A 274,991-nucleotide genomic window follows, 5' to 3' on the forward strand; every position below is an offset into this window, starting at 1 on the left:
AACCGAGGTTAAGTGACTTGCCCAGGGTCACACAGCTAGTAAGTGTCTGAAGTGGGATTTGATCTCAGGTCTTCCTGAATCCAGGCCTGGTGCTTTCTCCACTGCACTATAAATTGCCTCATATTAGATAGAGTGCTACTTTAATGTTTGTTTGTTAGGCATGTCTTACCTCCTCTAATAAGCTCCTTGAGATCAGGGTCCACTCCATATTTGTGTCTCAGTGTCTCAGCACTTAGCCTAGTACTTTCCACTTAAAAAGTCAGTCACTTTAGGAATGAGATGGACTTTAGAGATGATTTCATTCAATCCCTTCATTTTTACAACAGAAAAAATGAAGCCAGAGGGGTTAAAAGACTTGCCTATGGCTAGCCAACGAGTAGAAAATATATCAGCCAGGTCCATATCCCAGACATCAAAGAAAAAAGAAAAGGACCCATGTGAATAAAAATATTTATATCAGCTCTTTCTGTGGTAGCAAAAAACTGGAAACTAAGGGGGTGCCCACGTTGGGGAATGACTGCACAAATTACAGTATATGGATGTGATAGAATGATATTGTGCTATAAGAAATGATAAAAAGGACATTTCCACCTGTGACCTGGGAAGAATTTTAGGGACAGATAAATCTAGTGAGGAAGAAAGCAGCACAGTGAGGCCTGAAGGTAGAAGAAAGTAGAGGGAAGTCACTACTGGACAGGACACTGTCCTGAGAGGCCTTCCCCATTCTGGGATTCAGCTGTTTGTCTGGCCTCCACACGTCTGCCAGTTGCTTTAAACTAACCCACTTAAAGTAGACTCAAGGAAGAGTGCTTGTGATAGTTTGGGGAAATTGGCCATGAAATTCTTCAAGCCACAGTGAGGGCCTTAAAGAGAGAGGCAGGTGCCCAGAGAAATCATGTTCTAAGCAGCACAGACCTGGATGCTGACACCCCTTGTGTGTGTATGGTATTTTGGGTATTCTCCTGGTTGGGGACCCAGGTCAAGGGAGTTGTGTTTTTGTCCCTGAAGCACTGTTCGTATTTCTGGTGGTGCTGAGGACTGCCTGCCAGCCAATACATCTGCACCCAGGGTAAGGTCTCGCATGACAAGATGTTCCCAGAAACAACCTGCTGTGCCTTGAGGACCATTCTAAGCATGCATCAATGCTAGTGGTTAAGGGACTCAATGACTCCTGACAGGCTAGAACCTAAGTCCCCTAACACCTGGTCTAATGTTCTTTCCACTCCATCAGGTTTGTTGAATAAGTGGATTCAATTTCCTTTCTCCTGTCCCTGGACTCTTCTTTAGAAATCAAAACATGAAGGCAGACTCAGCTGCCTGTGATTTAGATATCCACTCTTGGACAAAATCTCATTTTTTGGCCTTTTCTCATCTCTCTACACTATGCTGCCAATGAGGTGGGAGGGGAGGGGAAAGCTATAGTAATGACCATAACACCTACCTTAATGCACACACAGGCAGGTGCTTTCCAAAATCCCCTCTCAGGAGTGGGTTCTGGGCCTCAATTTCACCTGCCTTCACTTTCACCTGTTAGAGCACTCCTAAGTGATGATCAGGGCCTCCTCAAACTCCCAGGGTCCACATGAACTCCCAGGCCGTGTCCCAGATCCAAAGGCAAAACTAGGAATTTTTTTTTCATCTCTAGCAAAAAGTAGTTCGGTGGGATGGGTATGGAAGTGCTGGAGTTGGTGGGGGGAAGGAGGTGCAGAATACATTATGGGGATGACAGCGATGCAAAGGACAGTCCCCACTACAAGTACAGTGTTCTTTTAGGCTCCCTTCTATCCCACCCCTTAGGGACACACACTGGCTTAGGACTGTGGGGTAAGAGGTAAAACACACCCCATCTCAGTAATCAGCCTTCCTCCTTGTCAGCACACGGGGCAAAATTCTGCCCAGATCACATAATCTCAAAATAGGAAGAGACCTCAGAAACCACCAGTCCGACACCCACGTGAACAAGTATCCCATCGTTGTTCATTGTAGCATGAGGGTGTGGCATGGCATGTGGGCCATGGTACCTGACCCCCCACCCTTCTCTTTCTCTACTCTCTAGTCCGACTTGTTCACCCAATACCACTCATGCCAACAGATAGAGGGTTCCCAGAGGGCATGGCCATGCTGCTACAACTCACTCTCAGGACCCTAGGATAACTCCTGGTGTGGGGGAATACATTCCTACTCCTCAGAGCTGTAGCTCCTAGACCCCCACTAACATACTCCCCATTTAGCCAGACAAGATGAAACCACTCTTAACTAGAAGGCCCCATAATCCTGAGACACATTCTCCCACCAATGCTCACAGAGTCCATGGGTGAAAATGGTCATAAACTTACATAGTTGTAGTCTAAAGACACATGAGTATGGCACCCTTGTGTGGGGGACAACTCATTACTCTTGACTTCAGGCTTTGATGGTCTGGTCTCCTTCAGGGACAGGCTAGATGGTACTTCTCTAATGAACAAGGCCTCTCTAATCCCCTACTGGGCCACTAATCACAACTCTAGGTCACTATGCACCACTCCCCTTCTGAGTTGCCAAGGCAATAATAAGCTTTTTCAGAAAAGCAGAACCCTAAGCCTGGGTACTGCAGAGCTTTTGTAGTTCTGCCCACTCAGGTGGCCTATGAGGACTTTCCACCTCTCTGGAAATTGATAGCATTGAAAGTCAAGGTAAGGGGCGGCTAGGTGGCGCAGTGGATAGAGCACTGGCCCTGGATTCAGAAGTACCTGAGTTCAAATCCGGCCTCAGACACTTAACACTTACTAGCTGTGTGACCCTGGGCAAGTCACTTAACCCAAATTGCCTCACTTTAAAAAAAAAGTCAAGGTAATCCTTTCTTCTGTAATCAGTTCTACCCAGCAGCAAATTTTTTCCCCAATTAGTTCTTACCAGTAGCAGATGGCAGTGCAGCCTCTGAGGTCGAGCAGTCACCCAGTTCTGAGGACTGTTCTCAGACCCATTAGAAGTATAGTCTTGCCCCTTGGAGGTCTGCTATTGACCAGCTTTGATCTAAATTAAGGTCTTATAGTGTGAAGTAACTCACTTCTGCCTTATGATTAGAAACCAAAATCCGTATCTCTCATCCATAATACAAACAGGAAATATATAGTTGTCCCATAGTCACCAAATAGTTCTAGTTATCAAAGTTTCCTAGTTTCTGATCTTAAAGTCCTCATTTCCATCATGTGTAAATTGTTATTGTTGGTCCTTCTTTTTTGAAAAAGATCAGTGACAGCATGGGGTGACATCTTGACTTGTGCATGAATTGGATTTAAGTGAGGTATTGTTGCACAAAGTTATCAGCCTCGATCTCTCTTCCCGAGTCATCTAAGTTTAGTAGCAAGACGAAAGTCAGGATGACTGGTGATGACCCAGGATGCAATGGATGACCCTGGTGTCTTCCATGTCTGACCAAGCTCTAAGCACTCCACAGAGCCTGCTTCAGGGCTTCATGGCTCATGGAACAAATGATTCTCATCTGCCCATTCTGCAAAATCTTCACATGATTGGAGTAGACATCCCCCTAACTCACCAATGAGTCTGAGGTCTGTCAGTTACCCTCAACCTGGTTTAGCCCATCTGCTGAGATGGTTTACTCAGGTGTGGCCACTGCACATGCTACAGCTTCTCAGAGCCACAGGTTGCTTGACAAGTGAACATCAAAGGTGATCATCAAAGCCCCGAAAAGGGCTTGACAAGCCTTCACACCAGAGATGCTAGTCCTCCTTGGGAAACAGGATCCCGGCCATATTTACTCTGAGTGAGTAGCATTTCTTAGTGGGACTGCCTTTTCAAATGTTCCTCTCACAACTGTCCTTGTTTTGGTGTCTTTCTATTAATAAAATTATGTCCGTACCTGGGGTAAAGTTCTGCCCAGATCACAGAAACAATATTGGAAAAGATCTCAGAAGTAATTTAGTCCAAACCATACCTGAACAAGAATCGCCTCTACCATACATGATACCTGATGATTGGTTATCTAGCCTTTTATTGACCACCTCCAATAAGGAGCAATCTATTCATTCTCAGGTGGCCCACTCAACTTTTGGATAACTCTTATTTTGGGGCAGTATCTCTCCTGGATACTAATCTCTCAATCTGTATCTTTCCAATTTCCATCCACTACTTTTAAGTCTGCTTTCTTGAGCCAGGGTACCACTTAGGACTCAAGCTCCACACCCAACTATCCTTATTTTCTACTATCAGGCCACATCCAAAACACACACACACTGTTTCCCTGTGCCTTTTTCTCATAGCACCCACATTAGTTTCCAGCCTCTCAAAACAGCATACACCAGTATCCAAGCTATTTTCTGATACCCCTTTCAGAGAATCAAAAACACTCATTCCCTATTGCCTAAACAATAGTGGAATATGGAAGGAAAAATCTTCCCATGCAAGGCCCAATACTTCCTTCTGTCTTGCTCTCTCAACTCAGCTGCATTCCAGGTTTATGACCTTGTGGCTCCTCCCCTAGTTCTTAATGCATGATATATGTTTCATCTCTGACACATGGTACCTTTCATTGACCAGCAGACACATTCCAGGGGAGCCTAGCCAGGTTTGGAGTGACTCCTCAACAGAAGGTCAGCTAAGAGGTGACATATTTTTTTCAGCTCTTGCAATTGTCTGCCAAGGCATAAAAAGATTGTCATCTACACCAGTGGAGGGTGTACCCACACTGATGAAATCACAGCTCCTCAAAGTATTGGAGTATTAGCAAAATACAACTTTATAATTTATATAACTAGTTCTTAATAGATAATAGAACTTATTTTTTTCTAGGAAAAAAAAGCAAACTTCCCCTAAAACAAAATATTATAAAAGAGCACAGTTAACTTCCTTACATTCTCCAAGGTAGAACTTTCATTTCTCTCAAAGATATGGATGTTCATATTAAGTGACTTTTCTTGGTCAGATTTCCTACAAGTGTCTCTCTGGTAAAGTGCCTGTTTCTGCTTCCAAATGCCCAGCAGATCATCAGAGCCAAGTATGAGGCCTGCTGAGTTAGGGTGTCTCCTGCTTTTCATTTTGCTAATTAAGTACTTAGGTTTTCTAAAATGAGCTATTTTCACTTATTACAGGTGTCAAAGCTTCAGGCTTATCTCTGCCTCTGCTTTTTTCAGCTTCCTAGTCTAAACTAAATTAATTCTCACACGCTCCAGAATATGGTTACTTCTTCCTACCCACCCCTCATTACTTTCCTCTGACTTCTCTGTTCTTCTATTAGGGAGAAAGTTTGGCATGAACCAAAAAATTGAGCTATCTCATGCTTCTACTCCTGTTGTTTAGTCATTTCAATCATGTTTGACTCCTAGTGACCCCATTTGGGGTTTTCTTGGCAAAGATACTGGAGTGGTTTGCCATTTCTTTCTGCAGCTCATTTAGATTCTTAAAAAAATATTTGTGTTTGTTTTAAATAGCCAAGATCTGGCATCTTACCCTTTTCCCTAAACCCTGACTTCCCCAACTGAGAATATAAGAAAAATAAAACTCATTACAAACATGTAGAGTGAATCAAAACACATTCACATTAGCCATGCCCCAAAACAAGTTGTCTCATTCTGCATTCTGAATCCTTTATCAGAAGGTGGGAAGCATGTTTCTTTATTAGTCCTCTAGAATCCTGATAGGTCATTATGGTGATAAGAGTTTAGCACAATAGTATTCCATAACGTTTCTATAGCATAACTTGTTCATCCATTCTCCAATTTATGCATCCCTTTCAGATTCCCATTCTTTGCCACCTCAAAAAGAGAGACATATTTTTGTACATCCATAGTTTTTCTTAAGACTCATTCCTTGTGGGTAGCTAGTTGGCACAGTGGATAAAGCACCAGCCCTGGATTCAGGAGGACCTGAGTTCAAATCTGGTCTCAGATACTTGACGCTAACTAGCTGTATGACCCTCGGCAAGTCACTTAACCCTCATTGCCCTGCAAAAAAAAAGTCTCATTCCTCCCTCAATCTATTTTGCCTGCAATTTCCCTTCCCTTCCTATTTCCTTCCCCTTTCTCTCCTATTTCCCTGTTGAGTGAAATGTATTTCTGTATCCCATTCTGTATATATGTGTTTTTCCAACTTTTGATCAATTCAGATCAGAGTGACGTTTAAGTGTCAACCATTCCGCCTATCCCCTCTTCTTTTTGTTTGTGTAGATGTGTATCTGGGCACCCTGATTTTGTGAGATAATTTTCCCTAATCTTCCCTCCTCCTTCCCTATCAGTGTATTCCTCTTCCTCTCTCTTTCCATTATTATTTTTTCAGATCATTCAGCCATAATAGAACCACTCCCAGACCTTGTCCAATTAGACTCTCCACTATGAACTTTGATAATAGGGATCAGAGGGGACACATGCATCATCTCCCCATATCTGGATGTAAGCAATTTATTGTTGCTTAGTGCTTTAGTCACTGTTCATTCATGATTACCTTTTTGTACATTTCTTCATTCTTGTGTTAAAGTTTCTCCACAACTCTAGTCTTTTCATCCGGAATGTTTGGAAGACCTCTATCTCTTTAAAGGTCCATTCCCCCCCTTCCCCCCAGCCTCAGTTTTGCTGGGTAAGTTATTCTTGGCCATAAGGCCATATGCTTTGCCTTCTGGAATATTGTGTTCCAAGTTCTTTCTCCTTTATAGTGGTAGCTAATAATGGCATATGATCCTGACCATGCCTCCTCAAGAGTTTAATTCTTTCTTTCTGGTTGCCTGCAGCATTTTTTGGATTTGGAAGTTCTGGATCTAGGCTATGATGTTCCTGGATGTTTTTATTTGGGGATTTCTTTCTTTCTTTTTTTGTGGGGGCAATAAGGGTTAAGTGACTTGCCTAGGGTCACACAGCTAGTAAGTGTCAAATGTCCCAAGTCAAATTTGAACTCGGGTCCTCCTGAATCCAGGGCTGGTGCTTTATCCATTGTGCCACCTAGCTGCCCCCTGGGGATTTCTTTGTGGGTGGGTTCTTTCTATTTCTATTTTGGCCTGTAGTTCTAAGAAATCTAAACATTTAAGATTTCTTGAAATACGGTATCTAAGGTTTGGCTTTTTTTTTTTTTTTGGTCATGGCATTGAAATAGTCCAATTCTTAAAAAAAAATTTTTTCTCCTCCATCTGTTTTCCAGGTCAGTCATTTTTTGCTATGAAATACCTTACATTTTCTTCTACTCTTTTCATTCTTTTGGCTTTGCTTTAATATTTCTCAACACCTCATGGAGTCACTGGCTTCTATTTGGTCCATTCTAATTGTCAGAGTTTTATGCCTGGGCAAGGTTTTGTACCTCTTTTACCAAACTGCTACTTTCCTTTCTAATTCATTGTTCTATATCTCATTTCTTTTTAAAAATTTTTTCCTCAAGTGCTCTCATTCCATTTAAAAAACATTTTAAACTCTTTTTATAACTCTTACTTCATCTCTTCAGGAAGTCTAGTTGAGTTTGTGCCTAAGCTGGGCTTTTCTCTTAGGCAATGTTTGTAGATGTTTAGAGTCATTCTCTTATTTTTTACGTCTTGAGCATCCCTACCAGCATAAAATAGCTCATTAAGGTAGGGTTCTTCCTTATTTGCCAATTCTTCTAGCCTATTTCCTGACTAAAAATTTTGACATTAGGGCTAATCTCTGAGGCACTTCTGGATGGAAAGTCTGGGTTGGTCCTGTTGTTGCTTTTTTAGGATTTGGGGTATTGTGTTATTCCAGGATCTCAGGGATTGGCTGAGGACCTATAAGCTTTCAGGGGTCCCAAAGTTGTCTAACCCAGGGCAAAGTCTCATTGCTGCCCCCCTGGTCTGAGCTCTTCAAGTTTTTTACCTGGGTTTGAGTCTGAAGTGCTGGACTCTGCCCCCATGAGCCAACTGGAAAGCTCTATTGGTTCAGAATGATAAAATCACAGGTTTCCTTTTGGTCTGGGATTCCTGTCCTGGTTATTCCTATGCATTCTCGGCTGAATGCTAGACGCGAGATCAAGCTCTGTGCCTGGGGTCTGAACCATACAGCTGCTACTACTGGATTTCTCAATGCACCAGCACTCCCCTGCTTGGGTCCCCTTCTTACTCAGCCCTAGATCTATGACTCAGAGCTGAGGAGTGGGCTACAAAGCTACCAGTTGCCATCTGTCCACCTCACAGTGCCTTTGGGTGGTTGTGGGAGTGTTCCAGTTCAGGTCTAGGACCACATTTTGCCCTGATGCACAGCCTTTCCTGGGTACTCAAGTACCTGAGTGCTCAAGAAAAGCATACTTCTGGCCCAATCCAGTCCCCAGTGTCCACAGATCTCCCTCTCTGTCTTCCTATGCAGAGCTGAACTAAACAAAGAATTCACCATGATTTGTTTTCTGGAGTTCTCCATCAAGATTCAGTCTGGTGTGTTTTCTAGATCTGTGTGGAGGAGGTTTTTGTGAGGTAGCTCACCATACTTCTCCCTATCACTATGCCATCCTAGCTTGGCTTCTACCATTAGTGGTCTGGTACCTTTTCTAGATCTTTTTGTAGGAGTTTGGCTCTACCCCCTTTTACACTTTAAAAAATTACTAAGGACCTCCCCCAAAAGAACTTTTGTTTGTGTGTGTGTGTGTGTGTATGTATATAAATATACATATGTACATGTTCATATTTGCCATGTTAGAAATTTTTAAATCTATGCATTATTATGAAAACAGCTTTGACCTATTGTATTCCCCTGAAATGGTATCAGGGACCCCCATTGGTACCTGGACCATGCTTTGAGAATCACTGGTCATAAAGCCAGTGTAATGATTGGAATGAGCCACCTGCTGGAGAGCTACTGTAGGAAAGCTCCGCCAGGAGGACAAGGCACCTGAGGGCAATCCATATGGCTTTTCTTCAGAGTCAGGAAGTAAAGTTTGCTTGTGGGAGGAAGAAGGGATTAGGCTGCCTCTCTTGCTCTCTTTTGTGAGGACTCGGTGGAGAGTGGAGCTAGAAATGCGCTCTCCCTTTAATAGACAGATGAATCTAGGCCTTTCTCTTTCTCTTCACCAAATTCTTATTCTCCTTAATAAATGCTTAAAAGTCTAAGTCTTGCTAAAGCTTATAATTTTTTGGTGACCACTCATTAGAGATTTTAGACAGACTAGCTAGAATTTTAACCCCTTACACTTGCTTAAGTCCTGTCTCTGACCCATAGGAGATGTGTGACCTTGAGCAAATCACTGAATCCCTCAGGACCCTATGCAACTCCATAACACTATAAATTACAGATAAGTTGCTGTTTTGCATTAGTGGAAGGAAATTTCCAGACTGGGAGAATCCTACACCAGTGAAACCAAAGAGCTGGACAAAACAAATACTGACTCCTGACAAAGCCTAGAGAACTGCTATCATTTCAATCAGGCATCCTAGATTTTATTAAGAAGGCTCACTTAGATATCATCATAAACATACATTGAGTACATTAACATATTCTAATCTCATCAAACCTATGGAGGAACAATAGCAATCGTAAGGTCTCTACGAGTTTAAAATTCCAACTGGAAAAATAACAACAGTGATAAAAAGAAATAATATTTTCACCCTTTGCAAAGAGACAATGGAGGCAAAGTGTCCCCTTCTGTCCCATTTTTTTTAAATGGTAGGGGAAACAAGAAAAATGAACAGAGAGTTGGTTATGGGAACTCTGGAATATGTTAATAAAGAGCATAGGAACCTGGGAAAATATAAACATGGCTTAAGAAGATAAGGGGAGGGGGCAGCTAGGTGGTGCAGTGGATAAAGCACTGGCCCTAGATTCAGGAGGACCTGAGTTCAAATCCGGCCTCAGACACTTGACACTAACTAGCTGTGTGACCCTGTGCAAGTCACTTAACCCTTATTGCCCTGCAAAAAAAAAATCTATCTATCCATCTATCCATCTCTCTCCTTTCCTATGTGACTGTTAGGAAGATGATGAAATGAGATCAAAAGGTAGCCTACTGGGGCAGCTAGATGGCACAGTGGATAGAGCACCAGCCCTGGATTCAGGAATACCTGAGTTCAAATCTGGCCTCAGACACTTAACACTTACTGGCTGTGTGACCCTGGGCAAGTCACTTAACCCCAATTGCCTTACTAAAAAAAAAAAAAAAAGGTAGCCTACTTCCTCAATATTTTACTCAAAAGGAATAATTTGCCAAATCTGCAACAAGAAAAGAGGCAAAATGATGAGTAAAACTCATAAAAAAATTTGAAAATGACCAAATAGAATAAAGAAAACAAAGAAGGCCACCAGCATAATAAAAATAAAATATGATTAAAATAAAGAGGCAAATAGGCCAAGAGAAAAATGTACTGAAGCAACAAAAACAGCAGCATCAAAGGAGAATCTAGAAATTCCTCAAGATTTCGTGGACAATAAACATACTAAGGGAATTACAGAAAAAAAGAGGAATTATTTTTTTAATTAATGGAAATAAAGGAATGGAATGCTTCTAAGGAATATAGCATCTGATGATGAAAGAGTTTATAAACACATTAGTGGAATCCAAGAAAAAAAATTATTTAATTGGATTGAATTGCAGGGGAGGGGAGGGGAAACAGAAACAAAAAAAGCACACCCAGAAAATAACTCAAGTAGGAAAATATTTGGAAGGAGTACTGAAAAAAAAATTACCAATTTGGAATGCAGCTCAAGGAAGGGAAATTTAAGAATTATTAGGTCTCCTAAAACTGAAGAAAAAAATAATCTGAGTCTATTTCAGGAAATTATATAGGAAAATTTCCCATAAGAATTGAAAATGAAGTACAGATTGTAAATACATAGATTTCACAAGAGCCCAATGGGGGAAAAAACCCTTCAAAATGCAACTGACTCATACCAGAGCCATCGCTGGGAATTTCTGACACCTGGAGTACGTGCTGTTGAAGGCAGCCTTCCTTACATCACAGGAACAGGACCTTGTTTTCCATTAGGAAGGAGAGACACTGGGAGAGGGAACACAGAGGAGCCCGGCTAAGGCAAGCTTGTGTGGAGTACAAAAAGGCCTACATATCCCTTCTCCAAAGGCACACCAAAAAGCATGGCTGATGTTGGATGACCCCACTGAAAGGGATAATATGGATCTGCAGGCACAGTGGGAAGAATCAAGGCACAGAGGAGTCTTGCATGGTTGAGCCAGGAAAGGGGGTGCCCTGTCCTCCCTGTGACAAAGCCTAATAATACTTTAATCCTAAGAGGAGATAGAAAGGAGGCAGTCAGCAGGGAGAGCCATGATCAAAGAAGATGGCACCCAGGGGAAAGGCAATGTAGTGATGGGAAGCTATGGATATTGTTCCAGGGTCAGATAAGGAAGTGGAAGTGGTCATGCCATATAGACATGGGTGGGAAGACATAGAGTAGTGGGCTAGCAAATTACTCTAGAGAGGAAGTACATATCCAAGGTGTCAGAAACTTGGGGGAAAGTCTCTGTCACCTGACCCTGCTTACAGTGCTGACTCAGAAACACATCACTGTTGGTCTTCAAGACAGCACCAACAATGGGGGCAGCTAGGTGATGCAGTGGATTAAAGCACTGGCCCTGAATTCAGGAGGACCTGAATTCAAATCCAGCCTCAAACACTTGACACTTACTGGCTGCGTGACCCTGGACAAGTCATTCAACCCTCATTGCCCCACCCCTCCCAAAAGATAGCACCAAGAAGGAAGCCATTACACATCAAGAAATATCCATTCGATTTCACAATAATTATTTTTAAATGAAAGAAGCTGGAATGTCATATGTGGAAAGGTAATACACTTACACAAAGAGAAGTAGCATTTCCAAAGTTGAAAGAAAAAAATAAATTACCAACATTCAAAATTTAAAAAGATAAAAATCAATGAATAGAGAAATAAAGGAAATTATTAGAAACTATTTCCCCAGTTATGTGAGAACAAAATTTATAACAAGTGAAATGGATGAATATGTTTTTAAAATTTATACAATTTACCCCCCAAATTTACAAAATATAATGGATGATTATTTCCCCAAAACAACAATAACAATGACAAACCCACAAACAAATTAATGGATCAAATGTTAGAGGCAGCCTCTTAGTTCAGGTTTCATACTAGGACAAAATGAGATATTTGTAGTTCATTGAACAATTAACAAAAGGTATTTATTTAGTTACAGCATAGAAAGATAACAGCAAGGATATAGTAGCATTTAGCTTTAGCCTTGGTAGACATGGCCTCCTTTACTTCCTTGTGAAAAGGAGCTTGGTGCCTTTTATAGCTTCAGGCATCAATCAAGTTTGAGATATCTGGACTTCATACAGGTGGGACAGGTAACAAGGAGGTCATGTGTCAAGGGAAGTGGGAGTCAATAAGGTCCCAGGAATGATTATGATACCTTTTAGGGTCCTCAACATAGGGAGGAAGGAATAGGGGAAAGGAGAAGAATGGATCTAAGCTATGATGGTGGGGGGAGAAGAAAGCCGTGGGCTTAACTCATATTGTGGGGGAAACCCTGGCAGATATTACATGATACTGAATGTATAGAATGCATGACTGTTATTCTGAACCCTTTATCAGGTTCCTAGGGCTACAGATATTTGGCAATAGGAGAGTGAAGGAAAAATCATAAGAAATGACAAGAAGGATAGATTCAGAGAAACATTCTATCAACTGATGTAGAATGAAATGAACAGAACTAGAACAGTTCAGATAACTACCTAACAGTAAGGAAAAAAGAACTTTGAAAGACTTGAGAACTCAAATCAATGGAATAACCAGCCATACCTCCAGATAACCAATGATAAAGCACTCCATGCTTCCCACCTCCCAAAAGAGAGACGCTGGAGTAAAGACATAGAATAAGATATACATTTTCAGACATAAGTCAGTATGAGAACTTGTTTTCTGTGACCATGTATTCTTTTTAAAGGGGAGGGCTTTTTATTGGGGGGGTGAGAAATGAGGGGGAGAGATGGGCAATGGTAGCAAAAAAAGAAAGAAAAGAATTTCAGTGATGGTTTTTTTTTTAATTCAGAGAAGGGAACAGAGGCGGTTCAAAGGAAAGAGACAAGCAGGATGGCTTTTAGAACTAACATATGGAATTTAGTATGCACTTTAAAAATAGGCTCCACATGGTGAAATTTGTGGTTTCATATCTAATATTTTTCCTGTACTTTGTATGTAAAATGTTCATTGTGTTAATATTTATGAAAGAAAAGAAATAGATTAGCAAAAATATTCACAGTAAATATATCAGATTAATGTTTTCCATCCAAAATTTTTAAGGAATTGGTAATCTCATAAAAGTAGGGATTATATATGACATTAATAATCTCCAGGAGAGAAGGAGGAAATGTAAACTGTCAATAACCACAGGCATAGATACTGAACTTCCCTAATAGTCAGAAGGACACAAATCAAGATGATCTTAAGATATCATCTTACACTCACTATAGTGGGGGCAGGGAGGAAATTATAAAATTCAAAATTGATGGAGCTGCAGGGACTGAAATTTGGTACAAACTTTCTGGAAAGCAATATGGCAATATGCAATGGTTTAAAAAGCTCCTCATAGCTTTCAAACTGGCCATCCCATTGCTAGGATTTTGCCCTGAAAATATAAAACAAAGAATACATAGCCATACAAAAATATCCACAGTGCCTCTATTTATAAGAGCAAAACAAACCTAACAATAGAAGAATGGCTGAATAAATTATGGTATGTAAAGATAATGGAACAGTATGGAGCTGCAAACAAAAAATATAAATAAAAGCATACAGAAAAATATGAAAAATAATTGTATGAAATGATACAGAACTAGAATGGTATACACATTGACTGTGATGATCTATAAAATAAGAAAGAAGACAAAGTCAGAGGTAGAAGAACTTAAGCCAGATATGGAAAGGCATATAGAATATGTATGTATATATATGTATATATGTATGTGTGTGTATATATATATGGAAAGGCATTTCCCCCTATTTATTTACTAATTCATTGGGTTCCATTTTGTTAAATCCTAAGGACTTTATACAAGTTCTTATCCCTACCTTTGTGAGTTTATATATTTATTTTTGCTAATGGCTAGTAAGTTTATAATAATTCTAAAGGATCACAGGGCTTAATTTCAAAATAAATTTCCCAAGAATGTTGAACATGCTTTATAAAAAACCACCTTTACCAATATGTTTGGTTTTTACATCACCTTCATTTTAAAAAATATATCCCTCTTTCTGCCCTATCCAGAGAGCCATTTCTTGTAATAAAGAATAAAAAAAGAAAGAAAGGGTGGGGAAAGCAGTTTAACAAAACTAGCATCTTATCAAGCATGCCTGACAATATATGTAAGAAACTTCACCCATTATTTCACAGAGGCCCCCCATTTCTGTGAGAAATGGAGAGAGCTAGTTTTCTCAGCCATTCTTCAGGGTCAAGCTCAGGAATTACAATTATATAACATTCACTTTCAGGTTGTTCTTTCCATATTTATCTGAATCCTATATTTCTTGTCTTTTATGGCACCAGTAATATCTTATTATATTCACATGGGAATAGGGACTAGGTAGAGACTGAATTCACATAGCATATTTTTTTAGATAATGGCTATCAGATGAAGATTGAGGCCAAGGGAATGGGTTCCTTACAGCTTTAAATCTGTAACCTACTTTATTTCTAATCTGTAACCACAAAAAGTATTACTAGGTAGTTAGGTAGCACAGTGAATAGAGCATTGGATCTGAAGTCAGTCCAGCCTAAGACACTTACTAAGTGTGTGACTCTGCATAAGTCACTTAACCTTTGTCTTCTTCAGTTTCTTCATCTGTAAAATGAGAATAATTTTTTAATAATAATAACCTCTATCTCCAAGGGTTGTTGTGAGGGTAAAATGTGCTAAACATTGTAAAGCTCTTAGACCATGCTTGATAAACACTTGTTCCTTTCCCTGATATGAATCTTTGAGTCTATGTGGAATATTTTTTCTGTCTTTGTCCTCCTTGAAGTATATAACTATCAGTGGGATCGCTTTCAAAGGGTATGGACATTTTAGTCACTTTTTAAACTGAATTCCAGTATTTATGGGGTGGGGGGGGAAAGAGAAGAAAAGATAATTTAAAACAAAGTTTAATATAATAGATTAGGTTGGGTTTTTTATATAAATTCAGTATTACAAAACATTGAGGAGAATCATTTTTAATAAGAACTGTTGGAAAAATTGGATAGTAGTATGGCTTCATACAAAAATACTGGGAATATCACACCCCACATCAATATACTACCAGGGGAACAATGATTTAAATACAGGAGTCCTCCATTATTAAAGGAGAATAAGTACCAGACCAAAATATTTCAAAGTCAATAGTGAAAAAAGGATTGATTGGGACTGTATCTTGAAAAATGAAAGTAAATAATGCGATGAAAATAAGTTCATTTAATCTCATATTTAGCAAAATTTACTTTATAATTGGAATCATGTGTTATTCTTGGAACAAAGAAACAAGTGTGGATTTTTCCAACAAAATTGTATGTTTTTCAAAGAAATTGCATGATACTACATCCTTCACTTATTTTTTGACTTTCATAACATGATCATAAAGAAGGTCATTGTTCCAAAATTTTTCAAGGGATTCATCAGTTTTCTAAAGGACCTAAGTCCTAGGGTATTCAAACATTCCTTTCTGAAACAACTGGTGAGAAACTGGTAGATGGAGACATTAACTGGAGTTAAATGGAGGGGGAGGGTGTTTGAGTAGGGACTGATTATAATAGTGATCAGTTCATTAGTGAATATTTTTACTTTTTGGTTTTATATATATATTCATATATACATGACATATATTGTCTATACACACAGATAAGATACATACAAAGTAGGTAAAGGTAATTTATTAGGGAAGTGTCACAGGTAAGAGGTAATGGGCCTCAGGTATTCCTCAGTAAAGAATTACACTCTCAAACACAGTCCAATTAGAATTAAAGTGATCTTTTATTTGATGCTAGAGAAAGTGACCAAGTGGAAAGTCAAAGACTTCACCCCTCAGAGAAGAGGGCTTAGAAACATTCTTCTCCTTGAACAGAGGGAAGGCAAAAGCTTTTTATAGAGGATAGATGGGGTGTCCACTTGAAAACTATAAAGTTCCCTTTTGGGGTGGGGTGGGGAAAGCTTGGATGCGTATCATATTCCTGAGAGTCAAGGGGGATTTTTTTGAAGTGATGGTCTTGACCTTGGGGGTTGTCTCTGTCTCCTAGCTCTGGTCAGGTAGTAGCCTTGCCTAATTGACTTTCCTGCTATAGAATTTTCTCTCCCCTTACTTTTTAGTTATGTCTGTCCTAATATCTAGTTTGTCAATCTAAACTTTAATAGTCCCTCGATTCCTCAATATATCTGTCCTGTTATCTGGTTATCTTTGGTTTTGCTTCTCACGGGAGAAACTTCTGATTTATCCTAAGTCCCATGTAAGGAAGGCATGAGCAATAGGATGAACAGGGAGGAATTGCAAAAGACCTGGGTTCAGGTCCTATCCCTGAAACTTGTAGGCTGGATGACTTTGGGCAAAGCAATTCACCTCCAAGTTCCTAAGGCAACTCTCCAAATTTCAGAACCATTGCTGAAATTATATTGGTAAAGGGAGTTTCTTCACTGGAAATTCCCTACACCATTGATATCACAGTTCTGGACTAAGCAAAATGAAACCTAGTAACTCTTGGAATTCAGATAAGGAATACTCAGATATCAAGGACCCCCTGCATATAAAAATCACATTATAAAAAATGAGATGAAAAGAGAATGATATATTTATAAAGAATATTTTGGGGTGAAGAAAATTCTTATCTATTGAAAAACAGAAGAAATTATGAGACAAAATAGATGGAGTTGATTTTATAGAGAAAATTGATTATATAATTTTATTTATTTATTTAGTTTTTTGCGGGGCAATGGGAGTTAAGTGACTTGCCCAGGGTCACACAGCTAGTAAGTGTCAAGTATCTGATGCCGGATTTGAACTCAGGTACTCCTGAATCCAGGGCTGGTGCTTTATCCATTGTGCCACCTAGCTGCCCCCTAATTTTATTATTATATGTAATGTGTAATATGGATGATTGATTTAGTTATTGATTAATAGTCAAGAGTTTAGTAAATCACAGGAATTAATTTTCATGGGTCCGATGTGGATTTACTTGCATAGGGCTCAGCAATAGAATTTGTAAGAGTTTGGTTTCCCTATTTTAAGGACTACAAACTGGTCCTTCCCCTTGAGGGAGATAAGGAAGATAGATGGAAGATGACTCAATCTGGTCAGGAGATGTTTTGCCCAGCACTGGGCTTCTCTGGTATTGAGTGGTATCTGTCATTGGATTTTCTGAAGGTTGTTGTTCAACTCTGCTTTCCCCATTGCTATAGATTCTGGAGACCCCCTCTTGCAAGTCATCATGATTAAGCAAAATGTATAGCCTGCCCTTCGCCTTTCTTATAAACCAGTCATAGTCTTGTTTAGTTTGTAGCAGTAGATCTTATGTAACCAACTGTATAAAAAGCTGCTCTAATTGTCAAATGTATCCCTAACCACTGAGGGGTTTGGGATATCATTTTATTGGCAACTGCTAGCCTTACTAATAAATTAATTTTCCCATCCCCCAAAAGAGAAAAAGAATTATTTGTACAAAAATATTTATAGCAGCTCTTTTTTGTGGTGTCTAAGAATCAGAAATCAAAGGAATGCCCATCAATTGGGGGAATGGCTAAAGAAGCTGTGGCATATAATGGTGATGGAATATTATTTTGCTATAAGAAATGACAAGCAGGATGATTTCAGAAAGGCCTGGAAAGACTTGTATGAACTGATGTATAGTGAAGTGAGCAGAACCAGGAGAACATTGTGCACAGAGACAGCAATATTGTTTGATGAACTGTGAATGACAATGATTCTCTACAATACAATGATCCAAGACAATCCCAAAAGACTATTGATGAAACGTACTATTCACCTCCAAAAAAGAACTGATATGGATGGAACACAGATTGAAGCATGCTATTTTTCACTTTTTTCATTTTTTCCTTTTATTCAAGTGTTCTTGTACAAAATGACTAATATGGTAATGTTTTACATAAGCGCACATGTATAGCCCATATTTGATTGGGAGGGAGGGAAGGAAGGATAAAAATTTGAACTCAAAACTATAAATAAAAATGTGTATGACTTAAAAAATAAATAAAATTGAGATAAACTAAAAGAGAGAATTGTACATGATACTGTAAATCTGTTATATAAAGACTTCTTTTCTTTTAAAATTAAGTGTATTGGGGCAGCTAGATGGCGCAGTGGATAGAGCACCGGCCCTGGAGTCAGGAGTACCTGAGTTCAAATCCGGCCTCAGACACTTAACACTTACTAGCTGTGTGACCCTGGGCAAGTCACTTAACCCCCATTGCCTCACTAAAAAAGAAAAATAAAGTATTAAAATTAAGTGTATTTATATTATAGTTATAATGGTAGGTTGGGGTAAAAGGGCCTTAAAAACTAAACAGTGGAGCCTATATCTGGTCCTAGAAACAACAGAGATCCTTTGGAATTTATTGAATGAAGGGAATGATACTGTCATCCCTGAACTTTAGAAAAAGCATTGTGGTACTTGTGTGGAAGAAGGATTAGAGAGGGAAGAGACTTGAGACAGGGAGACTAAATTGGGAGGCTTTTCAAATAGTCCAAGTGAGTGGTGATGGTGGTCCTGTAAGTAGAGAGAAGGGGACAAATGCAAGAAACATTGTGGACCCCAAAACAAGATTTGGCAACTGATAGCATACATGGGATGAAGGAGAGAGAGAAGTTAAGGATAATTTAAAGACTGCCCGCCTTAGAAGGATGTGATAGTACTTTTCAAAGAAAAAGAGATGTTTGCAATAGAAACAGGTTAGTAGGAAACATGAGTTCAGTTTAGCTATGTTGAAGTTGGGATTACTAGGGGACATCTAGTTTGAGATATTCAATCAGAAATCAGTGATGCAGCATCAGAGCTCAGGAAAAGAGACTGGGGGCTGGACAGTAATAAATCTGTAAGTAACATAGAGATGCCAATTAAACCCATGCAATTGGATAAGGTCTCCAAGTGAGAGAGTGTAGATAGAAAAGAGAAGAGGATCCATAATCCAGTGACGTGATTAAAAGGAAAATAAGGCTCAAGTATTCAAAAATATTTAAAGAAACCTCATTGGTAATAAGTAAAAACTGGAAACCACTCATCTGTGAAGTATTGGGGAATGACTGAATAAACTGCAGAATATCAACACAGGTTCCCAGGTTTAGAGCTAGAAGAGGCCTCAGGCCACCTGGTCCAAACCTCTCTTTTTGCAAATGAAGAAACTGAGACTCAGAGAAGTAAAGCAGCTTGCCCAAAGTCATACAGGTGGTATCAGAGATGGGATTTGAACCCAGGTCTTCCTGACTCTGAGTCCAACACTCTATCCACTATACTACACTGCTACTAATGGAATATGATTGTGTATTAATATTAAGAGAAGGGGGTAGCTAGGTGGCACAGTGGATAAAGCACTGGCCCTGGATTTGGGAAGACCTGAGTTTGAATCTGGCCTCAGACACTTGACACTTACTAGCTGTGTGACCCTGGGCAAGTCACTTAACCCTCTTTGCCCTGCAAAAAAAGGAAAAGGAAAGGAAAAGGAAAGGAAAGGAAAGGAAAGGAAAGGAAAGGAAAGGAAAGGAAAGGAAAGGAAAGGAAAGGAAAGGAAGGAAGGAAGGAAGGAAGGAAGGAAGGAAGGAAGGAAGGAAGGAAGGAAGGAAGGAAGGAAGGAAGGAAGGAAGGAAGGAAGAAAGGAAGAAGAAAGAAAGAAAGAAAGAAAGAAAGAAAGAAAGAAAGAAAGAAAGAAAGAAAGAAAGAAAGAAAGAAAGAAAGAAAGAAAGAAAGAAAGAAAAAGAAAGAAAAGGCAAAATGAAGACTCCAAATACTCTAAAGAAATATGGAAAGGTGTCTATGAAGTGATACAAGATGGGAAAAAAGCAAAATCAGAACAATTTGCTACCTATGACTATGCAAAAAAATAGAACTAGTATGAATCATATCTTGCATTTATAGAGAGCTTTAGGGCTGACAGGTGTCCCAGAACTCCAACAGAGCTATAAAGGAACTTAGAAGACACCTAGGCCAACTTGTACCTAAACAAGAATTCCATCTATAACAATCGTCTGACCTTTACTAGAAGACTCTCGGTGATGGGGTACCCACTATGTCCTTTAAGAACAGCATCAGATTGAACCATACTGTTTCTACTTTTTTCATTGTTGTTTTTTTGAGGTTTTTACCTTTTGTTCTGATTCTTCTTTCACAGCATGACTAGTGCATAAATATGTTTAATGTGATTGTACATATATAACCTATATCAGATTGCTTGCTGTCTTGGAGGGGGAGGAGGGAAAGGAGAGAAAAAAATGTGGAACTAGAAAGCTTATAAAAACAAATGTTGAAAACTATCTCTACATGTAACTAGAAAATAATAAAATACTTTTATGATTAAAAAAACAGCATCAGACATGCTACAGCTCAGAGTGAGCAGAATGGGCAATGAGGTAGGGACTGCACATATTATTATTGCCCCCTTACAGATAAAGAAGCTGAGGCTTAGTGTAGTTAAGCAATTTCCCAAGAATCACCAATAAGTATTGGAGATGGAATTCAAAGCCAGGTATCTCTTTCCAAAGCCTGGCTCTTTACTCCCTTAGCCATCTCCTTGTTAATTTCCTTTTCAGCAGGACCAGAGACTTAACCTATCCACTCACTTCCTGCTTAACTAGGTGGTGTATTGGATAGAATACTTGGCATAGAATCAAGAAGACCTGAATTCAAATTCAGCTTCAGATATTTGCTAACTATGTGACCTGGGCAAGTCATTTAACCTTGGCTTGCCTCATTTTCCTTATTGTAAAACAGGAATGATAATAGCATGTACCTTACAAGGTTCTTGGTGAGGATCAAATGATATAATAATTGTAAATTGCTTAGCACAGTGCCTAGCACATAGTAAGCATTATATAAATGTTTGCAGTTATTATTACCCACCATCCTGAATGATCATTTCCCCACGACACCCCCTTCATCCATGTTTCCCTTCACTCCCCAGCTATCTTCTCACAAGCTGCCTCAAGTATTGTATGCTGCCATCCTTCACTCAAGGCTTTCCAGTTACAAAACCAGTACTGCTATTATTATTTTTTTTTTTTGGTGAGGCAATTGGGGTTAAGTGACTTGCCCAGGGTCACACAGCTAGTAAGTATCAAGTGTCTGAGGATGGATTTGAACTCAGGTCCTCCTGAATCCAGGGCAGGTGTTCTATCCACTGCGCCACCTAGCTGCCCCAGTACTGCTATTTCTACACAAAAGAGTGCATCATTCTACTCGCCCATGGTTCTACCCACTATCCCTATACTTTCCCAAACCAAAACACCTCTTTGGGTGTCATCTCCTTAGTTAATATATAAGCACCTTGAGGGTAAGGATTGGTCTTTGCTTTTGTATTTCTATCACTAGCACTTAGCCCCACTTGGTAGATAGAAAGTGATTTATCCTTCAGTCAAATTTATTCACTCTTCATTTATTTATTCAATCAGTCAATAAACATTTATTAAGCTCCTACCATATTCCTAGCACTGGGCTAAGTGTTGGCCATACAAAGAAAAGCAAAAACCAACCAAACAAACAGTCTCTGCTCTCAAAGAGCTCACAATCTATTGGGGGAGACAACATGCAAACAAAGTATGTGTATATAAAACATATGCAGGATAAATCAGAAATAATCGGCAGAAGGAAAGCACTAGAATTAAGAGGATCAGAATTCATTCTCCTGACTCAAAGTCATTATAAAACAAGAAAGAAAAAAATAGAGGAAAAAGAAAAAGATCAGAATGGGACAATGAAACAAGTAGGATATTTTTGTTATTAAAGCTGCATACATTTCAAACAAAATTTTTATTAAAAGTTTAATATTGAAAATCAAATACAACCAACTAAACTTATTAGCAACTATTTACATATAAATTAATTTCAATACATAAAAGCATTATAATTTTTCAGTCCTTCTAAGACCTCATCAAAATTCTTTGTCCAGTCATTTCTATTCACCATTCCTCTTACATGATCACAATTAGTATGGGCTCAATTGTTCTAATTTTGCTTTTGTCTTCACTTTGCTTTATTACATGAAGATCTTTTCAGGTTTCTTTGTCAACCTCCTATGTGTCATTCTTAATGGCATTGACATGATCTATTACATTAGCGTATCACAATTTATTTAACCAATCTTTTCTTGTTGGACATTTAAGTTGTGTCCAGGCTTAGTTGCTTGGTTGGTTTTGTTTCAATTACATATAAACATACAATTACATATACATATAAAGCTAATATGGAAATCTTTGAACAGTCAGCTCTTCATAGTTGCTTTTATAACACCTTCACAATATATTCTCAATAGAGCTAATTAGATCAAAAGACATGGTTATTTGTGAGTTAAAAACACTTTATGAAACAAATTTTAAATCATTTGGAGCTGATGGTTTTTTATTTGATCACATTTTAAAATAATTTTTGGAAGTTTTCTTTTTGTGGAAAAAATAATTAAGAAATCCAAAAAAGATGGTGGCGGTTATAGATCTGAGGGGAAGCAGCTGAGAGGATGATGGAGGTGACTGTCCCTAGCCACCCCCCCCCCCAAAGACGGTATCCCAGCCTTCCCTCAAAAAAACGAGACTCAGTTCCTCTGGTAACCCAAATGGTCATAGTTCAGCCTGGGGCTGGAGGGTGGAAGGAATGCAGATTAACCAGAAGAATTTTAACCTCCAGGGTCAGGGCCTTGATAAATGTAGGGACTGGAGACTAAAGGAGAGCAAAGACAAGGAGCACCTGGAAGGGATTATTTAATGCTTTAAACCGGAGCCAAGCAAACACAGTCATGTGTATTTACACTTGGGAGATTCCCCAAATGTGTGGATTTTTTCTCACCCTCTCCGATTGTCTCACACGCTGCTAGTAAAGTGTTGTATGCCAGAATCAACTGGGTATATTGGACTACAATGGAGAGAGCTTTATGCAATTAGCTGTGCTCGTGGAGTAAAGAAGAGTTGGGAACCGTTGAGAGGCAAGGGCTTGGTCTCTAATGGGTCCAACTTATAGCAAAGGAATGTGGCCCCTGGCTGGTACCTTCTTCTCCCACCTAGAAGCCGGAGAGCAGAAGGAATGTCACTATCAATAGACTGGTGATAGTTTGGAGCCCTCCTTGCTCAGGATCAGGGAAGTGCTGCAGCTAGTTCGAACTAGAACCAGTGGAAACCAGTTGATGGTTAAATTTTCAGTGTGAACATTTATACCTTTGCTGTTGGGTCGTTTTCAACTGTGTCTGACTCTACAGGACCATATTTGGGATTTTCTTGGCAAAGATACAAAAGTTTTCCTGGTTCTGCTCACTTCACTATACATCAGCTCATACAAGTCTTTCCAGGCCTTTCTGAAGTCATCCTGCTTTATCATTTCTTATAGCACAATAATATTCCATCACCATCATATACCACAGCTTCTTTAGCCATTCCCCCAATTGATGGGCATTCCTTTCCAATTCTTAGCCACCACAAAAAGAGCTGCTAGAAATATTTTTGTACAAATAGGTCTTTTTCTCTTTTTTGTCTCCCAGCTTCCTGAAGGTTCTACAATAGGTGTCTCCTGTTTCTCTTCTCACTCTCTTCTTACAATTGGACTTATGGCCTTATCATTCCATCAAAACTGCTCTATCCAAAGTTACTAACGATCTCTTAGTTGCCAGATCCAGTGACCTGTTCTCAATCTTCATTCTCCTTGACCTCTCTGCAGCCTCTATGTTAAGCATTCTCCCCTCCCTGATACTCTCTTCTCTCTAGGTTTTCAGGACACCCCTCTCCTGGTTTTCCTCCTACCTAAATGAGCATTCCTTCTCACTCTTCTCTGCTGGATCCTCCTCCAGATCAATCCCTCAGGGTGTCCTGAGTTGTCTCTTATGTTTCCGTTTTGGACGCTCTTCTCTGCTCTCTCTCTACTGCTTCATTTGGTGATCTCCTCAGCTCCCATGGATTTAATGACCATTTCTATGCTGATGTTTCTCAAGTCTCCCTATCCTGCCCCAAACTCCCTGCTGACCACCAGTCTCCAATCTCCAGCTGTCTTTCAGACATTTCAGACTGGATTCCAGTAGACAACTCAAAATCAATGTGTCCAAAACAGAACCTGTTCTCTTTTTCCCAAACCCTCCCACCACTTTACATTCCCTCTTACCATAGAGAACAACCCCTTCCTCCTAATCCTTCATGCTCCAAACCTGGGAATCATCCTGGTTTCTCACTATCTCTCCTCCCCCCACCCCCACCATAGGAACAGTTGCCAAAGCCTATTGATTTCACCTTTGCAATATCTTTTGTAGAGGCCCCCTTTTCTCCTCAGACATTGCTAGCACTCCAGAGCAAACACTCAGCACCTCCCACCTGGATTATTGAAATTGCCTACTGGGGGCTCTGCCTGCCTCAGCTCTCTCCCCACTCCACTGGATCCTCCATTCAGCCACTCATTGATTTTCCTAAGACACAGACCATGCCACCTCCCCCCACCCCCTGCTCAAAAAACTCCACTGGCCTCCAAGATTAAGTAAAAAATCCTATATTTGACGTCCATAGTGCTTCATAACCTACTCCTCCCTACTCTCCCAGCTTCTTCCACCTTATTCACCAACTCATGTTCCTCCATTGTGACACTGGACTCCTGGCTGCACCACCAAGAAGATGCTCCATCTCCCAGCCTTGGACATTCTCTCTGGCTGTCCCCCATGCTTGGAAGGCTCTCCCTCTTCCACTCTGAATACTGACCTCTCTGGCTTCCTTTTTTTTTTGTCGGGACAATGGGGGCTAGATGCAAATGACATTAAGGAGGTAGAATCAACAACCTAGTTTGCTGAGGAGAGATTTGGCAGTTAACTGGAAAGTTTCTCCTACAAAGTTGTGAGATCTCAACTTCTCTGCAAAGGCAGCTGCTACTAGTGAAGAAGACCCTTGGTGAGGGTCTTTCATACTTGATAGTCACAGGAATCTTCTAGAAGTACCTGTAACCATGGCAACCACCACCCAGAGCTCTGATTGGAGAATGTTCAGAGAGAAGTGGGAACCACAGGGCAGCTCTTGTGTGTTTTTTCTTACCTCCCCTAAAAGATTTACTTAGTAGTAATTTTTGTCCTCTTTTTTAAAAAAATATTAATTGGCACATTTCTTACTATTCTGAAGTGATGACTGGGAGCTGGGTTTAGGTGCAACCTCTCACTGATCCCAAAGTCTCTAACTAGAATTTTTCTGGGGAGGGAAGTGATATAATCACAGTGTTACTTCAGGAAGGTAAATCAGGATAAGGTATGTAGGATGGAGTGAGGAGTAGTCTGGGGACAAGGCAATCAGTTAAAAGGTTGTTGCAATTGTCTAGACATGGTCCTGATTTTAGTTGGTGGTAGTGGGAATGGAAAAGGACAAAATGTGTGAGAGATTTTAAAAGACCTGTCAGTACTTGGCAATCGATGGGTGAAGGATAGGGCAAGGAGGGGAGGTTCAAAAGAAAAGTAAGAATCTAGAATCACTTTGCATTTTCTGACTTGGCTGACTGAGAGAATGCTTGTTCAACGAACAGAATTGGGAAGGCAAGACTGATTGCTACTCTGGGAGTAGGAAATGAGTTTGGTTTTAGATAGCTGTTTGGGGTGTCAACAGAATATCCAGTTAGACACAAATGTTCAGCAGGCAGTTGGAAATGCAGGGCTGGAACTCAGGACAAGGCTGGAGATAATAGATTTTGGATTCATGTGTAGAGGAAATGATTGGCCACCGGTGATATCTCAGCAGGGAGATAATATATGAAGGTAAAAGAAGAGGACCAAGAGCAGAACTTTGGAGAAGGAAAAGGAAAACAACAGTGAAAACCAAAAATGAGCCGTCAGAAAGTGAAAACATCTTAATGAGGGAATCATGGATGAGACAATGCTGAAAAAAGATCATCTGAAATGAAGGCTATTATTGTATTTATGGGAGGAAGCGGTTGGACAGGGAGAGTCATTTACAGCAGTGGTAATGCAAGAGACAAGGTGTTGTTCAGTTATGTAAGACTCCCTGTGACCACCATTTGAGGTTTTCTTGGCAAGAATACTGGAGTGTTCTTCTCCAGCTCATTTTACACATGAGGAAACTGAGTGAAATGACTTTCCGAGGATCACACAGTTACAAAGTATGTGAAGCCCGATTTGAACTCAGGAAGATGAGTCTTCTGACTCCAGGCCCAGCACTCTATCCACTTAGCCACCTAGCCACTTAGAGACAAGGTGGGGTAGAGGAAAGAGTGCTCCAGCTTGGAGTTGTTAGGATGTAGGTTCAGATCCTACCACTAACAATTGTATAACCCTGAACAAGTCACTGACACTCCATGTTTGCACTTAGCCCAAGGGTTGTTACAGAGATCAAATGAGATAATATCTGCAAACCACTTTGCAAAACTTAAAGCATTCTACTGTCTTTATTAAAGAATTAGAATGTGGTGAGAAGGGAAGGCAATAAAATGAACGTTATTTATAGAATATCCTACAGCTAAAAGGGAACTTAACAGTTACCTACTTCTTGGAGAAATTTAGCAGTGAAAAGAAGAGATGTGATGGTGTTGGCCTGGGGGAGTAGAAGGGTCAAAGAAGTGTTTCATTAGGTCAAAGGAAATCTATGTATTTCCTCTCTTGGTGATCTCACAAGCAATCATGTGTTCAACTATCATCTCTATGGAGAAGATTTCCCAATCCAACCCTCATTTGTGTGTGTGCTCGGATGCGCGCACACGCGTGCACAGCTAGGTGGTACAGTGGACAAAGCACCAGCCCTGGATTTAGGAGGACCTGAGTTCAAATGAGACCTCAGACATTTGACACTAGCTGTATGACCCTGGGCAAGTCACTTAACCCTCATTGCCCTGCAAAAAAAAAAAAAGTTTTATAATCACAACAAGCTAATACATTTAGGATGCCCTGTACAACAACACCACAATAAAGTTTTAAAGCTCAAGGTGTTCCCTTGGCAATGCCAAGGATAGTTCAGTCTCTGGTATTTGGAAGGCTACAGTCCTTATAATTTAGATGGCTTTCTGGGCAGGAGGTATAGGCCATGCTCTAACTAAATTTGAACAGGAAAATGTGGACCTGGGCCAGGCAGAAGTAGATGAATGCCTGTGGGACATTCCTACCTGGATATCCTTTGGCACTCAAACTCAATATGTCCAAAAGAGAACTCATTATTTCTCTCAGCCCCTCTCAGCCACCACCTCAGCTAGGACTCACCAGTCATAATCCTGAGTGAACCCTATACCTCAGAGCTGGCTTCCATAACCCAAATGGTCTAACCATCCAACCATGGGATCATTGCCCATAACCCAGAGCCCCTATTAGTCACCGCCCCATCCAAGAATAGTCTGCTACAACTCAAAGACCTTTTCTAGGGCTTTGAGATAATGCAGACACTGTCTCACATTTGAGAACCCTTCCCATGCCCACTAGGATATTAGCCAAAAACCTAGAGTTTGAGCTCCTTCTATGGATTCCCTGGTCACAACCTCTCAGGTCCCCCTCCAGAAATACCCAAGGGTCTCAGCTTCCCTAGGACTCTCATAGTCACAACCCACGAGTGCTCCTGTCCCTAAGCATTAGGATAAGCATTGTTTGAAATCTGAGCTCCATCACAGGAAGGACTAAATCTTCTCATTTCTTTCCTATTGGTTTTCATCCCCAAATACCGGCCATTGAGAGTAAAGGAGAGGCCGGAATAAAAACGGAAACCCCAAGTCTCTTGGGTCTTCTCCCTGTACTATTTGGGGCTAAGGGTCCCAGAGCAGGGCAAGTGGAGGGATTTGAGAATTCATGGTTGAGTTTACAGTGCCTCAGTCAGGTGCCCCTAAAACAGAGGCTAACACATTTCCTATCCATTTGTTCTGTCCTTAGTCTCCTCCATTCTTTCCAGGTTCCACTTGGGCCTGCATCTCAGGTCTAGACTTGTATACCCCTGCACAAGCTGGTGCCAGTGTCTGTTATGTTCTCCCAGTGCTGCCTGAATCCCTTTAAAGTCCCCTGTCCAAAGGCCTTAACTGCTTCTCCTAATTGTCACTCCACCTCTCCTTACCCACGATCATTTTGTATTTACTTAATAATTGTGTTCTACAGTAGAAAATATAAGTTCCTTGAAGACAGGGATTGTTTCCCTGGGCCTGGCATATGATGAGTATTGACATAGAAAGATTAAAGTTGGTGGAAAAAAGTTCAGTCATGTCCAACTCTCTGTGACCCCATTTGGGATTTTCTTGGCAAAGATACTGGAGCGATTTGCTATTTCTTTCTCCAGCTCATTTTACTCATGAGAAAACTGAGGCAAACAGGGTTAAGGGACTTGCCCAGGGTCACACAGCTAGTGAGTGTCTGAGGCTGGATTTGAACTCAGGTATTCCTGACTCGGGGGCCTGGTGCTCCATCCAAGTATGCCACTTAACTGCCCCAATGAAAAGAAGGGCTAACTGATATAGTAAGATCTCTGGAAGAGTAGTAGGTGAGAGGCTCTATAGAACCGGGGAAAGTAGGTTCAAGTATGGCAGTCACTTTTTTTTTTCATTTGACAAGTATTTAAGGGCCTACTATGTGTCAGGCACTGTTCTACCAACTAGGGTTAGTTACAAAGACAAAAAAAAGGGGGAGAGTTTGCATTCTTTTGGGAAAAATACATGTATACAGATAACTAAATACAAAATAAGTGGTTGGAAAGAGCACCGGCAATTGGGGGTAGGGATCAGCAAAAGGGTGGTATGTGAGTCAAGCCTTGGGATTCTTTGAATCTGAAGTGAAGAAGTGTATTTTTCTGACAGAAGAGAAGACATTTCGAAGATCCCGTGGTGCGAAAGGGCTCTGGTCCCAGGTGGCAAAACTACTTGCTGTATAAAGAAAACATTTCTGGGGCCTGTTGCTGAGGCCTGACTAACAGACCATAGCCAGGCCCTGGATAGCACCCCAGGGGGCTGCAAATTCCTGCAGACGCCTACACACTGCTTTGTAAACCCTAGCACACTACAGAAGTGCGAGCTATTCCTATCCACTAAACAGAGTGAAAGACTGACAAGTGCCCTTTCTCTTCATAGCAGAGACCCCAAAAGACACACATACGGGAAGATTCAAACTCTTAGAAAAGAGAATCATTCTAAGGCTCAAAAAAAGGCGTTTCTCTACACACGGGCACAGAAAGAAATTCTAAAAACAGACTTCCCACTAGTTGCAAGAGACAGCTTTCCTGGCTTGCCATCCCTGGCTGCTTCCAACCCCAACTCCCACCCCCACCTCCTAAGGGTGGAATGAGAAAGGGGGAGGATGAAATGGCAGAAGCTCCCCCCTCCCCGTCGCAGGCCCACTTCTAAGTAGGGGCCGGCGGGGCTGGCAGAAGCAGCAGCAACAACGTGACGGAGCGCGCGTGCTCGCAGCTCCCCTCCATTTCATCCCTCCCCCTCTCCCAGCCCAACCCTGGCCCTGCCAGGAGCAGCCCAGAGCGGGTAGGGCGGAGGCAGGAGGGGGGCTGTGGGGTGTCCTGGCCGGGCTCCTATGTTTTTCACGTGGTCCCCAGCACGTCTGGCCCGAAACTCCCTCCTCTGCGCCGCTGGGATCCTCTTAGCTCAACGCAGCCGGGTGCGAACGGAGCGCTGGGCGCAGTCTCGCTGTCTTTGGACTAGACCCCCTCCAATCTCCTGGCCAGGCACAAGTCCGGTGGCTCTCCCCCTTCATCTTAAGAGTTGTGAACATAATGTCCCCCTGTCCCAGCCCCGCTGCTCCAATCCTTCGGGGAGTGCAAGATGATCGCGATGAAACTATGCCCAGGACCCCAGTCTAACATGGAGAAAACCATTTCGCAGCAAACCCTCCCACTTGAGGGAAAACGGGCAGCTAGCGTCTCCACCCCCTAGCTGGTGTGGCCTTACGGGGAGGAAGCGAGGGCAGGGCGTGTGGGCTGCGAGAGACTGGGCCGCTGGGGATTTCATGCCAGTCGATAAGTGCATGCTAAGCGCCTACTCTGTGTACAGGGCACGGATGAAATAAGGCAGTCCCTGCCCTCGGGAGGCAGGAAGATGCCGAGTGTTCCCGAAAACCAGCCCAGTGCAGAAAAGGGGTACTTTGTGTACAATTTAGGGAATAGAACTGCTTTAAAACAAACCCTGGCCAACCCCTTACCCTGAGGAGGTAGGAGGGGCCCGAAACTGGATCAGAGTGGCAGCCCTCCTCCGCCTCCTCCCGTCGCTCTCCCTTCTCCCCCTTTTTCTCCCTCCACCCTCTTTTCCTCCCTCTCCCATCCTGTTTTCTACTGGGAGAAGCCTTTGCTCCAGCCATCTCGACCCCGACTCTTAGTCCAGCTCCCTCGGTTTTCCTTCATACCCCCAGACAAATTGAACTGAAAGGAAGGGTAGGGTTTGGAGAGCAGTTGCAGTCTGAACCAACTGTAGTGGATTAGGCTGGAAAGAATACTGGATTAAGAGAGGAGTTGGATTTGAATCCTGACACTTCTCCTTGCTATCTGTGTGATCTCCAGCTAGCCACAAGCTCCATCTGATCCAACATTTATTAAGCACCTACTTTGTGCAAAGCATGCATGGGTTCATGCTTTATTTGGTCTTGAGGCCCCTTTTTCAGCTGCCACAGCTGGAGCAGGCAAGTCCAAGTGACTGAAGCACCAAGGCACCATGTGCTAGGTAAAGCAAACCACCTGCACCACCACCTCCCCTCACACCTGGGTGAACACAGTCCAGCATCCAGCATCCAGAATAGCCCACATAATAACAGCTACCCCGAGGCAGCCCTGCTTGCAGCTGGGCCTGCAGCCACCATCCAGGGGGACAATCCTTGTAGCAATACAGCAAGCGGGTCAATCTGCCACTACAGTTGACTTGGGTTCATAAATGGAATGTTTTGGGGTTTGTTTTTTTAATCAATAGAAATGGTTTATCAATGGAAATGGTATTAACATACCTGGTGAGTATCCATGTGTCTTCCTCCTCCCTCCTCAGGAGGGAGACTTTTTTTTTTTTTTTGGTGAGACAATTGGGGTTAAGTGACTTGCCCAGGGTCACACAGCTAGTAAGTGTCAAGTGTCTGAGGTCAGATTTGAACTCGGGTCCTCCTGAATCCAGGGCCAGTGCTCTATCCACTGTGCCATCTAGCTGCCCCCAGACTTTTTATACATTTTTTTTTGGGCAGGGCAATGAGGGTTAAGTGATTTGCCCAGGTCACACAGCTAGTAAGTGTCAAGTGTCTGAGGTCAAATTTGAACTCAGGTCCTCCTGAATCTGGGGCTGGTGCTTTATCCAATGGGCCACCTAGCTGCCCCCCAGACTTTCTCAATGTTTAATCCCTGCCTTTAGAATGTGAATTCCTTGAGAGTAGGAACTCTCACTTTTCTTTTTTTCTCCTTCCTCCCTTCCTTCCTCCCTCCCTCCTTTCCTTTCTTCCTCCCTCTTTCCCTCCCTCCTTTCCTTCCTTCCTTCCTTCCTTCCTTCCTTCCTTCCTTCCTTCCTTCCTTCCTTCCTTCCTTCCTTCCTTCCTTCCTTCCTTCCTTCCTTCCTTCTTTCCTTCCTTCCTTCCTTCTTTCCTTTCTTCTTCCCCTTTTCTCTATCTTTCTACCAAGCTGGAAATACAGAGGCCATTCAGAGCTGGATCTCCCTACTGGAAATTTTGACCTGCTCCAATTGAAACCTGGGCCACCTCTCTTTGGACAGCCTAGTGGACTCCCAGATGCCTGGGTTCATTATATTGGTGCCAAATTTAGTGAGGACACTAACTAGGTTTAGCCCACTGCAGCTCAGAACTCCCAAATCCGAGCCATCCCCAGGAGTAGGAATTACAGGTGTTCACCCCCACTCTCAGCTACCACCTTACTTTTCTAGGTATAGCCTCAGCTTTTTAGCACAGTGCTTTGCCCATAGTAAGAGTTTGGTGTGTTTTTTTATTCATTCATTCATTCATTCATTCCAACTCTGAGATTCTATTATAGGTTTGAATAATGTTTACTTATTCCTTTGCTGATTGAACACTGTCTCATATTTTCCTTAAGATGAGGTAGAGAGACCAGATGTGGATATCTCCTCTTTGTAGAAGAGGAAATTTGCCATAGTAAAGCAGTGATTGTCTAAAAAATACTTTGAGATTAAATTTAATTCAATAAACATTTATTTATTGGGGCAGCTAGGTGGCGCAGTGGATAAAGCAACCGCCCTGGAGTCAGGAGTACCTGAGTTCAAATCTGGCCTCAGTCACTTAACACTTACTAGCTGTGTGACCCTGGGCAAGTCACTTAACCCCAATTGCCTCACTTAAAAAAAAACCAAAACATTTATTTATTGATTAAGAGCCCAGTAAATACCAGGTACTGTGCTGTGCTGAGGCTATAAGCAAGAAAAAGAGACAGTTCCTGGAGCAAGACAGCACACAAAAAGAAGCTAGAAAGGGGGGCACCTGAAAAGGAGGGAAACTAGTGGGTACCCAGTGTTGGGCATATTGTTCCCTGAGTGGAAACCAACCAGAACAGAAAATGGAGTTACCAGGAAGGTTGAGAGCCCTCTATAAAGCTTGGGGGAAAGCTTAGTGCTCCACCCTCCAGCACTCCAATCAGAGGGAAAAGGCAACTGAGGAAGAGTTGAGAAAGCATGGAATATCAAAACCTGAGTCTTCATGGAGATGAGATTTCAGGTGATTAGCTTATCCTAGGTGGCTGGGGAATAGAACATGTTGTTCCCTGGAATGGAAGTCAAGCAGAACTCCTGATAGAAAATGAAGTTGATGCAAATGATGGAAATGGAGATCCTTGTTGGAAAGGAGCTGGGGAGATGTTTAGCTAGGTGGCCAGTCTGAGAGTAACTTACCCCTTGGGTTCTATTGGCAGAAAGGTTGCCTACTAAATGTAGGACTCCCCTCCCCTATATTAGTACCTCTCTTTTTATAGACACTCTTTTTATAGATGTTTCTGGCTTACAAAATGTTGTCTTGGGGAAGCTAGGTGGCGCAGTGGATAGAGCACCAGCTCTGGAGTCAGGAGTACCTGAGTTTGAATCTGACCTCAGACACTTAACACTTACTAGCTGTGTGACCCTGGGCAAGTCACTTAACCCCAATTGCCTCACTAAAAAAAAAAAAAAAAGAAAAAAAATGTCTTCATAAGGCTGAGAAGAAAGTTGCGCCAACATTATTAGCCCCATTTGGTAGATGTGGAGACTATGGTTTATGAAGTTTAACTGACTTGCCTAGCATCCACATGGCTATTAAGCAGTAAAACTCCAGGTCTTCTAACTTCAAGATCAGAACCCCTTCCAAGGCACCATAGCATCTCACTTAATAGTGGCAAACTAGCAGTGTAGGCAGGATTATTAAGGGGGATTGGGGCACCTTCTAAACTGGAACATGTCACAGAATTCCTCATCTGTTCTGTCCCACTATCAAATTCGCCCAGCCTAACTGACATTCAGGCCAGGTGAGGAACATCAAGTCAGGAATAAAAAGTAACTCACCACTGAAATGCACGGTAGTGTGATGGGCCATCTTCTTGTTTCCCTTATTCTTTTTTTGTTTTGTTTTGTTTTGTTTTGTTTTTTCCCCTTGTTCTTGCCTAGCTCTCATTTTCTGCCGGTGGAGCACTCTGAGTCTCATGGGGTTGGTACCAGGGTTGTAACTTGGAGCACCTCTAGATGACAACACTAGAGGCTATGAGAATAGGGAGTGTCAACAAAGAAATTGTGTCTGTAGGGAGGTACTATATGTTTTTAGATTCCTTCCCAGGGTATATGAAAGGAAATGAAGCACACTCCTTTGGGATGTGTATGTGGAAGACATAAATTTGAACCAACTGGAAGGCATTTGCTTAAAACCCTATCCTGTTTAGGTATCTGCCCTAATATATGCCTTCTGTGGCTCCCATCCCTTAAATTTGAGTTGGAAGAAACCTATAGAGAGGAAGAAAAATCCCTTTTGTAGTCTCCAAGAAATGGCCATCCAGTGTCTGCTTGGGCAGACATTTTGGCACAGCTCGGTAAGGAACTTTTCCCCTTATATCAAGACTAAATCTGTTTCTCTACAGTTTTCACCTATTGCTCTTTGGGCTCAAACTTTTCCACATGACAGTCCTTTAAATACTTCAAAATTGTCACTGTGCTCCTCCTTATTTTTCTTTTTTTCTCTGCCATAAACATCTTCATTTTCCTTAACTGATCTCCCATCATAGCCATAGCACAGTCTCTAGTTCTCTCATCATCTTGATCACCTTATTCTGGAGTTCTCCAGCTTATCTATCTATATTCCTCAATATGTACTACACTTTAGAGAGTAGTATTTTGTTGTTGTTCATCCTTTGTTTTTGAAGAGGATCAATAACATCATGGTGTGATTAATATAAAATAACTTTTTTTGGCTGCCATATTATGCTATTCACTCATAATGAGCTTATGGCCCACTATAATGCACATATTTTTTCATAGGAACTATTGTCCAGCTTAGAGTCCCTCATCCTCCATATATGAAGTTGATTTTTTTAACCCAAACAGAAAATTTTGAACTTATCCTAAAATGATGTAAACTCTTTGAAGGTGGGGACTATGGCATTATAGTCTTCGTATGTGCTTTGCATAGTAGACACTTAACATATGTCAAAGGATCATGGACTTGAAAGTAAAAATGACCAGACAGGTCATTAAATCCAACCATCTCATTTTACTGATGAGAAAACTGAAATTTAGAGAGATTAAGGGACTTGTCCAAGAGCATACAAATGATTATCTGAGTTAGGATCCAGATATACTTCATCTAACTCCAAAAGTCATCATTTTTTCCAAAGTTTTTTTGAAATATTTTGTTTTTATATTACATAAATTTACAGAGTGTTCCCCGTTCATGAGAAGCCTCTTTTTCGGGGCAATGAGGGTTAAGAGACTTGCCCGGGGTCACACAGCTAGTAAGTGTCAAGTGTCTGAGGTCAAATTTGAATTCAGGTCCTCCTGAATCCAGGGCGGGTGCTTTATCCACCTAGCTGGCCAGAGAAGTCTCTTTGAACAAAGCAAAACAGTTAAATAAAACAAATAATAATGTGACTTTATCTTTAAGTACATGCAACATTTCACATCTGTGGCATCCCTTGTCTATTAAAAAAAAAAATCTGTTTTCACTCCTTCCCATTCCCTGCTGTTTTTGTTGTTGTGTTGTTTCAGTTGCATCTGACTCTGTGACCCCATTTTGAAGTTTTCTTTGCAAAGATACTGGAGTGGTTTACAATTTCCTCTCCAACTCATTTTACAGATGAGAAACTGAAGCAAAAAGGATGAAGTGACTTTCCCAGGGTTACACAGCTAGTAAATGTCTGAAGCCAGATTTGAATTTATGAAGATGAGTCTGCCTGGTTCCAAGCCCCATCTTCTATCCATTGCACTACCTAGCTGCCCTCCCATTCCCTATCCTGTTGGAAAAGAAAAAAAAAGAAAAACCAATTCCTTATAACAAATAGACCTAGTCAAGCAAAAAAAAATTCCCTCAATGGCCATGTACAAAAATATATGTTTCATTTTGTACCCTAAATGCATCACCTCTCTGTAATGGATAACATTCCTTCTGAACTATATTGTTGTTCCTTTTTGAACTGAACCAGATCTTTATACATCACATATCATCCAATTAAGCCCATAATTCTAGCCAATCATTTTTTTTGGATCTTGGATTTCTGACACATATTGTCATCCAATGTGTTATCAGTCCCTCTCAGAATAGTGTCAATCACAAATTTGACAATTATGCTTTTTAAGGCTTCATTCAAGACATTGATAACAATATTGAATAGTACAGGGACAAGGACAGATCAGATGCCTAGGATACAGGACTTGAGTTCACGTGTATCCTTTAATAAGTAGTTATTTGGTTGGGTTATTCAGTTAGTTCTGAATGCACTTGGCTATAATGGTCATTTAGCTAGCCCATACGTCTTTTTCTTATCCACAAGAATAACATGAAAGTGACAAATACTTTGCTGAAATTAAAGTATATTGTGTCCATGGCATGTATTGCCCTGACCTACAATTAGTCTAGTTACCCCATTCAAAAAAAAATGAGTTTAGTCCAGAATGGCTTTTAGTGATCCCTGCTCTTTCACCTCCTTCTTTGTTTGTTTGTTTGTTTGTTTGTATTGGTGGGGCAGTGAGGGTTAAGTGACTTGCCCAGGGTCACATAGCTAATAAGTGTTAAGTGTCTGAGGCCGAATTTTTTTTTTTTTAGGCAATGGGGGTTAAGTGACTTGCCCAGGGTCACACAACTAGTAAATGTCAAGTGTCTGAGGCCGGATTTGAACTCAGGTACTCCTGAATCCAGGGCCAGTGCTTTATCCACTGCACCATCTAACTGCCCCCTGTTCATTTCCTTCTTAAAAAGTAATTCATTTTGTTAACAATCAGCAACAACTACATAAGAACAGGAAAGAGAATTCTACTTGCATATTTCTCTTTTAATATCTTTCATATCACTTCTTTTGCAAAATTCGAGGGCCTTCTCATGGCCAACATACATCTTGCCATTATTTTCTGGGTGATCTACAAAGCTAACTTTTCAGAAATGGTGAGGTGGTAGTCTATGCTTTGTAGCCATGCAACATCACTGGGATAATATTGATAGTAATAAGATGAGCCTTTGTTTTAAGAGATTTAACTTGTTCCTACTAACACACTTCACCAGTCTCCAGATACAATCCAGTTCACTTTTCCCTCTCCTATTCAATTTCGGAAACTTTGTAGCATCTATTTGCAACAATGACCAAGATATGGGTACTGTTTTATTAGTTGTCCATCTAACCTCATATCATAGTCTGAATATAGTCATTCTTCATGGGTAGTTATACTGAACTAGCTTATTACTATCCAAAAAAGTGATCAGGAAAATATCATAGACTTGTAGCATAATAGATCTAGAACTGGAAGGAATCTTATTTACTGACCTATATGCACTTTCCTATTTCTCCAAAATCCTTTTGAGGATAATTTATAGATGCATTAAGGACATTCCTTGATGGAGATATAAGATAGGAATAGGCAGGCTTATACAAATGATTTTTCTGGCAGAACACATTTTACAGTCATACAACTGATGAAAATGTATAGAGGATACAAGACCCCACTTTGCTTATTGTTTGTTGACTATAAGGAAGGATCTGATTCAGTAGAAGAAAACATTAACTTAAAGGCTTTTTTACCATCAAGATGTCTCTCATACATATTATAAAAATCATATAAAGATTTCTTGGACAGAGACAACTTTGATGACTTTTTGATTATTAATATGAAGAAAGGCATAAAACAGAGATGTATGTTCATCAAAGATGTTTGTCATCCTCTTGTAGAATATCCACCACGATATCCAAATCTAAGAGAGATTTCCAATAGAGAATAAGATTCCCCCAATCTCCTATTTCTGGATAACATTATTCTGACTGATACCTGGAACATTGTAGGGCCTCCTAATCATAAACTATCAACACAAGAAAAAACAAGTGGATGAAAAGAGTACTTATTGTATAGACTATAAACTGGAGCTGGATAGGACGAACGTATAGAGTTCGTTCATAAATACATATAGCATCTTTGACAGACACTTCAAATAGACAATGAGCTGGGCCCTAAATTGAATAGGAATAGGAACCTAACCTAGAATGCTTTGGGGGAAATGATACTGTTCTTTTAATGACTCAAAATTTCTCCCTGGAACCAAGGCCCATCTTGTTATATTAATGTTATCCTGGTGATGTTGTATGGCTGAATCAAGGAATAAAAAAATGCAGTCTACAAAAAACTGAGTCATAGGGTCACCCAAAGGACATAGGAAAATGAGGCACCAGGGTAAGACATTACAAATGAAGAACCACATTGGGGATATACTAGTCATATAATGAGAGTAAGAGATAACTGATGGACACCCTACAAAGTCAAGAGCTCCAGAGGAAGTAGTCCAGTTTATTAGTTGGACCTCCTATGGCAGATTTACAGGTGATCAATAAGAGATGGATGTGATGGACAAGCATGGAAAGGATGCAATTTCTTATCACTGGAGGGAATAGCCACATTGTTGAAATCATAGATCTATCAAGGACTGATATAAAATTGAATGAATGAATGAACGACTAGAGGTTTTTTCTTTTCTTTTCTTTTATTGGTGCTCTTTTCTTTTGGAACCACTGCTACTTCCCAAAGGCTCCTTTTCTTCTGCATCCTCTTCCCCCACCACAGAACCCTTCCTTCTAACAAAGAAGTACAATTGAGCAAAACAAATCAACGCAGTAGCCAAGTCTGAAAATGGATTTCTCATTCTGCTGAAAGGTAATCAATCAAGAAACATTTATTAAGCACCTACTATGTGCAATACTGTGGGAAGAGTTGGGGATACAAACAGGCAAAAGACAGTCCTTGTCCTCAAAGGGCTTAGACTCTAATGGAGGAAGACAACATGCAAATATATATATATATATATATGTATATATATATATACACACACACACACACACACCCTATATATATATATATATATAAATATATATACATAAAGCACACTGTATAGAGGATAAATAGGAAATAATTACTGTGGTCACAGATAAGAGTTCAGAAGTTTTCAGTATTGTTTTCCTTTGCATCATAATGGTCATCATGTAAATGATATTTTCTCCTGGTTCTGCTTATTTTGCTCTGCATCATTTCATACAATTCTTACCAAGTTAATCATCCATGACTCAAAGGAAAGTGGTAATTAAATGTCCCAGGTTGTTTAAGACTTTCCAGCCTCTTTCTCCGATATAGCTACTGCTTCTACCCATTTCTTCAGACCCAGCCCAGGAGCAGCATTACATGCTCTTCAAAATTGACACCAGTTCTTCTCTCACTCTATGATCTGATAACACCGGATTTCTTTTGTTCCATCTCCTGACTCTGAATCTTTTCACTGCTTGTCCTCCCATGCTTGGAATATTCTCCCTTCTCACTTCTGCCTCTTGGCTTCCTGGCTTCCAGACTCACCTCAAATCCTACTTTTTATAAGAGGCCTTCCTAGGTCCGACACTAATGATCATGCTTCCCTTCTGAGATTACTTTTCACTTTCGCTGGGTCTATCTCGTATATACTGCTTTTTTTTTTTTTTTTTGGTGAGGCAATTGGGGTTAAGTGACTTGCCCAGGGTCACACAGCTAGTATGTGTTAAGTGTCTGAGGCTGGATTTGAACTCAGGTACTCCTGACTCCAGGGCCAGTGCTCTATCCACTGTGCCACCTAGCTGCCCCCAATCGTATATACTGCTTTTTAACGAATTGTCTCCTCCATTTTCGTGAGCTCCTTGAGGGCAGAGACCTTGTTTTTGCTGTTAGCACAGTACCTGGTTACAGTAAATGCCTGGTAAATGCTTAAATTACTTATTCCAAGTACCAACTCATTCCATAGATCTCTTCACCCTCTGATCCAGCCAAGACTATAGTGCCCTGTAGAGAGCATCTCCAGACTATGGATTCCAGAGCCAACTATCTGCCCCAGTCTGGTTCAAGGCCAGCCAACAAAGATGTTGGAATTATTGACAGTAAGCAGAGCACTGTAGTAAGGTGCTGGGGGAGATTCAAAGTTTAAATAAGAATGGATCCCTACCCTCAAGGAATTTTTACAGTTTAGAAAAGGGATAAGACACATAGATTACCATTATAACTCACTGGGTTTACAAAGAACTTTCATCACCACATCCTTATGAGGTAAGTAGTGCAATGCCTACTAAACACAGGTTAAGTCACTTTCCTGTGGTCACACAGCTGGGAAGTTTAGTATCCAGATATGATCCCAACCCATCTTTTCTAACTTCAATTCTAGATTCTGTATACTACACCTGGCATGATGGGTACAATGAAAGATTAGTGCAAAACAAAGTATTAATCAATATTTGAAAGCCCTTACCACCCCCTGACTGCTCCCCCCTGACAGTCCTACCCTCCTGATCCCAGTGACCAAAGCCTAGACCCCTCTGACTTAGTAACTGGCTGCCAGGTGCAGTCACCCCTGCTGTTGCCTCAACTGAGGGAGGCACTTGGAGATTCCTCATTACTTATTTACCCTTTTTATATCTCATTTATTATATATCCGTTATTTGCAGAAATAATGAGAAAAAGTAGAGATAATAAGAAGATTGATTTTTCCCCAAAGGAACAGTTTGGACGGTGTTCATTGGGAAGGGGGGCGGGGTTGTTATTTCAATCAGTCAATAAGCATTTATTAAGCGCTTACTATGCTTGTTATGCACTGGGAATACAAACAAATGCAAAGAGTCCTGGTCCTCTTGGAGCTCGCACTCCAACGAGGGAGACAACTTGCAAACTACGCCGTGTAATAAACAAGCTGTATACGGGGTAAATTGGAGTTAACACCAGAGGGAAAACACTAACATTGAAGGGTAAGGAGGGATTCTTGCCGACGGAAGGATTTTAGCTGAGACTTGAAAGAAGCCAGGAAAGGTGAGCCACACCCACCTCTCCAAGTCCTACTGCTCTAACTTGACTTCGGGAAAATTTGAGCAACCGGCTTCAGGGTGCTTGAGATGCTGACCTGAGAAAGTGGGTGGGTTCAGGAAAGCTGTGTATGCAGTAGCAGGCTCTGTTCAGGGGGAGCCTTTATGCGTATCAAAGCAGGAAGGCAACGCGTTAATGTTGCAGGAAGGGCTGCAAGTTGCTTTAGCTTGGGGGGAGGAGACTCTATTAACGTGTAGAAGTTTCGTGCACAGTCTGATGTTTGCATATGTAGCGGGAGCTCCCTGGCCATGAAAGAAGCTTCTTTGCATGGTCGCAGGGCGTGGCCAAGGCCAGTCATGCTATAAGGAGGGGGATAATGCGGCCTGTGTGACCATCAAGATCACTGTTGTGCACAAGGTCTGTGTGTATGCGTGTGTGTGTGTGTGTGTGTGTGTGTTTGTGGGCGCGCGCGCAAGGAAGCAGCGACAGCAGCGGCCCAAACGTAGGGCCAGAGAGACGGCAGCCAGCGCGGGGGCCCAGGCAGGCAGGCAGGCTGCAAAGGAGGGAAGAACGCTAGGCCCCAGGCGGGCTCAGGGGAATGTAAAGGGGGGGAAGGCCAAGGACATGCTCCCGCCCCTTCCTGCAGCTGGCGCTCCCGACCCCCCACCTCCCGCCATGAATGGGAGGAAGGGTGACAAGCACGGAGTCTCCACCACAGCCCCTGAAGCCTGGGGCAAGGCACCTGGACACCCCGGAGAAGAGGGCGGTTCTTTGCCTGGGCCTGGCTGGGAGAGAGAGAGAGAGAGAGAAAGAGAGAGAAAGAGAGAGAGAGAGATGGACAGCCGCGAACGGACGCGGGAACGCCGGAGAGAAGGAGGTGGCGCGCACTGGAACAGGAGGGTGCCCCGCCCCTCCGGCCAAGAGGGGCTGGAGGGCGGGGTCTGTTGCTAGGGGCGGGGCCTGTTGCTAGTTTTGGCGCAGGAAACGGGAAGAAAGGGGCAGGTCCAACCAGGCTGCTTGGTTAGACCGCTTGTTTACTCCCGGCGGGGGAGCTTTAACCCTGGGGGCGGGGGAGGGTGGAGAAAAGCAAAACACGGATTCCGGAGTAGACGGGATTGGCAGAAAGGCGGGGAAAGAAGCAAACTGTAGAAGGGAAGGATGGTTGGATGGATGGATGGATGGAGGGATGGAGGGATGGAGGGATGGAATGGAGGGATGGATGATGGATGGATGGATGATGGATGGGTGGATGGAAACCTACCCAGTCTTTTTTTTCTTTCTCTAGCTACAACTCTTCTTGCCTCTCTGTAGATGATGAATAACACATTGGGGCAATTCTTCCCATCATGAGATTCCTCCACCTTGAGCTGGGTTTTGGTGGGGAAATAACAGAGACACCCCAAGATGCTGGTTGCACCCCCAGCTTTATGTGAATATGGCCCAGAGCACGTTCTGCAGCTCTCCAAATAAAGGAAATTATTCAACTGCAGTTTCATCATCAAAGATGGCATTTTAAGTAGCTCAGTGTGGCCACAGTTTGCACAAATTAAATTCCTCCTTTTTCATACCTGGAAGTTTCTTGACCTCAGTTTTTGGACTTAGGCAACTCATATAGCAGTCGGCAAAGCACAGACATTTAAAACATGGGGCAGACTGCAGCCTACATAGTCTGTAACACTCCAGTAATTGTATTTCGAGGGTAATTTGAATTCCAAATCACTAAAAGTCTTCACTCCATCAGGTTCATCACAGACTTGTAAATTACATTCCATTAGCCCCTTGAGCACTGTGTACTCATGGAACAGGTACTTTCAGCTTTTAGAGGGTGGTGGCATTTTTCATCAAGAAAGTCTCTGCATATAAAAATACAAACACCCAACTTGTAAATGACCAGTATGTAGCAACTTTGCTCCCTGTCCTGGGAGGGAAATGGGAACTTTTAGATAATCTTCAGGTTCATAAAAATGTATGAAGGGGAGGAACAACTAACAAAAAGGAGCTATCCTGGTGTTAAGCTCTCAGTCAAAGTTGGCCTATGGGGGCAGCTAGGTGGTGAAGTGGATAAAGCACCATCCTTGGATTCAGGGAGACCTGAGTTCAAATTTGGCCCCAGACACTTGACACTTACTGGCTGTGTGACCCTGGGCAAGTCACTTAACCCTCATTGCCTCACCAAAAAAAACCCCACAACAAACCAAAACAAAGTTGGGCTATCAATCCCCCTGCCCCCAAAATATATTCTGTTTTGTTGCCAGAATTGTTTCCCTTGAAATTCTACCTAGGGTTTGTGAACTTGTGTTTTAGTTTTTAATTTTGATAACTGTGTTTTAATAAAATTGGTTTTCTTATTGTATTCTTAAGTATTTTATTTTATACATTTAAAAACATTTTGAGAAGGGGTTTATAGTTTCACCAGAGGTAATTTTTAGAGGTTCATTTGTTTTGATGCTGTCATTCATACTGAGTGACAGTATTAATTTATGTAGATTGATTGTCTTCTTACACCTAGAAGAGATTACCCTCCTTGGAAGGAATGGGAGAAAAAAGTACAGTTATCCCTTTCACATCTTGACTTTCTCCATCTCCATTTCTATATTTTGCAGGTTGGCATAAGAAATTAAATGGGGGCAACTAGATGGCGCAGTGGTTAAAGCACCAGCCCTGGATTCAGGAGTACCTGAGTTCAAATCCAGCCTCAGACACTTGACACTTACTAGCTGTGTGACCCTGGGCAAGTCACTTAACCCCCATTGCCTGCAAAAAAAAAAAAAAGAAAAAAGAAAAGAAATTAAATGGAATTTTTTTTTTGGAGTTTTCCAGAAGCCAAAGATGACATGTGAAGGCCAGCAATTGACAGGAAAAGTTTAGAAATTCAGAAATTCATAAAATATATGTAATTTGTAATAAATGTAATATGTAACAAATAATCCCATAGTAAGAAAGACTTCTCTGGGATGAAGGGAGGGCCAAAAAATTTTATTAGAATTTTCCAAATTGAGGGGACACCGAGCCCCTAACCCCCAAGAAGTGGAAGGGATAACTGTAGTTGATTTTGGAGAGAAGGAAAGGAGGTGATTTTGGAGCTGAGACTAGAATCTAAGTCTCCTGACTCCTAATGATGGGTGAAGTGAACCAGAGTGAGGGTGAACTGAAGAGCAGACCCTTCTTCCTAGACCTTCAAGAGCAGGAATAGAACTTTAAGAACATATAGTGGGCAAGAAGCCAATAGTATACATAATAGGTGGAAATTAATGATCAGATCTGCTAATTGGCTCCCAAAATATTAAAAGAGAAGCAGGTGGCCAATTGGGATTTCATCCCTCTTGCTCCTCTAACATTGAATTAACTGTCTCAGGTCTCAGGACCTCTCAGTCTGTCTTGGTCTCTGTAACTATTTCTGCCTGCATTCCACTTCTACTCTTTCTTCCAGCTTGTTTGGTCAATATTATTTATTTATTATATTATTTAATTAAATATTTATTATATTATTATTATTTATTTATTACATTATTTGATAGGAGTTGGGTAGGGGCTAGGGCTAAAGCCTGGTCAATGTCCCATTGTACCTAAGGCAGTCAGGTAATAGTGAAAAGAATACTGGTCTTCAAGTCAGGGTTTGAATTCTGCCTTTGCCACTTATTGGGTATCTTTGGATGAAGTTGTTTAACCCTTCTGGGCCTCAGTTTCCCCTCTAAAATGGAGATAACAAAAGTCCCACTTCCTATATCCTAGGGATATTCTGAGGTTCCAATGAAATAACGTCGTGTTTTGTAAACTTTAAAGTTCTATATAACTTCATCTATTAGTAAGATACCTAAGAAATTGTATTGTACTATATGTACCCCCACATTTTTAAAAAGTACTCTGATGACTGGGTAGAGAACAGGAAACCAGATTCTATCATGGTCTCACACCATATACCAGGCAATTTCCATTTACTTGTAATGGGAGACAAATGACTTGAGTCAGTGAAACCTGCTGATGTTAAAACTCATTTAAATTGATAGTTTCAAGTTTTAACTGAAGTGTTAACTTGTAACAAAACTAAAAATTTTGTGCCTCCTCTCCTTTTTTTTTTTTAACTTTGCCCATTATCCGAAGGAGGTGTTAATGAATAAAACAGAAAAGAGGAAGCATTCAAATGAATGGAGGAAGCCCAAATTCAAAAACCCTGGACAATCCCAGAACTACAAAAAAATCTAAGAATTAGAAGGGACCTATGCGGCTCGTATAAAGTCCAACTCCCACACAAAAGGCATCCCCATTATAATACACCAGACAAGGGGTCATCTGGCTTGTACATGAAGGGCCTCCAGGGAGGGGGCGCCCACCACCTCTCAAAGCAGCTACTAATTGGACAGCTCCAATTGTTCAGAGCCTTTTCCTGATGTCTAGCCTAAATTGACCCCGCTGTACCTTCCATTCTTTGCTTCTAGTTCGGTCCTCTGAGGTCAAACAAAGCAAGCCTAGTCAGTACTTTATATATGCACTATGGAGCTATGAGCTATTGAGATAAGACACTTTAAATCTTCTGAGTAATCAAGCCTTGGTTGATTGGGATGGAACTCAAAAGCAGGGCTTTTTTTTAAAAGTTCCCAGTATGGTACAGGTGGCACGGGCTGGAGATAGGGCTGAGAAGTACTGATGTGATGGGGGAGGCAAAAGAATGAATGGTTGTAGGGGACTAGATATGAAAAGAATGGAGAAACTAAAGGATTTCCATTCTAAGATTGTGTATCACATTTTGTTTTACTTCTCTCTAATGTACCTATCATGTAACAGTATATATTATAGTTACCTGTGGGCAGCTGGTGGTATAGTGGATAGAGTGCCAGGCCTGGCAAATCTGGCCTCAGACACTTACTACCTGTGTCACACTGGTCAAGTCACAACCCTATTTGCCTCAGTTTCCTCATCTGTAAAATGAGCTGGAAATGGCAAACCACTCTGTTATCTTTGCCAAGAACCCTCCCCCAAAAAAGGGGTCACAAAGAGTTGGACTTGGCTGAAAAACGACTACACAACAAAAAACAACTATAGATACCTGTGAAAGTTTCTCACCCCCCTGCTAGATTATAAACTCCATGTGACTAGAGACCCTATTTTATCTAAAATTTGTATCTCTCCTGTTCTTTTGTACAATGTTTTGTTGAATTGAATTCAATATTGAATAACATGCAGCACACAGAAATATTGTCAAGGGCCTTGGGCTCACACATACCCAAATTCATGCTGGGGAGTGGGGGGATGACTGTCCACATTGGAGAGTCCAGGGTTCCTTTCTCTGGCTCTTCCCTCACCTGAATTCCCCAGGAAAGCAAACTTAGGGATGGCTCAAATCTAGGCTCTCCCCAGTACAAATGATGGTGTCCCCTCCCCCAAAGGCATTCTATGTATAATAAGGTTATTTGGTCTGGAATAGCTTTTATTTATGTCAACTAGTCCATAAGCATTAAGGCTTACTCTGTGCCAGGCACTGGGCTAAACTTTGAAAATACAAATACAAGCAAAAAGAAAGATAGGCCCTGCCCTGAAGGAGCTTATGTTCTAATGGGGGAAAACAACACATAAAAGGGAGCTAAAAGGGTTTGGAGAAGGTACCACTGGAAGTATGGAGAGTTAAAAGTGGAGTTTAGAGAGGACGGCTGCTGTGGCCTGTGTACATTTCAGAATGAAGGTTCTGAGAGGAACTCACCAATGGGAGGAGGCTTGTTTTAGGGACCAAGGCATCTTCCAAGGTGAGAAGCCCACAAGGAAGAAAAAAATCTTCTAGGGTGAGAAGAATCAACCTAGAGACCCATAGAAAAAACACAAGACACTAAGGAGTCAGAGCAGCCCATAAGCAAATGCAGAAGTATAGAGTACTCAAACAGCCGGTGAACTTATCGTTACCATTTACTGTGCTAAGGGCTTTACAGCTATTATCTCATCTGATCCTCATGACAACCCTGGAAGCTAAGTGCTAATATTATGCCCATTTTACAGATGAGGGAACTGAGGCAAACTGAGGTTAAGAAACTTGCCCAGGGTCACATAGCTAGTAATCAATCAAAAACATTTATTAAGCACCTACTATGTGCTAGGCATCATGCTAAGTGAAGGAGATATATATTTTTTAAAATTAAATTAATTTATTTTGGGGGGGGGTGAGGCAATTGGGGTTAAGTGACTTGCCCAAGGTCACACAGCTAGTTAAGTATCAAGTGTCTGAGGCTGTATTTGAACTCAGGTCTTTCTGAATCCAGGGCCGGTGCTCTATCCACTGCGCCACCTAGCTGGCCCTGCAGGAGACATAAAAAGGGGCAAAAGACAGTCCTTGCTCTCAAGGATCTTACAATCTTAGTAAGTATCTGAGGCTCAATTTGATCTCAGGTCTTCCCAAATCAAGGTCTGGCACTTTATCTACTGTGCTACCTAGCTATCCATGTAGTACTCAAATCTATCCTGTGGTTTAGACTTTTAAACATGCTTTGGAGCTTGCTGAAAATGCAAACCCTTTCTTATCAGACTTGTGCTGTCCAAGTGATTCACTGACTTTGCTTTCCAATGATTATGCTGTGCAGGAACAATGTCTTTGCTTTTTTTTCCCCCAAAGAGCAGCATGCATGAGAGAACCTCTCTTCAGAAGATCTAGTGTTAGAAATCGAAAATTCAGAAACTTTTAAACCCTTGAACTTTGTAGTTACCCAAGAGTCAACTCTCAAAGCTGTTGCTGCCAAGGAAATTTTCCTTCCCTGCTTTGTTTTTGTTATAGTTCAGTTGTGTCTGACTCTTCGTGACACCATTTTGGAGGGTTTCTTGGCAAAGATACTGGAGTGGAATGCTATTTCCTTCTCCAGCTCACTTTACAAATGAGGAAACTGAGTCAAACAGGATTAAGTGACTTAGCCAGGGTCACAGAGTTAGCAAGTGTCTGAAGCTAGGATTGAATTCAGGAAGATGAGTCTTTCTGACTCCAAGCAGGGCACTCATCTACTGCACCACCTAACTGCCCATCCCTTCCTTGCTAGAAGACTGGATTGTAGAATCCCTCTAACTAGCAATTTCAAGTCCATGTCTCTGATTCTCTACACAGGAGGTTGGGATTCAGAAACATTGTTTTTGACCTCCTCTATTAGCATATCTTCCTACTGCTATATGCTCTGATTCTAAGTCACCCCAGCTGGTTCTCATGCTGGTGGTGAAGTGACATTCCCCTCATATTCACACCACACCTCCCTCACCCTTGTTGCACTTTGGGAAAAGGTACAAAGGCAGCTAGGTGGTGCAGTGGATGAGTGGAAGTTAGGAAGATTCATCTTCCTGAGTTCAAATCTGCCTCAGACATTTACTAGCTGTGTGACCTTGGGCAAGTCACTTAACCTTGTCTGCCTCAGTTCTTCATCTGGAAAATGAGCTGGAGAAAGAAATGGCAAAACATTCCTGTAACTTTGCCAAGAAAAGGCCAAATGGGGTCATGAAGAGTTGGATATAACTAAAAACAGTTCAACAACAATGACAAAATCACAAACAAAACTATATGCTTTAAAAACTATATAACTTACATTCCAAGGGATTTCACACTTTACCGGAGGGCAAACTACCCAGAGGCCTTTGATATGACCTTGAAGGGGACCTTGACCTTGAAAGGGGGCTTAAGGGTAGGTGAGGCAGAAGCTATCCTAAACAAGTAAAGCAAAAAAGTAGAAGACTCTGATCTTGGCAGATGGTAGAGAAAGGTGGAAATGAGCCAGAACTGTGTCTCAGCTGGAGTCTGTATGCTGAACTTGGCCACCTTCGATTGAGCTGAGTGCTTTTCTCATCTAAGTCCCCTCCTCTCTACTCACATAGAAGCCACCTTGCTACAGATCCTCATAGCCTCACACCTGGATTGTTGCCTTCTGGTTGGTCTCCTTGCCTCAAGTCTCTCCCCACTCCAGTCCATCCTCAACTCAGCAGCCAAAGTGATCTTCCGAAAGCACAACTCTGACCATGTCTCCACTCCCCTGACTCAATAAATTCTAGTGGTTCCTTAATAACCTCTAGGATCATAAAATCCTATTTAGTGTTTAAAGCCCTTTATAACCTGTCCCCTTCATAACTTTCCAATCTTCTTCCATTTTATTCCCCTCTACATGCTACACTGGCCTGATTGTTATCCCACACGACACTCCCATCTCCTGATTCTATGACTTTTCACTGACTGTCCTCCCATGCCTAGAATATTCTCCCTACTCACTTCTGCCTTTTTATGTCCCAGGCTCCAAGACTCTGCCCCAAAAAACAAAACCACAAAAACAAAGATTCTGCTCAAATCCCACTTTCTGCAAAAAAAAACCCCTAGCCTTTCCCCCCTCCCCCAAGCCTATGCCTTTCCTCTGAGATTGCATTTCCACTTTCACAGTCATATCTTGGATATACATTTTTTTTTGGTATATCCAATTTTTGTTTCACCATTAGAATGTGAGCTTTTCGAGGGCAGAGGCTATTTTTTTGCCTTTCTCTGTACCCCCAGTGCGTAATGAACACTTGTTGACTGACCAACTTCTATCAGGCATTGGAGCTACTCAAGAATAATGGCCAAACCTGGAGACCCCAAGTTAGTGTGATATGGTGGAAAGACTACTAGATTTGGAGTCAGAGGACCTGGCTGTCCTTTACCAACTTTGTGACTTCAGCCAAGACGCTCCATTTCTTTGGTGTCTGTTTCTTTAACTCTAAAATGAAGGAGTTGGGCTGGATGGCTCTTAGTTCCCATCTAGATTTAAATATATGAGCTTATGGGGTATAGGAACAAAGCTGTTGGTAAGACTGCCCTAGAGACTCTTCCCCTGTGTTTTCCTGGGAGATCAAAACCTCTTCCACTTTGACCTTTCCCATTTATTTCCTCACTTTACCCAAGTCCTTTTGGCAGCACTCTAGAAAGTAGGTTACACTCACATATTGCACTCACCTATCAATTCTCTCATTCACTGAGTATTTGGTAGTGATGATCACTTGAGTATTTGAAACCAACAATCTTCTTTGTGAAGAGCATAAGGAATGTACAGACCCCTTTATGAATGTGGACAGATGAAAAGACCAGAAACAGGGCAGAAACAGGGCTGAGATAGTTCTGCACTTGTGCCAGTGATTAATCCTGACCAGGAGTTTCCCACTGCTAAACAGAGGTGGGGCTTTCTGTAGGAGATTTGCCCTAAGGAAGAGACTCTAGGTTGGCTTCAGTTCTCCATTAGGAAAAGATCCAGTATGTTATTATTAAATAATTATTAAGTAATATCTTTTGTGTACTTAATTATATAGGCTCCCGAGCCATATAACTTCCTGGATTATATCTTCTTTAACTTTGTGATTAGAAATGTTTCCAGTGGTGTTTCAGGGAGCTAGGTTGGCAATGGAGGATCTATTACATTGACTTAAATCTTTTGTTTAGTGTTTCATGTGTTTATGTCTACAGTTATAATCCAATGGGACTGTGGGCAGGGACTGTTTATGTTTCCTTATATACCCCAAAGTACATAACTCCATACTTTGTCCATAGTTGATACTTAATAAATATTTGTTTAATTGAATTGGTATCCAAAGGAACAAGGTAGGATTCTTGGAACTCTAAAAAACCTAGGTTAAAGGGAGCAGGAAACACCACAGAGTTTTGGGGTGGGCAGGTGAACAATCTAACTATGAATTTGCTGTGGGGAGGGCCCTTTTCCATCTGACCATAATCAGGGCCTGAATTTCCTTTTCACCTCCACCTAGGCTTGGTTTCCTTTATGCTTTGTTCAATATATATATATATATATATATATATCTGACATCTTTTATGCAGCCCATCTCAAGTTTGGCAGATTCTTGTATCATTGAAATGCAGAATGCAAAAATATTTCTGGCAGAGTTGGTCTGGGCTTTGAGGAGCAGGTCTTCTCACCTGTCCTCATTTTAAGGGTCCCATATAGGTAGATTATCTTGAAGTTGACTGTGTTCTAAATTCCACTCTGATAAAAAGTACAAATTACTGTACTGAATCTGGAATGGTGAGCACAATTAGCATTTTCCTTTGCTCAATTTGATTTGGGGCCAAGGTTGTGTTTAGTTAATCTTGCAAAATCAAACATAATCTCAGAGACTGAAGGGGCATTAGGGGCCACCCAGTTTAACTCTTACCTGACCAAGAATTTTCCTCCACAGTGCTCCCAGTAAACGATCTAGTCTTTTCTTGAAGACCTTTATCGAAGGGGAACGCACTAGTTCCTGAAGATCTCTGTTCTACTTTTAGATAGCATTGATTGTAAGAATGTTTTTTCTTTCATCAACTCTGGTTTTTTTTCTCTGCAAACCTTTTACCCACTACCATTAGATCTGCCTTCTGGAGGTTAAGTAGAACAGATTGTTTTCTTCTTCCACATGACAGCCCTTCAAATATTTAAAGACAGTTATCATGCCCCATCACCTTCCACCTCCCCCAAACCTTCTCCAATCATCCTTAGTTCTTTTAACTGAACTTCATATATGGCATGACCTCAAGACACTTTACCATCATAGTTGTCATCCATTAGACACTCTCCAGGTAATCAATATTCTTCCTAAAATTTGGCACCCAGAACTTAATATAATACTCCAGAGATATTGTAAGAGCACAGAATAATGAACAAAATGAAATGGGACTATCACTTTCACCATTCTGGAGATTAGGTGTTTTGTTTTTTTTTTGATTAGGTCTTTTTTTAATGCAGCCCAAGATTGCATTAGTTTTTGTTGTTGTTGTTGTTGTTGTTGTTGTTTGCCATCTTTTTTTTTTAAGATTAATTGCTCTCTGGTCATAGTTCTTGTATTATGTGAAGCTGATTTTTAAAAAACACAATACACCTCACATGTAAGACTTTGCACTTATTTCTGTACTGGAGGGAACATTTCTAATGGGGCTGAGCATGCATACTTTGGTTTCATGAGAAGGGATTCATGCGCCTTGGCCCCTTGCTAAAAGGGCATGCCTGATCAGAAGTTTCTGGTTAGGTCACTTGGTTTTTGTGATGGAGTTTTCATGTCAAAGCTGTCCACTCGGCAGTCTTTAAAAGGAAAGGATAATGTTTCTGCCTGTCTCTTTCTTTCTCTGTTTTGAGGGTCTTACTTTAAACTCATTTAGCTCTCTTCTCAAAGTCTACTAAGGGAAGGGAAGGAATTTCCCTTTCATCTCCCCCGCAGTCCCTATGGTAGATATATGCACATGGTAGTGCAAACATGAAACGAAACCTCAAGTCCCTAGCTGCCTTTTCTACTGTGTTTTTCCCCTCTGGGCATAAGGGACAGAACAGGAATTTGAGAGAGAGATGTTTCTAGCCCTAAAGGCTAACTTGAGAGTTTGAGAGGTCAGAAGTTCTTGGGTGCCCCAGACATTGAGAGCTTCAACTATAGCACTTGTCAGGGGGAGGGTGGGAAGCATCACTATCAGGAGGATTCTGTAGCCCAAGAGATAAAGCCTAAACCATCTCCTGGTTTTTCAAGAGATCTGAACTTCTGAGTTGTGTAGGCAGTGTTAGTCACAGGTAAAAGTGAAATCCCTGCTTAGCAGTCCTGCAAAGAAATTAATATTTTAAGTATTTGCGTTTAAGTGTATGCATTTATGAATATATTGTGTTTTAGTTTCTTTTTCTTATGGGAGAAATAAATAACTGTCCTATACTTGATATTGACTGCTTTGCATAGTTTTGTACCTTTCTGAAAGTGAGCCTGATAGCATCTTTTGAGTAGATCTTAGATCTGAGATATCTCTAAGCTTTGTTTAAGAGATTTTCCCTGGTATTCTGGGTATGGGCATAATGAACCAGAATCCAAGAAAAACTTTGAATCCCATCCCTTTGTAGTCAGGCTCTCCCAGGACTGGACCCAGTTTTTTGCTTAAGCCTAGATCCTTTTGTGGGATAAGGGTATCCTCAGGACCAATTTGTAACATCTCTATTAAATTTGATCTTATTATATTCAATGTAACATTCTAGCTTTTGGAGATATTTTTGGATCTGGACTTTGTCATTCAGTGTGTTAATAGTCCCTCCTAACTTTATGTCATTTTAAATCTGATAACCATACACAGATTTCAAATAGGATTCTAGAACTGACTTTATGGATTATCTATTCTAACCCCCTCATTTTATAGAAGGAATTCATTGAGATTAGGTACCTTCCCCAAAGGCACACAGTCAGTAAGTGGCCGAGAAGGAATTCAAACTCAGATCCATTGACTCCAAAGTGCTCTTTTCATGACAGTAACTGCTTAATAAATGCCTGTTTCTTCCTTCATCCCTTTGTTCCTTCATTCTTTTCTGTCTTCCTGCTTGCCTCCACCTTCTTCCATACCATCTTTCCCTTTTCCAAGTCATTGATAAAAGTATTAAAAAGCACAGGTGTAATAACTGAGTTTTGTACTACTCTCCTAGAGATTGACCTGCAACTGGGCACTGATCTGGTTATTTAATCAGTTCTGAATTCACCTACCTCTACTATCATCTATCCGAGAAGTGTTGAACACTCAGCCTCTACCCTTTGTGGTCACAACATTCAGGAGTGCTGCTGAACCAGATTAAAATGTAATTGAGAAATCCTGAACAAAATAAATAAAAATACAATAGAACATAGATAATGTTAATATGTGGTTTTCTAAGTCAATATGTGGCCCAAAGATATCCTTAGTTACTGTTTAATGGCCCCTATTTCTATTGGAACGGCTCCTATTTCTACTTTGGGCAGCTAGGCAGCAGAGTGGATAGAGTGTCAGGCCTGGAATCGGGAAGGCTTATCTTCCTGAGTTCAAATCTGGCCTCAGACAGTTACTGGCTGTGTCACCTTAGACAAGTCACTTGACCCTGTTTGCCTCAGTTTCCTCATCTGGAAATTGAGCTGGAGAAAGAAATGCCAAACTATTCCTGTATCTTTACCAAGAAACCCCCAACTGGGGTCAGGAAGAGTCAGAATTGACTGAAAAATGACTGAACAACAATAACTTCTATTTGAATTTGACATTACTGGTCTAGCTCAACTATCTCTATTTTGTTCAGAAAGTTAATAAGAGGGACTTAGCTATTCCTTTCTTTTTACCCAACTAGCTATAGTCCTCTCCAATCAAATTCAGAGCTCCTTCCCTCCAAGAAATCTTAAGCCTGAGACAGAATTCTATCAAATCAGAGATTCATAAATGTTTGTATTAGAAGGGCACCTCAGAGATCATTTAATTCAACCCCATCATTTACAATTTAGGAAACAGCTGGAGAAAAAGTTACTTTCTTAAAGACCATAGTTAGTATTATAATTTTAAGTAGAAAAATTAGTATTAGGATTGCAAGTAGAAATCAAGTGTCCTGACTTGTCATCCACTGTACCACTTTCTTCATTATTCATCCCAAGACCACACCAAGTTCTAGCTACCCCTTAATAGCATTCTGGGGATATGGCCTATGACAAAATTCATACTCCCTAAATGGACCTCATCTAAATGGTCCCGGACCTCATCTTCCTACTCTGAGTAGAGAGAGCAATCCTCATATCATTTCCCAAGATTTGTAAAAATGAAAACTTAATTTTTCAATGGGTTTTAATTTTATTCCTTATCTGAGTCTGGCCAAGGCAAGCAGCATGAAGTCTACCCTTTGTGGGCCTATATATTGTCTCATGAACTCAATCAATCAATAAGCATTTATTAGGCATTTGTGTTTAAGGCATTGTGCTAGATACAGGAGAGACAGACAAAATAGCTCCCTTTCCTCAAGAGCTCACATTCTATTTGGAGAGATGTGTGTATGAGACTGTGTGTATGTATATTTATATACACACATAGATATATACACATATATGCACATATGCAATCAGGCATATGTATATATACAGAGACATACACATATAGATATGTAGATATATAAAAGTTGTAGTGCAAGGAGGGCAGTTTGGCAGAACTATATAGAGTGCATGAAGGCAAGTAAAGTCTAAATCCAAAACAGAGATACCAGGTCATTGGCATAAAGCTGCTGGGAAGGCCATTAGGCAGAGGATGGATGAGGGAGATAGGGATGAAGAAAAACTCTCACTCCAACCTCCTGACTGCTAGCTTCCTATTTTAACAATTTTTTCTTGCTATTTGATGTTAAGTTCTATTTTTTCTGTTCTTCCAAGGACCACAGCTTGGGACTGGGGCACACTCTTGCCTTACATTCATGAAGTCCCTGGGGACAGTGGACCCAAGCTTAGCGAGGACATGTGGCCAAGGGGTAAACTCACAACTCCCAGATATTGGAAGTCTTTTTTTTAAAGCTTGGTGGAATCTTTGTCAAGTTTCTCTTAGACATGCTCTCTTCTGGGCTCCTTGGGTTGGTCTCTTTGTAGTCCTTAAAAAACACCTTTCCTTGATGTGCCTTTTTTGTCCTTGTTGTGCATTCAGCTCCAACTGCAGAAGTGGTTGTCACCCCTACTTGCTCCAGGGACATCATTACTGACTACTCAAGGACACTGCAACTGATGTAAAGGGGAACTCTGATATCTTCTACCTTGTCAAAGTTCAAAGGCTACTACCCTGTTCATTGTGGGCAGAGACAAAAATCCTTCCTTCCTTCCTTCCTTCCTTCCTTCCTTCCTTCCTTCCTTCCTTCCTTCCTTCCTTCCTTCCTTCCTTCCTTCCTTCCTTCCTTCCTTCCTTCCTTCCTTCCTTCCTTCCTTCCTTCCTTCCTTCCTTCCTTCCTTCCTTCCTTCCTTCCTTCCTTCCTTCCTTCCTTCCTTCCTTCCTTCCTTCCTTCCTTCCTTCCTTCCTCCTTTCTTCCCTTCCTTCCCTCCTCCCTCCTCCCTCCCTCCCTTCCTTCTTTGGAGTGAATCCGTCCTTGGAATCTTTCTGCTTCACGTTTTGACAGCCACACAACTGGATCGCTCTGATCTAACTCTATGTTCTACATTGCCCCAAGGTGCATCACTGATTCTCTTCAACCAATCACAAGGTATTTCCTAGGTGATGTCATCTGTTTTTATCCAATGACCCTAAACCCCTATGGTCCTTTCAAATGGATTAAGGACCTATTCATGTCCAGTTTGCTTTTGATTGATTAATTGATTGATTCAATTGAGATGTCTGGATCTTCTATGATTAATTAGGGGCGAATGCTCACTCTTACACTCTCTTCCCAGTTAAACATTTCCTGTCCCCAGCGAATCAGCTGGAGTGTTTTTAGCAGAGTTGATAGTCCCAAATTCTGAATACTTCCTTAGTGACTTGGGGAGGTTCAAGCCTTGTCTTTTCCCAGTGTTTGTTGACTGAATGTCAATGTGCCTTAAATTTAGTACCTTTGGCCCCAGAAAAAGTCCCAGTTGTTACACTGTAATTACAGCTCTGTAGGAATATTATATATCAATATGCACGTATATGTATCTGTATTTGGGGGTACATGGGGGTACCTTTACATATGTGGGGATAGCTGTCTTTTTTTTTTTTGTGGTGCAATGAGGATTAAGTGACTTGCCCAGGATCACACAGCTAGTAAGTGTCAAATGTCTGAGGCGGAATTTGAACTCAGGTCCTCCTGAATCCAGGACTGGTGCTTTATCTACTGTGCCACCTAGTTGCCCCCAATATCTGTCTTTAAAGGATCAGTGTACGCGTCTCCAACTAAGCTTTTCTGTGCTTGAACAACCAACCTCCTAGCTTCAATCTCCTCCTTTCGATCTTATTCAAAGCCCATTTCTTCCAGGGAGACTATGCTAATTAAGTAGCTCCCAAACATAATTGATAACCATTTTCCCCCCGAATTCCCAAACCTATGTTTTCAGAATTCTGGGGCAAAGCACTCAAAGAATAAAAACCATCCACTCTTTTTTAATATTCTGTGTAATATGTGGAGTTTTATCACTGAAATGAGATAAAAGGTGTAAAAATGCTTTTAAAAGTTCAAAGTTTAAAAGTATGAAGTGTTATAAAAGAGGCAGTAGATTGCAATGAAATGGCAGTGAGGTGGTGAGGTAGAAAGAACACTGGACCTGGAGTCAGGAAGACTCATCTTCCTGAGTTCAAATCTGGCCTTAGACACTTATTAGCTGTGTGACCCTGGGCAAGTCACTTAACACTGTTTGTTTCAGTTTCTTCATCTATAAAATGTACCAAAGAACAAAATGGCAAACCATTCCAGTATCTTTGTCAAGAAAACCTCAAATGAAATGATGAAGAGTTGGACACAACTGAAAAACAACTCAACAACATCTTAATGAAAAAAAAAATGACAACAGGGAACTGGGAGCCACAAGATCTGGGTTTAAACCCCAGTTCTGCTACTTATGCCTGTGTGTCTTTGGGAAAAAAAAAAAAAAGGAAAAAAAAATGAGGTCCCTCATGGCCTCAATTTCTTCCTCTATAAAATGGGGGGGGGGGGATTGTTGAATTCCAGCTCTAGGTCTATGATCATTATTTTCAATTTGCACACCGGGTATGTATGTATTTTCCAGTGTTTTTCTGAAGGCTAGTATATGTTAGGTTACTTGGGGGAGAAGTAGGTCTTTGAATGCTGCTTTTTCAGAAACAGGCCTGATTCTATGTGTGTTTGTTTGGTTGTGTCCTATTCTTTGTGATTCAATTTGGGGTTTTCTTGGCAAAGATACTGGAGTGGTTTGCACTTTCCTTCTCCAGCTTATTTTATAGATGAGGAAACCAAGGCAAACAGGGTTAAAGTGACTTGCCCAGGGTCACACAGCTAGCGTCTGTGTGTAAGATTAAGAGAGAGACTACCACATCCCTGGTCTAATTGAGTAAAATTCAGGGAGCTGAAGGATAAAGCAAATGGTGCTTCACTATCCTACCTCAGGAAAAGGAGACCTTCTAGAGATGCCTGTTCATATTAGCACAGATATCAATCACAAGATCATAGAGATGTTCCAAGTTGAGAAAATGCGTTGCCATATTCCTGTTCTGATAATAACAATAGCATTAACATCTCACATTTCTAGAAAGCTTTACGTATGCCTTACGGAAAGAAGAGAGATAGCATCTTTGTTTTCTTGAGCAGGATTTCCCCAAATAGTGCCAAGATAACAGAATCTCAGGGTTGGAAGTGACCTTGAAGGCCATCTCATTCCACCCAGACTTAAACAAAAATCACCTTTACAGTGTCCTTCTAAGCTGTCAGCCAGCCCTTCCTGAAAGATCTACAATGAGGAGGAATGCACTCCCTCCTAAGGCAGCCCCATCCCGTTTTGGGACAACTCATTATTGGGAAGTTTTTCCTTACATTAAAAACTTCAAATTTTCCCCTTTGCAACTTCTACTCATTATTCCTAAATCTTCCTCTGGGGTTCAGCAGAACAAGTATAATCCCTCGTCCAAGTGTCAGTCCTCCAAATACTCGAAGACAGTTATTATGTGCCATCCCTCCCCCACCCCAACACCCCCAATCTTATCTTCTGCAGACTAGACAGTCCCAGTTCCTTTGACTGATTCTCATATGACCAGATCTTGACATCCTTTGCCCTGGGTGCTCTCCAGCTATCAGTGACCTTCCTGAAATGTCCAGTTGGGGTTGGAGGAGGGGTCTGCACAGAGTTCTCAGTGAGTGACTTTTTGCCATTCCAGCCTAGTTCCTGGTTATACCTACAGGACCCTTCCTATTCAGAAGAACAAGTTAGTTCTAAGATGGTCCCAGGGGTTGCAGGCAGACTTTGGATCAGGTTTAAGTATTTGGTTCAGTCTATAAACTCCAGAGCCAACCTGGACCAGTTTTAAAGTTGAGTAGAGCCTCTAAGGTCACCTTGGATCCAACTTTCCAGCTGGGAACAGGTAGGATTTCCTAGAGCCAAGGTTGTGCTGGAGACAGCTTGAGTGACTCCTGAAAGCTGATTGTTAAAATTTAGTGTGAACATTTATACCTCAGAAAATGAGAAAATTATTTCTTTTTTTATGGATTGCTGGTCTTTTATGGACTTCAGAAGGGCAGTACTGAGCTTGGGATCAGGAACACTCATCTTCTTGAGTTAAAAACAAGCTGTGTGACCCAGGGCAAGTCACTTAACCCTGTTTGCCTCAGTTTCCTCATCTGTAAAATAAAAAGGAAAAGGAAATGCAAACTCCTCCAGTATCTTTGCCGACAAAACCCCAAATGGGGTCACAAAGAATCAGACATTTACTAGTATTCCCCTGTCTAGAGATTTAACTACTATGTCTACCTTGATCTGAACCCAAACCATCCTGGTCAACTCCACTATTTTGAAGATCACTGCTGTGATCCACCAGCCAGTCTCAGTTTTATCATCTGGAAAATGGGCATAATAACATTGTACTATCTACTCCACAGGGCTGTTTTGAGGAGAACACTTTGTAAACCTTAAAGTACTCAATAAGAAGCAGCTGGTGTAGTAGGTAGAGAGTATGCCTTGGAATCAAGATCCTTTTTTTCCCCCCTCACTGATAGGTGCCAATGATTAGTGCCTCAGTTTCATTTAACAGCTTAATATCAATTAGCTTTTACAAAGGATTTTTTTACTTCAGAGATATGGCAAGGGGGCAGCTAGGTGGTAAAGTGGATAAAGCACTGGCTTTGGATTCAGGAGAACCTGAGTTCAAATCCAGCCTCAGACACTTGACACTTAACTATGTGACCCAGGGCAAGTCACTTAACCCTCATTGCCCTGCAAAAAAAAAAAAAAAAGATATGGCAAGAAGAGAAGTACTAATATTTCCCCTCAACATCTCAGGGGCACCCTCTTTCCTATACCATCTCAGTCTCTGGGAGAATGAGTTCACTCTTAGCACTGTTTCTATGTACCATTGTTCCCCACCAAATTCAATTTTGCCTGCAGTATGACTGCTGTGTATGTTATTATCACAACAACTACTGGGCTGGGTTCCCAAGTTCACATCTGAAGGTCTTTCTTTATTTCTCTGGACACTGATGTTGTTGTGGTTGTTGTTGTTGTTTGTCCTTCATTCTCTAAGAGGACCCTGACATTGGGGTGATGCCACGACTTGCAGTGAATTGGATTTAAGTGAGGGAGGGCTGTGCAAGGTCACCAACCTCACTTTCTCCTCCAGTGGCAAGTTATACATCAGGGGGGCAGCTAGGTGGCACACTGGATAGAGCACTGGCCCTGGATTCAGGAGTACCTGAGTTCAAATCCAGCCTCAGACACTTGACACTTACTAGCTGTGTGACCCTGGGCAAGTCACTTAACCCCAACTGCCTCACAAGAACCAAAAAAACAAAAACAAAAAAGGGGCATCTAGGTGGCACAGTGGATAGAGCACCAGCCCTGGAGTCAGGAGTACCTGAGTTCAAATCCGGTCTCAGACACTTAACACTTACTAGCTGTGTGACCCTGGGCAAGTCACTTAACCCCAATTGCCTCATCCAAAAAAAATATATATATATACACATATATATACACACACACATACATCAGGATGACTAGAGATGGCCCCGGATGGTTAAGGCATTTGGGGTTAAGTGACTTGCTTAGGGTCACACAGCTAGTAAGTGTCTGAGGTGACATTTGAACTTAGGTCCTCTTGACTCCAGGGCCAGCGCTCTATTTATTGTGCCACCTAGCTTCCCTTTGGGCACTGATACTGAACTGGCTGAAAAACCCATACTCTGGGATATCACTTTCCCTCTGCTTAAAATGCCAAGGTAGGCAAAGAACCCAGGCCTACATTTAGAGGACCCCATGGTCCCAGAGAGGAGAAGGCCTGAAGTCTCTTTCCTTATAGCATTGTCCTTCCTCAGAGGACTCAAACCACCAGAACACCTCCATGGAAAATGAAGCGGAGGGACCAGCCAAGACTGACCCAGGCTTTTTTGAAGATGCCTCCAGTTAGGGCTATGCAGCTAGAAAGCATTTTTTCTAACCACATGGTTAACAGACTAAAACAAATTATAGAATGTCTATACATGTTCCACAATCTCTCCAAGTTACTTCCTTGCCATCACAACTCTCCTGGGAGCTGCCTCTCCGTGTAAGGGGGGTGGGGGTGGGGAGGGGCGGAACATGGTCAGAGGCACTCAGTGCATATACCAAACTCTCATTGCAGTAATCTGTTGGAAGAGCTCTTTGAGGGTAGAGGGGCTGTATTATTTGTGTCTTTGTATCTCCAGCACCGAGTATATAGTAGTGCTTAATAAATGCTTATTGGTCGATTGAGGTTGGAGTAGGGTAAAGGCAAGGCAGGGTACTCAGTAGGTATTCAGTTCTGAATAGGGAACTCAATTGGAGGCTTTGGGTACCATGAAAGATAGTGGAGAAAGGGAACAAAGATCAAAAAAATGCCCCAGCTTTAAAGGAAATTAAGTGTAATTTGCTTATAGTTTTATGTACACCCATGTATGAATCCCACCTCTGCTATACATATATGTAGATCTGCATATACACATATATTTACATATATCTATATACTGCCTATACTATACATATAATAATAGCTATCATTTACACAGTACTTACTAGATGCCGGGCATTATGCTAAACCCTTTACAGTTATTCTCTCATTTGGTCCTCACAACAATCCTGGAAGGTAGGTGTTATTATTACCCCTATTTTATAGATGAGGAAACTGAGTCAAAGAGGTGATATGACTTACCCAGGGTCACAGAACTAGAAAGTATCTGATGCTGGATTTGGATTTGAGTCTTCTTAACTCCAGACCCAGTACTCTATCCATTATAACACTGATATATCTATATATGTATAGCATATACATATTTCCCCTACCTATACTACACACAAATATGTATATATAATATAGCATATGCATATTTCCCCTGTCTCTTCTATGCATATATGTACAGGGGGAGCCAAAAGTCACAAAGGGATTTCAATATTTAATAACTCCTTTATTTTTTGTTTTTAATTTCCAATACCATAGCATCACATGCAGCATATATAGGAAATGAATTTACATTATGTGTGAAAAATCAAATTTTGTAAATGGCAACAAATAAAGAAAAATAATTTTCTTTTTTTTCCTCCCTCCCTCCCCGCTTAAGAACTCAAGCAATTCAATATGATATACATGTGCAGTCATGTCAAACGTAAGAAAAATAATTTTCAAAAAGTTATTAAAACATCACAACTGTTGGTCAAGTGTGTGTGTGTAGTGTAGTATATACATATTTCCCCTACCTATATTATACATATAAATATATGTATGTATGTATAAGTCCAGTGTAGATAGGAATTCTGCATGTGATAGGCAGCATGTATATTGAGCAAAAGTGACTGCATTTGCTGGGAGGGCAGAAATGCTCTCAATACATAATGGAAGCATGGATTTGTGTTGGCTTATACAGGTATTTCTACAGGGAAACTCTACTTTGTCCATCTCTCTTTTGACATATGCATGTGTATACATAGCTGTGAGATAGGTACTATGCTTTTGGGTCAGTGAGAGCTCCCCACCTTCTGACTCTGACAAGTCCTAAGGGGAGGGAACGGTTCAGAGTGAACTGTTAGGGGTCTGAGCTGTGTTGACCTTGGGGCAAAGATTCATAGAATTAGCGTCAAAGTTAGAAGGGACCTCAAATATCATCTTCCCTTTACCTCATCTACGGCTGGTTTCAAGATCAAAGGCCTCCAGTGAAGGAGAATCCATTATTTTTCAAGGCAGGCCATTCCATCTTTGGGCAGGAAATGTTTTGGTATTTTTTTTATATTGAGGGCCAATCCGCCTCTTCTGTCTGTTGCTGTAGGGTCCTCTGGGCCTGAGGAAGGCCAATCAAATCCTCCTCCCATAAAACAGCCTTTCAAATATTTGGACCCACCTGTCATATCCATCTCAAGTCTCTTCTGCAAACTAAAAAGCTCCAGTTCCATGAACATATCTTGGTATTGCAAGATTTCCTGTCCCCTCCTCATGCCAGTTGACCTCCTCTGGAAGCTCTCCAGCTTATCAGCATCCTTGATCAATGCCATACTGAACACAGACAGAACTGAACACAATATGTCAGATATGATCTGACCAGAAAAACTATAGAGCAAATATCACCTCAGTCATTCTGGACACTGCTTCTATTAATGCAGGTTAATGTCATGTTAACTTTGTTGCGTGATATGACTCACTGAGTTGGTAGGCCACTAAAAATCTCCAGGTGTTCTTTCTCCCAAACCTAATCTCTCCCTCCCTAATCCCTTGCTATAGCTCCCTTAAACTACAGTTGCTCATTTATTTAAAAACAATAACAACTACAACAAAACCAAGTGTAGCAGTGTTGTAGGGTGGAAAGAGTATTGGATTTGGGGCCAAGTCTCTGAGTCTCAGTTACTCATCTGTAAAATGGGGATAATAAGACTTTTGGGGCAGCTGGGGAATATTGCCAGTCATCCTGACTTACGCTGGACTCCGATGACTCTGTAGGAAAGAATGAGGCTGATGACTTTGCACAGCTCTGCCTCACTTAAATCCAATTCACTTGCAAGTCAAGACATCACCCTCCTGATGTCACTGGTTCCCTTTGAGAATGAAGGACACAAGGGGGGCAGCTAGGTGGCCCAGTGGATAGAGCACAGGCCCTGGATTCAGGAGTACCTGAGTTCAAATCTGGCCTCAGACACTTGACACTTACTAGCTGTGTGACGCTGGGCAAGTCACTTAACCCCCATTACCCCGCAAAAAACCCCCCAAAACAAACAAACAAACAAATAAACAAAAGAGAATAAAGGACACAAGGTAGACCAGAATATACCCTCAGAAGAAGACAATAACAAAGTTAAAGCTCCTACATAAAAAGCTTCCAAAAAAAAGATGAATTGGTCTGAGGACATGGAAGCACTTAAAAAGGATTTTGAAGAGAAAGTAAGAGAGATAGAGGGAAGATTTAGAGAGGTAGAGGAAAAAATGGAAAGAGAAATGAGAGCGATGCAGGAAAGTCATGAGAAAAAAGTCAACAGCTTGAAAAGCCAAATGGAAAAGGAAATACAAAAGTTCTCTGAAGAAAATAATTGCCTAAGAATTAGGATTGAGAATGAAGGACAGATAACAACAATATGGGGCAGCTAGGTGGCACAGTGGATAGAGTACCAGGCCTGGAATCAGGAAGACTCAACTTCCTGAATTAAAATGTGGCCTCAGAAACTCACTAGCTGTGTGACCCTCGGCAAGTCACTTAACCCTGTTTGCCTCAGTTTCCTCACCAGTAAAATGAGCTAGAGAAAAAAAAAACGGCAAACCACTTTAGTTGGACACCACTGAAGATGACTAAACAACAACAAAATAAGACTTACAGGGTGGTTAGGAGGTTCAAATGAGAAAATAGGTTAAAATGCTTTGTAAATTTGAAAAAGTGCTATAGAAATATCTGTTATTACTTTTGACTTATGGGACCTTGGGCAACTAGTTTAATTTCTCTGGGCCTCAGTTTCCTAGAATATGTATAAAATGAGGACATTGGACTAGATGATCTTTTCCATCTCTGTGTATGTCAGTCAACAAGCATTTATTAAGTGCCTACTATGTGCCAGGAACTGTGCTAAGCATTTGGGAAGACAAAGAAAGGCAAAGAGCTTACAGTCTGTGACATTATATATATCCCTCTTAAATTGATCTTATTAGATTCAGTTCATTGTTCTAGGCTGTTATTTTATGAGGGGTGAGGGAGATTTTGATGTTGTCATCAGTTGAATTAGCTTGATGTCATCCACAAATGTGATGATTCTGTCTATGCCTTTATCCAAGGAAATAGAGCTGGACTTAGGACAGATCCCTGTGGTGGTCTATTATAGCAAGGGTTCTTTACCCATTTTTGTGTTATGGACCCCTTTGGCCATCTGGTAAAACCTATGGGTCCCTTCTCAGAATAAAGGTTGTTGCCTACATTCATAGTTGAAAGAAATACTAAACTTCAGTTGGAGGCTAGTAAAAATGAAGATGTTATTTCGTCCTCCCCCCACACCTCCATCTGTGTTCACCAACCTCCTGAAATCTATCCATAGACTGAGAGATCCCCTGTCCTAAAGATTTCCCTTCAAAGTTTACATTGCACCATTAATCAGCACTGTCTAGATCTGGTCATTCAACCAGATCTGATTTCTCCTAGCTAGACTGGCCTTCAGCCCAAATCTCTCCACTTTGGGCAAGAGGATGTTATTAGAGCCTTCTAGGATTTAGGATCATTAGATTTAGAGCTGAGAGAAGCTTAGAGGTCATTCAGTTCACTCCCTCATGAATGAAGAGCTGGAGGCCCAGGAAATGAAATGAAGCTCGAGGTAGTATAAACAGCAGAGCTAGGTTTGAACCCAGGTCCTTTGATCACAAATCTTGTATTTTTTCCACTGTTGGAGGGGCCTTTAGTGGTCACCTGGTTTAATTCAGCCTCTTCGATTTATAGATGAGGAAATTGAGCCCCAGAAAGTTTAATTAACATGCCCAAGGTCACATAGGTGGTGAGTAACAGAGTCTGGAGTAGAACCCAGTTCCTCTGACTTTTAATTCCTTCCTCTTCATGACTCTTTCCCCTGTACTGCACTTACCTCTTTGTCAAATGCCTTGCTGAAATCTAGACTTACTTTAGCTATAGTGTTCCCACCTACAAGTTTAATAACACTGTCAGAAAGGGAAATAAAGTTCATCTGTCACTACATGTTCCTGATGACTGCCTGAGCTCACAGCGATCACCTCATACTAATTCAAACCCTCATAAATATTCTCTTTAATGATGCATCCTGGAATCTTGTCAGGAATCAGTTAAATTCCACAGCCTAGAGTTGGAAGAATCCCTTCTTTAAAAAGAATCAGCTCATTTGCCTGTTGAATGTCATTCATGTCCATCCTGTCTTCTGTGTATGAGTACCCCTCCAGCCCAATCCTAGGCTCTGTTCTGGGATCTTTTTCCTTCTCTGTAAACACCCTCTCTTGTAGGGATCTTGGCAGCTTCCACATGCTCAACTTAATTATCTCTATGCAGTTGATTCCCAAATCTACATAGTCAGCCCTCATCTCTCTCTTGAGTTCCAGTCCAACATCATCCACTAACTGCCTGTCCCGGACACCCTGTAGATATCTCCAACTCCACACATCTAAAATCAAAGTTATCATTTCTCCTTCCCCAAATATACCCCTCTTCCAAACTCCGTCATTTCTACCAAGGGCCCTACCATCCTTCAAGTCAGTCATTCAGGTATAGGACCTTCATGTCATCTCTCAAACCCGCCCCTTTGTCCCCTCGCAAACCACCACTCTACTTTACCCTTGTTACTTCTCACCTGGATTATTGCAATAAACAGTTAGCTAATTGGTCTCCCCATATCCAGCCTTTCTCCTTTCTAATCCATCTTCCACTCAGCTGTCAAGTCAATATTCTTAAAGCACATCTGACCAAATCATGACTATCACATGCTTCCCTATCGCCTCGAGGATAAAATGCAAACTCATCTGTTTGGTATTTTGAACTCTTTGCACCATAGCTCCAAACTGTCTTTCCAGGGTTAGTATGCTTTCCTCTTTCTCACTCAGTCTGTGGTTCCAGCAAATGACATTACATCTCCTGTTGCTCAGGCTCTCCTCCCAAGCTTACAATGCTTTCCCTTCCCATTCCCCCTTTGGTTCTCAAAGTTGATCTCAAGTGCCATTTTTTGTATGAAGCTTTTCCTGATTTTCCCCAGGAGTTAGTTTCCAATATTCTACCCCACCCTTCATTATGTTTTTTTTTGGGGGGGGATGAGACAAGGACATTTATTTGGGGGGAAAGGGGAAAACAGATGGAAGATTTACAGATTCTTCAACTACTAGAGGAAAGGACCCTGAGGATCCTGAGGTTGGCTGGGGATGTCAGGCATGTTGCCATCATCTAAAGGAACAGGGTAGTTGTGGGGTGTAGCTTGGTTGATCATGCCTGTGTACTTGGTTTGGGGCTTAAGGGAGGTAAGAGCAGAGCCATGGTGCCGATGTCGAAGGACACTGTCAGCACTGGCTTCTTGGCCCAGGCCTCCTTCAGGAACAGGCCTAGTCTGGCCTCTTTCCCCGTCATGCCATTGTGTTTTACTTAGTTGTCATAGTGGATAGAGCACTAGGGCTGGGATCAGGAAGATCTGAGTTTAAATACATTCTCTGATATTTACTAGCTGAGTGACCCTAGGAAAGTCACTTAACCTTTGCCTGTTTCAGTTTCCTCCACTGTAAAATGGGGCTCATAATAGCACCTGCCATATAGGGTGGTTTGTAAGGATCAAATGAGGTAATTATTGTAAAATGTTTAGTATAGTGCCTGGCACATGGTAGGTGGTTAATAAATGCTTATTTCCCATCCCCCTATTTATTTATTTATTTATTTATTCATTCATTCATTCATTCATTCATTTATTTATTTATTTTAGTGAGGCAATTGGGGTTAAGTGACTTGCCCAGGGTCACACAGCTAGTAAGTGTTAAGTGTCTGAGGCTGGATTTGAACTCAGGTACTCCTGAATCCAAGGCCAGTGCTCTATCCACTGTGCCACCTAGCTGCCCCCCCCATTTATTTTTGAATCAACTCACTGTGGTTTTAATTACCATATTTTTGCAAATGACTGTAAAATTTACAAATCAAACCCTATTCCCTTTCCTGATCTCCATTCTCACATTACCAACTGTCTATTGGAAATTTCAAAATAGATGTCCCAAAGGCATCTCAAATTCAACATGTCTACAACAGAAGTAATTATCGTCACCCTCCACATACCCCTCTCCCCCACTCCTCCTTTCCCTTTTCATCTTCCAAACATTACCATCTCTGTTGAGGGTCCTTTTGCCCGAGTTCTTGGTTTCATTCATGATTCCTCACCCTCATTCCACATATCTAGCTGTCATCACTGCCCCTCTACCTTCTCTTACACTCAGACAGTCACTCCAGGATTACTTCAATAGCCTCCTAATTGGTCTCCCCACCTCAAGTATCTTCACCCTCCAGTCAATCACTCTCTGCACAGCTTCGAAAAGTGATTTTCCTAAGGTTCTCCCTGAGTCGATAAACTCCAGTAGCTTCGTATTGCCTTTAGGATCCAATATAAACTCCCTTATTTGCCATTTATATCCCTTTACAACTTGGTCCTGACCTACCTTTCCAGTTTGATTACTCATTATTTCCCTTCACATACTCTATGGCCCAGTCAAACTGACCCTATTATTTCTCACACATGACACCATCCCATGCGTTTGCTCTGGTTGTGCCCCATGCCTGGAATGTACATCCTCTTCCCCTCTAGATTGTGGAATCCCTAATTACATTCAAGATTCAGTCCCACATGAAGCTTTTCCAGATTCCCACAACTACCTCATTAACTTGTATTTATTTTATATGTATTTTGCTTTTCTAAAAACAGATTTTGTTGTCACCCCTTATTTTTACATTGCCTGCATTCCTCTCTGTATAGAACTCCCCCTTATAATAAATATCCTTTTTTGGGGGGGGGCAGGGCAATGAGGGTTAAGTGACTTGCCCAGAGTCAGACAGCTAGTAAGTGTCAAGTGTCTGAGGTCAGATTTGAACTCAGGTCCTCCTGAATCCATGTCCGGTTCTTTTTCCACTGTGCCTCCTAGCTGCCCATAAATATCCTTTTAAAGGAAGAATAAGAGGGAAAAAAGTTCCTCAAAACTACATTGAAAAACATCTGACTTTATACATAATGCTCCATACCCATGGATCCCCACATCTTCAGTGAAGGGGTAGGGCTGATGTCTTCTCATATCTTTTCTTTAGGACCAAATTTGTTCTTTTCAGTTTTGAAAATTCAGTTTTAATTGTTTTGTGGTTGTTGTTCTATACATTTACGCTGTTGTAGCATATGGTTGTAGTGTCATTGTGTATATTGGTTTCCTGGCTAACTTTCCTTAACATTAGTTTACAGTTTTTCCTCTATATTTGGTACATACCTGGTATTATACATGTTTAGATAGAATGGAGATGGCTTCACATCCATTTCTATATCCTTGAAGCCTAGTACAGTGATTTGCATATTGTTTCTGTTTAGTCATTTTAGTTGCGTCCGAGTCTTTGCAACTCCCATTTGGGGTTTTCTTGGCAAAGAAGATACTGAAGTGGTTTGCTATTTCCTTCTCCAGCTCATTTTACAGATGAAGAAACTGAGGCAAACAGGGTGGAAGTGACTTGCCCAGGGTCACACAGCTAGTAAGTGTCTGAGGCCAGATTTGAACTCAGGTCTTCCTGACTTGAGGCCTGGTGCTCTATCCACTGTACTACATAGCTGCCCTGATAATATAGTAGATGCCTGATAAATGTTGTTGAGTGATTGCCTAGCCTGTAGTTGGTGTTTAATAAGTGCTTTACTTCACTTGAAGGGAATCGAGAAATTCTAGAACATGTCAGGATAGTTGAAGTTGTTCATCATCCTGCCTAACTGCGCATTTTGGGTTCTGCTTCTGACGTTTGTGATTCATTTTCTTCTAGTTGGAAGACTTGTAACGTTTTCCCCTCTTAAAATAATTTCTGGGCTTTCTCACCCCATTGACTCACACTTAAATGTTCTCCACTACGCTTTTATTCTTTTTTTTTTTAAGTGAGGCAATTGGGGTTAAGTGACTTGCCCAGGGTCACACAGCCAGTAAGTGTTAAGTGTCTGAGGCTGGACCTGAACTCAGGTACTCCTGACTCCAGGGCCGGTGCTCTATCCACTGCGCCACCTAGCTGCCCCTTCCACTATGCTTTTAGATCCCTGTTTCATGGATTTTCCTAAAGGAATGTATCTTGGAGTTATTCCAGTACTTCATCGATGACTCTTTATCTAATCTCTTCCTTAGGAATGTCCTACCCTTCCATGGCCATATTCCAGGAGTGAGTCACATCACATCTCACCAAGTCTTAGTAATGGCACTTTTGAGGTTAAATTCACTTTCTTGTGTTAAAATCTCAAGTGCCCCTTGACACTGGGTTTACTCTTCAGAGTTGTTAACCACAGCTGTCACCCCCTTGTCTCCACAACTCAGCAGTACTCTGCCATTTTTATTTAATGGTACCTACAATGAAAGAGTACATATTCTGTGTGCTGGAAGAATCTGTGCCTACTCTCAAGATAGGGACTCAGACCCAATAAAATAGAGGCTCCTTTGGTATTGGACTCAGAGACTTTCAAGTTATTTTGGTATTACCATTTTGTTATGTTTTAGTATTCTTTAGAAAGTGTATAGGTCATGCCCCTTCATCCTTCATTATCAACAAGGACCAATGACCAATGACCAATGACAACAAGACAAATGTCTTGACTTGCTCATGAATTGGATTTAAGTGAGGCAGAGGTGTGCAAAGTTTCAGCCTCTTTTTCTTCCTGAGTCATAGAAGTACTATGACAGGCCAAAAGTCAAGATGTGGTGCTGTGGTAATGATGTGGTAATGGTAGTGGGTGACCTTGGCTTCTTCCATGTCTGACAAAGCTCTAAGGGCTCCACAGAGAGCTTCAGATGCCTTCATGGCCATTGGAACAAATTATTCTCATCTACCCATTCTGCTGGGGGAAGTCTTCACATGTTATGTGCTAGTCCTCCCTGTACTCCCCATACATCTTTGGCACATAGTAGGTGCTACATAAAAATGTTTGTTCCCTTTCCTTCCTCCCTTTCCCCCATGTCAGTAGGATGGATGCTTTGGCTGTTCTTGTTAAGATGAAAAGGTTTTGAGTGTGGGCTCAATGATAAACTGTAATGTACATCTCTGTCTCCAGGATCAACTTAGATACATTTGAGAGGCTCATCACCAGGTTGGATATAAGGTAAGGAATTTTCATCCATAATCAGAACCATGGCCTTTTTTCTGGGCGATGATATCCACATTTCTCCAACCTCCCAACTCCCTTCTTCATGGACCTTTGCTAGCTCTGTTCTACACCCCCTGCCCCCAGGCATCCCTAGAGGTCACTACTCATGCTTCCTCAGGTGGCTTGGGGCTACTACCATTGGTAGTCCTATTACCATTTGCACTCCTCTCCTGGGACCATGACCCTCTACCAACTTCCCCCAACTGAATTTTGTTCTGGCACAAAAAGAAGTAGTTACAGTTGGCTAGCTAGCCATATGGACAAGATTAAAGAACTGGAAGTTTTGAAATATATACATTTTGTGACTAGTTCAAACTGGCTCACTAGATTCTTTTCCTCCTTAAATGTTATGTAAGGAAAAAAAATCAGTGACAGGCACAAAAGTCCATTTACAAGATTAAATGTCTTCTTCTTAAAGAAAGTTTTATTATTTCCTTTTGTTTTCATATTACAATCATTTTTTTGAGGTACTCTTCCTCCCTTCTCACTTCCAATGTGCCTTCCTTTTAACAAAGAAAAAGTTAAATGAAACCAGCTGACAGTGAATGTTTGACAACATATGGAATATTCCATACCCATAGTTCCCACCTCTCAAAAAAAAAAAATGAGTGTGCCTTTAGGGGCAGTTAGGAGACAGTAGATAATAGTGCTAAGCCTGGAGTCAGGAAGACCTGAGTTCAAATCAGGTCTCACTTACTAGCTGTGTGACCCTGGGCAAGTCACTTAACCCTGTTTGCCCCAGTTTCATCCGTAAAATGAGCTGGAGAAGGAAATGTCAAGCCACTCCAGTGTCTTTGCCAAGAAAACCCCAAATAGGGTCACAAAGAGTCAGATATGATGGAAAATGACTAAACAACAACTCCTTGCCTTCAGTATCTCCCTTCTCCAATTCATCTTCCCAAGTGATATTTTAAAAACACAGGTCTGGCCACATTATCCCTCTGCTCAGTAAGGTACAATGGCTCCCTATTGCTTCCAGGATCAAATAGAGTTTCATCTGTTTGACATTTGAAACACTTTACAACCTGATTTCAGACTCCCCTTCCGGACTTAATCCATACTTGTTCGTCCCCTTCACTCATTCTGTATTTGGGCCAGACTGGCTTATTGTTGCTCTAAGGACATGACATTCCACTTTTTATCTCCATACATTTGCACAAACTGTTTCCCCAGGATTGGAAGGCACTCCTCACCTCCATCTCATAGCATCCCTAACTTTCCACAAAGCTCAGATCAGGTTCTATGGTGGAAAATGATGGAAAGGGGGCCTTTCCTGATGCCCTCCCTCCCCAAGCTGTTAGTAGCCCCTTCCCCAATTACTTTGTAGTTTGTATCTACTTTTGATGAATAAGTATTGTTTCCTTGGATAGAATGTGAGCTTCTTGTTGACAGAAACTATATAAATTTGTCTTTGTCAGCCCAGGCCTGACCTAGCATAGGGCCTGACCCTGTGATTCAATCTTCACAATAAACTTTGTTGGACTGTTTATTACCATATCAGGTATTTGTTTTCCATATTTCCAAACTATTTTCCATAATGGTTGTACCAATTGACACTGCACCACAACATCCCATTCACTGGTGTGCCTGTCATCCTGGAGCCCTTCCAATAACATTTTCATCTTTTGTCATCTTTCTTGATTTTCATGTTGGCCAAAACCTCAGTGTTGTTTTAATGGGCTTTTCTCTCATTATTAATGATTTGGAGTCATATTTCATGGTTGCTGATAGTTTGCAATTATGAAAAACATTTGTACGCATCTTGGACCACTTATCTAGTGGGACAATTAAATACCTTCTTTATGGCCTAGCTGTGGTCCTACCTCCTCTGGCCAATCCAGTAGTGACTGAGCTTCCTTTCCTCTGAATTGCTTTAGCATCTAGAGTCTTTAACCACACAATTTAGCACTTAACTGTGCAGTCTTTGGGGTTGGACTTTAATTGTTACACATGTGTTAGTCTCTCTCTTCAGCTAGACAGGGAAGATCCATGAATATTGAGAATGTGTCTTGATCCTTCTGGATTCCCCCCCCCCCCCCCAGCACAGTGCAGATCCTTCAATACCAGCTGGAAAAATACTTGGTGACTGACTTAAGGAAAATCTGATAACAAGGAACAAGGAACCTTAAAGGCAAATGATTCAATAAGAAAAAAAGAAACATATTTGAATGCTAACTAATAAAAATAAACTTTGGTTCTATTGGGAGAGGAAGGCAGGAGGGAGGTGTATGGTGCTTTAGAACTGTTTTTGGTATAGAGAATTCCTTGATTCAGAGTAGCAATTTCTCTAATTTTGTTTTAAGAGAGTTGTATGGGGATACAGTGGGTAGAGCAGTGGGTTTGGAATCAGGAAGATTCATTTTCCAGAGTTCGAATCCAGCCTCAGACACTTACTAGCTGTGTGACCCTGGCCAAGTCCCGTAATCTCTATTTACCTTAATCCATTGGAGAAGGAAATGGCAAGCCATTCCAGTATTTTTGCCAGGAAAACCCCATGGACAGTATTGGTGTGATATGGTTCAGGAAAAGGACTGAACAAATTCCTGACTCCTAGGCTTTGCCCACTAAAGTTGCTTCTCACTTGTTATATTTTGGTTCAGGTAATGGAAATATTTCTAAATGAACATAAATGAATTATCTTAACACTTATATTATCAGGGAATGCCTTAAGCATTTGTTTATTCAGGATGGTACCTGTTTACATATCTTAAGTTTGCACTAATTCCTTAATTGACAGGGGAAGAAACCCCACACAAGGACTGCTAACTAGTAATTTGCTGAATGATAAGAAATCCTCCGTAGGAGTTTAGCGTCTATCCATGTTTTTCCTTGTTCTTTTTGGTCTGGACCTGTGACTACCATTTGGGAAGTCCTGATGTGGAATTCACTCCTCTAATACAGATAGGCTGCTCATCTTTGGTTTGGTCTTCCATAGTTGCCTCGGGCACTGAGAAAGGTTAAGTGATCTGCCCATAGAGCCAATGTGTTACTTAAAAAAAAAAAAGCCAGAAAAATAACATGCAAAACACTGAACTAAATGGTTTACATATAAAGAATGTTCCAGAATTTTTGCCAAACGTTCTTAAGGGGTGGTGGCAGCAATGATTATGTTAATTTGTTGTGAATGACTTATTTTTAATTTACATATTGACCTGGGCACCCAGGGAACCCCAACTCTGTCTGGTCTTGTCTGGCCTCTGCAAAACGGAGAATCGAACAGTTACTTCTGCTAGTGTCATCAATTCTGCCTAAGTCACAAACGTCCCCACCATCACGCGTTTCCCCCGATGCTGGCAAATGAAGCCAATATAGGGTATGAAAGGGCTCCCTCTTCCCCTCCCTTATCGGCTCCAGGAACAGTAAGGAACCTCCCTGGAAAGTGCAAACGAGTCAATCCGGCCTGATTCTGTTAGAGAAAGAGGAGAGAGAAAAAAAAGAGGCTGGTTAGCCTTCCACCCACCCCCGCCTCCCCAGAGCACCCCTCCCCCCACCGCTGGCCACCAGCCCAGGTCCAGCCCGGTGGCCTGGGCCCCTCTCCCATCCGAGACACAGAGTTTCTGGCTTTAGTCCTGGCCCTGAGCCTCGGCCCCCATACTCGGGGAAGGAAACGCCTAAGCACGACCATTATTATTCTTTTCTTTTCTTTTTTTTAAACACAAAACTAGACAACCAACTTTGGTCGGGTTTGTGATTCAGCCAAAAAAAGAGAAAACACACACACACACACACACACAACCACCACCCGACACTTTGCTTCAGTTAGGGGGAACAGCAAATCAACACGCCTCCTTCCGAGTTTTGGCTCCCAGTGCGGGCAGGTTTGGGCTTATGTTTCAGCAGAAGGGGAGGGGGGTGGGGGCTAAACCGTGCGTGCGGCGCATGTGCAGGAGGAGCCGGCAGAGCCAGCACTTATTGAGCGCCCGCTGTGTACCCGGGAGCCGGAGCCCGGAGCTTGTCGGGGGGAGGTGTGTACGGGACGCGAGCGGCGTGCGTGCGTGTCCGGAGGGAGGAGGCGTGGGTCTCGCTCGCGCGGGGCGGGGAGGAGGAGGAGGAGGGGTGGGGAGCGGGAAGGGGGAGAGGGGAGAGGGTGGGTTGGGGGTGTGTCTCTCCTCCGCTCCCTTCCCGGGGCGGGAAATCCGGGCCGGGTTGTGGCCGCGGCCGCGTACGTGAGCGCTGTGTCCCGGCGAAAGGCTGGCCAGGTGGGCGCGCACGGAGCCAAGGCGGGCGAGCTGCGCGGGGCCGGGCCGGCGGCGCTGGACGAGCCAGGCGAGCAGCGCGGTAACTTCCCACGCTCGGAGGACCCTGGGGGGCGCGGGACTGGCACAGGCCCGGCACGGCGGGGACCGGGCCACTGTGAGGGGTGGTCAGGGCTGGGGGGTGGTGGTGGTGGTGGAGGGGGGGGCGATGCGGCAGTGCCCCCGACGGGTGGAGTAGTGGGGGGGGTGCGTGCCCATTCGCCCGCCGCTGCTTATCTCTCCTTGGTCCCGGACCCCCGCCTCCTCCCCAACTTTGCGCCCCTTCCCCTCCCCCCCGACAGCTAGCGTTCAAGGGCGCCTTTTGCCTCCGCTGCCCCCGGCCCCCGGCGCAGCGCTCGCTCCTCCCGCCCGCTGCTTTCAATCTCCACCCACCCACCCTCCGGAGCCTGGCTTCTGGATGCCTCCCGCCGCCGGTCCCACCCTCTTCTCCCGCCCTCCCTCTCGGAACCCCCTTCCCTCCCCGCTCGGGGGTTCCCCCCCACTTTGCCCCATCGCGCTCCCCCGGCCCCTCGCCGCCCCCTCCCCCCCCCCAGTTGTGCACGGTTTCCTCCTTCCTCCCTGGCCCCGCGACTCTCGGCAGCATATTGGCCGGCCCGGTGGGGGCCTGGGAGAAGGGAGTTTGTGCGGTGAAAACATGATTGGAACCACAGAATTCGCCTCCTCTCCTTTCTGGGGCGAGACACTCCGAGTTTGAGGTTTTTAACTCCTTCGCCTTGGGATTGGCTCTGAACGTGGCGAAGTGTGGGTGGGGGGAGTGGGGAGGGTGTGTGGTGTGTGTGTGTGTGTGTGTGTGTGTGTGCGCGCGCGCGCGGGCGCGCGCGTGTGTGTCCTACTGTTTTCCCTGCAGGAGCAGGCAGTTTGTAACAGCTAAGCCCCGCTCCCAATGGGCTGGGGGCCTTTTGACCAAGCAGGCTGGTACATTCCCGTGATACTAGGCCACTGAAGCACCAGCTTGCAGTGCTGCTCACCACTTTCTGGAAGAGAGCAAAAAGTCCATTCCTTTAGTCAGTCAGTCAGTAATCTATAGGTCCTGGATAGATAAAGCGTTTATAAAACACTCTGCAAGCAAACCCTGCTCAGAGCACACACTCTGGGCAGAGTCCTGGGGAGGGGAAATAGAATGCCTGGTTCCTATTGTCAAGGAATTTACAACTAAGCCGGGCAACTCAGCTCCAGTACTTATAGAGTGCCTACTATGTGCTAGACCCTGTGGAGATACCAAAAAAGAATTCAAAACCTCAACCTCTAGGAGTGTACACATTCTGGTTGAGGGAGATGAAGGGTCTAGGAAATTGGCATTTAATGCGGGCCTACTATGTGCCAGGCACTGAGCCTAAGGGCTTTACAAATAACCGCATTTGACAAGACCTCTGTAAGTGCTGAATGCATATAAATAACTGTTAAGGAAATTTTTTTTTTAAAAAGGAAAGGTCAGCGGGGTGGGTTTTATCAAGAAATATTTCCAGGAGGAGATGAGTTTTGAAAGGTATAAAAACTGGAACATCAAAATAACATAAGGAGGAGATGGTAAACAAATTTGCCTGTTCATCATCAAGCAATCATTAAGCACCTACTCAGTGCAATTGCATTCTATTGTGGGAAGAACAGCATAGAAGAATATAAGCATATAAGAACATAGAAAATACAGAGTATTAAATAGAAAGTAATTATGGTGGGGAAGCACTAGCAACTGGAGGAGGGAATTAGGAAAGGCCTCATGGTAATAGTAGAAGGTCCATTCATTTATTTAACAAATGAGGGGTACAAATGAAGTATTAAGGCATAGTTCCAATACGTGATCTTATAATCTTATTGGGGAGACAATAAATGAATCAGTTAATTAGTACTAGAAGGCTCTATAATTAAATGCTAAAACAGTGCCACCAAAATAAGTGTTAACAGCAGTTAAAGGAAGCAATTGATCCTTATAGGTAAAAAAAAAAAAGTCAAGTAATGCCTCAGTTTTTCAGCAGTTCAGATATTTGAATTCAGCAAAAATAAGTACCCTACTATAAACAGAATACTATATGCTTGGCACTGGTGGGACTTAGTTCCCAGCCTTCATGTAACTTATAGATGAGTAAGTGAATATTGCACCTGCATATACGATCTAGCCCTCTCCGCATCTAAATCTATAAAACTATAAACTAAGTAGTGGAAAATAGAATGTGTAAAAAGGACAAGAGACTTGAAGGCAGGTGAGATTTAAGCTGAGCCCTTAAGGGTAAGTGAGATTTCTGCAAGTGGAGGGAGGATGTTGTTCTTGGTGTGGTGGGTCTTGTGGAGGTGGAAATAAACAAGGCTTCCTTGGGGGACAGTGAAGAGACCATCTTGGCTGGATCAGAGGGTACCTGTTGAAGAGGTACTTTGGGACTAGATTGAAAAGGCCCTTAAATGCCAGACTGAGATGTTGAGCTCTGTAGGTAACACTGAACCATTGAAAGTTGTGTAGTATGTGGCATCAACCCTGTGCCAGGTCCTCTGCCTAGTGCTTTACAAATAGTAGATAGGCTGTATTATTATTCCCATTTTACGGAAGAAGAAACCGAGGCAGACAGGTTAAGTGACTTGCCTAGGGTCATACAGCTAGTAAGTTAAGTGTCTGAGGCCCGATTTGAACTCAGGTACTCCTGACTCCAGAGCCCATGCTCTATCCACTGCACCACCTACCTGCCCCTTGAAATTTTTTTTTTTAAATGAGTTTTTGTAGGACATTCCACTGACTGCCTCTGATGCCTCATTGTGGCTGGGAAGTAACCCTGGGTTCTTGAAGGCTTTGCCAGGGGAGGAATTTAAGTTCTGGATGGTACTACTAAGCTGAAAAGTACTGCCCATTGACAGACTGTGTGCCTGTCACCCAAAGACCAGCCTTGTTTGATGAGGCTCAGTAGCACTTGACATAAGAGGATGTAATTTTTGAAATCTGTAACATGAAGTTTCTATGAAGGGAAAAAGGGGTTATTATCTGCCTTGAGTAAGGATCTCCCTGTGCTGGAAAAATCATCGATCCTTGTATTGCTTTTAGGACCAGTTAAAGCCACAAGATCTTGGAAGCAACCAAGAAGGAAGGAGGTTATTGTAATATTCTGGATGTTAGATAATAAAGCCTTAGACTAGGGTGAAGATTCTAGGAATGGAAAATAAAGGGGGAATTTAAGACATTAATGGCAAGAGAAAATGGTGACAATGCAGGGGGCAGGGCAAAGGACAGAGATGAGTAGAAATTGGTTTGAAACTTGGGAGATCAAGAAGGTGGAGTTACTTTTGGTGGTAATGGGGAAATTAGGAAGATGTCTGTTTGGGGGAGGTATGATTGACTTTAATTTTAGAAGGTTCAGCTGTTTGGCAAAGCATCTATATGGAGAAAAATGTTTATTAGGCACCAGGAGATGTCAGACTGGTGAGAGGACAGAGCTGCAGATGTCGATTTTTTTTTGAGTAGCATTTAAAACTTGTCAGTAGATGAGTCCTTGAAGGGAATGAGCTACATGAGGTAGTGCAACACAACCCAAACTCTTCCAGGCCAAATTTCAGCTTGCATGATTCTGCAACCCTTAGCTCCAGTCCCAGGCTTAGTGTCAGCTCCCAAAGGATACACCTGGCTGAGACTCGGTGGTTGAGGTAAGAGTAAGAAGGTTAAGTTGAAAAGGAGAGGAACCTAGGGTCTGGAAGCTCAGCAACTGCAATAGGATTTGGGATTTCCTGAGAGTATAGACTCTATAGTGTTTGGAAGCAGATTTGCTTTAGGTGATCTTGGCTGAGTCCCCAGCATCCCCAAATTATTTTTCCCCCCTGGGGCAATGAAGGTTATGTGACTTGCCCAGGGTCACACAGCTAGTAAGTGTCAAGTGTCTGTGGCTGGATTTGAACTCAGGTCTTCCTGAATCCAGGGCTGGTGCTTTATCCACCATGCCACCTAGCTGCCCCCGCCCCCAAATTCTTAATAGAGGCTTGCAGACCAGCAAGAATGGTTCCATTTGACCCTATCTTGAAGATAAAAAAGGGGAAGTGGAGTTTGGAGATTTGGAGACAGGAAGGGACTTGGTCAAAGGCAAAAGCTGGTGGAGAGAAAAAGAAATTATCTGCCATACAATCCTTGTTCCTTTTGGTCTTTAATCTTGAAGTGTTCATTCTGTCAGTGAGGGAATGATGTGAGTAGGCTAAGTTGCATCGGTATATGTGTGTGTATATATGTGATATATACGCATGTTTATATGTGTATACATATACACATATATGCGACCTATGAGATTAGTAGATCAGGGACCTAATTCACTACATTCACGGAAGACCTGTAGTTAATGAATCTTGAGTTTCTTTGCTTTATCAAACCCTTTTTAAGATTTGAGAATCTCTATATTGGACTTGGCACCCCAGCCAAACTGAAGGCATGAGAAAGAATCCTGGGCCTAGGAAACACGGTACCCTACAGGGCTGGTGTCCTTCCTGTTCCACACTGTTTGCTTATGACCTGGGATTGGGGCGATCAGTGGCTTAAACACAGGGGGGTGGGGGGGCTGTACTTCCTGTGGCCCAAGCTCTGCCAGCCTTTCACTAGGTTGATTTAGTATTGCTTAGTTGCTTCCTTTAGTCTCAGCTTGCAACATCTGAGAGTTTAGGGTTGGGGGGGTGTTGTATGAAAAGATTGCAGAGTTACAGGGTGAGCAACAGGCTCTTCTGTTAAGGGGTTGGGTATGAAGCAGTGGCTACTAATCCTCTTGTCTTTCTGAGGGCAAGGGCAACGAATTATCAAGTGAGAAATGCTTCACACAGTCATATGTTACTCACTAATATGAAGAAAGTATTGTGTGGATGGCAAGAAATAGAAGTCCTACTAGATTATTCATTGTAAGGGATTTTCATTCCTATTTGAGCGTCTGCTATTTTAAAATCTATTCTTCCCGGGTGTTGTGAGAGATGCAAAAGAAGTACAAGACAAGGGCCCTACCCTCCATGAGCTTGCAGTCTAGTTTGGGTCTGTACTACAAAGCAGGTAAGCAGCAATGTAAGGCACTGTATGAATGAACAATTCATTACCAAAATGGGTAGTAAGTAGTTGGTAATCATGTTATACCCTGGCACTCAGTGTCTGAATCTGTAAAATGAATGGGGTTGCGTGTATTGTTTCTAAGCTAAGCACTCTGTGATCCTACTGTAGAAGTTAAGGGAGAGGGGTGGGGAGGACACTTTCAGGTTGGGGGACGCCTTATAGAGGAGGTAAGGTTTGAATTGGTCCCCTGAAGAGTGGGTTTAAAGTTGGGGTTGAGTGTGGCTTTGTGCTTGAATTAAGGAAGAAATAGGGCTGAAACACTTGTTAACGATAATAGCTGGCATTAAGGTTTGCAAAGCACTTTAACGGATGGGATCCTCACAACAACCCTTGGAGGTAGGTGCTATTATTATCATCCCCGTTTTTCCAGAAGAGGAAGCTGAGGCTAACAGGTTAAGTGACCTGCCCAGAGTCACACAGTTAAGTGCCCGAAGACAGTCTTCCTGACTCCAGGTCCAGTGCCCCAAGCACTCTGCCACCTAGCTGCCTTGGTGGAGAGTGGTGGGAAACAAAGTTGGAAAGGTAGGCTGAAGCTGCATCAGAGGGTCTTGAATGCTAGGCTAGGCTAGGCTTTATTGGACTTTATCTGGTAGGCAGTGGGAGGACATTAGAAGTTCTTTAGCAGCAAAGTGACATTTTGAAAACTGGCCAGAGAGAAAGGAAAGAGAGGGAAAGAAGTGTGTATGTGTGTGTGTGGGGGGGGGGGGGCAGGGAGGACAGAGGAAGGGAAGGAGAGAGGGAGAGAGAAAGAAAGAAAGAAAGTGAGCTCGAGCCCATGATTGTGTAGGATAGATTTATTGTAATCAGGTCAATGGAACAACAATTCTGAGCCATTGACTGGGATTTTGGTAATGTTTTTGGTTTGGAATTTTCAATTGAAGTGTTCATTCTAGGGGATTTAACCTGCACTTTTTATTTTAAGGGATAGCTCTTGTGTGCTGAAGTTACCCCCAGTCTTCCTTTCACATGTTTGTATAAATGAGTCTTGTCATGTACCAACTTTGTGCTGTTATTCATTGCTTGGTGTGTCCAGATTGCTTGGCATTAGATTCCCAGGAATTGGTCACAAGGTGTGAACCCCTTGCCCCCTCTAGCATGAAAGAGTAAAATGAGGAAGGATCAGTATATGGCCATCTCTTTACTTTGAGAAACTGTTTTAGTTACAGGGTAACTGAGGGTTGAAGTCCTGCAAGGCAGACATATACAATTACATAAAGATTCAAAGTTTCTTTGGGGTTTCTGATTCAGCCTCAGGTTATTTCTGGTCTGAAAGAATTTCAGGAAACCAAGTTAATTCTGATGTGTAATCAGGCTGGTTTAGTGTGGAATTGTCGTGGCTGTCTAGTGAATCAACACCTTTGCCATAACTCTGGAACTGATGTCATCTCCCAGCTATAGGTCAGGAAGATCTGATAGAGGCACGTTGTTCATGCAGCCATTTGTAAGGCACCAGAATTTTAAAGATTGGGTTTGAAAAAATTTTCATCAGAATATCTTTTGTTAATTATTTTAGCTAAAAATACACTAATACTTATGAAGGTAGACTATAAAGATAGATTACAAGGAACCAATGTGTGTTCACTGAGAACAAATCAATAACACAGTAACCTGATTTCTTCTTTTAAAATTTTCAAAGGGCCTCATTTTATTGATAGATTAGGGGAAGGACACAGATGTAAGTGTGTTATGATTTTAACAAGGTATTTGACAAAGTCATGTCTTTAGTCAAAGATGACTAAATACATGTGGGACAGCTGATAGTATCCTTAGGTCAGGCTAAGCATCTGTGCATTAACCATGTATTGCTTTTTAAAAAAAGTATAGCTTTTTAAGTCATCCATGACTCTTTTAGTTAAAACAAACATCAGTTAGTAGCCGTATGCTGACTTATCACATTAACAGGGAATGAATTACTTTGAACAATTGATTGCCAGTGTAGTAGGCAAGTAAAGTTTTAGGCCTGGAACTTTTATCCATCTTACCATTATTAGATTGTTGTACTGGGGCCTCTTTTTAGTTGTTGGCCCTATTTACATGTGTTCCCTCTCTCTCTAGGCTTCTTTCTTCTTACCTTCATTCCCTCTTGTTCATATCTCATGAACTGAGGCCCAGGTTCTCCCTGCTTTCCAGGGTGACAATTAGCTAATCTGATAACTTCATGGAGAAGGATCTATTACCTCCCTAGAGTTTTTGATTTAATTCCTAGGCAGCACATGCCCACTATAACTAGGGCCTTTTGAAGTCAGTCAGTAATTGATTTGGCTTTATTATCATATTAACTTCTATAAATTAAACAGAAAAACAAAAAAGTATAAGCCAGTATAGATAAGATTGGTAAAAAAATTTTCTCTGGTATTAATTGGGAAAAATATAAAATGTAATATGACTCTTCAAAAAGACTTATTTTTGAAGAATATTGTAACTTCAATAAGTTGCTGATATCTTTGTTAGGGGAATGCAGAGCTTGTTCAGTTCAGTAAATTATACTCGAAAAATGTTGATTAACAACTCTATGTCAGGAGAGAGTAGTATGTCTCTAGCGGAGTGTGACAGGACTCTTTCTCTGGGCCTTTCTTGTTTGACAGTTTTATCAGAGACTCCCTAAAAAAAAAAAATAGAAGTTCTGCTTACAAGATTGGTAGGAGACAGAAGGTTGAAAGGACTGGCTAATGACATATTAGAGATAGTTGATATGAAAGATGACTGGATCAAGATGGAAAATGATCCCTGTAGAATGGAATGCTGGGTCAAAACCAAGAAGTTGGAATTGAGCAGACGTAGCTACCTAAATAGAATATATCCAATTCATGTGGCACAAATCTGGGAGGTATGCTCATGTCAAGATCACAGGAAATAATAGTCATACTGCACTCTTATTTTGGTCCATACCACACCTGGTTTATTGTGTTGAATTCTGGAATACACTTTTAAGAGGGAAATGAACAGAGTCCGGAGGAGAAGAGTCTGAAGAAAAGGAGTTGGTAATTAACTTCAGGTTTTTGGCAGATTGTCCCGTAGAAGAAGACTCAGAATTGTAGGCTGTCAGAGCTGGAAGAGCTTGGGAGGATGAGATTAGAACCAAAAAATGGGTGGCTGTTGACACAAAGTAAATTTCCTTTCAATAAGAGGAAAAAAGCCAACTGCTTAAAGTATATCATCAGGGAGATGAATAACTGGAAAAGTAGGTGAGATGGTCATGTAGTGAGAGACAAGGCTGAAAGATGGAAGGCTTGCATGTCCTGCTGCTGTCCATGTAATGTCAAGATTTTTAGAAGAAGGCCCCAAGCATATTGGATGCTCTGTGGAGGGGCATTGACCAGCATTACAGAGGATGAGGGAAAATCACTGATCTATCACTATATAGGAGTAGAGAGTATTCCGTATTACTAGAACTGCTAAAAAAAAAAAAAAGGCAGAAAGAGCTACTTTGTGAGAATTCTCCATTACTGGAGGCTGGGTTAGTACCTGTCAGAAATGTTGAAGGGATTCCTCCTTCATTGAATAGCAGTTACACTGGACCTAAAGGAAGATCTCTTTGAACTCTTAAGGTTCTCAAAATGTGAGATATGGCCATGTTGATTGGTATCATTAATGAGGTATTATAGATTCAAATTACATGGTGTTTATGATAGTGCACTTATATGACCTTTTGAAGGTTTCACAACTCGATAAGCCAAGAACTGACTATTCCATGAAAACATAGCCAAGAACTGACTTCAATGAAACCATTTATTAAATGCTATGTGCAGGGCACTGTGCTAGGTGCTAGGGATACCAACGCAGAAATGAAACTGCCTCTGCTTTCAAAGAGCTTACCATCATAATAAGAAAAAACTGGGGATGCTGTTGATAGAATGCTAGCTTTGGGGTTAGGAGACTAAGGTGTGATTTTGGGCAACTAGCTTAACCTCTCAAAGCCTTGGTTTCCTCATTTTTAGAATGGTAATGGATGACTCAATGGATAGAGCAATGGTCCAGGAGTCAGGAAGACCTGAATTCAAATTTGGCCTCAGATGCTTAGTAGCTGTGTGACTCTGGGCAAGTCATTTAACTAGTTTGCCCTGCTCTAATCCACTGGAGAAGAAGATGGCAAACCACCCCAGTATCTTTGCCAAGAAAACCCCATGGACAGCATTGGTGTGCTGTGGTCCATGGGGTAATGAAGAGTGGGTAATACTATTTCCTGTACCCATTTCATTGGGCTGTTTTGAAGAAGATACTTGGCGCCAGATAATTGTGAGGGGATAACAATTAATTGGGCAGCTAGGTGGCATAGTGGATAGAACACCAGGCCTGGAGTCAATCAGACACTATCTGTGTTTGCCTCAGTTTCCTCATCTGTCAAATGATCTGGAGAAGGAAAGTATCCAGTATCTTTGCCAGGAAAACCCCAAATGGGGTCAGACCTGACTGAAATGACTGAACAGTGATCAATGAATTAATTATCCATCCTTCTGTGGAAGAACTTCAGTAATGGGAAGCCCACAACCTCTTTGGGCAACCTGTTTCACTCCGGACAACTCGAATTTTTAGGAAATTTCTCACATTTTAGGAAGGGCCTTGATGAGTTAGGGAGTATCCAAAGGAAGGCTACAAAGATGGTGGAGGACCTTGAGTTCATGCCAGATGAAGATCAACTGAAAGAACTAAGAATGTCTTCCAGCTTGGAGAAGTGAAGACCTGGTAGAGTTCGATTGATAGTTATAGTCAAATGTTTTGGGGAAGAAATGGATTAGACCTACCCTGCCTGGCTCCCAGGTCTGAATGTAGGATCATAGATTTAGAGCGGGACGGAGTCTTTGAAGCCATCTGATTCAAGCCCCTCATTTTACACGTGAGGAAAATGAGCCTTAGCAAGCTTCTGTGGACTTGTCTAGGATCATATAAAGATGGTGATGGTGTCAGAGACGGCATCCGGCTCCAAGTCCATCATCATTCCTTCTGCTCTGCACCCTGCCTCTAGATGGGAGCCAGACCCAGGCCAGGTACAGCAGGATCACCGCCCCTCACCACATATGTCTCTGTTAATGGAGCCTCAATTTGAGTGTCCATGTTTGGCTGCGATGTCACACCACAAACACAAGGATGCTTGTGAAGTGCTCATTAAACCTTGAAGCACTATGTAAATGTCAGTTCCTTGTTGAGAAGCATCAAAATATATTTGAATGACTACTGTTGGTCATGGAGTCAGAGAAGATTGGATTCAAATCCTGCCTCCTTCCCAAAGTGTACTGCTGAGAATTGACTAAGCTGGAATACAGTAGGGTAATTTCCTCTGTAGTCCTGGCTGGCCTCTTCGCCTCTCTGATTATAGCCTAAGGTCACATTAACTTTGCTGGCTGTTGTATATGCCACTGTTCATTCACATTGAACTTGTCATCTGCTAAAAAACTTTCAGATCTTATCCAGCAAACTGTTTTCCAGCCAGGCCTCTCCTTTTTGTGCTTGGGAAGTTGACTTTTTGAAATCAAGGGTGAGGCTTCACATTTATCCATGGTAGATTCCATTCTGGTAAATCCATTTCAACATTTTAGGTTGTCAGGATGTTTTTGGATCTTTATGCTTTCCAGTATGTTAGATATTTCTCCTAGCTTTGTTAAAGGGAAATGTGATTGATATGTATGTCTCAGGTCTTTATTCAAATTTTTTATTAACGCAGTTACAGAAACAATTATGGATTCCTGGGGCACTCCACTATTTCGGCCACCTCCCGATTCTTCACCCCCCCCCCGCCCCCCACCTCTTCAAGTTGTCCTTTAATTATTAGGGTCTGGTCTGGCCATTCATCTGGTTCCAAATCTACAAAATTCAGCAATTAGCTAGCCTACCATCTACATGGTGTAGTGCAGTGCACTAGGCTGGAAATCAAGAAGACTCTCTTCCTGAGTTCAAATCTGGCCTCAGACATTTAACTAGCTGTTTGGCCCATGGCAAGTCACTTAACCCTGTTTGCCTGAGTCCTCATCTTTAAAATGAGCTGGAGGGGGCAGCTAGGTGGTGCAGTGGATAGAGCACTGGCCCTGGATTCAGGAGTACCTGAGTTCAAATCCAGCCTCAGACACTTGACACTTACTAGCTGTGTGACCCTGGGCAAGTCACTTAACCCCCTTTGCCCTGCAAAATAAATAAATAAATAAATAAAATAAAATGAGCTGGAGAAGGAAATGGTAAACCACTCCAGTATCTTTCCCAAGAAAATCCCAAATTGAATCATGAAGAGTTGGACATGACTGAAAAATGACTGAACAGCTAGCTCCAATTTTTCTATGTTGTCCACAAGGATATCATGAGAGCTTTGTCATGCTTTGCTGTAATCTAGGTAAACTATCGTAGAGAGGCAGCTAGGGGGCTCAGTGGACAGTGCTGGGCCTGTAGTCAGGAAGATGGGAGTTCTCATTTGGCATTAGACACTTAAGATAGTTCTGTGACTCTGGCTAAGCCATTTAACCTTTGTTTGCCTCAGTTTCTTCAATTATAAAATGGTGACAATAATAGCACCTACCTCACAGGGTTGTTCTGAGAATCACATGAGATAATATTTGTAAAAGTGCTGGGCACATTGTCTAGCACTTAGTAAGCACTGTAGAAATGCTTATTCCACCTCCTGTCCCTCCATAGTGAAGTTGTCTGACTTGGAGTCAGAAAGACCTGGGTTCTCAGCTTACCTCTGATGCTTACTGTCTGTGTGACCTGGGGTAAGATGGTTAAATTCTTTGAACCTCAGTTTCCTCATCTGTAAAAAGGGGATAATAGTAGTGGTACCTTCAGTGGTTGTTGGGAAGGTCAGATGAGATCGGTTGTCTACATCAAAAGGGAAACAAGGTTAGGCTGACATGACCTGCTCTTGATGAAGCCATTTTATTTCTTTGTGATTGCAGCTCCCTTTTCTAGATGTTTACTAACCATCCCTTTAATAAGTATATTCTAGTGTTTTGCTAGTCATTAAATTCAGACTCATTGGCCTATAATTTGTAGGCTCCGCTTTCCAACTTTTTAAAAAACCCAACCTGACATTTGCCCTGCAGCACCTTTTGTTTTCTGCATTATTCCAAAGGTCACTGACAATGTCTTAGCTATTGCTTCTGCCAGGTTTTGTTTTGTTTTTTAAAGTATCTTGGGTTGTAGTTTGTCCAAACTCTTGATTGAACTCATTGAGAGTTGGTGGTTAAGTGCTTTCTTTCATGTCACTTCACTTATCTTGGATTTCAACTCCCTGTTAACCATTTTTCCCCACCATTTCTTCCCAGTCTCTTGGAAGCCAGGACTCATCAGTTATAGAATGGGAGTGGATAGCCTACAGCCTGTTTGCCACTTTATAACTTATTTTATTTTATAACTTTATTAATTTAAAGGTGCACCAAGACTTTTGGGATACCCTGTAGATGTTTGATTTCTTAGGTGACATCTTATTTCTTTCCTCCATACCTTTTTTATAAGTGGTCCATGTCATATATGCACGTCTTCATATCTATCTAATTAGATCCCTAGATTCTTTTGAAGCACACAGCTCAGATGCCACCTAATTCTATCCACAGGCATTTATTAATTGCTTACTGCATGTGAGGCATTGCTCTAGGGATAGAAATACAAAAGTAAGAGTTCCTGCCCTCAAGGAGCTTACATTCTGTCTGGGTAGTGGTGGAGAGTTTGCAACATTTTTTCAAATAAACAAATAGAGATTTTAAAGACAAAATGATTTGGGAGAGGGAAAGCCAACAGCCGTGTGAATCAGGAAAGGCTTGTTAAGGGACGTGGTTCCAATAGGGTATATCCTGTGAACAAAGACATAGTGGGTTAGACTGTTTAGGTTGGAATGTTGAGGATTGTGAACAGGAGGAATGCAGCTGGGAAAGATATGCTGGACTTTGATAGTGAAGGGCTTTGAATGCCACACCAGGGAGTTTGAATTTTGTACCAGAGGTAATAAGGAGGCACTGGAATTTTTTGAGCAAGAGAATGATATGGGTTAGACCTTTGCTTCATGTTGGCACCTCTGTGGAGAATTGATTGAAGAAAGGAAAGCCTGAATGCAGAGAGACCAGGTAGGAGCCTGTTGTAGTCTTCTGATTGGGATATAATATGGAACTGAGAAACTGTTTATGGGGTGAGTGGAGGGAAATGACCAGACTTAGCAGTGTTAATTGAGGAGGTGGCCTTGACAAGATTTGGCAACTGATGAGATGAAGCAGGCTTTCCCCTATGTTTATTAGCATTCTTTCTTGAAATTACTTTGTATTGCTTCCCGCAACTTTGTTTTCACTTGTGCTTATGATGTATCCTCACCTCTTTTCCCCAGAATTTAAACCCTTTGAGGGCAGGGACAGTTTACGTTTTTTGTTTTTTTTTAATCCCTTTCCATATAACAGTGTCTCATATGTAGATGTTCTTAGAAAATTATTTATTTAATTCAGTTTGTCAGGTTTTTTCCTAAAATAAATGAATTGGGAATTAGCATTTTTTTGGGGTGGGGGAAGAGGTTATTATCGATTGCCTTGGTGAATTCTGGATATTACCTTTGGTTTAGACTAACAGTTCTCAAAGTTTTTGGTCTCAGGACCCTTTTTACTTTTAAAATTCTTAGACCTACACCCCCCCATCTTTTGCTTATATGGGTTATATATCTATTGATATTTACAGTAATATAAAGTAAAACTTTTTTGTTATAAAAATAGTTTTGACCATACAGACCCTCTGAAAATGGTCTTGGGGTGCTGAGAACTGCTGATCTAGAGGCCTTTTGAGTATAAAAGGTAAGCTTAGTTTCATTGCTGGAGACATTATTTCTATTAATTGCTGAATATGTGTGCATGTATTTGTGTGTGTCTGTGACTGAATAAGATACAATATTTTTGATCAAGAATGTTTTCTTTGCAAATTTGGGGTACACAAAGTTGAACCCTCACTTTCTGAAAGTACAAGAATTTAGTAAAATAAGTGAATAGAGAATTATTGGTCCAGTATATCTAGGCAGTGAAAAAGAGTATGGAGATAAACTGCAAAGAAGGAGGGGCACTAGAAATTGGAGAAACTTTGAGTGAAAATATTCCAGAAGAATGTGGTCCAGTGTTTCTTCATCTGTGAAATGCAGGGAGTTGGACTTTGATGATTTCAGAAGTTTCTTCCAGCTCGAATATTCTGTGCTTCATATTTAGGCTATAACAGAAAATAAGATTCTCAATTGATTTGAACTGTTAGTCTTTTTTATGTTTTCTTTCTTGACTGGTAGGATGATTTGATTAAATATAGCCTTCTTGCTTCATTTGAAATTTGGTTTACACATATGATTTATATCAAATCCTTCCTGACCTTTTTCTTGGTTGAACTTTAAATATGACCCTTAAAAAAAAGGCAGTTGGGCTAGAAGAAACAGAAGATAGGGAATATATTATACAAGGAGAGAGTCCTAGAAAGGAATGGGAGTGAGGGTTTCTCAAATCTAAGCTCCAACTTGGGAGATGTTCAGGTTGACTTCACAGCAAATTGTTTTCTCCCTCTCCCTCCCTCACCCTCCCTCTCCCCTTCATTCTCCCTCCCTCTCCCTCTGCCTCTCTCCCCCTAACCCCTCAGAGACATCAAAGTACTGTGTTTAGCAACCTCAGAAGGCAGAGCTTCATACTGTGTAAAATAATAATGGGGAGAGAGCTTTGGGAAAGGAGCAAATTAAGAACTGGCAGCTTTTAGAGAGAGATGGATTTATTTCAAGTTGAAGTGTGTAAGAAGTCAACAGGTGTACCTCATGTGTCCTAGGGTGAGTGTTAAGAAGCCTTGCTGTATTTTAGTTTGCCAGTGCTTTGCTGGAATGGGCCTAGTGAAGAAATTGCATTGCCTATTCTGCTTGCTGAAAAAGAAAGCAAAAAGGGGGCAAGAAATAATAGAAACATATGACCACTGTTATCCATTGAGGGTCAGGAGGCTATGACCTCTTTTTGGCAGGAGTAACTATGTATAGGGAGAATTTTTCACAGTGTAGACATACATCTCTTCCCCTCCTTTTTTTTTCTTTTTCTTTTTAACTGAAAATGAATTGCTCTTGGTGTGCTGTTTTTAAATTTGTTATGTCCTCCATCCAATTTAATCTTATTACCTATTTTTATGGTGACTGTCTCCATGGTACTCAGGCTCTTTGCATAGCACAACAGAGATTTCAGATCTCTGATAGGACAGCTCAAAGTTCTCCTAATGCCTGAAGCATAGTTTGAAAATATGTTATTAGAATTATTCTGCATTTCTGTAGGACTTCATAATTATGTATTGTTTTATAGATTTTTAAAAAAATGCTTCGTTCTACACATTATTTCTATGAGGCGGGAAGTCAGTGTTACTGTTCTTAACCACGTCCAGGAGAGCTGAGGTCCTCTCGAACCACTATTTATGTTTTTAATTCCCATTTCTCTGATGATGAACACTATGGCATGGGCTAAATTATGTGACACAAGCATTAGAAACTTGGTGGTAGGAAAATAATACCTTACACCAGTATAGTGCGTACAGCTTTCAAGGCACTCACGCACACATTTTGGTTCAAGATTACAACTCTGTGACATAGGCTGGTTGGGTATTATTATTCTCATTTCACCAGTTGGGGAAACAGGACCTAGGGAAGTGGTTAAGTGGCTGTTTCAAAGGTTAAAAAGGTAATGGCAGCTCAGGACTAGAATCCAAGTCCTGTGACTCTGGATCCATTATTTTTTATTATTATACCACACTGCCTTTATCAGGCCCTTTGAGCTTTCCAGGATCAAAGAATTAAATGTACAATTCAGTGTGGATTGGATATATGGGGCCAAGAGCTGTTTTAGTATGTACATGTGGTGGTGTTCCTTTTTTTCTAGAGTGATGGAGTGCTGAGTTGGAAGAACTCAAAAAGCTCCTAGGATATTCCTGTAGGATTCCTCTGAAGCCCCTTTAACATTCATATTCTCTCTCTCTCTCTCTCTCTCTCTCTCTCTCTCTCTCCTTCTCTCCTTCTCTCCTTCCTTCTTTCTCCCTCCCTCCCTCCCTCCCTCTCTCCCTCCCTCCCTCGTTTCCCCCTCCCTCCCTCCCTCGTTTCCCCCTCCCCCTCTTCCTCCCTCTCCCTCTCTTCCCCCCTCCCTTTTCTCTCTCTTTCTCTCTGCCTTCTCCTTGAACTAGTACATCAACCTCACAGTTTGCGGGGCTACAGGGCTGGGCATGTGATGTTGAAACAAGATCCTGTGTTTCAGAGCACAGGGTCGACTAGAACCAGATGTGTTCTCCATTGTTGAACTCCTTGCCTCTTTGAAACATGGTGTCAGGTCATTGTCCCTCCCCCACCTCCAAAACCCCCTTAAAACAGAAAAACCTGAGAAATCTTTCCAAAACAACACACTACACACTACACTGGCATCTCATCCTTCCTTCAGGCAGGTTCTACACTTTGACAACCCAGGCAAAGAAATTATGCTCTTTTCAGGAATTCTCTAAGTTGGGATGACTATGGAAATGAAATGAAAGAAACATTTATGAAGCATCTATTACATGCAGGATATTGTGATAGGCTGGAGATAAAAAATCCAAACAGTTCCCATCCAAAAGAAATTTCAGTTCTTTTGGGGGTGTTGAACTTCTAGGAGGAGGGGATTTCGCATGGCCAAGGAGATAGGCATGGGTATGTTTAGTGTGTGTTCAATGCACACGAGACCTTCTTGCCTTTTGTGTTTCAGCCTTTTGGGGAGGTGGGTGGAAGTTGAGAGCTGTTACTGAAAGAGGTTTCTTCTGTGTGCCTCACAATTGACTCCATTGTCAGCGCACACCACCTTTCTATAGGACTTTGGCCCTTGTCTTAGAGGGTGTGTAAAGCAGAAAAGCTGGATGGTTAAGCAGCCACCTATAACTCTTTATCTAGAAACTATGATACCCCTTCAGTGTAAGGCTCATTAGGAAGGCAATGATTTGCACTTTCTTTTGGGGGGGGTGGGGTCAGCATTGGTTATGTTATGTCCATGCCTCCCTATATTACCATCATTAAAATGAAAGAAATCTTAAGAGTCTTAAGGGACCTTAGAGATCATCTCTGTGGTTTAGCCACCTCATTTTATAGCTGAGAAAACTGATACCATAAATATCCATGGAACTTCTAGAAAACTGTGTCTATGACTATAGAACCTAGGAATTGTCAGACTAGGTGAGGTCCATGGTCTCTCCAGCCTAATAGCCAGTGGCCTACCAAATTCTTTAGGAATATGACACTTATTGGGACAGAGTTATAGGGTAACATTGTATTTCCTTCTTCCTTTTTTTTTTTTTTTTGGCCTCTTGCCCCTGTTTTGGTGGTTGTCCCTTGTCTAATCTGCCTTACATGGCAGCCCCCCCACCCTCACGACTTCCCCATTCCTGCTACCATTTCACTTGATCTTCTTAGCTCCATTATGTCTTTTTGGGGGTGGGGCGGGGCAATGAGGGTTAAGTGACTTGCCCAGGGTCACACAGCTAGTATCCAGTATCTGAGGCCAGATTTGAACTCAGGTCCTCCTGAATCCAGGTCCAGTGCTTTATCCACTGCACCACCTAGCTGCCCCTAGTTCTATTCTAAACACTGACCTCATTCAGTTAAAACTACTTTCTTCAAGAGCAGCTAGATGATGCAGTGGATAGAGAATTGGCTCTGCAGTCTGGAAGACCTGAGTTCAGATTTGGCCACAGACACTTACTAGCTCTGTGACCCTGAGCAAGTCACTTAACCCCATTTGCCTCAGTTACCTATCTGTAAATGTGCTGGAGAAGGAAATGGCAAATCACTCCAGTATCCTTGCCAAGAAAACCTCAAATGGACTCACAGAGAGTCAGACATAAGTGAAATGACTCAACAACAACAAACTCCAGAGTTATCAGTGATCACTTAATTTCCAAGTCTAATAATGCCTTTTTCCAGTCCTCATCCTTCTTGACTTCTCGGGAGTTTTGACACTGTTGATCCTCTGCTTCTCCTGCATCTTCTTTCTAGGTTTTCATGACACTGCCCTCCCTGGTTTTCTTCCTACCTCTCTGATTGCTCCTCAGTCTCCTTTGCCAGATCTTCATCCAAGATGATGATTTCAACCCATGAAATGTAGGTTGGGGGCTGCTAGGTGGTGCAGTGGATAGAGCACCAGCCCTGGAGTCAGGATTACCTGAGTTCAAATCCAGCCTCAGACACGTGACACTAGCTGTGTGACCCTGGGCAAGTCACTTAACCCCAATGGCCTCCAACATCTGTTGCCATCTCCAGTTGTTCTGATGTATGCCACTGGACCCAGGTGGCTCTGGAGGAGAGAATGATACTGGTGACTTTTTACAGCCCTCTCTCACTTAAATCCAGTTCACTGCAAGTCATGACATCACCTCCTGATGCTATGATCCTTTTAGAAAATGAAGGACAGACAACGAACGAGCAAACAACTAAACGCTGGTATCCCTCTAAGCTGTCTTGAGTCTTCTCTTTTCTCTCAATACCATTTCACTTGATGATCTCATCAGCTACCATGGGTTTACTTTTCATCTGTATGTAGATGATTCGCAGATCTGCTTATCATTATGTCCAAAATGGAACCATTCTTTTCCCTTTAAATCTCCTCTTCTGAATTCCCCTATTACTATAGAAGATACCATCATTCTTCCAGTTACCCAAGCTTATAACCTTGGTGTCATCTTAACCTCTTCACTTGCACTCATACCACATTTCCAGTCTGTTGCTATCTTGTTGTTTCTATCTTGATAGCATCTTCTCTCCCCTGATATCACTGCCATCCTGATGCTGGTTCTCATTACCAGTCTCCCCTCTTCATTCCATTCTCTATTCAGGTGCCTACATGATTTTTATCTCTTTTTTTAAAATAATATTTTATTTTTTCCCACCACTTCCATGTAAATACAACTTTTAACATTCATTTTAAAAAGTTTTGAGTTCTAAATTCTCTTCTTCCCTAAGATGGTAAGCAATTTGACATAGGTTATGCATGTTTAACCATGCAAAACATATTTCCATGTTAGTTATGTTATGAAAGAAAATGCAGGAAAACCCTCCACAAAAATAAAGAAAATGAAAAATAGTATGTTTTGATCTGCATTCAGGCTCCATCAGTTCTTTCTCTGGAGTTCTTCCTCTAATTCTACTAGGAGAACTTTGCATCAGTTCATGTAAGTCTTTCTAGGTTTTTCTGAAATCCACTTGCTCATCTTTTTTTTTTTTTTTTTTTTGGTTGGGCAATGAGGGTTAAGTGACTTGCTCAAGGTCACACAGCTAGTAAATGTCAAGTGTCTGAGGCTGGATTTGAACTCAGGTACACCTGAATCCAGGGCCAGTGCTCTATCCACTGTGTCACCTAGCTGCCCCCACCCCCCTCATCATTTCTTATAGTTTATTTGACCATTCCTCAGTTGATGGGCATCTCCTCAATTTCCAATTCTTCACTAGCACAAAAAACTGCTATAAATCTTTTTGTACATGTAGATCCTTTTCCCTTTTTTAATGATCTCTTTGGGATACACACCTAGTGGTGGTTTTGCTGGATCAAAGGGATAAATCATAGTTTTTATTGACCTTTGGGCATAATTCCAAATTGCTCTCCAGAATGATTAAATCAGTTCACAACTCCACTAACAGTGCATTCGAGTCCCAATTTTCCCACATCTCCTCCAGTATTTATTATTTTCCTTTTATGTCATATTAGAATAGGTGTAAAACGGTATCTCAGAGTTGGTTTAACTTGCATTTCCCTAAAAATAATGATTTTAGAGCATTTTTCATATGACTGTCGATATCTTTGATTTCTTCATCTGAAAGCTGTTCTTAACCTTTGACCATTTATCAATTGGAGAATGACTTGTATTTTTATAAACTTGACGCTATTCTCTGTATATTTGAGAAAGGAGGCATTCATCAGAGACACTTGCTATAAAAATATTCCCCCCCCCCCAGCTTTCTTCTTTTCTTCTAATCTTGGTTGCATTGGTTTTGCTTTTTTTCCCCCAACTTTAAATTGAATATTATCAAAATTATCCATTTTATGTCTTGTAATGCTCTCTATGTCTTGTTTGGTCATAAATTCTTCCTTTGTCCATAGATCTAACATGTAAACAATTCCCATGCTCCTATAATTTGCTTATGATATCACCTTTTATAGGGGCAGCTGGGTGTTTCAGTGGATAGAGTGCTGAGCCTAGAATTAGGAAGACTCATCTCCCTGAGTTTAAATCTGGCCTCAGACACTTACTACCTATGTGACCTTGGGGAAGTCAGTTAACCCTGTTTGCCTCAGTTTCCTTATCTTCTAAATGAGCTGGAGAAGGCAATGGCAAACCACTCCAGTATCCTTGCCAAGAAAACCCCAAATGGGGTTATGAAAGATTGGATGCAACAGAAAATGACTGAACAACAAATAACAAAAACCACCCTCTATATCTAAATCATGTACCCCCCCCCCCTTTTTTTTTGGTGGGGTAATGGGAGTTAAGTGACTTGCCCAGGGTCACACAGCTAGTAAGTGTCAAGTGTCTGAGGTCAGATTTGAACTCAGGTCTTCCTGAATCCAGGGCCCGTGCTTTATCCACTGCGCCACCTAGCTGCTCCCTCATGTACCCATTTTGACCTTATCATGGTATCTGGTATAAGATGTTGTACCTATTTTCTGCCATACTGTTTTCCCTTTTTCCCAGCAATTCTTGTCAAATAGTGAGTTCTTGTCCCAGTATTTGACCTGCCATATCTGTCAGTCTCTCTCTTCTGTTAACTCTCGTGGCTCCTTATTAGTTCCAGGAATGAAAATAAAATTGCCTGTTTGGCGTTAAAAATCAAACACATCCTGGCTCCTTACTACCTTTACAAGTCTTCTTATATTTTTGCTCCCACATCTCTACTCTATACTTTTTCACTGGCTGTTCCACAGTCACATCCTGGCTTTTCTGGTTTCCTTCAAGTTCCAGCTAAATTCCTTTCTCTGTGAGAAGCCTTTCCCTATTCCCCTTAATGTCATTGCCTTCCCTCTGTTGATCATTTCTCATTTTCCCTATAGATATCTTGTTACACATGGTTTCCCTTATTATATTGTGAGTTTTTTGAGAGCAAAGATTGTCTCTTGCCATTTCTTGTATCCTCAGTGCTTATTAAAGCAGTGCATAATGAGCACTTAGTAAATGCTTGTTGACAGACTATTAGATAATCACCAGGTCAGCTCCTGGAATTTTCCAGCCATAACATTTCTTAAAAGACTTATTTCCAAAGTCTTAGAGGAGTTTTAGCAGACTTTTGAAGTGAGTACTTTTCTTGGTGATGCTTGGCATTTTGCTGGTCATTTTATGAGCCCAGTTTCACAAAAGGCAGATGTTCTCAGGAAACAGTTGACCATGATTCTTGAATCCCAGCCTCCTGTAGCTTAGTGGGATCTTTCATTTTTATCGATAAATAATTTGGGTTTTTAAGTTTTTGTATATACCTCTGTTAATACTTACCTACTTGGTTCATTGTGGAATAAAAAAACGCTGGGCTCTGATTCTGCCACTGATAAGCACTAACTTTGTTACCATGGGCAAGTCAGCCTTGCTGAGAGCCTCAGTCTCTTTGTTAAATAGGGACTAGCATACAGTACCTCACTCACAATTTTTGAGACTCAGATAAAAGTAAGATGCTGTTAAATGTCAGATTTGTTGTTCTTGTCATCGAGACTATCCCCATTGATTTGGTGCTACCTGGAGAAGTCTACTGTCTCCCCACAAAATGAGAAATATCACTGTGTATCTTTTCCTTTAGATCATTTATAGAGATGTTAAGACTGGCCCTAGCACCAATCTGTAGTTCAGACAAGTGCCCACCTATTTCCTGGTATTTGTTTCTTATCTCTTAAGTCAGTCTCCTATCAGAAACCAGCCTTTCCTAGCCTGTCTCAGGGTGACTCAATTTTCTTTCTTTCTTTTTTTAATAAATAAAAATTAAAGTTTTGAGTTTTGTGACTCAATTTTCTAATAGACTTTGGTGAAGAAACTTGTCAATAGTTCCGAATTTAATTGGGCATGATTTTCTTATAGAAACCATGTTGCCTTTCTCCAGCAGTTCTAATCCTTGTGTTTAATTATTCTATCCTTCAGTTTAGACTCTGGCATCTTTCTTGGTATGGAGGTAAGACTCAATGGTTTGTAATTACCTGAGTTCTCATTCCTCTTCTGGCCCACTCCCCTGCCCCCCTCCCCCTTCCTTCCCTCTTATGAATAAATATCACATTTGCAATCTTGGGTCCTTTGGAATAGTAACAGATTGTGACAAGTGATTATACAATTTCTCAGTAATATCCTTGAGAACTCTCAAGTGGAGCTGTTCTGGTCCCTAGTGGCATATCTATATTCATTTGATTAATTTAAGGTTTGAACATCCTGAATATAGAGCATATATATCATAAGGATGTAGCTTTAGAGCTTGAAGGGACCTCAAAGTCCTATTTGACAGAAGAAACAGGCCTCCAAAGGTAAAGTGATTTGCCTGTGGTCACACAGGTAGTAAAAGGCAGAACTGGGATTTGAATCCAGGTCTTCTGACTTTAAATCTAGTAATCTTTCCACTGTACCATGACAAGAAGATTCTAAGAGGATACAGCCCTGGGGCTTAGAGAAGGGACTATTAGCTTGGTATCTGTGAAGAATTGAAGAGAAACTGTGCTCCCTCAGATACTGATATTTGAGGCATAGTCCCAGTTACCTCATACTAGTTGTAGTTCTGACTCCTCACAGATGAGTAGCAAAGATTAATCCTTTTAGTTTTGTTCTTTACCACCCTGCCCTCTGATTGAGTAGCAAATACTTAATGGAGAGTTAAAAGGGGTGGGGGAGAATGAGCTCATAGAAATGGCACAATCGATAAATCTGTTATAATTCCAGGAGATTTGCAGGAATTTGTTGGCTTAATTTTCTCTTGTAGGGGCAAGTGACTTATTCTTTTCTTCTCAAGCCTAGTAAAGATGGAAGTTTTTCCTTGCAGAAAAAAATTGCCTCTATAATTTCCCTAGCACAGAATGCTAATCTATGATCTAATTGAATATGACTCTGTTATAACACTTCTAGTCTTCCTACTTAAGAAGATACTTTGGAAAAAGGAATCTTATTAATATTCTTAGTAAAGACCAAGGTAGAGAATTCATTCAGCCTCTCTGACTCCTTTTTCAACTGTAAGGCATGTATCCTTTCTCTACTATTATCATGGAGTCCCACAAGTCCCTTGCAGAATTATCTCCAGAGTCTCTTTTGGCACTGTAATTTCTAGTTTACACATGAATTTCCCTTTTTTCTCTACTTGAACATGTTTCCTTCCATACTTTGTGAGGTTTTCAGTTCTCTTGACTTGTACCTCTTTGACTCTCCTAGTTGTCCATTCAGAGCATTTCTTGGAGTTCCTAATTTTTTAACCCTTAAGCAGCTCTTTTCCTTGCATGTTAAGTAGTGTCTGGGTGTTTTATGGGTTATGGTTCTCTACAGACTCCTACTTTGATACCTCATTGTGCTATAGGATGACCCTGTGTTCTTGAAGACCGTGCCACTAAAGCACAAGCTCTGGCAGGTTCTGCCATGTTGGAAAGGCTTCAAGTATAATGCTGCCAACAGATTGTGTCTGTTATCCAAGTACCAGCCTAGTTAAGTAGGATTGAGGCTCATCACTAATAGGCTGGCTACTTGGTGACAAATTCTTTGGCCATGGCAACCAAACAAAGAGAAATACAAAATGGCCCCCAGTCCTGTATGACCCACTTTTGCTTCTGTCGTGATTATGGCCAGATGGTGGGAAAAGGGGGTAGAAGATGGTAAGAATGAGGTTTTTAGACTATTTACAAACAGTAATGTAGTTGGTAATGTAAATGTGACTAATGAGTGGACATGCTACTACTGAAAGATATCATATTATATCATATCCTTGAATTATATCAATCTTGACATTCTTGCTATAAGTGGAACCAGAAGACAAGTGATACTTGATCATTTATTGCAATACTCAAATGTTTGCAAAAAGACCATGAAACTACAAAAATAACCACAACTTATGTACCAGCATCTGTTGTAGAGCATGAGGAGGAACAGAAATTCTCTGAAGAGCTTGCTAAGACCCTCTAAATTAAATAGCCCATGTTGACTTGAATGCAAAAGTGGTCACAAAGGAGGGTGGCAAAAGGTATAATTGAAAATAGACTTTTGGAATACAAAATAAGATAGGAGAAAGCTTATAGACTATAGAAATCTTTTGACTATGTAGGTCAATAATATTTCCTTTAAGAAGAGAGTTTGTAGGGGGCAGCTAGGTGGCGCAGTGGATAGAGCACCGGCCCTGGAGTCAGGAGTACCTGAGTTCAAGTCTGGCCTCAGACACTTCACACTTACTAGCTGTGTGACCCTGGGCAAATCACTTGACCCCAATTGCCTCACTAAAAACAAACAAACAAACAAGAAGAGAGTTAGGAGGTGAGCCTCTGAATATGGCAAGCACCAAAAAATATCTCCCAAAATGAAATTGATTATCTTTTTGAAAGATGAGAAAGGACTTGTTATCAATGTGGTAGTCATTTCCAAATTAGCTGTCTGTGTTAAATCAGACTGTTGACTTATTAGAACAAAAATCAAAATTAATGCCAGATTAGAATTAAGAATAAAAATGAGGAGCCATTGTTCTCAAATGAGGGGACTTTAAATTGATTTAAACAATACGTTGACAACAGAAAGGTCAGAAAAAATGGATGTGTCAGATATTGACACAGATTTATAAGCATTTTCTAAAAAAACTAACATAATTGCTGTAATGAGGAGGCTAACAGGATTAAAAAATAACCTAGCAAGTACTTCTTGTGAAGTGGATGGCAGACCAGGCAATAACAAAAAATGGCAAGACTCCTTACACAGGACAGAGTCTATACAGAAGAGGTCAGTGCTAAAGGTGACAAAGTTTTGATGGCATTGAGGAATTAATTTCCAAGATATCTTAACCCAGAAAAGAGAGCTGAGAAAGAATAAATAACTGCCTGCCAATATGCCTATTTTTCCATGTCTCAGAAATCTTTGAAAATTATTTGCCTGTATGTCAGAGATATTCTTGGTGAAAGTTTAAGAAGGAAATAAGCAGGATTTTCTGAATTGTGTTCTGTAAATATGGTCAACTATAGAATGCATCTCTAGATGATCTTTTTTTTTTGAGGATTACATCAAGTCCCAAAGCATTTATATAACTTAGGAAGTGAAGTCGATAATTGCTCAAGAGAGTTTGACCTAATAACCCACATAGGAAGAGCCGCATGGCCATTAAATGCTTATTTGTTCGCACTCTGGTATTATTCAGACGGATGCACAACCTATACAAGTTAGTTCCAACTTTTTGTATATTTTGGTTAGACATTGCAGTTCAACATTGAACTAGGCCTAGAATTAAAAAGGAGGATGGAGAGCAAACTGGATACCCTTTTGGGGAAAATGTATGGTGCTTTTAATGACTCCATGCTTTTCTCTGAAACAGTGGATCATATTTTTTATATCAGTAGTCTTACAGTGATGCATTGATGACATTCCACAGCTCGTGAAAAATTGTGTGAAAGACAGCAGAGAAGATGTGTGATATTACCAACAAAAGCAGCTATGTGCCCGGTCTGGAGTCAGGAAGACTATATTCTGAATTCAAGTCACTCAGACACTTTATGGTTGTGTGACCCTGGGCAAGTCACTTAACCCTGTTTGCTTCATTTCCTTATCTGTAAAATGAGCGGGAGGAGAAAATGGCAAACCACTCTCTAGTGTCTTTGCCAAGAAAACTCCAAATGGACTTACAAAGAATTGGATGTGACTGAAAAATGACTGAACAAGAACAAAATTACCAAAAAATATTGCCAGAAAAAGCATGTCTACAGACATTTTGCTTAGAAAAGGGGGTCAACCGATGATAGCATGAGCTTATGTGCACCTTTATTATCCACACAGCAGGAGTTCTAGAGGAGAAGGGACCTAGAACATTGAGTGCACCCTATATGAAGATTTATGGGAGACAGACACAAGATTACATAAGATGAAGAAGTTGTGATCTGCCCCATTGGAAGGAACAGTCTGGTCATGACTTTTATTTAATTTATTTTCATTCTTTTATCCCACCCCACCAAGACCCAGTATAATTTGTCGTAATTCCTTTTTCAAACAGTAACTGTGTGATGGATTTATTAGGTTCTCCTCCTGCCAATGAAAGATAAATTTAATGTGCATTGGAATCACTATTATTTGGTAGCTCACAAACGACCACCTTCTGGATGGGCCTCGTTTTCACTAATTAGGACCATATCAGCCTCTTGAACTGCCAGTTCTAGAAAGTAGTCACCTCCACTTCTTCCTAATGCAGCATCTGTCAGTGCTGTGTTTAAAGTCTGCCACGTTCACCATCCTACCTAATTTTGAAGTTTTTCTAATGTCATTTAGTATTTTTATATAGTTGCCCAGTTATAGTTATGTAGTCTTTAATATATCCCCATTGTTAAGTTTTTATCATGTGAATTTAGAATGTTGCCCCAGAGAGAGATTCCATATTTCTTTCATTTTTTTTTTGGATACTATTTTTACCTCGTTATGGTTTATGGTGGCCCTCAGAGTTGCACCTCCTCCCATCCACCTGTCCCTATCAATCTGTGAGCTCTGTATCCTACAGTCCCCGAGTCCCATTGACTACCTTCCTGCCACTGCATCTCTAAGATGCCAACTATGTCAAGACCCTTGTTTGTTGCCAAGCATGCCAGTTCAGCCATCTCCTTTTGGCTTCTAGCATGCTCACAGAAGCATTTATATAGCCTAGCTTGGCTATTTTGCCCTTTTCCATTGCCCATTTAATGTCCACTTTGATGGATTGGCTTCTCTATTTCATTTATTTTAATACTGTCCCTGGCTTTTCTCTCAGCTACTCTAGCTAAGTTTACATGAATCTGAGTTGTGTTTTTCTGGGTCCTTGTTTCTCCAGTTTTTAGTCTGAACATCATTCTGCAGGCCAGTTTTTAGTGTTATCACTGTGATGTCATTTTGGTTCAGGAGATCAGCCTCCTGAGATCACTGTTCCTGAAAAAGGCTTTGCCTTCCTCATCTAGGACCCCTGTTTCCTAAGGAAACTCAAACATCCTTCCCTTCATGATCATGTCATCTATTCCTTACGGCTTTATCTGTCTCTGTCTGAGTCGACCCCTTCTCGGAATCAGGTTTTTAAAAGAATAAAGTACAACACACAATTACAGAAGGAATCAATTGTATTGACATAGTTATCAAAATATTAAAAACAATAAGTTTGTGGACCCCAAGTTGAGAACCCCTGCCCTAGAGGCTTTAGACTCTTAATTATCCTCCTATAGCTTAAATTCCCTTCTATATTTTGCTGATATATTGCTATATATCACTCTTTATTGCAATATCCATATCTTTCTATCTTGTCTCTCTGTCTCTCTCTTCCTGATGTCCTTGAGCATCATGGCCACTGATTCCTTATGTTGTGATGTAGCACAGTATAGTATAACACACTGGATGTGGCGTCAGAAAGATCTGGATTCAAATCTCATGTCTCTGGGCAAGTTATTTAACCTTTCTCTGTCTCAGTTTCCTAATCTGTAAAATAAGGGATTTAGATTCAATGGCCTGTAAGGTCCCTTTCAGCTCCCATGTTTAAAAACCATTAGGTCTTTCATTCAGGGCCTCACTCAGATAGGGTCACCATAAGTCAGGGTTTTTATCCTCAACTTGTCAGGCTCAAAAATTTCTTTCTGTTAACCCCACTTAGGGAGTGATCAGGCCCTGGGAGATTGGTTAGAATGTAACTATCTCATAGGAAATGGATTTAGACAGTAGAAAGTCAGCTTATTAATTTAAGTGGAAATATGATTGCCAAGGGGACTGGAATGTTCTTATCAAGTAGTTAACCTAGTCCCTTCACTTTAGGAGAGTCCCATTGGGAAACCCAATTAGTGTTCAGAGTTGCTTGTTAAGTATAGTCAGAATACTAGGCATTAGCTGATCTTAGGGGATGGTATCATTTAAGCCATCACAGCCTGGGGAACCTCTCTGCACTGCAGGGAATACATTTGCCAAGTGGACAAAACAACTTGTGTAGGCCAGTAAGTGCCCTTTGGGCAGGACTGGAGAAACAGAAATTGATTCTGTCAACCTCTCCTTCAGTCTTTCACAGATCATCAGAATTATTTGTCCTCTTTACCACCTTGCTTTATTTACATCTTTAAACAATTTCCCCTAGTACTCTTATCTTTTTTATGTTGTAGCATAATCAGGATTTCTACAAGTACATCTTATTTTGCATTTATTTACATATTAGATTGGTAGTTCAGATTAGATTAAAAAAGCTGGTCACTGTACAAGCCATCTATCTATTAGGGTCATTAAATGGGGGAAGGTTTCTGTAGATGCCTAACTTCCATCCATCATGTGTGTTCATTTTCGTTAACTTCTCTATCATAGGGTGATATTTGCTCATCTTGATCTCAGATGATGGGGAAAGTACTCAGTTTGAGGGCCCTTTCTACCATGCCCCTAACTCTACATACTACTTATCAAATCTGATAACCTTTTCTTTTGGCAGTCAAGTTTTTCTCTTACATGTACTAAAATGCAGAAAGTAGTACCATCGGGGAGTGAGGGATTCAAGATAAATACATTCTCCAGATAACACTGCATTGGCAAAGAGAGTGCGTTCTTCCTTGGGAGCTCTTCACACCAATCAAATCCCAGGTCTCATCAAGAACTGAAGTTTAACCCCATTTTGGCTCCAAAACTGGATTTCCCCCTCCCGCTCCCCACATTTTAACTCTCATCCTTTTTAAACATTTAGGAAGATATTACTTTTCTTTTTCTTCTTAAACAGTATACTGAACATAATATAAACTTCAGATCATTATTCATTATTTTATTTTTTTTAAGTGAGGCAGTTGGGGTTAAGTGACTTGCCCAGGGTCACACAGCTAGTAAGTGTTAAGTGTCTGAGGTCGGATTTGAACTCAGGTACTCCTGACTTGAGGGCTGGTGCTCTATCCACTGCGCCACCTAGCTACTCCCATTATTCATTATTGAGTCAGCAGGGCATAATGGGCTTTGAGTCAAGAAGACTTGGGTTCAAATCTTGTCAAATCTTTTACTCTAAAATAAATAGCTCTGTGACTCCGGGAAAGACCTTTAATTTCCTTGTACCTTAGTCAGCTTCCTAGGACTTAAAAAATCATAGAAAGTTGAGATCTGCTTTGAAGGGTATTTGTTGGAGAAAATTTCCATACAGGACCTTGTAGGTATGAATGTTCATTACAGTGATATCCTCAGGAACCTTGAGATGAAAAATTCCCCCCCCCCATATTAAATGGCCTTATACTGGCATTTTTTTGAGGTCTTTCAAATCAACAAGCATTTATTCAGTTCCTACTGTATGCTAGGGTTTCAAAGAAAAGAAAAAACATTCCAGCTCTGAAGTTGTTCACAGCCTAATGCAGACAAAGTGGAGACAACTGTACAAATAATAAATTGCAGATAACCGTAGAAGGAAAGTTCTATAATGTAAGCTTCTTGTAGAAAGTGGGGCTTTAGCTGAGAATTAAAAGAAGCCGAGGAAACCAGGAGCCAGAGATGAGGAGGAAGAATGTTCTAGACTTGGGGGATGGTGAGTGAAAATTCAAAGAACTGAGAGCTGGACAAATCATGTTAGAGGAACGGCAAGGAAGCTGGTGTCCCCGGAGCAGAGGAAGGTCTAAGAGGAATGGGCCAGGTTATGAAAGACTTTAAAAGCTAAAGCTAAACAGAAGACTTTCCATTTGATCCTGAAGGCAATAGTGAACCACTGTGATTTATTGATAAGTAGGGTTATACCTTTGCTTTAGGAAGATCAATTTGATGGCTGAATGGAGGGTAGACATGGGCATGAGACTTGAGCTGAGGAGATCACCCAGCAGGCTGCTGTAGGAGTCCAGGTGTACAGTGGTGATCACAGTGGTGGCAGGGTCAGAGGAAGGAAGGGAATATATATGAGAATTATTAATGAAGGTGGAATTGACAGGACTTGGTAAATTATTTGACATGGCTAGTGAGAATTTGAGGATGACACCAAAGTTATGAGTCAGGGTGATTTGACAAAAAAGATGATGGTGTCCTTGATAGTAATAGGAAAGTTAGGAAGATGGAAGGAGTTTGGGGGGAAAGAACTTTTTTATAGCTTTCTTGTTTTTTCTTTTGCTGCTACATCTTATTGCCATTAGCTTACCTGTCTATATTAGCACCTCTCCTCTGGCCAATATTGCTTTTTTGAATGGAAACTAGACAGTTTATTAGAATTGTTTGTAAAGTAAGAATAAATAGGATTTGAGTGAGGGGCTGTCTTGTGATTAAAGCTAGTACATGGACTCTGAAATCTAGTCTGACTTCTCAGAGGGTGGTGGTTTTTTCTTTTTTCTTTTTTTTTTGCTTTCTTCATTCTAGTACATTGAATTTTATTTAAAATGAATGCATTATTTTCGAATTGTCTTAATGAACTCAAGGTGAAATGGAACCAATACCCAGATTCTCGGTAGTGATTCAGCAAGTGAAAGAATCTGCATTCTGGGGAGTTGGGACTCCTAAATATTTTGTGCATTATGAAGTTATTTTTAATAGAATTTCTCTATCTCTTCCTGCTTTGTTTTATTGGTTCTATGTAGAAATGCTTGATGATATTATTGTATATCCTGCAAGTTTCCTGAAGTTATTGTTTCAATTAATTTTAAGTTAACTTTTTAGGATTTCTTAAGTACACCATCACCTCTGCAAAAAGTGATTTTTTTTTTCTTCTAGAGGCAGGTAGACAGTTCAGTGTATAAAGCACAGGGATAAAGTTCTGAGCTGTCTTTAGACACTTACTAGCCAGGTGATGCTGGGCAAGTTCTTTAACTTCTATATGCCTCAGTTTCCCAGACTGCAAAATGGGATAATAAGAGCATCTACCTCACAAAATCATTGTAAAGATCAAATGAGAAAACGTTTGTAAAGTACTTAGCACAGTGCCTGGCTCATTAAGTGCTTAATAAATTATTCTTCCCCCCCACACTTTACCTATGCTTATTCCCTTAATTCTTTTTCTTGCTTTTTTGTTATAGTCAGAACTTTTAGTACTAGGTGAAATAGAAGGGATGATAAAGCCATTAAGAGGCTTAATCCCTCATTTTATTGGAGAGTATTTTCATTTATCTCCATTACATATAATGATAGCTCTCAGTATATATTTTTTTAATTTAAGGAAACAACCATCTATTCCTACATTTTTTAGTGTTTTTAAACAGAAATTTTTTTGTGTATCACCTTCATTTCTTAATATATTTTTCCTCCCATGCCCAGTGAACCATCCGTTTCTGAAAAAAGAAAAAAACAGTTTAGCAAAACCAACCAATACAACCTACACAAGTCTTGACAGGCAGGCACCCAGCTCTGCAAAGAAGGTGGTGTATAGCTACATTCTGCCTGCATGGCTGCCCCACCTTGTTTGGTTGGTGATTTGTTGGAGTCTGTTCACGCTCATCATGTGTTTCTTCTTCACTCTTTGGAAGACCCTCAACAACAACAAAAAAACGCATTGTAAACTTTATCCCTAGTGCCTGATTTCTTTCATTGTACAGAATTTTGTTCAAACAGATAAATTTTGTTGCTTGAAATTCCCCTTGAGTGTTGAAGCCTCTTTAGAGCAGAGACTGGTCTTTTTTTTTTTTCCTTTTTTTTTTTTTGTATCTCTAAGGCTTCGCACACAGTTCCTGGCCTACGATAGGTGCTTAATGAATGCTTCTTGATTTGACTAGGTTAGAGGTGAAACACTTGATGCCCAGGGTTTTTGTAGTGAAGTAGCAAGTGAGAAAGGAGAGATGTGTCATATAACACCTTCAAGCCCCAGGCCCTCTTCAAAGAACTTAGATGTTTATCTCATAGAATTTGGAAGAGAAGAGGGGGAGAGGAACAAACATTTATTAAGGACCTGCTGTGTGCCAGGCACTGTGCTAAGAGCTTTCTAGGTACCTTATTTGATCTTCACAACACCCCTTGAATCCCTTACCTCAGTTTTATAATTGAGACCATGAAGATCATTCAGTACAGCCTCTTCATTTTACAGATGAGCAAACTGATGCTGGAGAACTTGTGGTTTCCCAAAGATCACCCAGCTAGTAAGTTACAGAACCACGGGTCTAACCTAGGACCAAATCTAGTATTCCATCTTACCATATGTTTAAAGATAAATTTCTCATGTAGGAATGTGTGTGATTGAAACAATGGATGGGGGCGGTGTGGGGGGAAGCTAAGGAAATTCACAGGTAATTGGGGAAATAATAAGCACAATAATGGATATTCTTTTTTTTTTGCTTTTTTTTGAGTGGGAGGTTTCTTTTTAATTATAAGGAAGTTAGCACAGATGAACTGCAGTGCCATTTTTTTTTTGCAAAGTACTTTTGGGGGGGGGGTGAGGCAATTGGGGTTAAGTGACTTACCCAGGGTCACACAGCTAGTAAGTGTCAAGTGTCTGAGGTCAGATTTGAACTTGGGTCCTCCTGACTCCAGGGCCAGTGCTCTATCCACTGTACCACTTAGCCATCTCCAGTAATAGATATTTTGAGTCATTTAGAAAAAGCTAAATTACATTCAACTTCTTCTGTTTAAGAAGTTGGTAAAATATATAATCCATTTTAAAAACAAATTTCCATAAAAAGATTAAACTATAAATGTTTTTAGCACTTCAGGGCTTAAATGCAGGTATTCAGGAGTATAATTTCTCCTTGGTGGAGGTAAGAAAGTTCTTTATTTCCCCACCTATAGTAGGAACAGAGCTATCTTACTAAATCTTCCTTCTTACTTTCTTACTATGAACAGGGCCACAACAATGGTTCTTAAAGGATATGCTGGCATATACCTATTTGGGGAGAGGGAATAAGATTTATTAAGCTCTTATATGTGTCAGGCACTGTACTAAGGCCTTGGTTGCTATGAATTGTATAGAACTTATGCTTACACTCAGTAAATGAGCCTCACTAGAATAGTAATACTGTGCTGTGAGCACTGAGGTAGAGAAAGTTTTCCTTGAACCAGTATTATTTGTTGTAGAGAATTCATTGTAATCAGATTGACAAAAGATTCTGTTACTATGGCCCATCTGCTATAATTTGGTATAACACTGTTATTCTGGATAACTCCTGTTGTTACATTATGCTGTTCACTATAGAGGAAAGATATGCAATCTATCAACAAGTATTTATTAATGTAGCAGAGAGAACACAATGAATTTGAATCTAAATTGGCTTAATTTGATTCAATGTTGTCATTTTAAGGATTTCTCATTGGCTCACAAAAGCCACATTGTGGAAGCAACAGGGCCAAATAGTATTTCAGAATCAGTAAAAATATGTGTATTGTTCAGTCATTTCAGTCATGTCTGACTCTTTGTAACCCCCATTTGGGGTTTGCTTGGCAGAGATACTAGAGTGGTTTGCTATTTCCTTCTTCAGCTTATTTTACAGGTGAGAAAACTCAGGCAAACAGGGTTAAGTAACTTGCCCAGGGTCACAGAGATAGCCAGTGTCTGATGCCAGATTTAGACTCAGGGAGATATCTTCCTAACCGTAGACCTGGCACTCTAGTTGTTGTTGTTGCTGCTACTGGTGTGTGTGTGTGTGTGTGTGTGTGTGTGTGTGTGTGTGTGTGTGTTCCAAACTTAATAAATTCATGTTAATTGACAGTACTCTTTGGATCAAGGAATATCCCACAGAGCACAAATCTTGCAGTGTGAACTGTTTCCTGATTCTGAGAAAGCATCCCACCAAATTTCAAGTTTGAGAACAGTTTTGCCAGGAAAATAGTAGTAGTGGTGATGGGGAAGTTGGAGGTAGAGTAGCTAGAATCTCAGAATGTCAGAGTTAGATGAGACCTTAAAGATGATTTGATTGAACCCTCCCTCCTTTTGTAGAAGCAGAAACAGAACCAGAGGAAAGTGAAAATGTGTGGCTTTTCCCCATGGGCAGAAGGCAAGTTAGTGGAAAAACTGGCTTTTGGTGATGGGGATACAGACTGTCACCATTAGACCCAAATAGGAAGGGCCCAGATGTATTTTCATATAATGAATGTATCCCTTCATGAAAAGATCTGTGATTTTGCCTAGGGAAGATCTGACACATGTGGAGGGTCTGTACCCAGGCTTGTTGGCCTGTCAGAAGTGGGGTTTAAGGGGGACAGTGCGATAAGTGGAGGAGAGTGCAAGACTTAGAGTTGGATTTGAATCCTGCTGTTCAAGTGGGTTGTATTAAGTGAGGCTTCTCTTTTGAGGGTTGACATATGTTATATCAGAGAGAAAGTTTACTGCATAATGTTTTGGCCTTTGGAGATACTGAGATCAAACTTTAAAATTTCAATAAACCTTTAAAATTGACACATTTAAAGGAAGAAGGCTGATTATTATTATTTTTTTGCAGAACACTAGCAGGTATATTCAAAGTGTTAATACTGTACTATAGTCAGAATGTCACAAAATAAAAATCCCCAAAGTCAGAATTTAATACACCGCAAAAACTTGGGCAGTGTTCATCCTATTAGAGACTTGGCAAATTATTAAAGCTTAGTCATTAGGCTAATTTCTCATTCACTTCTCAGTTCTTAACTTATCTTGGCCAAGGATAATCTCTTACTTTATTTGCATGTGGCAAGAACTCCCAACTCAGGACCCATCTCCTCTGACTTCATTGGCTTCCTTGCTTCTGAAATTCTACACCAGAGGTATAGAACCTGGGGAGGGCTGCTTTTATTCCGGAATGTGTCCCACAACACTCCAAAATATGGCCCAAATCAGATTAAAATGTAGTTCCTGTTTGATTCGAATGTGGACATATTAATTTAAAAGAACAAATCTGCGAGTGTGTGGTTGTCTAAGTCAATATGTGGCCCTTGGGGATCTTTATTGTATTGGTTTAATGGCCCCATATCTATTTGAGTTGGACACCACTGGCTTACACTTCTACCCAGTCTTTCACAACTTAATTATGTGTGGCTCTGTAGCATTTGTTACTATTTCATGATGTTCAGCTCTCATCTTTGGAACTAGAGTCTTAAGTTCACTGAGGGCTTGTAGTACTTCCTGTGTATTCCTCCTCATCATGGCTCCATCCATGCAGGCCTGTTGGTCAATAATGATTGATGCCTGGCTTCTCTCTGGACATGTTGCTCACTAACCACTATAGCAGTTGGTTATAGTATCCGTGGATGAATGAGAAGACATGGTAGATGGGGACATTCAGTCTTTCCCCCCTTCTTAATGGAGGCGTTGTCCAGTGTCAGCTGGAACATGGACATGTCTGGCACCTGTTGAATGTCAAATAGCAACTGGACAGATTATTGTAGTAGACAGAGCTTGTTCCTACTCTTCCTTTATTCAACTGATGGTGGGTAACCTCTTGCTTTTAGTACAACAAACTGATATTTGTTGATCCTGGGAAAATATTGCTCATTTTGGGACATTGGCCAGAACATACGTGTGTGTGTGTGTGTGTGTGTGTGTGTGTGTGTGTGTATACATATATATGGGAAGAGGAGTGAGATGGTACCTCCTTGTTACACTTTGAGTTTGGGGAAATAGTGTGTGGTGCATGTAGTGTGTAGAGGAGAGTCAAGATGCCCTGGGTTTGAATCCTACTGAAGATTCTAAGAAGGTGATTGTGGTCTAGTGAAGAGAGCGCTGGGTCTGAAATTTGAGGACCTGGGTTTGAATACCGGCTCCTGTAAGTTTAGAATTGTGCTAAGTGAAGAATGTCCGACTTTCCCCCCTTCCCTCTCCCCACCAGGCTAAAATGTGATCATTGCTACTTGGAAGGGTTATTCCTCTCATCATGCAGCAATTATACAACAGAGCCTTCAGATAGATGGTTAGTAATGTGGGCCACTTGTTAACTTTGAAGAAAAAAGAGGCAGGGGATGGAAGAGAAGAGGAAAATGGGTATGAAAGAAGCCGAATCATAATTTAAGTACAGTAGAAGCACAAGGTGGCAGGAGAACAACAGGCCAGGACGCTGATTTTAAAGCATGAAACAGAAGATTGCTTCTGTGAAATGGTGTGTGGGTCTGGAGTAACTTGGAACCACTTGGACTAAATTTAGGACCTGTGATTTTTTTTTTTTCTTTGGCGGGGTTTGGGAAGGATGGGGACTGTTTTTTACTTCTGCATTCCTAAGGAACATTTGTCTGACTGTGTTGTCAAAAGGGCCAAAGGGATTTCTTCCTTAGTAGATATAAAAAACTATTTGTTTCTACTGTCATTGCTCGTTAACATGAAAGAAATAACTCAATACCAGAGGAATCTGCCCTGGTTTTCATCGAATAGGCCCTCAGTGTTTGTTGAATTGAATTGCATTTATTCCTGGAGATTTTTTCATTGTCTTGCTCTTATTTACCATAAAGTTGGCTAAAGCTTTTAATGAAATTTTAGGACAGTCACATTTTCTCTTAGTGCCCTTTAAGAGAATGAGGGATGTTTAAAGGTCTCTCTAGAGCTACTAAATGATTAACAGTGATTTAGTCTGTTTACCAATGTTGGCATAAGGCATTGACCTTTAACTTGAAGGTAGACAGTTGGTAGAGTATAAAAAGAGACTTTTGAAGAAGGAAAATGCATGAGTCAAACTATAAATTTATGGAAGTTATTCTTTGGAGGAAGTAGCAACTTAATTAGGTGTTTTGATTTTTAATTGAGAAGACTGAAATATAAAAGGATCCACTTCTTATTTTCAAAGGCTCTGTTAAATAGGTATATGTTATAATTCTTTATTTTGATCAGTAACAATGAGGGTGGGAGAGGAGAGGGAGACATAAAAGAGGGAAAGCAGAAACTAACTGGTAGAGCCACTAACTGTTGGGGAGATTCCATAAGATAATAGGTGTCTGTATTTGAAAATAAAATTGGGGTGTTTGCTGAGGGTCCTGAGGGACAAAGAAGTAACTAACTCTTGCTGTGTTGCTACAAGTAGACTTTCTCTATGGTTCTGTGAAAACAAATTAGGTGAAACAGTATTCCAGGGAATAATGCCATAGAAACAAACTGTGCCGGAGGCAGTCAACTGAGCAACCACTTTAGAGGGATTGTGAATACTTACTGCTTTGAAAAAAATTGCAGTCTTTTATTTTGTTTTACATATCGAATATCTCCTGAATGAATTACTTGTTTTTGTTTTTGATTTTTTGTCCTGCCTAAAATTTAGAAGTACAAGTATTTTCAAGATTCTGGCTTTCTATCTTATTCTGTTCAGAGGAATCCTAACTTTTGTCCTAGAAAATGAGAAAATGTTAACATTTTATTTTGTAGAGAAAAAAAATTGTCTGCTTTTGTGGAGCAACATTGCCCTCTTGTGGTCATTTAGGGTACACCATCCTGGGACATTTGGATGAAGATAAGAGTGGGGCTTATCTAACCCTCTCCTTGGGTACCAGGAGGAAGATGGGAGATAACATTTTTTGGGGAAAAATAGTCTGCCCCTCATCTAAAAATGGCAGTTCCCAGTTTTACTTGTTAAATTCTTGATTCCTTTTCAATTTTATTTTTTTAAGTTGGGGGGAGGATACTCATCTCATTTGGTTGAACATAGTAATTTATATTCTATGTAGTTCTTTTTTTTTTTTTTTTTTTTTTGCGGGGCAATGAGGGTTAAATGACTTGCTCAGGCTCACACAGCTAGTAAGTGTTAAGTGTCTGAGGCCAGGTTTGAACTCAGGTCCTCCCGAATCCAGGGCTGGTGCTTTATCCACTGGGCCATCTAGCTGCCCCCCATGTAGTACTTTAAAAAGTAGATAGTATTTTACTTGTGAAATAGTATAATTGCCCTTACTTTACAAATGAGGTAACTGGATCTCTGGGGTGGGGGGAAGGGGAAGGTTGGTGTTAAATGATTTTGAACAGGTTTATACTAAGTGACAACAGCTGAGATTCATACCCAGGTCCTCAAATCCAGTATTCATTCTACTAGACTATGGTGGTTTCTGTGGATGTATAATGTCGGACAGTCACCTAAATTGGAACCCTTTAGTGACATTGGCTTTTGTTTTCTTACTGTTTCCCCCCTAAAATAGTAACTTTCTTGTTTTTCCCAGGGTTCCTATTAAGCCCCTTTCTAGTACCGTGTTCTGTCCTTAATTATCTATATAACTGTGAGCCAGTAACTCCATCTATTTGGACCTCAGTTTCCCTATTTGTAAAATGAAGGGGATGAGATAGCCTCTTCTGGCTCTAAAATCTTGTGAGATCTATTCCTTGAGATCCTGAATGAAATCCAGGAAAGGAAACCAGTGTCTGCTCTTCTTCCTCCCCTCCATATTTCTTAGTGTTTATAGCCAAATTATTATTGTTTTTTTAAATCCAGAAATCTACTTTGTATATAAACTGTCGTTCCAAATAATGGTCTCATCACCACTGTGGAATGGGATAGGACCTAAAAGATGTAAAGTTTCCCCAAAAAACCCCCAAACCAAAATAGGCTAAACAAAGTTTGGCCCATTATTAATCATTATAGTTGATGCCCAACTCAGCAGTTGGTAACTCATCTTTATCCAGTATTCCTACCAGTTCCCTGCCTTATTCTGATTTCCTGTAAATTGCAAAGGTCACAAGTAAGAACAATAGGATCTGGGCAGTCTTGTGATCTTGAAAAAAAAAATTAAAGATAAGAAACCAAATCTATATATAGAGTATGAAAAGTGTTTAATTTTTATGGAGCTTAGGGAAACAAGCTAAGGAGAGAAGACGAATGAGAAATTTCAGCTTGCATCTGCTTAGTGTCCCCCATTTGAAAGCACTTTGGGGATAGAAAGAGAGAAACGATGGATGAATCCCATTTCTCACCCATTCTCTTGCCTAGCAGTCATTTGCTGCCTTTGTGACCTTGGCAAATTCACTTGACTCCTGTTAGTTTATCTGTAAAATGAAGTTGTACCACATGGCCTCTAAAGGTACCTTCCAGCTCTAAATCTCTGATCTTATTTTCTTCTATCGAGTGAGACAGACATGCTTGTGATGGTAGAACAGGGAGGAGGCCATCTTTTATGGAGCCACATTTTATAAGAAGGTTTATTGGACATTCTACAGGGAAATAGGACTGAGTTGCGCAGCAGGGCTGGACCACTAGTTTTATCATGACAGAGAAAGGAGCTAGCTGATTCACAGCACACCCCAAAACAAGCTGAGAAGACACTAGAACCACAAAAAGACACAAGTCTGTTTATCTATTAGTGGTCACTAATGCAGGATGGTTCATTTAAGTCAGGCCATGCCAAAGGTCCAAGTTGGCATCTTAAAGAACATGGATCTTGGAATCAGAAAACCTGCGTGGGTGCAAGTGTGGCTTCTTCTTTGGAAAACAGTGTCATGGGATAAGAGTGCTGCATTTGGACCTAGGTTCAAATTCTGTCTCTCTCACTTATTAGCTGTGTAATCATATACAGGTCATTTAATCTCTTAGCTTCACTGTCCTCATCTGTTAGATGGGGGTATCTCACAGGATCATTGTAAGACTCAAGGGAAGTAACACCAGTAAAGCAGTTCAGGTGTTGTATGTTGGTTCTCATCTTTTATTTATTACTGTGTGACTTTGGATAAGTCACATTATTTTTCTACATTACAGTTGTTGTGTGTTTTTTCCCCCTCACTCTACATTTTCTTGTTGAGAGCATCACCTCCCATAGGTCAGCTATCATTGCTACTGCAGATAACCACCAGCTCTAAATAGCTAACCCATCTCTGTTATGAACTTCAGCGCTGCATAACCAAGTGTCCGTTGAACATCTCCAGTTGGATGTCCCATAGGCAAGTGTGCCACCATCTTTTGACCAGCCAGATTTATAATCTTAGTCATCTTCAGCTCTTCCCTCTTCTTTCTTCTTTCTATCCAAGTAGTTGTTAAGTCATGTCAATTCTACCTTCACAATGGATTTCACAACCTTATTTCATAACTGTTCCTTTGTCTTTACTCACACCCTCACCCCTCTGACTTTAGGCCCTTATTACCTCTCCCCTGGACCATTTCAGTTGCCTCCCTAGTGGTCTCCAAGAGTCCAGTTTCTTACCTTCCCCCCCCCCCCCACCCCCGTGCCTCTCATCCATCTCATGGAATCCCTTGCTTCCTTTAAGGGTCAATTCAAGTGCACTCTCTTACGAAAAGATTATCTTCGTCGCCACTAGTTACTTTATATTTACTTTGTATGCATTTTAAACTTGATTTTTGTATGAATGTTGTTTTCTTTCAATAAACTGTAAGCTCCTTGAGGATAGAGACTGCCTGATTTCTTATCTTTGTGTCCTCAGCACCCACGATAGAGCCTCTCTCACAGGAAGCACTTAATAAATGCTTGTTAAGTGAATGAGTCAAGTGAAATTTTATTTATGTGTGTGGGTATATATATATATATATATATATATAAATATATAAAAACACATATTTGTGTTTATACATATATACATATAGAAGAGCTGTTGTTTCCCTCAGTTAAGAAATTTTATTTTATTTTTTACCAATAAGTACAAGTATTCAAATGTTAAATAAAGACAAAAGAACATTAGACTAAAAAAATTGAGAGGGAAAAATGATTTGCACATACCACCTACATATTGAATTGAATTGATTACATGGTCCTTGCCTTTAAGGAACTTAGAGTCTGCTTGGGGAGAATGAGGTCCAGATAGAAGAAGAAACAGAACACGATATTCTATAGCATATCATTTAAATAGAAACCTTCAGAGATGGGAGACTCCTAGCTATGACCTAATCTCTAGAGCACGTTCTCATTCCAAAGAGTTCATAGTTGAATACAAGTGTATACCATATCCTTCTCAGACTTTTGCATTAAGCGTAATAAGTAAAGTATCATTAAGCATACCTGTGATCGAACTGAGTAGTTTACTGTTTATGGCTCTGTTCATAGGATGGGGATGGTTGATTGGGAGATGGAAGAAACCTTTGGGATCTTTTAGTCCACCTTCTTCATGAAAGCGACTAGTTCCCAAGGCCAATGTTACTTGATCCATCTCAAACTTGTTACCAGTTTAACAGCCTAGAAAATTTCATACAAGCTGTTTCGCTGTCTTTCCATTAATTATTGCTCCTCCTCCCTCCCTGTCTCTATGATGTATCGTCACTTTGTTACTAGTCTCATTCTCTTCATTGTGGTTTTTTGTGTGTATCTTTTCCCCATGGCGTCTTTCCTTTTGTCATTTTCCTGTGTCATAAGGCAAATTCCTGAACTACAGGATTCTCATGTTTTCTCTCTTATTCTGCCTCCTGTTTCCTTAGTTCCTTTTTCCTTGGGCTCAGAATCATAGGATATCAGAGCCAGGAGTTTACTTAGAGAGAGAGTCTTCTCCAACCTTTTCATTTTATGGATGAGGAAGAAGGCACAGAGAGGTGAATTCCCTTGCCCCAAGATGGTTGAGTTGGGGGTTTAGATGGTAGATGTCATGGCTCCTAGTCCAGTAACCTTTACCCTCCTCTGTGCTGATCTTTTGGCACACCAGTCATTGCTGTGCTTGTTTCCTCTTTTCAAGACAGACTGTGTGGTCATTAGTCATTTTGTGTTGATACTGCATAAATTCTGTGGGCACAGGATTGTGAAATCAGGGGAGGGGAGCTCAGAATTCAAGCACGTAGCATGTTGTTCCATGGCACAGTATTGCTGATACAGCGTAAATTACATGTGTGGTTCTGTACCTGGTTCTCTAGGGACCAGGTGGGAAGGCAGGGCTAGCCAAAGTTAGGTGACAGTTTGTCAGGTTGTTTGAAATACTTGTGATCTCTCTACAAATAGAAAAAGAATCAATGAAGGCGGTCTCTGATCTGGTCAGCAGGCTCCTATTGGGTCCAATTCCAGGCATCGTATTTTAGGAAGACATCAATAAGCGTAGGACTGCATAAAAACAGGGTGACAGAAAGGACTCGAAATGGCACCATCCAGGAGCAAATGGCAGGAACTGGGCATGTTTAACTCAAAGATGTGTAAAGTCTCAGAGGATCTAGAGTTGGAAGGGATCTCAGACACCAACATGCCCAAGGTGACACAGGTAGTATCAGAGGCCCTCAGAACTCTAGGGCCAGTGCCCTTTTCACTGTACAGTTTTTGAAGGGCTTCCCTGTGGAAGAGCCATTAGAGTTGCTTTGCTTTGCTTTGCCCAAGGGTAGACTTGAACCTCTGCGTAGGAATTAGAAAAACAAATTTTGAGCCAGTTTAAGGAAAAGCTTCCTAAAAATAGTGCTGCCCAGAAGTGGAGTGGGCTGCCTTCAAGGGTAACGAATTACTGAGATTTTTCAAATAAAAACTAGACCAGCATTTTTATGGGAATTTTTCTCTTCTTATAGTGTCTACCACAGGAGGTTTTTTGGTGGAGGAGGGGGCAGTCAGGGTTAAGTGATTGGTCTAGGGTCATACAGCTAGCAAGAGTCTGTGGCTGGATTTAAACTGAGGTCCTTCTGACTCCAGGGCCAGTGCTCTATCCAATGTGCCACCCAACTTCCCCTTACAGGGAGTGTCTTAAATCAAGTACAAGTTGAGATGGATGATCTGATGGCCCTTCCAACTTCAGGAGTCTGTGATTCTAGTTGGTCAGTCAGCAAGCTTTTTATTAAGTTCTCTTTATGTGCCAGGGACTGTGCTAAGTAAGCCCTGGGGATACAAAGAAAAGCAAAATTGTGGTCTGTGCCTTTAAGGAGTTCATTCTAATAGTTCATACCTTAATTCAGAGAGAAGGAGGCACAGCACAAAGATAGCATAGAATTCTGAACATTAAGAGAAAGAGGTAGGGGCAGCTAGGTGGTGCAGTGGATAAAGCACCGGCCCTGAATTCAGGAGTTCCTGAGTTCAAATCCGGCCTCAGACACTTGACACTTACTAGCTGTGTGATCCTGGGCAAGTCACTTAACCCCCATTGCCCCGCCAAAAAAAAGAAAAAAGAAAGAGGTAGTTTGAAGGATGGGGCAGTAAACTGTCAGATGCCTATGATACCAAAGAAGACAAGAACAGAGGAAATGCTCTTGGATTTGGCAAAGAGGAAGTAATTAGTGGCTTTCAAGACAGCAGTTTCAGAAAGGAATGGGTGCTGAGGCCAGATTGCAAAGTTGAGGGAGGTTAGTGAGGAAATGGGAGCTAAAGAAATTGCACAATCATAGGTTAATTATCATAATATATATTACAGCAGTGGCTACATTTTTCATTTGAGAAGTTTAACAGTGAAAGGAAGGGAAGGACTTATGTTGGTAGGTGTGTAGGGTCACAAGTGTGGGATTAGACATGGCTCAGTGGTTCATATATATACTATATGCATAGTCTATGGTAGACTAGGTTGTATATATTAGATCCTTATAATAAGCTTATAGATCTGTTGTTCCAAGAGATCTTAGATGCTGTCAAGTTCAACCCCCTATAATTTTACATATGGGGAAACTGAAGCCAAAAGATAATTAAGCAGTCAAGGTCACACAGTTAGACTTAATAAGTACCTGGAGGAATCTGCACTCAGGCTCTTTCTCTGGCTCCAAACCCAGTGTTCTTTCTCTTGTCCCTGTTTCTGGCAAGTTCGATCATTAACGTCCTTCTGACATCTTCAGTACTTTGGAAATCTATAATTTCATCTGTACCAATTTTGATCCCTTCTCTGCCTTTGTAGGTATTTTCATGAGTCGCTGTGGCCAAAAAAACATTCATCACCTGGTGGCTTCTGTTAATATGCCTCTTTGCACCTGGTCTTTTGGCGGTAGGCCCATCATCCATCACTAGGCTTATACTTGATGTCTTTTTATCTTGGGACCTACCAGAGCTTGCACTCTGCTCTTAAAGACGTTGAGATCTCAATTTCTCCTTCATCCAAAAAGTATCATCCCAGGACCAAAGCAGAGAGGTTCATAAGTTAGGCCGGTTTGTCACAGACTGGTGATTTTTGTTCGTTGGGTACTCCCTTTACTGACTCAGATTACCATCTGTCTGTTACAGCTATACAGGTTAACTGAAACTCAGGAGAGGTTGCCCATGTTTAACCAGGCAGGCAACAAGTTTTTATTAAATGCTCTGCACTATGCTAACACTGGACATATAAATCCCAAAATGAAACGATCTCTACTCACAAGGAGCACATGTTCTAATGGGTGAGACAAGTTAGTACATATAAAAATATGAAGCATAAATGTAAAAAGAATAAATAGGAATATATACAAAGAAGTAAAATACATGGTAGTCTGGGAGGGAGGGTACTAGCAATTATGGGGAGATCAGGGAGGAAGGGAATAAACATATCGTGCTTACTATGTAATTGGCACTTTACAAATATTAGCTCATTTAATCCTCATATCAACCATAGGAAGTAGGTTGTGATTATTATCATCACAATTTTACATTTGAGGGAACTGAGGCAGACAGAAGTTAAGTGATGATTTGCCTAGAGTCGAATAGCTATTAAAAGTGTCTGAGGGGCAGTTAGCATTGGCCCTGGATTCAGGAGGACCTGAGTTCAAATCCGGCCTCAGACACTTGACGCTTGCTAGTTGTGTGACCCTGGGCAAGCTATTTAACCCCAATTGCCTCACTACCCCCCCCCAAAGTGTCTGAGGTTCAGTTTGGCCTTAGGTAGGACTTCCTGATGCCAGGCCCAGTGCTTTATCCACTGTTTCACCAGCTGCCTCTGGCATCAAGAAAGATTTCATGGAGAAAATGGTGCTCAAGCTGGGATTCTATAGGTGGCACCAGGGGCAGGATTTGAACTCAGACCTTCCTGACCATCCCTTACACAATACTCTTCCTGTAATATTTAAGATTTGCAGAACTCCTCTTAGACATTTTCTCAATTGATCTTCACTAGGGGGCTATTGTTATCTCCCATTTGACAAAAGCCCAGGGAAGCAGCTTAATGTGGGTCCTGCAATATAGCTAGTAAGTCCTTGAGCTGAAATTCGAACTTGGGCCATCTTGATTCCGATTCCAGAGCATTAAATAAACAGAATCTTATTTCTTGTGGAGAGCAAGGGGTATTAAAAAGGGGCATTTGAAGCTCACCAAGTCAGTGGGATATATTCAGGTACTGGAATATCAGACCGAAACCTATGCTCATTTGATTACTTTGAGACCCTGTCTTTTAATCCTTTGGGGGTAGAAAACCCTTTCTTTTTGTGATGGGGGCTTGTTTCTCAGGTCCTTGATCTCTGTCAAGAATTTCCATGAAGAAGGGGATTGGGGGCGAGTCTCAACATCAAAAATACACATTAAAGTGTTTCTTGGGGAAATTTTTGAAGCTGAACAAATATAAGATGGGAGAATAATCATTCTTGTAAAAACAATGGCAGAAAAAGAGCTCTGGGTCATAGTGATCTTCTGATCATGAGATGGCAGTGTTGTGTTGTATGTTAATTCAAAAATTGAGCCTGATATTGGAATGTAAAAGTAAAACCACATAGGCTATAGGAACTGGGAGGTAATCTCTATTTTACGCAACACTGACTTTTGTCTGTTTTAGGATTCTTCAGCCAAAGGGGAACCTGGGATATTTGGAAAAGATTCAGAGTAGCTACACAGATGACTAAGGGGTTGGAAAAGAAGACCTGAAAGAAGAGCTTGGAGAAGATAAGACTGAGAACATTTAATTATACTTTTCAGGGATCTGAAGGATTATTCTAATGAGGGCTTACCATACCCAGGCTAGTGACCAAATGTTCATCTCAACTGAGAATAGAATTGGGTTAAACTTTAGTATGGGGATATAGGTTAGATGAAAAGGAGAATTTCTTTTTTGAGGAGAAAGTTATAATTATATTTTCATTGTATTCTAATCTCCTTGGACCTTAGTTCTTCATCTGCAAAATGAGGAGTTAGACTATATAGCTTCCAATGTCCATTCTAGGTCTAATTCTGTGGTCCTGTTTGCATTTTGGTGACTCGTGTGCAGTAAAATATGGTAACTATATTAATTAGAATATATTTTGTTTATTGCAATTCCCTATTCCCCAATTACTCTGAATAAAACAATGTTATATAGAGGTTGCATGGTATGGTTGAGTAGGGACTTGGAAGAATTTCTTGATGGTGACTTTTTTAAACATGGATTTGAATTATTGAAGGAATTTCTAAAACTTCATCTGTCTGGGAGATAAGGAAGACTCTTGAAGGTAGAGGGATGGATCTAAGCGATTGAATCAACAGACATTTATTAAGTATGTACCTGTCCGCTTGGTGCCAGGCAGCATGCGAGGCATTGGCAACACGAAGGCAAAAATAGAATAGCCTTTACCCTCACAGGGTTTCCTTTCTTCTGGGTGAGGTGTGTGTGTGTGTGTGTGTGTGTGTGTGTGTGTGTGAATAGATATAAAGCAAACAAGGTGATTACTGCAGCGAGGCACTAGCAGCAGGAAGGACCAGGAAAGGCCTCAGGTAGGAGGTGTCTTTGAAGGAGAACTTGGAACAAAATTAGGGATTCTAAGAGGTTTCGGTGAAGAGGGAGTGAATTCCAGGCATGGGGCACAGTTGTTTCAAAGACACTGAGATAATAGGTGGAAGGAAGAGCAAGGCCAATTTAATTGGACTGTATTGTATGTGATGGGGAGGAACATGACGTTGAAAAGGTGGGTTAGAAGCTGTGAAAGATTTATAGTTTCAAACGAATTTGTATTGGATCCAGAGGGAGCTCTTGTAGTGTATTAAGCACAGGCAGGCTTATGCTTTAGGAAAAAGCATTTCCTCAGCTGTATTGAAGAGTGATTGGACAGGAGATAACTGAAGCCAACTAGGAGGCTACTGAGATTGTCCAGGTAAGAGGTGATGAGAACCTGGACTAATGTGGTGATCATGAATGGGCAGAAGGGGACCGATGTGAGCTGTGTTATGGAGGCAGCATCAGTGATACTGGGTAACTACTTGGACACATTGGGTGGGGAAGAGTGAGGTGTAGAGGATCGCTCTGAGGGCTGAGAACCTTTCACATCCTGAAATGGTGGTGGTGCCCATGACAGAAATGAGCAAGTTTGGAAGAGATGTTGTTTCTGGGAGAGAGAATGAGTTTGGTTTCATACCTGTCGAGTTTGAGGCGTCTGCAGATATCCAGTTTGAAATGTCTGGAAGGCAGCTGGCGATATTCAGAGTTCTGGCAGAGAGAACCTTTGAACCTGTGGGCACTGATGAGGTCATCAAGAGAATGAGGACAAAGGGTCCAAGACAGAACCTTGGAGTCTACTCACCATTAGGGGTCATGATATGGATGGTGAATTAATAAAGAAGACAGAGAAAGAGGGGTTAGATAAGGATGAAAAGAGCCCTGTGATTCAGTGAGAGCCATTCTTAGATAGCTATGTCAGCACTTAATAGGTGCGTGTGTGTGTGTGTGTGTGTGTGTGTGTGTATACACATATATATATTGTGCTGAGCACCAGAAGCACAAATACAATCAAGCAGAACAGTACTTGTCCCCAAGAGCTTACATTCTATTGGGAGAAGACAGTTCATAAAGGGCAGTGGAAAGGGATAGGGAAGGTTACATCTGGACTGTGCTGGTGAATAGTCAATGACTAACTGTGTCTCTCAAAAAAAAGTCAGTTTAATCTGTGTTAGTTTTTTCTCCATTGCTTACATCTAGACATTCAACAGAACAATAAATCAAGCCCTGATTTGTAGTGTTTGCCAGTTTCTGTGTTGTAAATAGTTACACTGAAAATTTAACAACCTGCTCATTGGCCAGAGGTGTAAGTGCTTACACTGAAAATTTAATAACGTGCTTGAGTGGGTAGCCAGTGCTTTAGTAGACCCCTGGGTGACATGGTGTATAGAGGGTAGGGAAGTGGTATAGAGGCCTGATTGGGGGAAAGAGAAGGCAAAAGCTCATGTATCAGAGCTTGGTCCCAGGGGCAGAGAGCAAGTTTCTGATGGGGGTCAAGGAGGAGATAGGGTTAGGGTCCCTCCTTGGACAGTAAGATAGGATGAAATGATAGAGGAAGCATGACTCTGAGCTTTGGGAAATTGTTTCTGTTTCTCTTTCTTAGTACTAGGGCTTGGGTCATATTGGTCAGGCATTTGAATCACCTGGACCAGATGAATTATTCTGAAAACAAACAAGAAATCACACTTCAGACTGGCAGATGTGATTGGAATCAGTGATATTTGAATGAACATGGAGGACAGAAGAGATGTGGTGGCACTAGGGAAAAAGAATGCCCCAGTTTTCAAAAAGGGAAGATTGCAAACTGTAAGGCAGTGAGATTGACTTTGATTTTGGGAATGTTCATACATAGATCACTAAAGAGATCATTAGTGAATATCTAGAAAAGGAAGCAGTGATTACAAAGACCCAGGATGGTTTCATGACAGATTTTCTTTTTTCTTTTCTTTTTTTTCCTCCCCTCCCCTCCCTGCCCTGCCCTCCCCTCTTTTTTTTTTTTTTTTTGAGACTTTTTATGCTGCTCAGGAAAATCCTGTAGATAAAGTTTACCTAGAAAACATTTAATAAAGAAACTCATGCTCTTCTTGTGGCAGAAATAGAGTTATATTGACTCACGTGATAATACGTAATTAGCTGGATTTGGAACTAGTTAAATGTCCAGACTCAAAAAAAGCAATCATTAATGATTTGGCAAGGAGACTGTATTAGATCCTGCCAAGAATCTGTTTGGCCCTGTGCTGCTTAGCATTTAAAAAAAAATTATTTCATTTATCTGTCTACCTCACATTTAGTTATTTCAAGCAGTGATTTGAATAAAAGCATAGATGACATTCTTGTCAAATTTGCAAATGAAACAAGGCTGAGGGGGACAACTGACACAAGTAGATGACAGAATCAGGATCCCAGAAGATCTTCACCAGCCAGAACACATTGGTCTGAATCTAATAAAATGAAATCAGTAGGGACAAATGTAAAGTTTTACATTCAGGTTCAGAAATCATCTTCTCAAGTACAAGATGGAGGAGCTTTGATAAGGAAGAAGTTTGTCTGAAAAAGATCCGGGGGTTCTGGTGGACTACAAGCCCAACATGACTCAGCAGTGTGATGTGGCAGCTGAAAGGCTGTTGTTATCTTAGGCTGAGTAAAGAGAGGAATAGCTTCCAGGAACGAACTGGAAGAGAGAGTTTGTCTCTACTCTGCCCTGGTCAGGCTACATCTGGAGTATTTGTTTAGGTCTGGGCATCATATTGATGGATATTGATAGAATAGGCACTGATAAATCAGAGGGCAACTAGGATAGTGAAGGGTCTTGAGTCCATGTAATAAGAGGATCACTTGAAAGACTTGGGAGGGACTGGGGTGTATCCTGGAGAAGACTCAGAAAGCATGACGGCTATCTGGAAGTACTTGAAGGTCTATCCTGTAGAAGGGAGATTATGCTTTTTGTCTTTGATCCTAGAGGTGGAACCAGGAGTAATAAGTAGAAGGTGCAAAGAAGCAAATTTAGACTTGATATCAGCACAAAAAAATCCCTAAAATTAGAGCTGGCCAAACTTGGAAGGGGATCTCTCAGGAGGCAGTGGGTTTCCTCCTCATTATTGTTGTTGCTGCATCGTTTCGGTCATGCCCTGGTCTTCCTTGACCCCGTTTGGAGTTTTCTTGGCAGAGATACTGGAGTGGTTTGCCAGTGACAGAGGAGGAAACTGAGGCAAATAAGGGTTAATTGGCTTGTCATAGGTCACACAGCCAGTAAGTGTCTGAGGCCTGATTTGAACTTAGGAAGATGAATCTATCCACTGTGCCACCTCATTGTAGGTCTTCAAACATTGGATGATCATTTGCTAGGTGTGTTATAGTGAGGATTCTTCTTCTTGTATGGGTTGGGCTGACTGATTGCTAAAGCCAACTCTGAAATTCTTGTATCTGTTTATCCTTTACAAAATGGAGACAGTTCTTGGGGAGTTATATAGATAAATGAGTTAAGGTTCTTGGAATACAAAGAGCCCATTAAAAGAAGGCACAAATAAAATAGCTGTCATTAGTTTTAGAAGAAGCCTCTAAAAATTCTTTCTAAAAATGAACAGTAGGGGGCAGCTAGGTGGCGCAGTGGATAGAGCACCGGCCCTGGAGTCAGGAGGACCTGAGTTCAAATCCTGCCTCAGACACTTAACACTTACTAGTTGTGTGACCCCGGGCAAGTCACTTAACCCCAATTGCCTCACCCCCCCCCAAAAAAAAAAAGAACAGTAAGTTAGTTTTCTCTATAACCTACACTGAAATGAGGTGGGTTAGGGGTGTGGTATTCATTGATTTATATCTAGAGAAGCTGAGGTATTAGGCGGTTGAAAAATGAACAGCATGTGTATTATGGTCATAAATTTTGAGTCCCTCCCGAGTGCTTTATAGGACAAAGAAAAAACAGGTCCTTGTCTTCCAAATCTAAGTAATACATGAAAGGCTCAGAATTCCATCTTGGAACCTTGGCCTTGAGGCCTTTTCTTGGTGACAGTTGCTGGACATGGATTCAATTGTTCCTCTTCTCATTTTCCTCTCTACTGCAGAAGGCAGGATGGCAAGTGTACTGTCACGGCGCCTTGGCAAGCGATCCCTCCTGGGAGCCCGAGTGTCTGTCCCCAATGCCTCTGGAGATGGCTTAGCAGCGGCAGCCCAGCCCTCAGGTTCCCATGCTGAGATGGTTGGGGTGGTTGCCCCCCAACCTTTCCCTGCCTACAAGGACAACCACTGCCAGGAACATCCTAAGGAGATCCTCATGGCCTCTGGTGCCCCAGGTCTACAGCAGGTGGTGTTTCAGCCAGGGCAGAAGGTAAGTCAAAGCACAGTATGCACAGGAGTATGTTTCTGTCCCATTGGGCTTGGAGTTGGAAGGCTCAGAATCCTCCTTATTCTCAGTTTGGGGATAAGATTGAGTACAGGGAGAAAAGTATCATGGGTGCTGGTTTTTTTTCAAACCACTCATTTCTGATCTCTCCTGTATTGGTCATAAGAGAGGCAGAACTTCTTTACTCTATACAATGAACTCCTGTTTCAGCTCGCTTCACTTTGCATCAGTTCATATAAATCTTCCCAGGTTTTTCTGAAACCATCCCTCTCATCATTTCTTATAGCACAGTAGTATTCCATCACAATCATATGGTACAACTTGTTCAGCCATTCCCCATTTGACAGGCATCCCCTCAATTTCCAATTCTTTGCCACCACAAAAAGAGCTGCTACAAATATTTTTGTACATATAGGTTTTTCTTTGATCTCTTTGGGATACAAACCTAATAGTGGTATTGCTGGGTCAAAGGGTGTACATAGTTTGTTAGCCCTTTGGGGTATCCAAATTGTTCTCCAGAGTAGTTGAACCATTTCACAACTTTACCAATAGTTCATCAGTGTACCTGTTTTCTCACATCCCCCATGAGAGGAATTTTAGAACATAAGTCATTGGGTGTTTGTACAACAGACCTTCCATTGCCTGTGGGTATAATTCATAATACCTCTTGCCAGTTTGTTGAAAGAAGTGCTCCCCAAAGTCCACTGACCTAAGTTGTTGGTATGTCTTAGGCTGGCCCAGAGTGTTCCTAGAAGCTAATGAAGTGAGTGGTATTTATCTTAAATGTTTACAGAAACTAGTTGGCAGTACTAGGAGCCGGTAACCTTTAAAAATTAGATACCAAGGTTTCTTTTCATGCTTTTATTTCCTTACTGGGAGTTGATATATACCAAATGGACTTTTAAAATTAGAGGCAAGAGTAATAACACTGTCTCATTGTGAGTGGTCAGTCAGCAGTGGATTGGTAGTGGATTGACACAAAGCAAGCAGCTTGGATTGATGCTGGGAGCTGGCATGGGGGTGAATGGCAGCCACTGTCCTGCATCAAGGGCCCTCATGATGGGGTATAGATCGCTAACTCCAACTGTTCTGACCATGCCCTTGAAGGCTTTGGGTTCATGTAGAACCTCTCTGCTGCCACTGTTATTTTATGACTATTCCTTCCCTTTCTTTGGTGCTGTGAGTAGGATTGCATATGGCGGGAGTTTTTTATGTTTGAGCTAAGTGATTGTCTGGGTTACTCCTCTCTCCTGTGTTATCAGCATGCTTGGGTCCTCCACTGCCACATGCTCTTTTTGGGGAGGGGTTGGGGGAGAAGGGAAGATAAAATGACCCTTTAGAATCAAGGAGCAAGTGACAGAGTTGATATGGGGAGAAACTTGGTCTTTGTTTTTGATAGGTACTTTGCGATCAATCTTTTTTTCATTGTGGCACCATGGACAACAGCAGGTGAGGCTCTAGGACTGGATGGATATTGGAAATGTAGACTAAAGGTTAGGTACCTCAGCTAAGTAGGCCTAGAGAAGAGGTCAGAAGCCATTTGTCGGGTCAGAACCAAGTGAGCCCTCTCAGCCTGAGGATGTTGTTATCAGAGACAGTGTGTTGTGTAATGGACAGAGTATTGGTCTGGGAGTCTGGATCGACCAGAGTTCAGATCTGACAGTAAGAACTGTCTGACTGTAGGCTTAATTTCCATGACCGTTTCCTTCTCTATAAAATGGAGATGATTCCTATACTGATTACTTCCCAGGGTTGTTGGGAGTATTATGCAGAATTAAAGTGATTTGTGAAGTTTAAAAGTGCCAAGAAGATGTCTGGTTTTTCTCCCTCCCTCTTCTCTGTGGAGAGTTGGTATGCTATGGGTGTTAAATAATGTGAAAAATGAATTTTTTGCTCAACTATATTTCCTTATTATGAAGACAGGTTCTTCAGTTTGATAGGGAGGAAGACCAGAAATGCCTTGTGGGGAACTGACAAGTGAGGTGTTGTTGTTTTTAAAAAAGCATCAACAAAACCCTTATTTTTTTGTAAAGGGCCTTATAACTGAGACAATTCCAGGCCTTGACTTAGAACTTTTATATAGCTTCTGTTGAGGTAAGATCCAATTCAGCATGGTTGGTTTGGACCTACAAGTGGGAGCAGGTAGTTGGGGATCCCTGGTTAAGGGGCAAGGTGTGGCCATGGGGAAACAGCAATTTCTGGCAGATGTTAGAACCTTGGGAGGAGACCTACAAGGCACTGACTGTGGGATTCCCTTTTTCTTTCTCTTTTTGCCAGGTCTGTGTGTGGTATGGGGGCCAGGAGTGTATGGGAGTGGTGGAGCAGCACAGTTGGGCAGAAGATAAGGTGACGGTTCTGCTGCTGGACCAGAAATTACAAATCTGCTGCAAATCAGAGGAGGTGTGGTTGCCGGAGCTGAAGGGCTCAGTGCCTCCACCACCACCCACCGTCGAACAGGCAACTCCTCCTACGGCATACAGATCCGTCTCCAGGAATATTGATGTCCCAAAGAGGTTTGTATGGGAAGGAACTGGGTCCCTGAATGTGTGTGTATGTGATGGGGACTCTCATTTGCAGGGGTCCTGGTTATAATGACAAGAATTTAGGGGGTTCCCTCTAGCCAGGGCCTTGTCCACAGGGGTGCCGCCTTTTGTAGCAGTTGGTATTTGGACAGGTCCCAAGTTTTAGGGTTGGAAGACTAGCTTGGGGCACATGCTCTCTGTCTCTCTCTCTCTCACACTCAGTTTTAATTTGGGGGAATTTTAATTTTGGAATCTTTCTATAAGCTAATAATAATAATAATAATAATAATAATGATAATGAGAGCTAGCATTTGTACAGCCCTTTAAAATTTGCAAATTGCTTTATGTATTTTATCTCATTTGAATCTCATAATTCTGTGAGGTAGGTAACTATTATCTCCATTTTATAGCTGAGGAAAGTGAGGCTGAAAGAACCCAAGTGACTTTTTTAGGGATCCAGGGCTAGTAACAATCTGAGGCAGGATTTGAACTCGGGCTTTCCTGATTCCAAGTCCAGCGTTTTGTTCCCTGTGCCATATTGCCACCTTGGATGTTCACCTCACTGTAAAAGAGGGCTAAATAAGTGAGTGCTTTTATCATGGCCTTGTCTGAGAGGAGGGAGACATTCACCATGCCTCAAGGTTCTTTATTTACCCTTCTCATCTACAATTGGCTATCAGTTTTCTATCTCAGTACAGGGGAATATAGTGGTAAGGATGATCCCAAGCATCACAGAATCAAAAGATACTTTATTAGTTTTAGGGTAGCTAGGTGGCACAGTGGAAAAAAGTACAGACTCTGGATTCAGGAGGACGTGAGTTCAAATCTGGTCTCAGACACTTGACACTTACTAGCTGTGTGACCTTGGGCAAGTCACTTAACCCCAATTGCCTCACAAAAAAAGGGAAAAAAAAATAAACTGACTTGTCAAGATTAAACAAATAAAAACCCTCCTCTCTTTGGGATTGATTTATTGGGTAGATTGACAGCAGAGGCCTACCCCACCCCTCTTTGTGCTATTAGTGGTAGCTGGTTGGTAAGATGGACTCTCACTACATTGTTTTTATCAGCTGTTAACATCTCATTTATATTTGGCTTTAGGTGGTATTTGCCATCATTTTATAACCCACTACTTCATAGTCATAGAGACAAGCTAGGTGGTACAATGAATAGAGTGCCAAACCTGGAGTAAGAAAGGCTGGCCCGAGTTCAAATCTAGTCTCAGACACCAGCTGTATGATACTGGGCAAGTCACTGACCCACTGTTGGCCTCTGTTTTTTTCACCTATAAAATGGGGTAAATAATAGCACCCGCCTTGCAGAGTTGTGAGGATCAAAGGAGATACTATTTGTAAAGCACTTAACATGGGGCCTAGCACACAGCAAGAACTATGAACATGCCTGTCCCCTTGCCCCCTAGTTTGTAACTCCTTTTCATCAAAATCGTAGAAACTGATGATTTCCCATGAAATGAGATGTTTGGGGTTTTCCTCTGAGAAGCAGTACAATAGAAATACAGGCTCAAAGGTGCTGGCTTCAAATCCCAATTCTTGACACTGCCTTTGTGACCTTCCTCAGATCACTTAGTCTCTCTCGGCCTCAGTTTCCTTGGAGATGGGGTTAAATGGACTCTGAGTTCCTTCCAGCTCTAAGTCCATGATTCTACCAAGCTAAGGGACAGCTCAGTCTCTTGCTGCTTCGGATGCCTGATGCTCCTGGGTATTAGCAAGTAAAAGGCATATTGTTTACTACTTTACACAGCACATTCTTGCTACTTTTGCCTATCATATTACCTTGTAAGCTGTTATTTACCATTTCTAGTATGAGTGGGAGAGAAGGAAAAAATGCTTTTCTCATAGTTTTTTTTTTTAATTTTTTAAATTTTTTTTTATTTATTTGGTGAGGCAATTGGGGTTAAGTGACTTGCCCAGGGTCACACAGCTAGTAAGTGTTAAGTGTCTGAGGCTGGATTTGAACTCAGGGCCTCCTGAATCCAGGGCCGGTGTTCTATCCACTGCGCCACCTAGCTGCCCCTCATAGTTTTTACTAAAGCAGAATTTAGAAACCTTTTGGCACCACCAGGAAGTGGAAGTGCTGTGGTGTTTGGGGCTTAAATGTTTGTGTGTCCAAATCTACAAAGCAGTATATGTGGACTATAGTTCAGTAGTTGTGTGTGTGTGTGTGTGTGTGTGTGTGTGTGTGTGTGTGTGTGTGTGTGTGTGTGTGTGTGTGTGTGTGTGTGGTCTCCTTTGTTGAGAATTCCCAGTGTGGAAACTTTACCCACCCATATTGTCAGCTCATCTGTAACTTGAACTTTCCTTGGGCATTGAGAGGTTAAGGTACTGGTTCACAGTCAGGTAGGATATGTCAGAAATGGGACTTGAATTGATAGTTTCTCATTCAATAGATATAAATGAATGCTTTAAAAAGCACTTATTAAGTGCTTAACTGTGTGCAAAGTAACTGTGCTATTTACTGGGGATACAAACGGAAAAATGAGAGAGAGTTCCTTTTCTTAAGGAAGTTACGTTCTAATAGACAACCCATGAAAGTTATTGGGGGAGCAGGAAGATGCTGTGGTCCACTGGTCCTTAGAGTCAGGACAGATAGAAATGCCTGGAGGACTTAGAAATGGCCACTGGTAAGACCCTGTGATCCAGATGGCAAGTAATCCAATTTGAAGGGGAGAGAAGACTAATGTAGAAATCCATCTTATTGAATGTCTTTTCTTTCTCTTTCTTTCTTTCTTTCTTTCTTTCTTTCTTTCTTTCTTTCTTTCTTTCTTTCTTTCTTTCTTTCTTTCTTTCTTTCTTTCTTTCTCTCTCTCTCTTTCTCTCTCTCTCTCTTTCTCTCTCTCTCTCTTTCTCTCTTTCTCCCTTCCTTCCTTCCTTCCTTCCTTCCTTCCTTCCTTCCTTCCTTCCTTCCTTCCTTCCTTCCTTCCTTCCTTCCTTCCTTCCTTCCTTCCTTCCTTCCTTCCTTCCATCCATCCTGTGGGGCAGTGAGGGTTAAGTGACTTGCCCAGGGTCACACAGCTAGTAAGTGTCAAATCTCTGAGGCTGGGTTTGAACTCAGGTCCTCCTCCTGAATTCAGGGCTGGTGCTTTATCCAGTGCGCTGCCTTAGCTGCCTCTCTCTCTCTTTTTTTTAAAATTTAATTTTTATTTTTTTTAAAGTAATAAACATTTTTATTTATAGTTTTGGGTTCTAATTTTTATCCCTTCTTCCCTCCCTCTTCTCCCCCCTCCATGAGTCGGTAAGCAATGAGACATAGATTATATGCGTACAATTATGTACAACATGACCATATTAGTCATTTTGTATAAGAAAACTTGAGTAAAAGAAAAAAATGAAAGAAAGTGAAAAATAGCATGCTTCAGTCTGTTTCATTAATATCAGTTCTTTCTTTGTAGGTGGATACTATGTTTCATCAATAGTCTTTTGGGATTGTCTTGGATCCTTGTGTTGTTGAGAATAGTTAAGTCATTGAATGTCATTTCAATTAAGATCATATTCATTTCTGATGTTGAACCATTTGACAGTGCTAAGGACTTTGATGGTGAGAACATTTCTTTATCAGGTCTTTAGTATCTGTGGCTCCTGAGGAGGTGGGGGCTACTGTGTTAATAGAGACATCTCTTATGGTCTTGAGACATCTCTGGTTAGAATTAGGTGCACTTGTGGATGAGTGTGGTGGGATCAGACTGGAGGTAGAGATAGGGGCTACTGTTAGTCACAGAATTCTTGGACATGAAGTCCTAGGTGGTGTCTCCACTGGGACCTGAGAGGATATGGTAGGAGTGGTCATTTGATTTTTTTTTCATGTAGGAATGAAAGAAAATTAAAAATTATACACCAAAGTGCTATTACTAGCTTCTTGCAATAAACTATCATTTTTTGGTGGAATGAAATTAAGATGTATCCTAGAATTCTGGAATGCTCTCCATAAGTTTATTTCAAAATATCTCCATACCTTTTTTTTTTTTTTTTTGGTATTTGGAGCTTTAATTCATAGCTCTAATTTTACTCTCAAACAACTCAAATTTATTTTGGAAAGCATGTTGTAGAATGCTGAAGGTTTTGCCAGTGTGAAAGAATTTTATCATTAAAAGTGTGTTTTAGGGAATTTTTATTTAAGGACCTTGAAATGTCTTTAGTTAACGGGGCTGTTGTCCTAAGAAATAGGTCCTGTTGACATTCACAAGCCAATAATTTGCTTGATCGGTTTCTTTGGGAGGATAAGGCTGGTTTGTTTTAGTTATATCCTTTTGTGTGTTAAGTATGGAGCCAAACCTACCCCTTTTCAAAAAGGGGTAAGGGAAATGATTGGAATATTTTAAAATGTCTATAGACTTCTCTGTCATCATCTTTTATTTTTCATGGTTCTTAATCCTTTTTGTCTCTAGATCAATTACTATATATTGTGTAGTGGAAAGATTAGACTGGGAATCAAGAAGACCTAGGTTCAAATCCTGCCTGGGCCCTTTATTAATTCCGTGACTTTGATCCATTCACTTTACCAGTCTAAGTCTCAGCTTCTACATCTGTAAAATAGCAATCATGCTTGCAGTACTAGCCTTATAAGATGACCTATTTTTTTCTTTGTTTAAAGACTGGGTTTCCCTAGCTCACTCAGGCTATTGGTTCAGGCTTTGATCCCACTCTGATGTATATAGAACCTTCTCTGTTCCTGACGTGGGCTGATTTGCTCCTTCCTTAGGCATCCTTGGTGGGCTCCCCTCCCTCTCCTAGGTATTAAAACCAAACTTCGGTTGAACACTCAGTTGGCATAACCCATTGCACCTCAAAATTGAGCTTGAGATGTGCCAGCCTCCACCTCCCCAGGAGCTGGGTTTACAGGTGTGTACCACCACACCTGGAGGAGTCTATTTTGAAACTCAAACCTTTAAGGCACTATACAAAGTTGATTGTTGTTAGTGATAATGATTTGGCAGCTAAGTGGTAAAGTGGGTGGAGTCAGGAAGCACTGAGTTCAGATGCAGCCTCAGGCACTTACTAGCTATGTGATCCTGGGCAATTCACTTAACCCTGTTTGCCTCAGTTTCCTCATCTGTAAAACAGGGGTGATTCTCCAAACTTGTTCTCAGGTGCAAATGAGAAAATATTTGTAAAGTGCTTAGCACTGTGCCTGGCACAAAGCAGGAGGTTGATAAATGCTTGTTCCCCACCTATTTAGGTCATGTTCCTTGAGTAATTGGGTAATAACTTACTGCAGGATGTGTCAGACTTGTGGAATCAAAATTATCTACAAAGTGGATAATACACACACAGATGGTCGCCAGGAGTTCTTTGGGGCTGTCTTCTTCTTTCTAACTTCTGCCTCTGTTTGGATTCAGGAAGTCTGATGCGGTGGAGATGGATGAGATGATGGCGGCCATGGTCCTGACCACCCTGTCTTGCAGCCCCGTAGTGCAAAGTCCTCCTGGCATTGAGTGCAATTTACCTGGTGAGTCTGGCCACCCACCCTCTTCCCTCATAGAAAAGTACTGAGGGGGTATCTGGTTTGGAGGAGGCCCCTTAAACCTACCATTTCTTTAGCAGCTGTCTGCAGAGAGCACTGGCCTGGAAATCAGGACTCCAGATTCTCTTCTCAGTCACATACCACCTCGTGCTTGCTCAGTAACCTTGTGTTAGTCACCTCCCTTCTCTTTCCTCAGTTTCCTCACCTGGGGAGGAGGATCCTGGAGCATTTTGAAGATGAATGAGAGCACTGGACAGAGTCTCACTGCCCAGATGAGTAAGTTCCTCCATGGGAGTAAGTTAGGCCCTTTGGTGGGGAACTTGAACTAGGGCAGTGGAGGGATATTCTGTATACTAGGAAAATAGTCTGTGAGTGGCCTCCAAACTTTCATGCCCCTCTCCAAGTGTCTTAATTCAGCCTTGAAAACTAGGACAAACCTACAGGGCCAGACTCCAAAAGAAATTGTAATGCTTAAAATCAGGCCAGTCATGGGTAAGAAAATATTGTAATAGAAAGTAAAAGTGTGACCTCACAGCAAATTGAGTCTCTTTCTGAATGCTTTTGGCACTACCTGAAACATGCTACCGCCATTACTGTGGGGAATGGTTGGTGAATATTACTAGTTTGATCAAACTAGTTGTGTGGGCCTGAAGGTTTTTGAATTAAGTTGTTGGGTTGGCCTGAAACTTACTCCCAGGGAACAACTTTACTTACTGGCACAGTCATCTAACTAACTTGTCAATGATTCTGAGTTTTGTTGGGGAACATGACATTTTTGGTAAGAAGAATGACCGTACAAATTCCTTGTATTTATATAATTGATTAACTTATCAGTTTTTTTGTTTTGTTGTTGTTTTGTGGGGCAGTGAAGGTTAAGTGATTTGCCCAGGGTCACACAGCTAGTAAGTGTCAAGTGTCTGAGATCAGATTTGAACTCAGGTCTTCCTGAATCCAGGGCCCATGCTTTATGCGCTGCGCCACCTAGCTGCCCCCATCAGTTATTCTTTAAAAAAGTTTCTTTAAAAAAAAGTTTCTTTAATATTTAAGTGTTGTCTTCCTCAATATCAAGAAATAGACTGATATACATAATTAATAATTTAGTCAGTGGCATGTCACTTGCTGGTCTGTGAGCACATTTTAAATACTTCACCAAGTAGAAGAATGTAGTCAGATTTCTGGACCTGTGAGAATGGAGTTAGATTATATATGTTATATACATATACAATATGTATGCATATGTGTTACCCGTATATAGAAATAGAAAGAAAAAGCATGATATTATGATATAAGTATTATATACTACCATCATATTATAGAACAAATATGTAAAACTATAACATATATTATACACTATACAAAAAATATACACAATTTGTTTATTATGCATGTAAATACAGAATGCATATATACATGTATGTGTAAATATGTGTGTGTGTGTGTGTGTGTGTGTGTGTGTTTGCATGCGCATGTACAAATGCGTTTTTCCCAGTGATAGGGACAAGGGCCTTAAAGTATTAGTACAAAGGGACCAACATGGGGTTTTAACTTGACCACTGGATTTGCCAAGGGTGGCCAGAAACAAATGAGTCTCAAGAAATTGGTGCAAAGGGAAAGTAGGTGGTTATAAAGCCATCAGGGCCTGCCAATTCATTGTGCTCTATTCTGACCGCGGTTCCCAACCGCTGTCTTACCTCTTTCCCTGAAACATTTTCAGCTTTTTCTCTCAAGGAATTAACTTATTTTAAAAAATCAGAACAGATGGTAGATTATCATTGAAATAAGTGGGAAAATGGCATTTACTTGATAGCTCATTTTCTCGAAATGCATTTATTTCATAAAACAAAAAATACAATCTTCTCTACAATTGGGCCCTACTTCAAAGTACTAAAGTTACCCTTGGCTTTTTTCTTCAGGATTGCTATGTGAGCATTGATTTTTGTATAGAAAAGGGAAGAGATAAGGATTATTGTAAATTGTCTAGAAAACAGAATGTTCTGTTATAGTCTTGCCCCGCCATGTATTAAGTGTGATCACACAAAAGGCAGCACCCATTTTGGCACTTTTTATACTTGGCACTTAGCACTTAATAAATGCTTATTCAGGGGCAGCTAGGCAGCACAGTGGCTAGAGCATTGGCCCTGGAGTCAGGAGGACCTGAATTTAAATCCAGCCCCAGACACTTGACCCTGGGCAAGTCACTTAACCCTGATTGCCTCAAAAAGAAGATGCTTATTCATTCATCCACTGTATTGATGATATAGAACATACACATAATTGGTCCTGGCTTCTAAAGAACCTCCTAAGGTGACATGACATGCATATTTTATATACATAATATAAACAGATTATTTTTTGGTTTTAATTTTTCACCTCTTTTTAAAAAAATACTTTATTTGTCCCCTTTTAAAATTGAGTTACTTCAAGTGTATATAGTTGGGAAGAACAACTGTATGTGGAGGATTTGGGGGTCAAGGTTTGCTTAGATCTTGACCTGCTTTTATTTTTACCCCTAATTCTTGACCCAGATTCTTTCTATGGTTTCTAAATCTTGCCTGATGGTCCCAGTCAGTATTAAAGTCTGTGTGTGCTTCCTGATGTCTGGCTTAAACCATGAATCAATATTTGAGTTTTATCTAGTTCAGGGACCTTGTTGCTTTGGAACTCCTGTAATGCACTGGGTTGTGATAGTTTCAAGGTCTAAACATTTGGAAACATGACTCATTTACTCAGCCTGCAGTTTTCCTGCAGGAGGTGAGATTTGAGGAAAGCCTTGATTGGGAAGCTATTTTAGGTATATGGGACAAAAGAGTGGGATAAAAGCAGGAACGTGTTGCTATCACATACGTCGTGACAGTGTGCTTTGAAACCCACTGTGAAGAAACCTAACATAATGATAATGGTAGTAGAAGAGCTGATTGAAGACTTTCCTATTTTATCTTACAGGACACTTGGTAACTCTAAGTTTCTTATTTCCTGCCTTATTTGAAAAATAAGCCTGTGCCTAAACTTTTCAGACATACAGTCTATGTTTTACATCCCTACAAGTTATACTGAGCCAAAGCATTTGAAAGAAATTGGACCATCCCTAAAACAAGACAGGCAAAAGTGTTAAAAACTGAAGGTACAACGCATACATTGGCATTGTATTTCTTCAAAGACTGATGGTGTTTATCACCTACATTTTCCTACTGTTTCTGAGTAGTGGAGAATTGATAGAAAAAAATTTTATAGTCCTAAAACTTGCCCAGGTGAATGGCACATCATCTGAGCTATCATGTGGTAGCCTTCCCATATGGTTCTGGTCTTCATTGTTTCCTCAATATTACTGTTTCCGTAGGATATTTTCACTTTTTTTTAAAACTTCCTATCTCTTCCACATCACCTGCCAATTCTTTGTTGTAGTCAAGATTAAATCCAAAACAGTAATAGCCTTTATTATTATTTCATCTCCCAGAATGGAAAGTCAGGAATCTCTCAGGTACTCTGCTTGGAGTAAAAATAGATTCCCAGAAGACAGCCAGATCGTTAAAGCCCTTTGTGCCTACTATAGCTTAACCTCTTGGACAGTTTTATAATCTATATTAGAAAAGTGTCACTCATGTTTTCTGTGGCTGGGTAGTCCTACAGTATTTTCACACGTCATTATTGTAGGATTAGAGCTAGTAGGGACTGCAGAACTCATCCTAGTTCAACCCCCTCATTTAACAGATGAAAAAACTGAGGGGCAGGGAGGTTGTGTTTTGCCTAAGGTCTAACAGATGTTAAGCATCAGAAGTGAGACTTGAAACTGATTCTGGAGGGCAGTGTCCCTTCTACCATGCCACAATGTACTATTCCATGTTTCCCATCATGCTTTCTCTCTCAGGCTTGTCTCTTTAGGTCAGTGCCTTCTTTAGAAACAATGTTACTCCTTCTATTCCTATCTTAAATTTTTTTAAAGCAAAATATACCTTTTATTTTGCTATATTTATTTTAAAGTCATCTTGATCAGGCTGTCAGTTCTTTTGCTAAATGCATTATTCTCCATATTGGTGATCTATATTCCATTCTTTTATCAGGAACCATTATGACATCCTAGGCCAAATAATCTTCTTTGACACCATTTATGTAGTCAGCTGTTCACTTCCCATGTCATTCTTTCTCTCTCACTTCTTACCTGGGACTTAAAAAGGTAAAAATGCTGCCTGCTTCCCTACATCATTCTGGTTTTTTATGTAGGAATTCCAAGGAAGGAAGGAAGGAAGGAGAGAAACAAGCATTTAATAAGCCCTTACTCTGTTCTAGGAACTGTGATAAGCATTGGGGATACAAGCCAAAAGAAAGTCACCAAAGATTGTTTTTGTATTTTTTCCTGATGATATCAGGTTTTTCCTACACAAATCAGAGGAAGCAGGTATTGTTTGGTGAATTTGAGGGATCTTGGCAAGGTCTCTGCCACATTTTGGATATGCACCTGTGACTAGTAAAACTAAATGTGTGCTCCCCATATTCCTGTCCCAAGTGTAGGGAAAACTAGCTAGGGTTTACTTATAAATTAAAAGCTTTAGCACCAGTTTTGGGCATTAAGCATTTATTAAAGCATACTAGGTATTAGTAAAAAGAGAACACCTGGGTCAGAAAGATAGGAAAGCCTAGCTAGGATCTATGGGAAAGAGAAGAGAAAAAGAGCCACCTTCACCCACAAGTCTCAGGCCAAAAAAAGAGGAAGTTCCTGTGCCTGTCAGCGGAAGCTACCTGCGGGTTGGAAGAGAGGCGTGCCTATACATTGCTCCAAGCTAATTGGCTGGTAGCATTCAAGTCCATTGATTCACTGGACTTGAGGGGGTCCCATGTTGAGGTCAAAGTCCACCGTCTCTGAGAACACAAACTCTTCAGTCAGGCAGGTGTGGTTTCAATCAAGTCAACTTCAAGTACATTAATCAGCAAAGTCAGTCAATTCTCATTCAATCCAGTCAGTCCAAATCAATCCCAGCTGGGGCTTTTGGTAGTTGGCAAAGCCCATTATTTTCTCACACACCCAAGGAGGGCAGTACACCTCCTTGTCAGCCATGTGCAGCTGTTTCTAAATGTCTTGAAGGTGGGGTGATGCGTCTGTTTCTCCTGGGGGAGGTAACAGGATTTCTCCCACTTTCCAGTATTTCTTTAGTGTGGTCTATCCCTTAGGACAGGGCTTCTTCAGAATGCTTATAAACACCTTTTCATAAGGAGAATCTAAATCGATTGTAGAGTTCCAAGGTTTATTTTCTTTTGTCTTCACACTCATGTCCTTCCCCATAACCATTCTTTTTTATTGACCAGAATCAGAACCAGAATAACGTTTTTCCTAGGTCATAAAGCCAGCCTTCAGAAGATAAACAAAGCTTAGTCAACTGCATTGTTTCATAACAGAGTTTGGACCTAAGATCTATGCACTCTCTCCTCTCCTTTTGCTCTTTCCACCCCCTGCCTGCTTCTCTCAGCACCTTCCATTCTTTGGTATCTGTAGGACTTGGCTTTTATAGCGTTAGCCAACCAATGAGAACACATCTGTCTTCTTGTCAGTTAATTAATAGGCTGTTTGAGACTTTTCCTGAAGCTTCTTTGAAATTGCTTATATCTACTTTGTATGGATTTCATATCTCCTTATATGTGTATGTGGTTTTCCCCTTGGTAGATTATAAATTGTTTAAGGGCAGAGAGGGCTTCATTTTTGCTTTGTGATCCTAGTACTTGGAATATGGTACATGCTTAATAAATACTTGTTGATTGATTAATATTTTTAAACTTTGCGTTTTCAGCTGTTCTTAGTGGTCCAAGATTTCCAAGGCTTCCATGTTGCTAGGTACTCAAGGATGCCTATAGATTTCTGTGTTTCAGATAGTGGAGGTTTTACCATTTTAGTACAAAGGATGGTAAAATCAGTTTTTATTTGCAAGGGTTCTTAACTTTGGATCTGGGAACTTTTTTCCTCAAATAATAAAGTGGGAAAATAATAACTACAATAATAGCAACTACAAAATTTGCCTCATAGGGTTGTTGTGAGGATCAAATGACATCATAAATGGAAAACACTGAAAAATATAAAGCACTGTAGAAATGTCATAGTTTTTATTATTATAATAAATAGTAAAAATAATGGTATTCACCTTGGCTGTGATGAGAACTTGAAATGCTTGTAAAACATTAGCCCTTGGTAAAATACTTTTATATTTTAAAAATATTTATGATCATTCTTTCTGAGAGACCCCTTGTGAACATGGTAACTTGATGTTTCCATCTTGACTCAGATGGGAAGGGTGTTTATGTAATAACGTTTTTCAGTGGTGTTGCTCTGTATTTTAATTATCTGCTCTCATTTACCCCCTTATTTACACTTAGGGCTCTGTAGAGGTCAGGGATGATTCTCCCAGCTTGATTGGGACTCAGAGATAGGTGGCCTTCCTGGAAGATGCAGTAAGCAAGTGCTGTAAAAAGGACCAGATCTAGAAACCAAGACTTCCAGGCTAGAACTTGTAGTCATTTTGTCCTTGCCACTGAGTGCTTTGGGCTTTATTGATTGGGATAAACTATAGCATTTACATGTGAAAAAGAGTGAGCTCTTTCTATCCAGCATGGAGATGGATGTGCCAATTCCCAGGTATCCTGTGGGATGATCATACTTAAAATACTTTGGGTCTCTCATCTTCTCTTCTTTCCCGCACAGCTTCCCGAGCAGCCTGTGACCTGTGGAAGGAGAGTGGGGATGTGTCAGACAGTGGCAGCAGCACCACCAGTGGGCACTGGAGTGGGGGCAGTGGCATCTCCACCCCATCTCCTCCCCACCCTCAAGCAAGCCCCAAATATTCAGGTGAGGCCTTTGGCTCACCGAAAGCTGACAATGGCTTTGAGACGGACCCTGATCCTTTCCTGATGGACGAGCCAGCCCCACGAAAGAGAAAGGTATTGTGGGTGTGTGGGTGTGTGGGTGTGTGGGTGTGTGTGTGGGTGTGTGTGGGTGTGAGAGAGAGACAGTCCTTCTTTGATTTCCAAAAAATAAATCTTGTTTAACTTTTCCATTATTTTATTTTTCTATCCCTTTCTGCTTAAAATTTTATTTATTTTTAGCATTCAAAAAAAATTTTGAGTTCAGAATTCTCTTGCTCCCTCCCTTAGCCACTGAGAAGACAGAAAGTGTGATATCAATTACACATGTGAAATCACCCAAAACATATTTTATCCCCTTTTCCTTTAATGCCAAAGTTTCCTTAGCCTCACAGACTTCCTAGAACCCTCATCACCCTCTTTTCAGAGCCTTCATTTTATCTTTATCTATAGTGTCCTGCTCTTAAAGGCAATGATGGATTGTTTTTTTATTTTATATCCCCAGTGCCTATAAAGGTGTTTAATACATGCTTATTGATTGGTTTGTAGTCTTCATACTAATCTCTGCCTTATTGCTTATACTCCTACATAGAGATTTCTAGTGGTTTTTTTTCTCCTCTTGGCACCAACCATTGCACAAGCCTCTATGTTGTACCTAGGGCCCAGAGTCCAAGCTTTACAGTGAGCCTTGTTTATGACCCTAAAGAAGCCAGTCTTGAAAATGGAGGGGTGAATCTGCACCTTGTTGCACTCTCTTTTAGGTAGGACAGGGAGTATAAGGAAAAGGAGTGTCCCCTAATGCCTAGGGTTTATTTTGTCCCCAGAACTCAGTGAAGGTGATGTACAAGTGTCTGTGGCCAAACTGTGGCAAAGTCCTGCGCTCCATTGTGGGTATCAAGAGGCATGTCAAGACCCTCCACCTGGGGTAAGTCATGGGGCAGGTTCCAGGCCTTACCTTGGTCCTCATCTCTCAGGTGTTCTTTTTCCTACTTTGGGGTCCTTGTGATTTCTTTATAGCCTTCTGCCCCAGGAAGCTTTTGAGAAATCAGTCTATCTACCTTCTCTCTCCTTCCCAATGCATGCCAAGACTGGTAAAAAAAAACAGAACCAAAACCTCCCTCTGATTCCTGGTGCCGCTTCTTGGAGATTGTCAAAAGCTATTTCCTTCAGTCCTGATGGGGAAACAAGAGGATTTGCTGACCATATACCTGTATTGTTTGTGCATCCAGGGACCTCTCATGGATGTCTTTTTCTTTCCCTGCTGAATTAATAGTTATTTTAGCGGTCCCACTTTCTGAGTAGAAGGAGAAGAATTGCTTAAGTTTGATAGCTCATGACAGTTCTTTGCTGGCTTTTTCTGAGGAAAACTAAGACTGTCAATTCTGGAAACTGCCACCACAGAGGGCTGGCCCAGGCTTGATAGAGCTCCTGAGAGAAGAAATGCTGACACAAGAAGAGGCTGCCCAGGGTGGTTATTTAATGGAGTCAGATGTAGCCTACAACAAAGAGAGGGGGCATTTGTATCTTTCAGAAAGGGGGAAATTCCCCAAGTATTAGGGAAAACAGGCCCTCTCTGATTGCTCCTTTAGACTACAAACTCCTTGAGAGCAGGGGCTGTTTTTGTTTAGGTCTGTGCCTGGCATACGGGTATCAGCACTTGTTGACTTGCCTGACTCGACTAAAGGCTAGAGTAGCTGTCTGCTATTTTAACTTGAATCCTTCTGATCCCTTCCCTTCCTTCTTCCAATAGGGACAGTGTGGACTCTGACCAGTGGAAACGGGAAGAGGATTTCTACTACACAGAGGTGCAGATGAAGGAGGAAGCAGCTGCTGTGGCAGTTGCTCCTTCCACTGCTGAGACAGTTCCCGTCCAGAATCTGGCCAGCCCACCCCTTGCCATCCTACCACCACCCCTGCCCCAGGCAGAGTCCTTAGTCCTGGAACACCCTGTCTTGGAACCTTACTTGCCCACTGGTGCTCTCAGCAAATCGGCCCCTGGCTCGTTTTGGCACATTCAAGCCGACCATGCATATCAGGTATGGAGATACAGAGGCTTGGAGTGTTCCTGGGTTGCCTTGAGTGGTCCTGGGCACCTGGGAACCTGGTGAATCTTTAGGCATTCTGTTTTTGTTTTTGTTTTTTTTTAAGTGAGGCAATTGGGGTTAAGTGACTTGCCCAGGGTCACACAGCCAGTAAGTGTTAAGTGTCTGAGACAGGATTTGAACTCAGGTATTCCTGACTCCAGGGCTGGTGCTTTATCCACTGCGCCACCTAGCCGCCCCATCTTTAGGCATTCTGATATAGAGTCTGGTTGACTTAAGGGTTGACCCTTTAGCCAGAACAATTCAAATTAGTCTATTTTCAAGGAACCAAGATTGGACTGGGCCCCTGTGGAAGAGAAATGTCCTCACCACTGGGATTTATGTAACAGGTAACATAAAACAGTGAATGTAGTCAGGATCCCAGGGCAAATCTCTCTTCTTCTCATTCCATCTACATATACAGTAAGCACTCCATAATGCCAGTTGATTGTCTGACTCGGGGAAAAGTTGTAGACTTTGTCTAAACAACCGCTGTAAAGTATGTGGAAGATACGCAAAGGAGGAATGTTTCCCGAGGTGGTCATGTTGGATGTGTTAATATTATCTTGTTTGTTCCTTAGCTATCCTAGTGATAGATACATGGTGGGGAGGCCGTAGGTACAAGCTAGAATTCAAGAAAGAAAAAAGATGTATTAGCTTATTAGAATATGTAAATACATATAAACATTCCACCTTCCACATGGCTGCCAGAGTGATGGTCCTAACGGAGTCACCATGTCATCACTTATTCAAATCTCTTCAATGACTCCCTCCTTGTTGCTTTTATGATAATATACACATTTCCCAGTCTGGTATTTAAAACTTTCCTTAGTCTGGCTGCCTCCTTTCCCAGCTATTTTATTAATATTCCTCCTCTTCATGCACTCTCTGTGTCAGTGAAGCTGGTCTGTTAGCTGTTCCCTATCCACAGTCTTTCATCTCTTGCCTGCTTTTATTTGCCCATACGGTCCCTCATGTCCTCCTTCCATCCACGATCTTAGATTCCTTCAAAGCACAGATCATATCACCTCCTACAGGATGTATTTCCTGAACTCTCCCTATTAGTAACAGCTTCTCCCTCCGTCTGTCCATGTAGAATGTTAGGTTGAGGATAGGGATGGTCTCTTTTTTGTCTTTGTACCCCAACAGTGCCTTGCTCTTAGTAAGAGCCTAGTGAATGCTTTAGTATTTTAATTGTTTTTTTTTTTTAATTTTTAAAAATGTCTGTTGCTTTTGTGGATAGAACACTAGCCCTGGAGTCAGGAGGACCTGAGTTCAAATCTAACCTCAGACACTCGACACTTACTAGCTGTGTGACCCTGGGCAAGTCACTTAACCCCAATTGCCTCATCAAAAAACAAAGCAAAACAAAAAAAGCTCGAAACCTTCATGGTTCTGAGAAAATGTATTTTGTTTTTGTGCATCACTATAATTTCCCTCAGTATACCTCTGCCTGTTCCTTCCAAAGAGCCATCCCATATGGCAAATAGTATATTTTAAAGACCAAAATAGAAAAAAAAAAAGGGAAAGGGGGCAGCTAGGTGGTGCAGTGGATAAAGCACCGGCCCTGGATTCAGGAGGACCTGAGTTCAAATCTGACCTCAGACACTTGATACTTACTAGCTGTGTGACCCTGGGCAAGTCACTTAACCCTCATTGCCCCACCAACCCCTGCCCCCCCCAAACAAAACAAAAACAAATTTAAAAAGAAGGAAAAAGAAGAGGGAAAAGCTTAGCATAACTGATCCAGTACATTTTGAAAATCTAAAAATATGTGCAGTGTAAAACACCAAATAATTCTCACCTCTGCAAAAGGGGTGGAGTAGGATTACCTTCTTATTGAGCCATGCTTCTTCATCTGTTTTTTGGGTTTTTTGGGTTTTGGGTTTTGGTTTTTTTTTTTGGGCGGCAATGAGGGTTAAGTGACTTGCTCAGGGTCACACAGCTAGTAAGTGTCACATGTCTTAGGTCCTCCTGAATCCAGGGTTGGTGCTTTATCCACTGTGCCATCTAGCTGCCCAAACCATGCTTATTCTTGATAATTTTGCAGCATTAATTTTTAATTATTTTGTAGTGGCTTTTTTCATTTGTATTGCTGTAGTTACTGTGTATATTGGTCTCTTGGCTCTGCTTCTTCACTTTGCATCAGTTCATAGAGATCTTTCAATGCTTCTATATTCATCACACACATCTTTTCTTACAGCGTGGGAATACTTCGTTGCATTCATATGCCACAATTTGTTTATCCATTCCCCAAATTAATGGGCATTGACTTTGTTTCCCATTCTTAGCTATCACATAAAAAATGCTGCTATAGATATTTTGGTGTATATGGGGACTTCCTTCTTCTCAATGTCCTCTTTAGGATGTAAGCCTCAGAGTGGACTCCCTTGGTCAATGGAATAAGTGCTTGTTGAATTGAGCAAGGTATTTCTGATAACCAGGAGAATCAGAAGCCTGAAGAGACAAATAATATTTGTGTTTTGAGGATGGTTTTGCTTTCTGAAAACAACCAGAAGTCACGGGAACCAAGTTTGATGACTAAGATGAGTGATGTCCTTTAGTGACTGTTGTGGAGATTGAGACTGATTTCCTCATCTGTCAATCAGAAGTTCCCTATTAAGCACCAGCTATGTGCTAAGCACTAGGGATGTATATACAGTGAAGGAAACAATACGTATTCACAAGGAGCCTGTATTCTCACGTGAGCTATAAGCTGGTGTTGAAGTTACTTTGCAAAGAAGAGCTGTGAGCAGTGTGGTTTGAGCAGTGGCCTGCATTGAGCCATTCCTGGATCAATGGGTAACTAAGCAGCTAAGTGGCCCAATAGATAGAGCTCTGGACCTGGAGTTAGGAAGACCTGAATTCAGATCTGGCCTCAGATGCTTACTAGCTGTGACAAACCACTTAACCTTTGTCTTCCTCTGTTTCATCAACTATAAAGTGGGGATAATCCTAGCATCCTCCCTCTCAGGTTGTTTAGGAGATGAAATGAAAGCTCAGCATAGTACCTGCTACATAGTAGGTGCTTAATAAATCCCTTCCTCTCTCTGTGTCTCTGTCTAGTTAAAAGAACACTGGTGTTGCAGTCAGCACATCTAAGTGTGTTTATGGCCCCAGAATCCAGCTAACTGTGTGATTGTGGTCAAGTCACTTCTCCTTCAGAGCCTTATTCATTCCTTCTAAAATGGATGTCATACTTGGGCTATGGTGTGGAAGTTAACCCCAAGGAGCTCTAGACACATGATTTGTCAGTAATGATTGGAGAGGGGGAGGCTGTTCAGTTGTAGTTCTAATTTTTTTTTTTTTGCAGGCAATGGGGGTTATGTGACTTGTCCAGGGTCACACAGCTAGTAAGTGTCAAGTGTCTGAGGCCAGATTTAAACTCAGGTACTCCTGAATCCAGGGCCAGTGCTTTAACCACTGTGCCATCTAGCTGCCTCTGTAGTTCTATTTTTTTAAGAATTACATTACTTTGTCAGACCTTGCACCTCCATCTTGCTTGTAATATGGAAATTGGTTGAAAATAGCTGGTTTTATTTATTTATTTATTTTTTAGTGAGGCAATTGGGGTTAAGTGACTTGCCCAGGGTCACACAGCTAGTAAGTATTAAGTATATGAGGCCGGATTTGAACTCAGGTACTCCTGACTCCAGGGCCGGTGCTCTATCCACTGCGCCACCTAGCTGCCCCAAACATTTTCTTTTTTTCTTTTCTTTTTTTTTTTTTGTGTGTGGGGCAATTGGAGTTAAATGACTTGCCTAGGGTCACACAGCTAGTAAGTGTTAAGTGTCTGAGGCTGGATTTGAACTCAGGTCCTCCTGACTCCAGGGCCAGTGCTTTATCCACTGTGCCACCTAGCAGCCCCGAAAATAGCTGGTTTTAAAAGCTTCTCAAGATCTAACTTTTGCTAGATTAATTTGATTATTATATATATTTAACTTGATTATAATAATATCCATTTTATTTTTTTTCCTCTTCTCTCAGGCACTACCATCAATCCAGATCCCAGTATCTCCACACATATATACCAGCATTAGCTGGGCTGCTGCCACTTCTACTATCCCATCCCTCTCTCCGGTAAGTCCTCCTGTGGTTCTAAGGCAACTTTCAGATATCTGGAATATGTAAGAAAGGGAGGAGATGTCTCAGGCACAGATAGCACTGCTCCTTGCTTAGAAGCAAACATGAGGTCCTAGAAAGATCACCCTGTCTCTCTGCCCAGTATCCATCCCCAGTGGAGCCAGAGACTATAAGGGTTTATTGTTGAGAAAATGTTTGGATTAGATTTGGGATCAGAGAACTTCTTTGGTCCCAGATGACATGAGTGGACCTAACTGGGTCGCTGACACACAAAAGGTTAAGAGCTGGTTTAAAGGACTGTGCCACCCTTTTCACTCACCCCATGCTCATTTCCACAAAATTCTGTTCTAGATGGTCCCTGTTCATCTTGACTACCCTTATTAGATGCTCTTGTTTGCACTACACAGCATGGTTTCAATATTGCTTTTTGTCTTCCTTTTTCTTGTGCACAGGTCCGGAGCAGGTCACTAAGCTTCAGTGAACCCCAGCAGCCACCACCTACGCTGAAATCCCACCTGATTGTCACATCACCACCCCGATCCCAGAGCAGCACCAGGTAAGACTCCTCGAGTGACTCGCCCTTATTTCCTGTCATCTCAGCTTTGGGAAGATTTTAGTATAGGTGGACTCACAGAAACAAAATCAGTGGTAGCCATTCCTCTGGAGTACCCCACCCATGGAAAACTTAATGGTGGGAGATTTCCCCATGCCCACACCCATCTTCCAGCTCCCCAGTTTAGTAGCTGCCCAGCAGGGATGGAATTTCTCAGCCCTCTGCGTTTGAACCATCCCATTGTCTGGTCTTTATTTGTACTGCCTTTCCCTTGGCCAGTCCCACAGTGGGTCAGTCAGTGAATCAGTGGGCATTTCTTAAGTGCTCAGCTATGTATGCTATGTTAGACACTAGGAATACAAATGCAAAGAATCAAACATCAAACTCTTCTTGTGGAACTTACATTCAAAAACACAAAAATGTGTACAGTGTTAATATTAAAATAAATGAAAACAAATATATCCAAAGGAGTTAAATAAAAAGTAGTTTGTGAGTCAAATCATCTGGAATTTATTGGGAAGAGCATTTACTAGCAATTGAGTGATTAAGAAAGGGTTCATGCAGATAATGGGGCTGATGTTGCATCTTGATCACAAATGCTTGTTTTCCTTTCCTCCCCTTTCTCTTATACAGGAAAGCCCGTGGAGAAGCCAAGAAGTGCCGTAAGGTATATGGCATAGAACATCGGGATCAGTGGTGCACAGCCTGTCGGTGGAAAAAGGCCTGTCAACGATTCCTGGATTGAACTTGTTGAACCTGCTCAACTTCTTACTTCCCTGGTTCCAGAGCCCATCCCCACCCAGGCCCTGACCTGGCAGCCCAGAGGAGGAATTGATGCAGCAGTGTCTCCTAAGCCTCCAGCAGTGACATAACAATTCAAGTTCATCTTTTGAGTGTGGGATGTATTGGTCAAGGTTTAACTGGGTTTTTTTTTTCTTTAATTCTTCTTACTCTTTTTTTTTTGTGGGGATGCTTTATTCTGTTTTTGGAAACGCAAAGGAAACGAGAGAATTTTTCCTTCCCATTGGTCACAGAAAACAAGAGAGTCAGAGCCAATGATTTGTATGCTCTGTAGTGACCCAGAGACCAAAGAATTATTTTCTTTTTCCTTCTGTTATTTTCCTCCTATGCCTGGGGCAGGTTCTTCTGATGCCCATGGAAGGAGCAGCTCTCTCAGTATAGTTGCTCAGTTGGCGGATTCTCTCAAATCTTCAGAGAGGAACTGTGTGTGCCCAGGAGAGGCAAGATGAATTTTTTTAAAGCGACTCCACTGGTCACATGAGGAGAGGAGGTTCTGATGCTGATAGACATGGAAAGTCTGGAGAAAAGAATGCTTGGCTATTTGACCAAGTGCATTTAATCTGTCAGACTTCAGGAGAAGGAAAGATCTTTTTTCATCTAGTAGCATCCATGGAGTGAAAGGACATTTTATCTTTTAGTAATACGTGTGTTCAAACTATTTTAATATGGGTTCTTTTAGACATTGGGTTTCACCCCCAGCCCGTCTCATTTGGTTCTTGAAAGCTTGGCCTAATGGATTTTTAAGAGTCTCCACACCAAGCCAGGCCAGAGGGTAATAGTGACCTCCCACATTTCAAAGGGTGAATCAAAACTGCTTTGAGCATTTAAGTTTTTTTTCTATTTCAGTGAGGAAATGCTGGAGGTTGTTATAACCTCCCCTGAAACCTGCACTGCCACCCAAAGTGAAATCCCTTAATCTTTTAGCCCTCTTATTATAGAAATAAGCCACATTTTAAAAAACCACACCTCTTTGAGGTTTTTCCCTTATGTTTTATCTTGCTAACCTCTTCCCTTATTGATCCTTAAGAGACCATAATAGGTTCCTCAACCTCTCCCATTCTCATTGTGGACAGTCTTTCCCCTCCCACTCCTCTCCCTGCTGCTGGAGGTATGACTGGTTCTGGAGGGGGAGGGGGACAGGGGAAAGATTAGGTGAAGGGTATAGATGATGATGGGTGGCAACTGAGGAATGGAGAAGGAAGTTGAGGGGCCCCAGATTCTACTCTTGTCTAATTTGCCTGTCTGAGAAAGGACAGTTCTGATGTCCACTGTGAGCATCCCATGAACTCCCAAGCTCAGAGGGTCAAGTTCTAGATTCTGTTATCTGTGCTTTGTCAAGGCCGTGTGGAGGCATGGGTCCATCCATGGCGTATCACCCTTGAAACTTAAAAGTCCTAGCTTCTAAAGCTGGTGGCAGGTAGGGTGGCATGTGGGGTAAAGGGAATTCTAAGGGATGTGGGATGAAGGTTGTAAGACTCATGTGAAGGCCATGTGGGATGGACCTAGGGACCACTGGAATATAAGTTCCTTAAAGGTCTTTGGGGACCAAAACCCTTAGCTGCAGTGCCTTGCTCGTAGAGTTAGATGAGCAAAAATGGTGTATTTGTATCCAAGATTAGGCATCAGGAGCTTGGGTCACTTGGAGGATCTGGTAATGACCTGACAGAGACATGGCCTGAGAGAAGTAAGGAAGTAAGGCACAGTCCTTGTGTTCCTCTTAGTTCCTACCTTCCCTCTGCTTTATGGCAACCTATTTGACAAAGTCCAGAGGACATGCATTCGGCATTCCCTGGAGCCTATCTGAATAGGTGCCTGCTTGCCTTAGGAGGAAACCTGTATGTACATTATTATAGAAGGCTAAAACTCAGGGAACCACACCAAGCCACCTCAGCTGGGATTTTGTCAGAGCAGTGCCTGCCCCTGGGTTCTAGACTGAGTTCTCACATCCCTGCAAACACTCAGCCACCAAAGTTCATTTACTTAAGTGAGCTGTCGAAACATGGGAGTTTTGCTTAAATTTTCTCCTAACAAAACTGCAAATGTAGCCATAGAGAGCATGATATCATGACTCATCCAAGCAAGCTGGACTGGGGTGATAAGGAGGGAGAGGAAATCAGAGAAAACTGCCTTATGGCAGTGAAATATATTTTTGTAACTTTGTAAAATGCTTCTAAGTTGGAATTCTTGTTCCTGTTCAAGCTAGAAACTAGGCCAGGGAAAAAGGGGGCCGCTTTCTTCCTCCCATGTGTCTGTCCTGGGTCAAAACTGAATTTCAGTCCAGAATAAAACTTTACCTAACTCCCTTACTTCCTTACTTCCCTTTCTTCTATATATGAGAAGAAACTAGTCCTTGCTTGTTGCCTTGATCATTTGTCAAATTCCCCCTGAGGTAAATGTATCATTCTGAGAAGTGCAAGAGATGGGATCAATCTTTTCTTTCGAGACCAAAATGTTCACTTGGCCTCTCCTCCAAGACATCTTTGGTAAAAAGTTGCTTCTCAGGGTCTGGATAGTATAGACTAGCTAGGCGTGAAGGTTTTCTAAATTAGCAAGTTATCCTTCCAGTGACACTGGTACAGCAGAACAAATGGAAGGCAGGAGAACACACTGACAGAACCACAAGTATAAAAATCCAAATAACTTTCAGTTCAGGTCCTTCTTATGTCTACTCTATTTCATATTCCACTCTGGTGGTGGCATGTGCCCTGCCCTGCATCAGTCACACCTCCATTTTCTTGCTGTTGTGTTGGTTCTTGACATTTGGTCTATCCTTGGGGTAAAAAGAAAATCTCAATTATTTTTTCTCTGCAGGGGTGGTTTGTGAGTTGATCGGGTAAAAAACTCCCGTCTGCTTCATCTCTCTTCACTTCTCAGCCTCTCCAGGTGATGGATTCTGATTGTTGGAAGACAGGGTAGAAGGAACACTTCTCAGTAGAAGGCCTCTCAGCACTTGAGTATATGAGGTGTGACTTGGAATAATGTTGCTTTACAAAACAAAAACAAAAAAAAATGTATATGTTCAAGTGAACTCCTTGTCAAAGGAGTCACCTTAAGAGGTGATGCACTTATTCCAATGCTGCTGCTCAAAACATTTTTGAAATGAAACACCCCCTCCCCTTCCCTTTTTTGCCCTTGTCAGTGTCAGCAGTGGTGTTAAGTCCTTGTCATTTGTGAGTGTATTCAATTAAAAAAAAAAGCATTTAGAACCACACCTGGAAAAGAAGTTGGGTTATCAGGCTAGGTGATACTATATGTTTAAAAACATGGTGTGATTATAAGGTAACGAAAGCAGAGAGAGACGAGTGTATAGTTCATTGATACTCTTTGGAGACAATTCTTTTTGTCTTTACTTAAAAGAAATTTTTTTATATATATCTTTGGTCTTTATGTCCTCTATATTTCCCCAGTGTATCTGTCAGCCCTCCCACTTCTGAGAGCCATCCCTTATAATGAAGAATAAAATATAAGGGGGAAGAAAAGTTCAGCAAAACTGACCAATACATTGAAAAAAATGATACTATCTGTAGTGTCTCACACCCATGGGTCCCCCACTTCTTTCTGCCAGTCGGAGACACTCATAAAGGAGGAATCCCAAAGACGTTTTGAGCAGTGGCAACATCGTTGAAATGATTGTGTAGCCTCCCGATTAAGGAGAACACTTATTTGGATGTATGAGTTCTGGTCTGTTGAAACAATCCACATCGTTCTCTTATAGTCACACCTTATAAAATCCGAGAATACCATCCTAGGGACTGGCTATTTACTAGGGGCAAGGAAGAGAAAAGGGGGATACATCCCAGATCTGTGAATTTGTCTTACTGGAGCTTTTTTCCTTCCCAGCTGTCTTCCAAGTATTATTTTTATTGTTAAAAAAAATTTTTAAATGTGAAATGTAATGTTTTTACTGCAGCAATATGAAATATATTTTATAAGGAATAAAATGGAACATTGGCTGATTTCTTTTTTGCTCATTTTTCTTCCATCATCCACAAAAAATATAACATGGTCACTGGCATTGGACGGGTCATAAAGTGGCACTTCCCCATACTCCTTTTAGCACTATCAGCAGAATGTATGTAGTTTTCTTAAGATGGAAATGATATGGGTCAGATCATCTCTACTCTTGGTCATGCAGCTGTATCTCCTGGCACCTAGGACCTAGCAATGGGCAAATCTAAGATAAAGCAATTAGAGGAAAATAATCTGCTCTTTGGGGCTGCTAGGTGGCAAAGTGGATAGAGTGCCAGGCCTTGAGTCAGGAAGACTGGGCAAGTCACTTACCTTAGTCTCCTTGTCTGTAAAATAAGCTGGAGGAGGAAATGGCAAACTCCAGTATCTTTGCCAGGAAAATCCAAATGGGGTCTTGAAGAGTCAGATGCTAATGAAAAAGAACAACAAGAACAATCTACACTTTGGGGGCCTATAGATGGAAGGAGTACCCACCCACACCCACAAAATTGCAGATTCTCAAAATACTGAATAGCTCTACTTCATAGGATTATTTGTTCCAAGCTGCCAAGTCATGGCTCAATAAAGGCAAGTGGAGGAGAATTGTAGACTTTCCTAAGGACATCCCAAGTGCTACTGTGGTCAAGTTTTAATTGGCAAAGAGCTTTCAAAGTCAGGAAACCATTCATTTATGCAAAGCAATACTTATTCCCTAGTTTATAGTCTTAGTTGCTTTTAGCAATGAGAGGTTTGATTTGGCCTAGGTCACATGATCAGCCATCAGTACTTGAACCCAAGACTTCCTATGTCTCAGGCCAGGCCTCTTCCCCAGCCAATGGCCCCAAAGGCCAAAGACATGCTTGTCATTGGAAATAGAAATACCCTTGTTGGAAACTTTTGGAAATAGAAAGGTTTTATCCTTGTCTGCCCTTACAACACTCACCGTATAGTTGTAGTTACTATATATCGAGATTGACCAAAGGAAGCTACAGAACTTGAAGACAGCTGAAATAGTAAAAGTACATGATATGGGAATCTGGTCAGAGGAGCCATTGTGCAGATAAGGTTTAAATTTGTTCTGTTCAAGGCATTTACTTTAAAATGCTAATTAGGGGGAAAGTTTGGGTCCTTTAAGAAAAGTTTCTTAAAAATAGAATTGATGGAAGCTTGCAGGGTTTCTAGAACCCAGAATCGTTGCCTATATTTAAATATTAGGCATCTTATGGATAGGAGGAATAAGAGACTAAATTAGTTATAGAAACATGGTAGGTTTTTAAGAGAGATCAAGCAAACCAGAGAACAAGAACTTGCGGAAATATAAGAAGGTGCAGCTTCCTTGAGAAACTGATCGGTGGTTTGTTAATGGAGTTTAGGAGAATAAATGGCTGCAGGGGATATTTAAAGCTGCTAACACAAACTGAGAAGCAATAAGCAGATGTAATGCATTTTCCACAGGTTATTCTGTAGCCCTAAAGTGAGAATGGCTTCTGTTACTGAGAAAAACATTTAGAGTAAATTTACAACTCAAGTAGCTGTTAATGAGAAAAGGCAAGAATGAGAGGGTATTAAAATGACTAGGTGTTAATATTTCTTCAAATATTGCTTCAAAATGGCATTTCCCCCTTAAAATCTTGGTAAATAAGTGTCAGCAATTATGCAAAAACAATAATAGTTTAGTTTAAAAAAGAAAGAAAAAATAGTTTAGTAAAAAAACAATCCGGTAGGATTAATCTTTTTTTAATCTGTGATTTGCTATCATGTAAAAGATAAACTCTAACACTATATGAACCTAATCACCTAAATAGACCAAGTGTCAGACATAGGGGCGTTTTTTTTTGCTTGTTTGTTTGTTTTGGTTTTTTTTCGTTGTTTTTTGGTGGGGCAATGAGGGTTAAGTGACTTGCCCAAGGTCACACAGCTAGTAAGTGTCAAATGTCTGAAGCCAAATTTGAACTCAGGACCTCCTGAGTCCAGGACCAGTGCTTTATCCACTGCACCACCTAGCTGCCCCCTTTGTTTGCTTTTCTAAAGATCTTTAGGGTTCAGGTAGGTATGGGCTGAATATCTGGAGAAAATCCCATTTAAAAGGTTTTGTTTCAATTTTATTTCGTTAAATAAGGCTATGAAGGATTTTTAAAGGGGCCTCACAATACACAGCTGCCATTGTAGAATTTGTATCCCAAAGTCTTTTCTAAAACCAAATTCAAAAGATTTTAAGTGAATGACCCTTATTGGTATATTTTGCCCCATCAATATGGTACAAGTCCAGTTATCTGTTTACATGTATAGCTTCATGCCTTAAGGTTTCTAGAATAGGGGGTTCTCAACAGATGATCCTTGAACTTTGAAAAAATTACATTACTAACTTCTAGTAGAAATTTTGCAATTCTTTCAATTATTGATTTAAAAGAAAACATTCAGAGAAGGGGTCCATAGGTCCAAATTGCCAAAGGAATCCATGACACATAAAAGGTTAAGAATCTCTGTTCTAGAGAGACATTAAATATGTAACTGAAACATTATGCACCAATAAGTTCAAATTCAGCAACCATGTATTATGTGTAAGGGATTATGCCAGGTGGTGAGGAATTATGAAAATGTTTGCTCTGGGGGAGGAGCTCACAAAGGGAATGTCATACAAAAATAACTAGGACTACAGGTCTGACTAATAGCCAGGTAAGCTATTGACAAGCTTCTGCAAATTATGGGGAAGTCAGACTCTTCCCTACAATTGACACCAGTTCCAGAGTCCCAAGAAGGTGCAGGTGGCAGGATTTGCAGACATAAGCTTCAGCAATTTAGAACACTTGGGCAGAAGTTTGGCATCAGAGCTGCTTCCAGATGTCCTATATCTGCAAGGAAATCTCCCATCAACTTCCTCTCCCCATCTGATTTAAAACAATTGATCAGATGGAAGGAAAACAACAGTACTCAGCTACAGCGGCCCCTTCTGGAGAAATGATTGGAAGTGATGATGAAAGGTAGTCCCTTTTCCCCGTGGCTCTAAAAGCTGATTGTGAGAAGCGATGTAGATCATAGCCAGCTCTTTTTCCTTTTAGGCCAAGTGGCTGGCTACCTACCTCTCATCTAGCTTTGGGTAAATAACTTCATCTCTTTTATGTCTCTTCATTTGAACAAGATCATCTTTTCCAGCCCTAACTTCTTACAGTGCTTTGATTCTATCTTCTAACACAGCCGGAGCAGGCCAAAGGCATAGAACTTTTCAAGCTTCATTATATTCAAGAAGTGTGACTAATAGAGTTTGATCGTCTTTGTGACATAATTATAAATGATAGTAAAAGTGATTGATGATTACAAGCCTGATCAAAGTAGCACAGTAGTGATGAAATCTGATTAAATGGTTAATTAACATGTGAACCCAATTCATCCAACCAGAAAAAGGTTTAATTACAAAAGAGTGAGAGAAGAAATATGAAAGATGAATGTGACCTTAGGTGAATGTGGGAAGTCCAAACATAATACAATACAGGGGAAGCCACATCTGCATGAGCATCAGTGGAAAGATCCATTAAAGCAAATTCAGGATCACAAAACAAGAGGTGATGGAAAAATCTGGGAGTTTCCAAATGATTTCACTCTCCCAAAGAAAACTTCCTTTGTAACGAATAAATATAGTCAAGCAAAACACATTCACTCATTTGTCTGAATGGGAAGGATTTATTCTACACCTCTAGCTTACCATCTCTACTGAGATCTGGGACACATACTTCCACTGATCATTTCCCAGACTATAGTTTCAATAAAGTGGTGGGTGCAAAAGCCAGAATTTGTGGGTTAGGAAGTGGAGAAAATGGGTGTAGATATTAAAGCATTATAAAGTACATAACACTTTATAATTTTTTTTTTTTAGTGAGGCAGTTGGGGTTAAGTGACTTGCCCAGGGTCACACAGCTAGTAAGTGTTAAGTGTCTGAGGCCGGATTTGAACTCAGGTACTCCTGACTCCAGGGCTGGTGCTTTATCCACTGTGCCACCTAGCTGCCCTACTTTATAATTTCTAAGCACTATGCATATAGTTATACTTTGAACAGTATGTACATTAGGGTTTCTGGGGGAGGCAGACATTGACAGGTCCTCTAAGGCAAAAGCCATCACCCTTAACCACTCTTTTCCACCATTCTCTCTAACCAAGAGGGATATATTGTGCCTTTATATATATATTTTATGATTTAATATTTTATTTCCCCAATCACATACAAAAACACTCTTTAACATAAAAAAAATTGAAATCCAAATTCTCCTCCTCCCCACATTGAGAAGGCAAGCAATTTGATATAGGGTATATGTGTTATTGCACCTTTTTATAAAAGAAATTGTAATAATGAAGAAATTGGGTTTTTTGCCATATAGCCACCAGGGGACACTGTCTGCCCACATTTTGCATTATTGACATCAGTTCATAGAGCAGATAGTTTCTGAGCTGGAAGGTCATCTTCTAGTCCAACCCTTCTCCATTCTTTCATCCCCATTTTATAGATGAGGAAATTGAGTGACAGAGACAATAGTAATGAGATATGTATAGAATCTATTTAAATGTTATAATTAAGTGACTTGTCTAAAGTCACATATGTTATTATTATGAGCTCATGCTTTACCTTTTTACATCTTGTTATCAGTCGGTCAATAATAAATAAGCATTTATTAAGTACCTTCTGTGTGCCAGGTACTCTGTACTAGAGATAACAAAGAAAGTAGGGGGAACCCAATTCTTGCCCACAAGGAGTTTATATTGTAATCCTAACTCTAACCCAGCTAGTTTTTTGGGGGGGCGGGGCAATGGGGGTTAAGTGACTTGCCCAAAGTCACACAGCTACGAAGTGTCAAGTGTCTGAGGTTGGATTTGAACTCACGTCCTCCTGAATCCAGGGCCAGTGCTTTATCCACTGCGCCACCAAGCCGCCCCACCCAGCTAGTTTTGAAGTCTTTTCTTTGTATGAGGGTAGTTAAGAATGAATACTTTTAGGGATCAAAGAAAGAATAGTAGAGGCAGCCATTTGTGAAAATTCAGCCAAGTGGCTTGGTATTATGGACATTGTCTGGCTTTCCTCTCTGTCTCTCTGTCTTTGTCTCTTTGTCTCTCTGTCTCTCTGTTTCTGTCTTTCTCTCTGTCTCTGTCTTTCTCTCTGTCTCTGTCTCTGTCTCTCCTCTGTCTCTCTCTCTCTCTCTCTATATATATACATCTATATCTATATCTATATCTATATCTATATCTATATATCTATAAAAGCTTATCGATACATAGTTACTTTCCTGTTTTTCCCCCATTAGACTGTGAGCTTCTTGAGAGAAAGGGACTGTCTTTTGTCTTCTTCTGATCTTCCTCTGACCTGGTAATTTCCATCTCTTACTTCAGTGTCCCCAGAGGGAAGGTGACAAGGGCCCACCTGGGCCGACTTCCATCTGTCCCAACTTGATATCCCCCTGTGCCTCAAGACTTCATTCTCCAGCTGTGCCCACCTCATCCCTAGCCTCAGGGGATGAGGAGTAAGACCTTCCTCTGACCTGGAGCCTTCCATCTTCCCCTGAGGGAAGGCTGCTTGAGGGTAGTGGAGGGACTTTGATTTGCTCCAACACAAGGCAACTTCCACCTTCTACTGCTGGCCTGATCTCCCAGATTCAATGTAGAGAATCTCCTGTGCAAAGAGGACCTCAGACCTTCTGTCTCTTTCTGCACCTGTTTCTTCAGGGAAGAAGAGGAAGGTTGGTAGAGAGTGGCACTTCCATTTCCTGCAGGGAGCTGTCTCCTTTGGAAGGAAGGAGAATAGTGAAATGGAGCCCGCACATTTTCACCTGACCATGTGCTGTCCATCCCATGCTGTGCTTGTCTCCTGCCTGATCTCTAGCCTCCTCTGGGAAGAGGAATGGTAACTTTCACTCGATGATAGCCTTGCACCTTGTCATACTTCACACACTCCAATGATTCTGAACCCATCATCCAACCCCTCTTCCTCTTCAATAACCTGATTCCTCATTCCCATCCTTCTCAACACTTCAACCCCCAAATTCCAACCAACCCCCATCTACCCACCCATTCCACTGTGCCCTCTGGAATGTTTGTTCCATAGGCACTGGTCAAAGTGAGAGAGTTGGAATCACTCCTTGCTTCCCATTCTCACCTACATCACTCAGTACCCTCTCCTCCTTTGAGGTTCATGCAATTCGTGTCTATCACCCAATCCAATCCTGGTAGCTGTTGTTTACAAACTCTCAGATCATTTCCCTTCCTTCCTCAATGAGTTCAGTATCTGAATCACAATTTTTCTCTCTTCTCCAACTCCTGTCATACTTGGAGCTTCAGCATACATATTAACTCTCCCTCAAACAGTCTCACCACTCAGCTTCTCAACCTACTCACTCTACCTTTGATCTCATTATCACACATGCTGCTGAACAAAAGTGGAGAAAAGCATGCAACAATTTTAATTGGGTCCACTTCCAGTTTGTTACACAAACTCAACTGGGCTCTCACAGGTTCTAGACAATCCTACTACATGCTGCTGTCAACTCACTCTCCCATTGTGCACAGCAGAATTCCCCAAACATTTTCATCTCTCCTTAAATCTCCCATAGCTTCCCCTCCTTCCACCCTCTTAGCTAAGAACCTTGCCTCATATTTTACAGAAAACAATTTGAGGCCAATTTTCTGTAAGCTCCCTCTCCTCCCCTCTTCCTCATCTCATATTTCTCAAATGCCTTCTGCCACTCTCTCCTTCACCCATCTCACATGAAGAAGTGATCTTACTACTCCTTACCAAGTCTAACCTCTCTACCTACTCAAGCAATCCCATTTCATCCTATCTCCTCTAATATAGTCTCCTCTGCTGTCTCCACTCTATCACTTATCCTCAATGTTGCTGGTTCTCAAATCTACCTATCCTGCTCTAACCTCTCTACTGACCTCCAATCTTGCATCTCTAACTTTATTTCAGACATCTTGAACTGGATATATGGTATACATCTTAAACTCAATATGTCCAAAGCTGGACATCCCCCACCCCCATCCTTATTTCCCTATTACTATTGGGGTCAACACTATCCTCCCAGTCTTTTAGGCTCACAATCTAGGTGCTATCCTTGACTCTTCAATATCTCTTCAATATATACCCCACCTCCAATCTGTCACCAAAGCCTATCAATTTCACCTTTCAATATCTCTCTGACATGTCCCCTTCTCTCCTTTGATATTGCCACCACCATGGGTGCAGTCTCTTAGTACCTCATGATTGGACTATTACAGTAGCCTGCCAGTGGATTTGCTTGCTTCAAATCTCCCCTCCCCACTCCAATCCATCCTCCATTTAGCCAATAAAGTGATTTTTTTTTTTAGTGAGGCAATTAGGGTTAAGTGACTTGCCCAGGGTCACACAGCTAGTAAGTGTTAAGTGTCTGAGGTTGGATTTGAACTCAGGTACTCCTGACTCCGGGGCCGGTGCTCTATCCACTGTGCCACCTAGCTGCCCTTAAAGTGATGTTTCTCTTAAGACTTTTTTTTTTTTAATGGTGAGGCAATCGGGGTTAAGTGACTTGCCTAGGGTCACACAGTTAGTGTCAAGTGTCTGAGGCTGGATTTGAACTCAGGTCCTACTGAATCTAGGGCCGCTGCTCTATCCACTGCGCCACCTAGCTGCCCCTAAAGTGATTTTTCTAAACCACAGATCCTCTCTCTCTCTTTCTTTCTCTCTCTCTCTCTCTCTCTCTCTCTCTCTCTCTCTCTCTCTCTCTCTCTCTCTCTTTCATACACACACACACACACACACACACACACACACACACTGTACTTTATAAATGCCAGTGCAGTGTCTGCCTATGACCTCCAGGAACAAATATAAAAAACTTCTATTGGGCATTCAAAGTCCCTCACAAGCTAGCTCTCTCCCACCTTTCCAGTTCTCCTACCCATTATCCTCCATATACACTTTGATCCACTTAGACTGGCTTCCTTGCTAGTCTACAAAAATACATTCCATCTCCTGGCCCCAGACATTTTCTTTAGCCATTTCCCATGCCTGGAATATTCTCCCTCCTCATCTCTGCCTACTGGCTTCCCTTGTTCCCTTTTAGTCCGACCTAAAACCCCATATTCACAGGAAGCATTTCCTAACCCCTCTTACTTCTAGTGCCTTCCCTCTCAGCTATTTCCTAGTTATCCTTTCTATAGCTTTTTGGGTGTATATCTGTTAACTTGTCTCCTTCATTGGATCATGAGCTCCTGAAGGATTGTCTTTTGCCTCTTATTGTATCCCCAGTGCTTAGCACGGTGCCTAGTACATTTTGTTGTTCAGTTGTGTCCAATTATTTGTGAAACTGTTTGGGATTTTCTTAGCAAAGATGCTGCAGTGGTTTTCAGTTTTCTTCTCCAGCTCATTTTAGAGATGACAACTGAGGCAAACAGGGTTAAGTGACTTGCCTGGCCAGGGTCATACAGCTAGTAAGTGTCTGAGGCCAGATTTGAACACAGGAAGAGAAATCTTCCTGACTCTATTCCTGAGCTCTATCTACTGCCCCACCTAGCTTCCCCTTACCTAGCACATAGTAGGCACTCAATGAATGTTTGCTGACTGACTGACTGGTTTCAGTACATAGTTATGTTAGCTATTCTGTGTGGAACAAGCAAGGATGTATATACCTGAAAAGCCAAGGTCTTTCAGTTATCGAAACTTCTCACCCAATCTCAGCCTACCTGGATGTCAAATCTTTCCTTAGGCAGACAAATTGTGGTACATAAATGTACCTCTGTTCTGGAATGGGGCTGGGTCCCAGAGGAAGAGGACATTGATGAGGCATCAGAACCGATCACGATTAAAGCAGACCCAAACCCTCTGACTGACCCCATATCAACCAGGAAGATTTCACAAAAGCATTGATATTACTGGGAGACATTGCTACTAAGCACTTCTAGATGGATGAGTACAGTGTCTCCCCCTCAGGGGATTAGGGCCTGCCTGGCCTGGCAGTCTGGATCATTTAAGGAATGGAATCCTCAGAAGCCAAGCAGAACTGCCAGGGATAAAAGAACAGCAATAAGAAGCCTCAGGTGCTTGTCAGAGCCCCAGGCTCAAGTAGCTGCTCAGGCTTGTTTGATTGATCTGTCTCATTTCCTACTTGTCTGCCCCAGTCTCCTGCCTATACCCATCTTATTTTCTGCCTGTCTAGCCAAGTCTCTTGTCACCTATCTGAATGACCACTCTATCTCTATCCAGTTCTCTACCCATTGACCCACTTTGCCTCTGATTCATTAGGAACAAAGCACCTCTCCTACCCCATGCTTCATGGTTAACTTTCTTCCCTTCCCACCCACCGTCCACCATCAAAACCACCATTTTCTCAATTGAAATTTATTCAGAGGGAAAGAAAGTGTCTACATGGAATAAGGGCTTTAAGTATTCCTTTCTTCTTTGCCTTCCTAGGTTATATACCATTGGAGCAGCTAGTTAGTGCAGTGGATAGAGCACTGGCCCTGGAATCAAGAAGACCTGAGTTCAAATGTCACCTCAGACATTCACACAAGCTTTGTGACCTTGGGCAAGTCACTTAACCCCAATTGCCTGATTTATATCTTGCCACTGGACCCACATGGCTCTGGAGGAGAGAGTAAGGTTGGTGACCCTGCGCAGTCCTTCCTCACTTAAATGCAATTCATGACATCACCCCCTGTCATGGTCCTTTTTGAGAAAGAAGGACAATAAGGTTTCATGGTATGATCTAAGGTAGAGTTCTTAACTTTTTTTTGTATCATGGATACCTTTGGCAATCTGAAGAAGCGTCTTCTCAGAATAATGCTTTTTTCCCCCAAAAAATCATAATGGAAGAAAATGTGAAATTTCAATGAGAGGTTGGTGAAAATAAAAATGTAACTTTTTTCCCATCCAAATTTACAGACCCCCTGAAATCTGTTCTCAGTCTCCTAATGGACAACCAATAAGGTTAAGAATCTCTGAATTAAAGGAAAATCTTTCTTCCCCTGAGAAATCACCCTCACGCTTCCTGAAATCTCACCTATCAGAGATCTCTTTGGGTCAACCCAGAAGTTTAGAGATCAAGAACTTAATGGGTTTTGCTTTGGAAATTGGAGCCTCTTCAGACTCTCCTCAGTTTCTCCATATTGAGCCTCTCTCATCTTTAAGAGACACTATCAACTTACACCACCTGCCTGACAGGCTTTTGTCTGAAAAGTGTTATGTAAACGTAAAGCACTATATAAATGTGAATTGTTCCAGGGCCATTATTGCTGACATCCACATTTCTGTGGAAGGGTTGTGAGTACTTTCCACATGCTCCTTCATTCAATCCTTGATTCAGCCCTGCAAAGTAGGGAACACCGCTATTACTGTCTCCGTTTTACAAATGATGACACAAATCTCAGAGAGATTAAGGGATGTGCTTATAGTGATCCTACTAATATGCGCTTGAGGCAGGATTAAAACCCATGTTTCTTTCGACCCTGAGACCCGTGTGCTCTTTCCACTGCTGTTTTGTCTCTCTATTATGTGAGCACATTGGGAGAGATTGTTCTGCAATAACCAATAATCTTATAATAATAGCTCATATTTGTATAATGCATATAAAGTGCTTTGCTAGACTAAGTGGGTGGAGCATTGCCCTGGAGATAGGAAAACCTGAATTCAAATTTGGCTTCACATATTTACTAGCTGTGTGACCTGGGGCAAACCTCTTAACCTCTGGCTGCCTTACTTTCCACAACTGTCATAATGGCACCTGTCTCCCTTGGTTATGATGATCAAAAGAGATAAGAACTTTGCAAATATTATTTCATTTAATTCTCACAGCAACCCTAGAAAGGAGGTGCTAGTATCATCCCCATTTTATAATTGAGGAAACTGAGGCAGATAAAGGTTAAGTGACTTGCCCAGGGTCACACAACCAGTAAGTGTCTGAGGCTGGATTTGAACTTCGATTTTCCTGATTCTAAGCCCAGTGCTTTATCTGCTACTTTACTTTGCTGCCTAGATGGAACAGGCCACTGATACATCTTACACTATAAGATGGCACTGGTGTGAGATGGCCATTTCCATTGCACAGTGTGGCATCATGGAAAGAGGGGAACCTCAGTTACACTGGTCTTCAGGTCATGGCAGTAAGAAAAATGAAAGGACCATTGTTGGGTGGTTTTGTTTCTTCAGGTTTGGTGAAGCCAGACCATCTGTCACTTTTTGTGGGGTAGGATGCTGGTCTCCATACCAGATCTTCAGAGCAGGATAATTCTCCAAGACAGTGAAGATCTTGGATTTAGGAGGTGCTCAGGTGCATCTGATTGGTTTCCTATCTCATGGCACAGGTGGTAGGGAGATGCTGGCATCTGGCCAGTGAATCAAATAGGGAAAAACTAGCATGAGGCATGGAAGTATACAGAAAAGGGATATTAAGGAAAAGTGTGTAAAAGAGGATGGGGGGTAGGCTGGACTGGAGCAGAAGCAGCCATTTCTTTTTTTTTTTTTTTTTGCGGGGCAATGGGGGTTAAGCGACTTGCCCAGGGTCACACAGCTAGTAAGTGTCAAGTGTCTGAGTCTGGATTTGAACTCAGGTCCTCCTGAATCTAGGGCCGGTGCTTTATCCACTGTGCCACCTAGCTGCCCCCAGAAGCAGCCATTTCAAGAGAACCTTCTGGGTTTCTGGGAGGCCTACAAAATAGGAGAGGCTTTTTGTACCATCCCACTCTCCAAGCCAGGGGTCCTTGGCTCTAGGAATTAGGGGTACAGATGGTACTTCTCAAACCCCAAAATAGCTCTGTTTTGGGGGGTGGAGACCTTGTGTTTGTACCCCCATTCTCCTCGTACCTTTTTAGGAGTCCCAGGCAAAAGGAAGTTAGTGATGTAATTGTGTGGACCCGGTATTGTAGAGGAAGCTTCCCCTACAATAGAACACCAGGGAGGCAGGAAGGTCATGTCAAGCTTCTGTGTCTACCTCTGACTTCCCTTGATGATGAAGAAGCTGTGATGCTGGGTAAATGTCTCCCAACCTCTCACAAATACCATCCCTGAGCCATACTTACCTTCTGCCACTAAGGCTTGAGGTGGTAGAAGAAGAGAAGCTGGGAAGTTTAGTGTGTGTCTGCAGGAGTGGTCAGTCTCCTAATCCCTTAAACCATGTGTCTCCAGATCAGTAAATAAACAAGAAACACACAATCCAAGTTCCCTTCCATTCTTCTTATGAACACCTGGGCCTACCTAGCAGCCCTCCCCTTTTCACTCTATCATCTCTTCTGGCTATCTTTGCAACACAGAGGAGAAGCTTTATAGTTTCTTCTTTCCTAGTCCCTGGGAACTGAAATGGAACATCCTACTCTCTTTCCCCTGCTTCCTCCCACTTCCAAAGAGGTATTAAATTAAATCTGGCCTTCATATTGCTAAGTGGAAGCAATTCATCCCCACAAATCATCCCACAAACTACAAGACACAAGTTGTCAATTTAAAGTTAAACAATCATGGACTTAAAGTTGCAAGGAACCTCAGAGGTCATTAATATTCTCACTTTACATATGAGGAAATCCAGGCCCAGAGAAATGAAGGAACTTCCTCAAGGTCACTCAAGTAGTAAATGGTAGAGCCAGCACTGGAAACCAGATCTTGGCAGTCCAAATGCAGCGAGTGCTCTTTTCAGTGCATTCCTCATTTACCAGCAGAGTATTGCTCTGTTTCTTAACCCTAGTGTTGCCCTCTTGCCTATCCATTCTCGCCTTCACCTTCTATTCTGTTCTCACCTCTACCCATCCTCTTATTTCCCCCAGTCACTTGATTTTAGAAGATGTTACAATTTACAAAGCTCTTCTTTAAGAATCTTTCTCTTGGGGCAGCTAGGTGGCGCAGTGGATAGAGCACCTGCCCTGGAGTCAGGAGTACCTGAGTTCAAATCCGGCCTCAGACACTTAACACTTAACACTTACTAGCTGTATGACCTTGGGCAAGTCACTTAACCCCAACTGCCTCACTAAAAAAAAAAAAAAAAAGAATCTTTCTCTTATCCCCTGAAATGAATCCTTCCTCCCTCAACTGATCTTCCTCCCTCATCTCTTCTCTTCTCTCAAGATACTAAGAGTTGTGTTGATGGAATTATCTATGGGAGGGAAGGGGGAGTAACAAGCATTTATTAAGGGCCCATTATGTGCCTGCACTGTGCATATCAAGTAAGATAATATTTGTAAATAATGGCCTCCTCAGCAAATCTTTTTTTTTAATACGGCAGCTAGGTGGCACAGTGGATCAAACACTGGGCCTGGAGTCAGGAAGATCCGAGTTAAAATCCAGTCTTGGACACTTACTAGCTGTGTGATCCTGGGCAAGCTGCTTAACCTCTGGCTGTCTCAGGTCCCTCAACTGTACAATGGGGATAAGAATAGCACCTCCCTCCCAGGATTGTTGTGAGAATCAAATGAGGTAATATTTGTAAAGCGTTCAGCACAGTGCCTGGCGCATAGCAGGCACTATATAGATGCTAGCTATTGTTGTTGTAATTGTTATCTCATAGGGTTGTTGTAAGGATAAAATGAGATAATATGCTGGGTAGTAGTAGTAGCAGTAGTGGCAGCAGCAGCTCACAGGGTTGTTGGGAAGATTAAATGCTATAATATTTTTAAAGCATTTAACAGTGCCTAGTACAAAGTAGGGTCTAAATATTCTTATTCCCTTCCCCCTCTTCCAATGCAATGGCACATTTGCAACCTGCCCCTGCCCCCACCATAACTGATGGGGATACATGAAACATTTGATTATACCTGACACCACTGTGTCGATGTGGGCACCCTGCAAAGAAACCCTAAGGCCCAATCTTCCATACTCGCGCAGCACCAGCTGCTCTGTTGCTCACAGAGATTCCACAGAAACAGTAAACTCATGTATTAACCATTTGCTCTGTAGAAGTTTAATGCAGAAACATTTGTCGGAAACAATGAAAAAGAACAGATCTTTAACAAATAAGTGATGGTAGCAGCAGGTCAAAATCCCAGGCTTTGACTGGATCGGTCACATTTTTCCAACCTTCCCCTGAGGAGAGGCAGGCTGGAGGGGACGGGGCAAGGCAGGGCAGGGCTGTGTCCATGTTTCAACTTCATCCTCCTTTTAGGAATTACAAAAATCCGCTTCTCCCGAGGGATGAGGGCAGCAGAGGTGCTCATGAAGAAACAGAAACATATCGAACCAAACCATGACGGCACCCGCTAGCTCAGGGAGCAGAAGTTGATCCAGACCCCTCATCAAGGGCCTACAGGATGACCAGAGCCATGGGGATGAAGGAATCCCGATTCCCTGCAGTTGGTCTGGGGCTGGAGACATGCTGTGTGTGGGAACACTCGGACACCTGAGGAGGCCAAACAGAAATGATTGGAACGACAAATCAGCAATCTTTCTTACCGTTCATAGGATTTAGAATGGGAAAGGATCAACCCTCTCATTTTACAGAGAAGGAAACTGAGGCCTGGAGGGTGAAGGAATTTACCCAAGGTTACATGGCTAGGAAGGAGCAGGGCCCATATTCAAAACCCAGATCTGGCTCCTGATTCAGTACTCTTAGCAATACCACGTGGCTACTTCTATCTGTGCTGTGTTGTCGGTTCTTGCTTCCTGTAATAGGTCACTAGAAACCCAGGAAAACAAAAAACCTGGGGAAGGGAAGCCTAAGAACACTGACCTTACCCAGTTCAAATGTCTTTGGACCCCTCCCTGAGCTTGTTGTCGGGGCCATCCTTCCAAGCAGGTGTAGTAGATGGTTGTATACATGGTATGATTGGAGGGTATCAGGAAGAGTGCCCCCCTCTAACCTTTTCCATCCTCTACTATCTCATTCTCACTTTAGTGCCTGGATTTCTGCCATTAGAAATGAATTCCTCTGGACTAATTATTTCCCTCTCCCTTCAGTCTTCTTTAAAACACTAACACATGAAGTCACTAATACTTTTGATTAAATTAGTTTAATTACTTTATTATCCTCTGCAATAAGAGGTACCAGGACAGGACATAAGTAGGTAGAAGAAGAAAAACTTTGCTGATTTCACAATACTATCCAGAACTAGTCCTACCTGTTGTCATGTTCCTTGGCCCTGCCCCTTTAGCACCCCTGGTCTTTTATACCCTACTGTGTTGGTTAGCTCCATCTCCTCCCATTCCTGAATCCTCAGTCACTCTGGTGGAGACAGGGCTATGGGCATCTAAGTTTTTCAGGGTCAGTTTTTAGCCCTATGACATGCCTGATACAGAGATATAACTTGTAGAATGTGTGTGTGTGTGTGTGTGTGTGTGTGTGTGTGAATGTGTGTATAACATAGTGTTTAGGTCATATGATCCAAGCTGATCTTAAATCATAAGTACTTCAGGAAAAAAAAAAGAGATGAAAAGCAGTGGAAGAGAGGGGAAAGATCATTTGTTAGGTAGTAAGCTAACCTGTTATTGGTTTCCACAAGAACAAGACTTCTCCAGAAACCCAGGCAGGCAAAGCAAGCTGGTGATCCCAGTGAGGACTGGTGAACTGAAGGTGGGATTGTTCTCAGCATGGTGATAACTGCATTTCTACATAATTGGTTTCCTTTGTAATCCTATGTATTTTATTTTATTCATTAAAAAAACAAATGTTGACCTGAGAAAGGATACATAAGCATCACTAGGCTGTCAGAGGGATCTACGGCAGAGAAGGTTAAGACTCCCCTGCTTCTGGGTGGGGGCAGGGTAGGAGATTATCACAGCAGCAGCAACAAGTCAACAGTATGTCCTAGCCTTTCCCAGTTTATTTCCTCTGTTTGCCCCATTCTGTTGCTTTTGTAGGTTTAGCAGGAAATGGGTGTAGAATCTTATAGTTGGAAGGACCTTTAGAAGTCATCTAGTCAAACCTCATAGATGGCTGGTGGGTGCTGAAGTGGTTTTTTTGCAGAGATGTGCTGGAGTCAGCTCTAACTAGACTGGTAAAGCCAATTGTCAAATTTTCAAATCAGCAAATACTACAAATCAGGACTTGTTTTCTTGTTTTGTTAATTGGACATAAGAAAGTAACAGAGAAATTGTTAATAATGCTCATTAAACTTAAAAGTGTACAAAATGTGTATGCAGATACACATACATATATGTGTATACATACCTGCACACACATATACATACATGTATGTGTATACATACATGTATGTATATGTATATATGTGTGTATATGAAAGTCAAGTGGCTTTGAACTGTTCATCATTTATCAGCACAACCTGTAGGTAGGGGTAGGGGTGTAGATGAGGTTGAAGAAGCTCTTTCCTTTCTGCTCCAGGAAGCACACCTGCAATCTCAGGACCACTTTACATGTCCAGGAAAGCAGAATCACTCATGGAATGTGGTTGCAATGTGGACCAGCTAGCTGGTAGTCAGTCGATGGCACCTTTGGCTTCCCAGGTCTGAGCTAATTACAGATGCAGGGTAGGGACTGGGCAATAGTGTGGGCAAAAGGAATCACCTTGTTTTGAATGGTATTGTGTGTTTATATAAGGTATTATTAATAATAACAACTCCTATTTGTGAAAGGAACACATAGACTTGGGTATAGCTACAGTAATAGGTGGCAAAAGTTGTCAGCTCTATCCTTATTCTTCAGAGTTGCTAAGTAAAGTTCTAGGGTAATTTGCAAGGCTTCCTCGCTAGTTACTTACAGAAAGGATTTAATTTGCCTTAACCTAAATACCAAATGGACCTTGATGAGTTTTCTCTGAGGGCAAGTAAAATCAGAAAGACTTTAGCAGTAGGGATTTTTTTGCTTTGCTGACTAGGCATGACTGTGAGCTTGAGTAACAAAAGAGCTGAAAGAGACCCTAATAGTGAGCAATCTCGAAAAAGAAGAATAAGCATTCCCTTTGAGGAAGAAGACAGCCTTGTCTGGAAGAAGCCCAGAAGAAGATGACAGCAGCAATTCAGCAAAGGCTTTTTCACTAAGGGAAATATCTTCCTCTTTTTCTCCCTTAGTAAGACCTCTCCCAGGCCTGCCTGATATTAAGATTAGGGTAAGAAAATCTCTCTCAATACCCTTCATGCCCCTGGCACTATCTAATGCCAGGGACATGCAAATTAATCAGGAGTTTCATTTAGCCACACTATAAAGGCAGTGAACTTAGACACCTTTTGTCCGACATGCTTGCAGTTATAGCTGCTCTAACTGTTGGTTATACTTAAATAGTGCTTTGATCTTTACAACTCCTATGCATTTATGCAATGTATATATTATTATCCCCATTTTACAGATGAGGAAACTGAGATTCATAAACATTCGGTGATATGCTGAAAGTCAGATAACTAACAGACAAACAGAACTAGAAAATGAGTCTTTTAAATTTTTAAAAAAAAATTCTTGCTCCACTAAGCTAGTCTGTCTTTCAATCTTTTGGGATATATTTATGAATTGTATGCCAACCACTCAGTTTTCTCTCTGTAAAATGAGAGGATTGGAATAGGGGGCCTCTGAGGTCCCTTCCAGTTTAAATATATGATTCTAGTGAATGAACTATGTGCTTAGAATATGTGTATAGGTCTATAGCCAAAATTTGTATTATACCAGCATAGAAATGAATTATAGACCCTGGCTCCAGTGAGAACAGGAGAGCTATGTGAAAGATGAGGTGGCCAAAGTCTGAAACACTGAATCCCAAAGTCAGTTTTCCCAGGTTTCCTGTATAGAAAAAGCCAGTATATATATATTTCTCTTTCTGAGTTTTGTCCAAGTTTTCCTGTTTGAGTTGGTATTTTGTGTTAGTACATATTTATGAGTGTGCAGTTCATATGTGCATCTGTGATGTAGGAATTTACATTGAAGGTTTGGGGGAGATTATGCCAGTGGGCATTTGGCAGGTGGAATGTGGGCTCTTTAAGGGGTGTGTTTTTCAAATATGAATTTTAAAACTCTGCTAAAGATTCTGTGTTACATTAGATTCAAGATTCAATCTCTTGAATTCTTGACCTATCCAGTTCTCATTTCAGAGGAAATACAATTAAAAATCGAGGTCAAATTGAGCTTAGATTTTTTTTCTCTGCATGACCTCATGCAGATATAATGACATAATGATATAATCTTATCTACTTTGCTTTGGAAGAGAAAAGATCTTTTGCTTCAAACTCAGTTTATTGAATAATATCATGTCCTGTGGTGCTCTCAAGCTCCAGATTTGGGGGCATGTCATATTATAAAAGCAGTCTAAAATACTCCCTTGCTCCCCCTTTGAGAAATATTTCAAGAAATATATTTTTAAAGCAGTTAAAATTTTCCTTGTTCAAAGCTTTTGGTCTAAGTTGACAAAGAAATCCTGATCAGTCTTTCTCTACCAATTCTGAAATGATATACTGTTCCCCTCTCTCTGATCAGCCCATGAAGGCCTCCTCCCCTGAAGTAATTAGGGCAGTGATCAAAGAAGGACAAGGGACTCTTGACTGATCTACCTTGAACAATGAGAGTAATGATCTACCTAGGAAAAGGAAGAATTCTCTTTTGATTATTTCAGTTAATGAAAGTTAGGTTGGTATTGACCAGCTAGAAAGGAGAATCCTTGAAAAGAGTGGTCAAAAACAGATTGAATGCTTTCAGGAAAATGATTCTTCAAGGGTGGGCCAAGGGTTAAGTGACTGTCCTTCTCTCTGACAAAGGAAACTGTTAACTGAACTGTTTGTTACCCAACCTTTGGGCTCTTGCTCTCAACTGAAATAGTTCAAGAATCCTAGAAACTGTGATTTCAAAATGACTCGTGGGGGGTGATATCCAAGGGCATAAGGGGATGCTATCAGTCTGGACATGTCTTTCTCAAATAGAACAATGCTTGAATTTAGAGTAGTTGTACATTAATGAAAATTCTTTCTGGTAGGCTTATGCCTACAATAAGGAGTAGAATATTAATATTTTTTTCTTTGATGATATCTCCCAAAGGAAAATATAAAAGAAGTGCCCCTCCCCCCCTGCCCAATCCCTGGGAAACTGGGTTCCTCAAAACCCAGAGTGATAGCAAGCCAGGACATACTGCCACAGTGTTTACTGCTTCCTGATAATGTGAGTTAAACAGCATTGAATTAAAGGAGAGGGAGCTAGATTGGAGGGCAGAAATCGACCTAAAGCTGCAGGCCTTTCAATAAAGCTCCAATTTAAAAAAAAAAAATCTTGTTGTGGTCTGAAAGGGATTGATCACACAAGAGATTTGAAAGATTTGCTGAACAAATTGCCTTAGCATTGTGCAAACAAATTATACCGTGAACTTTTGCTTAGGGAAAAAGAGAACTCTTGTCCCTTAATGATATCACGGATCCACTAGGATGACTCCAAGAGGGAGTATGCACAGATAAACTCAGGGAGTCAGGAATTAGTCATATAGTTTACTTAGAAAAAAAATAACCCCCCTGGCCCTGGTCTCAGTACAATTTAGTAGAACAGTCTACATTTGGAAATGTGATTGTTTGCCGATAAGCATGCAAATAGCTATGTGGGCTGTCCCCAGATACAGAGAACCTTATAGAGCGAATAAATGTAGTGACATTTAGAAAGAGAGTGTTATTGACAAACCAGATGTCAAGTTACTAGTGATCATCAGGATGAGCAAGACAAGAAATTCAAAGTGAGACATTCAGATTTTTGGAATCTTGTTTTGCTGCCTTTGGACTGTAGTAGAATTACTTTCCCACTTGAGGGGAAATTTTCTTTGGGGGGGGGGTGGAGAACATTAAATGTCCCTAAAGAGTTCTTCAAATTTTGTGCAAGGCTGATCTGGCCCCTTGATATTAGACATATAAATATGCAAATGGATAGAATCCCACATAAGAGCTATAACACAGTCACTTATTCTGCTAGAATACTAGGTTATGGGGGGAGGGGAAGAAATAGCTATGCATTTGGTAAGTAACTCCAGAGTTGTAATGGGCTGGGAAAGTTGGGTTTGTATAGTTTTGATCAAAAACAATATTTTCAAGTTGGTCTCTTTAGTTGATATGCATTTATGTAGACACACACACACACACACATATACACCTGTGGATGGGAATGGGTCAAGAGGAAGAGAGAACAAGAGAGACAGGATGAGGAAGAAGCAGGGAATTGGGGTACACAGGTAAGAAAAGAAAAGCACAAACTGAGAAGGAATGTGAAACTCAACTGGGAACGGAGAAGCTCAAAAATCCACCAAACCTGCACCCATTTATCCAGGAAACACTGAAAATACTGAACATTCACCCTCAAAGCCTGGTTCAGTGGCCTAATATCAGAAAAAATGCAAGGCAACCTGCATCTAGAAGTTAATCCAAACCTACAAAGAGGCAGGGCAGACACTTTAGGGGAAGAAAAAGAATCAAGTCTAAGTACTGGTCCTGGCATGAGAGGTCTAATGGTTTCCATGGAGACCAGCGTCCTTGAGAGATTGGGGGTGGGGTGGGGAGGATCATAGGCTGAAGAACTGCATGTGGTCTTTGAAGGAAAGGTAGTAAAAACATGACCACAGTCGCTAGACTCCTTAGGGGAAAATTGGGGGGGGGGGGTTCCTGCTAATGGCCCCTCAGAGACAGAGTCTCCAAGGGAAAGGTGAGCCAAATGGTAGCTATGGTAACTGAATATGGAGAATTGGTTCACTATTAACAGTCCCCATAGTAACTTAACTCCTGGAGAGAAACAGAGGAGTGAATTTACCTAACAGAGTACTATTATCCCCATAGTAACCAGGCTCCTAATGGGAGTGGTAAGTGAACTCAAGGGTCAGTACTCCAAAACTTCAATTCTTAAAGGAAGGACCAGGCTCCTCACAGAAGGCAAGAAAGGTAGTTGGATCTCCTAATCCCTATGGGAGGCAAGCTCCTTAGGGGAGGGAAAAGTATGGTGGGAGTGGCAAGAGAGTTGGGTGAATGAGGTTGATGCCTCCAACTGTTCCCACCTCGGGTTAATTAATGCCCAACTCACTCATGGGTTGAAGTGGACAGTGCAGCTGGGAGAGGCCTCCCCTTCGGGCTATGCGTTGCCATTCTGATGCAGGTTGCGTCCTGGAGCCAGGCCATGACGTTGGTGCTCACTGGCATGCATGCTCATGACTAGGTACTGCCTCATAAATTCACTGAACCTCTTCTGGTTGGCCAACTTCCGGGCAGATTTCCGTGCCCCGGTGAAGCCCCCAAACCGTTTCTGCAACTTCTTCTGCATCTCTTCCCCTGCCTCACCCAAGCCTTCTTCTGCCTCTTGTTCCTGGGCATGGAAAAGGCTTCTGACACGGGACACGCGGTTCTTGCCCTCCATTTGGCTCAGACCTTGTACCTCCATCACCTGTGGCTGGTAAACGGATGCCATAGCCTTGTCCTTGCTGGCCAAGCTGAGCTGCCAGGGCCCCTTATTCATGGCCTTGGTGCAAGGGGCCCAGAAAGGGCTAAGGAAGTCTTGTCCTTCACAATCTGTGACACATTCCTGTAGAGGGGCAGGGATGGAGAAGAGAAAGAGAAGGAACTCTTGTTAGCCCAAAGGCCACTGGGGAGTGGGGTGGGATGATCCCTCTTTATTAACACAGACATTTCTACTGCATCCTAGTATTGACAAATTACTTGACCCCAGTGTTCTTCATTTACTGAGTTCTAGAGGTCAGACACAATTGCTACAGCTGGGTGTTTTAACCTTTCTGTGTCTTGGCCTGTGTAGGCAGTCTGGTAAAGCCTAGGGACCTCTTTTCTGAATAGTTTTTAAATGCATAAAATAAAATACACAGGATTACAAAGGAAACCAACTTGATTGAAATAAAAATGTAATTTTTTTCCTCCAACCAAGTTCATGGACCACCTAAATTCTATCCAAGGACCCCAAGTTATGAATCCCTACACTAGAGAGTCAAACTGAAAAAATAATGACCGATATGATCATAGGGCACTCTATTCCTATAATACAGGCTGGATGTATTTGGGGGAGGACAAATTAATCTCAAAAATTGTAGACCATTATCTTTTTTTGGGGGGGTGGCAATGAGGGTTACGTGACTTGCCCAGGATCATATAGCTATTAAATGTCAAGTGTCTGAGGCTGGATTTGAACTCAGATCCTCTTGAATCCAGGGCCAGTGCTTTATCCACTGTGCCACCTAGCTGCCTCTGACCGTTATCTTTAAACTCATAATTCCATTGCTCGGAATATACCCTAGAAGTAATATTAATATTAATAACTAACATTTATATAACACTTGACATATATTATCTCACTTGATCCTCACAACAACCTGGTGAAGTAGGTATTATTATTATCTCCACTTCCCAGATGAGGAAACTGAGGCTGAAAGAGATTAACTGACTTGACTAGAGATACATAACTACTATGTGTCTGAGGTGGGACTCAAACTTGGATCTTCTTAATTTCAAACTGCCTCTATCTACTATACTTGCTTGCAACCTCACAGCAAGTAATATAAAAAAAACAAAAACAGGCAATTATCTGTGCAATGATTTTTATAGCAACATATTTTATATGTACATATGTACATATATATAAATACACATACATACATGCACACACATATATTATATACACATATGGTATAGTGGTTAGAATGCTGGGCCTGAAGTCAGGAAGACTCTACTTCCTGAGTTCAAATCTGGCTTCAGACACTTACTAGCTGTTTGACCCTGGGCAAGTCACTTAACCCTATATGCCTCAGTTGTTTTTCAGTTGTGTCTGGTTCTTCATGGCCCCATTTGGGGTTTTCTTGGCAAAGATAGTGAAGTGGTTTGGCATTTCCTTCTCCATCTCATTTCATAGATGAGGAAACTGAGGCAAACCGGATTAAATGACTTGCCCGGGGTTACACAGTTAGTAAGTGTCCGAGGCCAGATTTGAACTAAGGAAGATGAATCTTCCTGACTCCAGGCCCAAATTCTATCCATAGGTCTAACTAGCTACCATTAATGCAGCTGCCCCTAATGCATACTAATTACAAGCACATAAAGTGAAAAGTAAATGAGAATAAATTAAGAAAGAATCTTAAAGAGGATTTACAGGGGAGAGGCTTCTTGAACAATTGTTATGATACTCTTATGTGTTGAAATTGATTTAAATGTAATTACTGAAAAATTTTAGTTGCTCACATTGGTATTTTATGTTTTTCTTTTAATGAAAACAGTTTTTCAAAACACACATGGGTAAAAATTCTTATATGTTTGTTTTGTTTAGAGGTAGCTTGGTGGGACGGTGGGGTTGGAGTTAGGAAGACCTGAGTTCAAATCCCCTTTCAGACACTAGCTATATGACCCTGGGCAAATCACTTAACCTTTGATTGCTTTAGTTTCTTTGTCATTTGTAAAATGGGGATAATAATATCAGGTGCCTCCTAGTTAGGTGTTGTAAAGATCAAATGAGATAGTATTTGTAAAATGATTTGCAAACTTTAAGATACAACATGAATGCTATTTTAATTTTTTTGTGCTTATCATGTAAAAATCAAGTCCAAACAAGTAGTTTTAACTGGTTCTTTTTGCTTGTTCCATCATTAGAGAAGAAACATGACCTAGTCCATAGAGGGGCTAACCTTGGAATCAGAAAGACCTGGATTCATATCCTACTCCTGACCCCTACTACATGTGTGACTCAGAACAAATGACTTTATCTTCTTACTACCCCATGCAAAGTAAGAGGTGTTGGGCTGTAATAGTGGAGGGATTTTCCACAATATGAGTTGCTTATACTGTTGAAATTCCAACATCAGACCACATTCTCACTGGCTCTTCTTATCTCCCCCAAAATGATGAATGTAAATTTGAAAGATCTGGCTCTCCCTTCTCAGTCTCCTGATCACAACAAAGCTTGAATTCGACTCTAGTGAGGTTTGCTGGCTCTTCAAACTGGGAAGGATGTATGCCTAAGCTTAATTCCAGTTTTGCCCAGATACAGCCAAGGCAATTTATTTCCTCTGGGTTTTAGTTGTCTTCATCTGTGAAGGAAAACAATGTACTTGACAGCACAAGCAAGACTTCAATTTATGTGCTGATGAATGCTGGATAAAAACATGGGTTTAGTTTTTTTCTTTCTTTTAGAAAAAACAATTCTCAAAACCGAAATTCTCTTCACAAGCCTTCCTCCCTCATGGCATGATGGTAAACCTGGATCATGCCAGCCTATGATGGCAGAGCTAAAGCTCTACCAGCTCCTAATGAGCTACAAAGGCTTTGAGTATGAAGGAAACAATGGATACTAATAATAGCTAACATTTATCTAGCATGTTAAGATTTTCAAAGAGCTTTACATATATTTTCTCATTTACATGTAGCAACTCTGTGAGGTGTTATTGCCCCATTTTACAGATGATGAAAGTAAGGATGAAAGAGGAGAAACTATATAGAGTGTGAACCATTTGGGCCAAGTAATTATTTTGATACAGTTTCATTCCATGTTAACAATTGTCATCCATGTGTGTTCCTATGGACTTTAAGTTGATTCAGAACATCTGACCTTAAATAGATGGGAGTCTTATTTTGAGCTGATTTCCCCATTTTTGCTTAGTGTTTTCTCAATTTAGTTCTAGATCTCGTGTTATACACATGTGTTCCATTGATATCTTTTGTTGGGTTTTTAATTTTGAGATTTTTAAGAATGGGTATTACTCTAAAGATATGGGTGAAAGTTGTAGCTCTTAGAGAGTACACTTCAATGACTGTTAGAGATATTGTATTAGCTGTTGGTTTGGAAATGTCAAAGCATTTCAGGGGTTATTCAAGTTCACAATGAAACAGGACCAGTCACAACAAAGCACAAAGGAAAATGCAGTGGAAAACAAAAAACAACACTAAGAATGGAAAACCTATTTCTATAAAACAGCCTTATTAAACCCTAGAAAACAAAGACCTTCAGAGGGACCAGATGGCTGGAGGGGTCATTTTTGGTTCCTCTTTATGGTGATAAAGACTTAAAGTTGAGAGAATAGTGAGAACACCAAATTTTTTAAAGCTGCCAACTAATAATACGAAGAAAGAATACTTGTCATAGATATAATTCAATTTATACTTTATTGTCCAGATGATAGAAAGAGTGGAGTACTTGATTGGAAATGGTAATTTTTGCTGACGAAACTCACTTTTAATTCAGGACTATACTAAAATAGATGTGAGAAATCTAGTTGAACTTATAAGATGTGGGCATTTCAGACTGTAAAACATTACCACCACCACCCCCCCAAAAAAAGTTTTGGTGAATTTTTATTTCCATTGGGCTCAGAAGTCTTATTCCCATTAAAGGAATTATGAACTGTGATAAATATATTAATACAGTGAGAAGAAAAATTGTCCTAGAATCATAGAATTCCCCAAATGGAGGTGGAATACTATAACAGAACCTTGAATAAAAATGCACATAACAAAAGGTTAAGAAATTTATCCAAGAGATGGCAATAAACATGTTTCAATGTACCTGATTTGAATCTCATTTACTTATTATACTCATACCAATCAAACCATCAAAGGATTATTTTATAGATTGAGAAAAATATGACAAAATTCATCCAAAGGAAAATATCAGGAACCTGAAGGGAAATAGTGAAAAAAAAAGTAGGATGGAAGGGGGCCTAGCAGTGACAGTTATAAAATTGTGCTACAAAGCAGTAATTACTATACCTGCTTGGTACTGGTTAAAAAATAGAAACATTGATCTGTAGAATGGATTAGGTACATAACACATGGCAACAAACAGAGTAACATAGTATTTGATAAAACCAAAGATACCAATTACAGGGGGATTCCTTTTTCAATAAAAATTGTTAGGAAAACTCGAAAGCAGTCTGGTTAAAAATGAGTTTAGACCAACTAGTTTATACCATATACCAAGATAAATTCCAAGTGGATAAATGATTTAAATGTAAAAGGTCATGTCATAAATCTATTAGAGGAGCAAGGAAAGAAATACTTTTCACAACTGTCAGTAGAGTAAGACTTCATGACCATACAAGGAATAAGAAGGACTAATGATGGTAAAATTAATAATTTTGATTGCATAAAATTAAAAGGATTTTGTAAAATTAATGGTGTCAAATTAGAAGGGTTAACTGAGATAAAAATCTTTATGTCATTTCTCTGATGTACAAGATACATGAGGAATTGATTCAAATATATAAGAACAAGAGCTGTTCCTCATTTGATAGTCAAAAGACATAAATAGGTAGCACTTAAAGTGAGAAATCCAAACTATTAATAATAGCCTCATGAAAAAAGTGTTCCACTTAATATTTAGAGAAATTTCAATTAAAGCAATTTTGAAGCTCCATCTCACACCCATCAGATTGGCAAAGATAATAAAAAGGAAAAATGGCTGGGCATGGTGGCAAGCACATTTAATCCTTGCTGCCTGGGGATGCTGAGACCAGTGGATCATTTGAGTTCAGAGGTTCTAAGCTGAAATGGGGCTAAAGCTAATCGAATGTCCTCACTAAATCCAACACTGATCAACACTGGGATAGAGTTGTGCATGGTCACTGTACTTCCATCCCATGTGACATAAGGAGATCCAGTCTCAAAACAACAGCAAAACAAAACAAAAAACAAAAAAGGGGAAAGACAGTTATGAGGGGTGAGGTGCTACAGGAAAACAGGCACACTAATGTGCTGTTGATAGACCTGTAAATAGGTCCAGACATTCTAGAAAGCAATGTGGAATTATGCCCCTAACATCACAAAATTCTGCTTAGCACTACTTGACCAACACCCTAGAGATCAAAGAAAGAGGAAAAGGATCTATATATAAAAACATTTATAGCATCTCTTTTTTGTAGTGACAAAGAATTGGAAACCAAGAGGATATGCATCAATTGGGGAATGACTGAAGAAATTATGATATATGAATTTAAATATAATGGAATATTATTTTGTGGCAAGAAATGATGAAAAGGACAGTTCCAGAGAAATCTAGGAAGATTTGTATGAATTGATGCAGAATGAAGTGAACAGAACCCAGAGAACAGTTTGTGTGATAATAACAACATAGTATATTTTTTAAAAACCAAAACCCCCAAAACAAACGAGGGTAGCAAGGTGGCACAGTGGATAAAGCACCGGCCCTGGATTCAGGAGACTTCAGTTCAAATCCAGCCTCAGACACTTGATGCTTACTAGCCGTGTGACCCTGGGCAAGTCACTTAACCCTCATTGCCCTGCCAAAACCAACCAAACAACAACAATAACAAAAAACCCCAACAACAATGTTGAAAGACTTTGGTCAAGAAAGACCAAGACCAGGTGCTTAGAGAAAAGACCTTTTTGGACATATTAAATGGCACAAGTACAAGCAGGGGCCAAAACCTTAGTACCCAAACAAAAGATACAACAGGAAGAAATACTATGTAATGTCTTACATGGAACAGTTTATCAGTCTGAAGCTTGAGAAGCATTTAACATAGCAAAGCTAAGAAGAAAAGTTTGCAGAGAAAAGAAAGAGAAAATACTCCAAAGAATTTTCTCACACATGTCTGAAGCCCAAAACTGAAATCCAACCAAAGATCCAAGAGCTCCTTCTCTTTTCCTGGTACTATTTCATCTCCTCAGTAAAAATTCAATTTTTCACTTAAGTTGTGACTTAAGGGTGGCTGGTAAATATGTTAAACTCATGGTGAGTGGTTTATTAAAAAAATTATTTCCATCTTAAAAAAGAAAGACAAGACTTCTGAAAAATGTAATTATCAATCATGATTGCAGAGGACTGATGGTTAAACATACTACCCACTAAGAAGTGAAGTAATCAAAGTGCAGAATGAGTCATATATTTTGGGACATGGTCAGTCAAAAAGGAAATTTTTTTTGTGTTCAACAATTTTATAAGAATTCTTTTCCTTTTTTCTTTTCAATGTTAGAGGGAACTTATGATAAAGTGGTGGGGGCTAGTGATAGATTTATTATTATTATTATCATTTTTGTGGGGCAATGGGGGTTAAGCGACTTGCCCAAGGTCACACAGCTTAAGCGTCAAGTGTCTGAGTCCAAATCTGAACTCAGGTCCTCCTGAATCCAAGGCCGATGCTTTATCCACTGAGCCACCTAGCTGCCCCAGATAGAATTGTCTTTAAAAAAAAAAAGAAAAGAAAAAAAAAGAGGCTCATTGAAGCATTTTTTCCCCCAATGCTCAATGAAGGAAGTAAACAAGCAGGACAGCTTTGAAAATTATATGTTGAATTTATTATATACTTAAAAGAAGTGAGCTATATGCAACAGAGATTTATGGTTCAGGTAAAAATCTTTTTCTGTTCTCCTTCGTGCATGGAAATGCTCATTTTATTTTGTATTTGTTGAGTTGACTAAAAATAATTAAACATTTTAAAAATCTTATGGGCTATAATTAAAGCAAGGAAAAATGGATAGTTCATCAAAGAAATGCCTGGTATCCTATGTGATACCAACACATTTATAGCAGCATTTTTTTTTTCTGGCAACAAAGAACTGGAACAACATAGATACCCGTCAACTGGAAAATGGCTAAGCAAATTGTGGTACATAGATGCAATGGGATAGTACTGCCTTGTAAGTGACTCTGACAAATACAGAGAATCATGGGAAGAACTGATGCAAAGTAAAAGAAACAGACCCATTAAAATAACACACTCAATGACTACAACAGTGTAAAATGAAACACCAACAACAAAATAAAGCCGAATGCTGAGAAATTATGATAACCCAGTTTCACCCCTAAGGAAAAGATATGAGAAGAGACTTCTTTGTAGAGGGGTGGGGCATGGGGAATAATAATATCAATAATGATGATGATAGTTAACATTTATATAGCACCTACTATGCACTGCACTACATGCTTTACAAGGATCTCATTTGATCCTTACAAAAACCCTGATAGGTATGTACTCATTGAATCCACTTTACAGATAAGGAAACTGAGGGCTAGTAAAAATTATAATAATAACTAACATTTTTATAGTGCTTACTATGTGCCAGGCACTTTAAAATCATTATCTCATTTAATCTGCAAAAGAACCCTGGGAAGTATTGTCCTCATTTTGCAGATGAGAATACTGAGGGAAAGAGAAGTCAAGTGATTTGAGCAGGGTCACATATGTGTTAAGCGTCTGAGATGGAGATCTTCCTTATGCCAGCCCTAGCACACTCTCCATTGTAGCCTAGCTGCCTGTAGAGAATGCTGCATACAATATCAGGCTTTTAAAAAATATGTTGATTAGTTTTGTGGAACTTTTTTTCTTATTTCTTTATTCTTTATCACAAGGGATAGCTCTCTGAGAGAGGGTGAGGGGAAGGATATAGTGGGAAATGTAGAAAAACAAAGCATATCAATAAAATTTACCTGCCTGAGTTCAAATCTGGCCTCAGATACTTATTAGCAGTGTAACCCCGGGCAAGTCACTTCATCCTGTTTGCTTCAGTTTACTCATCTGTCAAATGAGCTGGAGAAGGAAATGGCAAACCACTCCAGCATCTTTGCCAAGGAAACCCCAAATGGGGACATGGAGAGTCAAACATGATTGAAAAATACCACATAACAATAGCAACTTGTTCAACAGTATGCTTGCCTAGGGTTACATGGGAGTAAGTGACTAAAACAGGACTCGACCCCAACCCAAGCTCTCTATTTACTATCTCACTCAATGGCTACTCTGCTGGACTATGTCTGAGGATCACCCGCAGTAAGTGTGGGGAGGTTCATTGTTCAGTTGACTAGAAGGTAATGAATTTTTCAGAAACAACCCCTATGGCAGTTCAGTTATCTGAGTCACTGTTATCTAAGTCTTCAGTGGAGGGGGCTACTCAGATTTATGAAATCATGTTGTCCTTGTAGTTTTGAAATATTGAAGGAAGGTTCTTTTGAGGTATGGGCTAGACTTAGATAGGTGCTAGGGGTCCTGTCCAACTCACTTCCAATTTTCTGATTCTGTGTGACTCTGGTTTTTCTTTGGGAAACATTTTGGTTCCCTCCTCCCCTCCCATGCACTCATCTCTCCTCCCCAATATGTGACATTTCACAAATGCAAGAATCATCCTTTTAGAATAAGAACTTAGTTAATCAACGTGAAAAAAAAGACTGACCTGTCTCAGCTATAGTTTACTCAACTGTAAAATGGGGATAATAATAGAATGTACCTCAAAGAGTTGTTGTGAGGATCTAATGACATGTAAAGCACTTAGCAAAGTTTAAAGTACTACTCAAATGCTACCTGTTATTATGCATTCTTATTGGCTTAAGGACTAGTTCTTGGTTTAATTTCTGCCTAACTAAAAGGAATAGAATTTAAGAATACCTCTAAGAGGGGTAGCTAGGTGGCACAGTGGATAAAGCACAGGCCCTGGATTCAGGAAGACCTGAGTTCAAATCTGGCCTCAGACATTTGATACTTACTAGCTGTGTGATCCTGGGCAAGTCACTTAACCCTCATTGCCCTGCAAAAAAAAAAAAAAAAAAAAAGAAAACCTCTAAGATCCAGGCCATGCCAATTGATGCAATATAATTTTTTTATGCACAAGGCAAAGAAAATAGAGGATGAACAATTTTATTTCAAAGTACAATTATAATTAAATTTTTGCACCAATTGATATCCCTGCTTAATCTAATGTTATTAATTGACTTGCCCAGGATTATATCATTAGTAGGTATGTTTTTAGGCAGGATTTGAACTCATGTCTTCCTGAATTTAAGTCTGGCCCTCTTGACCCCATCACCTAAATGCCTAGAAGTGAAAAGGAAATATTGTTTCTATAGGAAAGAAAGCAGGATATATTAATCTACCAGAGTTCTTTAAGGGAATGAATAAGCACAGGAACAGTGGGCAATCAGTAGACATTATTTAGGCTTTCAAAAAGCATTTGGAAAGATTATGCATCAAAACCAGTTAAAATATCAATAGCTCATATTTCTCTACCTTTTAAAGAGGTTTACAAAGTACTTTCCTTAAAACAACCTGAGAAGCCGTTAATAAGAATATGATTATACCTGCTTTGCAGATGTGAAAATCGAGGCTTAGAATGGTGAAATCTAGTTATATATTTAGGAAGCATTGGAGGCAAAACTCAGAAGCCAGGTCTCTTGACCTGCTGAGTTCACTGCTCTTTTCTTTATATAATAATGCCTCCCTAAAGAGCCCCTGTGTTCCCTTGTGATGCGCAGAAGCATTTTTAAGTGGCTAAGGAATGGAGTTGAAAACGGGAGAACAATATTTGGGAATAAACAGGGGCTTCTCTAGCTAGAGAAGTGTTCATAATGGAAAACCCTGGTGCCTGGTTCTGAAACTGGTCTCGTTTAATATTTTTATAAATAACCTCGGAGAAGTATTGCAACGAAATTTCCAGGTTCACAGTTGACAAATTCTTCTGGGCAATAAAATGCCAAGCTGACAGAGATAAATGGCATGAAGGTCTCACGAGACCGTAGGAGTGGGCAGAAAAATTACAATCTGAGCTTTCGGGCAGGCAATCACAACATAATGGATTGGGAACAAAAGCATCTAAGATATAGGGGGTTTAGAGGACTGCACGCTCAATTGGAGTTAACAGCATAGGAAAACAAGTCCAAAAAGTTGAGAATCAAAGGCCACATTAACAGTTTTCATATTCAGAAGGAGGAATGTGGTAATCTTGCCAATTTTTTCCCTGGTCAGATCATATTTGATTTTTGTTCTGCATTCAAGGCACCTCTTTTTTTAGGAACAGTATCAGCAAATGTCACATTGGAGAAGGGGGTTGCTGTTGTGCAGTCGAGTCAGTCCTGTCTGACTCTTTGTGACACCATTTGGAGTTTTCTTTGGCAAAGATACCGAAGGGGTTTGCCATTTTCCTTCTCCAGCCCATTTTACAGATGAGGAAACTGAGGCAAACAGGGTGGAAGTGACCCGCCCAGGGTCACACAGCTAGTAAGTATCTGAGACCAGATTTGAATTCAGGAAGATGAGTCTTCCTGATTCCAGGGCCATTGTTCTATGCACTATGGCTCCATGTAGCTGTCCATGAAAGAAATGGTACTTGGATGATCAAAGGATTGAATGCCATGCCCCACAGACAGTGGGGCTTGATTGCTATTTTTAAGTAAAGGACTGTCATGTGGAAGAGGGATTAGATAGGCTTGTTCTCCTTCTCTCTAGGCATCAGAACTAAGAGAAACAGTTGGAAGTTGTAGAGATGTCAGTCAGTCAATAGACATTTATTACGCATCTAATGCACCAGGTACTAGGAATAGGAAGAGAGGTAAAAGGTAGGCTCTGATTTTATATGTATACTCCGAGTTTAGCACAGTGTCTGGAATGTAATCTCTCTCTCTGTCTCCCCCCCTCCCCCTCCCTCTCTGTCTCTCTCTCCCTCCCTCTCCCTCTCTCTCTCTCTCTCTCTCTCTCTTTCTCCCTCCCTCCCCCCCTCTTCCTCCCTCCCCTCACCTCTCTTCACAGCCCAATGAGTGAGACAACATGCAAACAGCCATGTACAAACAAGCTACAAAAGCAGGATAAATTCGCAATAATCTATAGAGGGAAGGCACTAGAAGTAAAGGGGACCAGGAAAGGCTTCCTTTGGAAGGTTGGATTTTTTTCTGGGACTTAAAGGAAGCTCAGAAGTGGAGATGAGGAGAGAGAGTATTCCAGTCATGGGCAGAGTCAATAAAAATACTCCCAGTTGGGAGCTAGAAGAAGAATAAGGAAGTCATTGGCACTGGGGAGCAGGGTGTGTTGTAGAGGGTATTTGTCCTTTGGTAAAGGTAGAACCAGATGGCCACTGAGGCTCTTTTTGCCTCTGTCTCTGTGATTCTCTCGGAGCTTTTAGCTTCAACCCAAGAAAGGATCTAAAAGGCCCTGTAGAATGTTCTCTAAAAAGGCATCAATTTAATATGCTGTTATGGCCCCCCCAAAAGCCAACAAAATGACAGACATTGTCATAAAGAGGATTACATGCAAACTAGAAAACAGTATTCTACCTTGTACAAAATGACAGGATGATATGTCTATTTGTATGGAAGGTGTACTTTGTATTGTTCTGCTCTGTTTTTCCTCTCCCTCCCTCCCTCCCTCCCTCCCTCTCTCTCTCTCTCTCTCTCTCTCTCTCTCTCTCTCTCTCTCTCTCTCTTTCTCTCTCTCTCTCTCTTTCAGTGGGAGTATGGGGAAAAAGAAACAAAAGGTATATAAGAAACAAAGACACAACAGAATGAAAATAGCCAAAAAGGGGGCAATTAAAATGATTCAGAGAATGAAGTGACTTCTTTATGAAGACAAAGGAAGAAAAAAAATCTCAGGAAGCCTAAGCCTATTCAAAGTCTGATAAAACCATGGCTGAACTGTACAAAATTATTAAGGGCATCAATAGCGTAAACATGGAATTTGTGTCCCTAACCCCAAATACTTGAATACTTGAAAGCATCCTTTGAACCCAGAAGAAGTCATTTTGCCATAATCAAAAGGAAATACCACTTGACATAGTTTACCCCAGTTTATGTGGTTCAGAAATGTGTTACTCAGAGATAGTGTCTTCTGAAAAGATAAATGGGTTCGAGCTTGCTTCAGCTACATTGATTATTGGTTCCCAATGAGTTATTAGAGGAAAGGATGTGCCAGAGACATCTCTTACTTTTAAGACAGACATTAAGGAAAAGGTACCCCCAAGCTGTCCTTTGAGATGCAAATTGCAGTCTGGTTCAAAAGCATTTCTCATATCCTTAGCACAGCAAGTCATTAGTAGGATTGGCCAATGGCTCCATTCATTCAACTGTCAGTTGACTGTGTCTACGTGACTGGCAAGCCACATTCCTTTCCCTTGGTGTCTGTGCCTAAACCTATGGTTCTTGCTTTGGTCTCTGTGCCTCACTCCCTAGGTCAGTTGTATACTCTGTCCTGGAGAGATTGGCCAAGGTAACCTTACCTAGAATTCTCACCCATTCCCTCTTTACCTGTTGAATTCTGTCTCCAGACTCAGCATAATGCCCTCTCTGCCCTAAAACCTTCTGTGGTCCCCTTGGCTGATAACAACCACCCTCCCTCTGACTTCAAGTAGCACTTTGGCAACTCACTAATGTATCACATAGCATTGCATATAATCATTATCCATGTTTCTATTCCCTATATCTCTTCTAGACTAAGTTCCATGAAGGCAGGAACCATGGTTTGTCTCAACTCTGTATGTCCCCTGGAGCCTAGTATGGGCAGCTAGGTGGCGCCATAGTGCATAGAGTGTTGGGCTTGGAATCAAGAAATCTCCCTGTGTTCAAATCCAGCCTCAGACACTTGCTAACTGTGTGACTCTGGATAAGTCACTTAACCCTGTTTGCCTCTGTTTCCTCATCTGTAAAATGAGCTGGAGAAGTAAACGACAAACCACTCCAATCTCTTTACAAAAAAAAAAACAACCCAAATGAGCTATGTAGAACTGGACTGAAAAACAACAATGTTGCTTAGCATCTACATCTAGCATCCAGATTTACATGTAGTAGGTATTTAATCATTGATTCTTTTTAAAAAAATTTTTAAATTTTTTACAGGGCAATGAGGGTTAAGTGACTTGCCCAGGGTCACACAGCTAGTAAGTATCAAGTGTCTGAGGCCGGATTTGAACTCAGGTCCTCCTGAATTCAGGGCCAGTGCTTTTTCCACTGCTCCACCTAGATGACCCTAATCATTGATTCTTGAATAAAAGAATAAATCCCTGTTCCCAAATCCTGCCTCACCATCCTACTATGAGGACGCCCAGAGGTAACCGCTGTCTAATCCTTGACTAATTTGGTGACTGATCCTGATTTGCCTTTTGGTTTTTTTAGAAGGAGAATTTATAGATTATTTTGGGCATCTTGATACTTCTCTGTGGGGTCAGAATGTGATCGTTTGAGCTCTCTGATACTTTCTTTTGCTTCATTTCAGGCAAGAAAATGGGCCATTGAACCACTTCGGGCATCCTTTTCACCAGCCCCCCGCCATTGTCCTGTCCAATCACCAGAAGTCAGATATATGTCTGAAAAAGGAAACTTTCATAAGCTGAGACAGGACAAACGCCCACAGCTAGTCCAAGGATCTCCTGTCCTGGAGACACCAGTACAGAGACTACATTTGTAGCTGATCCAGGCAAGAAGATTCAGGGAGGACATCTTTGAGGACCTCCTCATCCCAACATCTCTGTGTAGGTACAACTTTCACTTGTAGATCTCTGCACTTAATGTCTTTGGTTCCAGGGCTGCCCAGTTATCCCCAGTAAATAAAATAAAACAAGGGATAGATCAAACAGCCTCAGAACTTCTCTTTGGAGGGTTCTTCTGTTCATTCATTACTATTGTTATTTTCGACTTGACAATTTCCTTGGACACGTCTTTCGATACTACTTATCTAGACCCATGCTCTCCATCTCTTGGACTCTCCATCTTTCTAGTTCTTCTCTGCCTTAGCAGATTCAATCTTTTATGGTCTAACTATTGTCTGAGATCGATTCCCAGTCCTCGTTCTCCCTGTCTGCCTAGTTTCAGAAGCATTTATAAGCAAGCCTACCCGCAACCATTCATATTCCCTTAGGGTTTTAAGAGTTACAAAGTACATTCCTTACAACAACCCTGTGAGGTAGGTAAAACGTGTCTTATTATGTGCACCTAACAGATGAAGAATCTGAGCCAAACAAAGGCAAAGTGATTCACCCAAGGTCACAGAGCTAGTAAGTCTAGGAGCTGGAATTTGAACCAATTGTCCTCATGCCAAATCTAGTGTTCTTTCTACTACGGAAGGCTGCCTCTGGATCCCAGAATCCTTTCCCTAGGCCCTGACATAGAGCTCTGTGCCCATGACTCAGCCAGCATGGAATCTGTCCTGAATGTATAAACTTGTAGATTGAAGAGTGTGCTCTGTATGCAGAATTTCCTCCTGCTACCTGCCTGGTAGCTTGATCATCCTGGGTGTTAGATCTGCCACAGGTGTACCACAGCCTAAATGGTTGATGAGATGCCAGAGCTTCTCTCCCCTTTTTATTAAATCCCCCCCCCCCCCCGCCAATGACTCCCCTTTCCTGATATTTCCTATTATTAGTGTTTTCCCCTCACAAGCAAAAACTATTTCTATTTACATGATCTATATTCTGTATTTGCTTATCCATGTATATACTGTAGCCTCCCCAGTAGAACATAGACTCCCTGAGTGCAGGAATTATTTCTTTTTTGTCTTTATGCCTGGTTAAGTACCTTATACATAGTAGGACTTAGTAAATACTTCCTGAATAAAAAGATGAATGAAAGAACATACTCGTGTCGGTTTCATCATATACTTCTTCATAGGAACTCTTCCTAATTTCCTCCTCCCTCCCCAGCTCCCCAAATATCCTTAGACAGTGGATCCCGTCTTGGACTTTGGCCTGGGCCATTGGTTTTTTCACCCACACTTTTGGAGTGTGACAATGTTAAGGATTGTTAAGGGGTCCCCCGAACTTGTCTTTTTGAGTTGCCATATTTTCCAGAAACACTAGGCCTACGCCATGCAAGAGGCCCTCAATGTGTCAAGGGTAAACCCTGCCCCCTAGCTGACATAATTTATCATTTGCACCCCAAGCTGCATTCCCTGTGTGTCCTTGGGAGGAAAGATAGGTGCCAACCAGTTTGTGCCAGGCTAGGAAAATGCTTGTGCAGCTGGGGTCCTTTGCAGATAAGCAGACCCTCCTATCTTCATAGTAAAGTCTTTCCCATGGGAAAAGAATGCACATTTGCCATCATCTTGCCCATCCTCTTTGGGAGGGGTTTTGTCCCTTTCCCACCTTTACTTCACCTTTCCCCTCCCCCTCCACACTGCTGGTATTCCTGGTACCCCTGGAACCACTTCCTGGTACCTCCTCCTTCCTTTGTCCTGCTGTCATCAATATGGCAACTTCTGCATAAATTGTGAACTCTTTGGGTTCCACAAGCATGTTCATTTCTCTTGTAATAAACCTGGTTTTCACATAAGTCTCCTGATGTTGTGATTGCCTGTTTGACAACTTGTCCTTGGTCACACAGCTTGTGTCAGAGGCAGAATAGCATAATAATAGCTAGTATTTAAATAATGCTTTAAGGTTGCAAAGTGCTCAACAGGCATTATCACACCTTATCTCCACAGCATCCTTGTGAAGTAGGTGCTATTATTACCACCATTTTATACATAAAGAAACTGAGGCAGAGAGTTTAAGTGACTTCCCCAGGGTCACGTAGCTAATAAGTATTCAAGGAAATATTTGAACAAAAGTCTTTTTGATCAGTATTCCACTCACTACCCAAGTGCCTGTTATCTTCTTAGGACAAGATGGCGCCACAAACACATGAGACGTATGTATGTATCAGGGGAAGCACTCTGGTCAATTACACAAACACCAAGTGAAGTGAGCCACCTAAGTCCTTCCTTCCACCAAAGGTTTCCATTTGGTGGTGTAGGATGCCTGAACAGTCCTACACCAGGGAACAGCGGTTTCATCGCCCTCTGTAGATAAAGAAACCATTGACTCACAGGACATACCCAGGAGAGGCAGAGGGGAATGGAGCATGAAACAATTAATACAATCTGAGCATGTTTCTCAGACACAGAAAGAAAAAATAAGGTCCATGCTTAACACGTTCATAGATTTGCTTCAGTACAAACAGAGTAGAACTAATTTTTACACATATAATTTAGGGAAATAATCCTATCAGATGACAGCCTTACAATGCCCATTGAATGGAGTTAAGTAGCATTAGGAAAGAAATAAAATATATATTAAATATATTATACATTAAAACTAGGGGTTATCAAACCTTCAGTGGGCCCCTGGTTTTGTAAGACCAGATGGTCCAATTAGATTCTGTGTTAATGATAGAAAATCAAATTCTATAACCAAGTCTAATGGATGTTCTATTCTCAGAATAGAAGTAGTGGGAGCTGACAATCATTAAAACTAATTGAGTGCCTTAAAAGTTGTTGGCAAATAGCCTCAGATACAGAATCCAACCCCCCAACAGCATTTTAAATAGCAGTTGGCATATATAAACTTAATGTATTACCCTTTGGACTAAGGCATTCACCTGCCTCTTTCTGATGGTTGGTTAATGGTCTATTAAGCAATCGAGCGGCATTTGCTACAGTCTCCATTAACGAAAGTTATTTTTAGCCAGAGCATGAATGAGCATCTGGAATATCTCAGACTGGTGCCAAGTGCAATGGGTGAAGCTGGTCTTACAGTGAGGCATAGTAAATGACAGCTTGGATGCTCAGAGGCCAGATATTTGGGACACAAGGTGGGGAATTAGCATTTGACCTCTCAGTGAGATAAAGTAAAATGCATTTGACATTAGCAAGAGCAATAACAGCTGGCATTTATAAAGTGCTTTAAAGTTTACAAAGAACTCTGTAAAAGTCATCCTGAAAGCCTTGCAACAACTCCATGAGCTTACACTACAGAGAGTGTTATCTCCACTTTACAGATGAGAAAACTGAGTCTCAGAGTAACTTACTGACTTGTCTATCTTATTACCCCCATTTTACAGTTGAGGAAATTGAGGCAAACAGAGGAGTAAGGAAAACAAGTTCAAACGTGGGTTCAGACCCTTCCTAGCTGTATGAACCTGGGAAAGTCACTTAACCTCTGTTTGCTTCAGTTTCCTCATCTGTAAAGTAGGATGGCAGCACCTATAATGAAGGTTGTCGTAAGAGTTGTTATGAGTCTCAAATGAGATGAGATTTGTTGAAGGTAAGCTCTTTGAGGGCAGGGCATTTTTGCCTTTATATACCTATCACTTAACTCATTCTCTTGCCCATTGTAGGTGTTTAATAAACACTTATTAAATTAAACTCAAATGAATATGTAAAATGCCAGGCAGACTTTAAAGTGTTATATAAACATTAATTGTTGTTGTTATTGTAAAGGTTTATACTTTTTGGGATGAACGCTATATTGTTGTTGTTTAGTCCTTTGTTCTCAAAGAGAACCATGACATTGGGTAGGTAAATTGGATTTAAGTGAGGGAGGGATGTTCAAAGTCACTAGCTTTACATTTTCCTCCAGAGCTATCTGGGTCCAGTGGCAATATATACATCAAGATGACTGGAGACGGTCTCGGATGTTTTAAGGCAATTGGGGTTAAGTGACTTGCCCAAAGTCACACAGCTAGTAAGTGTCAAGTGTCTGAGGGCATATTTGAACTCATGTCCTCCTGACTCCAGGGCTAGTGCTCTATCCACTGTGTCACCTTGCTGTGCCTTGAACACGCTATATATACCTAGATGATTGTATACTGGTAGACCGGTTTTCTCAATAGCAGAATGGGGAAGCCTCTCATGGGCCTATCAACATCCTAAGTGGATATTGACCTTTCATCCAGGTAAGAGCTTCAACCTAAGAAGTAGAAGAAAAGGGCAGAGAAATCACTTTGTCTCTCATCTTGGAAATCTAATCATGTTTGGTTGAAATGTATTTGTTGAGTGTACCCTGGTGCTTTTTCTATAGATTGGCTAGTTTTGCTGAATTTCTTTCTTTCTTCTTTATTATAAGGCCTACTACAAGCTATCTAGGAAGGGAAATGTATGTAGGTGAAGTAAAAACAGACGGTACCTAAATGTATTTAAAAAACACAGCCCCCATTGTGACTTGGAGTTTGTAAAGCCTGGCTCCTTACACTGAAACAGATGTTTCCATCAGAGAGCAGTCTAATACCTGATCTGTCGCTGTGATAACTTCTAATTAATGAGGAGATCTCTAGTAGCTAGATACCAGATGGAAGAGATACTTGAAGCAATTTAAAAGTTCCATGAGAAGGGGACTGCAGCAAAGAAATCCCCGACTCTCGGGGTGGGAATAGGCAGGAAAATGAATTATTTTGAATAGCTGAGTTTTCTGCATGGTGGAGGGTTTAACTCTCCAAGCAAATATTTTCTTTTTCTTTTTCTTTTCTTTTTTTGTGAGGCAATTGGGGTTAAGTGACTTGCCCAGGGTCACACAGCTAGTAAAGTATTAAGTGTCTGAGTCCGAATTTGAACTCAGGTCCTCTTGAATCCAGGGCTGGTGCTCTATCCACTGTGCCATCTAGCTGCCCCCAAGCAAATATTTTAAACTATGTTTTTAATCAGTGGAACAAGTGCTGGACTGAATATGGACTCCCAGTCTGCTGCTTACAGCGCATGTGACCTTGGACAAGGCACTTGTTCTCCAGAGGCTCCTCCCTTCCCTCAAGAGTAAAAGGAGGGGTTGGCTGAGATCCCTCCAAGGTCTCCTCTGACTCTCTGTGGGCCTTTATGATCCCTTCCAGCTTTAGATCAGTAATCCTAAAATGGCTCTAGGCTTATGTGCTTGTTTTGTGGCTGCTTTTTTCCCTTTTTTTGTCAGGACGATGAGGGTTAAGTGACTTGCCTAGGGTGACGCAGCTAGTAAGTGTCAAGTGTCTGAAGTCCTCCTGAAGCCAGGGCTGGTGCTTTATCCACCACACCGCCTAGCTGCCCCTGTGGCTGCTTTTATCATCTTTTTTTAATGTCTCTCATCCCATTTCTAATTTGCTGCTTCTAATGTGCTATAGGAGAGGCAGCTAGGAGGCGCAGTGGATAGAGCTCCAGGTCTGGAGTCAGGAAGACCTCAGTTCAAATGTGGCTTCAGACACTTACTAGCTATGTGACCCTGGATAAGTCACTTAACCCTGATTACCTCCAAAAAAGAAAGAAAGAAAGAAAGAAAGAAAGAAAGGAAGGAAGGAAGGAAGGAAGGAAGGAAGGAAGGAAGGAAGGAAGGAAGGAAGGAAGGAAGGAAGGAAGGGGGAAAAAAGACAGTAGAAAGAACACCAGGCCTGAAATCAGGAAGTCCTGAGTTCAAGTCCAGCCTTGGATACTTACTAACCATGTGACCTTGACCTCTGCCTTAGTCTCCTCAACTGTAAACTAGAGATAATAAAGCTCCCATCTCCCAGGGTTCTTATGAGGATCAAATGAGATAATATTTGTAAAGGGTTTAGTACAGTGCCTGGCACATATTTAATCATTTTTGGTCATATCCAACTCTTGGTGACCCCATTTGGGGTTTTCTTGGCAAAGATACTGGAGAGGTTTGCCATTTCCTTCTTCATTTAATTTCATTTTACAGATGAAGAAACGGAGGCAAGCAGGGTTGAATGACTTGCCCAGGGTCACATCCCTAGTAAGTATCTAGGACTGGATGTGAACTCCAATCTTCCTAACTCCAGGCCTAGTGTTCAATCCACTGCAACACCTGGCTTGGCTCGTTGTAGGTGCTTAATTCACCCTTTTTCTCTTCTCCTGAAATAGACTCTAGTTGAGGGCCAGAGGAGCTTTCCTATATAAAGTTTAGTTTATTGATTTTGTGAATCTATTTTGCTTTCTCCAAAGCCTTCCTTGCTTCATTCCTATTTCTTGGCTATGGGCTGGCTGGGTGAAGTTGCTCTATAATATATAAAGGAGGTTTGTCTTTTTCTGATCAGGATTTATAATTATTAGGAAGGCATGGGGCTGGAGAGAAAAAACTTTTCATACTCAGAAGGCACCAGCCTCACTCTCATTTGGAGACATTTTGTAGTATAGGCAATGGATAAAAGCAGAAAGAGTCCAGGCCTGTGGCTGGTGTTTAGATCGCTACACTATACTGCAGTGGTAGGGTTCTATTTTGGAAAGGAAGAAGGGCAAGAGAATCAGGTGAAACCTGAAAAAGGGGTACTCTGGGGAGTCTGTTCACCTGGATCCCTTTCTCTCTCTGTTGGTATTCTCCAGGGGAAAGCCTTGTGCCATTGGGTGAGATCTTTGAGGCTAGATGCTTGACAACACCTGTTGGGCCCTTCCCCATTCTTGTGGGCCTGCTTCTGCCAGAGGGGTTAGTCATGGCAGCTGGATATCACTGGGTTTGAACCAAGACAAAAGGCATTGTACTTCTTGGTTCTATTTTTCTTTGTCACAAGGTGGGAAAAGAAGGATGGAAGTAAAAGAGAACATGGCAGAAACTCTTAGCACTCAGAGCTAATTGGAAGAGCAGCTAGAGGTTTCTCTCTCACTAGACAGCATCGAATGCTGGAGGGAAGCTTACAGTGGCTTTTCCAGTCCCAGGAGGCTTTAACTTCAAGGGAAGAGATTCAATGTGAATGAATACTACTTGGTGGTAGTAATAGCTCACATGTATATTGCACATACAGTTTATAAAGCCCCTGGAGAAAAGCCAAGGTTAGATGAAGTAATGATTGAGAACACTTAAGATAAGTTTTGTTGTTGCTTAAGTTTTCAGTTGCATCTGACTCTTCATGACCCCATTTGGGGTTTTCTTGACAAAGATACTGGGGTGGTTTGCCATTTCCTTCTCTAGCTCATTTTACAGATGAGGAAACGGAGGCAAACAAGGTTGAGTGACTTGCCCACAGTCACACAGCTAATAAGTGTCTGAGGCTGGATTTGAACTCAGGAAGATGAGTCTTCCTGACTCAAAGCCCAGTGCTCTATCCACTGTACCACCTAGTTGCTCTTTAAGATAACTAGTTGTTCTTGGATCTTTTAATTTCTTTATATTTTGACGTAGAGTACACTCACCTAGAGAGGCAGCTTGGTGTATTAGATAGAGAACTGGTCTCAAAGCCAGGAAGACTTGGGTTCCAGTATGGTCTCTGAGATACACTGATTGAGTGACCCTGGGCAAGTCACTTAACCTCAGTGCTTTTGGCAATTTCAATGATTACAAACAGCAGAGAAGGTTCTTGCCTGAACTGGTAGAGAGTTTCCCCATCTGGCAGGTTTCCATTCCAATGAAATCATGGGTCCAATCCCTATCCTTCTTACATAGCCTATGTAATGCCAGGTATAATTTATGCATATTAGTTTTAGGATCAGAGGTTTAGAGACAGAAGGGACTTTGGTATTCATCTATTTCATCCTTCCTGCCCTTGTACAGAAAACTGAGGCCAGAAAGGTTCACTTGCTCAAGGTCAGAGAGCAGGCAGAGCCAGGATAGAAATCCAAATTCTGTGGCTGCAAATTCAGCAACCACTATGCTACACTATCTTTAAAAAAATAGAAAAACCATAATTGTTGGGGGAAAGAAAGTGATGGTGAGTTTCTCCCCTCCTGCATACATACTCACAGCAAGAGGGTATTCCTTGAGAGTAACAATCCCCTTCTCACTTCTGAACCCACCTTGCTCAGTTTACTATCCCTTAAGCCCTGGCCAGCACAGCTGATTTCTTTTCACCTGTTCCTATAGTCTCTCAGTGTGGCAGAAGGATCCTAGGAGCAGCAACCTGGAGCTCTGGGTTCTAGTTCTAGCTCTGCCACTACAAAGCTCATGTCTTCAGTTTTCTCATGCAGAAGGAAGGACTTGGACAGGGTGGTCTCTAAGGTCCTTTTCAGGTTCATCATTGGTGGTTTCTAATGATCTAGGCCAGGCTTTTGTGGACTCCTCTCTAGGTTCCTCATAGGATCATGGATTAGAATATTTAGTAGGCCCTCAAATCAAGGCTGCCCAAGTCCCAGTCTCTTTGAGACAGGACTTTCAGATGAGACAAGACTGGGTCTATCACCATTTTCAAGGGCCTTTCAAGAGTATGTGCAAGTGACTACTTCAGGGCTGGGGAGCCTGCAGAAGACAGCAGGCTAGGATTTGGCAGGAGGAGGGTGCTTTGGGGGCCAGTGGGCTGCCCAGAATAAAAATTGAAGTTACTTGGCTTTGCTACCAGCTAGGTCCCCTGAGGGGCTATGGAGGGGAGAGGAAGCTTTCCAAAATGGGAGGAAATCCAAGCATCTGCAGCTGGATCTACCCCCTCACAATATCCCCAAACCAGACTCAAGTATCCCTTTCAATCATGCCTACTGTGTTATTTGGCCCTGTTCCATGTCAGCCAGCTGGTCAAGACAAGGGGCAGCAGCATTAGTGGTCCTGAGTACATGTTTGTTGCATTGAAGTCCTGATGGACCAGAGCAGAGGTTCTGCCCTTCTGGGCTATGCTGTCAGCATCTCTACTCAGATGACTTCTACACTGACCAGAAGTCTTAAAAGGAGAGCAGAGGTCAGAGCCTGATGGGGAGGTTGGCAGGATGTGAAGGAGGGCAGCATCGAATGTCAGTGCTAGATCCATTTCAATAATGTGCTTGCTTTCTGCATATATTACAAATTTTACATGTGCATTTATATGTATATATAATATCTTATTTTTATCTTCACAGCAAATCTGGGGGTTATTATTATTATTATCCCCATTTTGTAGATGAGGAAATTGAGGTGGATAGGCAAGTCATAAATGACTTGTCCATGGTCGCACAGCTAGTGTCTGAAGTAAAATTTGAACTCAAGACCTCCTGACTCCAGGTCCAGTGCTCTGTCTACTGTACCATCTAGCTGCTTATTAACATTACATATTTAATGGTGTGGGCATTTTTAAAAGCTTGAGAGGCTTGAGATGCACCATCTTATGTGAGAAGTGGGAGATGGCATAGCACAGCGGAAAGGTTGCTAGGCCTGAAGTCAGAGGACCTGGGTTTGAATCCCAGCACTGGGGTTTAGTACCTGTGTGACCTTAAGCTTAACCTCTCTGATCTTTAGGGCTACATCTGTAAAAGGAAAAGGTTGAACTCGATGACCTCTTAGGTGCCTTCAAGCTCTCCATCAATCTTCCAATGATCCTGCTAGAAGCCCTCCCTGATTCTCTCAGGTGGATGTAATATCTTCCTTATTGTACCTATCTCTTTGTTCCTATAGAACACACGTTATTGTTGTTTAGTCCTGTCTGAATCTTCGTGACCCCACTTGGGATTTTCTTGGCAAAGATACTGAAGTGGTTTGACATTTCCTTCTCCAGATGAGGAAACTGAGGCAAACAGGGTTAAGTGACTTGCCCAGGGTCACAAAGCTAGTAAGTGTCTGAAGCCAGATTTAAATTCAGGAAGATGAATCTTCCTGACTCCAGGCCTGGCACTCCATCCACTGTATCATCTAGCTTCCCCATAAAACACACTTGGCATATTCTAATTCACATCATTTTTATCTTCATACCTGCCTTTTTTTCCTTTATGAAATGCTAAACTCCCTGAGGAGAAGGGTTGGGTCTTCTCCAATTTTTTTCTTTCTAGGGCCTTCCATGCATTAGGTGCTTAATAATATTCATTAAACTAAATCAATTAAAAACTAAAATATAATGCCAGGAGAGGAATAATTCTCCTGTTTGTTATTTGGCAGGATCAGCTGAGAAAGGAATTTCTATAAAAATTAACTTTGTCAGAATCAATCAATTTATGTAACATTAGACTGAAAAGCTAAGATTTGAGGAGTGTAAGCATGATGAAAATAGGCCTGCGGAGCTATTCTAACGTGATATGTGTGCTTACAGACTGGGGGCATCTCCTCTGGCCCACCCTCCAGTGTTGCAGGTTGTGGGAACTCAGGCCTGGCAGAATTGAACATGGCAAGATGAAGGAATACAGTATGGTTATCCCTTCCATATCACAACTTTCCCCATTGAAGTTTTGCTATATCGAGGGTCTGCCTAAGTAATTTTTTTGAGGGGTAATGAACATTAAGTAACTTGCCCAGGGTCACACAGCTAGTAAGTGTTAAGTGTCTGAGGCCTCTTGAATCCAGGGCCAGTGCTTTATCCACTGTGCCACCTAGCTGCCTCTGCATGAGAAATTAGATAGGAATTTTTGGAGAAAAGGTTTAGAAACTCAGAAATGCATAAAATATATGTTTGATATCATACAATGTCAACATATTTTATTTTTAATACTGTAAACACCCCATAAAAGAAAAAGAAAAAATTCAGACTTTTTCTCTGGTATGAAGAGACTGCCAAAAAATTTTACATGAATTTTCCAGATCACAGGGACTCTGAGCTCCTAACAATCCCCCTCCCACACGTCTTCCTTTCTACCCAGATGTGAAAGGGATAACTGTACTACCTGCAGGGGTTCAAGAATACCTAGGTGTGATCTTGCTTACATTAACATTGAAGTTGTCCCGGGAAGGGTGAAGCTTTTCTCTACATGTCAAACAATCCTTCTGACAGTCGCTGAAAACGTTGGAGAAGAGGCCCAGCAACAGGAGATCACAGAGCAGGGTTTTCATGATGTTGGAGGCAGGAAGGGAGCTACTGAAAGACAAAAGAGAGGGCAGTTCAGTGGGGAAAGCATCTAGGCTAAGGATTTCTAACACACAGGAAGGGTGAGGGGAATGAAGGGATGTGCTGGCAAATGTTTAACACTCAGCTTTCTGAAAACCACAAAACACCTTTTTTTTTTGGGGGGGTGAGGCAATTGGGGTTAAATGACTTGCCTAGGGTCACACAGCCAGTAAGTGTTAAGTGTCTGAGGCCAGATTTGAATTCAGGTACCTCCTGACTCCAGGGTCGGTGCTCTATCCACTGTGCCACCTAGCTGCCCTCCGCAATACACTTTTAAGTGTAATCTACATTATTGCCAATATTTTCTTTTTCTTTCTTTCTTTTTTTTTTTGCAGGGCAGTGGGGGTTAAGTGACTTGCCCAGGGTCACACAGCTAGTAAGTGTCAAGTGTTTGAGGCTGGATTTGAACTCAGGTCCTCCTGAATCCAGGGCCGGTGCTTTATCCACTGCGCCACCTAGCTGCCCCAGCAATATTTTCTTAAGTCTAGACTCTAGATGATCCACAAAGCAGTCAATCAAACCCTAACTTGTGGTGTTAGCTGATTTCTGAGGTATTTAACAATCAGCAACTTAGTCAGAATGAGTTAGCTCCAGCATACCCATGGAAATGCCAAAGAAGAGGAAGGGGATGATAGACCTCTTCAGATTCTCCTTTCAAGAGTGTGTTGAAAAATGGCCAGTGTAATTGTTTTAGATCCAGCCTGACTGCCCTTTTGTGCTTAGGGAAATTATTAGGGGTAGCTCTATTGGGGTTATTTCCAGATAAAGCTAGGTTGGTTAGCCTGAGTGTTTAAAACATACTAGAACCTGGGGCAGCAAGGTGGTATGGTGGATAAAGCACCGGTCCTGGATTCAGGAGTACCTGAGTTCAAATCTGGCCTCAGACACTTGACACTTACTAGCTGTGTGGCCCTGGGCAAGTCACTTAACCCTCGTTGCCCCACCCCCCCAAAACAAAACATACTAGAACTAGAATAAAAAAATAGATGTTTCATTCCCACACAGACCAAGCCTCCTACAGGGACACACACATACACACTCCTTAGTTGGTCAAAATCTATACCAAATTCTTAATCCTGACCAAATCTTAAAGGCATGCTTTTATTTATAGTGGGAAATCAGAAAAAAGCTTATGAATAAACCCAGCTCAAATCTATCACTACTGGGAAAAGAATTCAAAGCACAGTATATCATTTTCATAGAGGAAAGAAAGGACAACGCATCATTTTCCAGGTGCTTAATTATAGAATCACAGAGTTGGAAGCAACCTTAGATATTATCTAGTCTAATCTGTCACCCAATAGTAATCATAGATGACGTTTATATAGAACTTCACAAAGCCCCTATAATAGAATCATAGATCATAGATGCAGAGCTGGAAGGAACCTTTAGGATAATCTAATTCGACTCTCTCATTCTATAGATGGGGGCATTGAAGCTAGAGAGGTTAAGTGAGTTGCTAAAGATTTGATATTATTGTTGTTGAGTCATGTTCAACTTTCTGTGACCCCATTTGGGGTTTTCTTGGCAAAGATACTGGAGTGGTTTGCCATTTCCTTCTCCAGATCATTTTACAGATGAGGAAACTGAGGCAGAGTTAAGTGACTTGCCCAGGGTTACACAGCTAGTAAGTGTTTGAGGCTGAATTTGAACTCAGGGCCTCCTGACTCAAGGGCCAACTAGTTGCACCCTGCTAAAGGTTACACAAGTAGTAGTCAGGATTTGAACTCAGTTCCTTTGACTTCAAATCCCACACTCTTTCCATTGCACCATGATGCCTCTTTTTGAGCTTCAATTCCCTTTTGGAGATTTTGCCATTCTACTGTTTTCAGCCTGGAGATAACTCATCTTATTTGGTAAAACAAAACAAGATAGAAATTGAATAGTTTCACCTTATTTTTGTCATCTGTTTATATTTTACAACATTCCCCAAAGAATGAACTTAACCATTCCCTTTAAAATAAAATAGAAATTTAATTAAAACCTAATTATTGGACATCAGCACAATCAACCACTCTTATTATTTAATTTAAACATAGAAAGTACCATAACAATTTTTCAATCACTTTCTCTATTCATTCTCATTCAATTTGTCCTCTTCTATGATCTTAGTCAGCAATGCTCCATTCTTCTGCTTCTGCCTTTTCCAATTTTTGTTATTTCATAGAAATCTTTCTACATTTCTGTGTATTTCTATCCCTTTTTCAATTTTTTGCCTTTTTTGTTGCTCTTTCCCCCCTCATAAACCTCATTTCATTCTGGACTCTTGCCAAACGCTGTTCTGACTGGTTAATGACACTCTTGAGGATTTGTCCTTGGTTAGGTGCCCTTGTTTCTATCTTTTACAAAGGTTCTTCTAAGATATGAGCTCATCAGAGATTTCCCTGCTCAGGTGCATTGGTCAAAAGCAGAATTTCAAAATTCGGAAGGACCTCAGAGTCCATCTAGTCCAACCCATATATAAATGAGTATATCCTTGACAATACACCTGTCTGATCATTTTTTGTCCAGCTTTGGCTTGAAGGCCTTTAGTAAGGGTGGGGGGGAAGCCTACTCTCTCCACCCCTCCCCCTCCCCAGGCAGCCTATTTCTTTTTGGATAGCTTTCAAACAATAGGAAGCTTTTCCTTATGTCGGCACGAATTCTGCCCCTCTACAACTTCCGTTCTCCAGACTTCTTCATCATTCCCCAGCTGTCTTGTTACCCTGGAGCATCCTTTGGCCATGCTGCCCCAGTCTCCCATTCACGAGTTCCTTTTGGGGAAGGCTCCAGGCTGACAGGACTTGCTTCTGACTCTCTAGACTTTACCGTGGTACTTTCCTCATTCATTCTCTTTTCAGTTCCCTTCTTCGTGTTGTCTTCCACTATTAAAATGGAAGCGCCTTGAGAGCAGGGGATGCACTGTCTTTCCTGTTGCTTTTTTTTTTTTGTATTCCTAGTGCTTAGTACAGTGCCTAACCCATAATAAATACTTAATAAATATTTATTACCTGGCCAAATAGTCTGTTTTCTTCACACTTAGAATGGAAACTCCTTGAAAGGAAAAATTTTTTTCATTAAAAAAAAATTATCTCAAGCACATAGTAGGTACTTAATGAATTCTTGTTGAATGATTCATTGCTACCTGGTTCTGCCTTGTGGGGCCAAGCAGAACAAATCTTAATTGCTCTTCTACATGGACAGCCCTTCAAATACTTGATAGCACCTATCACGATCCCCCTAAATTTTGGGCTAAATATGCCCAAATGTTTTAACAGATCCTCATATGGCCTGATCTTGAGGTCTTTTACCCTCCTGCTCAGACTCCTCTGGATGCTTTTCAATCAATGTCCTCTCTTAGAGCAGCTTTAAACTATCACATTAACTTTTTTTGGCCGCCATACTACATTACTGATGCATATTGAGTTTTTGACCCTCTGAAAGCCCCTGATCTTTTTCAGACAAATGATCATCTATCTGTGTCTCTGCCATCTGGTACCTGGGAAGTTGATTTTTTAATCCGTGTAAAAATTTATATTCATCCCTATTAATTTTCATTTTAATAGAGTGGGACTAACATTCTAATCTGTGGAGATTTTTGGATGCTAAACTTGTCATCTAGTGTGTTAGTTATCTCTCTTTGTTCTATGCCAGCTGTAAATTTGATAAGCAAACCATATATTTTTTTTTGTAGGGCAATAAGGGTTAAGTGACTTGCCCAGGGTCACACAGCTAGTAAGTGTCAAGTGTCTGAGGCCAGAATTGAACTCAGGTACTCCTGAATCCAGGACTGATGCTTTATCCACTGTGCCACCTAGTTGCCCCCAGCATATATACTTTTATCTAAGTTATTTATAAAAATGTTAAACAGTACAGATCCAAGAACAAATCCCCAGGATACTCCACCAGAGACCTTTTTCTAAGCTGTCATTGAAATAATAATTACTTTTGTTTTTTAGTCCAGCTACTCAATTGGTTCTGAATACACTTAGATTTACTCTAATACGGTCTGAATCTCTCTGGCTTATCCACAGGAATAGCATGATAAATTGGATAAATTCTTGGTAAACTATATTCACAGTAGTCCCTTGTTCTACTGGTTTAGTAAACCTATTAGAAACCTATCACAAAAATGAAATAATGTTTAGTTTGGTATACTTTACTCTTGATGTAGCCATGCTGGCTCTTTGTGATCACTAGATATTCATTAACCAGGCCTTTGATAAAAAACTTGTATAATTTTGTCAAGAATCAATCAAGCTCCCTAGCCTTTATATTATAGAGTGTGTTTTCTACCACCCTTTCTTTGGTGGTGGTGGTGGGGGGGATCAGAACAATCTTGGCCATTCTCCAGTCCATGATAGTGGCCCAGCAATCACACCTGCCAATTCTTTCAGGACCCTCAGAGATAGGTAAATTGGACTTGGTGACTTGAAATCATCCAAAGTGCCCATTCTTTGGGTGGCATTCTTGTTCCCCACATGAATTAACAGAAATGGGTTATCTAATTCACTGTTACTCAGCACAGTATCACCACTGCTTCACTCTTCTTCCTCTGCTCACTACTTGATGAAATCTGTGGATCTGCATCGTTCTTGGAAGCACAAAAATCTATTTCCCTCCAAGACATTCCAGCTCACTCCTCTATAGGAAAAAGCCCTATACCTATTATAGTTTCAAATCTTCATTGATCCTTTCTTCCTTTTCTTCTCTATGTCACATATCTTCTATATCTCAGATTAATTCCTGACTCAGGCAAGAATTCCTCTCTACCTTTTCCATCCCTTTTTAAAATTTTTTATTTGCTCCTTGAAGCATTTTTCCCATTTTTTTGAGCAAAATTTTATTGTCTCTGATAACCTGGAGAGTAGAAATGTTTTCCTTTCAGAATTTCCTGTATCACTGGAGAAAGTAAGGCCAATGTATACTTTATAATACATAACATGTATTGACAAAGAAAAATAGCCTATTGTCTGTAGATCCTCACAAGATTGATTGTGTCTTCTATGATTCTTGGGAGTAACAGCTATAGTTCTTCATTTTTTTTTTAGTAGTTCTCCTATATGACCCTTGTGGCTAAGTACTGGCAGCATAGAAGATAAAGTTGCCTTGGCCACATGTGTTCTCTACACATGTGTTCCTTTACTTGTAAACCCTGGGGATGTCTACTCTTCCTAATGATGCTGTGTGTATTTGTGAAAAAGTGTACCTTGACTTTTTTAGGGGTAGATGTTATGTTTTTCACCTGGCCATTTCAGTAAATGCTTTGAGGTGATTTGCTCTGGGGCTGACTGATGAAAAGTTAACACACTGATAGGGGCTTATGAGCTAGGGTTTTAGAAATGTAGACCCACAGAATTTAAGGTAGTCATCTTCCAAGGGCCCAAACCTATGAATACATTTTGGGAAAGTAGCCCAGAGGAGTTTTATACTTCAAAAGGTGGATAAAATGACAAGGCGAATTAGCCATTCTAACAAACAAAAAGGAATTGGCTGCTGAAGAAGGACTGGAGAGAGCAACAATCTTTAGAGGAGAGAGTATCTGAGAGCAGAAGGTTCTCAGCAGTGTTAAATGGGGCAGAGGGGTTAAGAAGTTTGAAGACTGAGAAAAGGCCATTAGATTTTTTTTGCAGGGCGAGGAGGGTTAAGTGACTTGCCCAAGGTCACACAGCTATTAAGTGTCAAGTTTCTGAGGCCTGATTTGAATCAGGTCCTCCTGACTCCAGGGCCTGTGCTTTATCCACTGTGCCACCTAGCTGCCCCCTTAGATATTTTTAATTAAGAGATTATTGGTCCTCGTGTGAACAAAAAGGTGGAGAAATAGACCTCATGAAGTCTCAAAATTCTCCATTGTAAAAATTATGTACAAGGGGTCTCTAAAAGTGAAAACATCCACAAGTCTAAGGAGATCATAACCCAATGAACTGATAGCAAAGGAGGTTCATCCCTAATTCCTAATGTTCCTAGCACCTTCTATAATGGTGCTCATTTAACACCCTCTCCCCTAACATTCCCCCAGACTCTGGCAGGGAAGCACCCATAGACTTCTGTTCTGGGACCTACTCAATGATTTTCCCCCTCATTTCTGCTAGAGTCTCAGCTAGCATACACTGTCCCTGCCCTCACTCAACTACTCTGTGAGAACCACAGTCCTCAACTCTGCCCACCCACTCCACAGAATTAAAACGAGGAGCTGGAACAAAATACTGATGGTCTGTGTCAGGTAAACCTCCAAAAAAAAGCAAGATTTGCAATCAGACAAAGCAAAACCAGAAATTAATGGTATAAATGGAGAAAAGCAAGAAAACCATATTATGCTGAAAGGAACCAGTATTTGAAACAAGCCAATCTTAATATTAAAAATAATGGTCCAAAGGTCTTAGCATCTAAATTAATAAAGGAAAAATTAAGTGCAGTACAAGAAGACATAGACAGTAATACAATAATAGCAGAAGATTTTTATGTCTTTCAGTTTGAGGCAAATCTAAGAGAGAGATAAACAAAATAGAAAATATGAAATTGAACAAATTGCTGGAGAAACTACAGCTAAAAGACATGTCTTCTAAATAGGACTGCTCAAGAACATACACACATACACGCATATAGATTTATTTCTCAGCTGCACATGGAACTTAGAAAAATATTGAAATATTGACCATGTATTAGGGCATAGAAATATTGCAAATAAATGTTTAAAAAACAGAAATAATAAACACATGCTTTATAGGACATAATACAAAAAATGCTAATCAATTTAGGGACAGAAGACACAGACCCAAATGGAGAATTAACAATGAAATCTTCAATAATGAGTGGGTCAAAGAAAAAAATCTAGAAGCCATTAATAATTATGTGAAAGAAAATGATGATGAAAAAAGGTACCAAAATTTTTACAATGTCATTAAATCAAACCTGAGAGGAAAAATCATATCCCTAAAACATACATTAACATACATATGTTTTTGTACTAGAAGAAAACACACATATGTTTTTGTAAAATATAAATTAGACATCCACAAAACTCAATAGCACTTTTACATAATAATAAAAAATCCCAGAAGCAACAATAGAAAGGAAAGGCCCATTCCAAATAACTACAAAATACATAAAATATTTGGGCATTTATCTACCAAAGCACAATAAATTTAGATTGTATAGATTTAATTACAAAATACTCCTTAAAGAAATAAGGAACACTTAAGTAGCTTGGGGAATATTCAGTGGTCATAGCTGGGCTGTACCAATATAATAAAAAAGAAAATATTATAGAAGTTAGTGTATAGTTTTAATGTTATACTATTCAAATTGTCAAAGGGATACTTCGCAAAATTAGACAAAATAATAACAAAATTCATTTAAGAAACAAAGAATCTAGAATATCAAGGGAAATAATTTTTAAAAGTTAGTAATTAAGGAGGAATAGCACATCCAGACTGATTTGATCTATTATATGTATAAAATATATATTTATATTATATATAAATTTTATATATAATAAAATATATGTGCATATATAAAATATAAACTATTATATATAAAGCAATAGCCATGAAAACCATTTTGTATTAGTTAAAAATATTTTCAACTCACTTCGTTGCTGTGTTTTTTAAGGCGATAACTTTGGAGAGAGCAATATCAATGGAATGATAAGGTCAGAAGCCAATTTTTTTTTCAATGCAACAAACATTTACTTTATTTTTTCCAGTTACATGTAAGGGTAGTTTTCAACATTGATTTTCATAAGATTTAGAGTTCCAAATTTTTCTCCCTCCCTCCCTCCCTTTCCTCTTCCCCCACAAAACAGCAACCAATCGGATATAGGTTATATATGTACAATCCATAAGTGCTCTTTTTATCAGTTCTTTCTATGGGAGTGGATAGTATGCTTCATCATTAGTCCCTTGGGATTGTCTTGGATCATTGTATTGCTAAGAGTAGTTAGGTCATTCACAATTGCTCATCGAACAATACTGTTGTCACTATTGTCACTATACACAATGTCCTCCCAGTTCTGCTCACTTCACTATACATCAGTTCATAAGAGTCCAGACGCCAAATTTAAGAGGGTTTAGAAGACAGTGGGAGGAGAGGAAGCAGAGTCACCCAGTATAGATGACTTTCTCACTGAGTTTAGCCAAGAAGCAAAGGATAGATACTGAATAATAGCTAGTGGGGATGTTAGGATTAGGGTTTTTTTTTTTTCCTTTGGTGAGGCAATTGGGGGTAAGTGACTTGCCCAGGGTCACACAGCTAGTAAGTGTTAAGTGTCTGAGGCCAGATTTGAACTCAGGTCCTGCTAATTCTAGGGCTGGTGCTCTATCCACTGCACCACCTAGCTGCCCCTATGATTAGGGTTTTTTTAAGGATGTGGGAAACATAGGTGTTTTGATAGACATTCATTATAGAGAAGAGGAAAGATGAACAAATTCTGGTATTTACCCTAGGCTCTGGGAGAGCATATTTTAAAGGACTGAAAGAAAGATGACCCTAAGAGAGCTGAATGAATGAATGAAATTCTGAAGATTTGAGCAAAATGATTCTGATTTAGAGGTAAAAAAATGGGGGGGGGGAGACATGCCTAAGGAAACTTTTGTGACTACACCAGAACTTATCAACAAACTCATATAAAAAAAAAAAAGGACACGTGTAGAAGATGAAAGCAAGGGCAAGTAACCAAGATGAATACAGAAGAATAACATGGTCCTATTAGAATAGTGTCAGTTGTAAATCCTAGAATGAGTTGAGACTGGTAGTGAAGGCTAACAACAACTAAGGTTTTTGTTTGCTATGTATGTGGTATATTAAAGGCAGGTGTGGCTAGGTGGCACACCTAGGATAAAGCACTGGTCCTGGAGTAATGAGGACCTGAGTTCAAATCAGACCTCAGACACTTGACACTTACTAGCTGTGTGACTTGGGGCAAGTCATTTAACCAATTGCCTCAAACATCTGAGTCCATCTCCAGTTGTCCTGATGTACATCTTGCCACTGGACCCAGCTGTCTCTGGAGGAGAGAGTGAGGCTGGTGACTTTGCATAGCCCTCCCTCACTTAAATCCAATTCATTGCAAATCAGGATATCACCTCCCAATGTCATGGTCCTCTTCGAGAATGCAGGACAAACAGCAAAAATAACATTGAAGGCAATAGGGGATCAAAGAAGGGGAAAGACTGCTATTTAGGGTGGATAGGATGATAATGATGATGGCAATGATAATAAAATATAAGAAGAATGATGAGGCGCTCAGCTCATTTTGCTTCTGTTTTTTTCTTCCAAGTAGAACAAAGAACAATGGGAAGACTCAAACAAAAATGGTTAGTAGGCGGTGGAAACCCAAGGTAAGTAAAAAAATAGATAGCATCTATTTACCCTCAGTGAGTTCAAGTCACATAGCCTGTATAAACTACAGCCTAAATTATCTAAAGAATGGGTATATGGGATTGCTGAACCACTGTTGGTGGTTGTTGAAAGATTTTGAAGAATAAGGACTAAGGAAGTACAAATGTTTCCCCAGTTTTCAAAAAAGGGAAGAAGGCAGAGTCTTCTATAACCTTTAGATCAACGAACATTTCTTCACTTTTTGGCAAAATTATAGAACACATTATTTATGGGCTGTCTTGTGAGTAGTTACAAAGGAATTGGTAATTTCTTAGGAATTCCTCTTTAAAGAATTACACCCTCGGGGCAGCTAGATGGCGCAGTGGATAGAGCACCGGCCCTGGAGTCAGGAGTACCTGAGTTCAAATCCGACCTCGGACACTTAACACACACTTACTAGCTGTGTGACCCTGGGCGAGTCACTTAACCCCAGTTGCCTCACTAAAAAAAAAAAAGAAAAAAAAAGAATTACACCCTCTTGCACACAAAAGTAGTTAGAATAAGGTGGTAGTTTATTTAGGGGCAAGGGAAGGGAAGGGGGGAAGGGAAACCATGAAAGAAATCCTTGGACTTCTCATGGGGAGATAGGCACAAAGCATGTGGCTCAGAGGTACCAATCTCTGGAATTGGTAATTTCTGAACAAGAACAGGTCAAATAAGACTAGTATTTTCTTTTTCAACTGAGTTATTAGACTAGTAAATCAAGGGAATGCTATAAACTTGGTATACTTAGATTTCAACAAAGCATTTAACAAAATCTCTTTGGTAAGGCTTGTTGATAAGACAGAGGGATATAGGCCAGATGATAGTATAGTTAGGTAAATTTGGAGTTGGTTGAATGAACCATGTCCAAGGGTTGTCAATAATGGGACAATGTCAATTTGAAAGGACTCTAGCGAAGTGCCTCAAGGATATATGCTTTTTTCCACATTATAACCATTGCCTTGGATGAGGACATAAGTGGAATGATTGTCAAACTGCAAATTACACAACACTTGGAGGGTTCTTAGGTGATAAAGTCCATGATTCAAAAGATCAGGGGTTTGAAACAGGAGTTCTTAACCTTTTTTTGAGTCATGAATCCCTTTGTTGGTCTGGTGAAACTTATGGACTGCTTCTCAGAATAATGTTGTTAAATGCATAAAATAAAATACACAGGATTACAAATTAAACCATTATATGTAAATACAATTATCAACATCAAAAAAATTAATGGACCCCAGTTTAAGAATCTTGGTTTAGAACAATGTGCTGAATATGAAGCCCTACTTTTGAAGTTCTGTGGCTGGAATAAAAAAAAATCAAAACCAAAGTATAGGATGAAGGAAATGTGGTGAGGCAACAGTTAGCAGGAAAAATATCTGAGGGATTTAGTTGTCTATAAACTCAGTATGAGTTGACAGGGTGACATAGTAGCCAAGAAATCTAGTACTTTCCTAAACTACATTAAAAGAGAACGTACTATTGAGCTGATAATTCTACTGTATTCTTTCCTTGTCAGGACATGTCTAGATCACTGGATTCACATTTGAATGTCACATTTTACTAATGACATAGACATTCTGGAGCATTTCTAGAAGAAGGTATTTAGCCTGGAGAAGAAAAGAGTCAGGAGGGGACCTGGTGACTGTTTTCTAGTGTCTGAAGGGCAGGTTCTGTTTGGCTCAGGAGCAAGGACAGAAGTTGTAAGAAGAGGTAAATTTAGACTTGAGGCAATTGGGTGGCACAGTGATAAAGCTCTGGGTCTAGAATCAGGAAGACACAACTTCCTAAGTTTAAATCTGTCCTCAGACACATACTAGCTGTGTGACTGTGGGCAAATCACTTAATTTCCTCATCTGTAAAATGAGCTGGAGAAGGAAATGGCAAACCACTCCAGTATCTTGTCAAGAAAACCCCAAATGGGGTCATGGAGAGCCAGACACAACTGAAAAATGACTTGAACACAACAAATTTAAACTTTGTGGTCAGGAAAAAACTTCCTATTGATTAATCAAAAAAGTGCAATGGACTGCTTTGGAGATGGTGGGTTTCTATTCACCAGAGGTCTTCAAGCAAAGGCAGGATAGTGACTTGGCAGGGATGTGGTAGAGGGGGGAATATATTTTTAAAGCACAGGTTGGCCTGCAGAGTCTCTAGCTCTGACATTCTTTGTGGAGCGGAGTGAGTGAAAGTACTTGTCTGACCCTACTCATCATCTCCGTCCTTTGTTGTTATGAACTCTAAGATGACACGGTCATTCTCCCAAAGTTCTTCTCTCACTTTTACATCACCAACCAGTTCTTCCGTGTTGGTTGGAGTTAACGTAACTCTTGTATTGATCTCGCTGCTTTACAAGTGATGGAACCATATGCAAGACAAGGCAAGACAAGAATTTGTCTCATGCTCTGCTATCAGTAGGATGGGACCACCGGCAGCTCTTTGCATAGCTGAGGTTTCTCATTATAACTTTCCCCTTCCAGCTTCATAATTGGATATTGGAAAATCATCATTTATACTTAGGACAAATCACTTAACCTTTCTGGGCCTGGGTTATCCATTTGTAAAATGATTAAAATGGATGAGGTTATTGCTAACATCTTTCCCAGTTTCCAATTTTCCGCTTTTGTGAAATCTTCAATGTGTCCAAACAATCTATAATTTACTTCTACAATGATGTTGCTCCTGTTTTTGGGTTTGTTTGTTTTTGTTTTCCAAATACTCTTAAATTTATACACATCCTCTCTTTCCCATTCCCCCACCCTTCCTAAGCTCATGGATTTCTATACATCATCTTGGTGTGATAGAATGCTACACTAGAGTTAGGAAAACTTAGTGTCAATTCCCATCTGATATCCACTAGCAATGTGTGTGACCTTGCACAAGCCACTTAATTTTCCTGAACCTCAGTTTCCTGGTCTGTAAAATGGGGATGATGATGATACCTGCAGTATTATATATGTATGACATAGTATTATATACATATGGCATATAATAAATATGTATAACACATATATTACACAGTCTGACACCAGGTTATTATGAGGCTCAAATGAGATGATGATGATAGTTAATAATTATATAGTCCTTTAAGGTTTGCAGAGTGTTTTACATCTGTTATTTCATTTGATCCTCACAATAATTCTGTAAGGCGGGTCTGTTATTATCCCCATTTTAGGAAACTAAGGCAGACAGAGGTTAAATGATGTGCCCAGGGTTGCACAGCTAGTAAGTTTCTGAGGCAGGATTCAAACTCAGGTCTTCCTGACTCCAAGCCCCACATTCTATTAATTGTATTCCATATGAAGTGCTTTGCATATTTTAAAGTGTTATATAAATGCCAGATATTATTATTGTCCTTTTAACTTTAGAAACAGCATGGCATACTAGAGTCAGGATGACCCAGCTTCAACTCCCATCTGCTATTTACTAGCTATATCGCCTTGGACAAATCATTTCACTTCCTCAGCTATACAAGAGCGGCCAATCTACATCTATGCGGAGAATTTCTACACTAGAAGCTCCTTCCACTGATGAAACTACAGGTTTAGGGAGAAAAAAGAATCTAGGAAGACTGGGTTTTCAATTGTGTCAATAACAAGCAGTACTACTTGTCCTCTCCCTTTTGGTCCAGAACAAGACTCATATTCCCTCTGCCTCCTCTCCCCTCACACCCCTTCCCTAATCTCATTCCTAAACCCCAGGCCTACATCACCAACTGATTGTTGAAAATCTTCAAATGGATGTTGTATGGACATCTTAAACATTTTCAAAACAGGACTCATGCTATTTCCCTCTAAGCCTCCTCTTCTTCCCCCTCACTCCCTTATTCCTGTCAAGGGCACCACTATCCTTCCAGTTACCCAGATTTACAACCTCAGCATCCTCCTCAGCTTTTCTCTCTTGCCCCTCCCCTACTCCCTTTCCCTCCCCACCCTATTCAGTCAGTTGTCTTGTCCTGCCCTTTCTACCTTCACAACATCCCTTATCTCTCATCTATCACTTTCTTTCCACTCACATGCTCACTACGCTTTTCAGGTCTTCATCACCTCTCTTTAGCACCTGGACCATTGCAACAGCCTCCTAGTGGCCCCTTCAGCTTCTAGTCTCTTCCCTCTCCAATCCATCCTTTACACAGCTGGCCAAATAATATTTCTAAAGCATGTCTCATCAAGTCACTCCACCACTCAAGAACCTTTAATGACTCCCCTTTGCCTCTAGAATAAAATACAAACCCCTCATGTTGGCCTTTAAAGTTCTTCATGATCTGCCTTCAATGCCTCAGTCTACCCTTCCTGGCTTATTTCACACTCTTCCCTTCACATTCACTACCTTCTAGTGAAACAGGCCTCTTGCTGTTCTCTGAAATTAGTTCTTCTGACTCTGTACCTTTGTACAGGTAGTCCACTTACATTTTCAAAAGACACATACAGAAGATGGAAGTGATATCAGGCAAAAGAGGATGAATGCAAAAGCTTGGTGAGATAGTCCAAGAACAATGTAGGACTGGTAAAATTCAGAATGAGCTGGGGCTGGCAAGAGACACTAAAGGCAACAAAAACAGGATTCTTAAAGTTACAGTTGGGGGGGGGGCGCGGCTAGGTGGTGCAGTGGATAGAGCACCGACCCTGGAGTCAGGAGTACCTGGGTTCAAATCTGGCCTCAGACACTTAACATTTACTAGCTGTGTGACCCTGGGCAAGTCACTTAACCCCAATTGCCTCACTAAAAAAAAAAAAAAAGTTACAGTGGGGAAAAGAGGATAATCCAAGGAGGGGTAGGACTGCTGCTCAGGGTGGGACGGGATAATGATTGCTGCAGAGAGAAGGCAGACCAACTCACTTCTAATTTGGCTTCTTTCTCTTCCAAGGAGCATGGCCTTTGAATTGGAAATGACACAACCAAAGTGATGCTCAAATTAAGTAAGGAGAGTAATAGTAGCTGCTGGTTGGCACAGTAGATAGAATTCTTGGCCTGGAGTTCAAATTTGGCTTCAGACATTTAGTAGCTGTGTGACCTTGGGCAAGTCATTTAAATTCTGTCTGTAAAGTGGGAATAATAATAGCACCTACCTGCCAGGGCTGTCAGAATTAAATGAGGTGATATTTGTAAAGCACTTAGCACAATGCCTGGCAAATAGTAAGTATTTAATTAATGCTTGTTTCCTTCCTCTCCCCCCATAACAGGGTACCCAGTTACTGTTGATGAGCTCAGGTCACCTATCTCAGCTGAACTACATCTTCTGATTCTGAAAGAACTGGAAATATGGGATTGCAGAGACAGTGACTGTGATATCTGAAAGACAGAGAAGAATGGGAACAGGACTGAAGTCTTGGAGAAAGGCAAATGTCCCAATTTCTTTTCTTTTTTTAAAGGGATAGGGTAGGATCTACTACCTATAAGTCAGTTAGCTTGATTTTGATTTGGGGCAAGATTACAGAATAGATTAATAAAGAGATTGTTAATGAACACATATAAAAGTATTTATCACCCAAGAACCATCAAGGTTTCACTGAAAGCAAAATGTCACAGAATAATTTCTCATTTTGGCAAGGTTACTACAATCAGAGGAATACTCTAGATATCATTGAGCCAGACTTCGGCAAAGCATTTGGTAAAAACCTTGCATGTTAATCTTGAGCAAACGATGGAGAAATGGGCCTAGACAATAGTACAATTAGATGGGTTGGGAACTGGTTCAATTGTTGAAACCAAGGAATAGCCATTAATGGTTTGATGCCCATTTGGAAGGAGGTCTTCAGTGGAGCGCCCCAGAGAGCTGTGCTTAAAGTTCTGTCAAAATGAGCCATGATCATTCAGCTGCATTGAGAGGCAGAACATCCAAGAATGAGGGAAGGATAGTCTCAGTGGACTTTGGTCTGCTTAGGCCGCATCTGCAGCATTGTGTTCTGTTGTGGTTTTTTGGTTTTTTTTTTTTGGAACCACATTTTAGGAAGGATGTTAGGAAGGCAGGAAACTAGGAAGCATCCTTTTCCAGATCCCTATGGTTCTCTTAATTGTGAGTATTCCTAAGGCTCTCTTATAGGCTTTCTTCTCTTTCTCCATTGGATCTAGGTGATCTAATTAGTTCCTATGAGTTCAGTAATCACCTTTCTGCAGATTACTTTAAGATTTCTAATCCAAATCTCTTTTCAAATCCTATTCTCACATCACCAACTGTCTGTTGGACAGGGCAAGCTGGGATACTAAAAGGTCAATTCATGCCAGAGAACTTGTTGTTGTTTGTCCTTCATTCTTCCAAGAGGACTGTAACATCAGAATGTGATGTCATGACTTGCAGTGAATTGGATTTAAGTGAGGGAGGGCTGTGCAAGGTCACCAGTCTCACTCTCTCCTCCAGAACCATCTGGATCCAGTGGCAAGATATGTCAGGATGACTGCAGATAGCCCTGGATGTTTACAGCAATTGGAGTTAAGTGACTTGCCCAGGTTCACCCAGCTAGTAAGTGTCTGAGGTGAGATTTGAACTTAGGTCTTCCTGACTCCAGGGCCAGCAATGCTAGAGAAGGATTTGTTGAAGTAACTAGGGAAACTTAACCTGGAGAAAAGAAGACTTGGAAGAACATGATTGCTATCCTCAGACATTTGAAGGATTTTCATGGAGCATGTTCCTTTAGGTTCATAACCTTGGCGCTATCTTTGATTCCTTATTCTTTTTTTTTTTTTTTTTGGTAAGGCAACTGGGGTTAAGTGACTTGCCCAGGGTCACACAGCTAGTAAGTGTTAAGTGTCTGAGGACAGATTTGAACTCAGGTACTCCTGAATCCAGGGCCGGTGCTTTATCCACTGAGCCACCTAGCTGCCCCCCTTATTCTTTCTTATCCCACATAGCTAATCACTTGCTAAATTTTTATCATTTCTATCTCCACAACATTTCTCATATCCATCCTCTTCTTCTTTTTTTTTTTTGAGGGCGAGGCAACGAGGATTAAGTGACTTGCCCAGGGTCACACAGCTACTAAGTGTCAAGTGTCTGAGGCCAGATTTGAACTCAGGTCCTCCTGAATCCAGGGCTGGTGCTTTATCCACTGCTCCACCTAGCTGCCCCCATCCTCTTTATTCACACAGCTGCCATGCTACTTCAGGCCCTCACTACCTCTTGCCTCTTCTACAGCAGCCTAAGAGTTCTCTCTGTCTTCAAACTCTTTCTTCTTTTCCCCTTTCAATCTGTTCTCCACATAAACTGCCAAAGTGTCTTTCCTAAAATGCAAGTTTGGTCATGTCACTCCTCTGCTCAATAAACCATAATGGCTCCCTATTGCTGCTATGGTTAACAATAGGCTCCCATGTTTAGGTTTTAAATTCCTTCACAACCTGGCCCCTACCTTCCAACTGTACTATACACTTTTCTCCTTCCCATATACTATAGTTCAATCAAACTGTCCTTTCTGTTTCTCACACATGGCATCCCCATTCCCATCTCTGTACTGACCACCCTCCTGTGTCTGGAATGACCTCCTTCTTCATCTTCTCCTCTTAAAACCCCTTGTCTCCTTCAAAACTCTATGCAAGTGGGGGCAGCTAGGTGACATAGTGGATAAAGCACTGGCCCTGGATTCAAGAGTACCTGAGTTCAAATCTGGCCTCAGACACTTGACACTAACTAGCTGTGTGACCCTGGGCAAGTCACTTAACCCTCATTGCCCTGCAAAAAAACCCACAAAAAACAAAAACTCTATGCAAGTGATACCTTCTAGAGTGAAACCTCTCCTGATTCTCCCAGCTGTTACTGCCCCCCCATTTTACTTTGGATTTATTTTGCGTGTATTTTATGATGTAAGCCCCTTGAGAGCAGAGACAATTAATTGCTCTTTTGACTATGTATCCCAAGGGCCTTGTCCAGGACCTGGCACACAGCAGGCATCTAATAAATAAATAAACAAACAAACGAATGAATGAATGAATGAACAGACAGACAAATAAATAAATGATTGGTAAATAAATAAATAAATTATCGAGTGATTATTTGGTTCCAGAGGACAGAACTAGGAGCAATTAATGGAAGTTGTAAAAACAAAAATGAAAAACCAAAATGTGCAATGTTAGGAAAAACTTCCTAACAATTAGAGCTAATTAAAAGTGGAATAAGTTGCTTCAGTAGGTGGTGGATTCACCCACAGTGAAGGTTTCCAAGAAAATTCTGGAGAAGCACTTTTCACTCGTGTTGTAGAAAGAGTTCAGGGATAAATTGGTCTACATAGCTGCCGGGGTCCCTTACAACTCTGAAATTCTGTGATAGCTAAGTGACCTTGAATAAGTCCTTTCAATTCCTGAAACTCATCTATAAAAATGAGAGAGTATTTCTTGATATCCTAGATTCTTCTCAGTCTGAACGGATTCTTTTTACCTCTTTCTCTGCCTGGATGGAAAACCTCTCAGTCATGTCACCAGAAAGGCTTGGGTAAAGATGGGGGCAGCCCTAAAGTGGTTCCATTATCTAGATCTGATAAAGGCAGGAGCCCTGTTTTGTACTCGAATAATAATGAGATAACCAGGAATAACTAGACAACTGGAAAGTAAAAGGTGTGGACACTGTGGTTAAGGATTTCATCACTCCTAAGAAATAAATTAGTCCCCTTAGTCAATCCTGTTCCCCTCAGGGCCTGGTCTTCACAACTACTGCTATTTGCAGAAACCAGGAGCAACATTTCTTGTTAAGTGATGGCACAAGTATTGGAGAACTTGGTCTAAGAGGATCCATTTCTGCCAAGATTTCCCTACAATCCAAGCAAATGATTCACATTATAATCAGTTATGTGTCTCCACATGAACAGAAGGAATCCATCCCAATTCAACAACACTGCTGAGGTGCTAAGGAATCAAGACATGAAGGAGACAGGGCCCCTGCCCGCTTTTCAGCTCCCTTTTATATGTTGTCTTTTCCCCCGTTAGAATGTTAGCTCCTTGAGAGCAGGGACTATCTTTTGTCTCTTTGTATCCCTACCACTTAGTGGATGTTTAATGAATGTTTATTGAATCAATATGAGGCCAAAAGGATAAAGAAAATATGCTCTTTAAGATTGGCAAAACACTTTGTCAATGTCATGTTCTTTGATGCTCACAACAACCCTGAGAGAGGGTGCTATAATTATCCCCATTCCTCATCTATAGATGAGGAAACTGAGACAGATGGAGGTTAAGAAACTTTTCCCAGAGTCACACATCTAGTAAATGTCCAAGGCTGGATTTGAATTGAGGTCTTGTTGACTGCAACTCAACACTTTATCCACTGTGCCACCCATAAGTGCAAAGACCCTAAGGGAGGGAAATGGGGAAATCTGGGAAGGGATCATGAAGGAGGTGGCACTTGCTTTTACATGTCCTAGTGGGTTAAAGGAAAGGAAGCTTCCTAAGGAAAAGAAGAGGAAAACTGAATGAGAAAGCAGAGCAGCAGTGAGGTCTGCCACCCTAGAAATAGCATACTTGATATCATGATGTCCAGGCTACCTTGAATGTCACTGACTTCTTCCATTTATCTACATCCTGCTCTATTGAATGAGAGCATAAGTGTGAATCATTTAGTAAGCCTAAAAATGCCACGTTTGTTGTTGCTGTTCAATCGTGTCTGACTCTTTATGACTCCATTTGTTTTAGGGGGGTTTGGGGGGGTGGGTTTTTTTGTGTGGTAAAGATACTGGAGTGCTTTGCCATTTTTTTTCTCCAACCCATTTTACAGATGAGAAACTAAGGCAAAAAAAGATAAGTGACTTGCCCAGAGTCACACAGGTTGTAAGTCTCTGGGGCCAGATTTGAATTCAGGAATATGAGTCTTCCTGACTCCAGACCCAGCATTCTCTCTATTGCACCACACAGTGGCCCTCAAATGACAATTATACATCATCAACTACTTTAATTATTACCACCCAATCACAACATGGAAGCAAACATTTATTAAATACCTACTATGTGTCAGGCACTGTGCTAAGTGCTTTACAAATATGATCTAATTTGATCCTCACAAGAGCCCTTGGTACCATTACCCCATTTTATAGTTAAGGAAACTGAGGCAGATAGCAGTTAAATGTCTTGCCCCAGTAAGTGTCTGAGGCTAGACTTGAATTCAGATCTTCCTGACTGTAGACCAAGGACTCTATCTCCCGTGCCATCCACCACCACTATGACAATCATTTATTAAGCTCCTACTATGCTCCAAGCACTTATCTAAGGTCTGGGTATACAAAGACAAAGAATGAAACTCTTCCCTCCCCTCAAGGAACATACATTTTAGTGGGGGAGACAGCATGCAGATGGGTAAGAATATAGAGAATACATACAAGATGAATCCAAGATAGTTGAGAGAGAGAGAGAGAGAGAGAGAGAGAGAGAGAGAGAGAGAGAGAGAGAGAGAGAGAGAGAGAGAGAGAGCGCGAGCACACAAGAAGCTGGGGTGGGGGCATGGATGGGAGCGGGGGTGAGGGTGGGGTCAGGAAGGTTACTTGTAGAAGCTGGTAATTCTCCCCAGCTGCTAGTGCCTTCTCCTCTAAGGCTGCTTTCCATCTACTCTATATATCTTACACATACAGATTTAATGTACAGGATGGTTCTCCCATCAGGATATAAAACCTCTTACTTGTAAGCAAGAACTCTGTCATTTTTTGTCCCCCATCCCCCCTCCCATTGAGCATGGTGCTTGGCACATAGTAAATGCTTAATAAATGCTTGTTGCCTGGCAATCAATGACCGTAGGTTATTCACATAGTAAGCAATTATTAAAAGCTTCTTGCTTATTGATTGATTGATTGATTAAAGCATCGGTTCTTAACCTTTTTTTTTTTTCTATCAAGGACCCCTTTGGCAGCCTGGAGAAAACCCATGGACCATTTATTAGAAAAATATTTTTAAATACATAAAGTATGTAGGATTACACAGAAAAACAATTACATTGAAACAAGGTTAGCAAAATATTTATTTTAAGACACACGAATTCATGACCCCAGGCTAAGAACCCCTGGAAAGGAAACCAGGGATTCCACACCCATCCTTCAGTGCTCAATGAATGTTCCACCTCTTCCAGGAAGCCTTCTCTAACGGCAGCCCCACTGATATCTGCCTGCTCTGAACATCAAGAGGGTAATTTGTTACTTGTGAGCCACAAGCTGCCCTTTTTACCAAAAATAGACAAATGAATTGGTTGGTGTGGACTAATCTTATTAGGGGTTAGCCTTACCAAGGACAAACAATGAATCACTAGATTTAGAAACCAACAGGACTTGGATCTAGAGCTCTCATGTCTCTCTTCCCCAACTCCCCCAGCCCCAAAACACATAGCCTCTCCTGAGGACCTCAGTTAGGCCACCTCTCTTTAGGCAGTACTCCAATTTGAAATCCCTCGACCATGGTTTGTGGCTGTCCACTCCTCTCCCTCCATCCCAACCCTTCAGAACTCCTCCACTCCCAGGTTGGGCTCTGCTGCCTTTTAGGTGCTAATTAGCTAATCTGATAAACTCAGTGTACTAATGTGTTAATGGGAGATTAGAAACACTCCTTTGGGGACTTCCTTGTCTCAAATTCTTAGGCATTCTACCCACAGAAATGATAGAAAGGGCCTCTTGGAGACAGCTAATTGTTTTATTTCCATTGTACTGTGTGAACTGACATAAAAGAATAAAAATATTCAAAAGGTACAGATGAGGTTGTGGAAAAATCCCTCCACAATAATCAAAATAAAAAAGATCTGTATAAAATGTAATCCAGCCCCACCCAAAATTATGTTCAAAGAATATACTGATTTTCTTTCTTACTGTGAACTTCATAATGTAAAAATATAAGAAGCTGTGAATTTGTTAGTTTGTTTTTAAAGATACTGTATATAGTATATATACACAATTTATCATTTTCCCATATATGTATATTTTATATCTATAAGCATATATAGATATTTCTATGAATATCACAACAAATGGTTCTTCTCTGTTCAGAAGTTGTCTGACCCCTACCCTGGATCAAGTCAGTTGTCTGTATTATATTATTTAACCCTTAAATAAGTATTGGTGTAGAGGCTGTATTCAAATGTTGACACATGGCTGTGTGTTCCTGTGGAACTGATAGAGCACTGATCCTGTTGTTGGGAGGACCTGAGTTCAAATTTGACCTCAGATACTTAATAGCTGTGTGACCCTGGGCAAATTACTTAACCCCAATTGCCTTAAACATCCAGGGTCATCTCCAGTCATCCTGATCTATATCTTGCCAATGAACCCAAGTGGCTCTGGAGGAGAGAGGGAGGTTGGTGACCTTGCACAGCCCTTCCTCACTTTAATCCAATTCACTGCAAGTCATGACATCACCTCTTGATGTCATGATCCTCTTCAAGAATGAAGGATAAACTATAACAATAATTTAACATCCATGGGCCTCAGTCTTCTCCCAAAGATTCATGTACTAAATAATAGAAAGATTGTAACCTAGTGGAGAGAAATCCCACACCAGGAATTTCCCCTGATGAACCCATAGAAATTTTCAGGCAGTTTCTTGTAGAATTTAAAATTTTTCTCTTGTGTTAGTGTTGTCTTCCCAACTAGATTGTAAACTCCTGGAGGGCAAGAGCCAGTGTTTCATATTTCTCTTATATCCTTGCCATGAGTTGGGTGAATAGCAGTCACTCAATAGGCACTTGATTGATTGAATGTACACTAGCTGCTAGGCAGTTTCCACCATAAGACACAGAGACCAGAGTTTTGAAATTAATCTTGCAATTACTCCCTTCAGTGACAATGCAAATTTGCCTGCATTTTCGAAATCCCTGAGTGCCCTCAGCTTAGTTGATAATTCAAGGCTTGACAGCCCATTCAGCTCTGAAAAAAAAAATAGTTACTGGAAATGACCATGGCACTGTCCCACAGTGCCCCCCACAGGCAGCGGATAAAACAGCCCCTGTTCTTTTGACTAACTTGGGGAGACCCCTTATTGCAACAGGGGCTCTGCCTAGCTCAGGGGGCTAAGTGATCGCTGCTCACTTTCATTAAAAGAGCCTAGACAGAGAAGAAAGAAGGCTCAGATGCTTCCTGTCCCCAGCTCTTTTGTAAATGGTATTTCCCTGCGACAGTTTTGCAAGGGAATGAGACATGCATGGGCACCCATAGACAGCTGGAAAGAGTAGGACTCTGTGAAATTTTGATGGGAAACAAAGCACACACACGTACATACACATACACACACATGTACATACAAACACATGTGCATAGATTGTGTGTGTGTGTGTGTGTGTGTGTGTGTGTGTGTGTGTACCAGCAGCTTTCTCTGGTTTAGTCTTTTTTTTTTTTTTTTACCAATGAATTCTTAGCAAAAGCACATCTTTTGTTAGTCTTCAAGACAATTTTATTGGTTATAATTGGACCAATTATGTACTCCCGGAATAAAGTAAACACAGATATTTAAGCCCAGCTCAAGGTGAACTGCTTTAAATAGTACATTTCCCCAAATCATCCTGATACTCCCCCCTCCCCAAAAAACCCCCAATTCCCATGGGGGAATACATATATGATGTAAGCTTGATAGCACATACCTATATATGAGACAAGCTTTGGGTAGAAGATAAAGAAGGAAGGGTGAAGAAGAGATACTCGGAGAGTAAGAAGAAAGGGAGAGGGGGCAAGAAAAGGGAAGAGGGTTTAGATGGCATGCTTTCTTGAAAGTAGTATTATCTTGAAGGGAGAAAAACTGGAGATAAGAGAAGGGAAAAGAAGAAAAAAGCCACTGCAAAATGACTCAGGGAATACTAAGGCAAGGTCATTCCTTCAAAGATTCCTTGAGGGAGGCAGGCACACCAACAGCTGGACTCAACAATTTGCCGATGGAGCATAACCCCCTTACTCCATGCCCCCTTGCCCTGTGATACAGACAACCCCTCTCCCATATTTAACAGCTCCGGCCAGGAAACAGCGTCTTTTCCGTAAGTGAACAAGAAGTGGTCCCTCAGCATTCAAAACTCAAACCCAAACATTTGCATCAAGTTAAAAGCTCGATAAAAATTAGCATCAGCACAAAATCAGGGGTGGGGTGAAAGAAGCAACCACAGAAAGGACAATATTTATAAGGAAAGAAAGAGCCCAATTTAATATCACGGAAGAGATGACCCAGAAGGTAAGCTCGAACACACCCCCTTGTCCCTGGTCTTCCCTCTGTCCTGTAGCATCTCAAAGCAAGGCAGGATTTCAAGGAAAACTGAAATGGGGAAAGGAAACTTTTCCTCAGCCCATCAGCCAGCTCATTTTCCCCGGGAAAAAGCTGGACCGTCCTCTACCCTCAACATAGTTTCCCTTGGGATGCAAAACTCAGACCCAAATGCAGACATTTACAATAAGGCAATTGGGAATAGGGGGTGGGGGTGGAGAGGAAGGATATTCTCACAAGGAAAAATCAAAGTCCCAAACCCCAAAGAGCTCAAGGCATCCAGAGAACAGAAAGATGCACGTCTAAGGAAAGAGGAGCTCTTTTCTAAGGCTGAGCCTCTGGTCTGAGTGAGAAGCAGTTTGCCTCTTTGCTAAGGTTAGCATGCAGTTACCTACCTGAATGCTGTCAGTAGCTGGGCTCTCTCTGTTATGTGGCTCCGTTATGCTGTGTCTCTGTCACACTGGTATATATATATATCGTGAACACACAGGCACATGCACACACACACAGCCCTCCCCTTTTCAGCCCACCTCAATCACACCCGCGCACACACACAGACACACACACACATGCTGACCCCCTTAGCCAACTGACAAACAGAATCCACAATCCCCTGATCCCCCACCCACCCACCCACCACTACCCACTTCTGCAATCAAACCTGTGACATCCCAACCTCTTCAATAGTCCATTTTCAAGCTTGCTTTACCAGAGCCCTGTTTAGTCAAGATTGCAACAGCTGCTTTTCTGCTTTATCTCCCTCTTCCAGAGGTGCTATAATAACTAAAGTTAAGCCCTGCCAAGTCAGTCACTGACTGGACGTAAAATCCCCCTAGTGACAATGCAGACCCCGAGCCTGTGAGTCTCCTTGAGGCTGCAAGAACAGCCTCTTTGACTGGGAAATAAAAAGCAATAGAAGCCGGTCAGGACAAAGGCAGATCTCATTTTGAATTCCTTTTTCTCCTTGTTATTGCCATTTCCGGGCACTGAGGTGGACACACTGAAGCAAAGGGATCACATTGGGAAGACTTCCATGGCCCTGTCACTAGACCAGTGTAAACTGGGTGGCTCTATCAACCACTGTCTTTTTCGGGAGCAATGGGAAGTTTGGGGATCTTCAGGGTTTCTTTATTTCATGTACATACCCTTGTGAGGAATGCCACCAGGACCTCTGAGACCCAGGCCAGCCTTTTAGGTTGGAAATAGGGCACTGACTCAGTTAGCTGTGTACTTTGTATCACCACCTGATGATAGTTGGTAGGTCCCAAAACTATTGGACAACCCCAGGGAGCCCTCCCTCACTCAGGAAACAGAAGTAAAGGGTGGGGATGTCTCGAGGACATCTTTGGATCCTCTCTCTGGATGATAAGAGTCCTAAAGTGTTGCTCATCTTCTTCCTCTGTTCTAAGAATAAACACTTCCTGGCAAATACACAAAAGATTCCCAACCACTTATAATTAGAGCTCAGAATTAAAATCCAGATTAAATCTCTCATTTTACAGATGGAAAACTGAAGAACAGGTGAGTGGTACCAGGTACCAGAGCTAGTTAGTCACAGAACCAGGCTAGAAGCCAGGTCTCCTGACTCCTGGTCTCATGTTGCTTCTACTCTACATTGGTCTTGTAGTTAAATCATCTGCAGCCAAATGTGTTTTCAAGATGGTGCTCACTATTATCGCTACAGGAAAGGCAAAAAAATACTCTAGGCTTTGCAACTCAGTCAAAGAGCTGACCATGACCACTTCATCAAGTGGCACATGTTAACTTCCTGCCACTTAGGGTCATAAAAAAGAAACAAAGGAAAACCAGAGGGCTTTGGTTTTGATCAAGGTCCATAGCTGGCAAGTCTCCTTTGCTTTCATCTCCACCATCAGCACTACAAGGGGGTACAATTGGAAAGAGCGTTGTAAGACTGGAAACAAAGGGGATGCTGGTCCCTTGGAGAATGGCTAGACAAATTATGATGGCTATGAATATAATGGAACATCACTTTACTTTAAGAAATGATGAAAAGGACAGGGTCAGTCAAACTTGGGAAGAACTGACACAGAGGGAAGTGAGCAGAACCAATGGAACAATTTACATAATAACAATAACAGTATAAAGACAAGTTGGAAAAACTTATGAACTATATCAGTGCAGTGACCAATCACAATTCTCAAAGAACAGTGATGAAACATGTTATTTGCATACTGAAGGAGAGGTAATGGACTCAGGACGGAGAGCAACACATATTTTTGGGGCATGACCAATGCAAGAAATTTTGTTTGGCTATGCATATTTGTTAAAAGGATTTTCTTTTTCTTTTTTTCCTCCTACAATTGTGCAGGGAGGTAGAAAGAAGAGAAATTAAATGTCCATTAACTGAAAATAAAATAAAAGTTTAAAATTAAAAATTGTTTTAAAAAGAAAGAACATGGAATTTGCAGTGAGAAGACATAGGTTCATAGCCTACTTTTGTCACTTTCACCTACCTGTGGGTGCTTGAGCAAATCAGTTAATCTCTTTCAACCTCAGTTTCCTCAGCTGTAAAATGAGAAGATTGGATTAGATACCCTCTGAGGCCCCTTCCAACTCTAGAGTTATGAATTTATGACCCAAAGCCACAAAGTGGATCAGTGGCTTCTGACTCCCAGTTAAGGATAAATCTTTCAAATTTCCTTATTGAATGATAGCATAACAAAGGCCATGGGGAGACCCATTGGTTTCCATTGGGGAAACCAATTTTGTTGCACATGTAGTGCCAGGGTTCTTATTTTTGGGTGATCTATTTGCCCTGGTGTATTACGGGAGACCTAGCTCTATCTTTGGGGCATGATTTACATTTGTGCCCTTTGCAATATGGGGGATGCCTAAAGAAGAGTTAAGATCTCTGGGTGACTGAGGCCCAATTTATTATTATCCTGGAGGGAATAGCAAGCTTTTTATTGTAAAATGAGCCAAAGAAAGTACTTTGGGAGTGGAGGAAAGAAATAAGCAATTACATAGCACCTCAGCTAAGTGCTTTTTACAAGTATTATCTCATTTGATCCTCAAATAACAGTACAGACATTGTGCTAAGCACTTTTTGCAAATATTATCACATTTGATCCTCACAATAACTCTTCAAGGTAGGTGCTATTATTATCTCATGTTACGGTTTAAGAAACGGCAATAAACAGTAGTTAGGTGACTTACCCGGGGTCACACAGCTATCTGAGGGTAGATTTGGATTCAAATCTTCCTGACTCCAGGCCCAATGTTGTATCCACTGAGCTATCAGCTGCTTCTGGTGAGGTATCTAGAGAATGTAAGCTAAAAGAGTCTTAGTAAGCTAGGATGGAATGGAAATGGAATGGGAAGGCATTTAAGTGTTTACTATGTGCCAATCAGGGTAGCTAGGGGGTGCAGTAGATAAATCACTGGTCCTGGAGTCAGGAAGACCTGAGTTCAAATCTCACCTCAGACTAGCTGTGTGACACTGGGCAAGTCATTTAACCCCAATTGCCTTAAAACATCCAGGGCCATCTCCAGTCATCCTGATCTATATTTTGCCCCTGGACCCAGATGGCTCTGGGGGAGAGAGTGAGGCTGGTGACCTTGCACAGCTCTTCCTCCCTTAAATCCAATTCAGTGTAAGTCATGACATCACCCTGATGTCATGGTCCTCTTCAGGAATGAAGGACAAACAACAACAAAAAAATATGCCAAGCACCATGCTGAGTGCTAGCACTGGGGTGAAAGAGAAAACTCAGCCAATCCCTGAGGTCACAAATATAAGTGGGGATGCAATGCATAAAGGAGGGGTCATGCTTATGTTGAGTTCATGGCAGACGGAAAGGCCAAGGCCTTTCTTACTTAGGTAGGGAAAGTTTTAACCCAGATGGCAAGGCCTAGAGAATCCTGGGGAATAATGGCAGGGTAGATGATTGGTTCCCTACTAAGAGGACAGTGGGAAAAACAACACTGGAAAAATGAGAGGAACCAAAGGTAGGGCAATGGGCCTTTTGCTGTCATTTTAGAGGTTTGATTTTTCCAGGGCAATATTGGTCTGGAGACTATTGATTTTCTCATGCCTGCATTTTGCAGTAATCTGCCACCAATCAAACAGAAATGCTTTAGTTTTAGCCTTGATCTGAACAGCAAGGCTTAGCACAGGTATGGATACCTAGGTCACAGAAGAATATGATTTTTTTTCACTCGGTTATACTTTTTATTAAAAATATAACTTTAAAAATTAAAACAGCTAAACATAAACATCAAGTAATATTATCTTTAGCATAGCTAGTATATTTAAATGAGATATGCCTTTTAGAGCAAAATTTAAGGAAATACAAACATCTAGGTACAATTAAATACCTAATTTATTAACTTTTAGCCATCTGCTTAATTTTAACCTGTTTTTCTTCAGGATTAAGTAGAATTTACTCTGAACACTCTAACTTAGAGCTATATCCTTCTGGGCTAAATCTTCTCTTTAGCCTCGGTCAGCTTTGGATCAAAAGTCCTTGTAGGAGTCTGAACCCGCAGCTCTGTTGCTTCGACTGAGCTAGGGGGTGGCATGATTAGCTTGCCAATGTCATAAAAGGACATTGTTTCTCAGGCTAATTCTCTCTATCGGCTAAATCAATGGTTGCCTCTGTATTTAGTTTCTCTCTCTGTGGTATTTCCTTGACCTTGCGGTGTGTGTGAAAACGCCCCCCATTCAATTTTGATCTTGAAGCTCTTGAAACATATTCTTCTACTCTGAATCTGTCACTTCTGTGATTTTTTTTTAACCTTAAAACAACTTGGCCTATTAGGACTCTGTTGATCTCCCAAGCTGGGCATTGTGCTGGTGCCAGGCTCCTTCTCCACCGTGGTGTTAATAAGCCTCTACCCATCCACTCTATAGAGGAATAAGGAAGTGATAGCAGGCTGTTTACAATGCCCAAATTATTCATTATCAACAGCTTTTTTCATCACTACCACAACCAGTCTATGTACTGCTTGGGTTATTAGTGAATGAGAGGGATAGGCAGCCCAGGTGCAGCATCAGGAGACCTGGGCTCAAATTATGCCTCTGGTGCTTACCAGCTGTGTGATCATGGGCAAATTGCCTACCCATTCTGAGCACTAACATCCTCAAGTGTAAAATGAAGATAGTAATACCCAACAGGATGGGTGACTATGAGCAAAGTCACTTAAATCTTAGTATCTTAGGCAACTCTTGAAGACTATAAGCTGCTGAACAATCTGAATTCAAAGATGAACTTTACTCACTGGAAGGTCCCTATACTGATGAAATCACAGTTTTTAACAAACAGCTAAAAAACTCCCCCAAGATCTTACCTAGTGCGAATCAAATGAAATAACATTATAAAGCTCTTTGTAACATTAAAAGCACTTTTAAAATAGTAGTTATTATCATGGTCTTATTTGCCTTCCTTGCATTCCTGACCAGGTAGGAGTTCTCTTCCATATCTCCTCAAATTCCCTTCCTCCTGGGGAAAGAGAAAAAAAAGTTTCAGCATTTATTTACCCTTCCTTCTTATCCCCTAATTTGTCTATGTTGTTATTGTTTAGTCATTTGTGATCCCATCTGGAGTTTTCTTGGCAAGGATACAGGAGTGGTTAACCATTTCCTTCTCCAGCTCATTTTACAGATGAGGAAAATGAGGTAAACAAGGTTAAGTGACTTGTCCAGGGTCACCCAGCTAGTAAGTATCTGAGGCTATATTTGAACCCAGGAACATGAATCTCCAAGGCCTGGCACTTTATGCACTATGGCACCACCTAACTGCTCTGTTCATTTTATTATCTTCCTAAAGCACTCATATGCTCTTAAGGATAAGTCTTGGGATTGGCTCTTGCCCCCACAGGAAGATTTCCCAAGGCATTCTGCCCAGACTCTTCAATAGTCTCTCAGTTCCAGTTGCTCCATGCTGATGGTGTCTTGTGTCTGGTATCAAAAAGATCCTAATCCCACCTCAGACACTTAATAGCTTTGTTATCCGGGGCAAGTCACTGTACTTTTCTGTGCCTCGATTTTCTTATCTGTCAAGTGAAGTGATAAAATTTGATGGCTTCAAAAGACTCTTCCAGCTCTAAGTCCATGATCCTGTGATCTAAAAGAGGAACTCAGCCTCAGAAGTGGGGCATGGTTGATGCAGATGACAGGAACGTGTTGCTCCAAGACAAGGCCAGGTTAGGCACAGGATAGAACAAGATGGTAGACCTAGGGTTGGTCACAGTCAGACTCGGTAACTCATGGAGTATCCATGTCATTTGTCCCTAAATGGGCATATGGAAAGGGAGATTGTAGATCCTCCACTAGAATCCTACTCTGAGGTCTTGTAGTGGTGTGGACCTGTGACCCTGGATTCTCGAAGGCCATCCCAATGGCAGGCAAGCTCTGGTGTGTCCAACAGCCTGGAAAGGATTTCAGTATGGACCTGGGAACAGACTATATGTCTCTTGCCTGAAGTCCAACCTAGCTAAAGTTAGAGAAACTCATTCATCCCTGGGTTGGATTCTAGGTGATGGATTTCCCCCCTGTCTCTCTGACTTCCGATACTTTTGTTGATGTAGTCACCCTCAAATATTTTCTCCACACACTCTTCTTTGCATTACTTATTCTAAAGTTTTTATTGACGGTTTTTTCTTATGGTGGTATTATAATGATAATAGCTTATATTTATATAGCATTATAAGGTTTGCAAAGCACTGTACATAAGAACTCATTTCATCCTCACAATAGCCCTGTGAAGTAGGTGCTATTATTTTTTTTGGAGGGGGGGTGAGGCAATTGGGGTTAAGTGACTTGCCCCAGGGTCACACAGCTAGTAAGTGTCAAGTGTCTGAGGTCAGATTTGAACTTAGGTCCTCTTGAATCGAGGGCCAGTGCTCTATCCACTGTGCCACCTAGATGCCCCATGTAGTAGGTGCAATTATTATTCCCATTTTACAGATGAGGAAATTGAGGTTCACAGAAGTTAAGTGACTTGCCCAAGGTCACACAGCTAGTAAGTGTCTAAGGCATGCTTTGAACTTAAGGCTTCCTGACTCCAAGTCCAGCACTCTATTTACATTACCAACTAGGTAGCACAGTAGGCAAGTCATGCACAGGGTTGTTGTGAACATCAAAGGAGTTAACATTTGTAAATTATGTTGTAAACTTTGTGCTTATGTGTTATATAAATGCTAGACATTGTTATAAATCGTTATTATTGGTGGCATATAGCAGGGGTATATAAGGGGCAGTTATGTAGCACTATGGATAAAGCATCCAGCCTGGACTCAAGAAGACCTAAGTTCAAATCTAGCCTCAGATACTTACTAGCTGTGTAACCCTGGGCAAGTCACTTAACCCTGTTTGCTTCAGTTTCCTCATCTGTCAAATGAGCTGGAGAAGGAAATGGCAAACCACTCCACTCTTTGTCAAGAAAACCACCAAGGGGCAGCTAGGTGGCACAGTAGATAGAGCACCAGCCCTGGAGTCAGGAGCACCTGAGTTCAAATCTGGCCTCAGACACTTAACACTTACTAGCTGTGTGACCCTGGGCAACTCACTTAACCCCAATTGCCTCACAAAAAAAAAGAAAGAAAGAAAGAAAGAAAGAAAGAAAGAAAGGAAGGAAGGAAGGAAGGAAGGAAGGAAGGAAGGAAGGAAGGAAGGAAGGAAGAAAGAAAGAAAGAAAGAAAGAAAGAAAGAAAGAAAGAAAGAAAGAAAGAAAGAAAGAAAGAAAAAACCCAAAAAATGGAGTCATGGAGAGTCAGACAGGACTCAAAACCAAATTATTATTGGTGTTAGGCTGTTTCTCTTTGTTGTTGTTTTTTTAAGGAGGGTGTGTGGAGGGTGTGGGGTGGGGAGCCTATCTCCTTTCAACTCTCCCATTCTAACACCTTGTTTCAGTCTTCTTCCTCTTTGAGATGATGATTTTTTTTTTTGCCCTTTTCGACTCTTGAGGATTATTTACTGAACCTAAAGGGACTATGATCTCAGTCTTTGGGAGAAGTAACCACACTAATAAAACCATATATCCTTGAGGGATTGAAATATGGATCCCTGCTGTGGTGGAGATGGGGAGAGAGAGAAGGAGGGAGAACAGCTTCCCAGGTACCTGATGATGTAGAGAGTATGTTTGTGAATCACTGAGATGGATTTTTAGAATGTTGTGTGTCTGACAATACAATCTTGGTGTCAGAAAGCCTGGTTCTAGCCACATTTAATAAGAGGACCCTTCCTGAGATAAAGGGCCCAGGTATATTTCAGTAAGCCTCTCACAAATTGTTTTTGACTTATTTTTGTTTCCAATCAAGGAAACGGGGGCAATTCAGTTAGCTAGTCAGTCAACAAGCATTTATTATATGCTTACTATATGCCTGGCACAAAGAAATGTGGTCCCTGCCTTCAAGGAGCTTACAATCTAATGGGGAAGACAATGTGCAAACAATGATATACATACATCATTTATACTCTCTCTCAATATATGTGTGTGTACATATATGTATACAAAATATACATACATATACACATATGCATATGTATATATGTGTGTGTATAGCTAAGTAGTACAATGGTTGGAGTTCTGGGCATGTTGTCAAGAAGACTCATCTTAATGACTTCAAATCCAGCCTCATATACCTACTAGTTGTGTGACCCTGGGCAAGTGACTTAATGACAAGGAGAGAGAAAAAAAGAGGGAGAGAGACAGAGACTCAGAGAGAGACAGAGAGAGAAACAGAAAGAGACAGAGACAGAGACTGAGACACAGAGAGACAGAGAGACAAGAGGATTATATATATACACATACATACACACACATCTATATATAAGGCCTACCAATTTATATTCATCTACTGAAAGATTTATATCTTTACATATACATTTTATATAGCTATATGTCTTCATGCCTATATCAAGAAAGAATGCCAGGGCAGCTAGGTGGTACAGTGGAAAGAGCACCGGCCCTGGATTCAGGAGGACCTGAGTTCAAATCTGACTTCAGACACTTGACACTTACTAGCTGTGTGACCCTGGGCAAGTTACTTAACCCTCATTGCCCTGCAAAAAAAAAAAAAAAAACAAGAAGAAGAAAAAGAAAAAGAAAGAAAGAAAGAATGTTCTCCAGGAAAGGTAGGTTTCAGTGTTCAGCTTGTCTTGCTCCCACTCAGGTTGTTTTTGGGAACATCAGAACATGGCACTCCCCCAAAATGAGTGCCCTCAGCTTCTCTGGCAAGTGCCCCAGGTACTTATCTATAAAATATAGAATAGATTTTATTTAGCACCACATAAATATAGAAAGGATTCATTCCCAAGCCCATAGAGAGTGAAAAGATGCCTCTCTTTTTTCTGATGGGCATCTGCCCCTCCCTCTCCCCATTCTCCTCCCTATGGACTCACTATGCCAAGAGTATGATTATAAATAGCTAAGATGAATTTTTGTGAAACTGTGTGGCTGCTGTATAGTCTTGGTGTCAGGAGGAAGAAAGAACTCAGACTTTGCTAAAGAGTCAACTGACACTCCTTCCTCCGTTCCAATGGGCCTCCACCTTCCTTCAGGGACGTATCCAGTCACTCCTGATTTGTGATGCTCCCCTGGGTTAAAGCCCTCTCATGTAAGGAAGGAGCATCCTTCCCTCCCCAGGTTTGCAGGACAGTGCACACAACTTACAATAGTACTGAGGGGCAAGACTGGCTTTGTTACCCTACAATGACCAGGCCTTTCTACCCATCCTGCCTTCCTGCTGAACTGATCCCTTCTCTTGGTGTTTCATTACTTGGCCACCAATCTGGGCTGTAGCAGCCTCTAACTCCCTTCAGGGCTTCATCATTCTGCTGCTGACTCCATCTGCTTCCCATTGTGTGTCTCTCTTCCTTGGGGCACTACTGCCACTGTCTTACAATCAGATAGCTGGGGCCAACACGTTTCTGAGCTGTTGGGCACATCTGTAGCTCTTTTAGGCAGGACCAGCGTCACTCTGTCTCTGAGCCAGATGAATAGTTTTGGCTTTTTTTCTTTGGCTCAAGATTCCCAGCCTTCCTCATAACCCAAAAAGGCCCTGTGAGGCATCTTTGTCTTAGTTTTCTCCACCAAAGATCCCAGGTCCTAACTCTGGTTGGAATGACTTGATTCCATTCATCTCTTCTACGAGGCTTGGCACTCAAGGAGTGTGCTCTTCATGTGACTAGCTGTTTTTACTGTGTCCTTTTGGGGCTGAGACAAAAATGCTCAGTCCCCTTTGCCTTTCTAGTTCCCATCATTCTCCCTAGTGACAGGGACTAGACCTTGCTGATTACCCTGAGGCATAGAGAAGGTGGGAAAAGAACAAAACTGATAGACACTGAGGTAACACGACCACATTGACAAACACAGGTCCCCGATAGAGAGAAGAGAAGATCCAGATAGAGAAAATCCAGAATGCGCTGATTTGATTGAGAGTAGAAGTAGTTAGAGAAGTTAGAAATCATGATATCTGGAGGCAGCTAGGCAATGCAGTGGATAGAGCACTTGCCTTGGAGTCAGTAGGACCTGAGTTCAAATATTGTCTGACACTTTACACTTACTAGCTGTGTGATCCTGGGCAAGTCACTTAATCCTGATTCTCACACACACACACACACACACACACACACACACACACACACACACGAAAAGAAAAAGAAATCATCATACCTGACAGGTAACAGAAGTGACTTACAAGGCTCTAGAGTGTCTGTGTTGGCCCAAAATGGTTTGGACTCTAGGATAAGTGGCTGTTAGTCCAAGCTTCCTGAGAGATTCTGGTGTGTGGCTGGTTTGGGTGTCAGTAAAGAGATGGACCACTTACTTGGCAATGGGATGACCAGAACTGGACTGGCATGAAACACTGTGTCCTGGTATTTAGATAATGAATGTTATGTCAGAGCATAGTCAGTGGTGGGTCGTGGTTGAAGGGCAAGAAGCCAGGTCTAAGTAAGCAGAATGCTTAACAACACAGGTGAAGTCTGATAGAGCTGCTTTCTAAAGACAGTGCTGATTTGTTTAGCTTTGGGCTCATAGTGGTAAGGGGATTATAGGGAGGGACATCTGGGAGGGACATGATAAAAATCGGTTCTCTCCTCTAGGTTCTCAGGGGTGCCTTGCAACACAAAGCACTCGCCTTATCCTGCAGTGTTTTCAGATACTGGGTTTTATCCATATGTTTTATCAAGATAGAGGTTTATCTTCAGTCGTGGGGAACTGAATGATGGACAGCGCCTGGACCATGGTTAGTGGGGTGCAGAGAAAGGATGCAAATCCAGGAGGGGGAGAGTCTGGAACCTGCCAAAGTCAGGCCTTGGTGTAGGCTAAATGGTTGGTCAACTTCCAGGTAGGGAGTCAGGCAGAGTCCAGGAACACCCATAAAGGGCAAATTGGTGAGTCAAGTGCTGGTCAATTTGTTTACACAAGAGATGAAGTCAGCTGCTGAGGAGCGGTAGGTGAGCTCATCTTTAATCACTGAATTCAGCCTTGGATGTGGGTAAAGCTATGATGCTGCCTCATTCCACTGGGCACTGGCTAGCTTCAAAGCATGGCAGGACATCAGGATTCAATTTGATTCAATTTGATTCAATTCAACAAGCATTATTAAACACCTACTATGTGTTAGGCACTGCACAGCCAGGTGGTCCACTGGGGAGAGCCTTGCCTCTTAAACTGTGGGTTGCAATCCCATGTGGGGTCACATAAATAAATGTGGGGGGGTCACAAAAATTTGGCAGCAGTGAAAAGTTATGTATACCTATTTTATATACCTATATACCTGGGGTCACATAAAAATTTCTCCGGTGAAAAGGGGTTGCAAGTGGAAAAAGTTTAAGAAGCCCTGAGATATAGTACTTGACCTGCAATCAGGAAGATCTCAGTTCACATTCCTCCTCAGACACTTATTAGCTGTGTGAGCTGGGCAAGTCACTCAACCTCTATTTGCCTTAGTTTCCTCAATTATAAAATGGGGATAATAATAACATTTACCTCCCAGGGTTGTTGTGAGGATCAAAGGAAATTAGTAAAGTGTAAAAGCACAGAGCCCAGAACTGAACTGTTGTTCAGTTGTTTTTCAGTCATGTCTGATTCTGTGTGACCCTATTTGGGGTTTTCTTAGCAAAGATACCAGAGTAGTTTTTCATTTTCTTCTTCAGATCCTTTTATAGATAAAGAAATGGAGACAAACAGGATTAAGTGACTTGCCCAGGGTGACACAGCTAGTAAGTGTCTGAGCCAGTTTTGATTTCATAGAGATGAGTCTTCCAGATTCCAAGGCCAGAGCTCTAATCCACTGCCCCACCTAGCTGCCCCAGGAACACAGTAAGTACTTAATAAATGCCCATTCCCTTCCCTTCCTCTAAATGAAACCACCCCTGCCTTCAGGGAATATATCTTTTATGGGGAGAAAACAACATACATAGAAATATAAATACAAGATATATACAAAGTAATTTCCATGGGGAATGGCATCAATACATGAAATGAGTTTTGAAGGAAGTCTGGCATTCTGTGAGGCAGAGGTGAGGAGGGAGTTGTTGTTCATCCTTTATTTTATTTATTTATTTATGTATTTTTCCCAGGGCAATGAGGGTTAAGTGACTTGCCCAGGGCCACACAGCTAGTAAGTGTCAAGTGCCTGAGGCCGGATTTGAACTCAGGTCCTCCTGAATCTAGGGCCGGTGCTTTATCCACTGCACCACCTAGCTGCCCCCCTCGTCCTTCATTTTCAAGGAGGACCAACATTCCAGTCATGAGGGAGAACCTGGGCAAAGGCACAGGAGGTAAAGTATTGTACATGGTGAACAGAAGGCAGGCCAGTTTGGCTAGAATGTAGAGTATTCGCTCAGTCGGTTAATATGCATTTAGTAAGCACCTACTATGTGCCAGGCACTGTGCTAAGCTTTGGGAATACAAAGAAAGGTGAAAAGATGGCCCCTGCCCTGAAGCAACTCACAGTTTAATGGGGGAGACAACATGCAAACAAATATGTACAAACAAGGTATATCCAGGAAAAATTGGAAATAATCTCCAGAGGGTGGCACTAGAATTAAGGGGTATCAGGAAAGGCTTCTTGTGGAAGATCCTCTACTTTAGGAAAGTAATGTGCTAAAGCCTAAAGAGGAAGACTAGAATTGGGGCTTAAAAAGTCTTTAAATGACAAATGGGAGCTTTTATTTTATTCTCGGGGCAAGAGGAAGCTACTACGGTTTCTTGAATAGAAAAATAACATAGTTTAGACCTGTGCTTTAGGCTACTAGAAGGAGGCAGCATGGCAGAGGGGAAAGAGCACTGGATTTGGAGTGAAAAGACCTGAGCTGAGTCCTGGGTCTTTTTCCTCATCAATGGCCTCTGTGGTACTTTTGGTTCTATATGTATCATCCTGGGATCTTTTTCAGTTCTTTCCAATCCTTTGCAACTCTAAAATTCTGTGATTCCTTTAATTTCTATGAGGTAATTGCAGCCCAAAAGTAGTCATTAGCCATCCCCAAATAGGCAGGTTGGGGGGCAGTTAGGTGGTACAGTGGATAAAGCACCAGCCCTGAATTCAGGAGGACCTGAGTTCAAATCTGGCCTCAGACACTTGACACTAGCTGCGTGACCCTGGGCAAGTCACTTAACCCCAATTGCCTCACCAAAAATAATAATAATAATAATAATAATAATAATAATAGGCGAGTTGAAGCCTGAACAGCCCCATCTACGTTGCCCTCAATTGGGTCATCACTCTTTGGCCATGGGGAGGTCCAGATGAAGGGTGTAGCGTCAGTATAAGGCTAACCTCGCCATGTTTTGATGGATAAGCTTTGAGTCAGATTTACACAAAAGTTGGTACAAATTTAAGAAATCCTATAGCTTGTGAATGCTACCCTTGAAATGTTTCAGTTGGGGATTTGTTACAGGGAAAGGCAAGTATACTAGGAGATGGTCTCTTGGGAGTAGGGGAATAGTCAGGTTCCAGACTGCAAGAGTCAAACTTTTACCTGCAAAATGGTGACCTCATCTTGCCGAGTCTTAAAGCAGTGGGTGTCCACAATGGCTGCCAGGGAGGGCTCAATGGTGGCCGTAGAATATTGTCAGTATGAGAAGAGTAAGGAGATGGGATTGGGTGAAGGAATCCAGAAGCATCCTCAAATTTTGAAGGTCAGGGAGGATCTAGAAGTGAGAAAGCAAGTAAACAGAGGTCAGGACAAGTCCTGGGGGCAGAAATTAGACAGAAAGATAAGAATCAAAAGGATCCAAATGGCAAGACAAAACACATGAGCAAAAGACCAATCGTCATAGCCTTAAAATGGCAAAATGTGGTATTTCCGAGGAAACCATCATCAGCTTGAAGATAAAGGTGATGTCCATAGGTCTGTATCCTCATAATGAATGCCTAGAACAGTTCTAAGTATAAGCACAGAACTTTAGAACTAGAAGGGACATTATAGATGGTGTGTTTCAAATGCCTTGTTTTGTAAGTTAGACCTAGAGACTTTTGTTATTGTTGTGCAGTCATTTCAGTTGTATCCAACTCTTTGTGACCCCCCCCCCCATTTGGGGTTTTCTTGGCAAAGATACTAGAATGATCTGCTATTTCCTTCTCCAGCTCATTTAACAGATGAGGAAATGGAGGAAAACAGGGTTAAGTCACACAGCTAGTCAAAGGATAGATTTGCACTTGGGAAAATGAGTCTTCCTGACTCCAGGCCCATTGCCCTCTATCTACTGTGCCACCTGGCTTCCCAGAGACTTTACATGACTTAATCTAAATCAAATAGCAGGATTTGGGTAGGGACTAAAGGGACAGGGCAAAAGGGTCAGGAAAACAGATGTGAGGAACCAGTATCCAGGAAACCTGGATGGGGAAAGAGTGGGAGGGGGGAAGAGAGGAGAAGAGAGGAAAAGAGAGGGGAGGGGAGGGAGGAGAAGGAGGGAGAGAAGGAGAAAAAGAAGGAGAAGAGTCATGTATACATATCTGTATTGTGATTCCTCTGTGATGGTCCATTCCCAATGAGAAAAAACCAATGTTGCTCTCTCAAAGGAAAAGGGCATGGCTCCTTCCATCGGGTATTTGTCTGCTAGGTATTTGATGATCACATACTCTTATTTATGTAAACCAGTCTTCTCAGTAGCTTCTCTGTCATGCTCTCAGCTTTCAAACTTGAATCTAATTTTTAAAGGGGTTGAAATTTTTTCTCCAGGATCTTAGTATGGTAAAGTTGGAAGTCACCTTTGAGATCATTTTTATGACTATTCAATTTTGCAGGTGAGGAAAACGAGGCCTAAATAGGTTGTGACTAGATTGAGGTCACACAGACAACAAGTGGGATTTGAACTTGGGTCCTTTAGTGTCCAAGAGCAGCTAGGAAGACCTGAGTTCAAGACACTTATTAGCTGTGTGACCCTGGGCAAGTAACTTAACCCTATTTGTCTCAGTTTCCTCATCTGTAAAATGATCTGGAGAAGGAAATGGTAAATCATTTCAGTATTTCTGACCCCCAAATAAGGTCACAGAGAGTCAGACATGATGAAATGACTGAACAACAAAAGAGATTTATCCATTGACACATAGAGTTTAGTAAGAGACTAGATTCAAATCCAGGTTTCCTGACTTTAGTCTAGCACTGAACCACATTGCTTCTCTGCAGAGTTATGTTTTCTAATGAAATACCAAGGTAGTGAGGATAAGTTGAAGGAAGATCCTTTAGGTCTATGAATGGACAGAAAAGAGGTGGGCAACTATAAAGATTTAGGGTCAATAGTCAAAACTATTCTCTTGAGATGATGGGCCCTAAGGTCTCTGTTATGATGCAGGAAAGGGAAATAGGAGGGAATGTTGACTGTTTCCTGAAATAAAAAAAACTCAGTATGTTATAGGGAAAAAAAAAACAGAAAAGGTCATAGATTCAATGATCCATAATACAGGAACTTTAGAGTTTTTAGAGACCATTTGGTCCAACTTGCTCACTTTCCAGATGAGGCAGCTAGTAGTGAAAACATAATAGAAATGTTGTTCCCTCTTTTACAACAAGATAGTGTGACTGCACCCAGAAAACTAAATTCTGGTCGCTGAACCTAAAGAACAAACATTTGGGGAATGTTCCATGAAATTTCAAAGACATAAAAACATAACCCAAGCAATGCCAAGATGGGTCAGAACAATCCATACAGTCCAGCCTTTTGCCTCCGATGATGTCACCAAGAAGATGTTTTATGGAAACATTCTCTAGCCAAGTTTGGAACTTCAAGAATGAGAATAAGCCTCACACTCAATTAATTTAACTTTAGGGCTTACTGCATAATAGATAAACCATGTGGACACACTCATACAAGAAGTTTACAGGAAAACACATATATCATCTTTGCTGCCATCTTTTCCTGGCTCAAGGAAATGAAAGGCTCCTAGAAAGTAGGCTGAGCCTATGCAGACAAGTCTAATGACCAGCTGTCCCACAGATCTTACAGACTTTAGACTGAATTAAACAAAAGAAACTGGATTCTCCAACCTAGGGGAAGTGTAGTGAGGGCTTCCTTTCCTGCATGGAGCAAGCTTAGTCATTTTAGTTGCTGATGTTCTCCCCACGGAAATTACTTTGTATCTCTCTTGTATTTATTTTGCTATGTACATGTTGTTTACTCCTCATAGAATGTAAACTCTCTGAGGGCAAGAACTGCTTCACTTTTGTCATTGTATCCTCAGAATTCCAAGAGATCACGTGAAAGCTTAGGGAGCCTGCCTCTGGCCTAGTATGACTCAAGACTTAAAGGATGGTACTTTGGACTGATGAAGCATCATCTACTTGGCTCAGCCAGAAGAGCTGATGACTCAGCTCGACCTCTCTTTTTTTGGCTGCCCTCTTGGCTGTGACTCTCCAGGTGTCATAGTGTATCTTCAGTGAAACAATGACAAAGGATGAGTCCTTTCCTAGCCTGGTATCATGATGACTCCAACAGTGCTCTCCACATGAGGATTATTCAATATTATATTCAATATATAATATTCAGTACCTAATATTCAATTCCTGGATTCCTGACTACTTTTGCCATTTTTTTTGCATTTGTTCTTTCCCAATATTAGGCATATGAGTACCCTGAAATGGAGCTGTTCAGCTTTGGAAGTGACCTTGTGATTTGGAAAAGTCTGAAGGACTTGGGTCCCAGTGAAGACCTGGCTAGCAATAGGGAAAATTACTGCATTGAGAAAAGAAAGGTAACAGAAAAAGGATTGGGTCAAGCCTGGTCATTTTATCAGCCAATAGATAATGGAGCTGGGCAGCAAGGTGGTGCAGTGGATAGAGCACTGACCTTGGAGTCAGGAGGACCTGAGTTCAAATCTCACCTCAGATACTTACTAACTGTGTAACCCTGGACAAGGCACTTAACCCCAATGGCCTTAAAACATCCGGGCTCATCTCCAGTCATCCTGATGTATATCTTGCCACTGGACCCAGATGGTTCTGGAGGAGAGAGTAAGGCTGGTGACTTTGCACAACCCTGCCTCACTTGAATTCAATTCATTGCAAGTCACGACATCACCTCTTGATGTTATGGTCCTCTTTGAGAACAAAGGACAAACAACAACAACAAACAACAAGATAATGGAGTAATTTGGACAGTGTCCAGCCTAGGTAAAATGTAAAAATGACGAATTATGAGTCATACAACTGCTTTATGTTCTGCCTCTTAGCAGATTTTAAAAGTTACTAGTTGTTACTGAATTCTGTTCTAATATGGAGGACTTGACCTAATGAGATTGAGAAATGGGAGCCCCTTTTCATTAGAGGCCAGGCTCCCCAGGACTGAATGCAGCCCAAACCATGGCTGGGTCAGTAGTCCAGCCCCTATAGTGACCCAGCAGCAGCTCCTCAATGTTAGATAAGCAAATCTCATCCAAAATTTGTCAACTGTTTGGATATGGGGCAAAGAGTCATACATGACTCTGAGATTGTGAACCTAGGTGACTAGAAGGAAGGTGGTTTGGAGCAGGGGGTCAGTGAACTACAGCCCAAGTAATTGATACATTTCTATATGGTTCATGAGCTAAGAATGGTCTTTACATTTAAAAATAAAGTTTCATTGTGTTTAAAAATGTAAAAAAAAAAACCCATACCAATCATTCTTAGGTCCCTGAGCTGTACAAAAATAGGCTATCGACCAGATTTAGCCTTCTGGCTATTATGTGAAGACCCTTGGTTTAGAGGGAAAGGCAAGGAGTTTGATTTTGGATATACTGGGTTTGAGAAGCCTATAGGAAGTTGAAAAATCGTCCATTATGCAGTTTGTGATGCAAGTCAGATCCACTAGGGATAGCAGGGCTTTATACTTATGTTTGATAGTTATCTTCATAGAAATGATAATTGAACTCACTGATGAGTGAGCTCACTGAGAGAATATGGGTAGAAGAAGGCCCAGGACAGATCACCAGGGAATATCAATGTATAATAGGTGGGATGCAGCTGATGATCCAGCAGAGGAGCCTGGGAAGGACAAGTCATAAGGAGAGGAGGAAAATCAGGAGAGAGCAGCATCATGAAGGCCAAGGAGGAGAAAGTATCCAGAAGTGGGGAGAGAGAGAGTTAAACTTCAGGGAAATCAAGAAGGATGAGAACAGAGAACTGCTCACTGGATTTAGCAATTAGAGGGTCATCAGTAACCTTGTTTCAAGGATTTCACTCTGAAGCAAGGTTTTAGCATTGAAAACCAGATATTAAGGGATTGAGAAGTGAGTGGAAAGTAAAGAAATAGAGGCAGTCAATGTACACAATCCTCTCTAGGGTTTTGATAGTGAAAGTAAGCAGAGATATAGGATGATGGCTTCAGGAGATGGCAGGGGCAAGTGCAGGTTTTTTAAGAACAGGGAAAACCTGAGTCTATTTATAGATTGAAGGAGAGAAATCAGTGACTAGGGAGAGATTAAAGATGAGGTGGGGGGAATGATCAATGGGCAAATTCCCTGGGGAAACAGGAGGGAAAGGATGGGTTTAAGGACACAAATAGAGGCTTAGCATTGACAAAAAGAAGAGACACCTTTTCTTCAGATAATGGACTTGGGCCACTAGGTGGCACAGTGGGAGAGGTGGCACAAAGGGAGAGTATGAAAGAGTGGACTAAGGGAGATGAAGGAGCTAACACTGAATGACTCAGAGAATGAATATTCTCAGGAATGCAGGAGACAAGGTTATATGTTGTTGAGGGGAAGGGGTACTATGTGGATGGTACTGAAGGCTTGAGGAAAGAGGAGAAATCTTGGACCAACTACTTTGAAGAACATGGTAGTCAATTAGGGAAATAAAAGGAATCGCCATGCAGCAGAGGAATGAATTGAGACTAGATAACATGAATTTTTGTTGGACCTAGTTGGCACAGTTGAGGGACTTCCCCCAACAGTTTTCAGCAGCTCAGGATGAGGAGCAGAAGAGGCAGATGGTATGGGAAACCCAGACATGATGGTTGGCAGCATGCGAATGGTGGATGTACAGTGAAATGAAATATTCAAGGTTGGCTTATTCAAAGAATTGCTTTATGAAATTGGCTAATTATAGAGTCAAGGCTAAGGGGAAGAAAATGTGGCCAGAGCAGGAGAGGTGGACTGGGATAACAGGGAGGGGATGAAAGGACCAAAATCAGGGTAGAGACAAAGAATAGTTTCATGAGGAATGATGCAGCAGGGAAGCTGGAAGCACAAAAGATTGTGATCATAGAGTTCAAGTTCCTAAAGGTACAATAGTTAATTAATATCATATCATGGGGGCCAGATAGGTGGCACACTGGATAAAGCACTGGCCCTGGATTCAGGAGGACCTGAGTTCAAATCTGGCCTTAGATACTTGACGCTTACTAGCTGTGTGACCCTGGGCAAGTCACTTAACCCTCATTGCCCCCCAAATATATATATATATACATATATATATGTATATATATCATATCATATCATATCATATCATATCATATCATATCATATCATATCATATCATATCATATCATGGCCACAAAGTCACTCCCTTTCTTTCTCAAGAAGTTCAGTACCCTGCTTTCAGGATTTCTCCCCATCCCAAACCTTACCTTTATCTGTGAGGACTTGAATATTCAGCTTTCAGTCAGCTAAAATGCTTAATATTTTTTAAACACAAACTTCTGTCCAGCCCTGTCTTTCCTATGCTGTGCTTGGCACCAGAGCCTACTTCTAGAGCGATATCAATTAATTAAGCAACAGTCAATCACAAATCCTCCTAGTTGTACTATCATCAAATTAAGTTCAACTATGTGCAAGGCATTGTTCCAGGAACTAGGAATGCAAAGATAAAAGTAAAAGTCTCTGCCCTCAAGGAACTTACATTCTATGAATCCCATGATTTTCCATCTTGTTTATAAGAACAGCATGATATCTACAGATCCAGTCCTTATGTATCTCCTGAGCTCCAGTCTTGTATCTGCAACTCCCTGCTGGATACCTTCAACTCAACATGTCCAAAACAAAACTCATTATCTTTCCCCCTTTCCCCCAACATCAACCCTCCTCTGAACTTCCCTGTTTCTGTTGAGGGTACCACCACTCTTCTAGTCAGCCAAGTTTGAAACCCAGGAGTGATCCTTAACTCTTCATTCTTCCTCACCTTTCTTATCTGAATAGTTGCCAAGTCTTGTCAGTTCTACCTCCTCAATATCCTTTCTAAATATCCCCTCTCTTTACTTATACCACAACCACTCTATTTCAGTCCTCATCAATTCTTACTTGGACTGTGAAAATAATCTCCTAATTGGGCTAGCTCCCTCTAGCATTCCCTTTCTCTAATCCACCTTCCACACAGTTGCCAAATTGATATTCCCAAAGCAAAAGTATGGCCATGCTAGAACAGAAAGGGTGTGAAGTGGAGTGATGTGGAAATAGATTTGCTCAAGAAGTCTTGCTCTTGCTCAAGAAGTTGCATTGGCTCCCCATTGACTTTAGCATAAAATAAAAATTCTTTGGCATTTAAAATCCTTTACAATCTGATTCCAATCTATTTTTCCAGTCTATTTACACATCGCTACACTCCATACACTCTCTGCTAAAGTTACCCTGGTCTAATTTTTGTTTCTTGTACATGACATTTCATCTTTCTCTTTTTTCCCTTTGTAAAGATTGTTCCCCAAGTCTAGATAGTTCTCTTGCCTCATTCTACCTCTTAGAAGCTTTGGTTTCTTTCAAAGTTCAGATCAAGTGCCACCCCCTTCAAGAGACCCTTCATGATTCTCCTGGTTGTTAGTGAACCCTGCCCACCCCCTTCACTATGTATTTATTTTGTATGTATCCTATATTTACTTCTGTATAGCTGTCTACCTTCCATTTCCTTCCTCACCCAAGGGCCTAGTATAATATTCAACACAGCAACAGGCACTCGATAAATGCTTATTAAGTTGAATTGAATTTGAGGTAACAACAGGTCCAAGTAGAAATCTCTACTAATGATCATAAAAATGATATATTTACATAGTACTTTAGGGTTTATAAACCAGAACCCCCGTGAAGAAGTAATTATGATTATCCCCATTTCACTGAGTTCATCAATTTGTCCAGGGTCATGGAATGAGTAAATGGTAGAGGTAGAATCTGAGCCCAAGCCCTCTTACTCCTGATCCAATATTCTTTCTGTCTGACTGTCCCGGAGCTAAAATGAGAGGACGGGGCTAGAGTTCAAGATCTGGAAGCTATTGGCCCAAAAATAGATAGCTGAAGTTTTGAAGAGGGATCTATTCACCAAGGGAGGGGCCACAGAAAGAATGGAACCAAGGAGCAAGGCTCTGTGCAATAGCTCCTAGCTAGACAGACAGTGGGAAGAAGCAGAGAAGCTCTTATTATCTACAAAATACAGTAATGTTTGCATTCTTACGGATGCTGTCTATGAGTGTTCATTAATCATAACTTGGGATGCCTACTGTTTCAAACAGCAAAGCAACCAATTGACCTTATACACAGTATCTAACTTCAGTCACAAAGATCTATTACTAAGCCCTACGGCATTCCAAGCTAAATAAGGGTGATCTACTCCCTTTTCTTAACCATAAATCAACTCAGCCAAGAGATAAGCCATGGATGATTTATAGGTGGGCATTGTGATGGGGAAGGGGTGGTGAGAATATGTGGCTTACTGTCCTTTTAACCTCTATCCTTTTTGTGGTGGATAATAGGTTCGATTGACACCCTCCCCCCCCTCCACTTCTTATTACCTAGGTATAGGTAATATATAAGGTAATATATAAAGGATAGTCCAAGAGCATGGTGTAATGGAAACTACTATATTTGAAGTCAGAGGACTTGGGTTCAAATCTCAGCACTGTCACTTCTGTGTGTGTGTCTTTAGGAAAGTCATTTAACCTCTCTGGGTCTCAGTTCCCTTATCTATAAAATGAGGTTATTGAATTTAAGGTCCTTTCCAGAACTAAACATATGCTCCTAAGTGCAGGCCTCATATAGGCCTTTATGTCCAGAACTGAATTCCTGAGGTTGCTTAACAAGAAAGATGTTTGTGAGTGCTTTGCAAACCTTCATTGGGCAGGATTCTTTTGACTAATATGCATCAGAGGCAAAACTTGAACCCAAGTCTTATTGTCTCTAAAGCAGCCTCAGACACTTACTAGTTATGTGATCCTGGGCAAGTCGCTTAACGGCTGTCTGCCTCAGTTTCTTTAATGTAAAATGGAGGCCACAATAGCCTCTACCTCACAGGATTCTGGGGAGCAAATGAGATAATATCTGTAAAATGTGTAGCACAGTGTCTGGAACACAGTAAGTGCTTAATGGATGCTTGTTCTCTTCCCTTATGTGCTTAACAAACATTTCCTGATTTGAATTAAATAGGTGACAAGTGGAAAAGAGCCATCACCATCACTACCATCATCACATTTTTTTTGAGTCATTTTCATCATGCCTCCCGCTTTGTGACTTTCTTTGGGGTTTTCTTGGAAGAGATATTGGAGTGGTTTGCCTTTTCCTCTTCCAGCTCATTTTTTCAGATGAGGAAACTGAGGCCAACAGGGTTAAGTGAGTTGCCCAGAGTTAAGTATCTGAGGCTGGATTTGAATTTAGGTCTTCCTAATTCCAGGCCCAGTAATTTCTCCACTGCCCAATATTATCATCAAATAGCTTTCACTAAGCATCTGTATGAGCTAGTTGCAATAAACTGGACTGTGACCTGTGTTCCCTCCAAAACACACAGAAGCAAGTTTTGTAAAATATCAGATCATTGTCTATTGAGACAATGGAATTTTTTCTTCCAAGAAAAAGAGAGGACATTAATCTTTGGGGTTCTTTATAACAGGAGTGAACAGAGAACTTTTCTGATAGACTGGGCAGAACTCGATAAAATTTTCCTCTCACTTTCTTCTTCAGTTTACCCATAAATGCTGCAAAGGAGCTCAGACCTAGCCCCAGGAGTTCAAGCTGGAGTATCCTAATAGGAGATAAGAGTAAATGAGAATGATGCTCCCTCCTGAGTTGGCACATCTGTATTCTAGGCTGCCACTCAGCCACCACTGGGGCTACATTCATGACTTAATGTTTTATTGAACCATTAATACTGAATTTTCTGCCTGAGTTCCTTGCTGCTTGGAGACAAAAGGCACCATAGGGCTCTGAGTCATGGCCCAGGGTTGATGTGGGAATACTCTTATTTGCATTCGATGGTTCCTTGGGCACATGGGTTTTCATACACATTCTAGAATATTGACACAAACTATGGCACAACATTAGGAATGCTGGATTTGGAGTCAGAGTGAGTCTGGGTCCAGATGTAGGCCCTTCTACTTGATACCTGTATGACCTTGGACAAGTCAATTTTACTTCCCTGGAAGTTTGTAAAATAAGGGAACTCGATTAGATGATTGTTAAAGGCCCTTTTCATCCCTAATCTACCCTGTAGATTTACATGCAAGTTCAGAATTTGGGGCCACTCCTTTAAGGTTATAGTAGTGTCAGACTAAACAGAACAATCCCATGTCCCTGATTTAAATAGGTTTAATAGGAGTTTATATATATTCATGGAAGATTGATCATGAAAATGTGTCTTTGTGATCTTTTTGGGGGCACAGTTGCATCTTACTACAAGTGGAGTTATATTCAACCAAAAGTAGATGCATTATTTAATGGTAGAAAAAGGGCAGATATAATTTTTATCTTGCTGTAGATCTCTTTTGATGCAGGATAGGGGAAGAGCAAAAGGTTCAGGGAGATATTTGATATTTCCTGATTGGCTTGGTGGGTGGGGTAGTGTATTGATTATAACCTTATTTATTATAGCCAATTGGCTAAACCCAATATATTTGGGGAAGTAGCCAGAAGTAAGGCTCAACAGTGGTTTGGGATTAGAGGCACATTCTTTGAGCTGAGGAAGGGAGGATGAAGGAGTGTTTGGGGAGTTGTTTTTTAAGTTAGCATTGGAAGCTATTGGAGGGTTTTGAATGATAGTTAATGAACATTTATTAAGCACCTCTATGCACCAGGCACTGTGTTAAGATCTGGGGATACAAATAAGAAAAAAAAAGACAGTACCTTCCCTCAGGGAGCTTACAATCTAATGTAGGGACATGCAGTCAAAACCCAAGCAGAGCAGTGGTTGTAAAAATGAGAGTTGGCTGGAAATTCTGAGCCCTCTATAAAGGGAGGTTTTGAGAAGAGGTTTTTACTCTGCGCTCCAACTCTCCAATTAGAGGGGAGAGGGAACTTATTGAGTAAAAATGTTGAAACAATTTCCACGATGACGAGATTTCTGGTGATGATATGCTTGTTGGGAAATAAAGCATAGAGGAGTGGAAGTATCAATTTGTATATGATAACTTACATTTATATAGCTTCAAGGTATTTTCCTCACAAGAAACATGTGTTGCAAATATTACTCAAACATTTAAATGGATCTGTGATCATATTCATTCTGAATTTCCCTCTGATAAGACCAATTGTAACCTATCCTTGACCACCCAATCCTGTACTATTTTTGTCCACTTACTCCTATAAGTTTTCTACCCAATGTGCTAGAGGCCTTTCTTGTTTTCTCTTGAGATTGCAAAAGTATATCAATGGGGGCAGCTAGGTGGCACAGTAGATGGAGAACCGGCCCTGGGGTCAGGAGTACCTGAGTTTGGATCGGGCCTCAGACACTTAACACTTGCTGGCTGTGTGACCCTGGGCAAGTCACTTGGCCCCAGTTGCCTCACTAAAAAAAATAAATAAATAATTTTAAAAAAAGTATATCAATGAGGGGCATCTAGGTGGTACAGTGGATAAAGCACCCACCCTGGATTCAGGAGGATCTGAGTTTAAATCTGGACTCAGACACTTGACACTTATTAGCTGGATGACCCAGGGCAAGTCACTTAACCCTCATTGCCCCGCCAAAAAAAAAAAGTATATCAGTGGAGCACCCTTGCTGCTTACATCTCACCCTTCCCTCTCACTGTGGAACCAAGCCTATTTTCTTTTCCTATTATATAATTCCTTGTTGATGATATCTTTTTGCTTCTATTCCCCAGAATTCCTCACTGGCTACATGTTGCTGCCTGCTTATACCTACCATATATTTCTCTATTGCCCTCTCTATGTTACTTATTTTTAATTCTTTGACTTCAGGTATTACATGTTTTGCTACTATATAACAATACTGTTAGTATGAAAAAGATGGACTTTTGGTTTTATAAGAATATTGGGGTCAGCGCAGTGGATAGAGCACTGGCCCTGGAGTCAGGAGGACCTGAGTTCAAATCCAGACTCAGACACTTGACACATACTAGCTGTGTGAATAATAGAAGTCACTTAACCCCAATTGCCTCACCAAAAAATATCATCCTTAAGAATATTGGGGTCAGTAAAGGAGCTTTGCAATTTTCTTAATCAAGCCTACTCAGATCCCCCTGGTCAGCTCTGGGTTTGACTCATTATCCATCTATTCTTTTTGTGCCAGATATACTTAATACTAGATAAATTTTACAGGGTGTACATCTAAATGCATGTTGAAATCTTGGCAATATACATTCTTCATCCACTTGGTCTTGCCTGTGTGTATGAACAGGCCAAACTCTTTTGAGTCATTATCAGTTTCTTCCAGGAGTCTCTGTAATAATATGGGCCTTGATGCCTACGATGTTATCAAACAAGCGTATGTGGAATACCTCCCTTTTTGTAGGGAATCGCTTTTTGGCCTGGACACTGCTCTAGATTTCCTCCATCACAGGGGTAAATGCCTTTGGCAAATATACCTTCCCTCATTTTATGCCTCACCTGATATTTGTTATTCGGTGGATGTGCTGTCATGTCTTCCAAGAAACCTTGAATGGTTCTGACATATGATTGGAGACACTTTATGATAAAAAAAAATCTGTGAGGTGATTTTTGTTCTTTTGAATCAAATGGGTTTTTGTAACCAGCAATCAATAAGCACAATAGGATCATATCTTTCCTGCATCTTTCAGTTAATTGTGAAGTGACAAAGATATATTCCACTGTTAAATATAGCTTGCAAAAGTCTGCTTGTTCTTTTCCAATACCTCATTGAAGATACCCTCAAATGGTTAGTGGGAGAATAGGAATTTAGGTTGCTAGTTATTGATGTTTTCCTTTTTCATTATGAATAATGTCAGAGATTTTTTAGATGCCTTTGGTATCCTCTCTTCCTTCAAATATCTTGTATACACAATCTCTCAATGCTGCCACCTCTGGACTGTCTCTAGCATGGATATCCTCTCTAGATGCCCAGTCCAAACATGCTAATTTTCATATTTCTATTTTCTTTAGTTCCATTTCTATCTCTTCTATAAGCACAAGTGGGACTGTGATATTAAGGTCAAAGTGTAGTGATTCCACTATCCTTGATGGAGAAATGTTTGTGATATTGATTTTTGCAAATATTTTCCTTTTTTTTTTTTTTCTATTTCTGGTCCCCTTTTCATTTTCATCCTTGAATGCCCTTGAGATGACTTTGATGAGTTAATAAGTTTTGCCAAACTTCCTCTAATTTAGTTTTACCCTTTACTGCGTCTTTCTTCCTTATAAGATAATACTGCCCACAACTATACAAATCCTGTAAGATTCTATGAGTTTATAGTCTAACTCAGTGTTGCCTTTGGCTTTGGTAGCCATTTCTGTCCCTGTTTCTTTGCCTCTGTCTGTCTGTCTTTCTCTCTCTAGCAAGTAAATCATACGCTTGCTGATTAAAGTGTTTGCTGTGTACTTTTTCTTTTCCATTGTTGTGGCAATTAACACACATTGGTTAAATTTCTAGAAAAATTATCATAATTGAAATTGATATCCTTTCTGTTGTCCGTCTCCCATTTTTGAGTTTCAATTACTTGTTCAAATATTTCAAAGTTGAGTTGTTTCAATTGTATGCCATATGTTTTTTCATTATTATTCTTCCTTAAAAAAAAAACCTAATTCCTATATATTGGCTTTGATGGATCACTGGCCTACCTGTGTACATAGACAGTTGACTCAGGGCTAACTTTGTTGTTGTTTAGTTGTTTCAGTCTTGTCCAACTCTTTGTGACCTCAGTTGGTGTTCTCTTGGCAAAGATACTGGAATGGTTTGCAATTTCCTTCTCCAGAACATTTTATAGATGAGGAAACAGGGTTAAGTGACTTACCCAGGATCAAAAGCTAGTATTTGAACTCAAAAAGATGAGTCTTCCTGACTGTAGGCCTGACACTCTATTCACTGTGCCACCCATCCTGCCTGATCAGGGCTAGCTTACATCAATAATAAATATCTATTTCATTGTTTATGGTTTAATATTCATATTTCAACATGCAGGCCAAATAGTACCTTTTCTGTAAAGTCTTCCCTAAAACTCCCCTCCAAGACAGAAATGGTATTTCCATTCTTGGATTTCTCATAGTCTTTATTAGCACCTTTCATGAACTTACCATGTTTTATTGGTTTAGTTTAGTGTGGTATTTATTATACTCTTATGTACATATACTGACTATTCGAAGAATATGCTCACTTGCTCTGAGTAGCCTCCCCAGGTTTGGCACAATCATAACGATCTGACAATCCAGACTGAGAGTGACTAGGTGTTACCCTCGTTATCTAACCCAAGGATATGCAGTACACATAAGATCTGAAGAGCAGACCATCAACCATCAATGCAGATTTCCACATAAGATCAAATACAAACCCAGAAAGAACAAGCAAATGAACTAATTGTGCTTGGATTGATATTCTGTGCCCAGAGTTTCAGAAACGCTGCTTTGCTTTGCATATTGATCTTCATAGGTGGAAGTGGTTTTTTCATGACTTTTAAAAAAGATAATAAGCATTTTTATTTATAATTTTGCGTTCTAGATGGAAGTGTTGACTGAGCCTCATTCTTTTTGAAATTGAGAATTTATGAAGTGCTTACATACTTTTGAAAAGTAAACACATTTAAATGGACTAATTGGCTGTGATCATTAGCAGTCTTTGCCCTTAATACATTCCAGATGCAAAATAAATCTGTTTAAGACCAACATCCTCATTGGTTCAGAAATAATTACTGAGTTGACCACTTCATTGCTTGGAGACTATTTACAAACCAATCAGTGATGACCACAAAGTCCAGTGCATTAGGCATAACAGGTAGTGAATACATGTTTGTTTAATGAATGGATGGATGGATGACCATCCTTGAATGAAGGGAGAAGTCAATACCAGTGCTAGAAATGAAGACTTGGAGTTGTGGGGGGAGAGTGCCTAAATTTAAGGAAAATAAGACAAAATACTTTAGAGAAAATGAAATAGGTATAGATTATATCAGTGACTACATCCCTTTCGTATAAGTTGCAATCCCTCTTACAGCTACATCAAAGTTGTAGCACATTTCCCATCTCCTCAACAGGTATGCCCTGGGAGGTTCTATCCTAGACCCTCTGTACACTTTCTTATATCTATAACTCTTTCTCTTGGGCATTTCATCAGCACCTATGGATTTAAAGTTCAAGACTATTTTGGTAGTTCAGATACAGATGATTCCTAAATCTATACATCTAGCCTTAATCTCCCACTTAAATTCCTCAACTTTCATGCACTACTAATTGCTATATCAACTGGATGCCCACTCTGGGATCAAACTTAACTTTTCCAAAATGGAGTTCGTTACCTTTCCCCACTTTTCCCTTCTTCCAAACTTCTCTATTTTGGTTCATAGGACTATCATTCTTTTAGTTACACAGGTTTGCCACCCTGGAGTCATCCATTCAATTCAATTCAACCAGCATTTTTTAGGTACTTTTTAAGAGCCAAGTACTGCGGGATATAGAGACAAAAATGAAGACATTTCCTGACCTTGAGGACCTTACATTTTGCACTGTTCCTTCTTTTTTACCCACTAATCCAGTCTTTTTTTTTCAAATTTTCTCCTCACCCCCTATGCAAACTTAGAAAAACCTAGCCTAGTGTATGGGGTAGAACCTTAGGAAAAGCTGGCCCAATATATGTGACAGGTTCTTAGGAGATATTGTTCCTGCCACAAGTGGGGAAGATCATGAATTCTGTTTTGTGTGTGTTGAGTTTGAGATGTTCCTGGGACATTCACTTTGAAATATCCAATAGGCAGCTGGTGATGGAAGACTAGAGAAGCTCATGGGAGAGATTGATGCTGAATATATGGATCTGTGAGTCATATACATAGAGATAATTAAGAGCTGATGAGGATACTGAGAGATTGGAGAGAGAGTAAAGAAGAGAGCCTAGTCTTAGGGAACAACCAAATTTAGGGGATGTGACGTGGATGATTAGACAGCAAAGGAGACTGAGAATGAGCAGTCAGACAGGAGGAGAATTGGGAATGAGTTGTCATGAAAACCCAGAGATGTGAGGGTGGTCAGCAGGGTCAGTTACAGTGAAATTCAACGAGGATGAGGACCAGAAAGTGCATCCGATTTGGCAGTTAAAAGACCATTGGTAACTTTGGAGAGAACAGCTTCATTTGAGTTAATGGGGACAACAGGGAGCCATTGAAGAATTTTGAGCATCACATGGTGAAAGTGAATCACACTATAATTTTGGAAGTCCATTCTGATGGGAAAAGAATTAGGCTCCAATATGTAATAAAAATCACAGTCAAGAATATTGGCATTCACTTCAAGGAACATTCTGACTTCATCAGCATGCATGCCTATATGCATTCAATTTTTCTCACACAAATAGATAATCAGTGCTTATAATCTTTGCACAGTTGACTAAAATCATACACATATTAAATATACCATGTACTTTATCTCCATTCCATTTAGCATTCTCACTGACTTGGCAGGACTTAAACGTTAAAGGAGTCATATTGGTATGCATTTTTGGTGGGTGGAATGATCTATACCCAAGAGGCGTTACAATTTAGGAAGGCACACTAGTATATCTTTCGAAAGGAATGCTGTAGGAGGACAGATTAAAAAGAACAAAGACTTTTTAGTCTGGAAAGATGAAAGGGGAAAACAGAGCGAACATGACTGAATTCTATAAAATCATGAGTGATGTGGGTGAGGTGGGCACAGATTTATTAATCAAATCCTAGAGTATGGATATAGTCTGAAAATAGGAAGAGTTTCAAAGCCTCAATCTATCAACAAGAATTTTTCTGTGCTTATCTACTATAAGCCAGGCACTGTGCTGAGTGCTGGGATAGACCCTGCTCTCAAGAGATTTAATATTCTATCTGAGTAGACAACATGTAAATAGACATGTGCGTATATGAATGTGTATGTGCTGAATAAATACATGCAAAGCATACAAAATTAGTATTAGTAAAGTGCTGGAGGGCACTAGCAATTGAAAGGGGAGCAGTTAAGAGAATGTCTAGAAGGTATTGCTTGGGGTGCATCTTGAAGGAACTTAGGGAGTTTAGAAGATAAGGTAAATGAAATGACGAAAGAGTTGTGATTAATAAGAGAATACAGATGTATGAGAAATCACTGCTAACCTTTGGAGCTTGAGGTCAGACTTTTTTGTTGCTATTCTCAGAAGCATAGGAATACTGAATAAAAACCCAGAGCTCTTCCATTTCCAGGCGAATCTCACGGCCCAGAATACCAGCTCTGGTATTCTCACGTATATCTCACGGCTTTCCAAAGACTGCAGGCTTTTCACAAACCACTCTTTTTGGCTTGCATCCCCTTCCAGGGTCTCCCTGAGAACATAAGAACATAGCTCATATTTAGAGTTCTCCAGAAAAGATAAAAAGAGTCTTTGGCTCCCGTGCAAGAACTCAAACTAACAGTTCTTTGGACAGATTTTATGATGTCCGACACAAACCACAAAGGAAATGCATCAAACCCATAATCCATCAAGACAACTCTTTCTTTCTAAGATGAATCTTCCCTAACTCTTCCACACCCTGGGAACTATAAAAGCTTCCAGACTTTGGGCCCCTAAAAGGGGAAAGCATTTAAGGTGAGAGTCAACACACCTCTCCCAGACTGCATAGTTCACATAACTCAAAGTATAGCAGGGCAAAGTTGATGCTTGCTCCTCCACGTTTGGTCTCTGGTTACTCAGTTTAGGAACTCTTTCTTTCATCTCAGAACTCTCCTCTCCAGTAGCCCCCCCCCCCCCCCCCCCCCCCCCCCCCCCGCCAATTCATTGTGAGGAAAGTGACTCCTACAACAATTTTCTGGAACTCAGTGGTGGTGATGTGTCAAAGGTTCATTTATTGTCATTCTCGAGAGAATGGGCTACCCAGTGTGCAGCTGGTGGGTGACCAGAAAAAATGGAGGCTTGAAGGCCCATTTTATCCCATAGTCCGGAACGTGAATGGACCCTCCCCCTTTTCATCATTGGTCCAATTACTCAAGGGTTACGATCCTACGTGCAAAAAATAGCTAATTGGAATGCAGTATTTCTTAGCCAATGGGGGATGTGATACAGGGACAATTCTTCAATTCCACCCTCATATGATCAGAGCTCAGGAGTAGACCTAATTGCAACCAGCTCAGGGTTTCCCTGAACCATGTAATTTTGTTTGCCAGAGGTGGGGGAGTGGGGCGAGGCGAGGAGAAGGAGGCCTTTTTCCTCAAACAGGTCCGGAGGAGTGTAATTTGAATGGTGACTATTATATTCTTATTGAGAGATGACCAATCCCCATTTCCTCACATTCATGTTAAACCATTGATGCCTCTGGCTGCTACCATCTCTGAGACCATGCAAATCTTTTCTTTTTGAGTTGAGTGGTTCCTTCTTTCCTGGGGCCACATGGTTCCTTAGAGAATTCATGTAGGTTTTCTTGCATCTAAGACAGGCTTTTCTTGGTCCATCTTAGTTCAGTTTCTCTCTGTCCTCTTCCAGCTCTGTTTTATTCTTATTAAGAACCTCACTCTAAAAAAAAAAAAAAAAAGAACCTCACTCTAGAGTCATGGCTCAAGGGCCTATGCCAGCCATGGCTCACTCACTCATGCCCCTATGCCAGTGATTCAGTAGATAATTCTCAGTGTGGTGTCAATGGGCCAATAGTACCCAGGTTAAGGGTTCTTGTTCAGAAAGTAATGAGAATTTATAGAAGCAGCTCAGTGGTGCCGTGGATAGGGTGATGGACCTGGAGTCAGGAACACCTGAATTCAAATCTGGCATCAGACACTAGCTGTGTGACCCTGGGCAAGTCATTTAATCCTGTTTGCCTCAGTTTCTTTAACTGTAAAATGGGGAACCTGCAGAAGGAAATGGCAAACCACTCTGGTATCTTTGCCAAAAAGGCCACTTAAAAATGGGATTAAGAAGAGTTGGACACCTGACCCATTATAGCCAATTTTATGTCTTCATGGAGGTTTTCTACATATGGCAAAAAATCAAATATTGTTTTCTGGTCACAGCCTTGCTATCCTTTAAAAAATGTATTTTGTGTCTCTAGCACTTAGCACAGTACCTGACACGTAGTAACCACCTGTTATCAATCCTTTGATTTTGAGGAGGAACAATGACAGCGTGGGGCGATGTCTTGACTTTTGGGTGAATTGGATTTAAGTGAGACAGAATTGAGAAAATCATCAGCCTCCCTCTTTCTTTCTGGGTCATCATAGTTCAGTGGCGAGACAAGAGTTAGGACAACTGGTGATGGCCTGGGAAGCAGTGGATAGCCTTGATAGTTTTAATGTCTGACCAAGCTCTAAGCGTTCCATGGAGCCTGCTTTAGTTGCTTTCATGACTGTTGGAACAAATTGTTCTCTTCCTCCTATTCTGCTGGGGGAAGTCATGCTTGGGGTAGACATCTTCTTATTTTACTGACAGGTTTGAGGCCTGTCAGTTATCCTTAACTTAGTGTAGCCCATCTTCCAAGTGAGTTTACCAAGGTGCAGCCTTGCACACCACAGCTTCTTGGAGCCACAGGTGAGAGTTGGGTGAAGGTATACACCAAAGGTAGATAAAGAGCCCTAGAAAGGGCTAGGCAAGGGGCAGCTAGGGGGTGCAGTGGATAAAGCACCAGTTCTGGATTCAGGAGGACCTGAGTTCAAATCCGACCTCAGACACTTGACACTTACTAGCTGTGTGACCCTGGGCAAGTCACTTAACCCTCATTGCCCTGCAAAAAAAAAGGGGGGGGGCTAGGCAAGCCCTTACCCCAGAGGTGCCAGTCCTTCCTGAATACAATGGCCATTGTGTGGATGACTGACAGTAGCCACTTAATAAATGCTTATTGGCTGATTTCTGGTGATTAATTAAAATAATGACTAGCATTCTAAGCTAGCTTAAAATTAATAGTTAGCACTTTAAAGTTTGCAAAACTACAAATATTATCTTGTTTTATCCTTGAAACAAGCCTAGGAGGTAGGTGCTATAATTATGCCCATTTTTAGGTGGGAAAACTGAAGCAGAGAGCAGTTAAATAACTTGTTCAAAGTCATACAACTAATAAGTTTATAAGGCCACATTTGAACTCAGGTCTTTCTGGCTCCATGTCCAGTGATCTATGCTCTACTCCATTTGGATGCCTCTGAATTGGGGAGGACCTTAGAGACTGGTATCAGTACTACATTTTATAAATAAGAACGCAGACCCAGAGAATTAAGTAAGTTGCCTAAGATCACTGAGCGAATGGTGGGTCTGAGACTAGATCTCAGATCACTTTGTTTCTAGTCTAATGTTCTTTTCACTATACCAGCATTCATCAAAAGATGAATGATTTCATCAGTGTGGATACTTCTTTTACTGATACCGATCACGATGTCCTCCATGCTTCAGTGGATCATCTTAAATAGTTCCTAGCAGGTCAATATAATTTGTGCTTTTGTGGCTAACACTCGGGCAATTGGCCACTTAGAACAATGTAACAGGAACTAGGTTCAAATCCAGTCTCTACCGCTTCCTAACTTGTATGATCTTTAACCTCTCAGCACCTTAGTTTCCTCAGCTGTAAAATTAAGTTGTATTACATGACTTCTAGGGTCCCTTCCAGCTTTATTGAAATCAATGATCTGGTAATAATTGGCATGATTCCGCTTTGTACATGATGTCTTTCCATCAGGGCAGGACTTGTCATAGCTTGTGTTTCCATGACATAGTGTACAAGAACCAAGAGGCAGCTCTATACTATACTGACATGGAGTATGGTGTAGTGGAAGAAGAGCTTGACCACCCAAAGTGAAAATGGCAAGCTTTTCCCCTCATTTGGGGGTTGTTATACTTCCACCCCACATTAGAATTTCAGAGAAAATCTCTTAGCCCGTTAGTCAATAAATACTTATTATTAAGTATTTATTAACCAAAGCTTAAGTACAACTTAGATCTAAGTCAAAGCTTAATTTTATTTTGGATTAATGGATTAAATGGATTAATAGGGTCACTTCTATAAAAGGTATTTAATGTTGTACATTAAGTAGATATTAGGTACAGGACAGCTCTTTATTTTATACCCCACAAAAGAAATGGACCCCAAAGATTTATGATTTCTCATAGGGCAGTAATATTCCATTGTATCCACTTATCACAATTTTTTTAGCCATTCCGCATATGATGGCCTTCTACCTTGTTTCTAGTTGTTTGCTACCAGAAAAGTACTGCTACGTGAATATTTTGATGCATTTTCAATGTTTTCCCCCACAGACTTACTGAATAATCCCAGTTATGCTACAAATAATTAAAATATAAAACAATAACCCATAATATCTATTATACTTCCTGGGAGGTAAATTGTAGGAATGATGAACTTATATTTCAGCATTCATGTAGGATCTGTACTTTCCAAGCAACTCACAAGGTCCAGGTCTTCTAGTCAGTCAAGGTATGGCTTGAGCTTCCTTTGTCCTTCCAGGGCAGCTTCCTTCTAGCAGTCACTACTTCTTCTGAGCAGCGGTGTAGAAGCACTTCCTGCTGGGCAACTGACACAAATTTAGTACCTCATGAACTCATGAGGGGAATTGTCTATTTCTCAAGTTGCTGTTTGGTGGCCTGGACACAGAGAGATAAAAACATAAAATAGATGAAGCAACCAGGGGATTGAGGTCCAGTCTCAGGCTCACCTAACCAAATATATGTTCCTGTGGCCATATCTTTGAGTTATGACCACCATTGCTGGTGAAAAGTGGGTAGGGGAGAAAAATTTCCTCCCTATTCTTACTGGTTTCCAAAGCAGAAGGCTGCCTGAATCCCAAGAGACAGAATCAAAAGAAGGGAAATAGAGAGTCTGAACCTTTCTCTTCTCATAACCTATTGAGTGAGCAGTATTTACAAGTTTAGTTGAAAAAATACCTTTGACAATCAATCAGTCACCGAACATTTATTTATTTATTTAATTTTTGCAGGGCAATGGGGATTAAGTGACTTGCCCAGGGTCACACAGCTAGTAAGTGTCAAGTGTCTGAGGTCGGATTTGAACTCAGGTCCTCCTGAATCCAGGGTCAGTGCTCTATCCACTGTGCCACCTAGCTGCCCCTCAATGAGCATTTATTAAGGGTTTATTGTGTACCAGGTGCTAAGAGCTAAGAGCTAAGGATAAAAAGAAACAGTGAAAACAGTTCCTATATTCATTCCACAGAACTCCACAGTTAGAGACTGTGTGAGGGATTGCTTGATCACCTCAGAGTTATGTCTTTCAACAATGAGCCAGAGCACCTATCTGTCCCTGGGAACTAGAGCACATGTCCAGATCCTTGGAAGGTGCCCCAGTTCAGTAAATCAAGGGGGCTTTTCTCATTACCTCTGCTACACTCAGATTTATGATTTCTCATAGGGCAGTAATATTCCATTGTATCCACTTATCACAATTTGCTTAACCATTTCCCAAATGATGGCCTTCTACCTTGTTTCTAGTTGTTTGCTACAAGAAAAGTACTGCTAGGTGAATATTTTGATGCATTTTCAATGTCTTCCCCCACAGACTTACTGAATAATCCCAGTTATGCTATATTGGGCAAATCAATTAGCTTCTGTGGACCTCAATTTCCTCATCTGTAAAATGAGGGGATTAGAATAGATGCTTTCTTTTTTTCCCCCGAAGGCCAATGAAGGTTAAATGACTTGCCCAGGGTCACACAGCTAGTAAGTGTCAAGTGTCTGAGGCTGGATTTGAACTCAGGTCCTCCTGAATCCAGGGCCTGTGCTTTATCCACTACACTAGCTGCCCCCAAAATAGATGTTTTTAATGGTTCCATCTCTAAAGCTATGATTCAATGAGTAACTCATCAAAGACCCCAAAAATGACCTGATGGTTTCAATCCATGGCATCTTCAAATAAAGATTTTAATTTTAAAAATAAGTCTCTGCCCTTAAGGAGCTTTTGCTCTTATGGGAGTTGGGAACAACATGTAAGCAGATGAAATATGTACCTGAGAAGTTGAGGAGTGACAGTGAGGAGAAAAAAAAAAAGGAGGTTTATGAACTGAGATTTTAAGAGAGCTGTCTACAAGTATTTAAGGGGTTGTTTACAAGCAAGAGGGATGAGACTTGTTACAGAGAGGCAGATTTTGGCTTGATGTAAGGAAAAAGTCCTATTACTGAAGCTATCCAAAGGTGGAATGTTTTGCCTTGTGAAATAATGGGTTATCTTCTATTTCATGTCTTCAAGTCCATCCATCCTATGTTGTAGGATGTTGTATCTCTGTTGTAGAGGAGAATCTTTTCAGGGTTCTTTCTAATCCTGTGATTGATAACATTTCTGAGAAAGTCAGCACAGCTGGAGTAGGTTTGAAGTATCTGGGGGATGGTTCGCGCAGGCAGCATCCTCAGGGCCCAGGTGGACAGGATGGTACCCAAGCTCCACCCCTTTCAAAACTCTTTGGCCCCGGGCTTCTACGAGAGATGGCTAAATCTGGCCGAGAAGGCCAATAGAGAGGCTTCGGTTGGTGGAAGTGGATGAGGGGAAGGGTGCGGATTGGTTAGGGGAAGCCAATGGAGAGGGGCAGATTTGGAGGGTGAAGGCCAATGGCAAAGCCCGCCAGAGCTTCCAGACCACGTGCCCGGAGGCGGAGGGTGGAGTGGAGGCTCTCGCTGAACCCACAGGAAGCAGAGGCTGTGGGGGGCTCAGGGCGGCCAGGTGCATAGGAAGGCGTGAACCCCGCGGGCAAAGCCCAGATCTCGGACGGACAAGAGGAAGCCAAAGGCCGGAAAGGGCGAGTGGACCGGGCGGAGCATGGGAAGGCAAAGCAGGGGCCGATGGGGTTGGTTTTCCGGCAAGTGGAGGATCAGGGCCCGGGAACTGCAGGGCCTTCTGAGGGCGTGGGCCGTAGGGTTGGGAACTGAGGATAGCAAGGGAAGAAATGGAAAGACATTCCCCACTCCCATTTCACAGGTTCAGGAGATTTAGAACTAGAAGGGACCCTCCAGATTGTACAATCCAACCCTCCCATTTTACATCTGAGCAAACTGAGGCTCAGACAGTTTAAGTGACTTGACCAAGGTCACTCAAACAGTAGCAGAGCTGGGGTTCAAGTGGAAGTTCTCTGACCATAAATGCAGCCCTCTTCCTAGTACACCAAACGTCATCTATTTAGGCTGAAAAAAATTATGGTTATTCTATCATCAATTTAATCAAAACTTTTTATCAAATCTATTTTATACAGCATATTCAATTGCACAGTGTGCAAGAGGACTGGACTTAGAGTCAGGAAGACCTGACCTTAAATCTCACCTCTGACAGTCACTTGGCCTCTATATGTCTTCTCGGTTTCCAGGGACTGAGTCATGGATGACTTAGTTGAAGTTGGTGGAAAGAATTCCCATACTAGAAATTCCCTTCCAGTAAAATCATACCTTTTTCCCCCATGCAGTCTCAGATTATCTATCAAATCTGTCAATTCTATCAAATCTAATTTATATATCTCCATTAAATGTTTATGAAGTGATTCCCTGAAAAATAACCCAGTGAAGTAGGTGATTCATATGAAAAACAATTGAGGCTTAGATTAGAGATGATGATTCAGCCAATGTTACCTGGCTAGTCGTCAGATTTGGGGCTTGAAGCCTGCTCCGCTGACTCAAAGACTAGTTAGTGTGCTCTTTACAGTGTTCTTTCTAAGGGCTATGCTTTAAAAATGTGGGTGGTGGGACTACTGGATAAATGATCTCTAAAGTCTTTTCCAGCTCTGATAAGCTAATTATACTTTCTATGTCAACAGTTCTCAGAGCATGGTTAGAGGACCTCTGGGGTTTAAGGGGGTCTGAAGTCAAAACTATAATCCTAAGATGTTTTAACTTTGAATAAGGTAAATATTATTAAAATAACCCCCATAAACAAAAGCTTTTGGCAGGGAGGGCCTTAATCATTTTTAAGAGGATAAAGAGATCTTGAGATCAAAAAGTTTGAGAACTGCTGTTCAACACTGACAAAAAGGATTTGGTTTGACAAGGTTTTAAACCCAAGTTAAGCTTGCTGTTTGTAAGCAATTAATGCTTCTTTCACCATTTGGAATGGTTAGATGCAGTATGTTGGCTGTAAGTTAGGGACACCTGCTTTAAGCTATTCAAAACAAATAAGGATTCTCTTTGGAGAATGATGTTATAAATGGGACTACCAAGTATTCATTGGGTTTTAAAGAACAAAGAATTCCTAAAGAACAAAAAATCCCTAGGGAATGATTGGATCCCACTTGCTACACTTGGAAAAAACTTAGCCTTTCCATTGATTAAAAAGAGAAACCTAGAATTGCTGTTAATAATGAAGTGGTGCTGCATTTGGCATTTCCATAGAACTTAATTGCATCCCACCTGCTACCTTAATGTACCTTCTTGAAATCCTTTATGGGTCTCTCTGGCATTAGATTCACATTCAGTGGGAGAGGTAGCTGAAAATAATAAATGGATAAATTTTGCAGATGATCTGTGGGTTTTCATTATTCTCTCTCCACATATTAATAGGTCAAAAGATAGAGCTATATACTACAATATTTTAAAAATCTGTGTTCATTTTTGTGAGTATTCTTTCCACTGATCTTCAAAACCTCTCTATGATTTATTATCTGGTATTTGAGAATTTCTGTGGACAAAACATTTGTCATCCTAAGGCCATATTTGGGCAGCTAGGTGGTGAAGTGGATAGATTGCTTGGGCCTGGAGTCAGGAAGACTCATCTTCGTGAGTTCAAATCTGGCCTCAGACACTTACTAGCTTTGTGACCCTGAGCAAGTCACTCAACCCTGTTTGCCTCAGTTAACTCATCTGTAAAATGAGCTGGAGAAGGAAATGGCAAACTGCTCCAGTATCTCTGCCAAGAAAACCCAAAATGGGGTCATGGAGAGTTGGACATGACTGAAAAATGACAACAGCAATGGGCCATACCTAGTAAGTCTGCTTAGATCAAGAGTTTGAGAAATGGTTACACTAGTGAATAATTTCAGGTCTTTTGTCCAATTTTATCTAAACTATTCCACCTTTCCCCCTGCATTATTGAGTATGCTCTTTAATCAAAGATACATTTGAGCATGTATTATTCCCATCAAATTACAGGGTGTGGAAGAAAAACCAGTATTTTAATGACCAATAGATGAGCATAACTAATTCCCTAGGTCACTATTGTTAAGTCTGGAGAACAACTATTTATCCTTACTACCTAATCCTTTGGGCCTCTACATGAGCAGGTGAATAGGATCCTTGTGCTTGGGCTTAGATCTGAAAGGGACCTTTGAGATCATCTAGACCAAACCCCTAATTCTTCTCCCCCTCCCCCAGGGCAATGAAGGTTAAGTGACTTTCCCAGGGTCACACAGTAAGTGTTAAGTGTCTGAGGCCAGATTTGAACTCAGGTTCTCCTGAATCCAGGGCTGGTGCTTTATCCACTATGCCACCTAGCTGCCCCCAACCCCCTAATTCTTCAGATGAAAAATCTGAGGCTCGGGGCAGCTAGGTGGCGCTGCAGTGGATAAAGCTCCGGCCCTGGAGTCAGGAGTACCTGAGTTCAAATCCGGCCTCAGACACTTAACACTTACTAGCTGTGTGACCCTGGACAAGTCACTTAACCCCAATTGCCCCCCTAAAAACAAACAAAAAACAAAAAACAACAACAACAAAAAGCTGAGGCTCAGGAAATTTAAGAAATTTGTCTAGGTTCATACAGCAAGTAAATGTCAGAGGCAGGATTAGAATCCACATCTTCATGGCTCCAAGTTTAGTACTGTCTGGGTAATAGAAATCCCAAAGTGCAATACACAAAATACTTTATGGAAGGAAAAGTATAGGCATCAAGAAGCAAGGCTTCTGCTAGACTCTAGGGGACTGGGGTAGGACAAGGGACCCAGATTTTGGGGAGTGGGGTTGCTATTGTTGTAGATCCTAGACTGTGAGAGAAGAAATGGGAATGAGTTAGGATGATTGGACTCAGTGAAGATTTTTCCCTTTTTTTCTTTATAGGAGAGACATTGGTATTTTAAAAGGCACAACAAAATAGGAGCGAGAAGTTCAAACAAGAGGGGGAAAAGATGCTTAGTAACAAAGAAAAGATTACTAGTGAAAGGGTTTAGTTTTCCATAAGATGTTTATTTGTAAACTTCTGAAGTAGACAGGCAGAGATAGCGTATATTAATAATACGGCTTTACATTTATATAGTACTTTTAAGGCTTGCAGTGCTGTTTCCTCGCAATGGCTCTGTGAGATAGGTAGTTCAAATAGCATCACCCTCTTTTTACAGATAAAGAAACTGAGGCTCAGAGATTTAAGTGATTTGCCTCAGGTGACTTAGCTGTTGAGTGCTAAATTCATACCCAGGTTTTCTGACTCTAAGTTCAGTGCTACTTCCCCTGTTGTAACAGGGATAGTGGTGGTACTGATGCTGGGGGAGGTGGGGCCAGGGCCAGGGGCTGGGAACAATAGCACCCCTGAAAGAAGTTTTCAATCTTAGTACAGGCTTCAGTTGTGGAAGATTATAAGATCAAGTATAAGGAAACTAAATTTAGTTCTGGCTTTGATGCTTAATTAGCTTTGTGACTTTGAACAAATCATTTCCCCTCTCATTCTTGAAAACTCCTTTTGGCTCTAAAACATTCTGTAATTTCTTTGGGAGTAGAAAGCCCTGAATCTTGGGTGCCGTGAGATTTTCCCCATCTCCCTTCACATCTTCTGTGACTTTATGGTTGGGAACTTCTGGAGTAGCATATCATTGTGAAGATGAGTAATAAATTGTTATTTTGTAAATAGTGACAAACTTTTTTGGGGGGATCCTTTGGGGGGACTACTTTTCCTTGATTAGCAGTTCATAAGGCACTTATAATAGCACTTATCTCACAGGATTTCTATAAGAATCAAATGAGATAACATATAAAGGGCTATATAAATACTATTTATGATCACTATTTTGTGAAAAAAAACCAAACCATGGCAGCATTCAATCACATTTCATGAAGAGTGTGTCACGTTTTAAGGTTTATGTTGGCACACTCCCAAATTCTGGTTTCTTTGGCAGTAGTAACACCTGAGAACACCAATCTTTTGACATAACAACTTCCTATAATTAAAACAAAAAATAAAACCCTAAACCCAAAACATTTAGTCGTTTTCTTGGGAACTCTGAATAGTGTAACATTTCCTAAATTGTTCTATAGGCTCCTGATAGTCCATGTGATGGGAATTGGGGTTTCATGGGAGAATTTTTATCTAAGCTAAAGATGTTTTCCCCTCTAAAGTGTTAAATATGAAATTACATATCTCAAAAATACTAATCTTTGGCAATTTTTCATCTTGAAAGGAGTTATAATGTCTTCCATTTTCTATAAAAATTTCCTGTCTTTTATCTCAGAGTTATTTTATTCCTCTTAATATCCTGGATGCCCAGACCAGCATTTATGGTTTTATCAATGTTTCAAGCTCAGAAGTGTTCCTTGGTCAAATTAGTTTGAGGAAAACAGTTTTAATGATATTTCATTGGTCCTTGTAACACGGTAAGTACACATGAAGTATTTACTTGTACAAACCTTTTCTACCAAAGGTACATTAATTCATTCTGGAAACATGTATTGAATATCAGCTTTGTCTAATGAACTTTATTAAGCCTTGTGGATTGTTCAAAGAAGAGAACACAGACCCTACCCTTAAAGTGCTTCCATTCTTATTTTCCTACCCCAGGGAAACTGTAGCATGCACAGGCCACACCCTGGTAAAACTACCTCATCAGAGGGGCTAAAGCAGGTTGAGGAAAACCACTAGACTTCAAACCTGTCAGTGAGTTAGTGGCATGTCTATCCCAAGCATGTGAAGGTTTCCTCTGATGGAACAGACAGATGAGAACAATTTGTGTCAGTGGTTATGAATGTGGCTGCAGTCACTTTGGAGTGCTGTCAAAGTCATCAGCTCCATGCCAGGGACTTCACCGGTCATCCTGACTTTTATCCTGCCACTGAGCTTTGATTCTGGAAGAGAGAATGCAGCTGACGAGTTTGTGCAACTCCGCCTCACTTAAATCCAAGTCATGCACCAGCCAAGATATCACCCCATGATGTCACTGGTCCCCTTTGAAAAACAAAGGAGAAACAACAACGTACTCCACCTGAGTTTCAAGAAGTAGGCAGTTGCTGCCACCATGATGGCAGTGATGCTGGCAAATCTTGAACTTGGTTTAAGGTTTACCACTAAAGGAAGGAAAAAAAGATAAGAGCCAACAGTAGCAAATTAAGCCTTCAAGCAAATTGTAGAGTCGATCCAAGTTCTTCCAAGATGCCAAATGTTGTGTTGTCATCATATTAGTAATAATAGCTAGCATTTATGTAGCTCTTTCAGGTTTGTAAAGTCATTTACAAATATCTCTTGATCCTCACAATAACCCTGGGATGTAGGTGCTATTATTATACCCATTTTATTGTTGAGGAAACAGGCAAACAGTGATCAGGTCTGGGTCACATAGCTAGGAAGTATCCGAGGTGGGATTTGAATGAATCCAGTGTTCTATCCATTTGTGCCACCTAGTTGCCTCTGCAACTTTTTTTTTTTTTTTGGTGAGGCAATTGGGGTTAAGTGACTTGCCGAGGGTCACACAGCTAGTAAGTGTCAAGTGTCTGAGGTCGGATTTGAACTCAGGTCTTCCTGACTCCAGGGCCGGTGCTCTATCCACTGCACCAACTAGCTGCCCCCTGCCTCTGCAACTTTTGAGCTGGCTTTTTTTTGTCTTTGTATTCTTGGTGTCTAGTATAACACCTTGTGTTTAGTGGGCCTTTGATAAATTTGAATTGCAAGTCAGTACAGTGTAGTATAGAATACTAAACTTGGAGCTAGGAGAGGCCTGCATTCAAAATCTACCTCCTGCATTTATTAACTATGTGAACTTTGTTATTACTATTGAGCTGAATTATCTTTAAAAGACCAAAAATTTATGCTATGAATTCAGTGGCTGATATGCCAAATAAGGTCCAAGACCCCGCTTCCATGGCTAAGAATCAAGGCCTATCTCTCTTGGAGCCAGCTCTTTACCCTAACTTGCCTGGACCAGTTTTCCTTTGCCTCTTGCCAAAGACTCTAGAAACATCTAGAAGACTAAGGTCAGTAAGTTATAGGGACTCCTTAGGGAGAGCTATGAGGGGATCTGTATCTCTTTTTTCTTTTCTTTTAAGCCCCATTTAGAAAATAGATTTTTTAAAGGATCTTAGAGCCAAAGCATGGCTCATATTTATAGCGATGTTTCTCTAATATCTGATTCCTTATTTCTCATGGGGGTTGGCCCATCTTTTGAGGAGAAAGGCCCAAAAGGTGTTCTCGGATCTATAGTTCTTTAGTCAGTGGAACAACTCCACTAGAATCTTTGGGCTTCCATTCAACAGATATTTTGTGTGTATGTGTGTGTATTTTTTTGTGGGGCAGTGAGGCTTAAGGGATTTGCCCAGGGTCACACAGCTAATAAGTCAACAAGTATTATATTTATGGAGCACTTGCTATGGGACAATACAGTAGAATGGAAAGGGTAGGTAAGACTGAGAGTTGCAAATCTGAGATTAGTACCAGAGGTGGGATTTTAGGCAAGTTGTTTAACCTGAGTCTCATTTGTTCCAGTCTAAAATGAAGAGATTAGATGGTCTCTAAGGTCCTTTCCAGTTCTTGAACGATGATCCTTTCTTCAACATTGTTTTAGGTAACACCTCTCCTCTTCCTACTCCCTTTCGCCTTCAAAGATTTAGGCTCATAGAATCTCAGAATTGGAAGGGACTTCAGAGGTCATGTAGCTTAATCCATACTTGATTCTCTTCTGTAATATCCATGACAAATGGTTAGATCTACTTGAAGACCTTCAGTGGTGGGGAACTCATTACCAGTCAAGGTACCTTTTTCTATTTTGAATGGCCCTAGGCATTTTGAAGGCCTCTAGGTGGTGCAGTAGAAAGAGCACCAGGTCTGGAGTCTGGAAGGCCTGAGTTCAAAGCCAGCCTCAGATACTTATTAACTGTGTGACCCTGGGCAAGTCACTTAACCCAATTTGCCTTTGCTCCTCATCTGTAAAATGAACTGGAGAAGGAAATGGCAAAGTACTTCAGTATTTTTGCCAAGAAAACCCCAAAAGGGGTCATGAAGAATCAGACACAATTTAAATGACTGAATACCAATAAGGTATGAAGTTCTTTCTTTAACTGGAGCTGAAAACTACTTCTCTGCACATTTGACCTATTGATCTTTTTTTTTCATCTTTTTTATTATAAAAGTATTTTAGGGGCAGCTAGGTGGCGCAGTAGATAAAGCACCGGCCCTGGATTCAGGAGTACCTGAGTTCAAATCTGGCCTCAGACACTTGACAGTTACTAGCTGTGTGACCCTGGGCAAGTCACTTAACCCCCATTGCCCCGCCAAAAAAAAAAAAAGTATTTTATTATTTTTTTAGTTACATGTAGAGATAGTTTTTAACATTTGTTTTTATAAGATTTCTAGTTTCAAATTTTTCTCCCTCCCCAAGACAACAAGCAATCTGATATAGATTATATATATGTACAAACGCATTAAACATTTCTGCATTAGTCATACTGTGAAGGAAGAATCAGAGCAAAAGGGAAACACCTCAAAAAAGAAAAACAAAAAAAAAGTCGAAATAGTATGGTTCAATCTGCATCTGGATTCCACAGTTCTTTTTTTCTGGATTTGGAGAGCATTTTCTATCATGAGTCCTTTGGAAATATCTTGGACCATTGTATTGCTGAGATGAGTTGTCTATCACAGTTGATCAATACACAATGTTGTTGATACTGTGTACAATGTTCTCCTGGTTCTGCTCATCTCACCCAGCATCAGTTAAAACAAGTCCTTCCAGTTTTCTCTGAAATCTGCCTGCTCATCATTTCTTACAGCACAATAGTATTCCATTACATTCATATACCAGAACTTGTTCAGCCATTCCCCAATTGATGTGCATCCCCTCAATTTCCAATTCCTTGCCACCACAAAAAGAACAGTTATAAATATTTTTGTACATGTGGGTCCTTTTCCCTTTCTTATGATCTCTTTGGTAAAAAGTCCTAATAGTGGTATTGCTGGGTCAAAGGTATGCACAGCTTTATAGCCCTTTGGGTATAGTTCCAAATTGCTCTCCAGAACAGTTGGATCACTTCACAACTCCACCAACAATGCATCAGTGTTCCATTTTTTCCATAGCTTCTCCAACATTTATTATCTTCCTTTTTTGTCATATTAGCCAATCTGATAGGTGTCAGGTGATACCTCAGAGTTGTTTTAATTTGCATTTCTCTAATCAATAGTGATTTAGAGCATTTTTTCATATGGCAATAAATAGCTTTGATTTCTTCATCAGAAAATTGCCTGTTTATATCCTTTGACCATTTCTTAATTGGGGAATGACTTGGATTCTTATAAATTTGATTTAGTTCCCAATATATTTTAGAAATGAGATCTTTATCAGAAATACTGGCTGTAAAAATTATTTCCCAGCTTTCTGCCTTCCTTCTAATTTTGGATGCATTGCTTCTGAGAGGTAAACTATTCCTTCCTCTCCTAATTTACCTATGGTATCACCTTTTATGACTTAATCATGTACCCATTTTGACCTTATTTTAGTATAAGGTGTACGATGTTGGTCCATGCCTAGCTTCTGCCATACTATCTTCCAGTTTCCCCAGCAGTTTTTGTCAAATACTGAGTTCCTATCCCAGAAGCTGGAGTCTTTGGGTTTATCAAACAGTACGTTACTAAAGTCATTTACTACTGTGTCTCCTGTGCCTAACCTATTCCGTTGATTTACCACTCTATTTCTTAGCCAGTACCAAATAGTTTTGATGACTGCTGCTTTATAGTAAAGCTTCAGATTTGGTACAGCTATCCCACCTTCCTGTGCATTTTTTTCATTAGTTCCCTTGATATTATTGACCTTTTGTTCTTCCAGATGAATTTTGTTATTATTTTTTCTAGCTCTATACAATAATTTTTAGGTAGTCTGATTGGTATGGCACTGAATAAGTAAACTAATTTAGGTAGAATTGTCATTTTTATTATATTAGTTTGGCCTATCCATGAGCAATTGATACTTTTCCAATGATTTAGATCTGATTTGATTTGTGTGAAAAGTGTTTTGTAATTGTGTTCATAGAGTTCCTGGATTTGTCTTGGCAAGTAAACACCCAAGTATTTTATGTTGCCTATCATTACTTTAAATGGAATTTCGCTTTCTATCTCTTGCTGCTGGACTTTGTTGGTCATGTATAGAAATGCTGATGATTTGTGTGGATTTATTTTATATCCTGCTACTTTGCTAAAGTTGTTAATTTTTCAAGTAATTTTTTAATTGATTCTCTAGGATTCTCTAAGTATACCATCATATCTGCAAAGAGTGATGGTTTGTTTCCTCCTTGCCTATTCTAATTCCTTTTTTCTTCTCTTATTGCTAAAGCTAACATTTCTAGTACAATATTAAATAATAGAGGTGATAATGGACATCCCTGTTTCACCCCTAATCTTGTTGGGAATGCCTCTATCTTATCCCCGTTACATATAATGTTTGCTGATGGTTTTAGGTAGATACTGCTTATTATTTTAAGGAAAGCTCCACCTATTCCTATGCTCTCTAGTATTTTTGTTAGGAATGAATGCTGTAATTTGTCAATAGCTTTCTTTGCATCTATTGAGATAATCATATGATTTTGGTTAGTTTTCTTATTGATGTGCTTGATTATGACCTATTCATCTTAATGTAGCCTTGTAGAGCAGAGGAAAACAAGTCTAATTTGCTTCTTTCAGATAGGATCATAGAAGGGGGAAAGGGGGGGAATATAATTTATATAGCACCTACTATGTGCCAGTCTCAATGCTACCTCATTTGTGTTTCAAAGCAACTGTGGGAAGTTGTTCTTATTGATCCCCGTTTTACTGTTGAAGAAACTGACCACCATTGGAAAGTGATTTTTTTTCCTCCTCAAATTTCTGATCGGATTTTGCCTAGACTGCTTCTTCATATATATCACATATCATGTTATAGGATACTTGTTTTTGTACCCTTTGGCACCTCACAATTAGATTGTAGGTTCCTTTGGAGCAAGATTTGTAGCATATTTATCTTTTTATCCCCAGGACCTTGTATGTAGGATGTACTTAAAAATTGTCGAATTGAATTGGCTTGCTATCTCCTTTCTATAAGAAACATTACATTATTTCTCGTTTAGTTTCCAGTCCCTGAGGGGGATACACAAGTCTAAGGCAGCCTCTCTGCTACCATCTATGTTTAAGCCTGGCAATTTAATAACTTTTGTGAAAAATATTGAGTAACGACTTTTTGTCTCATTTTCTCTATCAGTTTACCGGAGTAATTTAAAAAAAAAAAAGGCTCATTCTTGTTCTCTGACACCTACGGGCTTGATAATCTATTTGCTTCTTAACCACAGAAACTCACCGGACAGGAAAAAGTTTCCTTTCATCTGTGCCTAAAGTTGTCAATCTTCAATGCCCTTTTTGTTGATATGGACAACAATGCACAATGCAGAAGCCTCCTCAGCTCTCTTTTCAGAATAGGTTATCTTCACCTGTTCTCTGGTGCCAAAGAGTCTCCAGAGTACAATAGAATTGTCTAGAAGAATAGGAAGCGTCATTACTGGAGACCCAGGAACAAAAACACCCCCTCTTCTCTTTACTGATCCTGTCTCTACATTAACTAAATCTGTAATTTACTTAATTTCAAAGTAGGGAGTGGCTATGACTGATTCAAAAAGGTCATCCAGACGTCTTCTCTTACATACTCACAACATGCAGACTTAACTCATGTGATTTGAATATTAAAAAAAAAAACCAAACAGACTTGTTTTGTATTTCACATCATAATTGCTCTGGGCTGTCATTATTCTAACTAGAGTGTGGATTTTTAGACCTTCTTATCCTACTTAACCTCTCTCTGTACCCCAGTTTAATATTTCTCTTATGATGAAGCACAATATCCCCAATGTAGTCTGAATAGCATAGCATATAGTGGACATAGTTTAAACATTACATGTCTGGACATTATGCAGACTAAGATTGTGTTAGCTTTTTTTTTTTTAAAGGAGATAATGCATTGTTGGCTTATATTTAGCTTGTGATCCATGCACACTCTGAATTTTTAATATGTTCTGTTGCCAAGGCAGGTATTGCCTATCTTATATTTCATCATAGAAATGAAAATTGGAGGGATTTTAGGGAGCCTAAGTAGAAGCAGGAGAAGTCCAAGTCCATATTACAATTTCATTTGGGAATTCAATTGTAGTACTTTATATATTTGACCTATTGTATCTTGTAGGTTTCAGCCTCTCATTCCAGCCTGTCATGATCGTTTTGAATCTTGATTTTATTATCTATAGGATTGATTGTCTCAACTTTTTGTTATCTTTGTGTTAGATAAGGATGCCATTTATGTCATGATTCTAGTCACTGGTAAAAATGTTGAACCAGTCAAGGCTAATGAGAAAATCCTCAGGCACTCCTACTGGGAGGATACGGAAGCATTAATCACCACTGATTGAGCATAGTTGTTTTCCTAGCTGTGAATACACCTAACCAAACTGGTGTCTAGCCCACCTTTTGACATTTTAATCACAAGGGTATTGTGGGAGATGATGTCTATGACATTCCTTTAGCCTGCCATCTTAATAACCTTATCAAAAAGAAATGGGACTTATTTGGCATGACTTCTTAATGAACTCATGCTATTACTGTATTCTCTTTGAAATGTTCACAAATCATCAGTTAAATATTCTATTTTAGGATTTTTCCTATTTTGGAAGGAACACCTAAATATCTAAAAAACAGAACAACAACATACCAGAGCAGAATATATATATATATATATATATACACACACACACATGTGTATATATATATGTATATATATATGTATACACACACACACACACACACACACACACACACACACACACACCTGAATTTCAAATGCCCAAAACGGTAAACAAAATTCTTCAGTTTTTTCTTGCCCATTTGTAGCATCATTGGTGTGATCTTGTCCACAGCACTTTTCATATCTTTTGGCTAGTCCAGTCAGCAAACATTTAAGTTCCTATAATGTGCCAGGCACCAGGTGCTGAAGATACAGACACAAAAGTGAGACCTTCCTTGCCTTCAAGTAGCTTGCATTCTACAAAGAAGATACATGTTCATAAATAAATGTTACTGCTGAGTCTACAAAAAGTCAAAGAAAGATACCACCCAAATTGTCCCCTTTTCACCTGCTAAAATCCTTAGAATAGAACTCCTTCCACCACCAAACCAGTATTTATATATACATATATATGTGCATATATGTATATATATACACACACCTATGTATATCAACAAATGGAGGCAAGGATGGGGAGGAAGACATAGAAACAGTCCTATGAAGACAAGAAGCTAAAATTTCAACGTTTTCTTTTATGATCCTCTAGAAATTTGGGGCATATGCTCCATCCTGCATTCCAGAGAAATAACTTTATTTTTTTAAAAAATATTTTATTTTCCCACAATTACATGTAAAAGTAATTTTTAACATTCTCTTTTTAAAAATTGAGTTCTAAACTTTCTCCCTTCTCCTTTCCCCTTTCCCTTTCTGGGATAGTAATCTATCTGATATATGTTCTACATCTGCAATCATGTAAGACATATTTCCATATTAGTCATTTTGTGGAAGAAAGTTCATACCAAAAAAAGAAAGTGAAAAATGGTTTGCTTTGATCTGCATTCAGACTTCATCAGTTCTTTCTCTGGAGGTGAATAGCATTTTTCATTACGAGTCCTTTGGAATTGTCTTGGATCATTGTATTACTGAGAATAGTTAAATCATTCCCCCCTGATCATTATATAATGTTGCTGTTACTGTGTGACAATATTCTTCTGGTTCTGCTCACTTCACTCTACATCAGTTTATGTAAGTCTTTCCAGGTTGAGAAATAGCCTTATGATGAATTAAAAATTAAGTTTTCTTGAGAAATACTCGAGGGGGGATTGATTACATTTGGATCTGAAGATTTTACTTTTTTTGGTCCCAGTTGATCTGCAGTTGGAAATACTGATGTCTTCAGGTCTCTTAAAATCCTTAGGATTTCCTTTTTTGACCTTGTCTTGGTTACTCTGTGCCTACTAAATATCTGATTGTACTATTTGCTTAATGTCATCTCATAATTTTGTATTATTCATTAGATTGTTAGTGAATTTGGGTCCTGAACTCAATCATGACAAACCCAAGATGATCTTGGCTCAACAACAACACTTCATAGGGAACACTCTAGATATTATTAAGATGAAAATCTTCCAATCTACCTTATCTCTATAGACTATACAAGCAGTGAATATCATGATGTGAATCAATTTCTTCAAATTCTGCATCTAATAATTACCAGTACTAATGTTATGTTGCTTACATGGGGGAAATGCAGTGAAGCTTGTACTGAGAACATTTTTAATCTGATATCATTCTCTGGGAAATTTTAGTATCTTGGTCAGATCCAATAGAACTCCCTTTGGACAGATATTTTTGAGCTTTTGACCACAGATGCTTCATTAGTAATTCTGAGACCTCATTTGGAGAGTATTTTATCTCTGCCTATTGGCCAAGGCTATCCTTTCTGCCATCCTAATTTTCTAAGATGAAGCTAAAGAAAGAGTATGTTAGTCTGGTTGGACAATAGAGTTTCTATGTTTAATATTTAAGAAGAAAGACAAGAAGAACTAGTCCATATCTATTGGTAGAGAAGCCCTTCAAATCTCGAAACAAACAGTGGATTTCAGAATGTAGACATATGTGGCTTATTTATTGGGGGGAGGAGGAACTTCAGATGGGAAGATTGTAATCTAGTAAGAACTTCTGGGCATTCCTTTCAAGCTCTTCTTTTCCCCAGTGTTTTCTATTTCTCCTACTCCAGCTTATCCTCTGCCTTCAGACATGTGAAGGTCTTCCTTACCTAGAGGGGAAAAAAAAATCACATCTTTATTGGTGTTTATTTTTCTGGTAACCATTCTATTTCTTTTCCTCAGCCAAAATTCTAGAACAAATGATAGATATCTCTTCTTTCCTCTGTACCTATTTTCTTCTTAAGTCCCTGAAATCTGTTTTTTTATCTTAATAACTCTGCTAAAACTGTTCTGATCCAAACCCTTATCACCTCATGCCTAGATTGTTGTAGCAGTCCTAACTGATTTCCTGGCTTCCAGACTCTGTTTCTATCTATTTTTTACATTACTGCCAGAATAATTTTTCTATTAAAAATAAGACAACTTCCATCAAATCTTTCCAATGAGTTCCCATTATCTATAGGATAAAGTGCAAAGTCCACCTCATGTCCAAAGCCCTCTAAAATCTGCTGCCACCCTATCTACTCTTCTTAGCCTGCACTCCCATATTCTTCTGTTTCAACAGCCAGCTATTTTCACATTTTTTCCCTGAACATAATGCCTCCGAGTTTTTGTTAATGCTATTTTCCCAACCTGAAATGTGTTCGTGGTATGTTCCCTCTCATCTAGATATTACTCGTCCCTCCTTCAAGACCCAGCTTAAGGTGTATCTCCTTCCTTGAATTCCTTTTCAGTTATTCAAACCCACTGGTTCCTCTTTTCCCTGAGCTCCTATAACATTTGAATTGTCAAAAACCCCTCCAGCATTCTTATGACTGGGCATGCTCTTTAGCATTATTGCCCTAGGGAATCTTTTGGATTTCCAGTGTAAAAAAGGAACTTTTGGAGGTTTTCTCATACAAGTGCTAAACAGACTAAGAAGAAGTCATACGCAGGACTTGGGAAGGGATAGAATTGTAAAATGGAGAGTTGGACTTGGTGTTAGGAGAGCTGAGTTCAAGTTCTGGCTCAGACACTTGCTATCTGCTAGTACCCCTGTTTATTTAATCTAAGTCTTACTTTCCACATTTGTAAAATAGGGGTAATAATATATATACTTCTCATTTCACATAATATTACATAGGTTTGGAAGAGAACCATTCACAGGATTTGAAGAGTCCAACCCTTTCATTTTACAGAGGCAGCTAGGTGGCACTGGGCTTAGAATCAGGAAGATTTACCTGCCTGAGTTCAAATTTGGCCTCAGATACTTATTAGCAGTGTAACCCTGGGCAAGTCACTTCACCCTGTTTGCCTCAGTTTTCTCATCTGTAAAATTAGCTGGAGAAGGAAATGTCAAACCACTCTGGCATTTCTGCCAAGAAAATCTAAGATGGGGTTGAAAAGAGTCAGACATGATTGTTTCAAGAGATGTTAAGGGGATCCCCTGAGCTTGTCTTTTTGAATTGCCGTATTTTTCAGAAACACTGAATTCAGAGCATGTGGGAGTCCCTGAATGTATCAAGGACGAAGTTATCCCTGAACTGACATAGTTTGATGTTGTATCCCAAGATGGACTCCCTGTGTGTCCTTGGGAGGCAAGATGGGCACCAACCATCTGTACCAGGCTAGGATGCTGCTTTTGCAGCTGGGATCTTCTGCAGATAAGAGGACCCTCCTATCTTCCTTGTCTAGCAGTTCCCAAGGGAAAAGAAGGAGGCTTTGCTCTGGTCCTGCTCCTTCTCGTGGGGAGTGGTTTTGGTGTCCTACGCCTTTGATGCACTGTTCCCCCTCCCATGCTATGCCCCTTCCTAATATCCTTCCTCCCTTTTCCCTGCTATTATAAAAGTGTAAACTTCTATAAAACTTTGAGCCCATTGGGTTCCCGTGCATGGTCATTTCTCTTGTAATAAAGCTGGTTTTCACCTAAGTCTCAAGATGTTGTGATTGCCTGTGGGCAACTGAAATGACTCAGAAACAACAAATCATTTTACAGATTAGGAATTTGAGGCCCAGAGAGGTTAAATTATTTTTCCTGTCCTCTCATTTTACAGGTGAGGAAATATTGAGGCCTAGAGAGATTGTGACCTACACAGTTGCACAGAGTCAGATAGTCAACAGCAGAACCGAGATGCAAACTGAGGTTTTCTGACTTCCAGCCTCCTTTCCATCATATATCGTGTACATATTATGTTTTGTCTTTCTGAGACAATAGGCCTTTTGACCTCAACATTTATTGACTGCCTATTATGTTCAAGATACTTTAGAGACTAAGGGGGGCTACAAATGCTGAGTAAGACGGTCTTTGCTCTTGAGAATTTAATAAGAGGGGAAAGTATCTAGAGTATAGCACAAGGTATAATGTGATATGTCGCTAGAGAAGTACCA

General features: G+C 41.0%; 2 protein-coding genes across 7 annotated transcripts; one reads left to right on the forward strand and one right to left on the reverse strand.

Moving 5' to 3' along the window:
* The first annotated feature begins 74,124 nt into the window (after nt 1-74,124).
* Nucleotides 74,125-151,579, forward strand: ZNF395 (zinc finger protein 395). Of its 3 annotated transcripts, none has more exons than XM_043987190.1 (10): nt 74,125-74,198; nt 124,996-125,258; nt 127,551-127,786; nt 133,149-133,258; nt 139,956-140,191; nt 140,938-141,038; nt 141,864-142,149; nt 146,182-146,274; nt 146,730-146,833; nt 147,464-151,579. In XM_043987190.1, exons 2-10 carry the CDS (start codon nt 125,004-125,006, stop codon nt 147,573-147,575), a joined length of 1,533 nt encoding a protein of 510 aa, XP_043843125.1. In that variant the 5' UTR covers nt 74,125-74,198; nt 124,996-125,003; the 3' UTR covers nt 147,576-151,579. The 3 variants fall into 3 exon arrangements, with proteins under 3 accessions (XP_043843125.1, XP_043843127.1, XP_043843124.1); XM_043987192.1 differs by lacking the exon at nt 74,125-74,198 and adding an exon at nt 74,352-74,432; XM_043987189.1 differs by lacking the exon at nt 74,125-74,198 and adding an exon at nt 74,385-74,511.
* A 13,872-nt stretch (nt 151,580-165,451) lies between these two features.
* On the reverse strand, nt 165,452-221,943 carry PNOC (prepronociceptin). Of its 4 annotated transcripts, XM_043987082.1 has the most exons (5): nt 221,685-221,940; nt 221,433-221,497; nt 197,388-197,538; nt 172,486-172,980; nt 165,452-165,909 (listed from the first exon to the last, which is right to left on the reverse strand). In XM_043987082.1, the coding sequence occupies exons 3-4, from the start codon at nt 197,511-197,513 to the stop codon at nt 172,534-172,536; spliced, it is 573 nt and encodes a 190-aa protein (XP_043843017.1). In that variant the 5' UTR covers nt 197,514-197,538; nt 221,433-221,497; nt 221,685-221,940; the 3' UTR covers nt 165,452-165,909; nt 172,486-172,533. The 4 variants fall into 4 exon arrangements, with proteins under 4 accessions (XP_043843017.1, XP_043843021.1, XP_043843019.1 ...); XM_043987086.1 differs by lacking the exon at nt 221,433-221,497 and having other exon boundaries at nt 221,714-221,943; XM_043987084.1 differs by lacking the exon at nt 221,433-221,497 and having other exon boundaries at nt 221,699-221,942.
* Nucleotides 221,944-274,991: the final 53,048 nt, after the last annotated feature.

The sequence above is a fragment of the Dromiciops gliroides genome, chromosome 2 (assembly GCF_019393635.1).
Source record: "Dromiciops gliroides isolate mDroGli1 chromosome 2, mDroGli1.pri, whole genome shotgun sequence".
NCBI lineage: Eukaryota > Metazoa > Chordata > Mammalia > Microbiotheria > Microbiotheriidae > Dromiciops > Dromiciops gliroides.

Excerpts from the sequence above, each read along its gene's own strand:
- ZNF395 (XM_043987190.1), top strand. The coding sequence starts at position 125,004 with ATGGCAAGTGTACTGTCACGGCGCCTTGGCAAGCGATCCCTCCTGGGA. Across the intron at positions 141,039-141,863 it reads GTCAAGACCCTCCACCTGGG|GGACAGTGTGGACTCTGACC; the intron begins GTAAGTCATGGG and ends TTCTTCCAATAG. Across the intron at positions 146,834-147,463 it reads CGATCCCAGAGCAGCACCAG|GAAAGCCCGTGGAGAAGCCA; the intron begins GTAAGACTCCTC and ends TCTCTTATACAG.
- PNOC (XM_043987086.1), bottom strand. The coding sequence starts at position 197,513 with ATGAAAACCCTGCTCTGTGATCTCCTGTTGCTGGGCCTCTTCTCCAAC. Across the intron at positions 172,981-197,387 it reads GGGACAACTTCAATGTTAAT|GAATGTGTCACAGATTGTGA; the intron begins GTAAGCAAGATC and ends GCCCCTCTACAG.